The 234176-nt window shown below is 37.6% G+C and overlaps 2 protein-coding genes across 2 annotated transcripts; both read right to left on the reverse strand.

The window, feature by feature from the left end:
• Positions 1-80592: 80592 nt before the first annotated feature.
• CRPPA (CDP-L-ribitol pyrophosphorylase A) lies at positions 80593-187898 on the reverse strand. Its single transcript, XM_041466752.1, has 10 exons — positions 187552-187898; positions 180380-180659; positions 162779-162928; positions 148824-148928; positions 141526-141571; positions 133456-133553; positions 129311-129400; positions 128475-128567; positions 124172-124300; positions 80593-83045 (listed from the first exon to the last, which is right to left on the reverse strand). The coding sequence occupies exons 1-10, from the start codon at positions 187710-187712 to the stop codon at positions 82941-82943; spliced, it is 1257 nt and encodes a 418-aa protein (XP_041322686.1). The 5' UTR covers positions 187713-187898; the 3' UTR covers positions 80593-82940.
• A 13194-nt stretch (positions 187899-201092) lies between these two features.
• SOSTDC1 (sclerostin domain containing 1) lies at positions 201093-205088 on the reverse strand. The gene is made up of 2 exons (XM_041466560.1): positions 204630-205088; positions 201093-202405 (listed from the first exon to the last, which is right to left on the reverse strand). Exons 1-2 carry the CDS (start codon positions 204832-204834, stop codon positions 201990-201992), a joined length of 621 nt encoding a protein of 206 aa, XP_041322494.1. The 5' UTR covers positions 204835-205088; the 3' UTR covers positions 201093-201989.
• Between the last annotated feature and the right edge of the window lie 29088 nt (positions 205089-234176).

The following is a 234176-nucleotide window of genomic DNA, read 5'->3' on the forward strand; positions in this document are numbered from 1 at the left end:
GGCTTTTCATTCTTATCAAACATAATAAAGCAATCATATATAACCAGTAGGATGTATTTTTTTGATTTTTATCCAAATATCATTTTCAAATCCAATTTAGGTCATAGAGGATGCCAATTTTGTACAGTTGAGGAGTTAGATGGATTTTCCAAAGGAAGATTATCAGTAGTAAGTATAAACATATGTCAGTTCATTAACTCTTTAAATAAAATATCCAGCACATCAAACTTCATTCCGTCCTACATTTTCATATAGTACAATAGGTCCTACTTGAGGGTCTGTAAAGTCCTGATAGAAAAACTCCCAAGCTAGTAGAAATAATTGGCTTTCCTTGTAGGGTTTGTACTTGGGCAAACTCTAATACATCCAAACATTTTACTGAGGGGGCTTGATCACATTTTGAGATTTGAGACAGATAAGGATGTCATGGAGCCTATTCCAGCCTTCACTGCTTAGAATGGCTTCCAGTAAAATATTCTCTAGCTGCTCAATAAATTAAAGTGTTATTATGTCCTATTTACAAACAAGGACAGAAGGCAAATTTGCCTATTGTCAGTCAATCATTCCTCTTCCCCTTCTCCCCTGCAAAAATAACAATGTATTTTTATCTGTCTAAGAAGCTTTGCCCCATTTGGTCAAAATCAATACATGCTCTACACAAAGTGTCAATTTGTATTTCTTAATCATGAGAAATTTTTTTCCCATTGTTATGACAGAGTTTAGAGAATATTTTTTCTTCCTGTACTTTGAAAATGAAATGTTCTTTTACTGCCAACTTTAGGAGCAACCAAATCTAAATCCATGCTAATCCTGAAAGTCAAGTAAATTCTGATGATTCCTTAGAAGTAGTACTAATATTACCAATTACTTTCTTCCTCTGCTTAGTGTTATGCAAATTGATACTAACCAATAAAAGGGGGTTTGATTGCAAATAAATTAGATGGTACCAAAAACCAGTAATATACCCAACTTCAATTAAGTGCTAAACATTTTATTCCTTGTACACAGAGAATATTTTAAGATTAACAATGTATTCACATATTTCTTAGGCTTAGTGAAAAAAATGAGTCTGTGTTTAGAAGAGTTTTGTACTCTTCTGGGGTTAGATGAGGATTCTACAAATCCAGTACACAATTCTCATTAATATAAGCCAGGTGAAGTTTTACTGTTACCTAGACATAAATAAAAGCTGTTATGTAGAATTTCTTATCTCATGTACAAGAATCTGTTTGGACATGCAAAAAGAGAAAAATCTGTCCTTTTCTCAGTCTTCAAGCAAAAGGAAAAAGAAGACTAACATTGCAGGTTCTTCAAGAAATTTCTGCATCATTAAATCAATCTTTGCTAATTTTTCAACCCCTCTTTTCTGCAGCCAACCAGCCATATAGTACCCACTTGCTCTTGAGCCCAGTCCACCCCATGTCCTATACTGACAATAAAAATAATTTAGAAGCCTACATGACTTATTTTAAATGCAGGGATAGCATAATCTGTCAGACAACAGTATTTCTCAGCACCTTTCCACAAGAATGAAGCACAATATTCAGTCTTAAATACATTCAAATTCAATCATTCAAAATCTTTTAAGCAACCACTTATCTGTGGACTTAAACAAAAATGTGAATAATCAATCAGAGTGGTAAGCCTGTCTCACTAGCATGGTCCTAAGTCAGAGGGACCTCAGAGTAGCCTTTTCCCTAGGGCAAACAAGAAAAGGGAGCAGGATTCACATCATCTTCCTGCATCGATCCGCAAGCAATTAATCTGCTCTGCCTTGAACAGTCAACATACTAACCTTTATGTCAGCTCATTTGTAGCAGCTGGTTGTTATGGTTCTCACTAAAACCTTTGCTCACCTCCTACTGCTATAAGCCAATTCCTGCCTCCAATGACTGAGAGAAAAGGAAAGTAAGCACCCAGGTGATGCCCACATGCTGTTCTGGGCTTGCATAGATGTGGGGAAAACCTTTGTATTTGTCCATCTCCAGGTCTTTCCCAGTGTAAAGGTGGTTAGGACAGCACAGTTTCAACTCTCTTCAGAGCCTGCAGGCCAATATTCATCAAAGTCAAAGATATCACAGTAATAAAAGTATGATCTGGACTCACACTGAACGGTATAGAGTCATCAACAAATATACAGGGCTGGAGAGATAGCTCTTCCCAAATATATAACCTGGGATTTTTATATTGCACCTTGCACAGATCTACTGCACAGATTTACAGAAATGAATCCACCAGAAAAAGAGAACACACAGGTTTAATAGCAACCAGTCATGAGTCAGGTCAAAGAGACATGGAGGTTTGATTGTGATTTCAGGGTAGGCCATGTCCACAGTTCCTGACTGCACTTTCATCAGCTATAATTTAGAAAGTCTTTATCACCACCACCAGAACAGAAAATAAATATTAAAAAATTCACTTCAGTATGTCATCATATCCACACTTCAACAATCAAGTAAATAAGATTCATTTTACATTCACACTTGACTTATTGTTATACAGCCAACAAAAACAAAATATGAAGACTTACTGAAGAGCAGTTTTAATTTGATAGCATTTCTGAAGTGTCTGGGGATATCTGCTGTCTATGAATGCTGCACAAATTCTGCCATTGTTTTCTACAGTACTGCAAAAGGAGAACTTCCAAGTGTTGTTCACAGCAGGAAATGCCTTCAGCCTATTTCTACCCACAACTAATAATTCTTAAGTTAATATCTGGTGGGCCCCTCCAAGCATTTCAAAACTGTATGCTTTCTGCAGTGCTCTGGTAAGGACTCTATGACCTACAAAAATTGGTAGCGTGAGTTGTGACATCTCATAATGACACGTTCTCACATCAGTTTTGTTTACTGTATCAGTAGTGCAAGTTGTGATTAGAAAAGAACTGGCACACAGCTATTAAAAGAGATGATCTTTTTTATGACTTCCTTCTCTTTCTTTGCAATTAAAAAAAATCTTATTCTTATCACTGCTATCCTATTCTTTCTCCATTGTTTCTCAAATCCCTCAGTTATACTGTTGATGGTATTCAACAAGATTTAGAATACAAGAATACTCTATTTCATTGACCACTATATTAAACTTGCTTCCCTTTCATAAGAAAGTTTCATACTACATTATTTTAAAGACCAGTCTTAAAATATCCTTGTATTTACAAACTTTTATATGCCATAATACTAAAAGAGTTTCATATGCAACATTGAACTGTAAGTCCAGTCATTAGGTTAACAATAAATAAGCGACTAAGAAATATTTACAAAGAAATATGAGAAACAAGGTGCAAGTAGTAAGTTTATATATTTAAATGGATATATCAATATCTAGACATAAGATAATGAACCATGTGCTGATCACCTCATTTTCATCTTGTTCACCAAGTTTTTGCACCTTTCAAGCAGTCTACTTCTATTGATCATAAGTAGAACTTGACATTCTGCCTATGGACGACTGTGACCATTTATCCTAGCTGAGAAACTGGTTCTAAATTTCTAGCCACACGTCAGATAAGACTTAATAATACACATCCTACCAAATAAATCTATTTGATATTATGAGAAGTGTGTTAGGAAGCTAAACTAGATAACTTTTAAAGAATTTGGGTTTATTTTTTTAAGGAAATGGGCATGCTGGAAGATGGTTCTATTTATGAAAGTGCATTTTTTTCTATGAACTTTTTAAAGTTCAAAAGAATAGGAACCCAAAAACCACAGAGTAAAAGACGAAGCATTAAATTCCCATTGTGGTGTACACTAGAGTCATTTGGATGATTAGACAAAAAATGAATTTTCAAGCTACTGTCCTGTTCTTTACATTTTAGCATTAGCTTTGGGATGATGCATTTCAGAAGCAGACAATACCCACTCATTTAGAAAGAGATTATCTTAAGTCTTCTTTATGAAAAAACAGGGAGAAGCAGGAACCTTAAGCTCACAGCTATGTCTGTTTTAACTGTGCTGACCCCATTTGTGTTTCACTGCATTGGTGCAGAAAGTTTTGCTCTGATTTGAAAGGTCAAGGATTGGAGGAGCTATTCCTTACAGACTGTGTTCTTATTTCTGGGTATTTGGTCATAGTACTCCAAATGTTCACCAAATAGACCTGGGTTTCCAGGTCTATTTCCATTCTTTTGAAAAGAAAGAGTTGTCCTCTTTCAATCCATAAGGTTAAAAAAATCAAGTCAAAGTACAAAAGTTACAATTCCCAGTGTGTCTACTCTATCCTTATTTGTTCCATTTTTGAGTGACTGAGCATTTGATTCAGCTCAGGCAGCCACCACTCCCATTTCCTGAGCCTCAGCCAGGTCTCTCAGGCCCATTCACAATTCCAGCACTAACTTTCCATAATTATTTTATTTCCTTAATCTTCCCAATGGCTGGTTCAGCCCCAGGTGGGCCTCATTCCTCTCCAAGTTCAATAAGACAGTCTCTTACTCCCTCTGCTCTCCTGTCTCCTCCAATTTTGATTTTTGTTGGCAGCCTTACAGTATCTCCTGTCCTCTCTCTTATGCACACACAAACACACATATGCACGCACACACAATAGATGGGAAATACCATTTGGAGAAAAACAACGGCAAGCTGCAATTTTCCACACCTCAAAAAGAAGCAAAAGCTGGGGGGTGGGGAAAGGACTATGACAGAGAAAAGAGGACCACAAAACTCTAAATAAAGGGGTAAAGGGGAGGGGGGAAAAAAAAGAGTTTGTATATATCAGTAGCAAAACAGTGAAAAAAATATTACTTATATATATAAGGGTGAGGGGGGAAATAGTGAATTATAGTAGTGATTAGAAGATAGGAGAAGATATTAAAAAAATAGAAAAAATTTAAGCCCCAAATAACCTAAAGCTCAATGTAGCTTTTCAATTTCTACCTCTCTGTCCAAAATGTCTATCTCTAGAAGTGTTGAAAAAGATGCAAAAACTCCAGCCAGTTTCATTTTATTGTCTCAGTCTTCGCTTACCACACAGTATTTCCGAAGCTGAAAAGCTTGAGCCCTCCCTCAGCTTTTTCCACATGTTAACCTGGAGTGCAGTACATGTTATTATGCAAGTGTAATGCTGCATGCTACACCCAGGTGTAGCATCTAACTGCAGTCTTCAGAGACTAAGTCTGTTGGCTGCAGTTTAATAAACCATTTAAATACATGGCTGATTTAAAGCAATGGCTCAGTCTAACCTGTGGAAGCCGGGTGTGCCTCCCAGCCCCTACAGCCATGTGTGTGTGTCTGTGTGTCTGTGTGTCTGTGTGTGCCCCAGCTGCACCCTGGCTTCTTGCTCACTCCCTTGCAGCATTCGCCCCCACGCTCCAGTTTCCGGGCCAGGCAGGTCCCCCCCGGATGATCAAGGACTTGGTTGTGGAGCACACCCCACCGCTTAGACAGAGCCTCAGGGAGTCATCGAGTGTTATGTTTGCAGCAGCCTGAAGCAGAGCTTTGACTCAGGGTAATTATCTTGTGAGCTGAGCCTTGTACGAATATTGTCCACTAATAGTTTTGCTGTGAAAGAGCATATCTTTTCTCACTCTCAAAAGCAGAAATAAGTTCAGTTCATTTTTTAAAGAAATTACTTTAACAGCTTGTGCCATATTTAGGAAAAGGAATATAAGCACACACCGGGGCCAGTCTGGTAACAAAGGACACACACTGGTTTGGTAAAAGCAACCAGAGCACTCACATGGCCACGTCGCCATGCACTGTGCTGAAAGTGTGCTCATAGGTGTCAGTAGTTCATGCTTGGCCATCTGTATTTTGTCAACAATAGCAATTCACTTTTTAATGAATGTTTAAAGTCTCAATTCCCACAGGAGTAACAGCTACAGAGAGCATCAGCTATTGCTGAAAGAACAGGGATTCTAGGAATAAACAGAATATTGTGGAATGGCAAATGGGAACCAGTGACCTCATTATTCTGGAAAATGTCTCTTTTTGAACCACAAGGAACTCTGACAATTGTAAAGGTTTAGTCATGAACAGTGGAGTTTTGCAGAGATAGAGTGAAAGCAAAATTGAGCCCCCTGTGTACTTATGGCAGTTCTTTATTATGTGCCATATATTATCATGTTGTGTTGTGTTTTTCTTTATCGTTGTTGCATCTTTATTAGAGGTGGGCCAGAAATAAAACCCAGATGTAAACATACCTGCACTTCCAAGGCACTTGGCTTAGGTTAAGAGTGCAGCAGCTGAAAGCTATCCTCAGCATGTATTCTTCTAGAACATTTATATTCCTCTTCTCTTAAAATAAAAAACAAGGAAAACATCTAAAATAGCAAATAAAATCTTGCTGCCATAAAATAATTATGTATAATGTTGTTTGCTACACAGTAAAAGAATCTGACCATACAGGTATGGGTAATGATTCTGACTTTAAAGAGGAGAGCAATTTTGCTCTGTAGTAGGCAGAATACAAAGAATGCAGGACACATTCTTGTCCTTAAATCTAGGGATTTCCTTTGTTTAGGCTTATTAGGCGAATTACAGACTGGTGTCTTACAGTCAGACAGTGAGGTCTGCACTGGATTATTGAGTTGCAGGACACAAAACCTTATAAAGAGATGTCATTATTCCAATGACAATCAAGGAGAAAAATATCCACTGCTGACAGGCCCACTTACTCACAAGTCCATTGGTGTCAACATACATAGTAGTAGAGACAGACTAGGTCAGGAAAGAGTTTGGTACATCTGGTTAAAAGAGAAGTGTGAGAGCTAAAGGGGAGCAAAATACTGTATGTCAATATTTGCCCTACTGAGAAACAGCAGATATGTACTGGAACTGAAGAACACCATATATAAAGAAGTAAGTAACCAGATGCAGTATATCAGCCATGCCCCAGCTGTAAAACATTATTTGAAGTTATAATAGTTGCACAGCTGTGGGAAGGTGAGGGTCATCCATTTTACATACATATTCAAATTAAGAATGCAGGGCTGCTGGCACAGAGCATCAGCAATGATATGGCCTCAAAGGTAGGAATGTACAGAAAGACAGACAAAAATCTCTTTTTGTTTTCTCTTTTGGAGGTGGATGTGAACCTTTTCACTCCTCTCTTGGTTGTGCATGGTTAAGCTTGAAGGTGGAAAATTATGATTATCCCGAGCAACAGAAGTACAGATATACAGAAAATCCAAGAATTAAAATTAAAAACAAAAAAAGAAAGAAAAATCAATACATACAGAAGTCCTGATTTTCACCTAAATTAGGTGGTGTCTAAATGCCCTAACTGCTTTCTTTCTCAATATTCAATTGTGTTTCTTGAATCCTACATCTGGTCATGGATGCCCTGACCAGACTTTCCTTATGTTCCATCTGGATCAGGAAACTAGATGTTTTCCACATATGCATATGCCTACACAGCAATACACAGGTCACATGTACCTCAACTAGCTCTTAATTAAAAAGTCTGGGTACCAGAAGCTCATAATTTATTGCTCCTCACTATTTATCTTCTTTTGATTTGTCTTCACAATCTTCTGCTATGACAAAGAAAAACAGAATTGCTGAAGTTGGAAGGGGCCTCAGAAGATCATCTACTATGAACCCCTGCTCAAAGCAAGCTCAGCTAGAGCAGGTTGCTCAGAATCATGTTCAGCTGCAATTTCGAATATCTCCAGGTACAGAGACTCCACAAACTTTCCAAGCATCCTGTCCTAGTGTTTTACTACTCTGACCACAGTGAAAGGGTTTTTTCTTATGTTTAAATGTAATTTCTTCTGTTTGAATGTAGTGATTGTCTCCTGTGCTGCTGGGGCTCAGGCTGTGCCAGCTCAGGGTCTGCTTTAGGCAAAGCTCCCTTCTCTGGCTCTGCCTGCCCTTCTCTTCACACAACTGAAGTTCAGGCTCTTGCAGCCACCATGTCTTGGACAAGATCGCATCAAACTCCTTGAGTCTTGGACAAGATCTCATCAAACTCCTTTCCTTGTCTCTGATGCAACGCAGTCTGTAGCCCTCCTGATACTCTTTTACTAGGGGACACAGATCCTCGGTTAGTGCACACTTCCTGCAGCTAAGGACACCATCTTCTCCAGCCCCAGCATCATGTCATGCCAGGCAGGCAGATAAACACCACACAGCTGCTGACTCACCCAGCCCCACAGCAGGATGGGGAGGGAATGGGGAGAAAAAGTAAAAACCATGGGTTGAGATAAAAACAGTAATTGGACAGAGGAAGGAAGGAAGGAAGGAAGGAAGGAAGGAAGGAAGGAAGGAAGGAAGGAAGGAAGGAAGGAAGGAAATTAAAAATAAATAATAGTAATAAGAATAACTAAAACAATAATTAGAATACACAAACAAATGATGCACTTGTTTACCACCTGCCAACCAATGCCCAGCCAGTTTCTGAGGAGTGGTCCCCAGCCCATTTTCTACACAGTTTATGTGCTGTGCATGACACCATATGGTATGGAATATCCCTTTAGTTAGCTGGGTTCACCTGTCTTGGCTGTGTTCCCCCAGCCTAGTCACTGGTGGGCTTGGGTGGGGTGATCACCTGAGAAGTCCTTGACTTAGTGTAAACACTGCTTAGCAACAACTGAAACTTTGGTGTGTCATCAACATTATTCTCATACTAAATCCAAAGCACATCACTGTACCAGCCACTAGGAAGAAAATTAGTTTTATCCCAGCTGAAACCAGGATACCTCAATGAGGCATCTCTGCACCCATGAACCTGAAAAGCCCCATCCACTCTTGGGAATTCAGGTTAAGTTAAGGACAGAGGAAGATGCTTTAGTGGCTCTGCCCTATGAGAGGTGTGTACACCACCCTCCATAGTTTCTGGCCCCTTTCTGTGCTCCCTTCTGCTCAAATTGACACAGACTGCTGCATCTCCTGGTTGCACCTGTTAGCTGCACTCTGTTACACATCTGTGTCACACAGGTATGCTTAGATCTCCTGTGGGACATAACCCAACTGTTTCTCTTAGTACAAGACTGGCAAGACAAGTATTCCTAAAAATACAGTAACAGATGAGTCTTCAACAGTGCCAGCAGAAGCACTTGGGAAGTAATTCTCACTGGGATTTGACATCATTTGATGCATGTTGGTTCTGATGCAGTTCTAATCATGTATAAGAAGCAGGCATTGTTATCTATTTTTACTCTTTTGAATCTGCTCATACCATTGGAAATAGTTTAGAGACATCACTTTATCTTCAGGAATTGGGTACTACCTATTCATGTACTCTGGGCAGTTCACTGTCTTCCTTCTGATTTTAAGTGCTTCCTTGGTCAGCTAGTCAACTATTCTAGATGCTGGTTTGAAACAGTAATGGGAGTCTAGACACCTAACATAGGGGACAAGTTAGTCCCTGCAAACCAGAAGAAAAGTACTTAAAGGTAGTTATAATTATAACCTACAGAAATTTCTGGAATTTAGATCCAAAAAGATTGATGGTCCTAAATGCTGTAGCAATGATATGAGTTCCAGGCGCTCAAATCTCCAAAGACTAGGAATTTAGATGCACAATACATCTGCTCAATGCATGAATGAATGCAAAATTGCTTGTGATGTCAAATGATTATGTTGGATTCACAACTGCTCACCACTCTTCACAAACATAATTCCATTCCTTATTCCTTATTATTTTGTTAGCAAAGATAATGAATCAGTAACTGTTAGCTGCTGAGAAGGATTTAAGACCTTTGAGAAAAAAATAATTTTCTTCTTAGTTATGGAAAAGTGAGAAAAGTAAATTAAACACCACCATCATGTAATAACCTCTAGTCAACAGCAAAGGAAGATAAACTGTTGAGATCAGAAATTGAGTCTTCCTTCTGTATTGGGAATTGTGAGACTTTCGAAAATGGATCTACCCAAAATAAATTATATAAAGAAATATGTAATAAATTACATTAATTGAGTTGCTTTACTTCCATCTGGTAAAAGATGTCAAAGTATGTACAAGTAGAATTTAACAGGCAAATGAACATTCTTTCCCATCAAGGCTAACAATATGGAATAGAATGTATGTATCTGTTCAAATCCTCTTTACTTTCCAAAACTGCCTACTGAGAATGAACCATGATCTCTGCTAGACACCAAATAATGCCCAGATACACTTGGGGAGACCAGTAATTGTCTCAGGAAAAAACTTGCCGGGGGCTTTTCCAACTGTTTGGCAGTAGACACAATACATTCAGGCATTCATAACATACCACAGAATACCATTTTTTAGTATAGACATGTCCTTAAGAACCGTAAAATTGAATATAATTTTTGCACTTTAAATTTTTTAAAAATTTGAATTCATTAAGATTCTTCTCATTAGGAAATTAGTTTAAAGACATATATTTTTGAAAGGAAAAAGAGTGTTTTAGTTTGATTTTCCAAAAATAAAACAGTAGTAATAGTTCTATTTCCCCATTCATCTGTCTGTTCAACTTGCTTGCCAATTCTCCTCAAAAACTTTCAAGGAAGTGAACATTCAATAAAAATCCAAGGAGCAAGACTTTACTAATATTCAAATCAATCTATATTTCCTAAGTTCAAGTTATTACATAAGATGTGATTCTCTGTCAAAAGTTTCATTTTATAGAATAATGCTAGAAGTTGAGGTAGAAATTGTTATGACACAGGTAATACACATTCAAATTGTGTGTCTTCATTCAAGGCTACAGTAATAATAATCACCCTGTAACACACACATCATCCAGACTGTTCTGCCTCTGGCAGGACACTGTGGCCCTCACAGGGACACAGAAGAAGCATAAGTTAGAACACAGGAAATTTTGACTATGTGTAGAAAAAAAGAAAAAAAAAAAAAAGCCAGGAAAAAACCCCCAAAAATGTTAGAGTGGTTGGCCAGAGAGTCAGTAAAGAGTCCTTCCTAGGGGATACATCAAAGGTGATTGCACCAGGTCATGAGCAGCCTGCTTTAACTGGAAGGAGATTGGACTACTCAGTCTCCAGAGGTTCCTTCCAACCCACACAATGGCTGCTTATGGCTGCTTATGGCTGCTTATATGGAGTCTAATGAGCAGAAAAGGAAGAGCTGGTGAGAGAATTAAAGCTGGTTCAATTAACTCACAAAATAAAAGCAAGTCTTGAAATGGATTCATATCTCATTGGTAACTAACATGTATTAAAGGATATTTGTATATCTTACTGGATTGCTTAGATAGTATTTTTTCTTCATTCAGCTGCAGGCATTTGACTCCCCTGTAACCTCTATTTTTAGCAACCTCTGAATTTCTGAGTAAATCTTAAGAGATGGGAGGTTTTCAAGGCTGTCACCAATAACCTATCACTGATGTATATAAAGTTTCTGGATTCAGCAAATTAAGTGAAAGATATATTTATGTACACATATCTGGAAACAGCAGAAAAGAATATCCAAGGACACAGGGAGGTCTAACCCTAGTCAAAATCAAATGGACCTAGAATCCCTAATCTAATGCAGGGCTGAGTGACTGCCTTAAGACCATTAAAACAAATAAGACAGAGTGTTAGAGGAAGCAGTCACAAGAGTGTAACTTCCAAAGAAATGTGAAACATCAACCTGAGTGCTGAAAGCAAGTAAGTTACAATCACTATCTGTTTCTACTGTGTTTTAAGGAATGGAATTTTGTGCACATCCTTTAAAAATGAGCAGAACTGTACCCAGTTCTGTTGTACCTGACTTGTACTACACCTGTAATTAAAACAAACATGCAGAGCACAGACAGTGAAAACCAGAATGAAAGAAAGAAGATGTGGAATACAATTGCCAAACACATGTGTTTTTGCAGTTTTTCTAAACTCTGAAAATACCTAGTCAGCTCACTAGCTGTCACTCCAGAAAAACACAGCTTCTCCTTATGGGTGAAGAGAGAATCTGGCATCCCAGGTAGCACGTTTTGTCTCAAATAGTGCCCACCATCCATGTTTAGGCAAGTGAATTGAAGACAAGTTTTTCAGACTGAACATAAAACTTGTGTCTCACTTGTCACGGCAGAAGTTAGAGCTGGCTGTTTTGCCATCCATTGTTATATTTCTCTTATTACCTGCTTCACCCCTCATGCTATGGTGAGATGAAGTAAGGGCCTTTCAAAGAGAAAAGCAAAAGAAAGCCTTGTTTCAGACTGAAAGAAATAACCTGGTAATTCAGGCAGCTCAGACAGTCCAAAGATTTTTATTTCCAAGCCAAATGCTTTTGGCTATAGAGGTGATCTCAGACCCTGCTATCTTTTCTTTGGGTATTAAATAATAGTATTCTTTGTTTTAAAAAAAATATCTATTGAAGCACTAAAAGGAAAGGACTATCCATGTCTTCTGTGACTAAAGCATTCAACTTTTCTAAAACCACAGGGAAAATCTTTCTTCAGATAACATTTAAGTCTTTATTTACAAAAAAAAAATTCCCTCAGTAGCCTGAGGGCTAGACCATGCACATTTGATATGATACAGACAGGAGACTGTACAGGAATTGTTTCAGATAAATTTCATTGAAGGAGAAAGGTGTGAAATTGTTTCTGTATGAAGAAGGTTGAGCAGATCAGGACTGTTCTGGTTGGAGAAGCAGTAATGTAGGCCTAATAAAACATTGAATGGCAACAAGAAAGTGAATAGAAATTAACAGCTCATGGAGTCTTCACATATAAGAAATACAGATCATCAAATAAATTAACAATTTGCAAGCCCAAAGTAGAGATCCTTCATTCAAGACACTTCATACAAGGTTTTCACAAGCACAAGGATTCACAAAAGTACTGTGAATCATTTTTACATGATGTTGCAGGTGCTATTGTGTGTAAAGTGGCTAGAAATATTAATGGGGAGAAAAAAATCAAGGACCATTAATTACAGAGATATCACATGACTGACTCAAATTTGCACAGGTACAGAAAATTTCAGTATATGTTTGGCAGACACACACTACTGACTATTGTGAGACAGGCTGCAAGGCTGGAGAGACATTTGGGCCCCCTGATCTGGCTATCCCTATATTCTTAAATCCCTCATCTGAATGAAGAAAAGCTGTGTTTTGCAATGAGGCTGCTTCCAGAGAGTACAAAGCTAATATATAGCTCTGTGTTTGAGCAGAAACACCACCCTGCAACTCCAAAACTCCTTCTGAAACTTGCTCATCTATTTCCAGCATTATCTGATGAAAAGAAAAATAAGAAAAGAACACTTTGTTTAAAAAACTTCCAACCAGCTCCTCTGTTATCCAAACAAAAACTCCACACTTTTCTGAGGCTTCCCTTCCAGAACCACAAAAGACATTGGCATCTTCCATAGACTGAGGCACCAGTAAAATCCAATATGTATTTAAAGAAGACTGATTGCCTGTCCTTACTGCAATGATTCTAAGGCCCAGTGCTCCACAGGGGAGAGATACAAGACAGCCAGGAAAGACATCGTGAAAACAGACAGTGAGCATATAAATCACCAGTGCAGCTCAGACATGGAAGCTGGAAAGATGACTCCTATTTGGAAGATAAACTACACTGAGCATGTTAAAGCAGAGCAAGCAAATCTTTTGATATAGGCAAAATGCAGAATTCTGTGGGGACAGGAAAGGAATCGACCTTCTTCCCCCAGTGAAAACATTGGCTTTATTGAGGCAGAAACTGGAAAGGATTATTTTTTCCTTGTGCTGAAATACCTCCAGACCATAGCTAGGAGGAGGATTGGGGCACTCGCCTACAATGATTCAATCTAATAAGGAAAAAAATATATGTTCTTATGATATTTTCTAACACCAAAACATTTGTCTGCTTTAATAAACCCAAAGAACCTAGGTGTCTGGTGATTTCTTGTCATAAATCAGGACCTCATTAGAAGAAAAAAGTATTACAAGAAGGCAAAGATTCTGGCAGGAGTCTTGAAAAAACAATTGAAAAGCATTTTTGAAGTTTCAGTCATTTTGGTGCAATACTGCAAAGGCCACAGCTCCGAGCAGTAGTAGTTCCAAAGTCAACTTAGTCTGTCAACTAAGTACCTTAAAGCTCCTGAATTTACTGAATTTTAGAGCACTGATTCCGCTTTCTGCCTGTGACTGGATATTGCCTGCTTAGAACAGCGTGCAAAGCTGTGGTTGTGGGAGGGAACTGAAGAAAGTCATGCTACCTGACCAACAGGAAATTCAAAGTGCATCAATTCTGAGTCCAAAGAGCTGTTGAAAAGTAAGATAAGGTTCAGAAGGGGATTACTGTGTCCTAAATGTGATATTTTTATTGAGAGGGCAATGCTTAAATTACATTTTTATGAGCCAGAGTGGCATACCATCACTTTTTCATTTTACTGGGAAGCTTGCTGGGACTTCTCTGGTTCACAGCTGCAGAACGGATTAATTTTATCCTCTCCTGAATGAGACCTTCAGTCCCAGTGTAACTTCTAACTTGGAAGTAGCATGCAAAGATACTACAAGAGCAAAATTATTATATCATGAGACAGAGCAATGAGAAACAGGAATAAAAATTAATAAAACACTAAGACTTGATTCAGCAAAACACTCATGCACAGGTTAGCCTTAAGCATCCCTGGTTAGTGAAGCACTAAAGCATGTTTTTGGGCTTAATCGAAGTTAATGGGATTTACACAAGTCCTGAAGGTAATCATATGTTTCATTGCTTCATTAAATCAGAATACAAGTATGAAAAGGCAAGGGTTATCCCCAGGGAATTCCACTGAAATACAGGGTGATACAAAACTATAAATCATGTTAAGGTATTATTAAAATCCAAACACAAAAATATGTTAAAGAAAGTGCAGGTTGCATAAGAGCTGAGCCTCAGAATAGCACTTTGTTTAACAAGATATCTGAGACACGGGACCTGTTTCAGTGTAAAATCAGAAGTAACTACAGTAAAGCCAAGGCTGATGCAGCTGAGATCAATATTAAATCCCAGAGAAGGGGAATTTTCTAAAAGTTTAGGGGGAGGGGAAGAAAAATGGAGAACAGGTCCCCAGAGAATGTGATAAATGGTGATGGGTTAGGCAATATAGTTCTGCTTCCAAAAGCCAGGCTTAATCCTCACTCAGGAGTAGACATTGTGCCACATATTTAATCTATCCCTTAGAGAGAGTCAAAAGGATCAAAAGCATCACACAGATACTTAAAGGGAAAGGTCATATTCCCATTGAGGACTAATGACTATATCCGTTCCTGCGAGCATGGGGATTTCTGGTGAGGGAACTAAAACTGCAGTGTTTCCAGCGTTAACTCTGGCTGTAGGGTGTCTGCTGCCACAACAGCTTCTTGAACCCTTCCCCTTTACTCCAAACCCTCATGCTGTGAACTTGCAGCTCCCGATGTTTCTCCTACAGCTTTTCCATATCTTTCAGCAAAGGGATTTCTTTAACAAAACTAAGCTCTGTGATCAGATCACCCAAAGCCACTGCAACGTCTCAAAACTACCAAAGCCTTTGTGGTTACAGAAGAATTGTAGAGAGCAGCTATAATTTAAGAGCAGGGATTTTTTTTTCCACTGTAGTGGTTCAATGTGTGTTGTGTGCACACATGTGCTTCAGCACAGATGGAGATTCAAATGAATATCAGACCCTTTGGTGTGAGTTCAAATTTCCTGAAGGTGTTGGAATGTCTGTAAAACATCAGATGCCCTTTCGGTTGTTTTTTTTATAAATACATTTCAATTCTCTGCTGATTTGACATTTCACTTTATTTAGGAAAATCAGGAAAAAAATGACAACATATTGAAAAAAGTTATTATGGACAAAAAAGAACGTGGAAAGAGAAGGAGGCTTGGATATCCCTGACAGCTACCTGCCTTTCTTATACAAAGCCACCTACGATTCTTCTACTACCACAAGCCAGGTTTTCTTTGTGCTCTGTCCAGAAAGGAAGTTCAAAATATGTACATCTACTCCAAAGCTATCAATCTTTTTTATAAGATTATTGGGGAGAGTAGAGAACCATTGTTATATTTCTTAAAATTAATTTTCCCCAAAGCTTCAGGAATATTTTAAGTGGGGTTTAATATACTCTTTCTTTTTTTGTCTCCTAACACATTTACCTCCTAAACAATAGTTACTTTATGACTGTTTTACTTTTTTACTGCTTATATCCATTTCTCTGGTTCTTCTGGAAAAAAAAAAAAAAAAAAAAAAAAGGCAAAAACTTTAGACCCCTGCATTGCTGGCTTTACTTTGAGCTTGCTAATATCAACCCAGACCCATATGGCTGGAGAGGCTGTGTTTCCACAAAGGCTGAAGGATATATTGCATGAAAGTTTCTAAATGGTCAGTAAGACCAAGAAAACAACAATCACTAAACCTTTCAATTCTCAAAAATGGTTTCAATTGCATATTGAAAGTAACATAAGGCAAAACAGCAAAAAAAATCATAGTCAGGCCCCTAAACAAATGTCATCACTGCTTAGACTTCAGTGAGGGTGTTAATTATTATCACAAAGTGAGGAAACCACAGAATTGTTGGACCAAATACACGTTTCATGTGGAGAAAGTAGTACAAACAAACCAAAAACATACATCATTTTTCATGGAGTACAGAGAAGATGCATCTATTTATTCAACAAGCCTTAGGGATCCTCCTCCTGTACAAACTATCTAACCTAGTACAATACAACTTGCATCCCAAGGCTGCTACAATCTTCCATATGCTTGTAATTTATTAACTATCTCAGCTATGAGACTACAACTGGAATAATTCTGAGTGTCATTAAAAGGGAACTTCTTGTATCAAATCTACATATACTGTACTATGATACCAAGACCAGAGAACCAACCTTCTCCCATACATGCACATTTGCAGTTATTTAAGATGAGATTTAAATTAACTTAATAAATGCAATCATTCTAGGATCTAGGACATGGAATATATAAAAGGTGTGTATTCTTCATCCTATATATGGATAAGCCATGCACATGGTGAAAAAATGTACCTCTCACTGCAATACAGCATAGGGAGCAGTGATGCATGTAGTTCAAAAGTTATCCCAGAGAATGGCAAACAGCAGGTATTTCACACTAAGGTGGCAGAAAGGCCAGAGCAAGTAATTTTTGGACATTCTGTCTAGAAGGTGTCCTTCCCCCCTTTACTATCAAGATGATTTGTTACCTAGAGCTGAATAAAAAATAACATATCACAGTATGTATATAATACAGGAACATATCTAGCCATGCCACAAAGATTTTGTTATTTATGAACCAATCTAGGAATAAAATTAGTTACAATGTTGAGAAAAAAAATAGAAACTAAGCAGTTCACTGACCTGCACTCTCAGAATTAAGAAGGACAGATCCTTTCCTGGTATGCACTCATCATGATGAGGAATTTTTAGAGCATCTCTTTGTTATAGACATATGTCATATATGATAGATAAGCTAAGCTGACACGCTTATGTTATGTCTCTATTGGCACATTTACCTGAATCACAGCCACACTGAATCACCTCATTTTTAGGCTGATTACCATCAACTTTGTATAGGTTTGCACAACGGCTGAACACTGGTTTCAGCAGGTGAAATCTAGGTTGAGAGAAGGCAGGAGAAAATCTCCAAGTGATGTACAAAGGTGATAAAACAAATTTCATCAATCAAAACTTCAACCTTATTGAACCCCTAGAAATTCCTAACAACAGAATCCTAGAACTGGTGTACTAAATAAAGTTAAATTGCTTTAGGTCAGCTTTTAACTTAGGTCATTCACCATCAGCAATTTGAGCTTACTTACTTAGCTTGACTTAAGCTAGGTTTAACATGGTCTACTTTTTAAAATGACCCATAACAATTCTATTCCTATATTTTCTAACTGACGTATAAATTAATTTTTTAAAATGTCTCTTACTTAGAAGTCTGTGAGCAAAGACAGTCCTGCACAAACCACACCTTTACTTCAATTTACTGCCATAATTTTAGAAAGTTTATTTAAAAGAATATAACCCAAATATGTGATTTTTTATGAAACACACTTTTCAAGTTCATTCTGCCAGAGAAAATACTAATTTTCCAGAATGGCATATTTCATTTGTTACCAAAGAGGACTGACTGTAACATAAAGCGGGTGGCTCCTTTAGAAGAAAGAGAAACAATTTGACATGGTAGGTCTCATATCCTTCTGCAATATCAAATGAAGCCCTACATTTTCAAAATGATGCATGGGAACTTAACCACGTGGTGCCCATTAAAGTCCATGCCAGCTCTCATGGTTTATGAGGTCACCAGAAGTCCTTGATGGAATTACACCCCCGTCCTGCATGGCGTATTCTCTTGTAACACAGATTCTGAATCAAAGCCTATAAGGTTGACAAAAATGTTTGCAGTCAGTTTGCTCAGGTTTGGATCACGTATTTCCACTGGAAAGAGAGAAACAAGAGAGAAATAAATTACTGAACAATTGTTCGTGTAACAACATGGCATGGATCTTATGTTGATACGGATTCCTGTATGGTAAGGGGGAAATAATGTCTTCCTGTAGTTGTGCTCAAGGCATCTGAATGAAAAGAGAAACACTGGGGAATATTCCTCTGAAAAAACAAAAGGACATCCTGTGAGACTGCGATTACAAAGTAATTCTTTGAGCATTCCTAACAGCTATCAGACAACATATGAGACAGAGTATACTTGAAGAATAAATATTCTGGGCTCTTTGTGCATAATGTGCATTTTTAGAATTTGCTGTTCTGGTGCACATATGTCAGTTTTGTATTTATTGGACCGAACCTTTTAAAAATCCATCATAATAAGTTGCTATTATGACTATTCAATGTCCAAAAGTGAAACCTGGCACTCAATTTGCACAAAGACTTTGCACATTGTTGTGTTTTAAAACACTCAGTAGTTAATAAAAGACTGTGGTCTATTGGAATATTGGTTTTCATATTCTCTCCACTGGAATATGATCTTGCTTTAGCAATAAACTGATATGTTGATTGAATACTTTCCAATTCTCTAGGTTTCTAGGAGTGTTCCTGGGGTTGTATCATGTAGCAGCACACTGACTGAGTTAGAAGAATCCTTACTGGAAAATGAAAAGCAGTGGTATCACTGGAGTCTCCTGAATCTCTTATGTAAGGTAGAATCATTTTATTCAAAAAGTAGATGTTTGTCAAGCCACATGATGATATTCATTATTAAAACATGGACCAGGAATTTGTACGCTTGTCAAACACAGTCTGGATTCCATCAGATTATGAAGTGTCCTACTGTCCTAAGGTAGTCAACAATTTAGGGAGCAATTTGTACACATTAATACATGCATACCTTGCAAACAAAGGTCTGGAAAGAAGAAGACATGCTTCTTGAAGGAGATTTGCACAGACCAAAGAAATAATATCTCTGAGACAAGCAGTAAATTAGGAAGCCTACCAGCAGTGCCATAAGGATTATCACCAGGTGTTTCCATGGATGCATGGTGTCTGTGGTTTACTTATGCTTCTGTTACCCAGGGCTGTGAATGGAGTACCCTGGCTAGCCAAAAACTGAAACAGTGCAGCACTTATTTTACAGCAACCGACAAGATCAGATCAGACAGGGAGAGAAAAAAAGCTGACACTTCATACAGCACCTCTCCGAACTAGGGAATACAGATGATACAAATACAGCTCTACTGCTTCTGGATTCAGGTGACTTCACACTTACTGCCCTGTCTGTCTGCGAGCTGCAGAGGTCACCCACCGGATAAGTGTGAATTAACCATAAAGGGAATGCAGCGCTGTATCAAATGAATTTCTGTAGCAGCTGGGGAGGCTGTGGCAAAATTTCAGAGGTTTTGAAGGGCTGATCCCAGTGGTACAACGGCTTTTGATTTTCCAAGAATGGCCGATCCCAGTGGTACCATGGCTTTTCATTTTCCAAGAAAGATTCTTTTAATGCACTCTGGAGTATACTTTCTTCTGTCTTTTGTTTTAGTTTCTGTTGTTACTATTCTTTGAAAAGAAAAAAAAGTCAGGCAAGTTCAGAGTGCGGCAAATTTTTCATTACAGAGGATTGGATCAGCCAGTAAAGGACAAAGTTTACAGCAGAAATCCTGTGAAAGAAGCATTGTGTACTTATGTTCACATGCAAACCTTGTGATATAGCCTGTAATATTTTACCTTTTGCAGCCAGGCTGCCTTTCTTGCCTTTGCTCAAATGTCAGTATACATGCAGCTGGCCTGGGCTATTCCCCCCTCCCATCATCTCTTCACCCCTCTGCATATCAAGCACCAGCCAAATTTTACTGATAAAGCCAACAATAAGCAGAAGGAAAAAATGCATTCTTCGTGCTGTACAGCTGAGCAGGGCTAAATGGCTAATAAAAAGTCACAGGCAACAACTTTGAAAGGGGGAAAGGAAAGGGCTGGTGCTGCGAGTGGAACTGGAAAAGAAAGGAGGCTGGAGTGGTGGGCTGTGAGGAGGGACATGTCAGTCCTTGAGCTGGAGCCATTGCCAGTCCTCTACACAGTTTGAGCTGCACCACCTCAAAAGTGCACTGTTATTTCTGCAAAATTTTTACTTCCATCTGAGGGCATTTTGGGTGAGCTGAGATCAAAGGCATTTGAATTAGTTTCATATACAGCTTAACTCAGGTAGATATTTGACATGGATAAATACTTTGCCAGCGGCAAAGAAATATTAATTAAAAATTTGCAATCTCTCACCTTACACCTATACCTCAATGCCCTATTTCTGAAGAAGTATTCACAACCCTGATACAAAGGTTGCAGAATTACACAGCCTAGGCTTTTAATTAGCTTTTGGTAATATATTAAAATATGTATTATAGAATTGACTGGGTTGGAAGGGATCTTAAAGATCATCTAGTCCCAAGCCTCCTGCCATGGGCAGGGATACATTTCATTAAACCAGGAATCTCAGAGCTCCATCCAAATTGGCCTTGAACACCTTCAGGGATGGGACATCTTCAACTTCTCCAATCCATTCCAGTGCCTACTACCCTCACTTCTTTTCTAGTATCTAATCTAAACCTACTCTCTTTCAGTTTAAAGGTTTCCCTGTCCGGTCACTACACACTCTTAGAAAAAGTCCCTCTCCGCCATTCTTACAGGCTCTCTGCAGGCACTGGAAGGCTGAAGCTAGCTCATCCCAAAGCCTCCTCTTCTCCAGGCTAGCAATCCCAATTCTCTCAGCCTTTCCTCACAGGAGAGGTGCCTCTAATCAACTGGGCGGCCTTGCTTTGGAGTCGCTCCAGCAGGTCAATGTCCATCTTGTGCTAGGGACCCCAGAGCTGGATCAGTACTTCAGAGGAGACCCCACCTTGAGTATAGGTGTTGACAGATTGAGAATTCCTAATTAATAATTCTATGCTGCTGGAGCCGTCACTTAAACTAAAGCTGCGAGCTCCTCTGCCCTTGCCCTCCACAGGGGCCGCGGCAGCAACACCCGGGCTCTGACCACGGCGCGCTCTCTTTTCCTCCCCGTCACCCACAACGGGCTGGGGCGGTACAGCCTCCTGCCGCCCCTCGGCAAGTGCACAGCCCGGAGCCGGGAAGCAGCACTCCGGCGTTCCCGAGGCAGCCGGGCCCGTTCCCTGCCGATGGAGCCCCGGCCGGGCACGGCGCAGCCGCCAGGGGGCGCCCGAGCGCGGGCCGCCCGCGTGCCGCGCCGGGATCGCGGGCCGGGGCAAATATGGGAAGCGGTAGGGAATGTCAACGTGGAGAGCGCACTGGTGGCCATCGGCATGGAAGCGACCGCAGGGTGAAGTCCTGTGATCGGCCGGCCCGTTTCTGGCCAGGCAGAAACTCGGGGAAGGCCTGCGACGCTGATTGAAACAGCCCCTGCTCTGCAAAGCCCTTAGGTCGCAAACACAGACAGGAATTCTAAAGGAAAATGGCTTTGTAATTCACAAGTGAAGGAAAAGTAGCGTGCAAAAGGCTTTCCTGTTTCTTGCTGCCATCCTAAATCCATGTTTCTTTCCAAAATTTATAACCTTTTATAATTTGGTGTGTTTAATTGAATTACTTTTTTCTCCTTCAAATAATTGTGACGTAATGATGCATGAAAACAGATTGATGTAAACTGTGAGATCGGGACTATAAAATAGGAAAACCTGAATTAATTGTTCTGATAAAAAGGAGAAGGAGAAGGAGAAGGAGAAGGAGAAGGAGAAGGAGAAGGAGAAGGAGGAGGAGAAGGAGGAGGAGAAGGAGGAGGAGGAGAAGAAGAAGAAGGAAACACCATAATTCAGAAAGGTATTAATTAATTGGAAGAAAAGTAACTCTTGCTTTCCTGTTAAGTTATAATATGAATGGTAGCATTTTGAACTCTTGGCCTAAAATAGTTACATTGAGCTTTGATCCGTGGGACGTTAACAGACGGGAAGAAGAGGAGTGAATTGGGGTGAATTTAATAGTATCCAGAGACAGAATAATTAACTCTTGAGGTGCCTAGCAGCAGTTAGGGTCTGAAGGAAAAGGCTTTATTAAAAAAAAAAAAAAAAAAAAAAAAAAAAAAAAAAAAAAAACAACAACACCAGAAAGGGAAAAGGGCCATTTCTGTTTATTTGAGAGAATATTATGACATCCTTCCCTAATATGAGTAATGAAATTAAGGCCACGTTTGTCTTCTTTGTCATCAACCAAAGAGGGCCACTGTTTGCAAATGGGATTAAACACTGTAGACCAGCAGTTATTGTCACTGCTTGTTTCTTGGGTTCTTATTCTCTACTTATATTAGCAAGCTTTTCACAATACATGTGTGAGTACATGGATTAATGGCCCTTCTCGTGAGTCATAAGAGCTACAGATGCTCTCCTTTCTTTTCATCTTTGGTTATTAGCTAAATATCAAATCCTAAATCTCTGTGTTAACACAGAGACTGGATCTGTTGGCTCAGCATAGGATGTAGTGCTCTTATGTTCCCTGATTTAGTTCTAAGTGTCCACATCAGTTCATCCGTGTCACTAATATGTATCAGTTCCCAATAGACCATGTTTTCATGTTGTAAAAACCTAAACTTGGGCTATCTATAAATGCAAGCTGTTCAGTGGTATTAAGACTCCTCTAGGAAGGACTCTAAAAGTAGTTTATAGATGGGGCTTGGAAATGGTGTGCTGACCACAGTACAGATATAGGCTCAGGTGCTGATTCAGACCTGTGCTCAGACACAGGGTGTCTGTTCTCATGTATACCTTCCTGTTTAATTGCTATGTTAATACCTGTTCTCACAAAAGGCATTGAAGTGCCTGTAAAAATGTGCAGGACATATTCCATAGCTAACAGCCTATAAACTAAGAGGTAGAATAAAATGATTCAAGAAATACTGGAGAGATGCTCTTTACATCAAAAGAAACAGCACTTCATTTTTCAAAGGCTAAAACATCAGCACAGGTGACAATGTCTTTCAAAGTGTAGAGTAGATATTAACTCACTTCACTAGAACTATGCAAAACCTCAGAAAGATGTACTTCACATGATTATGTATTACATAGCAAAGGGGAAGGAAGGAAGGAAGAAAGAAATCTCCCCAGCCTTTCTGCAAATGCATACAATAGAACTCATTGAAAAGCCTCTCAGTATATTGCAGTACTGAACAGTAAATCAATGTAATCTGAATTTCTGCAGTAGCAGGAAACTTTCCAAATGATCGCTATAAATGGAGCACATGTTTTACGTATAGGTTACTATTTTTGGCAGTCCATCAAACCCCTTTGATGTGTAGACAGTGGGGTTTCATCCAGCTAGCAGGACAAGAATAAAAGGTCCATATTCTTCCTTGTGCCAAGATCCACTCAGAGCAGGAGATGGGGAGCTGGTTATGGTCACACAGCTCTACAGCTGCTCCTGTGTCAGCCTGAGCAGAACTTAGATAAGCTCATGTTTTAGTCCCTGAGATGTACCCGTTAAGAATCAAGAGCACTCTATTGTGCTTCTGTGAGTCTCTCAGTCACTCCGTGTGCCAGCACAGGGAGAAGAATTGGCACAGGAGCTGTTTATACCACCTTGCACTGGCTACATGGTTCCTCACATAGGGAACATCCCCTGGGGGCCAGTTAAGGCTCTGGAACACCTGCACAATACAAAGTGACGGAAACCAGCACAGAGAGTCTGGCCTGTGAGTCCTCAAAATGGAAAAAGGCAGATGAAAAAAAACACACCAAGGCAAGGGAAACCAGGCATCGCATGAGGATTAGAAAGAAAAGACCAGAATGAAAATTTGTAAAATGAAGTAAATCACTTCCTGACTGCAACAGAGCTGAACTTCAAAAAAGATCCACTAAGCCCACAGCACTGCTGCTCAGGACAGACAGTGTCTGAGTGTCCTTCCTTTCCTCGGGTTTCTCATCAAAGATGATGTCAAGATTTATGAATCCCTTTCTGAATGGTTCTGTGAGTTTAAACTAGCCTCAGTCCAATACAGCTTCCATATAAAGCAGCAAGCAGTAAAATGTTTTGCTGCATGTGGATAATGCACTATGGGACACGAGTATTCAATAGCCATGGTTTTATGGCTCTCCAAGTTGATTCCAATTACAGAGAGAAGCCAGTGTTGACAAAAAGAATTAAAAATGTCTATTTTGCCCACTACATTCTTCTTTTTCTGACTCTTTTTTTTAAACTCATTACACTCATGGCATATATATATATATATATATATATATATAGTACATTTTCATTAGCCCGTCATCAAAGCACACAAATACTAAAACCCCTCTGCTGTTCTGAGTGACATATTTCAGGAATAACTACTCAGAAATAACTGCTGTAGATGTGTCTGGCTGCTGAACATGAAAGTATGGGTGCTGCTGACTGCCTGGCAGCTGGCCCAGCATTTAACCCTGCTGTTTTAAAATGTCGTAAAATAAGCACAATTTAATCTTTTGAAACCTTTTGGTCAGTGACTGTGATTTCCGCAAAAAATGACTTCAAAGGAAAGACAGGCACCTTTGTTGATGCCTTTTTAAGCAGTCATGAGTTCCAAATTATTTTAAAAAAAGGGAAGCAAAAACCTCAAAGTGTGTAACACCTCCTCAGAATTAGATGCTGAAGCGATATGTAAACTGGGTTGTAAAAATCGATCCTCCACTAGTGATGTGGCTCAGAATGATATAATTAAAAGATAATGTCAATGGAAAAAGTATATCATCATAGACTAATGGGCTCCTCCTGACACATAAATACCACAGCAAAACCTCTATTTTAATGAAAAAATACCATTTAGAAGCCAAGATATTTGATTTTCAGAGCAGGATGTGTTGAAAATGTTCTATTTCTGTGGCTGTATTTCTGTTTTGCCAAATATCTGACACAGAATTAACACTTCGACCTTGCAATCTTCATGTAATACACAAGATTCCTCCATGCCTCAAAAGCAGCATGCTTTACCTGTGCAAAAAGCAGCTGTCTTCTGCAACTAGGGCTCTTTTTGTTAGTGAGTTGCAATCTTAATGCAGACTGAAGCTTTTATTTCCAAACTTAGATGTGAAAAAAAATTAACCATTTTTAATCATTTGACATTTATTCCATTCACCTTGATTTAAGGAATGTGGGCATTGCTGGGCATGAGACTGATTAGTTGTTTTTCACTGCAGTAAAAGTGCAGTTAAAATTACTCTTTAAACACATAGAAGAGGGGGAAAAAAAGAATATGAAGATACCTTGAATTTACCTTGAAACATATTTCCAGTCTACATCACATTACCCTTTTTACCTTCACAAAAAGACAAAAAAGGTACTCTTCAGTTCTTCTCAGGTTTGGCGGGAAAAAATGCCTTTTGACATTCCAGTACTAAAGCAGAGTGATATGAAGAGCATTTGATCTATCACTGTATGCCAGGATGCTTCGAAAATGCCTACCAGATGTGGCCCTCAAATGTCTTAGCATCTTCTGCTTAGTTCCTGGCTTTAGACCAGTCCAAGGAAAGAACTGGCTGATGAGCTGCTCAGACCAAGCTGATCTGGACAAGATCTGGATGACTGTTGTCACCTACAAAACTTTAAAATCAAAAAGGGAAGTGCCTTGCAAGACTAGGCGCCTCCAGGATTAGGCAGCAGCCAAGCACGGGTTTCTGGAGAATGCTTTTGGATGCTGTTCCACCTACATCCTGCCTTAGGTGCCTAAGTCCTTTACTGGAGCTAGCCAGAAAGGCTAGATTCCCATTGAAGTCTGGAGAAGGATTTGCATTAACTTAAGTGGATTGGTTCAGGCTTTAAAATGAGAACCATGTGTACATCCTTATGAAGAATCTGGTCCTTTCTGTTTATTCATTGTGACTTCTTGCAGTATTGAACCATTCCTATGCACTAATCCATAAACAATGTGTCAGAAGATGTTCTGGAGGATGAGAATTGTGACTTTCATGCCCACAGTCCGTGCTGCTCTCAGTGGTTCGGGCCGTACAGCAGCCGCCCTGGCTAATGGGCCACTCAAGCCACATACACCATTCAGGTCATATATAAGCTCTAATTGTTTTACTCTTTTGGCTCGTCAATACTTTTCCATGGAGCTGAAGGAAAGGAGAGCATATGGAATAGAGAAGCAGGAAAATTAATGAATGAAAGAATATAACTTTCAGGGTTCTGGCAATGTTTTCACATCCATATTTTGCTCCGCTCCCCTGAGGTCACAAAAAGCAAATGGCATGTTCATTTCCTTCCATCTGTGCTATTCTGAACGGCAAACGGGAACTTATATCAAACTTTCTTAATAAGCAGGGTGGGAGGAGAGCTGGGTAATAATTAGCTACTGGCTAGAAATGCCTTATAGATAATTTGACTTTCAGAATGATCTTCATTGTAGACACATTTTTCTTCTTTCTTTTCCTATTTCGCAATGCCGCGGCACTTTAAATTAAAAATTAAAAAAAGCCCAAATTCTTCCCAAATCCTACCCATCGCACATGAAGCAGCAGGAGCAGAGCCATGCAGAGGCAGGCCAGCGCTGTCCCGTTTTCCTTTAAAACGCACTCGATTCCTTGTAAACAGTGGGCCGAGGTGGCTGGCCAGGAAGCGCCGCTGGTGTTGGATGTGTGGCCATGGCCCCCCTTTCCCCGGAGAGGCTCAGCTCCAGCTGCAGCTGCTCCCCCCCGCCGCTGGCTCCGCAGGAGGGGGCAGCTGGCAGGGCCTCCCCGCCGCCCCAGCAGATCGCTCCCCCCGCCCTGGGCCGCAGAAACCAAATTTAGTGACCTGGCGATGCAGCAAATAAATAAATGAATGGAGCTGGAGAGCTTTCTGGAGAGGCCTGCGGGCCGTGCTTCCCAGAGCGAAGGAGAGGAAAAGCGCTTCTGTAGGCGTCTGGCTGGCTGGGTTCCTGTCAGAATAATGATTTCAATGTTGCTGTGATTTCACCGAGTGGCACGCTGGGGCACCTAGGGTCTTGGTAGGCAATTTTTTACAGTTGCGAATGTAAATAAGGCATTTATTTAAATTAACCCTCTATTATACAGAGAAAACATAAGCTGGGAGGAAGCATTGCTGCTTGAGTAATTGACAGCAGTGCACTTAAAAAGCAGGGAGGAGGACAGGTCTTGCACATCACCTGGGAAGCACTGGCCAATATTTGCCTTTAAAAACGGGTTCAAGGACAATAGTTCTGCCACCAATCTGGTTAGCAAGGGATCTCTACACCTCGGCTTCCAGTCTGTAAAATGGGCATAAGGATCATGCTCTTACATAAGCCCCAGAAAAGACACTTGAGGGATATGAAATCACTGAACGCACACTAGGAAGCAACCAGATTTCTGCTCCATAACAATATTCACATTTCTGAGGGGAAAAAAACCATGGAAAAGACCCAACTTGCAATCATGGGATATTTCTTTAACTTAAAGTCTCCTCCTAAGCAGCATTGTACTTTATTACATCCTAAAAGATTTCTTGTGTGAGACTATTTACGTGTTTTATGTTTCAGCTGGTTTGGTTTCCAAAAGGGCAAAGTAATTTCAAGCCAGAGAAATAGGACACAATTTTACAAAGAGGATAAAAATAGACAGTTTTGATCAATGAAAAATTCTTCCAGATTTTAAGTGTCCAAAAATGGATCCAAACTGGGAAAGTTTCATTTTCAGCCAACTCACATTTTTATAAAGACTATTTCATTAAAAGTTTTTTGCCTAACCTGGTCCAGTAATACAGATTTATACCTGGGTATTGCCAAACCTCTGCTGGGCTCCTTTTGGGCTTGATGAGCTTCTGCCAGTTCCTTGATGCCTAGAAAACACCACTTCACTGCCATGGCAAAGCCTGAGTTTAAAATAAGGGCTGTTCCATTCCTGCCTTTGGTTAAACCCCTTCTTTTTTTTTTTAATTTTAAAACCATTTCCCTCTTATTTTCATGGTAAAAGGTATTTTCAATATTTTACAAGAAAATACTGAATGTCCTTATTAGCTTTAGGTCATAAATGCCACAAAACAGATTTAAAAACTGGAATAAACCCAAGATAAATGCTTACTATTGGTGAATATAAGGGCATAGAAAACAGGGCAGTAAAGTCACTATACAATATCAGTAAAACCATTAAAAAAATCTGGAAAAGCATCAAGATGGCTGGCCTCTTTGTAGTTTCAGCACAGAAAAAAAATAAAATTGAGCCTTATTTCTAAATATTTTCCCTAGTGGGAAATAACAGCTTGAAAATAATCCCAGATGTATTCATTTGTGCAACATTTTTCTACTTGCAACATATAGGCATGGAAAAATTATTGAAGGTTTCAATTCTGGACTTGTATTTTAAAAATGTCAAGCTTTTGAAAAACAGCATAATTTTTCCTTAAAAGCTATTCATTTACCTGGAATGTTGGCCAGCAGGCGTACATTATGGACTTGGTTTAGCTAAGTTTGAAAAATTGCCCAAAGGCAAAAGAGAAGTAGGCAATTTTTGTGGCTCAGATTATATACCAACACAAAATACAGCTGAGTTGATTTTTGAACTGGCATATAAAAGAATTTTGCAAGTATGTGATCTTGAAAGTGATCAAAAGCTATCTGAAGTTTTTAAAAAGCTCAACAATTGTCATTTTCATGTTGTCTTTTTTACAATCACAATCTGTATCCTGAGGTGCAAGTAATCAGAAAGCTCTTATTAAATGGCTGCTGAAAACAATAAAAAGATAAGCAATCCAACCTTATAAGTAATAATTTCCAAAGATGAGCAGATTAAGATGTATTTCTCTTTGCTCTACAAAACAAGTTGTTCGATAAAATATTTCCATTTTGGGTAGATATTAAAAAAAGCCAAGGCATCAGTTCACTCAAAACCTCAGGACACAGTGTTGTTAAAGGAATCAAAAGTTTTCTTCTGTTCAGTCTAGACTATTGGATAAAAAGCTATTTGTCTGGATAGTATTTACAGCCCAAAATTTTCTGTGACTAATTTCTGTGACATACAGTAAGTGATGTTACCATGTAAAGGTGACTACAAATAATTGAGATATGTTAGACCTATTGGGAGGAGTTTCGGGAGCTGATCCCCTCAATGTGTATAAAATTGCTTTCTTTATGGAAAGGAGAGTCTTTAATAAAAAGAAAGAAAAGTCAGTGAAAATTGAGGAAATTAAATTATTCCTCAAGAGCCAAAGGTACAGACATGGGAAAAGGCAGAGTGGTCAAACCAGTGCACAGTGCAACCCTTTAGGGCTGAGGACAGTGCCTGTGCTCTGGCAGGAGAAGCCCAACTCCTTCTGAACCAGCCAGCTCCAAGAGCAGGCAGACTGATCCTACAGACACACTGATGCTGCATCAGCTCCACGCTAGGCGCGAGCGGAGCAAGTGAGCAAGGCTGGTCAGCGTGGACACACAGCTCCACTGGCTTGGACAGAATATCAGTGATCAGAATATGTGCTGATGTCCTGCGGAACTGGGCCAGTCTGCCTGGAGCCTGCCAGAGGGGCTCCAGGGCAGCACATGTACAGCTGCAAAGGAGCATGATGATCCAAGGGCCAGGCAGTCTGTTCTGCTCCCACAGGAATCATTGCCAGAACTTTGCTGTTTTTCTATTTGGGGAGAGTTGAGTCCTTAGAGGGTACCACAGAGGTTACACTTCAGGAAACTTATAGCCACCAAGTTAATTAGGGGGATGGAGTATGTCTCCTGTAAGGAAAGGCTGGGAAAAGTAGGTTTTGTTCAGCCTGGAAAGGAGACAGTTTAGGGGTGACCTAATTTCCTTCCAGTACCTGAAGGGAGCCTACAGGAAAGCTGGAGTGAGACTATTTACAAGAGCATGTAGTGACAGAAGAGGGAATGGCTTCAAACTGAAAGAGAGTAGGTTTAGATTAAATTCTTCGAAGAAATTATTTACTTTGAGGGTGATGAGGCACTGGAGCAGGTTGCCCAGAGAAGTTGTAGATGCCCCAAACGCTGGAAGTGTTCAAGGCCAGGTTGGATGGGGCTCTGAGACACCTGGTTCAGTGAAAGGTGTCCCGGCCCATGGCAGGGAGGTTGGAACTAGATGATCTCACCTTCCAACCCAAACTATGACTCCATGATTCTTTTATTCTGTGAAATTAGGGGTTGCTGCATGACTGGCAATATTCAGCTGACTGGTTATTCCATGAAAGGTGGTCCTTTTCCTTTTGGAATGCAGACTGCTGCTACCTATGCAGTCTCCCACAAATACAGAGCTTTAGAAGAAGCTTCAGACACGAGTTAGAATGAGTCAGAGTGCTCCTGGGCTTTTGGTACAAAACATCAGCTTTGCCCTGCTGGAGGCAATGTCCACTCTCAGGTCACAGGTGATACTGGAACATGGTCCGTGTGCTGGGGAAATGATCACATTGTGTCACAAATGGTGTTTTCTCACTTCTTCACTAGATCCAGCACCTCCTCAATGACAGCAAAATTTATTTCTTGAATACTTCACCTTGCCCTCTGTGTCCTACTGACAACAAACAATGGCTCAGTCATACTTCTTGCCCAAGAGCTTTGAGAATTATTTGAACTAGCCAGTCAGATGGAGGTGGGAAGTGCGAGTTCAGGGTCAGAGCTTCTACACCTGTAATACTTTCTCAAAAAGAAAATGTGAAGAAGACATGCTGATATTTCTGTGCTTCTGAGCTCTCCACCAGTCTGTAGTGAGAAAAGAGGAAAACCCAGAAAAGGTGTAGTCAACAAGGTCTTAATGTACAGCTGTCAAAGCTGGCAGAGAGGTTCTACTTTATGCCCAGGAGACCCATAAAAAAAAGCTGGGTGCCCCCAGCATCCAGCTGCAGGCAATTAGTGTATCTTAAAATTACAATATCATAAAAGATCAACAAATATCTCATTGCAAATTCAAGAAAGAGAATTTGTGCAGACATCTTCGTTGCCCCCTTGCAGAGAAATTGCTAATGTCTTCACAGATCAGGGAAATCAGATATGTGGCTTCTGGTTATATTCTAAGGATAACTTGGTTTATTTACACATATAAATAAGTACTGAAACAGAGAGAATCAAACAGTGTGCAAGTATTTCCCTTGTTTAAGAGTCTCAGCTCATCAGTAAAATTGGGATTACAAGCAACAATTCCATCTGAAGAAAAGATTTTAGTACGAGATCAAAGCAAATAGCAACCTCACCTGCCAATAACACAGCTCCCTTCACACACATCTCTAATAACACAAATTTTAAAAATTAGTGTATCATTTCAGGAGTAAATGTTTATTTATATGCTTAAATTTAAAAAAAAGGAAAAGAAGTCTGGAAGATTGAAATGGCACCATCTGGTGACACCTGCCACGCAGCATGAATGGCGCATGAAGCTACTTTTTTTTATTTGAAGTTTTGTTGAACAGCATTGTGTGTGAGTTTAAAAGCCTTTAACAGAAAACTCTTGATCAGCCACTGCTTTTTTTATACTGTTGCTTCATCTTGCTGTAAAGACAACTGTAGACAGGCATGTGGATTCAGATACTTCCTTCAGAAATTACCAGAGTAAATCAAGTTATATATATAAGACTCACCTCACTCTAATTTATAGTTCAGCTCAGACCATTGAACTTGTAAGTAAAATTTATGGGGGAAGAGCAATAAATTAAATTGCGTAGAAACATAATTTTTGTCCTGCAGTTACTTGTACAGTTCGATTTAACGCATAAAAAATGGAGTATAATACTAACTTGTTAATAAAACGTGCACAGCGCTGACATGTAAAAACAGTTTTATAATTGGTTGGTCCACTCTGTTAGCCTTGTTGACAACACTAAATTTTCATACCCCTGCATTAGTAAGATTGAGCTAACATTATAAATGCAGAAAGCTCATAAATGCATACAACAGAAATTCATTTGGCCTTTGATTTTTTTTTTTGGGTGTCTTTAAAGTGAAAACTGTAAAATTACCACGTAATAAAAGCCAGTACACTGAACACTAATTGCCCATTTATAAAACGCTCTTTTCCTCCAATCACGTAGGTGTGAGGCATAAACTTCTTGGGTTTTACGGAGCTGCGATTTATACTTTCAGTTTTGTTTCTCTCTGTTGCATTTCATCTTAAGCTTATAAAAGACGAGCCGCATTTTATTAATCTGCATCAGCATTCATTGGACATTAAATCTGTGTAGATCCCTACAGGGTTTTAATTGTGGCTGAACTGCCAACAATAATTGGGCCTGCGACTAACCATGGAGAGCAGGCCACCCTCGCTGCCGGGCACAAGCGCTAGCTCCCACACCAGCCACGATAGCCCACTTTGTCAGCCGCCCGAAGGGAAGTTGTCAAGTCTGGGACCCTGCTGCTTTATTCCCATAACTATGTTTTAGAAACACCTCACAAGTGGAATTGTGGTTGCCTCATCCAGAAAATGTGGAAAGGATTAATGTGGCATGTAAAACAAATCACTCCTGAGCTCAGCTGAGAAAGTGGGTATTAAAAGCACTCCAGTCAAAAGAGCTTTAGTGAAAGGGTCATGGTGATATACAGTCAGCACATGTTGGGCTGGTAAAGCTGCAGGGTGTTTGGAAATGGTAATGGTCCATGGGTGTAAATTCTTTCAAGACCTCTTAAAGGCACATGTGTTTCTTGAGCATGTTCTCCAAACAAGGACCTGTTATAGGTTAGCTTCACTGGAACTTTTAAACTTTATTGATTGGTTTGTGGTATTCCAGGTTTGCTTACTGTTTTTTGGGGCTTTTTTAAATGTTGTTGATAAACGCAGAAAACTATCATGACAATCTAAAACTTACAAATCTATAAACTATGTTGTATACAGATTTATTGTAACGTATTGCAGAATGTGTTCTTTCTTCTCTTTATGCCAGTAATCACTGGATTCACAAGAGTTAAGGGTCCATCAATATTTCTTTTATGAAAGCAGGTTGGTTAAAATGTCTGTAGTTGAGGTTAAAAAGGTCGGACCCTTAAGTTTGACATAACATTTAGTGGGCCTTTATAAATGTTTGTAACTTTGTAACATTATATTTCCTAAAGTTATTAAAAAGATGGCTCATGGCAGCCTTTCTAGTAAAGCTGGGAAGATTGAGAGTACTTAGCAAAAGTTTTATTTTACAAGTTGCACTATTCCTTGTTTTATTTTTTTTTTTCATTAGGAATTTCACTGTGATTTTAGCATAAAGAATAAAAATGTGATAACATATATGTACCATATAGCCTTTTTTTACCCAAATAATTGCCACTGGTGGCAATGTCCAGAAAGTGTTTTTAAGGAACAACTCAACCTGATTTCCATCAGAAACATGAGGGTTCAGTAATTTTGTGCATTAGGCCTTCTGTGCAGGGATCACTTCACTTACATTTGAAATGCAGCCATTTTTGAGAAGCATGTGTCAGGTGTTGAGCAGAACACAGCCACATCTTTATACAGAATGAATGGCTGAGAAATGGAACGAAAAAAATAATGTATCTACTTGTTACAGTACTTGCTGTGATATAACTAAAAACACTAATAATCACTTCCAACATGCACCCTTCAGCTGAGAATGTATCTCTGCAGCAAGTGGCCTGCATTCAATTCCTGGGAAGCTTATTACAGTCATGGTTCAAAAGCCAGTATTTTAGGATTTGGCCAGCAGAATTCTGTTTTGGTCAAGTACGCTAGAGATTAGGATTTTTCCGTCTTATTTTTGAATGTATTTGCTTTTTACACAAAATTGTGTAAAAATTTACTGTTAATTATTTTATGTGGTCATTTAACCTGTGTTCACTATAACAGACTTGAAAGCAAAAGCACAGATTGCAGTTGCATGATGTGGTAGGTGAAAACATTTGTTCTGAATAACAATATTTAATTGAAATCATATTTTAAAACACCAAAGAGTTGTTTTCTCACAAGCCCATAGAGCTCTTATGAACAGGGGCCATGGTTAAATGACCAAAACCCTACTTAGTCAAGTTAAAACAAATAAATAAAACAACATGTGACTTTGGCAAGGTTTGGGTTCTATGTAGGTTCTGGTTCAGTGCCTCTGTTGTTGGCTCCAGCTACAGCCATGAGTACAAATATTGTTTCACAGGCTTCAGCAATGACACCATTTGTTACTTTTGCCTGGGACAGCCCTGGTGATAAGTCAAGATCAGTCATTCTCCTGCAATATTTCCATCATGCAATGGAGTTCCAGCCATAAAGCATGGGAACACAGAGTAGATATGATGTCACTGGCATCTTTATGGAAATCAGAAAGCTTTGGCAATGCTGACCTTTGAAATTAAGTTTCCTGTCCTCTTCCCCTTCAGGAAGGTGAAATGTGATGTGCCTGTAAGAGATCTTGAAAGAGATGTCCTGTAGCAACTTGGATAAACAGCTGAGGTAACTGACTAAGACAATGTTTTGTGAAGAGACACACAATCTAAAAAGGCAAAAAAAAAAAAAAAAAAAAAAAAAGGCAAAAAAAAAAAAACCCAAAAAAAAAAAACCAAAAAAAACCCCAAAAAAACAAAACAGGGGAAGAGTATAGCAGATGTGGGGTGGTTTAATGGTATTGTTCCACGTCGCAATAACATGCAGGAAACTGGGCAACACTGTAATCTATAAACCAAATTATTGGTGTTCTGCCCAAACATTTTCAAAGCCAAACACCTGCAAGAAACAGCCAAATATTCTGAACAGAAGACTAATCCTTCTGGGGTTTTTTTTACCCTGCAAAGCAACAACAAAAAAAATTAATCTATGTTTATGAAATTGTTTTCTTTAGGCTTGCTAAGCTACAGGGCATTGTTTTCCTAGAGTTTCCAAGAGCTGTTTTGGTAAACCAAGTAAATGTTTCTTGTACCTAGGAAAAAACTGTTTACCTTTTGTTTCAACTCCCATTTTTTAACAGTCTTGGTAGTCTTCATACTACAACCTCAAATTAGCTATTTTGCTGAAAAACTGTGGGGTTTTTTAATTTGAAATCTTAAAAATGCCTCAAAACCTTTGTAAGTTAAATGCCTAAGAGCATCAGCTCTCATGTTTAGGGTTTTTTTTGGGAAGAGTCTGCTCTTTCTCACATCTAAAATGGTAGATTCAGATTTGAAGACATTTGTCAATACATTCATCATCAAATATGCAAAACCATTTAAAGTTGGAGTATAAACTATCAGGAAAAATAATAATATTGAAGTTTTTGTTTTGGTTATTTTTAATTCTTTTTTGTCAGTGAGCCTATAATAATTTTATTTTAATTCATTGAATCATAATTCATTGAAAACAACCTCAACTTTCCTTTCTGTTAGTAGACAACCCAGAAAATATGCAATAAAATAATACAAGCAGTAAGGAGACTCAATAGAATGTCACTCATTTACATCCTAAAGATGTCCTCTTTCTCACCCAGAGACAAATTTTAACTGTTCTTTGTCAGTAACCTATGGCCCTTTGGATAGTTGGAATTTGTCAGACTTTTCACTGCCTAAAAGTGTTAATTTGGACAGAAAAGGATCCCCAAACCATTTGTGCAGCTCATTCCTCAGCTATTTCAGCTATGGCCCACCATCCTCAGGCCCCAAAAGTGGTTTACTGTAGAGTGAGGCATAAAGCACCAAGGTCTCTCAAAAATTATTCATCCTTTTACTTTTCTGCAGAATTGCCTCAAAGTTTAGTAAGGACTAGGGCCTTAGTATGCTACTAAATGTGTTCACATTAATGAAATAAATACTATTTGCTTTGAAGGTCTTCTAGCAATAACAGTCAGTGGACTTATGCCCTCTTAAACAGGAAAATCAAGTGAGGAGACAAAAATAATAATAATAATAATAAAACAAATGTGGGGTTTATTTTTCTCTCAAGTTAGAAAAAAGAGTTGGGCTTGTTTTGTTCTGTACTTACTGGGCTATATCCAGCTTGTTCTACAAGGCTTTGACATGGAAACACCAAGAGTCAAGGCTGAATTTTTTGTAGACCTGTGAACAAAAAATTAGTGGTACTTAGAGAAAAAGGAATGAACAAAATACAAACGGGAGCAGGAAAAAATACCTGGATTTAGAAGGAGAAAATTATTTAGCAAAAAGTATTCTGACTAAATAATTTACATTTCAAAAAAGTCTGTTAGGAAAACAATCTACTCTGTATATAATTTATCCAAGAAAATATCAAAATGCCATGTTTCAGCAAGGCCTGAAACATTTGAAACTTATTATAGAAAAATATTTAAATATTCTGTGCATTTAATTTTTTATTTTTAATTTTAATATATTTGCTTGTATATTTATTTTTCTTTCTTCTTAGGTGTTTTTTTTTTTTATTCATAGAGGGAAAGAATGGCAAACTCAAGGAAGCCTTCATCTGGATGTTAAAAATATACTGTAATCCTAAAACAACATACTTTTTTCCCTCACAAAGCTGAAAAAAACTTTTGTAATCTTTTCCAAGAAGCAAAAAAAGCAAAACTAAATTCACAGCATGACACAAGCAGCAAAATATGTAAGTCATCTACATTTTCAGTTGCTCATGTGGGACTGCCCTTGTGTCAGCCATTTCAAACAGGGCATGGACACCACCTGGCAACCCTGTCCAAGGCAAAAGAGAAGGTAAGAAGCAGGCAAATGTCCACTTTCTTTTTTGCTGTTATTGCTCATGAGCTGCTGCCAGTGCTGACTTTTCAAACAGTTTTTCTGTGTGGTCTTTTCTGCACTTTCCATGAATTTGCCACATTTTGCCCACAAAATCTTTCTACATTTCTGAAAAAAAAAAAAAAAGTGCTACACAAAGGGCATGAGCACACATCACTTCAGAAACAGTCTGATAATGTACACCCATGTGTGTATGCACATGTGTTGAAAACATTTATCAGAGCCTTCCTATGTTACTCCTGCTTTCAAAATTCACAAGTGTAATACCAACCCCAGGCACAATATCAAAATGTAGGATTTGCACTTGAATTACCTGTATATTCTGCTATTTGGTACATATACACTGGTAATGAAGCAGTCTCAAAACGTCATTCTCTGCCTTCTGTTAGTTATATATTTTTTATCATAAGAAACAAAAGAATAAGACTTTGAACAGACTAACCAGCTCTGTTTTCTAAACAAAATAGAGCAGATACAGCAGGCAAGTGCTTCCACTCACAACTTTGAGCAGCAATTTTCAGGCAAACAAGAGGAAGTACTTTTCATTACAATGTACAATTAAATCATGGAACTCCTTACCAGAGGATGCTGCAGAAGCCAGAAGTATAACAGGGTTCAAAAGGAGATTAGACTAATTCATGAAGGATATGTCTATCAATGGCTACTAAGCACTGTGATCCGGATGCCCTCTGGAGAAGGAAGTCCCTAACCTGCTGCCTACTGGAAGCTGGGAGGGACTCCATGGGAGAACTTTGGCGTAGTTCCTATATTCATACATGCATAAATTATTTTAATTGAACACCTTAAAGAACTGTTTAGTTCTCAGACTCGCAGTTCTTATTCCTACTTGACTACTTAAATGTTTACAATGTTCTTTCTGGGGCCCTTTTTTAGCAACTTCCACATTACATTAGTCCTTTAGAGACAAAACAGTAACTTCTGTTAACATGTTTACCTGATGTTATTCCTGCAACTTGTAGAAATCTCTCTACCTTTGTAAAGCCGCAACATCAGTTCCCAGAAACCTGGTAAGTTTAACTGAAATAAAATGTGATACGTGCACACCTGTACAGCAGATGACTATGCTAAAAGTGATTAAATAGCCTTTTTTTGTTTTTGTTTTAATTTGAACCTTACTCCCTTAGAAGAGTAGCAAGAAATTGTTAGAGCCAGGACCCCTCTGAGCAAACCACTTTACTGAGGCTGAAGATGCAGCCCTTGACTTTACAAACTGAGGACAAATAATTGTCAAACCCCAAAGAACACATCATTGCAAATGTCCTGCAGTAACACATCTCTTCCTGTGACCTTCCATTTGAAATGTGTTTCTATCATTTATGTTGCATTTGTGTTCTAATGTAAGATACATTTGGAGTGTAAATATCAAGATTAAATCTACCTTGAAAACTCAGGCTGAATTCAGGTTTATAGCCTAGAGGCAAGTTGTGAATCCCATAAAGCATTGTTCAAGGGACCTGGTTAGTGTTTTGTACACCTGCATAATGTTTTTTTTTTCATAGTCACAAATGTCAAACTGCTCACTAACGCATTGAGGTTTGAATGACAGCCATGCACTTGAGCACCGGTTATGTTTTTTCACTACCAAATTGGACTATAAATGATGAAAAAGAGGTCAGAAAGGAAGTATGGAAGCATACAAATTTGAAAGGGGAAACTGCTAATAGTCATAAACCGTGTGCAATCAAAGGACCAGCAAGTCATTGTGAATTACCTGCTCCATGAATTACTGATCTAACTGCATTATGATATGGAATTTTCTAACTCCTTTCATCTGTGGTGCAACAGCTCCTAACAGCTCCCAGATCAAAAGCACGACTGCCAGTGAAACCATGGAGAAAAAGCCCACAACACTGACTTTCATTATGAGCACTTATTTGTTAAACTTTTCTTAATGTACAGGTTTCATTATTTATTGATTCACAGATTGCATGTACTGTAAGTGTGCCACCTACCAAATTTGAGGAAATAGCACAGAAATAATCAGCAGTGTGACACCTCGATGGAAGTCAAAACCTGTAAGCATGTGCACATAAAAACTCATAGCTTGTATGTTTCTCCACAGGTGGTAACATGCAGAATATACATTGGGACATTCTTGTTTGTTTGTTTGTTTGTTTAATCCAAACCACCCAAAATACTTCAGAAACAATCAGTTCCATGTTAGTAGTTTTACTGACTGTATAAAGATGATGAGACAATTAGCTTGCACATGCCAATAGAAGCTACATATAAAGACACAGTCTATGTGAGCAGTGATGAGACAACTGATTTCTACAGGTGCCTGCCATGGCCCAAACCAGAATTCTAAGCTCATGTTATGATCATTAAAACAAAGTTCAAGTCAGCAGGCATATTAACCAAAATGTACGGAAAGTTCTTTTAGCTGGGCTTAGAAATTCCTATGGTGTTTATTAAAATATACTAAAGACATTTTTAAATAAATACTTTTTCTTTTCCCCCTAAATGCTTGCCTGAGCAAATTTGACAATATATGTGTAGTAAATAAATAAATAAATAAATAAGCAAGATGTGTCTATATATATATATATATATATATAATAGTAAATAAATAAATAAATAAATAACCAAGATGTGTGAATATATATATATATACACACACACAAAAACATATATATATACACATTTTGACAGATATCTATTTTGTTTGGAGGGTTTCTACTGAGAATGTCAGTAGACATTTCTGCTGTGTATGTCCAGAAATAAAATGTGAATTGTTTTCACCATCATGAGAGTCTGCACAGTGAATATGTCCTTTTTTTGGTGCTTATCATGGGGAATAAATGCTTCAGGCACTAACAGCTGCATCATTACTTCAGTGTGAATATTCTGAATTCTTTCTACCTATGATCATATTTGTAAGTATGTGATGTGCAAGCAAACGGCAAGCAAATACTGTCAGCATCACCTTGCTGGTAGATCAGCCTAGAAAACAGACTTCCTCTTCTGTGGAAAGAAGTGATTGTGAGGGGACCAATGCCCCCCCACTTTGTTTCCCTCCCCCAGCCACCCCACTGCTGAGGCAGAGCCTGGTCAGGGTGTCAGGAAGCTGAAGGAGCAGCTGCCTGGGGAGCAGGGAGCCAGGGAAGCCTAGGCTGGCATGCAACCAGGAGCACAGGCTTCCTGGACAGCCTGCCTGCTGCTTTCCATTGAAACTTTCAATGGAATCAACATGTTCCTGTGAAATGTTTCAATCCTGTAAAATCAGCATTTTCCAACAGAGAAGTGTTCCACCAGAAAATTTTCAACCAGCTCTAATAATCAGGGCATCTTTAGCATCTCACACAGGGGTGCTGCTGAAGGACATTAAATTTCCATCTCAGAGACCATGAGCCAAAAGCTCTCCTTGCCTGCATCCCACACCACAGCCATGGTCATCCCCAGAGCTGTCTGCCACAGCTCCCAGAGTGTCTCCACTGTGACTGCATGTTCTTGTTCCACTGGTAGAGCTTGACTGAAACTGCAGGGGCCACGAGTTCCCTCTGGCCAAATATGGAGCCACAGCAGACACCATTGGTGACATGCTTGGGAAAAGTAGGATTTTTTTTAAGGTTTGAAGAAAGTTTAATAGTTTTAATCTATCATAGGAACCAAAATGTTCTCAGCTCCAATCAGGAACAGAGGTTTTCTTTTGCATATATATATATATATATATATATATATGATCATTTGAGTTTAAATCTCGTTTTTTCTTTAGTGAGTTCTTTAGCGGATTCTCATGTCATCCCTAGAAGGTGGATTCATAAACTTCAAACTTAAAAAAGTATGGATTTTATTTATACAAAAATTTCATTTAAAAAAAAAAAAAAAGGATGTTAGGAAAACAGCAGGAAGAATGTCAAGCAAAAAAGAAAATGAATGGCTCCTGACATTTGTCAGTTAGAAACTGCTGTTGGTGATCACACCTCTTGATATAACCTACTGTGTTTTCAATGAGAGATTTTAGGAGCTTGTTCTACTAAGAGTTAAAAGTTAACCAGACAAACATCTACAAAAATAAATCACTGTAAACAATTATTCAATTAAGATTTCTAATAAGTAAGTGAATCTAAATGACAGGAAACTGATGTTTGATAGGTTGGAGTTTTTCAGTGAGCATAATGAACCCAAATACATTTCTTTACCACAAGAAAGAGTCAAGAGAAGGATTAAATCTTTCTGTAGCTGATGTTGGTACCCAAAAAGACAATTTTGAGTTTATTGTCAGGAAGCGTTAAATAATCAAACTACATGAGGGTAATCAGATCAATTCAGATTTTTTAATTCTATTTTATTACTCACTTTTAGGGACTGGATTTCAAACTACTGATGTCCTTCAATTTCTGTTTGGTGCAGATATAATATTTAGCAGCAAAAGTCATCTTGAAGCAAGTCATGCAATAGTCAAGATCTTCTAGGGTGCAATTTCTCTAGTCTGAAATCAGCCTAATAAATCTCATTAAGGATGTGCCTATTTCACTGCATTAGCCATGGAAGGAGGCTGTGGGGACAAGCTTGGGGTAAACATCTACACAGTAGATGATTTAAGCAAGGTGAGATGAAATCAACCCAACTGTTTTTAAGGTAACTTTTCATGAAATAAATTGCCAGCCAAACTTAAGGCTGTGGGTAACTAATTTTTTAATTAGTTACCTTAAATTTTTCAAGAGAAAGTTTAATACGCATCATACTGACATCTGTGCTTTAAGTCCTTCTCGTGATAGGGAAGTTGTTTAACAGACCAGACCCTGGGGCTCAGCAAATATTTCACTGAGTGACCTCAAATTCAGGGTGTAAATATTAGGAGTCTCACTCATTTCAATCTTTACAGTAGCAAGGCAAAAGAAAGAAAAGAGAAAATGGAAAAGCATGAAAGGAAAAAGAGAGATATACACATACACACACACACACACACATATTAAAAAAGAAAAAAAAAAAAAAGTAAACAAATAAGAGAAGCCAAAAGACCAGAACAAAAAGAGAAACAGAAACAATCTACAGAATTACAAAAATCCTTTTTGTGTCATATAAAACATGCATAAACCACAGCAGATAATCTTCCCATCATTACAAGAGGCAGCCCTGAAACAAAACTCCAGATTTAGAAAGCTGGGTGGCTGGGGGAGCTGAACATGGAGCTGTGCCCTGTGTCTGGCACAGCCCCCAGACACAAACACTCCCCCACGCAGCAGCACTGGGTGCCTGGCCCACCTCCAACCCAGCCCCAGCTTTTCCAAGCACTCCTCATCCTGCAGACACCCAGCCACTTGTATGTTGCAAGCCGTAGATCACATCCAATATATAGAGTCACTTTCCATCCTGCATGTTTTAGGGTTTTAAATTATTTTAAGTTTCATTAAATTATACATGCTCTTCTAAATTTCCCACATGTTGGCTCGCAGCTGACCCCAGCCCCACCAGAAAGTGGGGGGATTTTTCATACTTGAAGACAGAAAACATGGCAGCATTGCTTTCCCTTGGGTACTCTTTGGTGAAAGAGGAACACCACATGGAGCTGTGGCTGAATACTGGTGGCCAGTGCTATCCCTGCCACACAACAAGAGGTGTTCCTGGTCCACGAGGGATACATTTTGGGAAATATACCAATGCCAGCCATAGAATATGTGAATATACAGAACAGTAAATGCATAAGTACCTATATGCACATACATATAGGTGTATATATTTCATTTTAAGCATGAGGTGCTTGGGGAAGATACCAGGGCACATTCTGTGTAGATGGGAAAGAGGGCAAGCACAGCAGTGAACATGTGCTCCTCATGTGCTCCCAGAATACCTTGTATTTCTGCTATTTTGGCTAGGTTACCTCAGTCCCTGAGTCTGCACTAATTCCTGTCACCCTTTTCGGTACATTTTGTTATAAATCTAAGCAAGAAAATATTTGTGTCAAAGCTGTCTACACGTGCAACCAGTTGGGAAGCTGAAATGCCTTCAAGTCATGTACCAACTGTTTTCATTTTCTCTCAAATGGTGTTTCTGTTATTTTCTAATCTCTGCCTGGTTTTTTTTTTTTTTATTGTCTTTATTCTTTTCTAAAGCTTAACTGCCTTTCTCTTCTTTGCCCAACTTCTAGGCAGTGAGAAGAATGTGTAGGAGCCATCTCCAAATTTTAATACAAAGACAGCTAAAATTCCCAACTGTATCAAAACAGTCCCTTGCAGAGCTGTTCATCATTTCTTTTGTCTACATAAACCCCATCAGACAAGCCATAATGCAGCCCTAAGAAACTACCAGAAATCCTGTAATAAGCACTTTCTTTCTAATGTGGCAAGGGCTTTGAAATTCAAGTTATAAATGTGACAGAAGGATTGAATTCAAGTTGACCCTGTGGTTACAGATGTGGTACAGTTGGGTATGAAGTTTGTGCCTGTGTGCTCTCCCAGTGCACTCAGTCAGTAATTGCCTGGGCCCAGGGCTTCTCCCTGCTAAGAGGTAAGAGCCACGGGCTGACAGGAGACCATGGACAGGCTGGAGAGATGGTAGAAACTGCAGCTGAAGAAATGATCACATCTTCTGGGTGTAATTAAAACAATTAGGAGATGTTTAGCAGGTAGTACCAATGAATCAGTACCAATGAATCGTGGACATGCTTAAGTGTCCAGTAGAATCACATTCTTCACAGTTTGGGAAGTTTCACCTCATACAGCTAAAGCTGTCACTGCAACACATATTACAATCTTACTGGATAGTGACTGATCATCTTGTTTGAGAGATTTGGTTCCCCACATAAGAATTACCCTACACAGATAAGCCAAAACTTTTGGGGTTTGCCAGGGGGTTTTGGGGGAGTTGTTGTTTTTTGGGGGTTTTTTGAGCTTGTTTGTTTGTTTTTGTTTTATGGTTGTGGGTTTTGGGGTTTGGATTTATGTAGTAAATAATCCAGGAGTCAATATGCAACAACTTTTAAATCTAGGAAATCTCCAGCAGAGATATTGGAAGAGAGGTTTCTGGCAAGTATCTCACTTCATAACAGCAGGACAATTTGGACTATGGTGGAATTCAAGGAAATAAATATGAAATTGGCAGGACTCAAAGTAAATCCACCTGTCTTAAGATGACTTCAGCTGTAAACACTTTGGGGAACTCAGACAGTTACCACCCACAGTGAGGACGACTGAAGGAACCAAGATGAACTCATCAAAACAGACCTGACCTTGAATTCTCTCTAGCACTAGTCCTAACACTCCACTTGCTTACTCTCCTTAATCCACGTACCAGGTTTTCTGAAGTCAGTAGCCCAAAAGAGCATGTGACCATGTCCTCCTTAGTTTAACTCTATTTACTCAGATAATAAAAAGAAATAGTAACAACAACAACAGTAACAATAATAATCATCCTTAACAAGGTCAATAGCATTCAGTTACCTGATTGTTCATGTAAGACCTTTTTCTGCAAGTTCAGGGAGTTTATAAGGAACAGATGAGCACTGAAGGCAGAATTATCATCTTCCTTTACTTCCATAAATTTGAAACAGCTCCATATAACCCCAAGGAATTAAATGAATTTTGCAGTTTCTAAAATGGGACATGACTTTGGCCAATACCATGTACAGTAACGGACTCTTTAACAAACTGACATTAAGGACACAGAAGGAGGAAAAAACCAACAAAACAAAACAACAACAGAAAAAAAAAAAGTGGTCCTTAAGTGAATATGTGGTTAGAGGAAGGGTCTTCTATGAGCCTGTGAGAAGCAGTATGCATTCCTAAACCCTTGTCTATTGCTAACCGATGGATGGGCAAAATTTTATTTAGCCACATCAGCAGCAAACTCACATAAGAAACAGCAGGAGCAATAAAACTCATATGGATAGCTTTCATACATATGAAAGTTTCTTGTACCACGTGTCACATATTCAGTTTGTAGGAATAAATATATTAACTATGTTTTTCTAACTGAAAATATTTTCCACATGCTAACAGACTTAAAAGCACGTTTAAAAAGAAGATGCAATAATCAGATTTTAAACTTTGGCTTTAAATTCAAAGCAGAACTTGAAGTAAGCCTTTGGGGATGTTCTATTTGAAGGAATGCACAATTCTTGTTACCTACTTCAAGCGATGAATGGCAACACTCAGTCACAAAAATGCAACAGAACTACTTGGGAGTGTGAGGAGACTACATAAAATACATTTGAACACCAAGATCATAACAGTCAGCAAGATTTGGGAAAGACTGAAGCAAAAGTGGATTTGAAATCTTAAATAATAACCTCAAATCTTTGCTTATTAACCATTACTTGTTTCCAAAGAAATAAATCATGTCAATTCCTATTCCCCAGCTACCAGAAAAAATGGGATATTTATTACTGAAAATAACTTCTCTCAGAAATACAGGGTCGGCTGTTTCATCAAAGACGTGGCCAACTAGGCAATGTGCAGAATGAATGTTGTTGATTGGATTCCTTTGTTAAGGACTGCCAGAAAACAGTATCCAGTAGTAGCTAAACTGTGATCAGATGGCAAAAGAAAATAGCAGTTGCTCATCAGTGCTGTGCCCTCAATTTTTATTTGAGCGTGTACATTGGGCCTATGTGGGCATGGGAGCCAGGAAAACAGCATGGGGAAGAAATGGGAAGAAAGGAGCCCTGGTGATGAGCTGTACAACATTTCAGAGCAGTCTCTGGAAAACACCAATGCAGACCCATTTGTGAATCTCCTAATATTTTCCTTTTGTGCATGTTGCTGACTTTGCTGTGGTGCAGGAATTTTCAGGAAAAATCAGTTTCTGCTCATAGATAGGTAGGGTAAAAAAATGCACAGCATGCTTTGAAAAACAACAGATGTTAGAAAAGTCATTGCTACTGTTAGAGTAGTAGTTCCCACTGGTGAGTAACATTTTGTTCTTCTTTGATGTGGTCTGTGTATATCTCCTGTTGCAGGACCCTAGCTAGCAATAAAATACCAACAGAAGTAGAACCAGGAACTATAATAGGATGATACAGGTACAAACTGAAAGGAGGTAAATGAAGTGTTTTCCATCACTAAAGTGTTTGGACTGTCACCCTAGAAAGGTCAAGAGGTCATATCTGATCTAGGAAAATGGGATAGAAGAAGCAAGAAACACCCCAAAGACTTTACTATTGATCCCCAGTGCCAACATGCAATGATTTCCCTCTCTCTTCTCTTTGCACCAACACAATTATGAGCTACTGAGCCTCTTTGGCTCAAAGGAGCAGTTATACACCACCTTGCACCACTAGTGCTGGGAAAATGAGCACCCTCCCCTCTCCTCTTCCTGCATAAGAGTTCACACAATATTCTCCTTTCATTATGACATTAAGGAGTTCCTGAGGTAGAGTTTTTACTCTCATTTTTCATAGCTCTTGCTGCACTTTTCTTTCCTGAATGAACTACTTGGGTTTTTAACCTGTGTAAAGTTTTGGCATTCTGTGACAATGAATCCCACAGACTGATTGTAAAATTAAGCATTACTTCTTTCACTGATCCTGCACAGTCACAACGTGTCATTTATTCTGCATTTTTGGCTGGCAGTCATTAAAAGTGTGTGCCTCTGAGTCATTTGGCCTCTAAGATAGTTCCAGTTATATTTTGACAGTTTTCAGTAGGATGCTAGGAAATATTATATGTCTTGTGATTTCTCTTTCTTCTGTCCTTTTCCAGAATGTTCTAAACTGAGTGAGAGAACTAAATTATTTTTTATAATATAATAGGATACAGAATATTATTGTATGTTCTATTGTTTGTAATATCAGCATTAAAACAGTTTGTTCATCTTTGCTGTGTTATAATTAAACAAAACTATTGTTACAGTGGTTGTGATTGATTAGGTTTTTGGCAGGGGGAGTGTTTTGGATCACTATTAAATGTAGGTAAAAGGCCACAGCGAAATTTCCAAATAATGTTTTCTTAATATAATTATTTATCTTGACTTTTGAGACACTTCTTTTCAAAACCCTCCCGAACTGCATTGCCATTAAATGCACAAAGCAGACAACCTGAACGAGTGCATAACTGGGGTATAGTGAAAACTAAAATAAAGCAAATGCCCTTTGGGAATACATGTGTATCAGAAATACCAGCTGGCGCTGGTTGATGCAGCTTTTGGCAGTCTCTGTAGCAATGTCAAAGACACAGTGTTTCAGAAACAACTGATGAGTCAGCGGCGAAAGCTTGTGAGCTGTAGTTCGCAGAAGCCCATTTATTATATAATGAAATATTTCCGTCACATCCCATATTTGACATCCCATAAGAATACCGGTTACAGGCTGAGCTAATAATACCACCTATTATTGAAACTGCATTAACTTACTCCAGGATCTGACCTTCTTGCCACCTGTCCATAGACTTGTGAATCTTTAACCATTTGGGGCTGGAATTTTCCATGGTTTTTTTTTCTGCTGTCCTATGACCTACTTCTGGAGTTTTTTTCAAGCTAACAAATACTGCGTTTCTTTCCAAGAAAAGCTCTTGGGAAGAAAAATGTTGTTTTGTTCCTGTGAAATAAGGCCTGATGAACATGTTGAGAAGCTTTCTGACATTCATGCTTTGGAACAGGAATGTGAAATTTGGGCTATAGGGAAGTTCTGAGGAGATTATTTTGTAACTCTCATTATGGTCTTTTACAATTGATCCATCAATTGTTGTGAACTTCCAGAACTAGTTCCTGACATCTGCAATTTTTTCTTGAGTTTTACACAGAAAATGTTTGAAAGAACTCACACCATGAAAAAAAACTCTCACCAGAAAAAAAAATATATTAAATAACTAAAGATGGTAAAACATTCAGCCAGAAATTATTTAATAACAAAAGGAAAGGGTATTGTTCACTTTTCACTATCTCTGTGATGAAAATAGAAACGTGTTTGGTCCTACATCACATACAGTCTGCTTCACAGGAATGTTTCCTAACCTTATGTGTTACACCCTGTGGAAGATGGGCATGCTCTCTATTGCTCTGACCTCTCAAATTTACTGCATTTTCACTAGCTGTATATTGTCAGCCTTTTATCTAAAGTGGCAATTAATACTTCATTTGCAGCTGTGCTTCTGAAGCTGAAGCTTTCATTGTATCATTTCTGAAAGTTGGAATTTATTTGATCTGTGGAATAGTAAAACTGCTTTTGAGAACATGAAAAGTGCATTAAATATTACAAACATAAGAAGTAACTACGTCCCCTGGACAAAAACTATTGCAGCAGACATAAAGGAACAGGAAGAAAAGCAATAGCAGTTTGTCCTTTTCTGGAAAGCCTGGCTTGCTTGCTGACTGCATGGAACGAGTTGCAGGGGAAAACGAAACTAGAGAATATGTAAAGCTGGGAGATGAGATCATCCCCCCAAAACAATCCTTCAAATTCATAGACACTTCTGGATTCATGAGGTGAGAATAGCCAGCACTGAGGACTGTAAAACTCATTTGTAGCATTTGAATTTGCTAACATGCACTTGCAAACTGTCTCCTCCTAGAAGGGGGAGCAGGAGATGTCCTGGAAAGCAAGGGTGAAGAAATGTAATTTTTAAAAAATTTCTTCCTAAAATGAGAGTGACAATAGCCTGCATCCAGACAGCCTGTGCTAACAGTCTGCACCAATCCAATCAAGTGTTACAGCTACCTTTTAAGTTTTCATCAGCATATCGTTTTACAACGGCCTGATCCTGCAAATGGCTGTTCCCAGGTGCATAATTATTTACCCGTGGAGTCCACTGAAAACAATGGGTGTCAGTGCACGAGTAACTACCTGGAGGACTGAGAGCCCTGAAATTGTTTCTGCATATGATAGGCAAGTTCCATATTTGCAAGGGGATTTTCTTTCATATGTGTATTTGGGGCTTTTTTGTTTCCAAAACTAAAATGGAGATAGGCCCACGTCAAAATACCCAGACAAAACCTTTTGAACTTTAACAGTGGATAGAGTCCAAACCTACAGCAATCTCAAAATTTTGCATGTATAGTGGCTCTTTATAGTGGGCTGAATCCAAACCTCACATTGAAAAATATCCCCAAGGCAGCAGAACTTGGATCTGTGTTTTCCGGTTTGAACCCAAACTGAAAGTGTTGCAAGAAATGGCTCATTAGTTTACTCTGTAACATTTGCCTCCAGAAATCTGTCATTGAACAAAGGCACATCAACATCTGAAAAAAAAATTATTAGTTATTTTTGGATAACCTGAAGGCCCTTTAAGTGTTGTAGCTCAATATTTTTTTGGAAATCAAGGTCTATTGCAGAGCCGTCTTAGATCTCTCTATCAGTGCAGACAAGGCTGACTTTTAACACAATGAGAACATCAACATCCCTCTTGGGGTGGCCACATTTATAAAGACAGCAAAACAGATCCTCCCTTGAGGTGAAAATGAGGGCATGATGAAAAGACTCAGTCAGATTTTCGGTGACTATCACTACAAGCAGTAGCTCTTTTCTCTCTCTTTCAACCCTTCTCCTTTTTTTAATGTTATGGTATACATCTACCCCATCTGTCATGACAGGAAGGGTCCTTCCTCTTCCTCCTGTGCAGTTCTTGCCTTGTGAGCTAGCAGCTGTGCCTGCAAGAGCTGGGAAGTAGCTGTAACTTCCAATCTTTGTCATTTCAACTACAGGCAAAACCAGACCGCAGATAACATCAGATAGGCTGACAAGTGTGTCCTATTCCCCCCACCTCCTTCCTAGAGCCACGGGATGGAAAGTAAAGAATTCAGCTAGGTCCTAGGTACTTGTGGAAAAACAAAGAAAGTGAGAAATCAAGTATTTGGCTGATTTGTGGTCTTGTGAAAACAATTACAGATATTTATGTGATCCATTTTGTGCCTTTGCTTGGTTCAAAAACTGGTTAATGTCACAGCCAGACAACATCTTAGAGGAGTAACATATCCCTACAATATTCATGTCTTTATCTCTGTTTATGGACAAATGTAGTGCTTCTCATGCCTTGATGATCACACAGAGAGACCAAAACATGAAAAGAAGGGAGGTTTTGATAACTCATATTTTTGCCTTCTCAGTCCTAAAACAGGCCTCTCTGAAGTACTGCACTGATCATGGTCTCTGAAGTGTTGATGTGTGTAGTATGCCAGCATGGATTTGGTCATATACTGACTGCAGAAGGTTGATATTCTGATCGAAGACAGGAGTTGTGTGAAGAAGTTGTTTGTTTTCTTTTTTTTTTTTTTGTTTGTTTTGAGTTATTCTATTTGAAGGGAACCTTAAATAGATTTTCATAAAACACAAATTGCTTTAAAGCTTTGGCTTAATGCCTATAAGTGTTTAGAACTTGTGTAAGGAAGTCATCTGTCTTACCCAGTGTAAGGTCAAGCTAATTTTCCATGTTAATTAGACATATTGGATCTGAAAAGTCAATGACAGTGCTTCATTTTAATCAGCAAAGAGAGGGCTCTTAATCTACACAATGCATGTATAGCCTCTCCCAAACTAAGTGCAATGAGTCTGGAAATTATAAAATCACTCATTCCAAGGCCCTGGAGTTGCTGGATGCTGTTTTCCTCCATGGGCCCTAACTTGTGGTAATAGAACGTTGGAATTCTACAGAGTAATTATCACTAAATTATAATTGCAGTAATGGATGTGTTAAGTCACTCTAGCAAGACCAATCTTCTGAATATAATCACCTAAAAAGGATGTATAGTTATTTTTGCTTTGACCCAGTGGAAATGTTGAAAATATTCCCGTGATTTTTGAAACAGCTACATGCAATTTTTGGGACTTTCCAGAACAGTTCTGATTAACCCAGTAATAGCCAGAAGTTTTTTTATCCTGTGCATCTGGATTATTGCTCTGTGCACTGTAGTCTCTCCTTTTTTTATCTGGCAGTCTTTTGCTGCCAGATAAAGGGGACTTTTTGGAATATATTTGTGGAAGTAAATTCCCAGTGTTATGACAGCTGTTCTGGAATGTGTTGTGACAAAAATAGCCACACAAAATGATTTTTTAAATACATTTTCCAGTTATTGGGGAATACAGCTGGAGTGATTTCTTTGGAGCCTGTACATTTAATGTACTAACAGATATCTATTCTATTTGGTGCATCCATATTTATACACATTAGCCCTTTTTAATGCATCTTCTACCACAGTGGAGATTTCAGCTCTAAGGATCCAAGATCAAACAGCCCTCTCAGGACTTCATTGTGGCAGGTCCAGCACTGAGTTCAGCAGCTCAGCAGGTCCCAGCAGGTCAGCTCGGTGCCCCTGGTGTCCCCCCAGGCCAAGGCACCTCTGGGGCAGCCGGCTGTGCCTGCCTGAGCTCGGCTGTCACCAGCCTGTCCCTTACAGCCTCCTTCACACAGTGCCACTCTGTGAAGGTCAGGGCTTAGTGCTTGGGCACCATGCTGTGTCCCTGGCACACTCCACACTGAAAACAAGGGCTTTACACTCAGGTGTCCTTAGGGATGGGGCATAAACACTGCTCTCAAAGGCTTCCATCACAGCTTATCCTTCTCCCAGCTTTCCAAAGGCAGCTGGTGTGTTAGTCAAGAAAGCATCACAGGGGAAGGGTTTTCAACCATTTTTAAATGAGACATCATCTTTTAAAAGGAGGTGGAAACAATGGAGGTTATATTAAGCCCCTCCAGATGCAGACAGGCATTCTTTTGGTCCTTCACACCTATAGGTCTGATTCCCTGATGCCTTTAACTTCAGTTGCTTACTGACATTACTGCTAAATTCCGTTACTTCTATTTTATACTAGTGTGAGCATTAAGGAGCCAGAAAAACTGAATATTGTTACTAAGGGCAGAAAACCCTTCAACAGATGGGAAAATGATCCCACTTGGCAAGAGGCAATGTTTGGTACTTAAAAAAGAGGAAAAAAGCTTTTGGATTTCAGCCACCAAATCCAGTCCCAAATCTTGAGCTGTTCAGAGTAATTCCCAGAGCTCAAAAATGTACTGTACTGCTGTGGATCATCCATTAAACTGTCTATTGAATGAGGTATAATGCTAAGCAGGCTGAGGAGAGCCTATCATTCAGATTAATGCAACTCCAAATCACAAAACCTTCAGAAAGTATTTTTGTAGGTAGGGCAACTTGGTGCAAAACAAGTTTGTTTGCTATGAGAGCCAAGATTTTACAGCATTAGAAGCCCAGAAGAATATGTCTATTTCTAGGGGCTGAATCATGGCACAAGTATGCAACAAAATGGAAACAGAGTAAACATTTATAAGCAAAGAAAACTATATTGTTTTCTACCTCTAGAATAAAAACTTAGCAACAATATATACAAAGCATTAAGAAAATTCCATATTTTCTTTCTTTAAGGGTAATTTTTATAAAGGTGTTTTAGTCCAGTCAGTGGGTCTCTAAGAAGCCCATTCTGACTGTAACTCCTTTACAATAGTGAGAAATGCATAATTTTTGAGCTGTTGTCTGGATAAAGTTTTAAGCAGCCACTGACTGTGTTCCTAAGGTTGTCATCCCAGTATGAAATACCATACACACAGTATCATAGAAAAAGCATCCTAAAATATTGTGGAAAATGTGGGTTTACTTAAAAATTAACAAAAAAATACCATGTAACTCAAGATTCTTGAACATCTAGCAACTGGGGAACTTTTAATTTCAACCAACTAAACATATGAAAAGATTATTTTTCCCCCAAAAGACTTGAACTCACTATCACTGGAATAAAATAGCATTGTTAATCTGGCTTCCCTGTTCATAGGTGAGACATACACATATATGAATACATATACATATCTTCAGTTTATAGGTGCCATTGGCAAAAAAATAATAAAACATTTCTGACATGAAACAATTAATTAAGAGATGTGTTTCTCTACTATTTGCATTGCTCATGCCTTCAAAATAAAAATGTCTTAGCTATTAGGTGAGTTAATTTAAATTTAAGTCATAGTGTTATCAATTTGCATCGAAATACTCAGAAATATTGTTTTACTTACTCATAAGTGTTGACAGTCTGTAGGCAGGGAACGGAGAGGGAGGGAGAGGAGAAAGGAACGAGAATACATAGAACTTTTTATATGAAGTATTTTCAGTGGTTTTATGGTGAAAATTCAATTATATTCTTCTTGGTCCACAGCCATAATCTGTAACCCCATAACAACACAGCCATCCTCACTCATCCTCCATGGTTCTGTTGAACTCAGTTTTTCAGTCCCTCAATGTCCCATGACACCTAAAGCGGAAGGGACACTAGAGCATGTGTCTTAAAGAATTGGTTCACTTCTCTTTATTGGACTATACAACTATCATTTATTATAATATTATTTCATAATTATGTCTTGAAGTGAGAAACATGTGGGACCCAGAGATTGAATGCATATTAATACAATTTTTTTTTTTTTTGGCCAGTATTTTAGGGAGATAGCCAGGAGTATACAGTAGTTTCCTCAGTCTCTGTACCTCATGAGTCTCATTCCATTTTAGTACAGGCTGAGATGTCTGGATACTGGGTGTTTGTAAAACACTGAAAATGAGTGGTAAGCAAATGGGACTTCTGGTCTCAGATTCCTCCCTTTAAAAGCTAAGTTGTTCTTTCTGGATGATGCTGAGAAGCATTGAGACAAAAATTAGAGGAACTTTGTATCTTTGCCCTAGTTGAAGGAAATAGTAACAAGACAACCTGAACCAAACATGGACATAAGCAGCCTCAGCCCCCAGTGGAGATCCACATCAAGGTCATCTGTCAAATAAGCAACAGTGAAGTACGTGTTCAGACTATTTCTTGTGACATATGCCCTTTTCTGGCACTGAAAGCAAGTAGTCTTCATCAGACTGGGACAATTTGTTTTAAATTGCAGCTAAAATAGATACATTGAATTTAAAGTGATAGGTCAAAAACAGAAAAAAAAAAGGTCTTACAAACATGATTTGTAGGTTCAGTGCGCTGAAGGGCGAATATAGACTCTTTCTCAACCAGCATGTGGAATCACTTAGCTAAAACCCAGTGGTTTGCTTGAAATTGTAAAGACTATCCCTCATCTTTCTGAAATACATTCAGGCAGAGAAAACTTGCATAGAGAACACAGGGACCAGTAAATGTGTAATATCTACACCTCTTCTTTCATCAACTTTTTGATGCAAACTCCAGTGCAACTAAAGGATTCCACTATTGCAAGTCCAAACCAGAGAGCAAAGGTAACAAGCGCTCTGTCCAGAAGCAAAGGGTTTTGCACAAAAAAAACCTGACCCAATCCCACACCTGAGAAGAGTAGACCAGTAATTTAGGGGCCATTTGCCCTTTGCCATTTGCCCTTTGCCATTTGCCATATATGACAATCTCAAGAATCCTCTATTAGGACTATGCATTTCTGGGTCACATTGCTATCAGGCACATAACTTTCGCAGTCATGCATGAGATAATGAGAAAAAAAAATCAAGTTTTTTGGTGTGGGTTTTTTTCTTTTTATCTGTAAAATTAGAATGATACAAGCATTAATATTGACATTTCATAGCTGCTCCTAAATATCACATTATGAGAAACAGATCTCCAGGACTCTAACCAAGAAAGACTGTTTTTACTTCCTCTAGGAAAAGGTCTGGCTAATGCAATATTTTATTATGTCTGTAGAGACATTATTTTTATAGTACTCTCTTTTAAGGATCTTCCTCACAAAGAATTCAGAATTTCAAATTATTTAAACATCACTAAAGTAATCCTTGAATTTTTAGGTCGTTGGACTCAGATTGTGCTGTATAAAATTTTTTAGTAGCTCTCCAAAATAAATACCCTTGGTCAGTGAGAGCTATTCAACACTGAGGGGGAAAATCTGATTACTAAAAGTAGGTGTCTGCTGCCAGCTTAAACCTGAGATTTCAAAGACATACACAGTGCAACAAAAAAAAAAAAAAAAAAGTGAAATGGCATTAGATATTTATAGGTGTATGTACACCTGATACACTTTTTTCTAGGTACCTGAATTGCTTTCTACATACCAAAGACCTCATCCCACTGAAGATCAACAAAGGAGATTATTCACGACCCATGGTTGTGTGTAGGAGACTCAGAACTGATGTCTTTCTGTGAAGGACTTGGTCTGCCCAGCAAAGATGCTCCCAGAAGGCTCGGGGTCCACCACTGTGAAATTGCTTCTTTGCTAAAATAAAGACACCGTAGGAGTAATAGCTCATGGCCTTCAGCACTTCTCAACAGCAATGGCTACTGCAGATGGCCTGAACTAGCCCAGGTGACCTTGGCCCTGCTAGTCTCAGAACTCCAAGTAAAGCTGTGCAGAACTGTGTGGACAGGGGCCTTCAGTAACATGCTGGCTGCAAACAGCTGGGGATAGTAACATCTTAAACTAACACAGCTGTCTGCAAATTGAACATCTGTCCACAGGCTAAGTATTCAGCTGCATAATAAATAGAACAAACTAGATTCACTTTGGATGACTTGAAAATATGACTCTTACTAGTAGATATCCTCTTAAATATTACAAATCCCTAAGTATTTCTTGCATTACAAATATGGCAATGATCATTTTCCTACTTTGTGTCACAATTCTCTGTCAACTTGAAGAGAAACAAAAAAACTGCAGAAGTTGTACAAAGGCTTTTGTACAGGATTTTATGTGCTAGGGATTAACACCTTTACTTTCAGAACAATAATGACACATACACACATATATTAATATATGCATATATCTTCAAACAAGTCCTCTTAAAACAGAGTAGACTGTGTTGGGCTACAAATATGGAATAAGCAGTAAGTAAATTGAACGGATTGCTTGCTAAGACATGTTACTGAGACTATCCTAATCACAGGATCGTAGAACCAGTTGGATTGAAAAAGACCTTCAAGATCATTTAGTCCAGCCAATGGTTGTGACTGAGCACAACCATGTCAACTAGACCACAGCACTAGGTGCCACTTTCCTTAAATGTCTCCAGGACAATGACTCCACCACTTCCCTGGGCAGGCTATTCCAATCTCTAATCACCCTATCTGCGATAAAATTGTTCCTGATGTCCAAATGAAACCTCCCCTGATTTGACCTCCTCAGTACCCATAGGTACAGAGGGAGAATCACTTCCCTAGCTCTGCTGACCACTCTATCCCTGATCCAAGCCAGGATGCCGTTGGCCTTCTTGGCCACATGGGCACTGCTGGCTCATGTTCAGGCACTGTTAGCCAGCAGCCCCAGGTCCTTTTCCATGGAACAGCTTTCCAGCCACTCTGCCCCCAGCCTGTAGCACTGTCTGGGGCTGTTGTGACCAAAGTGCAGGACCTGGCACTGGCCTTGCAGAACTTCATGTCATTGGTCTTGGCCCATGAATCCAGCCTGTCCAGATCCCCCTGCAGAACTTCCTACCCTCCAGCAGATCAACACTCCCATGCAACACTGACCCAGCTCCGACGTGACTTGGGCAAAAGCCTATGGCAACCTTAAATTGTACCAAGAGTTTATAACATTACAGTGGTGGAACAAATTCTAAAATACACTGAGGAAAATTATCTATAAAATCAGGAGCATCTTTTGAATAATTCCACTGTGCCATGACTTTTTTTATGATATACAAATATTCTGCTTCTGCCACACTGTATGACCTGTGTTTGAGATTAACACCAGGAACAAGGCAGATTTCATCACACACTCCCAGAATAGTATTTACAAAGAAAGCATTTTGGCAGATGTTCATTAGAATGGTGATGAAGAGACAAAATTATTAAATATCCCATTATCAATCATGAATCATCAAGTATTCCTATTCATTGCACACATACAAATCCCAGTGAAGAATGAAAATTGTGCAACAACAAATTCTCAATATACAATAACCATATAGAAATGCAATTATATTTACATCTGTATAATAATCAGTGATTTAGTCAAATAACAGAAATAGCGTTCTTTGCTGAATAGTTTAAGGACATCTTTGATCTGACAAATACATATACCCACATAGTTAGATAGACAGATAGATAGATAGATAGATAGATATGTATACAAGAGTTAAATTCCTCATTGTACTACTGAAACTAAATTAATTAATAACATTTGTGGGCCTTTGTCCCTTTCTGAGTACTTTTGAAATATTCTTAAGAAGGATTTCATAATACATAATGTCTAATTATTACTTATTAACAGTAACAGCACTTGTCAAAAGGATTTCTGTCTTCAGAGCAATCTGTAAGCATCAGGCCTCACTACATCATTGTGAAATAGTTGTTTAGAGCAGACTTGGACAAAACTCCTTCCTTGAAGACAGAGACGCATGCATTTGTACTGCTGTGCAGGAACAGTCACTTCTCACAGTGAAGGTGTATCCTTGTCTCACCACTGTGACCAGTCCCATGATTGTAGCTATGATATTTTATTAAAAATCCTTTCCTAGGATTTTTTCCCTCCTGAGGAGCTGGGAGCCTCAGGAAAGAAATGTAAACAGTAACTATCTGCTGCTGTGGAATGCAAGATGTGCATCTTCCATTAGTCCATGTGGATTGTTTTCAATTGATGACAAATCACAGCCACTTGTGCTGAGGCTGTGAGAAGTCACAGGATTTTGTTATGTACTCTATTCTATTCTTGTTCTTTATAGCTTTCTGATCTTTCTTTTCTCTCTGTTCTTTTAGTATAGTTTTAATGTAGTATTTTAGTATAATATATAAGCTAATAAATCAGCCTTCTGAGAAAAATGGAGTCAATCCTTGAGTCCCCACACTTGGGGTGCTCACCTCAACACATGATGAGCCGCTTCACTTGTCTCCTGTGATGGCAGCAGGGCCACAGCTAGAAAGCTTCTGTCCTTCACTCTTACACACCAAATTCAGGGTGGTCAAAGTACCCTTGTCTACCCTGATTAAATGATGCCTCCACTAGAAGACTGTAGCTGCATCCGTGTGTGTGAGCTGCAGGAAAGTCTTTCTTAGGAGACTCTGTTAAGCTCTGATGCAGAGCAAGTTCCATGCATTTTGTCACGATGTCCCAGTTTTATGACCCTCACAGTCTTTGTCCCACTGACTTGAGATGGGAGCAGAACTTCCTCTTATGTCTTCATCGCCTTTTGTCTTACCACCAAACTGGCAGGGGTTTTTGTTTTTCTGGAAAAGATGCTCTCCAAGACTGCCCTTCAGGATAGGATCTATGGAAAATAGCTTAACTCAGTCAAAAGAAGTTACTGTCAGGGCTCTGCTGTCATTTCTCCTTTCAATGCTGCCCTTCCAACTAGAGTGGAATGCTGCAATTTACTTGCAGAAATATTGAGCTTTTTCAAAAAAGTATTTAGTCATATCCTTCAGCAATACAATTGTTAGATTTTGATGCAAATTTCTCACTGAGTATGCAGTAGGCTGAGACCACCACAGAGTTTGCTTGTGCAGTTCTGGAAGAAAAAGCTCATGGTGTGTAGTTTCTCCAGTTTGAGTTGGTGCCAACCAGTTGGACAAGAGGCAAAGGGCAGAAACTGATGCACAGGAAGCAACACCTGAATGTGAGGAAGGACTTCCTTACTGTGAGGGTGACTCAACACAGGAACAGGTTGCCATGAGAGGTTATGGTGTCTCATTCCCTGGGGATATTCAAAATCCATCTGGACACAAACCTGAGCAACATGCTCTAGGGGATCATGCTTGAGCAGAGAGGTTGGACTAGAAGACCTCCAATGATACCTTCCTACCCACTGTGTGGTTCTGTGAAATATGTTACCCCAGAGATATGTTATCCCCACTGTCACTGCCTGCCTCAGCCTTGGCCAGTGGTGGGCCCATCTTGGTGAATTTAATAACAGTCCTCATCCTGAAAAAGGCCTGTAGGAGGAGTCAGGGAGGCCAGTTCCTGGTTCCAGATAGGATAAAAGTAAGGCCTTTTTCTAAAGGATTTATACTTTCTCCAAAGAAAGGCAGAAAATACTGCTTTTTTTTCCTATCAACCAATACCTGCTATACAGTTCCTACACCTTAAGGAGCCTCTGCAGGGAACTGCCCCAGAAAAGTCAGAGTTAGAAATACAGAAGATTAGTTCTCATAATTTATCTCAGAAATGGCTGAATTACTTTTCTCATCAATGCCAGGCTTTTTGTTTGAATTATGCAGTGTTAGTTATTTACTTGTGCCCAACACAGGAATAGATCATCAAGGCCAAATCTTCTGTGGTACACCAGGATGGCAAATCACAATTTCCTCTGGTAAATGCTGTATGATTTATTTTTATTAGCTATAGCATAAGTGCATATTAAAATGCAAGGGCTATGGCCCCCTTTTGCTATAGATTTATACAATACATGCTTCCAGGCACGTTACTGAGAAATTATTAGGCAGTTGGATTATTTTCCTCCCCATTCCATTCTTACCTTATCCTTATAGTACAACTGTCTCTAGTACTGAGACCTCCTACTGCCTATTTTTCCCCCATTTTAAAAACAGAACAGATAATCTCTTTTAGCTTGTGAGCAGACAAACACATACCAAAAAAAAAAAAAAAAAAAACCAAAAAAAAACAAAAAAAAAAAAAAACCAAAAAAAAAAAAAAAAAAAAAAAAACCCAAAAAAAAAAAACAAACCAAAAAAAATCAATAAAAAAGAAAAACCAAAAAAAAAAAACCCCAAACAATATCAGGGAACCCTAACCAAAAAACTCACAGAAAAACCCCATGAGTCCTTCTGTAAATGTAGGGGATAGCTTAAGGAGGAAGACAGATAGAAGCTGGTTGAATCCAGAATTGAATTACATGATTATTCAGTGCTTTAGAAATTGTACTTTTAATACAATAGACTAGCTGGCTGACATGTTCCTAGATAAAGATCAAATAGTTCAGCCAATGAAGTGAAATAGTAATAGAGATCCTTAGATCCTTCAAGTTTCTTTTAAGAAGCACAAAATATGGTGGCTCAACATGTCACATTTTTGCCTTATTTTGAATTTTGCTATTGAGAAAAACAAGCAAATCAGGCATTTTTGCCACCAGAAAACATAATCTGACTGTTTTTCTCTTCTGCACTTGAATATTATTGATTAACCACAGGAATGGAAGAATCCCTAAGTTCATCCCAAATTGTCTGAAAGCTTTTCTTGGTTTCCCAAGCATGAATTCCACAGTACTTGGAAGAAAGAAAAATATTTACAATCTGGGTGTTAGGAGACACCTGTGGGGAGTGAAACTGATAATGGGAATAGACGTTTGACTCAACTGTAGGTAGAGTAAGATATTTTCCCAGAAAATACAAAAGATAAGCCATCAATAGAAACTGTGGTCTTGAGATTCATTCTACAAATATGATAGTACAGCATGGACATAGCATCAGCAATTCCAACTGGCAACAAAACAGAAAAACAAACATCAGCAGGGTATTAGAAACTGATCTAGGAGAAAAAATGTCATTTACAGGTAAGATATATTGAGTAAGATTTGTTCTGTGACTGCATCTCTTTTATGCAGGAGATCAGCTAATGTAGTGAGAAGAGCTCTGGAAATTTCAGCTGCAATGAAGGAGGATTTTCTTTGGCAGCCATGAGGAAGCCTTGTAGCTGTCCCTCTAAAATCACTGCCGACCCCAGGAATCAAATAGGCACCCTCTGGAGATGGGGCCATAGAGCCAGAACACATGCATTTCAGGGACCTGGAACAACACTGTCATCAGCAGAGCACTGGCCCAGGGCTCTGGGCTATGTAAATTCCACAAAAATCTGAAGACTGCCTCAATGCTTGCAGCAGCCTGGGGTAGAGGGAGGGCTGAAATGGGTTAAAACTGCCTTAACTTCTCCCTCCCATGTGAGTGACACAGACTGTCACCCCTCACTGCCACTAAGATCCACATAGGGTATCCTTTAAATTTAAAGACAAACATATTTTGAGAAAAGAAGTGAGACTAATACAGTAAGGAATTGCACCAGGAGAAATGCTCTGGTGTCCCACGAGAATGCCATAGCACCCACCCTGAATCTCCCTGCATTCCCACAACAAGCCAAGCCAGAAGGAACAGCTCCCTTTGGGCCAGGTCCCAGCACACAGCTTCTTCCATGTACAGGAGGCTTCCACCATCATTGGGATAACATAGAGTCAGGGGCTTCAGAAAGAAAATGAGAACCTCTGTCTTAAAACCTCATATTTTAAGGCTTAGTTCATGTCAAGCCACTTTCCATGACCATAAAACAAAGCCTAAATGGAACAAGGAGAAGGAGGACTAGAGGGGTATTCTTATCCTAATGAAAAAATTAGTAGGCACACAAGCCCAAAGGGGCACAAGGGGTATCATAAGCATTTCTTTGCTCTGACAAACTGTCTCAGCAGTGAGAGCACCAGTGAAGAGGCTGTCAGTGGCTAAAAAGAAGAAATCCCCAAAGTGGCCACAACATTCAAGGAAGTGTTCAGGCCTGAGTCAGCTGTTAATTAGGTAGCTTCAAGTAGGAGAAACCATTTATAGGGAGCCTTGATTCTGAAAAAACCAAAATCTCATGTACTCCATCAGGCATTATGATGGGTCAGTGAATGTTAGATAGAACAGAGAGAAAGAAGTGAGACAAAAGCTTTAACGGTGGCCAGGAAAAGTCTTTAACTCCTTGTGACCATCTCGTTTACTTCTGTCCTCTCCATCATTTTCAGTTCATCTAGACACTTTAGATTGGTTCATGGGGTGACTCACGAAGTGAGGTGAATGAATTCTTTCCATCAAAAAAGGAGAATGTGACATAATGTTTATCCTAATGGCCTTGATAATCATTCCCCCCCGTGTCCCAGGGACAAGGCAGAGAATCAGACGCCATGATGCACAGTTTTGTGGTGTTAATCTAATTTGAAACAAACATAAGTAGGGAAAACAATTGTCCAATTCTCTCATTTCAAATGATTTAATTTAATGCTACTGTTGTGATCTCATAATTCCAAATTACTGGATTAGATAAATAAACTCCCCTAAAATAAAGCTGCATTAATAGTTTCTTGCATTCTGTTGGCTTGTGTCAAATTTATTTTATTCCTATTAAATTTGTAGAACAGACTCTTGTAAGTATTTTCCAATAACTTCTAAATTTCTACAATTGCTGAGATAGTGTCTCAGACAAAGGCCTATAAGGCTGAAATAAAAATAGTGAAGGGTTCAGGATGACATCATGTTTTATGAACACAAGACGTGACCACAAATAACCTACAATAACCTTTAAAATTAGTTTTTTCCTGACTTCATAAAACAATATTTTATTTGGCAGGCGCTTGTTGGCAAGCACTTTGAACAGTTCTATTTGTTTTCTGTAACCAGGAAGACACAACCAGTGTTTTCACATAGGTTTCCTCAGTACTGTGGTTTTGCCATTTTTTGCCTCTTTATTACTGCCTGCTGCTGTTGAATATTTTTCTTTGGGATGTTTATTAAGAACAAGGATATGAATTTTAAAAAAACCCCAAACTTTCTTTGTAACAGCACTGGAGAGTTTCTCCCACTGTAATATTACTGTATCAAAAACACAGAAATAGATCATGGTATCTAGAATGATCTGGTTGCTTTAAGTCTAAAGTTATGTAATAACATGCAGCTGGCTACATGTATATTATGAGAAACTGAAGGAAATCAGCCCATATGTCCTTTGATGCATTAACCAAGACCAAGATTTAGAAATCCACCATAGCTTGTAACACCATATGAAATGGAGGAAGGGCTTAGCCAGTGACTGAACTAAATAAAAAAAAAAAACAAAACCCTAAGCATTCCAGTTAAAGTAAATTAGAAATGAACATCATAGAGAGACAGAAATACTCCTGGTTTCTTGGGGGTTGTACCTGGGATTAGTTACTATTTCATTCCACCATCACCAGTGGTCCTGGTTATGAGAGCCACAACTCAAGAGCTGTGTTTTCACAGTACCTCCTGCAGCTGAATGGGATTGCTCTCTGTATTTGACAATGTGCAAGCTTTTGTTGTTTTGAGTTGTGCTGTTGTGGACAAAATGGACAATTTTCCCACCACATCTGTAGGAGTAGTTATGCTGCTCCCAGTGTTTTAAATATGTTAATTTGGGAGTTTGTGGAATGGAATAGTATATCTATAAATATATGTATAGATATATATATGAACATATATACACATACTTATATATAGATATATAAAACTATAAATCTCTATAGGATTTTCATTCAGTATAGACTTAACTAAGATAGAAATTTTGTCTGCACTCTCAAATTGCACTATTCAGCAAATCTCATCTTCCCTGCTGTCCCAGTCCCACCATCACCACCAAAAAAAAAAAAAAAAAAGGATTTATATGGATTTATATGTTTGAGCAGGGGCCATGCAATTAAGATGAGCTTTTCAGCTTCTGTGCAGTCTGGAGCTCCTAGAAATCCCTCTTTCTTCTGTACAGTGTGAAGCTTGAGTGAATAAAGTAGGTTTCAATAATTAAACTTGCTCTATTGACCTAACCAAAATTAACTGGCCATGCAACAATGTAGCTGTCCATGTAAAAACAGGAAGTCAGATTTCCCCAAGTAACCCTTATTCACCATGAGAAAAACAGCTGGTGCTCTCCCTTTATATGCAAGTGTGTGGGGCATGGATAAAAGATGTATACTTCTGATATCCTCTCTTTTAAAAGGCTGTGTTTTTTTTTCCAGTGGAAGTCTTCCAGCACTCAGTTCCTGAGAGGTAGGGCCCCAAGATAGTCTGGTCAAAATAGTTAGAACCATATCTTTGTAAGGAGAAGTCTGTGAAATCGAACAAAGAAGCCACATTAGTATAACATGAATAATCCTCCCTGACCTCCAAAGAGAAAAATAATAAAGGATTTATTACGCTTTTTTTTCCTCCCTAAGAAAGAGTAATAAGAAAAACCCTCCTTACAACAACAATAACCACTGTTTCAGAATCAGAGCCTTTGTGTCACTGTTTTTCAGTAGTTACGCTACATTTCTCCCAGTACACTGCTGGGATTTTTTATTTTTTATTTTGCTACGCATGCTCGCACATCTGCTCCACATGTGTGATCAGCAACTGGATTTTCGGAGCTGAACGTCCTGTTAAATGGACAGAGTGGGCAGATCATTCCTTAGAGAGCAGAGAATCTGCCTCTGGTGGATTGCTGCCAAATGCAATGGTGTAATAAAGAAAAGAAAGCTGCTCGTTCGGATTGCTCTGAAATGAACTGTGTCCTCTCCTAAAATTCCATCTGGTTAAGATCCCTGGAGGCGCAGTCCAACACACCTAGGTCTGGCAGTCTGTGCATTTGATGGCTGCAAACATCTCTGCGTAGGCTGACTGAGGGAAGGCAGGATCATTAAGAACTAGAAGAGGTGAAACCATTGTATTCAATCCCTTTCACCCACCCAGACAAAATTACAGACGAGGGTTGTGGAGGTGAACGTACTTTCCTTTGCTGACACCGACAGATAATCTTTAAAATAGGTGTTGTAGTCTTTGACTTTCTCTGAATTGTTTAAAAGCTTTGTTTTCAGCTGGTGGAAACCAGCAGCAGTCTGGACTGGTCGTCCCTCCTCAGGTTTGGCCCTTTCTGCATTAATCAAGGGCTTCGTAGTAAACTGTATGAAGGAGATTAAAGTGAGCATTTTGGTATGTGTGCAAGGAAATCCAGCTTCCAAAAACACCAGGGCCTGATAACAGATGTACCAAGTAAGACAAGAAATTAACAGATGCTTCCCAGTTTGGGCCATGATCACCGATGAAACCCAATTCAAATGGTACACAAGTCACATTAGAGTCTGCTGCAGATTAATTTGGCTCTTTGCTGATGCAGGCAAAATTAAGATTGCAACTGCAAAGTGCTGGAGTATCCCTGAATACAAGCTGATTTGCTTGTTATAACTGTGCTACTAAAAGGATTCTTCTGTGAGTTTAGTAGTTAGTTCTGCACCAGGCAATAGTATCACATTGGTTTAATCCATCTCTGTAATAGATGTCCTGTAGAACATGACAGTTCTATACTCAACAAACCAAATATTTCACTCATTTTATTTTTCTTCTCAGTCTACATCCTTGTGAAATAAACAGGGCCTGGGAACAGTCCTGAGCATTGAATTATGATCGTCTATGGTGTTAAAGAGTTAGACGTCCCTCGTAGCCTCAAGGCTGCTGCCAACTACCCTTCAAACCACTCCCAGGCACAAATCAGAAGCAGGGGATTTCCACAACCATTCCCAAAAGACAATTTGTAAGCAGACACATGGTTGTGAAGGATAAGAGTGTTTACTAGAGCAGAGCTGTCTGCCCTGTACTCATTGGCCTCAGCTCCAGGGAACACTCTGGGAATGTCTCAGTTGCCCATCCATAGGCCTGGACAACTCTCACCAGTCAGACATTTTAAGGAGAGGCAGAGTCTACCACTTTTTGAGACAGGGTTGTGGGTTTGGGTTGTTTGTTTGTTTTTTTTTTTGTGTCACAGACAATTTTCTTTGTAAAAAAGCACAAATCATAAAGTTCTGAAATTATTTTCAAGGCTCCGCTCTGCAGTTACCACTGGACAGGGTTTTGTTTCTGTGATTGTCCTGGAAGCTATTGGGCAACGGAGTGCCTGCAGTAGTGTCACTGATGGAGTGGATCTCACAGCCTCTAGCTAATGTAATCACACTGCCCCACTGAATACACCCTAAAAATCTTTTGGTTTGTTTTCCCTTTACCAGAGGTGTTTTAAAATAACTAGCTGCCAGTTAAATTGTGAATTCCCATTGTCCTTGTTTATCCATCTGCTTGTAATTGTGCTGGTTTTGGTTCAAGATGATTTTTAACTAATTTGAAATCATTAATTTGATTATTGCTTACCACCCAGAAAGAAATGGCTAAAATCCAGGATTCTGCCTCTGCAAGACTTTTCAAGAACTTGGATCCAGCTCAAATACAAATGATTACTTTTCAAATTTCTCTTGAGTCAGATATTATAAAAAAATTGCATTAGAAAGAATTACAGAGGGGGTGTACCTTAAATAAGTTTCTCTTTTTTCTTAAGTTATTTTAACAACTATAAAACTGAGAAAAACATCACTTTCACTACTACCTGTGCTGGCTTATCAGGTCTCAGACCAGGTATTCCAAGGAAAAGCTCATGTTTAACTGGTAGTTTCTGGGCTTCATGGCAAGAACCTGCAACCTGGTGGGAATTCCTGACCCAACCAGCTTCCAGTCCCATGGAAGGCTTTGTCTGAGCCAAACACTTTCAGGCTCATTGTCCCCAGGCACTGGGGACAAAAAGCAGAACCAAGGGCCAGGACTGGGGTTTCCAGCTATCTGGGAGTAAGCTCTGATGCATAAACCTGATGCCAGTGACTTTTCCACCTTGACTTTCTGCTGCTCAGATTTTGAGAAATGCAAGGCCTTTGGTGTTCCATGTGCTAGAGTCAATGAACCAGCTTTCTTCAATTAGTACTCTGTGACAGATCATTCCATTAGGCTATTTCTGACATAAATTAATGAATAGACATAAGGTAGAAAAGAAAGCAGTGAGAGGAGCTTGTATTAACTCATCACTGGGATTACTTAGTGGCATGTGAGAAAGTTTAACTCCTAAAACCAGATGAAACTTGTCCAGTTTGGCAGTGGGAGATAGCTGGGGAGGGGGCTTAAATGTTTTCATCCAGAACTCAGATTAGATTTAAAATATGGCAGGATGAATCTAAGGACATCATACTTGCAAGATAACTCTATTTGAGTAATATAAAGCTATTTAAGTAACATAAAGAGCTCTCCAATAATTTCAAATGCAGATCCTATCTTTATCAATTATTATGTACAAAAAAGAGGATTTATCAAATAGCTAGTTGAAATGGGACAAGACCATTAAGATAAATGCTGAAAAAAAGTATTCACTCATTATCTAAATCATGGTGACATTATCTAAATCATAGTAACTACAGAGGAGGTGAATGAACTAGATTTCAGAGGCCACCATTTGAGATTAACCCGTTCTGAAGTTTCTATAAGTTCACTTACAAGTTTTCAGTATTTCTTGTTTTCTTCCTGCCTTTCTGTGTCCCCATTTGTGCAGAGCCTTCCTCTCTGTTCCCCTTAAGCTAAAATCTCCCAGGAGTGCATTTTCCTTGTAGTGGCCACAGCATGGCATGGCAGCAATGTGGCTCCTGCCACAGGGGGCTGGGGTCACAGCACCTGTGCTAACAGGGGTCTGCAGTGCCTCCTGCTAACCAAACCTGTGGGGCAAGACAGGGGCAAAGAGTCATCTGGAAGTGTGCATGAGAAATACAGAGTTAGTTTAAACAGAAAGGATTCCTTCTTTGAAACTTTATCAGCTGAGCGAGGCACTTTGTCCTAAGTGACTTTTCCTCATTGTAAGACAGTAGAACTGAAAATCAAAGCTTGTCTGCACAAGAACATTGAATTTGAGGGTAACCATCTCACCCACCCTGTGAATTGCTTTGCTACCCTTTAAAGACCTGGAAAGTGTTCTCACTGGCTTAAGTGGGGTTTTGGATTGAGTCGCTCATATAGGTACAGTAGAAAGCCCCTCATCAAGCAAATAAAGCTTCATGAAATCAAGCTGTCCTATACTTTTCAGTTCTGCTAGAACGTATTTCATATTAATTGAAATCTTTGTCATTTTATAAATGAATGGAAAGGAAAATAGAGGAAGACATAGTGTTGTATACGATAAATAGGCTTTTTTAGCACATATGGGGGTACAGAGTCAGAGCTCTTCAGAGCCATGAAGCTGTCTGCTACCATACCTGGCATACAGCTTTCTAGATCTCATAAAACTTTAAAAAAGACTCCACAACACAGTACTGTGCCATACCACACCACACACCTCTTCATTTTGCAAACACTGTGACAGCATTAGGGACTAGTGAGAGAAAAAAAAAAAAACTACTACTGGGGAAAAATGTTTGCCAACTTTGTCTCCTCAGCATTCAGTACTGTTTTTAAATGTCTCAGCAAGTTGTTCTTAGGTGAAAGATAACAGTCTGCCAAGTCTTGAGAGTAAACATTTTGTGTTGATCCACCCACAATGCATTCAAATAAGAAACTGGAGCTTATTCAGTGTAACTCAGGTTTAGCCATCTCATTTTAAACATAGTTCACTCTTCATGGCCTTTCAGATCCTTCTCTTCATGTTTGCTCTCAGCCTCCCAAAGCTTCCTGCCTGCTCTTTCATGTTTGACATCTGGCTTAATCAGACTTAGGTTATCATTATATTTGTGAACACGTCTGATGGAGGTGCCTCTTTTATTACTTAGCTGCAGCCTGGCTTTAAACATTAACATCTTAAATATTGACAGGTTCTATTCTTGTTCCCAAAACTGCATATTGTTTACATGTGTTTCTCCTAGGCCTATGGACACTAAAATGCAAACAAATATATATATATGCATATATTTGCATCCAGAGACTTTTTATATCTAGATTATAGATTTTATTTATAGTTAGATATAAGTGCATATGATATTTATATAATATAGGAAACCCATAAGCATATTTTTTTTAATGAAGATTTGGCTCTAAAACTGAATATTTCTGCATTATAACAGCACCTGTTGATCTCTCTGTAAACAACATCAGAACAGACTTCTGTTCACAGTAGAGCAGCACAGTTTCAGAGCACCATGTCCTTGAGGGCCCTTTCCATGTGCAGTTGGTAAGTTAGTGGCTGTGCCAGCAGGAAGAAGATAGTATAAAAAATGAAAAGAAAAGCTTTGTCTCTGATATTATAGAGCAGGAGAGGAGAAAAAGAAAGGGCATAGGTAGTACTGTTCTAGGAAACAAAAGAGGGATATAAGAGATTTCTGGTCTCCTGAGGAAAGGAGATGAGATTTTTCGGTTCAAAGAAGATCAGGAAAGAGTAATCCAAAGTAGGAAAGAGGCCTTCCACTGGAAAAGCACTCATGAAGTTCATGATAATATGGCACTGGAGATGTTGGATTTGAGGCTGACAATAGCAGCCTATGAAGGGAAGAGAAGCTCTGCAGCTGGTGTAGCAGAAGGGAGTCTGTCAGGACACGTGGCTGAGGCTGAGATTCAGTCTGGAAAGAAGTCTGACCAGGAGCTGCCAGAAGGCCTTGACCATTCTGAGAAATGTGTGCAGTGGTAAGTGCTGGCAGTGGGCTCCCAGCTCTGTCCCTCCCTGAAGATGCTTTGGTTTCTACCCCTGAACTGCACACAGATCACTAAAGGATAGAAATATCTGTGGCAAGGCAATCAAAACAACACACGAGCCTTTATCTTAAGAATTTCACTGTCCTTGTAGTAACATCTCGGAGATTTCCACAGGTTGTATGTGTGACTTAAATCCTGCTCCACTTCAGAAGATAAGAGTGCAATGTTTTGGTTTTTTTTTTTTTTTTGTTTTTTTCTGGTGACTACTGAGCTATATAGCTTCTTAGTCTCTATTCTTCAGGAGAAATCTGGAAAGTACTTTGGACAATTTGTCAAAACTTCTGCTCTTGTTATCTTTTAGGACCTGAGGAACTGGCCAACATTTAAGGAGTTCAGATTGTTCCAAAGAGGAGAAATTGGTCAGAAATCAATACTTCTCTCAAACTGTTTCGTCTATTTATAAGGAATTGATTGAACCTCTTTTCCTGAGAAGAAAGCCCACAGCTATTCACTGTATCAATGTCCTTCTAAGTTACCTCCCCACAAGGACTCTCCTGAGACTTTTCAGGATTGTGCAACAAGCTGTTTGTTGTTATCTGCTCCTTCACCTTCTATACCATGAAAAGGAATATATTGCAGAGGAATCACAAGTAACAGAAGCCAGGCTAATAGAAGAATCAAATTAACACAGTCATGCCAGGCCTGTGTTGCAGGTGAGATATTAAGATTTGCAGAAGGCAGTGCTTACGAGTGCAAGCCCAGAACAATGCACAGGAAGCTGATTTTGGGAGGGGGATAATGTTTACAATCTTCAGAAGCAGCACTTTCCAAGTATGGCTGGACCACTAGGACACTGTGGGGGATATCTAGGCATGTTTTTTTCCTGATTCCATTTATTTTTCTCATTTATGCAACCATTACATTAAATTATATCCTTTTTGGCCTTTCACACAGACAACTGAGATTCCTCAGTTGCTTTCAATATGTCCTTGTATTAGCGTGGAGAGCAGTGGCACTCCATGAACAATCTGTTTACTTGATTCCAGGTGGTCAAAACTGCCAACATCAGGGGAGCTTCACTGGACTGTCGGTGACTGAAAGTACAATGAAGAGTTGCAGTTTCAACAGCTGTTTTCTCTTTCTGTGAGTAGCACACAGAAAGAGATAGTTAAACCACATGCTGCTCTACAGTTCCGTCTGGAGCGAGCTCCTGATCTTCAGTGTGGACACTACAGATTTTAGCTAGAGTACCTGCAAACCAAAATTAGTTTGTTCATTTCTTATGCAACACCTAGCTAAATCCTTTAAAACAGCTGGATTGTCACAGTCTTCCTTAGAAACAGCCAATGAGCTGTTTTGGGGAGGGGTCACATTTTAAGGAAAGGTGGGGGCAGAGGTAGCAGCAATTCTTGATGGTGTGCTGCTTTTGAGAAGTGTAATTGCACTATCACTGTCAGGGCTATGGGTAAATCAAGACTCGGAAATTGTGTCTCTCAGCAAAATAGGAACAGCTCTCCCTGGCTATTACACATTGCTTGCTGTCACCTCTAATGAATGTTTATGAAGTACTTGGGGATCTTCCCCTGCAAAATGTTACATATGAGCTACTGAAAATTAATTTTTATTGTGTGCTTGTTTAAGCTAATGCTAACAGTAACTAGTGGAAAACTTAGATCTCCGTCTCAAATACTTAGAATAATTGGAAAGAACTGACTGGATAAAATATATGAAATCTGAAAAAAGTCTTTCTGAAAAGTGTGATGTGCTCACAGACAGAGAAAGGGAATCTGTCATTTATTAGCGCTTGTATTTAATCTAATGAGAAAGATCAAGAATACAGCAAGCTGATACAGCCAGAATATTGTTTAAGTATATTGCACTGACAACAGTCAGCACTTAAGCTGGACAAAGTATGTAAAAAGATCTGGTATGTACAGGATATTCAAACATCTTACATGTAAGTGGTCTTTAGACAATTTTGACACTGAGCAAAGGAGTCCAATCAACTTGGAGCTATGAATCTTCTCTGAGCTGGGGTGAGGCACTTACTAACTACACCTCTAGCACTAGTGCCGAAAATAAGTGGATGCAAAAAACAGTGCAAAAGAATAAAGAGATTGATGGCAACTGAGAATAGCACTGACCGGCCCTGGCTCAAACACTGGGCCTATAAATTAACTCGTGTGCAGGTGCAATTCTGAACGTGCCTTTGTGCATGTGCGCGTACTTTCAGTGTCTGCCAGACAGAGATCACAGGCAGCTATTGCAGCTCCCTCAAACCCTGCTTGGCTCTGGCAGTTGTTGAGGAGCTGGTAATTGTTTCCCCAAACTACATACCAGGTGCAGCTCCCTTGGCTCTAGACCGTCATTCACAAAACTGCTCTGGACCCACTTGAGAAGAGCCCATACCTCCTGCACACACTATCCTAAAAAAAGAGGGCAAGCGAGAGCCAGAGGATAAGTACTTTGGTATGGAACAGATATTTATCTTTGGCCTTTGCTGATTCTATCCTGAGCCGTTAATATGTGATTGCATGACATTATTTTTAATAATGATAATAATTTTTAAAATGTAATTTAAAAAAAATTCTGTGTAGGATTTGCTGAACAATATACTTTGTTCTTGTAAACTTTAAGTTTTAATACAGCGTAAGTTTTGGGAGGTACCCGTGAGCCCGGGACTGACTGACTACATCAGAGGGCAGAGATTTTATTTTAGGCTGTCCTTCGTTAGCTGGAAATCCACAACCCGAACCTTGGTCCATGTCGGGAGGCCGCCCTTTTCCCCCGCACACGCACATCCACCTCATCATATCATAAAGTACTTTGCATTGGCTAACCCACCGAGCAGCCTTTATCACAGAGGGCACCCAAACCACCCTGCCAGGGCTGAGCTGCCGAGGCGTTCGGTGGGCGCCGAGTCGCGCTCGGAGCCGCTCTCGGAGCCCCGGGAGCGCCGGGAGCCGCTGCCCCCGCTCCCCATTCCTGGTGTTCGACTCCCCCTGCAGGGCGAGCCCGCCGCTCCCGCCCGCTGCAGTCACCCACCCACCGCTGAAAAGCTGCTGAGACCCGTACGGTTATCGCAGGAGCAACCTTAACCCCATCATCGCTTACTGTCTCTCCTCCTGCTCGGTATTTTAGGGTTTCAGCCCATTTCTTTTTGGCTATCAGGTGCTTCCAGAGATGCTGTTTACTCCCTTTCTGGTACAGCCCCCTCTCCCTGCACTGCTGCCTCCAACACACCTCTCCATCATCTCTCACCACCACTCTGGCAAAGCTGAGGGGCACAGATGATTCTTTTTTCTTTTTTTTTTTTTGTTCCTCTATGAAGTCTGACATTGAATATCTTCAACCTATATCAAAGCCAGAAAATGGCATTTTCTTTTTTATTTTGTTTTGAGTAGTGAGAGAAAAAGGAAATTTTGAAACATCTATCTCAGTATTTTCAATCAAAGTAAAACAGTTTGGCATCCAAGTGTGGCTTGTTCCAAATGCTTTGCTTTGTTTGGGTTTTTTTGTATTAAACTGCATTTTCCTATAATAGTGAATTGCCCCATGGGAGGAATATTCTGCTGTTTAATGCCACATCTTGCCAATGGAGTAGTCTTCCTGGCTGAACATCTTGCACAAAGACTCCAGAGCTGTCCAACTTCCTCCCTTGTGCCTGCAGCTGGCTTCAGTGTCGAAGACAAAAGAAGAAGAAGAAGAAGAAGAAGAAGAAGAAGAAGAAGAAGAAGAAGAAGAAGACGAAGAAGAAGAAGAAGAAGAAGAAGAAGAAGAAGAAGAAGAAGAAGAAGAAGAAGAAGAAGAAGAAGAAGAAGAAGAAGAAGAAGAAGAAGATGATGGTTGTCCCTCTGGCACTTGGCAGAGGACCGCTGCAAGATGAGGACAAGAGCCTGATCTGCTCTTCTCTGAAGCCAGCACAGAAATACAGAAATGCTATGTTATTAATTGTTTGAAGCCTATGTGTTTTAAATGAGCTAAAACCCCTGACTTATTCCAATTTGGTTCCAGAGATCACTTCAACTTAGTGGACAACGTTTTGTTCCCAAATTCATTCAGGTGGAATATTCCCATGTGTTGTCTCCTCCTCACGCTACCAAATGTCAGCCTCAGCCCTAAGCAGAGAGCAGTCAGCAGTGAGGAGGGATGTGGGGATGTTTCCCCCTGATGGTCCCTGGAAAGAGCATGATCCTGAGCTCAGCCACCATCCCCAGCCCTGTTAGGGGCTGAGGCAGCAGCCAGATTGGGTTGAGGGTTCAGGGCACCTGTGCACAGATCAAGAAGGCTCTGCCTGGAAATGAATGCCAAAGAGCTGCCTGTCCCCAGCCCTCTCCTCAGGTCCCCCAGCCCCACCTCTGTTTGCGGTGGCACAGCCTGGGCTGGCAGTGTCACGCACACATGGGCCAGCCCTGCTCCCTGCACACATGAATTGGAAGTCCAGTCCTCTATTAAATGCTTTCAAAAAACACCAGTTCTTAACTGCATAACATCAATGGCCCTGTCCAAGAAGGATTTCAGCTCAATTCATGTTGCTCATAAACAACATAAACAGAGATGAGCATTCGTAAATCTACTGCACAACATCAAATGACCCAAATGAGAAACATGGCTGAGTAAATTTAATACACTGATAAATTCTGTGGTCCAAGGTTCTTGCCTATATTTCAGGTACATGAGTAATACCACCTATTATCTCTAGAGCCACTGAAAAATGAATGCAGGCAAAACAAGATTTCCATGGTTCAGCTGGTTAATCAAGGGCTTCATAATACACAGAGTTGTTTTCAGCACTTGAGTATCATCTCAGCAGTAATAAATTTTACAAGACAGCTCCTTCAAGCATTTATGGTTTTCAATTTACAAAATACTTCATAAATATGAGTTCACTGTAAGAAATGCTGCTGTGAAGTAGCCATTATTCATATTGCATAGAAGGAGAGGCTGAAGCATAGTGAAGTTTACCAACCTGCCAGCTCTCATTTTCCCTGAGCAGGACTAGTGCCCAGGAAACCAGATTCCTTGGTCTTTATTGAAACATGGGACCATGTGCACCATACTCACTTTCCTCTTTAATGGGGGGAAAGGAGGGCAGCAAGACACAGTGGGGGACTAAGGGGTCTCTGTGATCTGGCATTCACCTCACCATTCTGGGGCTTTGTGTTTCCTGAAGTAGTGCCTGGGTTCTTGGCCTTCCCCAGCCTCCTCACAGCACCTGTGTCCAGCCTCACTCCTTGGATGGTTAATTTAGGCTGTGGAGTTCCTTGAGAACAGTCACTGTTGTAAAAGTGGCTGGCACATCAATGTCTCAGTGAAGATCAGGAACCCAAAGCAAGGCATTCAGTGTATAGCAATATGTTTGTTTCTTCAGAGATACCTTTGTTAGATGAGTGTCTGAGTTCAGATTTTGTTTCTGCTGATGAACACAGCAGTGACAGTGAGAGCCATGGCCCAGAGAGCTTCCAGGAGTTATCCTTTTTTCAATTATATATATAAAATATACCTGTTTGGACCTGTTCTAGTATATAGCGGAAGCACATGCCAGAATCAGTAACCAGCAATCACTCTTGAAAATGTCATTGGAATGAAAAAGAAGATATCTTTGATGTTTTAAATAGCAGATCACCTTCTCAGCATTTCTGACTTTTGCATCTTTTAATTCCTTTAATCATGATTATTATTATTATTATTTCTTCTATTGTTATTATTATTAATTCTTTCACCTAATTATATCATACATATTCTTTCTTCCCCAAAAGTCCTGTTCTAGATACTTCAGGACTGACCTTTGACACTGTAAAAACTGACCACTTCTTCTTTCATCCAATGAAATTTTTTATGCACATTTCTCTTCAAATATAAGTAAAAGAGCTATGGTGCACTATTTCACAATTTTGTATGTCCAAAAGTTAGACATGTCTTTGAAATTATTTGAATGTAATAGAGGTACAATCAATTGAAATAAGACACTTTTTCTCACTTGCTTTTATAACTGTTTTGAGTAGGATGAATCATTTCAGATAATTCTATGCAAAAATACGATCAACACTTTCTGAAAGCAATGCTAAAAAAAGTTACACATAATGATGAGACTCACAGCTGCTTTTAAGTTGTTTATACAGTCATCTGTACATAACTGCTACCTGACAGCCAAGATGCATGAAACTCCAGACCTGAGTGGAGATGGATGCCTGCATGCAGAGAAACCAGTGAAGATCTCACACAGGAGGGCACCTCTGTTTACTTCTGTGCTCTCAGCTCTTGCTGTGTAAGAGGCACCACTGTGAAAGCGCAGGATCATCTGCATTACTGTAATGCTTGTAAAATATGAGCGCATAAAAAAAGTCACAACCTAGCCTACAGGCAACCCAAAAAAATTTCCAACAGTGTTTACAGTTTTACAGTTTTCCTTAACCCTAGGTACTGAATTCTGCAACCAGGAAAAACAGACTTTGACTGCACAGACACAAAACAGAGTTTTAACTGTAGAGGGCATGAAAGAGCTACTGAAGAGCAGAGGGCTTTACTTCCAAGGGTTTATTACCTGCAACATAATTTTATACAAATTTATTTTTTTCCATACTGGCTATCTACAATATGGCATTTCTGTTCAGAAAGATCCTCTGAGGATCCATCTGAATCCTTTCTTTTGGAAAAACAGAAACCTAATAAAGAACATAAATTATCAGCTTCATTCTAAAAGATATTTGTTTGTGATAATCACGGACTAGAAATCATTCTGTTATCCTCACTGAATCTAGTGGTTGTCTCTTCTTACTGAGATTTCTTTCCCATTTTACTTCACACTCAGAACAGGGTTTTTTTAATTTGCATACAAGATTGGTAGTGTAGGCTCTGCTTACATTCACCTGTTTCCCACTTACTGCCATTATGCTTAGCCATTCATTAATGCTCACTTGAGTCATGGACCACATCTATCACAGTGCAGTACAGATAATATTTTCTAGCTTTTTTTTCTGATGCTTCTAAGGTTTTTACTAAATTTGGCTTAAGATTCATGAAAATAAAAATTTTTTAATAAAAGATAAGACCTGAGGTTTTCACTAAAGTACAAAATAGAATTCAAAAAAACCCACTTGAATATTCATAATTTGAAGACAGAATTGTTCAATTGCCCATTTCGTCTGTAATTTAGGGTTTTCCGGAAAGCTGAAACAAATCTTACTCAGTGTGTGCTTTGAGAGGAATGAAAAATGTCTGCAAAAACCACTACCAAAAATTCAGCCTGAGGCAGATACCTATTGGCAGGAGCCGTCCCAGACAATAACAAATGCTTTGCCATCCTCCACCCACACACCCTGATTAGCATAAATCCCCATTTTTCCATTAGCCCACATGCTAAGGGTGTTTTCCAGCCTCCTCTTGAAGATAGTTGCATCTTTGTTTTTCACTTTGTAGCTGACACCATGCTCAGAGGTTTTTCATCTCGTCTCAACACCTTAGGTTATCACTGCTGGGAGGGAATCTGAGAAGATGGAGAGAAAAATATTGGCCCTTCCTCTGCCATGAGCAGTATTTGTTGATAGTTAACTTGGGGAAGATTTTGGATAAAATATCGATGGACACCAGCAGAGGGTGTATTGCTGCCACTGTAATGACCATTCTTATGCTGTAAGTAACCATAAGTAACCATGGTGCATCAAAGCTTTGGACAAATCCTGCACATTCCAAGGCTGTGGAGCTGCCTACACAAAGGTGCACAACTGGAAGCAGGCCTAAAGACCAAAATCAGTGAAGCCAGTTACTTTAATGATTAAGAAAAAAACCCAAACAACCAAGGAGAAGTAGTGTGTATTTTCTGCCGTGCACTTAAGGCTTTTTGCAGCTTTTCTGGAAATATCCATCATAAAAGTACTTCTTTGATCTGCTGTAAGCAGCCACTCCCAGAAGGGATGAGAGACACCTCGCTTCCTTCCTTCCTTTTCTTATCCTGACCTACCAGTCTGGAATGCAGTTCACCTCTGAGCATTTTCAGATTTATCATTTTCAGAGAGGTTTGCATGTCACAACACACAACCAGGCTTACTTTACTGCTGGCAAGGACTGCACATGACAGCCAAAGAGAGGAGCCACATCCAGCGCCTGGCCCTCCCGCACTTCACCCGTGGATATACGCCCCTGTCTGCCGAAGGGGCACGACAGTGTTAGAATAACAAACACTCATCTTGCCCTCAACACAGGCAGGACCTGCAACTGCAAAGTTAAGAAAACACTGCCCTGCGGTTGAGTCACCGTTTAGGCAAATCTATGATTCTATTGCTGCAGCCCTACATGCCTCCAGCACATCTCTTGGCAGCAGGAATCACAATGTACCTTCTCCCCCAAAGGCATCCCACCTGGTGACTCTGCTGAGAGCTAGGCACTTTTTGAAGGGTTAGGTTCCAGACAGGTAACAGTTTTTCACCTTCCTTGTCTGAATTTCTACATAGCAGCACAGCCCTAAATGCTAGCATACAGGAGAAAGGGACAAAATACAGTGTCCAAAAGAGGCCAAGCCTTTTTCTAGTCCTGCACAAAATCATCCTTTTAGGCTTATTGTGCTGTCATTGGATTCAGAGTGAGTACTCAAAGAGAGACTTTAAATTCTGAACTGCCCTTCAAAAGTGTCCCTATAACCCCACGTACCACAGGCCTGTGGGTGCTTAAGCTGGAGTGACAACTAAATTCCAAAACATAGTGGGCATTAATGAAGACCATAATGTTCCCTCCCAAATGGCAAGGGAGTTGAGCACAGCATAAATACACACTTAGAACTGCAGCACAATAAAAATAATGAGGATGATGATAATAATAATAATCAGCCCCTAGCATAACCAGCATGGTTATGTGTGAGTTAGCTGAAGATGGCTGGAGGGAGGAGATGCCGTGCATTCTTGAGCGCACTGCAAGGAAATTTCAGTCCCACTGACTTCAGCGGGGCTTCCGTGAGGCCACGTCTCTGCTGTGGAAAGGAGCTGCTTAACACAGCGTCGTGGGGTTCCTTGCTTTTTGTCTCTGAGCAACTCCTGGCCAAACCACCGGCTACTAAGTGAAAACATACTTTTTTCCAGTCACCAGCACTGTAAGCCATACCTGGATTCGGCTTTTTTTTTTCTTTCACTTTTTGTGTTGCTGCCATTCTGATAGATTGGCAAATCTGGCTCCTTGACCAGGCGCCGACTTTACAAAGCCTAGTTCGGCTACTGAAGCAGGGGAAGGGGCGTCTGGCCTTGGGGCGGATTATCCCGCTCCGTGGGATGGCTCAGCCTACAGCCCGACTCCAGCTCGCGGGCGGCACTCGGTGCCGGCGCAGCAGCCGCCGCGCAGGAGGTCCGGCCCCGGGGGCGGCCGCCGCTCATCTGCCGGCAGCTGGCAGCGGAAGTGACATCTGCTTTGTGTCCCAGCTGTGAGCGGCTCCGAGGTGCCAGAGCCCAAACGCCTCAGTTCTCGATCCAGGAGCGAGGAAGGGTTTCTGATGCCAGACCACGGCCTGGCTTGCAAGGGAAGGGAGGGGGGGATCGTCCCTTTCGACGATGGTGGGCTGGGAGGAATGGAAAAAGAGTGACAAATACAGAGAGAAAGAATAAGCGACAGAAGTAGGGGAAAGGATGGGAAAGGAGCACAGGAGAAAACAGGAACGGCCAAAATGAAAAAGAAATATGAAATTTGAAGTGACCGGTCTGAGGCACAAAAACAAAAGGAAGGAGGCAGAGTAACGAAAGAGATGAAGAAGTAACAACAAACAACTACTACCCAAGAGATAGTTATCTAAAATGGCTGCTGAAGAGAGAAATGCCTTATTGAGCTGCCATCTGAAGTGCCACCGAACCTGGAAAGCATTCCTGCCTGCAGCCCTTAGCCCATTGTACCATTCAAGGGGTCTCCCCTGCAGGTTTTGCCATCTGATGGAGCTCTGGTAGATTCTCTCTTGCCTCCTTCTTCTCTATGCTATTTAAATTTACATCACTTTTTTCTTGTCCGAGTCTCTTGCTCTCTCATTTGTCTTTGTAACTGTGTTATAATTCGGTGTTGTGGCATTTTAACTGAATTATGATTTTAGTTTCTGAGACAGGAATAGGTGCAGGATGAAGGACAAGATCCATTTCAATCTAAATATTGAAAGTATACTTTAATTAACCTTGGAATAAATGTATTAAGAAATGCCACTTTGCTCCCCAGGTTCGTGTTTGCAAGAGAAGTGACTATTTATCACAAAAAGTATCTTCACAGTTGGGACTGTTTCCTCAGCCCAGGTGCTGAAATGGTGTTTTTTACATCTCTAAACTAATTGAGTATTCCTGGAAGAAATAATGAAGGAAAATGAATATTTAACAAGTGCTTTACAGCCCTGTCAATCAAAATCAACCTACACCGGGGAAAAATGCAGTGTCAGTGAGTGCTTCTTTTCCTTGGTGCTTGCCAGAAGCAGAAGGAAAATTGATTTCTGGCAAACAACTGGGCTGGGAAATGGGCTGAGGGAGACAGATGTCATAAAAAATTACCAGTCTGACGTTGAAAGTGAGGGCACTGGGGCAAAAGATTTGAACCCATTTTCACACTGCCTTTGAAACAGTGAACACATTTTCACAGTGCCTATCTCACTGTAGGCATCCAGAGTAGGGCATTAGTCATCAAACTTTGTGCCTTTACAAATTATCCAAAATCAGGTGCAAAATTGGATTGAGTCTGGCAGGAACAATCTTGCTCCAAACTCTGGCCTACAGGAACACTGTTAACATAAGCTTATTCTTGAACTCCCAAACCTTCCTCAACAGCAATGAAGGGATTGTCTGCATATTGGTGGATGGTTGATAAGATGAACTAGAATTTTTCAGATCAAAGTTATGGATAAAGAGGAAGGAGATACAATATAAAAAAAACTTTTGCAGGTCTCAAAGTAAATGTGCTCTTCTTCAGAAATAAAAGCTAAACAAAAATCAGTGAGAATTGGCAAGTGTCTGAGGCAGGGAGAACAGAGCAACCCTTCTCTGGTGGAATGACCTACAGACAGGAAAAGTTGCTATATCTTCAGAAATTGCCAAGTAATTGGAAACTTGATGTCTTTGGAAGCCTCTCTTTGGATGGCACATAGAACAGCACTGTGGAGATGATGAGACTTTGGTGTCATATAGAAATACAAATTTGAATACATCAAAGGCTCCATGGGATCCAAAAAACTTTTGTTTGGCAGTCTACATTAATTATTAAGATGAGCTCAACCAAAGTTGACTCTATTATGCCACTTATTGTAATAGGTAACATCTCACTTTCTTTCTCTTTGTTTTTTGGGAGAGTTTTGGGGTGTTGAGGTTTTTTTGTTTATAATGTCACCATCTTCTATCCTTTTCATTTCTTTCTTCTTCAGAGGACCATCAAGCCTTTTTTTTTTTCAACCTAGGTTGTCCGAAAAGCTAAACAAAAAAAAGACTGAGTAGAAAATATTCTACCTAACTGATTGAAGACAAAGCAATACAGATTTCAGATTTTGCATGAAGTGGGTTAGTTTCACCATACAAATCTAATTCACTCAACTTTGCATTTTTGAAAAGCTTTTCTTGGGCCACATTCTGCATTCTCTTTTCTGATGAACACTACCCAAGGAATACTAATTAGAGTGCTTAAGGAGTAAGGTAAGCAAGGCTGGCAGAGTCTGAGCTTCTATTTACTTTCTGTTATCTCTGTCCAAATGTTCAAAGCAATATGGGTGGTGACTGATTCACTAGTTAAATTCAAAACAGCATGTGTGTACAAAAGGCTGCCAAGTTTCTCATGTATACTGCTATTTGTGAGAAGCTATGCACAGACAAAAAACAATCAGCCAGTTTCTTAATTTCATTTTATATCTTTATTCCCATTGTAAGTACTAACAATCACCCAAAAACCATTTAAATTTGGTTTGGATACACAATAGCATTAATCACAGTCTAGTTTCTTTTCTTTTTTTACTGCAGTTTTAGTATTTTGTGATCTGTTTTAGTAGTTCTGTTGTTGGTGTATTTGCTTCCAGCAAAATGGACTTTTCAGTGTTTGTAGATTATTTTAAAAGATTGCTAAAGATTAAAAAGCCATAATGCAATGATTAACAGTACATTAATAAAGCTTATTATCTTCCATTTAGGATTAGTACTAAGAATATTGGATGACTGACCCAAAACCTACTTTTTCTTGTGCATTGTCTCTTCTCTTTTCAAAATAAATCCATAAACAACTATAATATATTTTTTTTTATTACAGCACTTCATTGCGGTATCATTTTTAATTGGATTGAAATCCTCTTAGGAGAATGAGGTAAGTAAAACAACCCTAAAAAATAAAAGTTCTGTTTAAGCAAATGATGTTGCACAAAAACCAATGTTAATGCAGTATCACAGTGTATAAATTAGAGTGGATAGAAAACATGAAGAGTTTTCTAAATTCACCTTATTATCTGTGGAAAACACATCACAGATTGCATTTTAGTCTTCAAGCAAACAAGAATAACAAAATACAGTCAAAGAGACGTCTTTCATCATGTCTTTTAAAAGCCTGTGGGACAAATTCCTTCATCAAATTTATTAATGTAAAAGCACATTCAGAAAACTTATTTGTGAGAGCTGTCCTGTTAAATTATGAATACCAGTAATAAATTCTTTAGTTCTTCATTTATTTGTGTGCTCTGCATATGAACAGACATGAATATATGTATGAATAAAATATGCCTATTGTATAGTCATACACAGAGCTAATGTGAATGCTTATGTTGTACAATGTCAGAAAAGGACAAATTATTAATCAAAGCAGAGAGAAGAAAGAAGCAAAGAAGAAAGCAGATGCTGCACAAGAACTTTGTTAGTTATCTTTGCATGACTTGTGTGTGGAAGAAAATGTCTGCTTTGGAACCGTCTGATATCTCTTTATTTTATTTTGCAATGAAGGAAGTTTAGGACCAAGATCAGCTTCTAAAAGGGATTTAAACCAGAGATATAAATAGTCATGTGAGGGGAAAGGGAACAAGCAGGGAGCTTGTTATCCTAAGTTTTGTCTGAGCACCAGAGGGAGTGGAACATGGTGGGAATAAGGGGAGGGATGCTGTTTTTAGCGGGAAACTTACTGAACTGACAGCGATAGACTGAATCAGGGATTCACTGGACACTTTTCATGGGGATACTTCTCCAAGACCTTATTCCAGCCATATCAGGTATGTAAGACACTAACCTAGCCCCTTCACAAATTGCAGGAGAGAGAAAATTCCTGGGTCTGATGCATAGGGAAAGACATATGTTTCAGGGACGCTGCTTGTATTGCTCTTAGTGGCTGGGATACCTGGAGACACTCCACATAATAACCATTCACCATTTCATCTTCCTGCCCCAATGGTCTGCACTTGACTACCAATGCAGAGTACCTATGAATTCATAATGCTTGTTCTCCTTGCTGCTATTTACCACATGCATCTGCTAACCAGCAAGAGATGAGAATTGTGTTCTTATACATGAGTTCACAGACTCCTCCTATTTCAGGTGAGCTACAGGAGCTCTGAACAATGGCACATGGGCACTGGAAGAAGTGTAGCACCACGGAGCCAGAGCATACCACATCTGGAAAACGGGGGTTAGCACCTCGTTGTACCCCTGTGTATCTTTTCTTTGATTTGAGTTTACCTTCATTCCACAGAGAACAGGTACCTGACCTTTCCAACGCTTCCTGCAATATGCATTTCTCTTTATGGCAGGAAAGCTACACTCTGTAAGGAACTCTACATTCACTAGTAGGTGTTACAGCAGCAATTTTTAAATAATTTCACGTAAAATAGATGAGCGGTGCTTTAGGATTAATTGATCTGAAATAAAACTTAAGTCATGCAGTCCTGGAGTACAACACACACACATAGTTAAAGACAATTCTGTATGAATGGTTTGGTGTCCTCTGTGCACCTTTAAAATGATCAGTACCTTGAAAAACATTTCAGTATCATTCCTCACACTATATACCCAGTGTATCTCAGAATTACTTGTATTTCCTATTACACTTTATACATAATATTAGACTTGTATTTTAAATATCAAAAATATCCTATTAAATGATCGTAATAATAAATGGCATAAATCCAGAGTTTTCAACAAAGAATAAAATTATTTAAGACCTTTGGTGGACAGATCATGAAAACTAACATTTCCAAAAGCTACACATGATTTATGGTCTTATGCTACCAACAGCTGGCCAATAAGCTCTGGGTTTCTGTCCTTTATCAATGCCATGATAAGAGCAGCAGCAGAATTTACTGTCTCCTGAAGCAGCAAAGGGTCCTGGAAAAAAAAGAAAAGGAAAAATTAGGGAGTAGGGAAAACAATATTTTTACAAAAGTGGAAAAAGTAAATATTTAAAATCAATTTTCAATTATGCCAAATTACCATATGATTGCAGAAGAAACAAAGCTCTTTACTAGAAGAAGAACTTCTAAAACTTTTATTTTAAGGAAGCGCAATTTCATGGTAATAACCATTTTCTCCAATCTCCTTGATGCAAAACTGCTAGAATTCCATCTACTCAAAGACCACCAAAAACTTGATTCTGTCACTGGCTTCCTAACTGAATTTTAAAATCTAAAAGGCAGTAAAAATTTTGGGGTTGAAAACATGGAACAAAATACAGGATTTAATTGACTGGCATAGTTAAAGACCTGCAATTTTAAGCACCTACTGAGTCCAATCTGTAGTCTTCCAACTACTTGAATTCACAAAGGCATTTAAGCACTGGGATTCCAATGGTTTAGGCTGATTTTTGTATCAAATAACTTCAAAAAGTAGTCTGGTTTTGATAAGCAAGTATAGAAACCAACAGGAAACAGCAATAAAATGAGACATTGATTCTGTTTCTAATTGAGCACTCCAGCTCACATTTGAAAGATTCTTTTGTCTAATAACCAAGTTTTCTTAATTGTATGGACTACAAACAGTTGGCCTTTTGCTACCAGTAAGATTTCCATTTGTGCTCTGGGAAAATAGCAATAGGTGTAGTCAGGCATGGAGAAATCCCTGGAGCTAGAAATAGGAGAGAACAATTTCTGTGAAGCAACAGAGAAAAAGAAAGGTCTGCAAAACTCCAGGGTAGGGGGAATCTACAAAGAGATATCAAGAGCTGTTCTCCATAGTCATGATGGATAAAACAATAGGTTTTATCCATCCATTCATTCCATGATGGAAGCAACAGGTAAGGACTAGTATAGGTCCTTGGAAGAGATTAATGGATCAGATCAAGGAAACTCATCATGAGAGTCCTATACCATAAGACTCACATTCATGCAAAATATGGTACAGATAGACCTTCCTGCCTGGGAAGGACAATGGAGCAGTTGAATTCCACATCTTTTCACCTCTTTTTCTAAGATACTGCACAAAGGAAGAATTTGTAGAGAACACTTAAGAAATTTGGACTAATGGACAAAGAACAAACCGTTTCCACAACTTATACAAAAATACAATATCAAAACTTGCTTTTTAATAAATAAGGTAACTGCTGAAGGGACCTGCCTATTCAGCTAGCACAGAGGGGAACTGGAGACTAAGAAGTTGCAGTTGAAGAAAAAACTGAAAGGGAAAAGGTGTCCAAGGAACATTCTCAGTGTGGAAATAGGTCCAGAGGAGAGCTACAAAAAATTATGAGAGGGCTGGAGCATCTCTCCTATGAATAAGAGCTAAAAGGGTTGGGATTGTTCTGCTTGAAGGGAAGGCCCTGGGGTGACCTTATTGAAGCCTTTCAGCACTTGAAGAGAGCCTACAAGAAAGACGGGGTGAGACCTTTTACAGGACAAGGAATATGGTTTAAACTAAAATAGAGTCAATTCAGACTAGATATAGAGAAGAAAGTTTTTATCATGGGCAGGTAAAACAACAGAACAGTTTTCTTAGAGAGGTGGTGGATGCCCCATCCCTCGAGACATTCAAGGTCAGGTTGGTCAGGGCTCTGAGCCACCTGATCTAGTTGAAAATGTCCCCGCTTACTGCATGGAGGTTTGAATAGGCAATTAAGCTCTCAAGGACTCTTTGAATCCAAAATTTTCTATGATTCTATGATAATGCTCTTATTAACTTTTTTACTTATGTAAATGAAATTAAACATGCCAGTGAGGTAAATGGATTGAATTAGAAATAGCTAGTTTATAACTGATGTTTTTATAATTCCTGAAAAAATTATTTTTGTATTTGCCTAGAATTTTGTCCTAAATATGAAATAAGTAAATCACAATTTGTAACCTTGCAAAAGATTACACTCCTCACAAATTCATGTTATATATTCCAATATACAATAAAGTTATTTTTTAGAGTTCTAAAAACTGGTAGAATAAAAATGTTCATGATGTGTGCCTTGCTTGAGTGACGCCTTTTCAGTTAAACAAGGAGTGCAGAAGTCTGCTGAGGTCCTGCTCCTTCAGAACCTTTTGTCATGGGCCAAGGGTGCAAAGGCAAACTCAGACTTCATGCCCTGGTTCAGCAGGGCGCTCACTCCCCCATTTCCCATGGGTATAAAGAGCTGGATGAAGCACAAGGAGAGCGGAAGTCATGCGCACACCCACTCAGATGGCAAACGCTGCAGCTGCTTTCAAAATCCAGCAACGCAGTTCTTGCTATTCAGCAATGCCAAATCTCCTTGTGCCCTTCATCACTTTTTGTTCAGTTTATCTCAAGAAGCACTTCACAATTACACGCACTGTCTTCCAAATGGGCTTCCAGCCATATCTGAAGTTGGCTGGAGGTGTATAGAATTTTTTTTTTTCCATTTCACAAAAAGAAATAAAATACACCTGGCCCAGAATGCTCTTAATGTTTCTCCCAATAAATCTTTCCACATCCTCTGTTGGTTACTGGATTCAGTACACATTCCTTTGCAGTAATAAATTATTCAAGTTTCTGAACATAAAAGGAAACAAGAGAAAGAAATTTAACTTTCACAGGAGAGATTGAAAGTGACACCATAAGATTCCTTTAGACTGAAAAAAGCCTTTTCTAAAGCTAAATCTAAGGCTTTAGTGCTAATTTCCATGTTCTGAAGGAAAGACATGCAAAAAATTATGAGTAATATTTGGAAGGCAGGCAATGTGGCAGAGTAATGTGTACAGAAACCTGCATGCAGAAGTGGTCTAAAAATCACTGGAAGTGACTGCTGAATTGAAATTGGTTCAAAACCAGAAACATAGTAAGTAAGCAGCACAAATTAGAACTGCAAGCTTTACAGTTACTTCACTTCTAATAATCCGATTATTAATACTATCATTATAACTCTTCAGGAAACCTATTTGCCCCTGTGTAGGATTGGTCACTCTAAGTCTGTTTTTGGAAATAACCAGAAGTGGGGTTTTTTAAGGGAATATATATAATCTCATTTAGGATAACAAATGTAATAGAAAATATATTATTCTAAATACAGTTCCAGTTGATGGTTTAACTACCTCATGAAGTATATACCGAGGATTTCAATAAGGCAATCCTTTAAAGTATTTATCATAGGAATTATTAATTTTAGATTTGTGCTAATGGTCCTTCCCAATAACATTATCCCATTCTGATCTCAGGGTCACCCATTCACTGAAGAATGTCCAGCACCTGGGCCCAAGGAGCCAGCCTCTGTGTGCAGGAGAAATCAGTGCCATAGAAATGAAGTATGTGCTGACTTTAACTTGCTTTACTCTCACAGCCACAGTCTCACTAGAAGGAGGTAGTAAGTAACACGTTGAACTGGACTCCTCCAGGAATTTCAATTTGTCTATCCTGTATTCTTCTGAGAATCAAGACTCACTGTTATGATAAGAATCATTATTGTAGGATCTGATGGTCACTGTCTGGGCATAACTTAAAACTTTTGTTGATCATTTCTAGTTATTATCACAACCACCCACCCCAAAAAAAAACCAAAAAACCAACTAAACAAACAAACAAAAAAAGCAGAAAAAGTATTTTTAGCAAAAATTTTAGCTACTGAAAGGTAACATATTGTTCAATGACTAATGAAACAGCTAAACTATATTTTAGGTATTCTTTCTCGTTTCAAAATCCTGCTAGGACTTTATTTTATTTTAGGCCACCACTTTCCCTGTAAGCAGTTCTTTCCAACATAATTGGAACACCAGAAGATTTTCTAAAGAAATTTAAAAAGAAATAAAATGACAGGATTCAACAACAACCCAGGAAAGGAAAATAATCCTCTGGGTCTTTATTAATTTAAAGCTAAACCAACAAGTGAACATTTCAAGTTCCCTGACTATACCCTTAAAACACTCATGGTTTTGACACTACAATGTTATTTCTGGCAACAATGCTGATTACAGCTGATAGTGCCTATAGGGAAGCTTCAATAAGGATGCCAGGACAAACTTAATCTACCACACCTAACTCCATTGCACATACAGGCCTCCAAACTTCTTTTATATTCAATGGCATAGCACTAAATCTTTCAAAAATATCATTATTAGCTGCAGGAAGTCAAATAATCAAGCAGAACCATGTCCTCACATGTTTAATTGCCTGACGTGTTTGCCTGTATTGTAGCCACGATAAAACCCAGGATATCAGAGCAGGAGGATCAATACAAATCCTCCTGCAGCCCCAAGAGCTCTCGCTCGTTCCTGCCCACCCACTGCTCAGCACCACAAGTCCCAGGCACAGAACACCCTTCGGCACGCCAGGCAGTGAGTGCACAGCCCTGCACACACTGGACTGAGCAAACAGGAATAGTTCTGTCCCTCATTAAAGAAATCCTTAAAAAAGACTGTAACCTTTGAAGAAGACTTGAGGCAGTAATGACTTTAATGGATTAATAACTGAAGTTCCACGTGATCAACTGGTGTGCCACGAACTCCCCCCAAACCATTGTGATATTCGCTGTTTATTCATTTCATCCAGTTGATTTAAATTATTCTCCTGTAGGAAGAAAAAGCAACCTTCCCCAAACATTTCTTGGCTGTTAATAAATAGAAATTTATTAACTACATTTATAAGCTAAACCCAAAACTTTTACCACTTTATGTTTATGTACTTTGGAAAAGAAAGTATTCAGAAACACTGCCAATGTTATAAACCATAAATCCACATAACAGCACTTTGATTCCAAAATAAAATATCTACTTTGTTATTAAATAGTAAAAATATTCCAGTGTAACCATATTGTGTGATGGCTGTAACTCATACTCAGAATTTATTTGATGTAGACTTTCTGACTGTAGGGGTTCTCTGGTCTGCAGATTAAGACTGGGAATGGCTACAGGGACAGAGTTAAAGTTGTGTTTGGAATATGTAATCTGATATTTCACAAATGTGCAAATGTGAGGATATCTGAATACTTACTGACATTTCCCTTACAATTCATTTCCTTGCTTCAATCTGTTTAGGATTTACTTTTTTTTCCCCAAACTGAAACTTCACATATAGGCATTTCAATTTACATGTGTACTAGTTCAGTTTAAGATTAGTTTGAAAAACCTACCCTTGACCTACCCTTTTCAGCTCAAAAAAAGAAAGCCTCTGCAGGAATCACCTCTGTCTTGTACTGCCAAAAGAATAAAACTGCTGTGTTCCATTATTTGCACTCTGTCTTGCTCTAATATTATTTCACATTCCATTAAATAAAGTTTTTTAAAATTAGCAGAATTGTATAGTCCTGATTATATCGCTGACAGAAATCCTGAAAACAGGATTTAAAGACAGTACTAAACTTAGGCAATATCAGTATTAACATGGTTATGTTTGTACCAGGAATAAAAAGAGGGCTGGAGTATGTGCAGGCATGCTGGCATGCTCCTGCCCTTGCTGTTCCATTGTAAGCCTGCTCCCTGGCACAGTTTTGGCTCCCAACAGCTAACATGTTTCCAGACAATGGCTGGGCACGGTTCAGGGGACAGCACAGGCCAAGGAATGCTCCCAAGTGACAGGCTGAATGAGGCCACCCTCTTTTGGGAAGCAAGAATGTAGCCATATGGAGATGAGGCATGCTGTGCCCTTTAGCCCTAGGACAAGAGAACCACCCCTGGCCTGTTTTTCTTACCAGTATGGATACAGCCTACATACCACTGGGAAGTGACATTTGAGCCTTTCTGTCCCTACCAGATGCATCAAGAATACATAGAGCCACAATCCCATACTGCCCCCCAGACTGAGGCACAAATTCCATGTTGCTACCACATAAGCACGGTCATTAAAAAAATAAAACCTAACTACTCTGTAGACACCTTTCCCACTAAAACAGAGAAGGAGAGAGGGATGAACCACACTACAAGACAATAACTGTGCTGCAATGCACATTCTTGCTACCTTAGGGAAAAGGCTGGAGCCAACAGAAGGAACTCGTGCCCACTGCTCTTTTTCACAGTGTGGATATGGGTGCACAGCAGGTACACCAGGAGACATAGGCAGAAGAGAACAGTGCTGAAAGAGTCTCTGTTCTGGCAAGCATCTTAAAAGGGACTATGGTGGCAGTACAAGAGGAGCTGCTGCTACTTTAAAACTCACAGAATGCTGCAATTTATACTAAGGCTATACCAGATCCCTCCAAAACTCGCCTGGCATCACATACTGAGTGTTTTATTTGCTCTAAGAAACTAAGTGGAGAATCTAACCTCCAAAACCTCAACACTTGAAAGTTTCTTCTTCAATTAATACTTTCAATTGAAACAGTTATTCTGAAGAGGGACTGAGGTTCTTCCACTACCAGAAATCAATGATCTAACATGGTTTGTTGTTTAATCACACCATGAGGAATTCATCCATAGATTCACAAAGAAGCATTTTTTCCCCCTGAAGATATGTACTGGCATGCATCTACACATTAAAGCAACCTCCATTTCTGTAACAGTACAAATTAATCTGAGGTCTCCTTTCTTCTTAAAATGCTTCCACATCACATTTTTAATCCATGTGCCAAAGGATCTATTGATAAGTGTCATCTCATACATGATATCAATGCAACACTTTATCTCAATAAGAAGATAGCTATGCAGATCATTCTAAAAGATAAGGAAAGTATTTCTCTGAATATTTTTAGGTTTTCTTTCAAGTAATACATAAGTAATTAAGGTAGCACTTGAGTTCAGCTAGGCAGCTGGGTTCAAAATTACTTGAGCACATTCATAATTGAACGTCTGTATACACAGCCTTCTTTGCTGAACTAAGAAAATGCAATCAATTTTTCATTAGTGGATACTCCTCAAAATAGAAATAATTTTGAAATCCATATACTGAGGATGCAATGAGGACTGAAAAAAGTGAGTGGCACTGGAAGAACCAAGCTGTCACTGTGCTTATGTAGCTTAGCAGACCACTTAATTAGTGAAGCCTGATAGATCTAATTCCCTGCAGGTCAGTGGGCATACATTTATGATAATCAAGCCAAATCTGGATAAATTGTGCATAAATACATGAAACTGTACTATAACTCTCTCACACACTTTTGATCAGCCATGCTTCTTATAGTTTATACAAAGAAAATGGATAGCCATCAAAATTTAAAATGACTGTGTGAATCTACTGAGAACAAACAAATATTTACATCTTCTGGAGTCTGTGAGAATTAAGTCTCTGGTGCTTTTGCTTTTATCTTTTCATGTAAGATTCACAGATTTAAACCTGAAGGTAAACATTACTCTCTTTTTTTAAAAAAGTCCAACAAAACAGCACAAAAAAATAAACAAACAAACAAAAACTCAAATAGGATTCCTTTCTCTAGTATGATAAGAATAGACAGATTCACCCTAGATCAGCAGGTTTAAAACAGCTCCATTATCTACATGTTCTACAGCATGTAGGTGACCAGGGGTCAGTTCCCTCCTTCAGTTCTCCAAATCTTTCTCCCCCCCTGTAAAAAACACTGTTTGCGTGATCATGCCAAATGATCAATAAAAGTTCCTGGACCAAAAAAATTCTGTGAAGAGCTTGTTATGAAGAACACTTTCAGTACATTCAATCACTGCAGCTTAGGCAAGAGTTTTCATTCAGCACTTAGCCACTATCTGATTGAAGCTCTTCACAAGAGTGAGTGTGCCAGCAGTGACAGCACAATGCCTGTGAATCACCTTGCCCTCTAAGTTGCTCCAAAAACTATCTAATTCTAGAGCTAGCAGCCAGTTCTGCCAGCTGCATGGGACTGGTACAAAAGTACTGGCAGAAATAGACCATTTAACAGATGTGGTTGTCTGCAAAACTATATTATGTGTTTGAGGTTTCTTAAAGTGGTCTCTTAATACAGTATGTTACCTAGTAATTCTACGGTATGAAATGTATTCATGTTAGTATATGTTGCTGTGCTACCTACAGGCTCTGTGAGGTGCCACTCTGATAACCTTGCAAAAAACACCATCAGGGTTTTTAAGCAGAAGGAAAAAATTGTTCTTGTCATCAGTACAGGAAAGCTGAAATGCTCCAGAGGCACAGGAACTTTGCTTTCTGCTCTGACAAATCTGCACTCTGCGACCTGCTGAAATCCTAAGATTTGTCTGAAGTCGACTGAAGCTGTAGCAAGTCATTCCTCTGTTTTCAGAAAGCTGTGGATCAATCTGATAGCACTAACAAATTCAAGTGTAAGTGGGATTTAAGCCTTCCCCACAGCATCAGCATATAGAATCATAGAATATCTTCATCTGAAAGGGACCCACAAGGATCACTGAAGTCTCAATTCCTGGGCCTGCAGCCCCAAAAATTACTCAATGGGCCTGAGAACATTTTTCAAACACTTCTTGAACTCTGCCAGGCTTGGTGCTGTGACCACTTCAATGAGGAGCCTGTTCCAAGTTCCCAACCATCCTCTGAACCTTTTCCTGATATCCAACCTAAACCTCCCCGACACAGCTTCATGCCATTTCCTTTGGTCCTGTCACTTGTCACCAGAGAGAAGAGATCAGTGCCTGCTCCTGCACTTCCCCTTGTGAAGAACTTATAGCAGCATTCCCCTCAGAGTGTTTGTGTCGTGGGTTCTCTGCCGTCCTGTCCACTGCGCGAGTCTTGATTATCAATACTTCGATGGGTTGCAGCGTTAAGTTTTGCAGTTAGCCAGAAATACAGAGCAGACCCACCACAGAAAAAATGAGTTAACAGGTGCTGGCCTCCTGCAAAACATAACACCCTGATCACACAAATCATTTACAGACCACTGCACTTCTCCAGACACCAAGCAAAGACGGAGCAGCTACGGATCCGTATGACTGCATTTGACACGTGAAGCTAGTAGCAGAGCAAAGGCAGTTCAGCACAGTTTAGCTGGGTTTCTCCTATTACAAACAGAGAAATGCAGCACTTTCAAGCTCTGTTTCACTTGATGACTGTTGTTTTAGCCCTAGCTGGCAGTGAGAAGGAAGGCAAAAATGAGATTGTAGAAAAGACAGAGAGAAGTGGTAGGGGAGCAAGTCAGAAGGGGGAAGAGGAAAAATCACAGAGTTAAAAGTTTTAATAGACAACTATCTCAACCCTGAAAATATTAAAAAAAACCCCACTGCTAAAGATCAGGTGAGATTATATCCATGTCAGAGGCTCTGTCTGACAGGTAAACTGTGTCATATACTGCAGGTGAAATCAATAATTTTTAAAAAATCTTCAAAGAAGCACAAAGGACATTTCTACCCAGTGAGATCTGGGGTCATCAGTGGAACTGTATTACAAAAGAAAAAAATAAATTACAAAAAAATTCCAACATCTAGCTAATGGGAACAGAGGAAACAATACAGAACTTCTTCAATAAATTTATAGCACAACCAAAAAGTACATATTTAGGTTATATTCAACACAGTATATTTCACTATTAAAGGTTTTTCCTTTCTATACCATATTGCATTGACAACATAGATTGGTTTTGTCACTTTTCAAGAAAAAAATGAACACAGTAATTCACAAACATCTAAGCTGATAACGTTGTATAAGACATGAAATGCTTTGACTATCAGAGATTACAGAACTTGGTATACAAATGTGCTGCAACAGTTTCATATACTTTGTGACATACAATTTGTGATTGTGACTAGCAGTGTTACATAATATACAAATGTGCTGCAACACATTGTATATGTTTCATATCCTTTGTGACATACAATTTGTGATTGTGACTAGCAGTGTTACATAAAAAGACTGGACAACTTTTAATTAGTGACTAACAAAATTGTAAGGTTTTTGGAAAGAATGAGTGATGCATTGACTCTCCTGGGGGGATGCTAAAAATCAATGCAGAGGAAATGTGAGCATTTTCCTTTCTTCCAGTTTAAAGCACATTTTTCTTCCCTTCTATAAGTGCTAACTTTATATGTAATATTAAGCATAATAGACATCCAGATCTCCAAAATAAGAAGAGGCATGTGTCCATTCAGTCATTAAAATCTTTATTATACAACTCCTACAGACTGTGAATAATGTGAAATACAAGCATATGGCTGCAGTAACTAATTGATTGGAAACATTCCTTTCGATTACAGATATTTTATTTGAGATGGCTCAGAGGAAAAACCATATGGCCTTCTAAAAAACAACAACAAAAGTTCTTCTTTGGGGAAAGAAGTAAACAAAACCCAAGAGATACTGAGGGACAAAGTATGCGTAGACATGTGCTGGGCTATTGTTCACATCCAGCCTTGTGGCTTCCAAACTTTTAGGACGATAAAATCAGTTCAGTGGGGTAAAGGCCACATTCCAATCTTGGTTACAGAAATACAAACCAAAGCAATGACAGTATTACAAGCCTGGTTACTTTGCAGTTGCAGAGACTGAATTTCAACTTTAAACTCTATTTTACTACAGGAGATCTAATATGCAATTGGTTTTAAACTGTTCTCTCAAAATTTCAAAATCAGCTTTAAAGTGACTCAAATGTCAGTGTTTTGGGTAGCAAGACACAGTGAGAGGGAGTGGCTGTTCAGAAGCTCATTGTTAATCGTTTGATATCACAGATTTCCCTAATTTGATACTCTTAATTGAATCTAGCTAGTTGCATACAAAGTAGCTCTCAAGTTGCATCATCTCATCATTCTGTGAGGAGGGACTGATTGCAGAATGAATCATAAAAACTTTGTGTATAAGTTACACACTGAAATATAAAAACATCTTTGAATCACACCTGAATGTCCATCCTACAGCTTTCATCTTATCGCTCAGTTTCTATTTCTCTGACCGCATGCCTATGATGTTAAGGCATAGTTTATGTCCATCTCTGTCTTTTCCTCTCTATAACTGAGGCTCTACACCCTACTGGAATGCAAAAATAGAAATTCCTTGCAATTCAAGACTTTCATGTAAGGCCAAGCTAGTTTACATTTAACAAAAGAATGCAAAATAAATGAAAAAAACTCAAACAAAAAAAGCCCAACAACAATGAAAGAAACCAACACAGGCTGATGAAAAAGCATCCAGAAATGAGACAAAAGGTTGCAAGGACATGAGGTGACATCTCTCCTTGAAGAGTAAGAGGAGAGGAGTCAGCAGGGGTAAAACAAGTTACAACAGAATTTAGTAATAAGATTTATTCCCTTTGTCTCTCACACCAATATTAGGTTTTAACACATCAATTTTGCAGTAATTCTGATTGTTCTCAACATTCTTTTGCACAAAACACAAACTTGTTCCAGCTCCAAAGCAGTCTTAACACAGTGAATGTAATAAGCAGAAAAGGAACTTAAATTTCTTGCAAGCATGAATAATTCCATGAGCAAAGTACCTCTAAGTACAGGTATGCTCAAATACACTCAAAACTGCTGCGAATGGAGAAAGTGCATTTGTACTCTATTGTTTTCTTTGAGGTATTTTACCTACACAGTGTTTACCTACTCACTTAAGACTGGACAGTTTATCTGACCAGCACTCTAGGACATGAACTGAATGAATCCCTCCTCAGAAGGCACAAGGAAATAATAACTTCTGAAAATGTTGATCCAAACTCTCAGTTTCTGTCTTCTTTATTTCTTTGTCATCCTTAGTCCATAGTCTAAAGTCAGTGCAAATACAGCATCTGTCCTTTACTTAAAGTTTTCAGCTAAGCAATGGTGGGAGCATATGAATTTTGAATGATTAATCCTAGAGGAAGGGTGAGTCTTAAAATCTGGTGTGAACAGAGGTTCAGAAAGCAGCAATGAACAGTCTGCACCTAATCCAACAGACGGGGCAGGGAAGTATAAAAACACACTAGGAAACCACTGTGGTAAAGTGCTCTGTTTTCACTGGGTAGCCAAGAGGAATTGCAAACACCCAATGCTGTATCTTCCCATGGAAGTGTGTATGGAAGTAAAGTCATTTACTCTCTACAGTTCCCTGAGAGGAGGATGTAGCCAAGTTGGGTCAGACTCTTCTCCCAGGCAACCAGTAACAGGACAAAGAGGAAATGGCCTCAAGTTGCATCAGGGGAGGTTCAGGTTGGAAATCAGGAAAAAATTTTTAACAATAGTTAAGCACTGGAACCGGCTATTCAGGGAAGTGGAAGAGTCACCATCCTTGGAAGTATACAAAAAATTAGTAGATGTGGCACTTTGCAATATAATTTAATGGGCACTGTGGTATCTATCAATGATTTTGGAGACCTTCTCCAACCTTAATGCTCCTGCTGTGATGGCTGTTCTGAGTCTCACCCCCACCTGATCATCCCTCCACTATTAAATCAAATGGAAAACTCTCCTGCCACTAGCTACTGATTAAACCATGGCATAGCTGGAGGGTAAATAGCCAGTTTCCAAAAAAAACCCTTGAGTGAAGCCCAGTGACAGGAAGGCAGAAAAGAGCACTTAAGTTGCCTTGCAGAAAAACCATGGCAAACAGATAAAGCAGCTAGTAGCATTCCTCAGGGCTCACCAGTAAATCCTTATCCTTCAACTCAAAATGTATAATCCTTATAGCTGTAAGGGGACAGATGTGCTTACTTTTAGATTCTAGTTTTCTCTTAGGCTATGAGGGTCCAGCTACACCACAAAGATAGAGCTCACAGATGTTCTTTTACATTGAAATCAGAGTTTGCCAAGACAGACTTCTCTCTCTTTTTGCCAACAAGTATCAGCCCAAATCACGTAACACAATAGCCTGTCTATATACAAACAAAAGCACTCAAAATGAAAATATATCCAAGTGATAAAATTTGTAAAATAACAAAAAACAGTGCTTTTAGAAGAAAGGCTGTTTTAAAGTTTTAAAAAGAAACAGTAAGAAATAGAATAAAAAAAAAGAATAAAAAAGGAGAGTCCTGTTTTAGAAGATTGATTAATTTTACCCTTTAATTAAGATATTTTATTAAAAATAAGGCATATTAAATATTTTATTAGCTATGAACACATCTTTTTTCATGAGATTAGCATTCAGTGTTAAGTCTATTCTTCAGGTATGTTGTATCTTGAGTTGCATAACAGAAGAGACTAAGAGACCTTTAACACTTCCAATTAAACTGTTCCCAAAGTTTCCTTTCAAAAACCCTAAAGCCATCTTGTGCCTACTTGCAACTTAAAATATGTCTGTGACTGGCTGCACAGGCAAGTTTGGTTCCCCGTAGTACCTTCTGTACTAGGCATGTGAGAAACTATCTACAGAAGTCTCCATGGGCATGATTAAACATGATGTGTAAGAGTTTCTCACGCCACTCAGTCCTCACTTTAAAATGTGGGTCATCCAAAGCTAACTGAAATCCATGGACTGAACAAGTGACCAATGTTATTTTCATGGTGATGGATGGCATTAGTATTTTTCATAAGAAAATGGACCGCCATTTTTCCAAAATAATAAGATAGAAGAGGTGATATTGTAGACTGTCTTGTAGACTGCCTGCATGTGAAATGGTTTTGATTTTCACCTTTCCCTATAAAAACGGAATATTCGTCTAAGTTACTGTTGCCAGAGAATCATGGTAGTCATGAGACTTGTATAATTCACTCGCAAAATGTCTAAAATATTTTAAAATATGCTAATTTTGAACAATATTTAAACAAACTGAAGAATAATTTAGACGGTTTAACAAAATTGTTGGATTATTCTCTGAATATAGTCAAAAATGAAAGCAAACAGAACACTAATTAGCCTCCACTCTCATAGCAAGAATCTTGATAGCATCTAACCATTAGAGATCCTGGATGTAATACTGCTCAGGAATTTTAAACTGATTTTAAAAAGTCAGTACTCTGTTTTCATAGAAACTGCATAACAATAACAACATTTATGTTTAAGGGAAATGTAGTAGCTTAATTTTGTGGAGTTCTGGTCTTGGTATCCACAGTTACCAAGGAAACAATACTCATGAAAAGGCCAGTTACTCAAGTGAGAACACTGGATGGCAGAGATATGAATCCCAGCACTCACCATGTGAGCTCAGTTATGAGAGCCTGCAGAGTTATTATGTCATAGATTTGTTTGATAAAAAAGGAAAGGAATGTAGCTCTGTTTAAGCCTTATCCAGAATTAAAAACCACTTCTGCTGTTCAAATAATTTAGGTGCTAGTTCCAACTAGAAAGCACAACTTTTACTTTTTTCTCTTGACTCACTTATTTTTTTTCCTTCCAGCTTCAGTATTTGCTTCCAAATTCACAGCTGCATTTAGAAGTGCATGTATCCTTTTACATGGGCACTGATTTCACATTGTTCATCTCCTCAGCCTGTATTGATTAGATAAATGTGTGGTTTGGCTTTTCATGGACATGCTTTAAAAATTTCCTCCAGACAAAAGAAGTAAGCTCTGACTCCATTTCCACTAAATCCTCTCTTTATTCAATATCTCTTTTGTCTTCAACAAACTGTATTCCCTTGTGCCCACTCTTGGCCTCAGCTTTTACCCTGCTTGCTCTGCTTCCATAAATCTGCTGCCTATTCAGTCAGCAGAATTATGTCTGCAGCAGTACAGACATGCCACAGCCTCTTCTCTTGACACTCCAACTTGTCCTCAGTCAAAATGTCCCCTCCACAGTAACTGCTGAGGTTATCTTTCCATTACTTACTTGAAACTTACCTGGTAAGAACTTTAACTTTTGCTGCTTAACACCTTTTATATTATCAAAATGAGATTCCATTCTCCCAGTCAAACAAATCTAACAGCAACATATTCCTTTCAAGGTTCATTAGGAAAACACAGGCTGTCTTTTGCTTGAGGCTGTTTGTGGACTTGTTCCAGTCCAAAGACGGGACTTAAAAATCGTTTCTAAGTTACTGCATTTTGATTATTACCCACTGCTTTCTGTATACCCTTTCCTATAACCAGATCAGACACTAGCAGAAAGGATTTCCTGAACTGTTTAGACTAATCTTCACCTAAAAAAATATTCTTGTGTCCATGCCTCAGTGATTTACTCTTCTTATAACACTGTGCAGCACACATTTTTACAGTATATAAACTAGACAATATTATAGACAATGCTATAGAAACATGTAGTAGAAAAAACTTCCTGTCTTCCACTTCCCTGATTTTTTTTTTTAAATATTTGCTCTCTTACCAATATCCTGGACAATACAAGCAATGAGTTCCATAATCTACACTTTCAAGACACAGGTCCCACTTTTATAGAGAGAATTATCAAGTCCAAACTCACTACTGAAATCTTTTATAGTTGCAATTCATATATATGCCAAGAGTATTATTCTTATTAAAAGTAAATTATCTGACTTATTCTTCCTTTTAATTTTTTCAATATACTTTTATAGGATTCTAATACTAGGATGGAAATTTGAAATGTCAGTTTTAATTTTTATGTATTCTTCATGACCAATCTCAAAGCTTTATGAATATACACTAGAATTAATTTGTTCAAAGAAACTTAAAAAATGGTGTTGTACAAAATGGCAGCAATATCAGTTAGAGGCATTATAATTTTGTAATGACATTTAAAATGATTAATAAGGAAATCTCTAAATATCAACCTAAATGTCAGAAAAAAACATATTTTAAAATTCAGAGCTATTTATAAACTGTAAATATGCCAAAAATCATCTTTCCCTAAGCATTTCTAGATTCTTTCCACCTCACTAGGATGCATTTAGGGAAGTAATCAATTTTAAAAGCATTGTATATGAATCCTTGTTTCTGCAACTACCATCATATTAAGTAAATAAATCACAGAATCATCAAAGTTGGAAGAGACCTTCAAGACCAGCAAGCCCAGCCATCAGCCCAGCACCACCAGAATCACCCCTAGGCCATATCCCCCAAGTGCCACATCCAGACACCTCTCCAGAGAGTGTAACTCCACCATTTCCCTGGGCAACTTATTCCAATGCCTGACCACTCTTTAAGTGAAACATTTTCTTTTCTAATATTTAAATATATGGCAACCAAATTAATATTCTGCAGTCAGTAAATACCAGGATCTCTAAAGCCAAATCGGTAAGTAGAAGCAATCCTTAATTGTGCTTAATTGATAATGTTCTGAGAAAGCTGCCATGGACCCCAGACAATTCTCTGTGTCCTTGTGTTGGCCACTGTGATGTTATATTCTGCTTTGACTTTGGTATGTGCTTAAAGGAACCAATACTGTATTTACACAATAGATAATACATAAACTGTAATAAGTTATGACAAGCATTGTATTTCAAGACAATTATAATTTGCCTCTAGTAGATTTATAAGGCATGGAACTAAATACCTATTGAGTTGTACCACCCAAGAAGCACTGTTTTGGACTGAAATGCCTGGATTATATTACTGATATAAAATGGAAAATAAACATCAAAATAAGGAAACAAGAAATAGACTGATTTTTGAATGATGTCATTGCACACCAGCTCCAGGATATTAATTTTATCAAGAAGACTGAAGCTGTTTATAAAAGCAATTGCTATCAGTTACTTTTCAATTTCTTAAAAGTGTTAGGCAGAGAAATACAGTTCAGATGAAAAGAACTAGAGAAGTCTGATAAGCAGCATTACAAACCAGGAGTATTGCATGATTGTGAGATTCTGCCTGCACCCACTGTTTACAGCTCATGCACTAATATGGTCTGATTTGGTAACTTAGAATCTGAAAATAATAGTTTCTTAAAGTTCAGATATAAAAATAGTGCTCATTCATGACCAAACAGTCAAAATTCAAGAAGCTTAATTGCATGCAGTTATTAAAAAAGACAGTCCATGAATCCTTGTATTTAAGTCAAGTAATTCAGACTGCTGTGTCACTTGCAACCATATTTAAGGTTTGTAACTTGTGGAATCTTCTAAAGATAATTTTGGAATCAGTTCCTTCTCTTGAAAGAACTGCACAAACATAAAAAGCATCACAAAATACCAGAATAGATTAGTTAGCTACTGCCCATGTTGCCAGTCCCACCTTATGTAGAGAGACACATCCAAGATTCACATCAACAGATCATCAAGACTTGGTTTCATTTATTTAATTGGATGAAACCAGGTCCCAGCAGAGGCTCTCGGCAATAACAAACTCCCCAGCCTTACAGTGGGTAGATATGTGCTTTTGGGTATCACATGTAACAAACACCATGTACTTCAGGTGCAATAACTGAGGATGGCTTCTGGCCAGTGCATTGCATGGTTCTGGTGGCATCCCAAGAACAGCATCTTTCTTGGAAAGGTGTGAACGTGTCTGATATGAATTGCTCATTTGTCACAAATATATCCACAGTGCACTTAATGTGGAATTCTAAATCTTATTGGCTTTAAGACAAAGCATTATTGACAATTATCTGTATCTCAGATATAGTTTAAATTATTCTTGGTAAAACATGTAAAATGCATATTTCTTTTTGTACTATAAAAAAAAATTCAACTACATCTTCAAATGCGAGCCATCAGAAGTAGAAATCAGCATGAACAATGTGTTCACCCAAAGTACATTCTGTTCACCACTTCTGCTACCTGTCTATTGTTTTCTCTCTTTGGTAAATTCTGCTTTTCAGCTGTGGCTTCAGACATCACATGAAAAGTAAAGAATGAAAACCAGAAGTTAGAACACTATTGTGAAGCTTAAATGAGCAAACTATAGAATTCCATTACATAAATAAAAGTAAAAGCAGGAATCAGATTCCAAAGGCAATGTAAAAAAGGTGAAAAATCTGGCTTGATTAAAAACATTTTGGGTCAGAGTGTTTTTAAAATGTCCTTCTGTATAACATAAACAGTTCTGAGTGCTTATAGGGATGAAAGAGGGATGTAGCTACAAAAACTTTCTTTAAATTTGGACAACCAGATTGACATAATCCACAAGAAAGTCAGAATTACAAAACTAGGCAGCAGGAGAACAGCTCTTAACATAGTAAAATTCACTACTACATCAGATGAGAGAATCCAAAAATATGTCAGAATTAGACACAGATTCACAGAAAGACTTCATGATTTTCAAGAGATCTTGGACAGAAAAAGGGTGTGTGAGTTCAGAAGTACAACTTTCAAAATCCAAGGATACCTGCAAGTCAAGTAGTTGACATGTTTGACACTATTCTTCTGATATACTCTGCTCTTAGAACAACCAAACTGCTAAAACACAGAATCACTAAACCTAAAATCTATTAGAACTCTCTATATTAAGTTGTCTGACTTACTCTGTCTAACATTACCTGCAATAAAGTGGATGACTAAATCAGGAAGCTTGTTCCCCTCATGCCCCTTCAAAGATATAAATGAACCTCTCCTTTCATACAGTGATTCAGATCAGGAGCCTAACCTACAATTTATTTAGATATCATAGCTGGATGTAATAATCAAATAATCCATAATAAAGAAATTATTTTCTCTTTATAGGATTCCATAGAGAACTTCGTATTAGAAAATCTCATCTAGCAGAGAAAAATTCTTGTGTGGAAGAGGGGCATTTTTAAAAAATCTGTTCTAAAGGCAAACCCTGATACCTATATAAGCAGCAAAACACCAAACAAATCCCACAGATTCTTATTTTTCATAAATGCTGCACTTTGTCTGTTGTGATAACTTATGACATTACTACTTGAATAGTCACTGAAAATAAAAGCTATATATTGTAAAAAGTGTTGTTTCATCATAGAAATATATGTAATTCTGTGCCTGCATTAGCTGTCAGTCATGAACTGAAAACTACAATAGAATTTGATAGAATTAAATTCCTACAAGCGATACCTAAGACAAGGTTGGAGTTTGTTTAAATTGTACTTCAAAGCAGTTGCTATAGCTCCTCATTCAAGCAGCCTTGTATTTTCTGCCTGCCTTTCTCTTGCAGGTTTATTTCCAATTTCCCATTTACTGAGTGTCTGTATAAAAGTTCTACAGGTTAAGTAACAGATATATTCTTAAAGACCTGTGATTGTCTGTCTTCAATTTAATTAATTTGCTCAGAATCTTTGTATATAATGCAAACATAAGGAAATTCAGATTTCAGGCATCTTGATTCCATAGGTCAGTGTAGCAAAGAAGGTTCTACAATGCACAGCATTAAGTTCAAATATACAGTGGTTTAGTTTACATTAAAAAATAAGACTTCTTAAAAGAATTTATTTTTACATATTGTGTTGTGTTATTTTCCCAACTTTGTAAACTGTAAGTAGAAGATTTTGAAACTGAAAACACTGATCTATATATTTATATCTAGTAAGAATTCAGCAGAATTTGAAATATCTCCAATATCAGGATGGAGACAAAACAAATTAAAAATCTTTAAAATGGAAAAAGTTTCCATTCTTCCTTGTGGTCAGTAAAAAGGGTAGCTCTGCACATTAGAAGTTTCCATTTGCATTATTTACTACACCTATCCCCCAAGGTAAGGTAAAGCAATTAAACATGATCATTTAAGAGTCCTAACACCTAAATGAGCATAATCAAGTTGAGAAGTTCCATAAGCTTCAGTGCGGGTCAACCTAATATTAATCTAATTGTCATTTGATAAATGCCTAGATTTATTAAACAAATGACAGAGCATATCAGAAAAATGAAATATGCCTGCCAGATACTGTTGCTTAATTCATGGAAAGTATACAGTGAAGCAACAGATAAATGACACATAATGTATGTAAGTCACAGATACTGCCAGTTCACCTGAAAGTTCATTTTAATAAATGAACAAAGGAGCTCTAAAAATGCCTGCTGCACTACCTGTAACTGCATGAGTTTATTGAGTCTATTCCTAAGCCATACCTATAACACCCACTCAGTTAGGCAAAGACAATTGTTAACAAAAAAATATTTTCTAGTTCAATCTGCTCAACCCCTGCTACCAATCAGTATTCAACAGTGCACTTCCAAATTGCCTGAAGTCAAGTTTTCAAATTGGAAGCAAACATGCTAGAGGAAAGAAACTCGACTCTTCCTGTGCCATACCGTGTTTCCCCATACTTCCAAGTTTGAATCATTTCTCAGGAAGTATTTTTCATATCCCTTGTCAAGTACAGTTCAATCTGCACCTTAGCTTTCCTGATCCCATCCTTACACTGCATCCCATCCAAACTGCATTCCTCTACACTGCCAAGGTTACTTGTCCTTGCTTCCACTGGCTGTGCATTTCTTTCCTACTCCTCAGTTTAAAACCCTTGCTCAGATCTCAGGACATCCTTCCAACCTGAAAAACATTTCTGACAGTGCTGTAACAGGCATCAACCTGTAGGTATAACTGTCAACATTTACCAGCATATGAAGCAAAACTGGGGGGCAAAACACCAATACAAAAGCACAATGTACTTTATTATCGTACTTTCTAAGCAGTGCTGTTCTCAGCTATACAACACATCTCAGTGCACCAGTGAAATCACTGCACACATATATCCTCACTGCTCTCTTAACATACTTATTGAAATTACCTACTTCTCTGATAATGTTTAGAATGCTCTTTTGCATAGAGGTGTTTACTTTTATATGTCATATCAAAGGCAGTCCTGCTTGCTTAAGTTTGAGCATGCGTTTCAGCAAAACTTTCTATCAACAGCAACAAAGTTTAAATGGCATTTATGCAGAAGGTGTTTAACAAACACCTGACAGAACATATTATCTGCTTGTTCCAAGGTTATTATTGAGGCTGGCCTGTGTCAGCAAGAGGGTGGCCAGCAGGACCAGGGCAGCATCCATCCACCTCTACTGGTGAGGCCAGTGGTGAGGTGCCCTCAAAGGTGAGGCCACACCTCAGACACCTCCTGTGTTTGGTTCTCAGCCCCTCACTACAAGAAAGACATTGAAGTGCTGAAGTGTCTCCAGAGAATAGAGCTGGTGAAGGGTCTGGAGCACACGTCCTATGAGGAGCAGCTGAGGCAGCTGGGGATGCTCAGCCTGGAGAAAAGGAGGCTCAGGAGGGGCCTTATCACTCTCTACAACTGCCTGAAAGGAGGCTTTAGCCAGGTGGAGGTCAGCCTCTTCTCTAAGGCAACCAGTGACAGGATAAGAGGAAATGCTGTGCCAAGGGAGGTTCAGGCTGGACATCACGAAGAATTCTTCACAGGAACGGTTGTCAGGCATTGGAAAAGGTTGCCCAAGGAAGTGGTGGAGTCACCATCCCTGAAAGTCTTCAAGAAACTGCCAGTTGTGGCACCTAGTCCCATGATCTAGTTGACAAGATGGTTTTGGATCACAGGCTGGATTCAATGATCTTGGAGGTCTTGTAACAACCTGAGTGATTCTGTGACTATTCACAGACAAGCCCTACAACTGTTCATCAAACCAGCAAGTCACCAGCTGCCTTGTATACCATTGTAAATAGATGTTTACACTTAAAGGAAAAACACATTCTGAACTCTGAGCATTAGAGTTTACAAGCAGACTGTGTAAAACTGTACAAAGTTGCTATGTTAATACCAGCTGGCTTTAAATGTCCCTGCACACTGTGACAAAATGCTTTTTTGGTAACTGCATTCCCACCACTTCAAATTTTAAAACATTCTCTAGTTAGTGACCAAAATACTACTGAGCAATAACAATGCTTATTGTTTTCACACTTTTTTCATCTTCAGTCTATCAAAATAAATTGTCATGAATAAAGCAGATGATGAAGACTGTTCCTACCAAGACAAGATCCTTATGTACATAAAAATTATTAATTGAACTTCATGAAGCATTTCCCATCACAGTTTGCTTTGCACTCAATTTTAGGCACACAGTGCCTTCACTATCTGCACTGTCTTCCTCATAACCAAGCACAATCCTGAATATCCACGAGGCAACTTGGGTCTGTATAGTCTGCTCATCTCACTGTAAAAGCACATGAACAGCACTGAAATGGAACCACCAGCTCCACTTAGGATCATGCTGCTCTTGCAGAATGATTCAGCTTACCACGCATACCCAGTGGAGAGTGTTTAGTGAACTTTGGGATATGTCAGGAAGAATTTCTGATTATCAATATTTGAGAAATACTACCTGCTTGGGGCAGGCTGCTCAGAATACTCTCATCTGATGAGGGACATGAACAAAATAACATCTGGAAGTCTTTTATATCATCCACCCCTGTTTTTAAAAAAAAAAAAAAAAGCTATTGTCTGACTTGATGATTCATGGTTATAACTTTTCTAGTAACTGTCAACTTTCTGATGCCAATTATTTAAATATCAAAATAATATATTTGCCTGAGGCAATAAAAAGCAATAAAATAAAAGTTGGCAGTTTTACTTACATTATAAAAATCTTGATTCAAAGAGTTCATCCAATTAGTAAAAGAATAAATTGCATCATGAACCTTTTAGCTAAAGTGTTTAATGCTGTTTTCATTTAAATTGTACTTGTGTTTGAGTCCAATAGCAGTGAGTGAGAGTGACAGGGATCCATTTTGTGGATCTTGCCATCTGGCACAAGATCCCTTGGAAGAGTCACAGAACATCTGTTTAAGCATCAGATGCTCTTGAGGCAGACAGATGACTTGTGTGAGGGGCACGGAGGGTAAAAGGTCCGTCAGATGGGTGTCCCACTGGGCTGGAAGAGGTCTCCTCCCAAGCACAGCCTCTATACTAGCTGCAGCCAGGCTTTTTGGGTTTGACTTGAGCCAAACACCCATTCCATACCACTTCTGCTCCATACCAGTAGCCAAAAACATGGGAGCTGAGTGAAAACTTCTGGACAGGAGTGGGAAAATAGGGGAAATTAAGATAATTTAGAGTAAATAATAAAAGTAACAGGTAATTCTGTTGCTGAAGGGAGTAAGGGACAGGGACTATTTGATTATAAAAAGGATGCTGCTGGTGCTGCAGGTGAAAGAAGAGAATTTCCTGTACCAAAAAGATGAAAGGAGAAGGGACGATTGCCTGGCAAGACAGAAAGGTAAGCAGCTATTGTAGGAAGAGGACAGCTGCTGCTACTTTCCAGTGAAGGAGGGACAGGAAACTGAAGCCCAGGTCAATATTTTAACCCAAAGAACCCAGGGAAAGAGTATCTTCTGGAGTTTCCTAAATTCAGCTAATGCCTGTCTAAATTCCTGCCTTCACCAGGTAGAGCAGCCAGTAAGAGCAGACCAATGCAACGATGTTGCTGAGGACCTTGTAATTAAACAATACACATTTTGCAGATTTTTACTCAGTCTAGTTCAAATCTGAGGCCCAGATCAAGTGTTTTCACTCCAGCAATTCCAAGGATTCCCACAAATCTTTGGTTTCTAAAGAGCAGATATATCAGGTGGATACTCGGTGAAGCACTTCATCATCCTTTTGTCTGTCAGACATGGTAACACCAGGTGGCAGAAGCAATGACATGAATCTCCTTTATAAGCCTCATATATGGAGTCAGCCCTTTCTGTTCATCTTTGTTCGTGCTTTGAGTCTTCCTGTCTTTCATTACACCACCACCATAAAGCCACCCTCTCCTACTCTTCCATCCGTAGTAGATACTCTATATATGTGACAATACCCCAGATGAACAGAATTCATGGAGCCACTTGAGTCTGAGGACAGAATGTTTTCTAGGAGACTCTAGCACCACTGCTGCTTTGACTCTAGTCTGGTACCAGCTAGAGTCACTGGAATCTCTGGATGAGACTGCATCATCCTGGGACACAGACAAAGCAAACAGCATATGCAGAACTTCAAGATGCAGAGGGTTACAGTCAAAGCTTTCTGCTATGAGGTGGCATTGTGATTTCACCATGCTCATAATAAATTTCAGATGCCTATATTTTTTTTCACTTACAGTAGGCAAAGATATAATCAAAACTGCTGGGGGCGTTTTTCAAACTGTATTTTTTGAAAGTGTACACATAACTCTGTATGGAGAACATCTTTCCTCACATGAAGCAGTATGATATGAAGGAGTCTTGAACCTAGAGATGTTCACATAACTCAAGAAAACTCCAGTGGAACTGGCACTGGAGGGACAGTGACAGCTGACAGTGATGTCAATAGCAAAGACCATGAGGTTTTATTAGTCTATAGTATGAGTAGAATATTTCAGTAGTATATTCCACATGGAGCAGTGCAATATAGTATGATTCCACAGCGGTTCCCTTTGTTATACTAGTGTTACAACTTAACAAAAAAAAAAAAAAAAAAAAAAAAAAAAGGCAAAACACCTTTAACATACTTAATATTTGTCAGCTATGCTAAGATACTACAACACTAATACCAGAGGATTATTTTGGGAAGATCTACCTGGGGCTGTTCCTTCTATACTGCTCAAGTATTAACACAGCCTGAAAACATTTCCAATCTGACAATCTAAAGCAGCAATGAATAACTAAAAGGGTTCTCCAAAGCCTGTTCTAGTGAACCACAGTATAAAACCAGAATTTTACAGTTAAAATGTCCAGAAAATATCTACAAGTCTTATGGGAGAAGTTTCTTATTCTTGCAAGTCTTAGCAAATCTGTGTATTTATTTTGGGGGATCAATTTTACTTTGCAGTTCCAAAGGAATAAAGGGCCCTGCCATTGCTTTATGTCACTTTTATAATCTTACTTTGAAATGCTATCATCATTAATAATAAACTTTCCATTTTCTTTCAATATGAAAGATTTACTTTGCTAATGTTAATTTTTATAGCATTATCAACCAATCTTCAAAAACAGTGGGGTTTTGGGTTTTTTTTTCAATAGGATATACCAGCATCACTGCAGAACTCAGTTGATTGACACTGAAATTATTTTTCCCTCAGCATCTCAGACAATAATTGGGTCTCTACTGAACATCTTTATCAGCCATTAAGGAAAGCTTTTTAACATGCATATGCAGGGAAATATGATGAGTAGTCTGGCACAATTATTTTCATGATTGAGTAGCTGTTATGAATGCCATTTTTGTAAATAGAAGCATAAAATGAGGAAATCTCCACAACTTTCCTGTCCAAACTCTTGCTCCTGGGCTATTCACAATCATGATATTGAAAAACTGAAGTACCATAACTATGTCAACATGGATCATAACACTTACAAAACCCTGCTTCTCACAAGCAGACATTTAGACATACCCTCCATTCTCCTAGAACTCACAGGTTCCAGGCTTCTACCCAGCCTACTTTAAATTCAGCTTCCTTGAATATAATTAACCAAACCCCACATTGTTTATAAACATATATAAATACTAAAATGAGGTATCAAAATAAATTCTGAAATACTGCATAATTAATTTGCATGCCACTTACTTTAAAATAAGTGTTTTTCTTAAACACCATAATTGTGGAATATCAAAGCAATGGAATAAATCAAAATCTTATAAGGTAAAAAAACAGGCAAAACAAAACAAAAGAGAAACCAAACCCCCACTATTCAGCCTTAGAGCTCAGAGTGAGGTAGAATCTTTTCTCTATTCCAAGCTTATGATGGAGAATTCCTCACCACTTTTTCTTTCTCTCAAATCTGATCCTGCATGTTCATTCCTTCCAGATCTTCTTACAAAAGATGACAGGGAGACTAGGATCTGTATCTCCAGATCTGGCCAGACACAGCATTCCCTAAAATGTGTTCCCCCACACAGAGCATAGCATCAGTGGTCATGTCATCAATCACAGATGCAGAGAAATGAATATAAATGTGCTTATTTCTAAACCTGATAGCTTGTTCATACTTGAAAAGAGATAAATCACTCCACAAGTATCTCATAAATAATGTTCACTTACAATGAAAGCATTAATAATTGCAATAGTATGTATGAAGATCTACGCAGAAGGCTATTCACCTATCACAGGGTGTGGAAAGAAAAAACTAATAGCACGAACAGTTCAAAAACTCTGAGACACAATAGACTTAAAAGACATAAAATGCTGTGGGGAGGAAAATGTGGAGTCACACAAGAAACTTGTGAAGTAAAGCTGTGAATCCGTTCGCATTCCACTTCTCCGCAGATACTGGCCTGGGGCTACTATACGTCTGAAAGAGGGTGTCTGTGTGAAGATTTACGAATTAGCTGCACTTCATTTTCAAAAACTGCTATTCATCATCACATGGTGTTTTCAACAAGGGCACTTGAGCTAAAATGCTTCAGCTGAAGCCACTAAGTATTTGCTAACTTGATACTGATGTCAATTCCAGGGTGGAGAAAAGCACAAAAATTAAGGATCCTGGTAGGCCAATTTCACAGGAATTTTGCAGAGAACTCTATTTTCTGACTTTTACAACTCCTTTCTGCTACTTGAATTTTTACTACAGCTCACTCTTCCTCTTTGCTTACAGTAAAAAACATTGCATCCTGGTTTCTTCTCTACCCAAAGATGCTGATACTCTCTAGCAAATGAGAGGTGGAATAGCGAGAACATGATCTGCGTCACTGGTACTTTTATTTATATCTGACTGGTCAACCAAAAAAGAACAGTTTTGTAGTTGCTCCCACTTAAGCACTTTAGCCTTCTCTATGCCACAATGAACAGATACTGTTCATCAACACAACAGCATGCTATGTTTCAATGTAGGGTGCATTTGTAACTCCTGGTAGGCCTTCAGTGTTCCTGCATGGATGAGCATGTTTAGGAATGTTTAGTCTTGGTTTAAAATAAACATTAGAAACTTGAGTAATAAATATATAGTCATCATCTGGATAAAGATGCCTAAAATCCTACTGCCTCTGACTGTAATTACAGTAATAAAAGTATTGCTGACTGATGAAGAAATGTATTTATGCTGCAGGGATTGCAAATCAACACTTTTTTATACTGAGTTAAGAATCCAGTCTGCATTATAAAACTTCATTGGTATATAAAATAATTACTCATTGGTACATAAAATAATTCACCTCTGGACTAAAGTGATTAATCCTTCTCACTTTCTTCTCCTGTATTATCTTTTTACTATGATCTATATTATTGCCACGATAATAAACTCATCAATTCAAGACAATACTTGGTCTTTACTGGATAAAACATGTTCATGTAAAATGTATGCTCATTGTCCTAAATCACATCTTCAAGATAACTTTATATGTAGTAAAATATTGTCTCAATAGATTAGAGCAAATATTTTCAAACATGCCTACAAAGCACAACCCTCAGAAACCTCTTATCTTATTTTAATATCATATCTTTAATCTTATTTTGCTCATTATATCCCTGGAGTGAATATTAAAAAGAAGACCTATTTTACAGTTGCCAAGTGGGGATACATCATCTGAACTGCAAATTTAAATGCTTTAGATCTTCTAGAAAGATTAAAAACGTGAGTGGTATTTTCATCTATATTTATGAAGTACATTTTGATAGAGTTTCCAAATTCTGTCAGTAGGAGTGGAAGAGCCTTCCCTCATTCAGAGATGATGTGGTTATTGCAATGCTTCTCAATGGAAGAGTTGTGGACCATGGTCTACATTCAATTGAGCCAGTTTATAATTAATTTTACATTAGATGCCTTTTTGAGAAAATAGAGAGGAAACGAACTGTTCACTGTATCAGTTTTCAATTCTAAAATACAAAGGTTAATACAAGTGTCAGAACTCAAATAATTAAGGAGTTTCTGTGCAGACTATTTCAGGATATTTTTGCATAAAGCATTTTAATAGCATATGATTATTCACTTTTCACCCCACAAGACCCATTTAGAACAGCACAAACAAGTGTGGCAAACTACCAAGACTGGTAAAATGATCATGGACTCCACTGTCTACTCCACCCATGCCATAAAAAACCAAGTTCATTGCTGCTGCCCTGCTCCCAGTCTTATTTGTTTCTCTCTCCTGCAATGTTCCCTCCTGTCTTGCCTTTTTTCTCCACACCCCCACCCCCACTAAAATGTCTCTTTACCCCTTATTCTCTCTTCTTGACACCAGGTGCCCAAGCTGAGGGTGGTTATGAACACATGAAAACCGTATTGCAACTAAAACACATTGTACACCATCACCAAGTAGGAGCAATGACCTGAGGTGTGCTCCCTGGGGAAAAAAAATGGGGAAAAATGCCAAAGCATGTGTGGGGTCTGTTCAAAGTGTTTGTCAAAAGGGCAGCCATAAAGAAAGCTGAAACCCATGGACAATAATCCATGATGAATACAGAGGAATGTCTGCAAATTTCACAGCTGTAGCTTTCACTAGCATCAACAGTGTATGTACAAGCGAGAAGGTTTATAGAGCTGAATCACTTGGCTAAATCTGGATTAATCATTAAATCATATAATATCCTCAGTTGGAAGGTTCAGTGAGTCCAAATCACACGACAACCCCCAAAATTACATCGCGCGCCTGAAAGCATTGTCTCACAAGCAAACAGTAAAAATTGTTCCTAATATTATGTTGGCTCTCCCTACCAGGACGCAGCTTACCTTCCTCAGCAAAGAAAAGTGGGAAATGAGAATTTTAAATTAAATTTAATTCATTTACTGTAGCTTCCAATCCCACCTTGGCTCATTGCTGAGACTGGACAGAGTCCCCAGTAGCAGGAACTCTGCAAGGATCCCTGTGAATGGACAGAAGCTAGGACACTATAGTGGCTGCACAGAAGGAGAAGTTTCTCAGATACATAAGAAAGTATGCCTAAAGCATATACAGCTAAGATATTGCTCACTTTTCGCAAAGCACAGTGTTAGAACAGGCTACAAGTATTTTTAAGTAAGTGAACAAATCACATAGCTCAAAACACACTGCAGAGAATAAACCCACCTTCATCTGCTAAGAAAACTATACAAATAAGAACATTCCTTTCTTAACTGGAGAACCGCCTCTACGCAGAGGCAAGAGAGTTTTTCCTAATGTTACCAAAAAAAAAGCATTCTATTTTTAAGAGGAAAGCTTTTGTTCAGTTTTACATTCATCTTGTACTTAACATGATTACCAAATAAAGTCAAATCCTACAGATAACATGAATTTAGAGTAAACACCATTTATAAGGATATCAAGTTACAGTGCTTACTAAAGCTTGTAGAAATAATAATCATGCTGCTATGAATGATAAAATCGCAGGAACAAAAACAGCCACTGGACTAGTACCATTGACGTGTACTAGCTTAATACCAAAGTACACAATCATAGGATCACAGCATGGTTTGGGTGGGAGGCACCTCCAAAGGTCATCTGATCCAAGCCCCCTGCAAAGAGTCAGGCCGTCTTCAACTAGATCAGATTGCTCAAAGCCCTGTCCAACCTGACTGTGAATGATTCCGGGTTCTGGGTAACCTGTGCCAGTTACCACCCGCAGTAAAAAACCTTTTTTATTTAATCTAAAAAGCTCTCCTTCAGTTAAAACCATTAAAGTTTCTAGTGCTTCTCTACAATAACATCACTTTTGCCTGTACACTTTGCCTGTCTGTGTTGTTTGGCTGAAAAACATCAGCAAGAGGACACAGTTGCTACATTATCAGGATACAAAGGGCTTTTTCTGCAAAACACTTGCCCTAGGATTAAAATTAAACTTGTTGCTGCACTTCAGTATGGAAACAATGTCAAAAGCCATGTGCAAACGTTCTATTTCATACCAAACTGATGCTGCCTCAAATGATTTAGCAATGTTTTAGGGTGAACACTGAATATGATTCCCATTTTGGTACAATGTGGTGCAAGCTTATGCTATAAATTAGCACACAAATTGGTCCTCTGACCAATGTTCCCATCCCATAAGAATGTGAAGGAATCTGATCCTTCACATCCTTAATTATACTGGCAAGTACTCTCTTAAACACAGCTGCTTCTAGCAGCTTCTAGCTTCTAGCAAAATGGAATATTGATAGAGAATCTTTGGGGAAAAAAAAGCCAAAGCCAACCCTTGATAGTTTCACCAATGCTTCACAGTTTTTAAGAAAAACTTTCTATTTTAAAATGTTTCCCACTCTCTTTTTCTGTAAATAAAAAGTTATCTTAGCTCTGTCCTGTTGTAGCACTTCAGTTTCTGGTGGTCTTTGATTAGAGGCAAGAGTGAATATTATTTTCAAAAGGCAACATGAAGAAAGATCCTGAATTACAAAAAAAAAGAAGTATGTTACTCTGATTTGAGCAGTTGCTTTTCAATAATAACCCTGAATATTTCTATATGTCTCTGTGTTCAGAAGGATGTTTCTCATGTCCCACATAACCAAGAATATGTAGGTGGCAATTAGGCATGGAGCCAGTGAGTCTCCAAGCAGTTTCTCTTAATGCTTTAACATCAATTAGTACAAAACATGCCCTTTTCAAACAGGAGAGAATGGTCTAATTCATACCATAAAGAATTAGAAAAGGAAAAATATACAGAGTTAATTACATAACAGTGTTTGCCAAGCAATGAATAGATGAAATAGATGGGTATACAAGACAAATTTCAGATAAGGCAAGATTGATAAAGTTACTAAAACTAATACAGAGGGAAGGCAAAGATAACAATGTGTAGTTAAAGGAATAATCTTGTGTGTAGAATGAAGGAGTTGGATGATCATTTTTCTCTGTCACGTAATTCCTATTTTTTGATGCATGAAGAAAAAGCAACATTTTTAGCCACTAGTTTTGTTCAGCACTGATGTTGAACCATCTCTTTTAGGAACATACCAGTTTCAAGCTCTTACAGTTGCTGGCACAGGAAACCATGCTGTCCCTTCCACTAGAAATGCAAACCCTGTTAACAACAAAAGCAGCAGTACAGCTGACAGAACAGCCAACCTCCCTTTGCTATTGTGGTGACTGGCACACAACCTGTTTGAAAACTTTCACCAGTTTTCTTACACCACTAAATTTCATCCCCACTCTCACTCTTGGGATGAACTATTAGCAAAGAGATTATATTTTTTAGGGTAGAAAGAGAGGTTTTTTCCAATTCATGCCTGAAAAAAGTGGGGTGGCAAGGTACTTTGTAGCAAAACTTTGATCAGTCAGATAAAGAATTAAGGAAAATGAGGAAATCATCTGAGTTCACTAGGCCAATTATTCAATAAGCTTTTGAAAGATCATAATTAACATTTGTTGGATGATTCTAGGCTGTAAAATGCACTTTTCTCTATCATGAGGGGAAAAAACCTAAACAAACTGCAAACAAGCTTTAGTAGAATGTTAAAAAGCTAAGGGGCTGCACCTACAGAAAACTGTCTTGTCCAAAATTTCTATTTATTGTAAAGTTTATGTAAAATCTGAAAAAGTGACATGCCAGTAAGAGTTACTAGTAAGTTAATCAACAAAATCTTACATCAACCAGACGTAGATGCATGGTTAGCCCTTATTTAGTAACAGCAAACTACTTAAAATTGGGTTTGGAGTAAACTTTAGGAAGTGGAATTTTGACATACAAGCAAACATGCTTAATGGAACTTCAGAGTGCAGTAAATCACCTCAAAACATTTTGAAGCTCTATAAACAAAGCAGATTTGTCTTCTCTCCAAAAGATTTAGAAACAGTACATGCAGAGAACATATACTTCCATAAAAAAATAACTCTTCACTACAGAAGAAAAGGCACATGCTCTCCCTTTTGACACCATCAATATTTTGGTTTATGAACTCCATGAGCTTGTAAACATAGTTGTGCCATAATTCTGTGGAAGAATCTCTGTGCCTTGAACATGGCAAGCATAGAGCACACTTGGAGGACAAAAACCAAAACCTGAACTATGGAACTGGTATCTGACCTAATCAGAGGAAAGTTCTGAACTCATTTTACTTCATTTTGAGTAATGAAAGACCTCGCAGGAAAAACATCTAAAATCGCACAGTTCTGGGAGCAAGTGACCATAAAAGTTGGTGTGTAGTGAGCGTTACAAAGCATACTTCATTATACTTCTGCTGTTTAAGTAGAAATCACACATTATCTCCACTTTTCATATAATTTGCTACAATTTTGCCTACAAAATTCAACACCTGGTCTGCTCAGTTTAAGCACAGAACACTGGAATTAAATAAACAGGGGAAAAATACTTGAGCTCATAGCTGCATAAGAATGGAAAGACTGAGTCAAGGAAAAAGTTGAAGGCAGAGGTTCTGCCAAAAATGTGCATTCATGCTGCTGCCAGTACCACACAGGTTGAATAAAACTCAAATGTAAACAATCCCCTTTTTTAAAAGATTCTGCTGGGTAGAAACTTCAAAGAGCAAAACAGTTACAAATCAAGACAATTTATACAACTACATTGCAAAGAAATGGGCCATGATGCTCAGTAGAAAATATGCCCTCTGACCTTGTGAGAAAGTACACTGTAAGGTTTGGAATATGGTTAAAATATTAGTTAGGAGGATGAATAAAAATTGGCTTAGGAAAGCAGCTCCTCAAAGAATGCTTTAAAATCAAATTTAATGAGTTCAGACTGAAAATGCTGGAAAATCTATAATGGTGACATTTTCCACTTTTATTCAATCCAAGTATTCGGCTGGAAAATAACTTCCAGGATACACTTCACAACAAAATTCAGATGAAAATCACTACCCAGTGGAGGTTCCTATGATCTTTCTCTGACTTCTGTTAAGCCTCAATCCATGCATTTCTATGTCTTAAGAGAACAGTTTAATCTAACTTCAAACACTCTGCATCTCATAGTCTTAAGATATGAACATGTTTTCATATTCAGATGTTCCAAAACATATTTAGATGAAAGCCAGCTGAAATGTTTAGAAACTTAACATTGGTGAGATGAAGTTGCCATGAGATTTGCTCCTGTTATCTTTGAATGTTAAAAAATAAATAGCCCTCAGCAACCACAAGCCAGCACCAGAATGCACTGTGATTGTTCTGGCCTTATCACTAATGAAGAGAAGCACCAGGTTCCTAGCGGTGTGCATCACCTCTAGTTTAAAAATTGCCTTAACAGGCACAACAGCCTGGTAATAATTTCCAATTTAAAACAAGAAAATTCTGAAAAGATACAGGAACTACAAAATAGAAAGCTGTAACTCTGTACCAGAAAATTTAACAATTAAATATTCAATAATAATAGCAGAGAGCATGTTAAGATGATGAGAAACCAACATGCCTTTGTTTTTAAGTTTGAATGTGCATTCTAATATATTTCTTCAAAGGAGTGGGTGACAGTTGATTAAATTTACTGGGATTTCCAAAACTTTCAACAAAACTCCTCCCCAAAGGTTTTGAAGAAAACTAAGGTTCCAGGACATAAGATAAAGGATTTGCCGGGGATGAATCCTTGCTCAAAAGACTGAGTAGACTGGGTAGGAGAAAATGCTTAGTCCTCAGAACAGAACCTACATAGTTCAGGTGGGATTTCTTATAGGATCTATGTTGTTCAACAAAGTCATAAAAATTTGGAAAAAATTGTAAGTAATAATATGAATTTGCTTATGATACAAAGTCCATTAGGATAGTGGCTGACTGGAATGGAATGCAGGAATTATGAACTGAGTAACTAGACAATAAAATGATAAATGAAGTTGAATGTAAGTGAATGTAAAACAATTCATCTGTATTTCAAATTCTAAATTATGAGATCTCAGCAGACCAGTAGCAAGCTCCTGTGCTTAGGACACTACTTTGAATAGAACCACCTCTCTTTCTTTGTTTTCCAGTCTATGTAGTTGCTGTCTAGGGGACACAGTGGAGGCTAAAAGTTTACACAGATCTCAGAAGACAAGAGCATGGAACAGAAACCTATCAGGGCTAATACTTCCACAGAAAACCACTCTGGCTCAGGAAATACTTAAGTTAACAATTCTAGGTGTAAGGAGAAAATTTAGGAGTATCATATATGCTTCCCTGATCTGATTCTCTCCTAGGGATTTTCTTACAGCTACTGTTGGACACAAGACAATGACCTAGATAAACTTCTGATCTGGTCCATTGTGGCCATCTTTGATGCTGATATATTGCAGCATAATAAATCCCACTGCAGCAAAACCCAAATCTGGGATGTATCAGGACAGATACATCCAGAGGAGATGGGTAACTACTCTAAAAAAGGTCCAAGTGCACAAAGCAGCTACTAGGATAGACAGGGTATCACTGGGATCTGATGGCTGTGCATGCTGGGGCATTTTTAATTCTCGACATTATTGGGCCTTTGCCATGTGTAATACCACGTTTAAATACTTCAGCACTGGATATGATCCATAATGGATGACTTTCACTGAACAATCAGACACAAACAACAAATAAGACTTGGGGCTTAGTGTCTCACATACAGAAACACCAACCACAGGTCTTCTAGCCCTTCTAAAGAAATACCCCAAAGTTAGCCTGAGGCTGGATTACTTGACTCCTGCTAATATACAGCAGGAGAGGATGAAAGAGGAAATACTCGCAATATAGATTTGATGGTTACTGCCTCTGCTGCACAAATTTTAAGAATTACCATACTGCAAGAGCCTGCAGAACTGTTACAGTCACTACAATGTACATCTTGAAGGGAATTTTTGTGTTTAAATGGCTGAAGAACTTCCTAAGTTTTCCTGGTCCAATACAGTGATGAAAATTGCTACAACCTTTGCATACTTTCACTATAAAACTAAAATTTGTATTGAAACTGGAAAAAGTTATCTGAAGAATTTCAGCCATATTTTTAATTGAAAAATGCACGCAAAATACAAAACTCATTAGGAAACCAACACAACAGCAAGCTGTTAACATTTTCAAAATGCCTCTTAAGCACACAGAACAATTTTAGAAAGCTTCTTTGTTACTGTTGTTTTATGTAATCAGAGCTATGCCAGAAAAAAACCAGAAGTATTCTGTACTATACTTTTTTTAGTTACCTGCTAAATGATGCCTCTGGGGGACAGCATGGAAGCCAAGTGAGAAGATTAATTTTTGATGTCCAACTTAGACAGTAAAAGAGTACAAACATCGCTTTAAGTGGAGAATTGCAGCGCTAACAACTCAAAAGTACAACTGCCCTTAAACAGATGCAATGGACTTCAGAGGTTTCTGTCAGGCAGGCTAGTAATGGAAAGAAAAGTTAAAAGCCATTTGTGTGCAAACAAAATTTTTTGTCAAAGTCCTTTCATCTTAAATGTTTATGTTTCCATTAAGAGATAAGAGGTCAACATCAAAGCTTTAATAAGAAATAAAAATCAGAGTAACTCATACTATCAGATTTGAAGATGAAACTCAGATTTGATGCTCATAGTATTTGTTTTTGCAAATGGTTCCAATTCAATGTTTATTTCCTATTACAGTAATGTATCCAGAAAAATTAAAACTACCATACTTTTCTAAGTTCCTACATTGTATATCACATATTTTCCTTTTCACTTAAGAGTCTGGTAGTTCACCTTAACTCCACTTGTTCCCCAAAATTCTTCATACTAAGAAAATATTTTTAGAGGAATATATATTATACAATTAAAATATCCACAAAATAAACAACTGGCAACATTTATTGAATAACACTGTCAGAATGGCTGAACTGAGGTAAAAGAGCAAGGATGTTTAAAGGCCATTTTATGAAGTCACGGCTTTTAGGATATGTCTACATGCCTTAATCACTTTGGCTGACAAGCTGATGGAAGAACTGTGATTTCTCCAATTAGAAGTTCAATAGCTGAAACAAGTCTAAAAAGGTCATGTGTAAAAGGCATAAAATATTAACCTCATAGTTTTCTGTGCAGCTTGTTAAACTCCCAGAACTTGTAATAGCAGAGACAAATTGAGCAACTTTCTGACCTTTCTTTGATAAAAACCCACACAGTAGTTTAATGAAAGCCCTAAAGGTTACCAATTATTTTTCTTAAAAGCCCATCTTCCTCAGACTGGGAATTTGGTACTGCACTAAGAAATTAGTTTGTGGAAATCTTCATTTGAGTGCTTTTAGAAGAGTTGCAAATCTGTAGAAAATCCACTGTTTTGTTACCTGTTTTGGCTAGAAGAGGAGGAAGACTTGAGGGGAAACAAGAGAATAACAGAGAAAGGTGTCCAGAAAAAAAAAGCAATAAAATAAAAGGGCACGTATGCATGCATTCAAGACAGACACACTACAACTCTGAAATAAAAGAATATCAATCCCATTTTTTAATCAATATTATCCAGTATCAAGCTTCAAGATATCTACTAAAATTTGCAGTCAAGCAGCTGTGCTTCCCACAATGTCACACACCAAAGTGTTGCAAGCAAAAGTGAGGTTGCAAAGTTCTGTGTTTATGACCTTTCCTGACTCAAAGCCCAAAACTTCCCCAACATTTTGATAATATTTGAACTAATACATTTCTTAATTAACTAATGTGCCAGAGACATGTTATTTTTCAATTTCTTGACATCCTCTGAATGGTACAAAACAGATGCAAAAGTCTAGGTTGATCAAATAGATTTCAGTTCAAAATACAAAGCCATGTTTGTAAATCTTTCTCATCATGTCAGATCTACTTATTGCAAAATATGCAGTCATGACTGATTGCAGACAATACTAATAATTAAGGATAAAAATGTGTAAAGCCTCCATAAATATCAATTTCTGGTTTTACTGGTGAATGACTGGCTATGAGTTTGTATTAAGAAAGCTACAGATTCTGATTTCTATGAGCTTATCCATATAGAAAGTTTCAGAATGATTTGGTTTTCCTCTTTGTCCTAAGCTCCGTGGAAACAAGACCACTCTGGCTCATCGAATAATTTGCACAATTTTCCTTGATGAAAGAATTAATAGTCCATAGGATCATGAAATTTAAATATTCGACTTCTACCTCTTGAAAATACTAAACAGTAATTACTTGGCCTTAAGGTTTTCTAGGAATAAATGTAAGTTTCCATATTCATTACAATCTATTATGTCATTGCAGCTGAAATTAAAACATGCCATTTTAAGAAAGGTGAGGTCTCCAGGCAGTATCCCAATCATTTTAATCAGATTGCAATCATTTGACCAATTCTATGCCAATAATTACATGAAATGAGAAGCATGCAGAGGTCATGTAGGGCAGAACATATTTGTTTTTAATGAGTTTCCAAAGTTTTATTTTGTAATTTCACTTCATTTGCCCTCCAGGCTCATTATCTCACTACTGGTTGCCAAACCACCTTCTAGTTTGTGGATTGTCCCATTGACGGGTGTGTTCCCCCTTTTGAGAAACACTGCCTTAATGTCTACCCATAATACTATTTTAAGGTATCTTTGATGAAAAAGAAATCATAAATGTTTACCTTTGGGGTTTACCAAGACAGACATAAAACACTTCTAGCACACTAAGTATTTCTTGAGCCATCAACCACACTGCAGATGGGCCTCTTGTCTTCTTTAAGGCTACAGTAAGTGCTCAGAATGTTTGCATAAGAAATCACCCACAGTTCAGGTTCCTTTCCGTTTCAAGCAGTTTCATAACAATTATTCTATTGCATCATTTGTCTCTTTTTAGTGTAGGTACTGTGATTTTTCTGGCTGTCAGTGAATAGTTCCTTTATCTTAACCAAATAGAAGTTTCAGAGGCAAAAGTACTTGGGCCCACTGTACCCTAGGCAAAGCTTAGCCCATATGTGCTGCTCTGACACAACATTCTGTCTGTGCTTCTCTGAAGTAGGATTATTTTAAATTAATACAGCTCTATAACCAAGATATATTAATGTTACTTTCTTATTTTAAAGCTTTCTGTGGTTTACTATGTCCATCCAAATGTACTTTATTTTAGATGATGACTGCTCCTTTTTAATCCCTCTGAATAGTAACAAAGTGTTTACTGAAACTTACAGATCAAGATTTTATTTCTGTAACCATTACAAGCTGTTGAATTTGAACTCCCATGCTAGGAAATGCTTTTTATATTCTCTTTTGATTATTTTATTGATTATTTTTTGTAATTCAGTCATAAGACTGTTATTATTATTACTATTAATATTTTTTAAGGGAGAAGAGCGGTAAATAAAGAAAATAGGGGTTTTTTTAGATATTACTGTCATATTCAAGCATAACCCCATTAACTACCTAGCACATATTTAAAGATAATAGTGTGTGTGTGTGTGTGTGTGTGTGTGTGTGTGTGTGAGATCAAGGCCCAATTTCAGTATTATTCCATTGCTCAGAACATAGAACAACAAGATGCAGCTGAGGTATCCTCCCAAATCTTGTGCCTCTAATGATATAAATGAATAGTTTTAATATATATCCATCCCTGCATGGATGCAATGGTTTGACATTAGCTTTCATATTCTTCAGGTTTTTAGCAGTTCTTAAGTCTCCTTCTAAGTACAACTTTGTTTATTTAAGAATAATTTGGCTTCTTTTTATAGGTTTTCCTCCTAATATTCAGAATTTGCTTTCTCCATTACATCCTACATGACTTGATTATTAAAACAAAGATTCTTATTCCAATATATAATACCCTGTCAGTCATTGCTATTTTCAAGGTGAACTTCTCATTAAATTAAGGAGTTGGAATTTTACTAACATTTTCATCAACACTTGCCAGTAATAATGTCCATAAATACATTAACCTTTGCCCCTATTTTTCATTCACCTTGCTTATGAGCTATTTCCTTCAAATTATCTGAAAAATGGTCAAAAACCAATTCCCTAAGTTCAGACTCAGATACTGAATACTCTTTGGCCCTTTGCATTTTGAATGTGCAAACCACTTCTAACACTGCAGAACTGTTTTAGGGAAAAAAATAAATTCATAAGTGCGATTTAAATTAACTATATTTTTAGAATGCTAACTAGAGATTTTATGAAGTGGATCTGTATATCAATATCAGTAATGTGGTATCCTGTGCATGATGTTTATAAGACAAATAACTATCTGTGTACCAGGCACAAGTTATAGGCAAATGAAAGCTAAAAAGCAGGTCATTTACAGCATATTAAAGCCTTTTTCTTTCATTCTCCTGATTAGCTTCTTGGTGTATCAAGTAATCATAAAAATATTTGACATCTTTTTCAATACCAAACAAACACTGCTAAAAAAATAAAGGCTCATACTTTTTCTTAGGGTTTCACAGCTCCTTCAGTACCACCAAAACTGAACTACATGGTTCTACAAGCATTTAATTTCCACTTCCAAAACATAAAAAAAAGCTACATTTTCAAAATGTATTAATTTCAAAAAACTTGCTTTTCTAATGCAAAATCCAAAAGACTGCCCCCATTTTCTTTATATCAACATATCCTTACACCCACTAAATCATATAACCCTACGAAACATAACATAATTTCACCTGAACATTACCATGGCCTTGTCTCAATAAATTCCCTTTTTTTTCAAATTAGGAAATGTGTACCTATGAACTGTGTATGTCTGGTTGTGATGATATAAACCTGTCAGCTAAAGGAAAGCTCCATGAAGTAACCTGTCATCACTCTTTCCCTGAAATAAGCTATAGCTTCTAAACTGGGACTTCTAGAAAGCATCTAGTGACAGAAGTTATTGCAATAATAGGCTATTCTGCATTAGCACAGGTGCTTTTTTTGTGTTTCTACTTCTTCTGGACTCCCCATCATGCCTATATGAAATTCCATCCTCAAGCATGGAAGTCATCTACAGGTTCATCTATTAACGGCTTGTACTAGAAGTAAAATACTTGGTGACTCTCAAATCATGCTTTGGACTTAAGATTAAAGAAAAATAAGCTGTTTTAAAGATGTTTTTTCATGTAAAAAATTGCTTTTGTTCACTGTCTCTCAGTCACACCAATACCACCAATAAATTTGGGGCTATGTAATTTCTAGATTCATACATCAAGTCTTTCCATAGGTCTTTACCTAGAAACAATTATGTTCTATATAGATCTGCAGCCAAAAGTAAACCTGATACATATATCACATATATACAAATGATGTGTACAACCTATTCTTTTGTTATCAATCAAAGTAGACAGCAGGAACTAAAGACTATATTCCTGTCTCTGTGAGCAGGGACATGTTTTAAAGCCATTTTAAAACAACACAGCTAGAAATAGTTTACTTACTTTGTAAATGTTTTACTCTATATAAGACTTTCTCCATACTAATAAGTGATGATTCTCCCCGCAATGATTATATAATGATTCCAGCTTTTTATTTTCAAAGAATGGAGGCAGCAGTCTGCTGCAATCCTCTTATCACCACAGATCAAGAATTCCCACTCAGATCTCAACTGCTCTTATACGTGCCCATTAATATTAAAATGTCTTGTTGCCATGCACATCAAAATCCACTGAAGATTATAAAAGATTTTTCTTTCTTCCAGTCAGCTTGACTAACTGTTGCTATCCACATATGTCTATTTGATTCACTTCTATATAAAATCATATACACACAATGAAGTCTAAAAGGCAAAAACTGCAGTTAGGCCAAAGCAATATTTGAAGTGTTACTTTTTACCACGATAAGGTGACTCTTAGTGCTCTATTTCAATAGTTATTCAAATTATTTTTATCAAAAGAAGCCAGAAATCACCCTGAAAAAATGGGGGTTGATAGCAGCAGAAAGAAAACTGAACAGTTGTACGTCCATCAGTGTTTTACAAGGCATGTAATTGTCATATAATAGCTATGTTCATATTGTGTTGGATTAAAAGTCTATAAAAGCAGAAACTGATTGGTATTGATACTCACAGCTCTTAATAAAGCAATATAATATGACAGGAAAAATCAAGTGCTTGGTATACCAGAAAAAGATTTAAAACTAAAGCCACATTTAATTGATTATATATAAACCCAAACACGTATTTTTTTAAAAAAGCACTTAAGATTAACTAAAAAAAAGCAGTTAAGATTACATTTATTCTTCTTTATTAAAATTTCTAGCTTACTTCTTCCTTCAAACTTCATTTTGCTGAGTTAAAAAGCTGAAAAACTATATCTGCACTGGAGGCAAGGCAGCCCACTCTTCTAGTTGACAGAACATGTTTCCCAGGCAAATGGTCTATTTTTAAATTGCTTTTGTGAGCACAAAGTATGTTGGAGTGCTAACTCTTTTTGCCTCCAGCTGAGGCAATTTGCTGCTATTACAGACACTGTTTCCACACCTATATGCCATGCCCTTCCTGTCACCTGAGTACCAAACTCTGTTTTGATGAGGGACATAAAATACTGCAGAACCACTGACTGAATGTACTTTCACTATTTTTCTCTTTTTCTAATGCTGAAAAAAAGCAATTTCCTAAGCAGAAAAGCAAAAAGGGTCCTGATGTTTTCATGTATTTCTAAAATATGTTTATCATTTATTCCTCTCTAATCAAAAAGCTTACATTTTTGTTCATAACTACAGGCTTGTCTGAATTTTGAACAAGAACAGGCAAGAATCTTCCCAAAAAATCCTTTTCATGTAATATTTATTTCCCTTTGATTTTGTTTTAAATGAAGATTCTATCATTAATCATATAAATTGCAAAAGAAGATAATTTGCACACAAAAAGATAATTACATACCTTATATTGGATAAGGAGACCATAAACTAAAATGTTTTTCTTTTTAGTTTCTCTTGCAAATTTCTTGATCGTAGTTAGGTCTTCCATCCCAATGCTGAAAGAATTATTTTCTGGAATATCCAAGTGCACCTGCAAAAGAACAGATGAGGAAAAAACAAAATCCACTTTTTCCATAGTATGCCATTTTAGACTGATGTATCTCAGTATCTCATATTTTAGTATCTCATTTTTATGTGTTAAGCACAAATAAAAATACAGACTAAAAAGGCTTTTTTTAGACAGCTTCTACTTACTACTGAATTCCACTACTTACACATTTAGGGACATGAATACTATTTTTTTTAAAGCAGAAGAAACCAATATACCAGAACATGTCATGCATCTTAAAAATATTCAATTAAATTTGAAAACAAACAACATTATTTTATAATCTCTAACTTTCACAGGAGGTTTTTTTTTTGTTTGTTTGGGTTTTTTTACTATCCGAGGACTATAGAATACATGTGTCTTTCATAAGCATCTTGAAGGTTTTCAAGACAGAACTGAATTCTTTAAAGTTTAATTAGAAATTTACTATTCTTTCAGTATAGCAAATTAGTTGCCTTAATTGGGTTAATTTCAAGACAATACTTCAAGTTTAAAAAGCAGAAGGTCATATTCCCCCTACCTTCTCAAAAGAAGGTAGGGGGAATATGACTATCCTGAGCTCTTGGGCAGGGAAAGGCAGGTCTCATCTCCATCAGGGATGCTGCACAAACACGGCAGGTCACACAGGACCTCAAATGAGTTTAAGAAGTGTTTGGACAACACTCTCAGGCACAAGGTGTGATTCTTGAGGTGTCCTGTGCCAGGCCAGGAGTTGGACTTGATGATTCTGATGGGTGCCTTCCAACCGGGCACATTTAGGATTCTCTGAATTCTCTCCTGGGTATCCTGTGCAGGGCCAAGAGTTGGAGTCAATTATCATTGTGGGTCCCTTCCAACTCAGAATAATCTGTGCTTCTGTAACTGCTATTTCCAAGGAGGTATCAACTAGCTCAATCCTTTCCCAAGTCTTACATATTCCACATTTTAATCAATTTCTCTTACAAAACTTCTATTAGCTGTAGAAATCAAAATTAAGTATGATGATTTGTACATATAAGGTTTCAGTGTCTATTAATAGCAGAAATACCTTTATTCCTAAAAGGAAAATTATTTCAAGTTCTCTTTGTACTATAAGTTCCATTTATACTGACAGAAAATAGGTCCTCACTCATTTTCCCTTACAAGATTTTTTTAAAAAAGCTGTTTATTGCCTAAATGCATACTTACCAGAAGCAAAGCTATTGTCTTCTACTACACAAGCAGAGATTAATTTTCACACACACTCATTATTTTGTTATTTTCTACCCAAAACAAGGCTAAGCACCACTCATTTATAGCTGTTTACAAGAAATTACAAAACCTATTTTGAGAGAACTTAACCTAGCTCCTCTTTACCATTAACTTCTTTAATGGCTTTGAAAAGAGATTTTTCTCAAACTAACTTTGGTACTGAAGTGCAAATAATTGCAACTACAAAGTTGAAGTACTACCATTCCTTTCTTTCTAACCCTAAGCACAGCAACAACACAAAAATAAAATCCATTTATACCATTTACAAACATGAAAATGTATTGCTCAAAAAAGCAATGCAAGTTTAAGAATACGATTTGTCAGGTTACAGCATAACTGAAGATACTCCTTGATGTAAACACATAATTGCCTCAAGTTTACCTCTGTGATGCCTATTTCTCCTGTAACATTAATCTTCCCTTTTGTCCTAATACAGTAATCCAATCGCTGCTTCAGCTTACAGGTGCCATGAAACAATCCAGTCAAGTACCAGGATAATGGAGAGACTTTGAATCTGTGGCAACTGACAGGTGGGAATATGAAAAAAGTCATTGTGTCCTGTGCAAGCTCATCCTTTTATTGGATCAATGCACACTGGGCTGGTTAAACAGAAAGTCCGGCACAATAATAACACCTGTCATTTTTACAATTAAAGATGAGTACTGGAAGGGGAAAAAAAAACCCTTTTTTTCTTAATTGTCATACTATTATGAAAAAGTTGCTTTTGTCATGAAATCAAAGAATAGACAAGATCTTTCCAATTACCCAAATCCAACTGCATTAGACTGTTCCTAGTTATGAGTTTGGAATAGAAGCAGTTAGCTGCTCTCCCCATTATTCTTTCAATCATTTTACTTTTGAGAGTAGAAAAACATGTTTCCCTTATAGCTGGTACCTAAGACTTATGCATTTAAATATCATCAAAATGTTTAAAATTCTGATTCACATTTGTCTGAGAAATATTAATATGTCCTTTCACATTGAACGAAAATGTATTATAGGATTTTTCATTAACAATTCATTCAGTTAATATGTTTAAAAAGTATATATATAGGAAAGAATAAAGTTGAGGAAAATCCCACACATGAGCCACAGAGAAGAGGACACCCAAAACTGAATTTAATTAAAGACTGCTAAAGGAAGTTTCTGTCTCCCATACCATTTCTAATGAGTTTTAGAGATCAGAAGTTTAAAGGACTTCAATAATTCCAAGTGATTAATATGAGAAAATGATTTGTTTTAGCTAATTCTTGTCACTCAAAACATACCTTCCAGATTTCCTCTTCTTTCCTTCTTGTATTTCTAAAAGATGGTGTGGTACATCCACCAGATGCCCAAGTGCAATTAGGCAACATAATTTTAACAAAAGTATTTTTATCAGTGTTTTAAATATTAGCAACTGTTTCCACCTAGTTACAAGATTTTCTTCCAATGTCCAGTTCTTAGAAATTTCACGTAGTTGTCAGAAACAACTGATGGATCTGGAGTATAGTAAAGGGATTGCATGTATTATTTTCTCTTACACCTATTTTAAAAGGAGCCTACCTAAATAATTTGTGCATTCTTCAAGCTGTTCAAGCAAATACACCTTCATTAAAAATGGTTCTGGGTTCTACAATGTCTTCAAGACTTAGTATCTCAGGGGCAAAACCCAAGTTTCATGGGGAGATAGTGTAAGAATTACTTGCACTCCTATTTCTTAGGAGATACTAATATTCTACTACGACCAGAATATTTATAGCTACAAGTGTTAAACCATTTTCACATTCCTAGCATGACACTCAAAAAAGCATTTAATTGGAAGTCCCAACTGGAAAGTGCTATCAATTGGTCAAAATAAATACGCTTTTGCCACCTTAGCATTAGCTAGTTGATAAACAATTCCAACTTTATCTTCACACTCAAAATTCAACACAAACAGAAATGTTTTTTATATGCTTGCTAAAGTACTAATCAAAATATTTTCAGTCCAAAAAAAGAGTATTTTGCACATCCAGTGACCTTGCAAATGACCAACAGAACTGGAGACATGTAATTGCTCTGATTATGAAAGGCAGAAGTAATTTATCTTTGAAAATTCAATAAAATAAAGTTTTACCCTGAAGACCCAGAAACAGGGTCAAGAAAAAAAGAGGGTTCAGAAACAAAGTGCTAAATATTGATGCTCACAGAATCATAGTAGCTCACTCTAAGAGAACAGCATATAATAGATGAGGATGCAATAGGTAGGATAGGTTAGGCTCTACAGAAGGATCTGGTCAGGCTGGATACATGGGTTGAGGCCAAGGGTACAAGGTTTGAGAGGGTAAAGAGGGTCACAACAACCATACTCAGCACCACAGGCTGGGGCAGAGTGGCTGGAAAGGTGCCCAGTGGGAAAGGACCTGGGGGTGCTGGTTGGCAGTGGCTGAGTAGGAGCCAGCACGTGCTCAGATGGCCAGGAAGGCCAATGGCATCCTGGCCTGTATGAAAAATGCTGCAGCCATCAGGACCATACACGCATAGCAAAAAATAAAGCCACTTAATTCTATTTCAACTGAGCATTCAAGCTTTGCAGCATCCCCAGCAGAGACAGACAACAGCAGCAAGGCAGGAGTTAACAGTTCAGTACAAGCAGCCAGCCACAATGAGCCTTTCACAGAAATATATAACTAATAAACTGTCATTTGCTAGTGTCAGTTTGTTTCCTGACAGCATTTGTTGAAGTGAAAATGAGTTTCTTTGGAGACCAATTTACAGTTTGAATTTACAATTTTATTCTGAGTTAGCAGCAGTGTAAACATAGTCTAACTTAAAAAAAAATTTGTATTACATATTACTTATATTAAATAATAATTTAAAATAATTAATGTATTTAAAGTAATTTAATTTAAAAAAATATAATTTAAAGTAATTAATGTAACAGTAACTTACAGGAGTTACCTACCAAAATAAGGACAACTGGACATAAGAGAGGAATATTTGATTTTTCCAACATATCCACTAGTTCCTGGGTTTCTTGAATGGCCCACTTTTTATCCTAAATAAAAATAAATGTTTAGAATTACTGAAAACAACATTTATTTCATAAAAAATGGAATTTGAAGAACTGTTATTTACAAAAAAAAAAAAAAGAAGATGCATCACTTTTTTGCTTTTGGGGGGGTGAGCTTTGGTTGATTAGTTTTTTGGTTTTAATATACTTTTATGGTGTTTTCTGATAAAGTTATAGATGTTTGAAAAATAATGAGATTAATAATATTAATAACCCTTTATATAAATATATAACCAAACAAACAAGATTAAGGGTGTTGATTGGTCTCAGATATGGTTCATATAAAACCAACCTGTTCTCATACATGGACCCAAACACATTAAAACATGGCATGCACATGTCCAGAATGGGAAACACTAATTTACACCACAGTAGCAATGAATGCACAGTTAGATTACTTCACATATCACAGGCCTCTCCATATAATAATTCACTTCAATACAACAGTTATGAAAGAAAATTTTAAACTACTTCAGGTTTTATCCCTCTTGTTCAAGAATTCATGGCTGGTTAACAACACAGTGACAGAAGTGTGGAACCAGAGGAGAAGGAACAGACCAGTATCACAAAGGTCGAGTTTAGTGCTCATTAGAAACACCAAACATCAGAATGAACACAGTACACGGGGACAAAAATAACAAACACCTTCTTACTCAAATATTTAATTATTATTTACCATTACTAGTAAGTTTAAGTGTAAAATAAAAACACGCATCCTCACTACTTACATTTATACAAACAAAATTGTAGCACTGTCCTGAAATGATGTTTTGTAGACAGCTGTCATTTTTGCTTAGAGATATTGAAATAGCTTCAACCTGATTAGACAGAAAAAGAAAAAAAATCAAAAATTCTAATTCAGCCTTAACTATCTGCTAAAGCTTCCATCTCTGTAGCAGAAATTGTTAATTTAAATTATTTAAAACTGGCAATTATTATTTCCACTCCAAAAACTGAAAATTGCTCAAAATTTTGGGGCACTCAACAGTGAAGCATGGAGCCCAACATATGCTGACATATGCTGCTCAGGGCAGCCATTCCAGAAACAGCCCTGGCAGCACCAGACATGAGTGCTGTTGCCTGGGTTAGGATGTTCAACTGTTTCAAGAGATGAAAACACTGTCCATAAAACAATCTAATGATTTTAGACCTCTAATTCTGAGAAAACCTCTTCAATACTCATATATATACATTTTGTCTTCATGAAGTTAAAAATAAAATAAAATAAGTATGCAAGAAAGACCAGGTGCACTGGTATTCCATGATTCTGCCCAGAACAAGAGTACAAGACCCATCTAGAGTTTCTCCTTGAAATAATTTCCTCAACAAATGTTTTTAAATACTTTCTTAGGCACAGACATATTTATTTTGCAACCTTTTAACACAAGCTAAGTAACTATCTTATCTCAGTTAAAATAAAAAGTAGATTCTACTACATTATCAGCTTTGGTATTACCTTAAGTAAAACAATAAATCAGGTAGCAGAGGGTGAATCTGTTCCCTAAGAGAAGATAAGACTTTGAAGAAAATAAAAATTCTTGAAATTCAGGAGAAAAAAAATATTCATGTTCCTTCCATTAAATCAGCAAATCCCACTGTTTCACAGTACAACTGACCTTTATTTCTTCCCAAAACACATTTTAAGTATCATAGCAAGCAACAGAAGTAATACATTGCTGTGCTCCCTTAAAATGCCACCTAATCCCCAATCCAACAAAAGTATCAAATACAACAGTTAAAAAGGCTTTAGAGTGTTATTTAAAGCTGTATTTGTTAATTTTTGCAATAATCAGGAGCTAACTTGTTTGCAAAGGAAAGTGGTCTGAAACCAAGAAGTTGATAGTGATAGTCTAATGATTTTAGAAACATTTTGGGATCAAAATTTGATAGCATAGCCACAAAGAGCTGACATTTAATATTTTAAGATTAAAAAAAAAAAGTCACAGAAGGTATGAATTACTTAAAAATACTTGAAAAATGCAACACTCCAGGGGTCACCTGGCTTGAACCTCTGAAGACGTAAAAGCAGAAATCCCTGGTACCTTTACAACCTTGCACATACTTTGATGAACACGAGCCTACTGCAAGCCAGTGTCTTTTCAGAATGTATTTGGAACACAATCCAAGGCAGAAGGTCTGCTTTTATTCTTTGCTTTGAGGTAGTACAATATGTGATGTTTAAGCATTGCTGAACATTTAAAAATTCCTTTAGTGTATCATTTGATTTAACTTCAACAATTTTATTAAGTAACACACTAGCATTTTTTGACCACCATATTATCTGGAAAATATGAAATTTAACTTTCCTGTTGGAAAAGTAAGCACAACTGCCTAGGTAGAATCTTCAATAAATCATCAATTAACTAAAATTAATTCTTATTCTATTTGCTGTTTAATGTCCTACGCAATAGTACTTTTTTTCAAATTATAATTAATATTAATCCATGTTATCAACTACATTAGAGAGCAAAAATTACCTAAAAATGCCATCTTGGTAAAAAGTGATTCTCACATAATGTTTCACTGTTTAAATATAAAGGAGTATATGGATTTGCTTAATTACTTCTGGTCCTAGTAAAACCCAAAATTCTTTAATTTTTTTTAGTTACCAGATGCCCTGTACTGAATTTTCAACTTTATTCAACATCCACTTTCATAAAATCAAAAACTAATACCAGAACATTTGGAACCTGCAAATTTATTTAAATTATACCAGAATTTAATTAACACCAATGCAGTAGATGGACAATACAATCAATAAGAAATTGGTGAATTTCTACTAGTGAAATGCTAGTTCTTTTTCTATTTGGAAACAACCAAATATTTTTATATCCTACTCATGGATAATTATCCAGTCACAAAAATGACACACAACTTTATCCAGTTGATTCCATCTCATGTGACAGAAGCACTTTGTCACTAAAGAAATAGGAGTACACGATTCCCAGTCACAGAAAATACCTTCAGCTCCCATTTGGGTTTGTTTCCTTCAAAAGAAAGGGCTAAACAACAAATTAAAGGAAAAAGTCAAGTTATGTCTTTCACAGTATGATATCTTTAACAAAACATTCATTCATTAGTCATACTGTTTAAAGTAACACTGACTAAAGTACTGTTCATGTACTTCACAAGAAACAGCTGTAGCCTTAAAAAAATTCTAGAAATTATTTTCTTTATCTTATTAGTTAGATTTTTAGGTCTTTTTACCCCCTCCTATTGATATTATCACATTATTAGAGCCTCTCTCAGAAATGTTTCTAAGAAAATTTCTTTTTAATTCTTCTTTAAGGACATATGTAGAAGCTAACAAATATCCCACAAATAAATATGGTTGCTACTGAGAACAAGAATGTCAAAAGTACCTAAAATGTTAAAATACTGGTACCAGATAATATGTACTCTACAGAATGATTCCCGGTTGGTCTCTTATTTAGATCAATTACCTTCCAATTACCCCTTGGAAAAGGCCCAGCTTTCAGTGCAGTACATCTATGTTGCTTAAAATAATTATTTTGCATGAAATCAAATCTCTCACACACGAGGTACTGTGCTTCATTGGAGAACAAATAGTCTTCTGCATAAATTTTTTATAAGGTTAGAAATTCTGTATATTGGTAAGCTTAAAAATTAACTCAGAGATTTTATTGTTTAAAAGCACAGGGATAAGTGATCTCCTCCTCCTAATAGCAGAGTAGTTTACACAGAGATAAAAAAGAGATATAGCAATGCATCTGGTGCCAGTGAAATGGAGACATACTTATGCCACATCATACAGCTATTCAGACTTATTCAAGTCTGCTAATTTTCTTCACTTTTAGATGTAGACAATTAATATATATAAAGCAAGATTCCTATACAAAGCAAGATACTATATACAGTTCTTCCTGAACAAGAACTTTCAGTGCAATGTCAAATGACATTTCCAGATATAAGATAGCAATACAGGTTGATAGGGAAACATCTTTCTAATAATTAACACACCAAGCGCAGAAGATTGACAGACATTAATAAAGCCATTGCAGAAGTAACATATCAAATGACATTTCCAGATATAAGGCAGCAATACAGGTTGATAGGGAAACATATCTTTCTAATAATTAACACACCAAGCAGAAGATTGACAGACATTAATAAAGCCATTGCAGAAGTAACATTATGCAAATCAGAAAACCTGAATTTTTGAACAGTTATTCCTGTCTGATTCTCTGGGTAACAGGAACACATGATATCATCACATTAGATATAATTAAGAGTCACCCCAACACCAGTCTAAGCAATTACCAAATGTTAATCACCTTTGGAAAATGAAAATATGATAGCTCTATTAGAAAGAATAATGAAAAAGGAAAAGATAGTTAAATGCCAGTAGAACATTCCATCAATACTCCAAAGCAAAGGCTCCTACGAGCATTCACTGTGAGGGAAATGTACCCCTATTGCTCTACAAAAAGGCTGGTTAATTCGATTTTGCATTCATAGCTCTGCAGGAAAACAACCTACTCTAATTGGTCATACTCCAAGTCAGACTTCAAAGTAACAAAAGCATTTCCTCTGTAACATATTTGTAACAATTTGGGCTTACTGAATTCATAAAATCAAACAAAATTGGCCTCTCTGTTGTCTGCATTCAATTTCTCCTCTAATCTAATATGGACATTTTAAGTGGATCTGTAAGATCCCCCTCTATAGCACAACTGGGAAGAAAATGTTTCTTTTGTGGTAACTTCCACACCTGATGTCAATCCCTTGAGATAAATACTACAGTGACACAGGATGTCCAGTTTCTGTTTTCATTAAGACCATTTCTTAGGAGTAGTGGCAACCAGAAACATTAAATTAATCAGACAGCTGAGAGCCATAGAGTTGTACTTACTTTTATTTGGCTTTTCAGAGATTCAGGAAGGAGAAAACCTACTTGTGCAAGAGTTTCCTTCACATCGGTGATAACACAAACTTGTTGTGATAAGTTGTCTGTGATCAAGGAAAAAACCCTTAGATTTCATGCAATAATAAATTAATCCAAATTACTAATCTGCTAAACATTACCTTCAATTCACATATTGTCATTTATTGGCAGAATATTTTCAACAGCTGTAAATTTAAAGGCTGCAAGGTACAGTTAATGTAACTATGTTATTTAAATAATATGTATCTCAAAATTCAAATTATATTTTATATAATTTTGTACAACATGAAACCATTACATTAGGCCTGCCCCCAAAGTCCATTTAAATTTATTAAAAGATATTTGTTCAGGTTGACACTAGATGACTCAAGAAAACTTTTTGAAAATTTCATCCCTCTTATCACTTCAACAGATAAATAAATGTAGTGTCAGTAATATTGAGTAAATAAAGGGGAAAAAAAGAAAAAAAACAAAACCAAAAAAAACCCAAACAAAACAAAAAAAATTATTAATTATACTGTTGATAACATAAGTCCTATTCTCAACAATATATAGTAAAATTTGCAAAAAAAAAATTATTAATTATACTGTTTAAGGAGATGTAACTGTTCACCTCAATAGCAAAGAAGTTGCAAAGTTGTCACAAAGATCTTGGCCTGGGCACCTTCCTAGATCTTTTACTGGTGGGGCATAAATCAGTATTTTGTTGCTGTCAGGAACAACAGTTTCAAGTTATTGCCTGATTTGTTCCACAAAGCCACTATTTCAGAAAATTAGCAATTTCTCTTGTTATTGACTTCAGGTTTTAGATTCAGTGAACATTTTCCTTTCTTTAAGCCAACAATCAAAACTCAAGTCTGAAACTCTCAAGTCTATTTCAGGCCTTTATCCTTTCGATGCTGAATTAATACACAGAACTAAACAAAAGACTCCCAACGTTTTTGGGATAGCTGTTCCATAAGTAACTAGAAATTTCATACATGTAAAGTCTAATTATTTTTAAAGCAGACTTCAATGAAACTCCAGAGACAGAAATATACCAAACACCACCACAAAATAAATTAGGAGTGAAAGACAAGAAAAATTATAAAAATATGGGCTAACTGGTCTTCAAACAAGTCTGGATATAAACAATATATATTTGTTGCATATGGAAAGTTATTTCTATAATTACACACCACACAATAAGTTCAATCAGATGCATAACCTCAGTAGTGCAGAAATATCTCACTTTCTATTGTAAACTCACAGACTTCTTTATAAAAATAGACATAAAGACCTGAAATTTATTTTTAAAGCTGCTTTAGAGTTAATATTATTGAAAAGTGACTTGTGATTTTTAAGCAATTGTCTGTGACCAAGAAAAGTGATTTAACCACTGAGAATTCCAAAAGATAATTAGAATGATTTTTTGAATCACGGATATTTATTATGTCCAATATTTATAATGTGACAACAAAAATACTGGTGGCAACTGAGTTTGTATTAAGTTAGCAAGAAGGGGAGGGAGGAAGAAAGGGAGAGAACAATAAACATCTGCTTATAAACCATCACAACCAGATGGAAGTGAGAATTAAAAATGCATGGCCAGTTCTCACAGGATTGGAAATCAGAGGATACCACAACTGTGGGAGAAATTATCTTCCCATAGATTCACTGGGCAAAAAAAGTATACTGAACATGCATCACAGTTGGCTTCTACTTAATAGAGAATAACTTTACAGCCTGAAAAATGGGAAACCATATTGAAATAATTTCTTATCAGCAGAAAGAAACTAATGGGTAGATTGAAATCAGAGCAAGAGCCACTTGAATTTAGTACTGTACGCAAAGTGAAGATACAAAATAGATACACATAATAAACCAGACTAGCATATCAGATTTCAAGAACTCAGACTCTATTGAACTAAGTAATTTAATGAAGAAGGTCAGATTGGAGCTATTACAAAAATTCACATGTGGAAGAAGGCTGTGGAATCCAAAAAGGCACCATAACTTAGGCTCAAACAGTTCTTTTTAAAAAGAAGCCTGTAATCAACAGCAAGTGTCAGAAGTATTCTCACAAAAGACTGCTCAAAGGCTGCAGCTATAAAAACCCATCTCACTACTCTCTCCAGCCCTCTTAGATCTCTAATTTCCTGTAATATAATGAGAAAGGAGAGGCAATTACAAAAAAACAACTCAGATTTTCAGGCTGAGTTTAATAAAGAAGAGAGAAATAAAAAATCAAGTGTGGAAAACTGTATTTTTTTATCCAGAAAAGAAACAAAACATTATAAGGGGAAAGTATGTTAATAAAGTAGGAGAACCTTAAAGTAATGATAATACACACATTGAAAAGATGCTGCATGCTTTTAAATGGTCAAGGAAATGAGTAGAGGAAGTCTGGGAAATCATCTTTTATAAAACTATCGTAGTAAAGCAACAGTCTTGTTCTAGTTGAGGTTTGAAACTCAGCTGCCATTTAAATCCAAACTATTTCAAGGGGTCAAATAGATCCATATGTTAATTTAGACTGCACCTTTGCTGCATTGTGGGAAGGAAGACTGAGCTTTCCTCCCCAAGACTGCCTGTGTCTCACTTCTGCTAAGATGATGGAGCTCTGTCACTAGCATAGTCACGCTGAACCCAGTGAGCACAGCTGGAGTGCTGGCTCGTAACTCCAGGGATTCCATGAGCTTTGCTGCCTGCCAGTAAAACTGACTGTGTGCAGCATTTCATTCTTAGTTGTCAGAATCCTGTTTGGGTGAATGAAATAGCCATTCTGGAAAGCCACGACATGGCCATGTCACGAAGAATTTTAATACCCAGCTAAAACCATTTTGTTTCCCATTAGGTAACAATGGGAAATTACCCCCTGGGTAATTGAGGCTGGAAGGGACATCAGGAGGTCTCTCATTCCTGCCTTCTCAAAGCAAGATCACCCATGAGGTCAGGCTTGGTCACTCAGCCCCTTACTGCTCTGTCATACAATCTCTCCAGGCAACCTTTCACTGCTTGACTGTCTGTCAAGGGTGAAAGAGGTTATTCCTTTTATCAAGTCGGAACTTCCCTTGGCTGGGTTTCTGTGTTTCCTCCTGTCCTCCCACAATGAACCACAGTTCTACTTAACTACTTTCTGTCATAATTTCCTTTTCATCTGCCCAACGTTTTTTTTAGTTGTTTTCTCACTATTACATTACAAATCAAACTCTCTACCTTGCTTTGGCTTCCTCTACTTATTTAAACTTACTGTTTCCCTGGAAAATTCCTCTTGCCAACACACATCACCCATTTACTTCCAGCTTCATTCCAGCTGTACCTGATAATGGAGTAGTGCTCCCTATTCACATGGATCACATTTGATCCCTTCCAACACTTTTAACATACACTCAGAGCATATTTTTTCATTAAATAAAAAGTAGTTTAAACTTTGCACTGTCAAATTTAAATATTAAATTTCCCTATCAGGAGTTTTCTTCATTACAGCTAAATTGATACAAGATTTCAGAATTTATTCCATCAAACCTATTTTTTTTTACATCAGAAAACCTAATTTTCAATTTCTTCACACCCTCCTTTGATATGTTGAAAGCTTTAGATCACATTATTATGCAGCAGCACCTGCTACAGTCTTTATCCTAGGATCATACCCAATTATAAATTAAAATGTGTTCATGTTTATGGAACTACCATAGTTAGATGATGTATTAAGTGTACTCTGATGGAAGACTTAGAAGTTTACCTTGAAGACCATGCCACAAACAAGCAGCAATTAAAATAATACTTTGTTTGAATAAAGATAATAAATATCATATCCTAGAGAGTTAATACCATAAGAAAAAAATGCATTGAATGGCAAATAGGTTTTAGCCTAGAGACATAAATTTTTTTCTCTTAATTGCACATACAAGTGTCTACATACACTTGTTTTTGGAAACATGCTTGTTTCTTAGTCTGCCATTATAATTCCTATTATTTTGGAAGCACCTCCTAATCATCAAAATGCTTTTGAAGTCTGCAGTGAATTCCAAGTAGTAAATTAATTTATTAGAATTCCATTTGCACTTTCTACATAGCAATGGCTTGAGTGGTCTGGAAATTCAGTATGGTTTCTTCTGGCATCTTTAGAAACATCTTTGTTATGAGATGTTACTACTGTAAACATAAGAAAAATTAAATAAATACTGCCAAGCATTCGTTCATGCTCAACAGAATAGTTGAAATTGTTATTTGAATAATATAGGTAATGAAAATTATCTAACAATTTTTTGTTGTTGTTTACCCATTCCCTATGTCTCTGTAGCCACAAAAACTAAAAATCAAACTTGACACTGACCCTACTAATATTAGTACACAGGAAAGAAAGGAACATTTTGTGGTAGAAGACAAGAAAAGAGGGTTTTCACCTGACAGTAGCTATTCCAAGGAGTATTCCCCACCTGCCAGTCTAATCTATTTCTTTGGTTCAGAGCTGAGAACAGCCATTTGCTCATGAGCATGCTCATGAAAATGCAGCCTACCTCACATAAGATCTCTGTCCTTTGCTAAACAAGGCTTATCTCAATTTTTATTTTTATAAAAAGTCACATGGTTTCTTCACAGAACACAAGTCAAAATATGTAGCTCCCAACAGCCATATATAGTTTGAAGGCCTTACAATATTTTTCTCAGCACTTGCAAAAATCATCATTTTATCTACATCAACAGATACTTCTTTAGCAAAAAGTGAGGGCAAATTATCCAATCTGCAAATGCATGCTCTTGTGAAAAAGTAATTTATAAAGTAAGGCCCTTGAGAAAAGAAAAACAAGGAGGAGGACAGAGAGTCAAACTGTAAGTTACAAACTTCTGAGAAGCACCATTTAAAGTTTACATGTTGGAACTAGAGTTCAAAGTTATCTACCTCGAGGGCAGTAATCCTAATGGAATTTTTTTAGGATGTTTTGTATTAGCCTGATCTTAACTACATTTCTAGATGAGTCACCCTTATTGTAAGACAACTTTTTTTTACTTCAAGACTATTAAAAATAGGCGTGTAGCACCTTGTCTGCATACTCTACAAGTTTATACCTGCTTAACTAAAGAAAAGCATTAAATTTGCTTTTTTAAAAGTTATAAAAGAGAATTGAGGAAGTCAGGAAACTAAAAAGAAATATTTTAAGAAAACAGTCTCAAAAGAAAAATAACTCATGGGTCTATTTACATCAGTGAAATGTTTCTTTGTGTTGCCTTGAATAGGAATGATAGCCATGCATATAATATCTAAGGTAAAACAAATGCATGTAGGGATGTATGTTTTTCTTACTTCCATCTGAGTCAAGTTTAGCACGGGAAAATGTGTTGAATTCTTGAAGAAAACCAAAAGTTTTGATCACTAATAAACTGCAGATGACATAAAATTTGGAATTGTAGTCACAAAATTAAACGTGTACACTCAGAAGTTCTTTATCACTACTGACCTCATCCAGAGATAAAATGTGTATCCAGCACAGTAAACAGGTAACTTAATAACAAACAAATCAGCTGTGAAGACTGAAACCGCAGTGGGGAGCAGTGTGAGGCCAGAGCCCTTAGTACCCAGCACCCTCCCAGCCCATGCATTCAGCTTCTTGGACATCTCTAGGACCTTGATAACATGTCAGGTGGCATTTAGAGAGCTGGTATCTTGCAACTCTACTTGACCGCCACGTAGGACTTCCCCCTGAGGCACTCTACATGGCAAAAGAAGTGATAAGCAAGAGCACATCACTTACACAAGAGCATGTACTGATAGGGCAAGTGGGAATGGCTTCAAACTGAGATTAGATTAGATTCAGATTAGATATTAGGAAGAAAATCTTTAATGTGAGGGTAGTGAGGCACTGCAACAGGCTCACCAGAGATGCTGTGGATGCCCCATTCCTGGAAGTGTTCAGTGCCAGGTTGGATGGGGCTCTGAGCAACCCAATCTAGTGAAAGGTGCCCTTGCTGATGGCCATGGGCTTGGAACTAGATGGTCTTTAAGGTCCTTTCCAAGCCAGGCCATTCTATGATTCCATGATTCTACAATATAGCACCATGTAGTGGGTTCTGAACTCTCAAGAAAAGCAGACACTGTGATATAGTCAATTACCCAGCTTCTAGGAAAGGCCTAACTGAGCATGTCTAGGCTTGAAGGATGGTTGCCATTCTCTAAGGTGACCTGTCCTTGAAGGTTTCCCATAAATGCAGCACAACACAGCAGAACATAGCTAATAAGATTTCTTCTGTAAAACTAACAACCATAAGACAAAACGGTGCCATACAGGGGTACATCAGGATGATGCTCCAAAGGACAAAAATATATTCTCCTCTTAAATATGCTTTAAGTGTGGAATGAACTGTGCATAAATCATCTGCCTAATATTAATTTACATGGTTCAACTGTCCACTACCAAAATAATTCATGCTGCAGTCAACTGAAGGTCTGAGATTTTAAGCCTTTTGAAGGGCACAAAATAGATAAGGCACAACTTTCAAACTGCTGTCTTGGAGGACTAAGACTCCCAATTCAAAACCCCATTAAAGATAATTAATGATGTAAGATAATTCTGTTATGCAGTGTCCTAATTTGCTATGAAGGATTCATTATACTATTTGCATAAGGAGCGAAGAACATGTACAGCTTCTGCTTCCTGAACTCATGCAATGCAGCAAGAAGCAAATCTAAACTTCAACAATCTTAGAGTACAGATTGTCATAGAGACCACCATAATAAGACTACTGTGGTTACTGAAGCAGATATATTGCATGCTGCCACAGCAAAGGAACATTACATAAGTAAAGGATTAGCCTGATTGACTATCATGAATGTCTTAATTTTTAATTTAAACTAATTTAAACTAATTTTAACAAGCTTTTTATTATAAGTATTAGCTGAAAAAGACTACTGGGTTTAAAGGAAAAAAAAGGTGGTAACATGACATACATATATATATATAAAACTAATGTAACATCTAATCTCCTTTAAAGACCTATGAGATTATTGAAGTCCTTATATACACAAGGAGCATGGAAATTCATTTGGATAAAGTTTAGTTTTGTTTCAAGTTTGTAATTTTTTTACCACTGAGGAAGAGTCTGGCTCCATCTTTCCTGGAACCCATTGCTTGTCAGAACCAGAAATTTCCAGGCTTCCCAGTTCTATCTTTTTGATTTGTGCCTGAAAAATTCAGTTAAGTAGTTGTAACAATGCATCTAATATGAAATATTTGCCCACTGTAATAATGAGAGTGAACAACTAGCCAGTCACTCTCCGTGCCTCAATAGCACATGGGTTTTGCTCCACTTTTCTTAAATAGGAATTGCATTCTTTTTCCTGTAAAGGAATTTTTAATCCAAAGGGAAGTCTCTTTCTCTTAATCAGTTTCTGGGGTTTTAACCCTCAGTTCTCAACAAGGAGTCATGCAAGGGTCCCCTGAATCACTGCCTATCACTATACAATAACCATCGCATGATAGAGTATTTGAGAATTCTTCCTTCCTACACTGTTTTTAGAGTCCACCTCTATAAAGGCTAAATCCAGTCTGAATGTTAAACTGGTATGAAACCACTGCCACCAGGAAAAAAAAAAGGTTAACAAACTGTTCAACAAAATATTTATAAATTAATGAAATACCTCAATATCACATAACTGCTATATCAATTTAGGCAACAACTGCCTGCATGTAAAACAGTGAAGATCCCTAAAGAGTTAATATTTAATTTTCACTCTACTATGTAGAATAGAAAAACAAAACATATTCAGAATTGACCTGCAAATGAAAGGGAAAAAAAATGTTTATTCCTTATAAGGCCCTTCAAAATTGATCTCTATTTGACTGTAATATACACAGCTTTTTATAAGGTTCTGTATTCTGAGAGAAGTAAATAAAGGTAAATATGCCTAATAGAAAGATTCCAGTAAACAAGCTAAAACAACTTGCCTAAGCACATTTTATCCATCACATAACTTTTCTTAAAGACGTTTCAAACTATCACATACAAAATTCTTAATTAGAATCAGGAATACGCAAACTGACAAGGACAAACACGTACCCTTAATGATTGATTCAGCTGCATACAGATCCCGCTTGTAGGTCACCTAAAGGACAGACAAGCCTCATTAGATTTAACACAGCAGGAAGGAATGTAAAACCAATAAAACAATGCCCTGAAGGCAATTCTTTACATTTTAAACACCACAAACAAGTGATATTGTCAATTTCTTCATTTTGGTAAAATATCACTGGCAATTTATGAGACTAGAGGTTGCAGAAACTACTGGAGACTTGAGATCTAACTTAGATCTGCTTAGAACTCACTGGAAATCTAAAAGTATTTTCAATCCCTTGAAAAATCATGAAAACATGATAATGCATCTATTTTTTACACATCCATTCTACTCTATTTTTACTGTAAGTAGATAAATTTTTAACAGGATATGGGAACATAAAATTGACAGCCAGGGAGAAACCTAGTTATTGCTTTTACTAATATAGGTGCAATCTTTCAGTAGTGCAAGATCATTACTGTTAATGAGAGTCCAATTAACAAGTGGGAGTCAGTGAGACTACAAGTAAACAGTGTGAGCTTTCAGAGAATTAATAAACATCAAATTCTTCTTGAAGACATTAATCAGATCAAGTTAGATGAACAATAAGATGTTGAATATTTACTTGGTAGTTGCAAAAACACGCTTCATAACTGTCTTTATACCCTCATGATGGCTGACAGTAATAGGCTTTGCAAATAAAATAACAGAGAATTAAAATCAGCATCTACCCAGGACATTAACAGTCTTTGCTAGCAATGTCTTCACAATGACAAGCAGTGACTTGAACTGACACAAGTATTAAATATTTGTATTTGTTTCTACTGTAAATTCATTTTAAGCTAGAAAAAATTTTACTGGACTTTCTGAATATTTTTCCCTTGAGTCTGAATATTTTTTTCCTTTTTTTTTTTTTTTTAAATGAACTGAACAGGATTCCAAAAGCTTTAGTCCTGCAAGGTATCTTTCATCAGGACACCACTAACAGTATCAGCATCTTAGTCTCCACGTAAGTGATTACTTGATTTTAACATAAGGATTCTTGTAACCACTTTCCTTTCAATCTCATAAATTAAGATCTGGATTATAGTCAGACACAGATGAATAACATTTCATGATTTCCCCAATGCATTATATTATTTTAAAATGAAAAACTAACTTACTTCCCTAGTTTGTCCTGCAGGAGGAGGAGCCAAAGAATTAATCTAACCTGATAAATCTTTGGAGTCTGACTTTACACAGACATTTACATTTCTACTTACTGTTGGGATGAATCAATGTCTTGAAATTAGATTTAAGGATAGAGTGAACAACTGAGTGACTGATTTTGCTGCAAAGTTTCTATTCACCAGATTCTAGAGGGCCTTTATACTGAACTTTCAGTAAAGTGTAACTGATTATAATCTCAAAACCTATCTCAAAACAAGACTAAAGTCTGTTAGAAATGGTCTCATACCCTAATATTTACAGTCTCTTTGAGGTGCAAAAATATTTTTAAACAGTCTGATCTAAAAAAATGGCAGGTGCAGTCTTCAAGAAAACAATACAGGAGAATAAAAAGAATAAGAATAAACATTTTAAAAATATCTTCTGAAATTCTGAGACAGACATCAGTAAATGGTTTGTTTTCTAGAGAAATAAATCAACAAAGATCATATTACATGCTTCATTTGTAATTCTTTCAAAATCTTTGATCCTATAAGACAATTTCAGATACAAGCTCCTATAAGTTTCATGAAAATTGCAGAGTTCACAGAAAACCCTTCCAGATACCATCTGCAACCACCACTTACCAGTCAAGGAGGGAGAGTTTCTCTACACCTCTTTCAATTTGACTAAGATGTTAAATTAAATTCCATGGATGTTCCCTATTTATAGCAGTTGCACAGAGCTTGAGCCCAGATTTCTCCATAGCATTCTAGATGCACTTGTAATACTAGAATATCTCTTTTCTAATTTCATATTTTTGTTTCTCTGACACACAGTATTTTGCCCACACACAGTGTAAACTTCCTGTCCTCTGGGATGCCTACACCACACTCAAAGTCACTGCCTCCAAGAACAATCCACTAAATATGACCTATACTTCATTTGTTTTTAAAATCAGTTCTTCATATTTGGCTGCAATGAAAAGCATACTCTTTGCTGAAAATATTTTCTAAGTAATCCTTATAAATAGCTTACTTCTCATCAATTATATTTGTATTTACAGATCCTTAAATCTTTGTCTGCAAACACTATCAGACAACTGTGAAATACCTCAGAGACAATAACAGTTTCTGCAGAAACTGGTGAGAATTTCTTTCGAAATATATCAATTATCTAATTTTTCATCTATTTAATAAGAACTAGTACAATTACAGTCATCCTATTTTTAATTAAGATGTCATGTAGTAACAAGTCAAACTTTTGCCAGTTGTATGTTGTATCAGCATTACCATCTTTATCAGCCAAGATTACAGTCTTGTAATAGTCTTGAAGTCAATTTCACAAAATAAATAAATTCCATGTTAGCTGACATTAATTACTTTAATCCCATGACTCTTAATTGATCAAGTTTTGCCTGTAGCAGTGCACCCTTTTGTTTGGTTGATCAATATCAAACTCACAGGCTCCCAATTATTCAAATTCTCATTTTTCATGTGAAAATATTAATTTTCATTTTGTCCCTTTGAACATACAGTGATCCAAGATTTTCAGAATTTTATTGCTGCAATCAGAATATCACTAGGCCAAATATTAAAACTCAACACAAATACCTCACATTCACAAAACATGAAAACATTACCTGCTTATAGCAAAGACAGAACAGTCTTACTTATTAAATATCTCTACTTTTCTGCATAACTAACAATCTACTGTACCTTAATAAAGCCTCAAATATCAGCAGACAAGTTTGTTTTTCTGTGTGTCTTTTTTTGTTAATTGTCAGACTACTAGTTTTCACTACCTAAGAAGATGTTGTTTTAGAAGTTATTCCCCAAAATTACTTCCATGTGACGTTAAAAAGTCTTCTTCAAACTGATTTAGTTTGATGGATGGTTCAGACCTACAAAAATGTACATTAAATGCAAAAATACAACTCTTTACACAATAAATACAAGGTTATGATCACATACATACACAAATGTAGTGCAGTTCACTTTAATGAAGTTTTTCCCCTCTTATACTACGACATCATACAGAGCTCCTTTGTATGGGATAGTTTTGTAGGAATAGAAAATAATCTGTTAGTTTTTAAAAATAGAGGAATTTTCACTCTGTCAACATTGTCTATAAATCTGTCTCAATTTTTAAGAAGTGTTATTATGCTGAATTTTTTATCTACAATACACACACACATTAGAGTACAACAAACACATTCTGTTAGTTAATTTTTAGACTATTTAGAATATTTAAAGTAATTTTACTTCCAAGACATCAAACACAGAGAAACTGAAAATGTGGTGTTGATAGAGGCTTTATGTTTCTTTTTTTTTTTGCTATCCTGATCCCAAATATCTTATAAATAGCTATATAACTATCTTTAAAATAGAACTTATGAATATTTATAACACTAAAGTAATTTGAATGAGTTGGTTGTTTTCACTACAAAAAATGATTATCATTTTGTAATTTGTTCCCAGAAAATAAAAAAAAAACTATCTCCTGCTTTAGCCCCAACAATGACTTTGAAATGTTACTCTTCCTAATATACAAGTGCTCAAGTAGAATAATTAATATTAATTCAAGAAGATAACATATAAACACACACAACATTTTTCCACATCTTTGAGTCATTTAATGTTATGCACTTTGTGCACCTCATGCATAAACTGAATTCTTACAAATATCTGATCTGCTCTTTAAAGGTCCACATAGGATGAAACTGATTTCTAATACTCAAACTTTAGTAACTATTCTTTGACTGCAGTCTTTCAGCTACACATCCTCTGAAACCTCAAGTGAACAATGACTATTTATTTCAGTTCTTATTTATCTGTATGGAATATCTCTTTGCCTTATGTTGAACATATAAGACTGGAGCCACTGAGAGAATATCAGTCCTTGGCATATGAAATTTCATTTAGCTCAGCATTAAAAACCCAGCAGAAAATAATAACAATATATTACAAATTACAGTATTATGACAGCTAAGGAAAGAAAATTGTGTTTCTGAGAGCTGATAAGCAACAACAGTAGTTCTAAGTCATTTTGTAAGTAAGTACTGCTTGAAAAAATTGTAGTCTTCTGCATTTCATGAAACTGCAGACCAAGCATGACTGTTTTTTAATGGTACTGCTCTAGGTCACCTGCCAAATACCTTGGGTGACCAACACCAGGTGCTATTCAAGAAGGAGCTGTATTGCTCTGTAGGCTCTAAACTGAAATGAGTATTTCCTGCAGGATCTGTAATATTTTACAGACCTTGTCATTTTTACGCCTTCCACTTTTAATGTCTTTACAAGCCACAGAAGACATCAACAACTTTTAGCTACAAAACTAGGCAGGGCACAGGATGTGAGAAGGTACTTCAATGGCCTGGCACCAGCATCTTTGTGTTTATGTGAAATATTCACTGCACTGCCTGCAGCACAGTGCCTGCACATAAATGGGTGCTCTTGCTACTGTCACATTCTGCACAACACTGTCAACACTGAGATTGTGCTGGGTTGACCTTGGATGGATACAAGGTGCCCACCAAAACTGCTCAGTGATTCCCCTATTCAAGTGGATAGGGGAGAGTAAATATAACAAAAGGCTCATGGGTCAAGATACTGGCAGGGAGAGATCATACAAACCAGACTCAACTCAGGGAAATTAGTTTAATTTAGTTTAATTTATTACCAATCAAATCAGAGTAGGATAACAAGAAATAAAACCAGATATTAAAACTTCTTCACACCACCCCTCCCTTTTTCCCAGGCTCAATTTTACTCCCAATTTTCCCCACCTCCTCCCCTCCAGTGGCACATGGGAATGGGTAATGGGGGTTGCAGTCAGTTTATCACACATGCTCTTTCCTCCATAGGGAGAGGACTTCCCTTCCCACATGTTATCATTTTCCAAATGTTTATAGGCCTCTTTAAAGTCCAGTGCTACTGCAATGGATCCCACATGCTATAAAGTTTACAGCATCAGGATGTTTAACTTTTTCATAAACAGTGTTAGAGGTGACACTGACACTTCAACAAGTCCCTTTTATAACACAGAGATGTGCACAAGTTAAAGTCCAAATGAAACTAGGGACTGGTTACTAGCGCTGATAGTGGGGATAATACTAATATCTTTATTAAGAATTTGAGAAAGGAAAAATACCCTCAGAAAACTAGTAGATGATAACAAATGGACAAGTATCCATTCAATATGCTCAAGGATCCAAGAGTAACTTAGAAGGAACCTGAAAGCCTGGATAAAGATGCTGAGAGAAACTTTGTGATCTATAACAAACATAAATACAGAATCGTGCATCTGGGACAGAACTACCCTGGGCAGCAGCAGTCCATGCTGATGCTGAAATACAAAAAGCAGCTTTATAGAGAAGGACCTTCTGGACAAGCTGAGCATGAGTCAGCAGTGGGGAGCAGTGGAGAAAAACAATCCAACAGAGCTGTATCAGTATGGAAATAGTGCTTATTACAGGTAACATAGGGATCATTCCCCTGTACTTGGCCCTTCAGAGAACACCCAGAGTACTGCTTTTAGCTTTGGGTGCCCCAGTATAACACAAAGAGGAACAGGAGGAAGCCAGTAGAGGGCTGCTAAGATGGTGTGAGAAAACTTGGCTTGTTCAGCCCAAATTACAGAAGATGGAAGATGGGGAAGGGTTTATTAATGGCCATGGTGAAGAATAAATTGGACTTTTCTTGCAGAGCTTTCTGTTGGCCTTTCTTCCTCTCCAAGTGCAAGAGTAAGGGAAATGTTGATGAAATAATATGAAAAAAGTCCCCATAAAAGGTGATACTCATTAGAATTGTCTTCCTCAGAGAGCCTGTGAAATCTCCCTTCTTGGAGATACTCAAAATTTAACTGGACAAAGCCCTTCACTGCCTAATATAACTAACCTGGTCCCACTTTCAGCAAGGTGTAGGACCAGACGACATCTATCTATTTCATTCAGAGATAATTATTCTGTCATTCTAAGCTACATTTTTCTGCTGGACACCAGTAGTATCTACAGATAACAAAGAACCAGATGAACACTCCAATGAGCTAAATGAGCATTAATGGTGTATTTTGCTACCCTTCACATAAGTACCATGCTTTGCAATATGGACAATGAAACTATCCAAAAAATTGTGTAATGTAAATATGCACGATATAATCTCAGTCCCTCAGAAGACTAAACAGGAAAACAGACCATATCCTGTTTCAGAAAGACTATATATCCCCAACAAGATATCAAAAGAAGTTCTGTATGCAACCAATGCACAAGTAAATTTTGCTGTTAAATTGCACAGGAAACTTGCACTGCAGATTCAGGAAATTTCCTTTCTTTTTTATGAAAGATTTGAAGATTTATGGTTATACTATTAGAAATAATGTCTCATTGGAGGAAATTTACTGTCAAAGACAGATGCAGTGATTTGAGCTGCTTCCAGCTCCTTCAATGTGGTAATGAATAAAATAAAAGAAATAAAATAAAATACTAAAAACTTTAAAACTGCTTGACACAACAGCTACTAAAAATGAATAATGTCCCACCCTCCAAATCAATGATATGCAACACTTTGAAATTGAAGGGACATATGCTTTGGCACCTGTATACACAGCTGCTTTGTCATTCATCAGGAACCTACCAGATTACCCAAGAAGGCAAATTATGTTTAAAAAAAATTAAAATATTTTTTGAAGAGGTCTTAAATATTATAGTGTTACTGAATGTAATAAACCACTCTAAAAATAAAATTGATGATAGCCAGGTATTTGGCATGAGAAAAAAAAAAGTAATGTCCTCACAGGAAAAGTGGAGGAAAATAGACAAAAGATATAGAAATAGCAGGAGAAATCTCATGTCATAGAAGAAAATTCTTAGTTTTGGAGATTTATAGTTTTACAGATTCTCAGGTCATTCAAATACCTAGATGTTTTTCCTATTTACAGGAAAATGTTGTCTTCATTGATTATCTCAAGTAACACTTGCCCAAGTCTCTCTACAATAATGAGCTCTAAAAAAAGCCCAGACAAAACCAATTCTGCAAAACGAAATAGAAAAGCCTAAATTACAATTGAAAACACACCTGAATTTTTATGGTAATATGAAAATTTTATTAATTTTAAATTTTATATATATAGAACTAGATATTATTATTATTGTCTTTACCTTCCACAGGTCAGCTGTTCCTTCAACAAGTTTGGCATTTGTTTTACAGTATTTCAGAGCCAGATGCAAACATTCAGTTCCATAATCCAGGTCATAGTCTGTACACTGTAGTAATTAAAAAAGAAAAAATATACTAAATTAGTCTTAGATACTTCTAAGCAATAAAACATTTTCTTTCATTAATGAAACCTTACATCTCAACAATCCTACCCACAGTAATACATCTGTATTAGGCACAGAGGTTCAGCATGGATCAGAAATAAAACCATACCAAGAAGCTTATGCCAAATTGTGGCTATTCAGCAAAGTCCTACAGAAGTAAATAAACACTTTATAAACACAGATTAATTCAGTTAGGTGCTGAAAGTACGTTGCTAAACCTTTACATTGTTAAATAAATGAATGAGAAGTTACATGTATAAAAAAATTCTTGACGGAGTTGAGAGATACCTCACTAATAGACACCACTGACCTTCCAGTGACAAACCTTTAGAGTACAGGAACAATTTAATAGATGTAGAAACATGACTCTTCAAGTGCTGTTTGGTTATTGCAGCATCAAAAATGGGATGGTAGTAGCTAAGAACCTCCCTATTCCTTATGTGATTCCCTCTATCTTTTTCTCCAGTTACCTCCACAGAAAATAGCAGTCCCATGCTGCTGCATGAGCCTTACTGATTAAAAAAAAACCCAAAAAAACCAAAAAAACAAACCACCAGACAAAGGTTTATCTACCTTTTAGTCATCTAGAAAAGATATTATTCTCTTGACACACGCTTCCCAAGCAGTTTGGTTTCCTATTGATACTGATTGTAAGAACCTCATTAAGGAAAAACTGAGGGAGAAGAATCTTCTGAGTCAAAACATAGGTAGAAAAGCAGGAATTGGGAGCTTATTAGTCAGGACTACCTCAAGATGAATTAGCCTAAGATAAGAAAGTTCTACTCTATTTCCATATTGCTAAATTACCAGTCCATCCAGAAACACAAATTCCATGTAACGAGGATAACTTAAGAAACATCTTTTATTAAAAAAACTGAGGTATTTGAGAAGATCACAGGCTGGCCAGCCCACTATCCAGTCTCTATTGCAGAGTGACTTGTCAAGTAAGAAAGAACAAGGCAATAATATGGAAAGAATTTCCCAGAATGCTCCCTTTGCCTCATATAAAGCTATTATTCTGGCTTCAGAAATCCCTATAATAAAAAGTCCCTGAGGGACACACTGAACCAGAAGCAACTGCCTTAACAGCACTCAGTGAATTACAGGAAAACTAAATTTACTCAATTATTTTTTGAATAGCAGTATTTTTTTAGCAACTGCAGCAGGGAGTATCTCATTCATCACTCTTTTCATCACATGCTCTGTTATTCTGACAGAAAAACCACCTTCTCAACCCTTCAAAATACTCCACCACATCTCTTCTCACATCTTTCCACAGATCAAGAGATCAATATCTATTCATCATTTCATGTGTGGAAACTACTTTAAAACTTTGATCAACCCTTTTGCCCTCCATTTATCTACACTTACCTATGAATTTTATCATCATATCCTTCTACAAACCTTCTCAGTTAGTCCTCATCTCTATTGTGCAGAAAAAATGCACACCTAAACTTCCTGTTTCAAATCATTTATGAACAAAATAACTGCAGAGGTCTCAGTACAGACCATCATGAAACTCCAGTGGTGATTTACTGCAATGAAAACTGGTCATGCACTTGACCTTTTTTCTTATCTTTGAACAAATAATCTACTCTGGGAAGTCCTTTCTCTTATCCCAAATCTTTAAATTTCCTTCAAGCGTCTTTAGTAAAAGCTTCTGTGAAACATCTTATTAATGCACTTAGGTTGTTATCACCTCAATCAACCTCAAACAAGATGACGTGAAGTCCTTAAAGAATGACAATTAGCTCTGCAGAACATAACCTTTCCTTTACAAACAATTCCATTGTGTCAAATTTAACCGTGTGTCTACAAATTCATGTTTCAAAGATACTGTGCTCAGTAATTTCCAGTTCACTCCAGGATTCAAGAAATCAAAATTGTCAAGCATGTAAAAATGTCAGTGGATTAAAGAACAAAAAGAGAGTACTGCAATACAACCTGCCATTATTTTTATTAACTTCCTGAAGAAGTTGATTAAAACAGACGAAGAAAATTTTTAGTTTCTATTCTTGTGTTATAATGTATCAGTGAAATTCAAGGAATTCATTGGCATTACAGGTCTGAATTGCAACACTCATACAGACAGACATCCTAGGAAAAAGCATAGCTGTCACTTTTACATTATTTAAATCAGTGAATTCTGTCATTTTTGTTCACTAGCCAACTTAGAAAAATACTTTAAATGTTACTGTTCTTTACAGGTTTTTAGCTTGAGTTACAAAACAAAATGGACACAAGAGCACAGAGTAACTTAAAAAGAAAAGGGTTTCAAAAAACCACTTTAGAACATTCTTAAATTAAGCAGAAATTAAAATAAACAGGATTAAAAAAAAGGCCAATAAAGAAGACAAAGGAATAGGGAACTCTATCTCCAAAATACATATAAAAGCAGTGATCCCTCAAGTAAAGAAGTAGAGAGATAAAGTGCCAGTAAAAGCAGAAATGGCCTAGTAACTTTCAATTCCAAATATTTATTACCAAAATGTTTCCTTCTTTCATTTTGTTTTAAAGGAAAATTTTCTGGTAGAACACAAACAATTTTCCACTAATGTGAATAACATACAGATTAAAAAAAAACCATGTATTTTTATTTTTGCTTCAGAATGGAAGAGAAAATTTCAGTAATAAATTTAGCTGTGAAAAAATGTATTGAAATATAACATTTTAAAATATACGGGCAGTTAATGCAACTAGGACAAAACTAAGCAATTCCAACTTTTTAGCAAGGTATTAATCACAGATAATTAGTAGGGAGTGGAGAAGTTCCATAAATGGGCTAAGGCATCTTGAGAGTATTGCTTGCTTCAAGGGATGAAATATGACACAAAGCAAAGTAATAATTAAAAACACATTTCACTAACACTTGTATATCATGACATTTACCACTCTAATTATCTGTAATTGTTTCAACCTAAACATATTGTCAGAGTGTACTGTTCTCCAAGTCTGATACACTGATGTCAGAAAAGAACAATGAAATGAAGTAGCAGCACAAGGCCAGCTGTTTATATACCATTTCATGCTAAACATCTTTGCATGTGAAATTTTAAATCCATATTTAAAGTTCAGAATTCAAAAGCTTCTATACTGCCCTAAGAAATTCAGTCAACAAATTAAGCATTATTAGAGAGCAACTATAAAAAAGTCCTGAATCAAGCAGAGCATTGTCAGCCAGTCAAGGGCAGGGATTGTCCCGCTCTGCTCTGCACTGGGGCAGCCTCAGCTCGAGTGCTGGGGCAGTGTTAGGGCACCTCAACATAAAAACGACACTTAACTATGAAAGAGTGTCCAAAGGAGGGCAACAAAGACACTGAAGGGCCTTGAGGGGAAGCCATATGAGGAGGGACTGAGGTCACTTGGTCTGTTCAGCCTGGAGGAGACTGAAGGGAGATCTCACTGCAGTTACAACTTCCTTACATGAGGAAGCAGAGGGGCAGGCATTGATCTCTTCTCAGTGGTGATCAGTGGGAGGGTCGAAGGAATGGCCTGAAGCTGTATCAGTGCAGCTTTAGGCTGGATAGTAGGAAGTGGTTCTTCATCCAGAGGGAAGGAGAAGGCTCCCCAAGGAAGTGATCCAGCACCAAGCCTGGCAGAGTTCAAGAAACATTTCGACCATGCTCTTAGGTGGTGGGACTACTGGGGATGTCCTCTGCAGGGCCAGTAATTGGATTCAGTGATCCTTATTGTCCCTTCCAACTCAGGAAATTCTATGATTCTACAAGAAATCCAGAATATTTGTGAAGAAAATTCTTTCTGACCCAGGTGTACAACTGTTCTCATTCTAAGTCTTCTGTATATAATTCAATGTACATCTAGATCCAATTAACAGTACAAAAATGTGTTTAAAACTCTTACTCTTTCTAAAGCCCTTTTATTACTGAAAGCCTTTTTAACATAAGTTTGACAGTGTACAGTTAACTGAACTTGACATGCACACATAGCTTTGTGAAACAATAGACATAGTTTAAGTTTCAGACCACAGATTTGAAACGATGGAAACAGCTGGAAATATTGGCACAAAACATATCCACAAAAGAAAGAAAACATAATAGTTTAGCTCTTTAAATGACACAGAAGGAAATATGTTACTTAAAAATGCTTTTGTACTGTTGAATACTCAAAGGCATTCTAATAGGTAATTCTGGGGACACTTTTTTGTGGGTAGATTTTTTTGTTTGTTTTCCAAGAGTGGATGTTTGAATAATGTGCTACGAGCGGAACAAGATACAGATTTTAGCATTACACAAAGTCTTCCTCCTCCCCCCAAATTTGTTTGAAAACATTTTGAAAAATACTACTACTTCCTAAAATGCAAGGGGTAAATATAGAATAAGAGGTTAGAGAAAAGAGCAGCTATGCAGTCTGTGTCTCCCTGGTATTTACTAATAGTCCATATGCTTACTTGCTCCCAATACAATACTTTGAACACTAATTTACTGTATCTTTATATGGGAACTGGCAACCATACAACAGAAACAGCACAGATAAAAAAAGGTTCAATACAGGACTGTTTTTTTCTTATATTTTCATCTTTCCTTATTTTATGATGACAGAAAACAATATTTTATGCATGAAATGAAAGAAAATTTTCAGGTATCTTTAAAGCCTGCATAGAGCCAGCGTTTTCACTTCCATACCCTTGACTGTTTAATCTTTAGCACTTTTTCCACTGTCAGCAGCATCTCCATTTTATTCTCCCGTGTAAATCCATTCAGTAACAATATCAGAACACTTGCTCTTAAAATGCGTAACTAACCAACAATAGCAGAGCTTTAGAATTTTTCCAGATCCTGGCAAATCAAGTTTCAACTGCTGAAATGCCAGAATACATCATGAACATTCATCATCAGGAACATTTTACTGGGTTAAGAAGTAGACACAAGCTCTCACTGAACCTGAATTGGCCTACTTTTATCATATTTTATAAAGTTTTTTTTGCCACACTCATTACCACTGAACCCAAAAAAATGCTGAATCCAACAGTGGATTTGCAGCAAGCACTCAGCCTACATCAATATGCCACAGCTAAATGAGAGACAGCAGAAGCAGCAAACAGAAGGAGGAAATGTGAATGAAGAAACACTGAGATCAACGTAAACCAGATTATCTCATCTCTGAAACTATTTTTATCATAGTTAATTATTAAAACTGTTGTGACAAACATCCAGATGCAGTAGTAGTGAAGATAACAAAGACACAGCAATTTGCTCCCTAACAGAATTAAGCAAGCCTTTTTTTTATACAGATCTGTATCTATATCCCAAAATATTTCAGTGCAGTAACTGCAAGTGCCTTTTCCATACATGCCATGATTTCCTGGCAATCTGCCATTAAACCCCTGAACACTTCCTGACTGCTCATTGCAATATTTTGGTACTCATGTTGCTTCCAAGTAAACTAAATATATACACCCATATTTTAGTTACAACATAAAGAAATAAGAAAATGGCAATAACCTATGTGACAAGAGAGTAGTAGTCAAAACACTGTGTTAGGACTCATCGTTTACACTTTTTAAATTATCTTGCAAATTGGAAAAATACTTGGGAAATAATTAGAATTATTTGGACAAGACAAAGACAAGAAAAATCTTGCCCTAATGTAGAAAATACAGATTACTTAGTTTATTCTAAGAATATTTGAAGAAGTAATTGTTCACATTCTCCCAATAAAGAAATTTCTAAATACATCACATTACAAAATTAAGAAACCAACAGATAATTTAATTGAGGTTGGAAGCAAAAGTGAGCCAAATTCAGGCCAAGCTGAAAGGCATTTTTAAATTTTTTTTTTTTTTTTTTTTTTTTTTTTTTTTTTACAGATAAGATTATTTACTCTTGGAACAATTTACTTCAGAAAAATCACCTTTTGAATTATGCAAGATCATAAATGGTCCTTTTCATTGCCTTTCAATACACCAAGCTGTCAACAACAAGAGATTAAGATTAAAACCTCTACTTCACTACCTTGTCTTCTTTGTTACTCTCAGAACAAGCAGCAGATGACAGTTTAGGAGGGTGGTCTCCCATATGTGGGGTACCAGGATCCTCACTCAGTATTCAGCATTTTCTGAGGCTGTGCCGAACAGGTGACTCTCACAGATACAGGACACTTACCAGGGTAAAGCCAGTAACACAACAGTATTCTCATAATCCAATCTAACTTCCAACTTCAATATTTGCATTGTGTCTCCTTAACATACACCTTCCAAATTATATCTGAAGACAAAATGTCTTTTCACTGCCATAGAGATGCCAAATTTCACCCACGGAGTGGAAGCTTTGCACCACTGCAGCAAACAGTTCCAAGATCTAATATGCGAATTTGCAAAGTTCTTTGAGATCCTACAGGATGAGGAGTGACATAAAATGGAAGTAATTACCCCATTAGCAAAACCCCTTTTTTTTTTTTTTCTTGTGTAAGGCATTAGAATCTCTCCAAACATTCTTGTGGCAGAATTTAATTAGGGCAAGGTGGGGATTCAGACAATATCCTGGCTCTACCATTGCGCCAAAGAACTAATCAAGTACAGAGCTATCTAAACTAGCATAGTTTTCTCCAGACCACCAATCTAGCTTCACTTCTTGAATAAAAGAAAGCATTACTAACAAAATTTGTTTTAGCATATTTACCCTGAAAAGTGTTCTTTAGAATTGGGTAGGCTTTAAGGATAGGAAAAATTATTTATTCCTCCCTGCTCCTCAGGGTACAGTTGTCAGGTTAAAAAGATGCTAGATGGAATAGCATATCTCTTTGGAAAATATCTCAGAGATACAACCTGCAGACTATAACAATTAGGATATTCATTTAGGTGAGGTTGACAGCACTGCAGGTAAACAACAGTCTGCATCCATCAACCTGACAATGAACAGAGAAGGCAGAACCTCTGCAAAACTGCCTTATTAAAAAATTAGCGCCATAGCAATTTTGCATCAAAACGAGAAAAAAATTACCAGCTTTCTGTGTGCATTAAATGGAACAGAACGCAGGTTCTATTGAAGTTCCAAATAAATAATTTTTTTAATGTGACTAAAGCAAGTCATAAAATCAAAGCAGAAATGGACCACAACAATGAAAGGGTGCTGTTGATAATATGAAATTTCTCATGTAAGAAGAAATAGATTACCTTCTAACATTTAGTAGTGGACAGATTTCCTTGTCAAACCATTATATCTAAAATTCTAATGACCTATGAAAAATCAGGAAGGCTTCCTTTTGTTAGATTATTTCATATGCTTAGATAGTACATTGACAAAGTCAGAGATATTTGCCGTCTTCACACAAGTAGTACACCAATAATTAAAACTAGGGCTAGGAATTTCAAAAAACTATTCAGCTGAGTATCCAGCTTACTTGGACCAACCAAGTAGGCAGTTACACTAAAACTGTAATTACCTGTTATATAGGCAGATGGAAGAATGCTGCCTTTAAGACTCCATACAAAGAAGAACATTGGTTTGTAGTACTGTCTTCATACAAATCATACTACAAGATTACTATTAGTCTAGCCAACTCTTGCCTAATTCACAAACAACTTGATTCAGTAATTCAGAATACTTTTAATGAGAAGGAAGAATACTTATAAACACAAACTGGAATGCAGAATTAGGACAAATACAATAATGATGTTACATGGCATATATTTATAAGATCTGAACATATAACTATGAACTACAAAAGTAAAGTGGGTGACCAGAGCCTGGGGATGGGGAAAAGGAAGTGGACCTACACACACACACACAGAGCACACAGAAACTGCAAAATTCATTTGAATAAGAATGAATTTTGAATATAAATTATCATCCTTACAACACAACACACTTAATAAAAGATTCCTGATGCTTTTTTTAAAAAGACAAAGGCCAAGAAACAACCAGTACAACTTATGATAAAACATATATATTCTATGCACTATTTGTCATATGTTTCAAACAATGGTGATCTCTTTTTCAGAGCTTTTACACTACAAAAATGAACAGCTCTGACCCATACCACTCAGGATGGAAGAGAATCAGACAAAAAATGATCCCCAACATGCTTGCAGGAGATAAAATATTAAGTTGGTAAACTCTGGTGACAACTTACATGCCTAGATATACACAAAGTTTCATGTTTGGCGAAAGTTAAAAATAAATGTTGAGGTGCCTTGAAGATTCAGATATCTTGGCAAGGGGATGAGCAGTGGTTTTTTCAGGATTCCAACACTAGAATTAAATGCCCAAATTTTGTCTCACTTATATCTTGATCCTTCAGTCCTTTTTCTGAATCTGACCCTTTCTCCCAAAGTTGCCAAGGTTTTAGTCAACAATTTGTCTACTACCGTTCATCTAATCGCTTCTTGCTCCTGGCAATAATAATTTGACAGACATTGATGTTTTTAACAAAGAATGAAGCCACAGGAAAATCCCCAAATCAGTCTAGACATTTTGCCTCGAAGGACTTTGCCTGACCTATGCCAAAATATTGCTAAACTGCTACAGCTGACTCCACTTCCCTGCTACAGAGGATACTAAAATGCTTCACACATGTTTGAAAAAGAATGCCAGTAATGTTGTGCCCTTTCAAAAAGTACTTTAGAAGTTTACAAAATCCACATGGAATACACTCCCTATTATTTACATACAGAAAAGACAATACTTTGAGCAAATACTTTTACAATGGCCCTAACAATAGCCAACTTCCTTTCTTAGTCTGGCAAGATCTTCCCTGAACATTTCTAGGGGGTTTGTTAGAGGAGAACCATTTTAGGATTTCCTTTTCTTCTACTAATGACCAGGTTGGGCAGTTCGCAGACTATCTCTTTTCCCCATCTCCACCCAATCCGTGGACATCTTGCAATGATTTTTTTGGGGAGTGGAAGAACATCTGCCTCCCAGAATTCAGCATCAAAGTATGTGAATGATTCTCTCTGACACACTATTGTTTTGTATCTTGTCATTACTATGTTTATATATAGCCGTTCTCTCCTATGCAGGCAGATGTTGTAATGGCTCATAAGTAAATGTAATTGCTTAATATTCAAAGAGTGATTAATGTTGTCTATGAACAGATACACTAATTTAGTGTAGTCCCAAAAAGTACTAATCTCTACATATTTTCTACACAGATTAGATAGAATCCCTAAGATCACACTGATCTGTGTGGATATCTGTAAGGAGGTTACAGGCATGAATCAGAGAAATGTCTCTAAACATGCTGAAGTTCATTCTCCTTCAATGAGTATTCCTGCTTCCTGTTCCTATTTTTTTTTTTTTCACTTCAGTTTCATTGTTCCGATTAGCTAAATATAAACTTCCATGCTTGGCAAAAGGTCTGCTATCAACAGATGATTAAACTAACTATATATGAAACACCCCACCCTCCCCAAAGTGTGTAATTCTTGCAATAAATTTCCACAGGTACAGCAGATCTTGAGGAAAATTGTAAGATAATGTATAAATGATCAGCAGGGGAAAAAAAGTGTATTCTTTAATAAGATTCTTAAAAAGCTATCCCTTAATTTTGAATTAGTGATCAGACTTTGTCATACCACTCACATATGAAGGATTCCGGCAGAATAGCATTCTAACATATCCTGCTCTTTTTTCAGCTGTTGGTAGCTAACCTCTCACAAGGTTCGTGGCTTCCCTGGACTGGTGGCATTGGTGAGCAACTCTCTGGCATTCCCCACATTCATGCTGACAACTCCTTAACCATTGTATCATCTTACCAGGGCTGTTTGTTTGCATATCTGACATAGAAGCTGGTCAGAATCTCCCACCTACCCCACTCCTCTTCTGCTTCCATTTTTGGTTATTTGTCTTCTAGATCATGTAAGTGTAAAGCTTGTTAAGTGTTCCTGTTACCTTTCTTGCTTTAGCAGATATATTTCAAGTGTTCAATGCTTTGAGTACTTCGGCCTTTATATACTGTGTGTGCGTTACTTTGTACAGAACACATGACAGGACACAACAAGATGCTTTGTGTTAAAGACCAAAAAAACCTTTCAGATCTTTGTGCATTTCACAATATGTCAAAAACAAGTATTACAAAAATCAGTCTCAGCCTACTCTGATTAAAGGAAAATGGTAGTCTACCTGACTTCCTGATACTCTAATTCTTTTAAAAGGTACTGCTCCAGGGAACACTTGACTTCTGGTAAGTAAAGTCTTTCCCCCACCTGCCTCCTCCCAGGCTTGCAGGATCATACTCCACATTTGTTCCTATTTAAATTAAGAAGTGGAACAGAAACATGAAACTACCTTAAGCAAAAATGAACAAGTCTGGTCTAAGGAATCTATCCCTTATTTGCTATCTTTGGAAAGGATGGATTTTCAATTAACACTTGAACTTCCTGATTTTCCTTGGGATAAAAATAGAAAAGAAATGGGCATTTTTAAAGATCAGGAATTTGTTATTAACATAACAAAATAAAAATGATCTTTTTTAAGTTCAACTGGCTGATTTTGTCACAGATAGTTCAGAACTGAAGTAAATAATGGATTCTGCCATTTTTTCAACTTTTACAGGGGTTTTACTAGTTATTAGAGATTTTCATTATTGATTTTGAATTTTTTAATTTGTCCATTTACTGTCATTCATTACATTGTGCAGGAAAAGAGAAGTCACAAATTAGGACATACCAGAACTAAGAGTAGTGATGCAACACCACAATTATTCCCTTAACAAATTTATATGTTCTTTTACTTAAAATCCCAATGAAAACCCCTGGCTAACATAAAGCCTCCCATCTGCAACACCCACACACACTATAAATACAGTTTTTTCTCCCCTTGCAGTTGTTTGGATTGGTCACTTGTCCTGAGTCAGATACACATTGTACAAATAAAAGCTGTAACTTTTATAAATTTTATAAAGCTTATAAATTGTATAAATCTGAAAGTTAATAGTTATGAAATCAGAAGTCTTGACATCATAACAATTAAATCAGAATGTAATATATATCTGAACAATTATCTGTTTGGAATACTTGTTTTAGGCCACAGGGAAGATGTAAGATGGAAAACTAAATTAAATGCATCACAATGAAATGCAGGTGAACACCCTGGCTGAATTCCTCAAAACCTGTCCTGGATTTTTGGTGCCAAATGTGAAGGGGATTCCTTGTAGTACACATATATTTTAAGATACTATTGTAGATCAATCTTTGATATTTGTACATAAAACTAATTAGAGGAGGCACAACAGGGCATGTATTTTTCCCAAAGTCATTACTATTCTTTTTTTACTTGAGCTAGAAATGGAAAATGTTTTCTAAGGAAATTACTTAATTTGGTAAAGATCATACAAATATATTTTTCCATATATTAATAGTGTTAATACCTTACTCCACTCTATTTCTAGATAAAGTCAAAACAGCAATAAAAGGAGAAGCACCTCTAGTCTGCTCTTCCTAGATTGCTACCAGACAAGAAGAGACAAAAAAGACTGCAGATAGCAAACCTGTAAGGGTCAGATAACTGACCTTTAACTGAATTTCACAACTGTGTGGTAAATAAATTTAGAGATCTTACATTCACAAACACATCTGGAAGTCAACACTCTAAACCTATCTACTCACATCCAACAGTGCATTTAAATAGAGATGGAGTTTGAAAGTATTCCACGTTACCCACCATGCAACCAAAAAGCCTGTGTTTCTTGAAGAACTAATTCAAATGGACAGTTTCTTTCCAAGGAATGCATGGCTGACTGCTGTTTTTCCCCACACTGTTGCTGCATAAAGGTCACAACTGTATAAAATACACAGGCATGGGATCATGATCCCAGGCTGAGTCAGCCAAAACGAATTCCATTCCCAGTTTCGTGAATGACTTGCAACATGAGTAACAAAATAATTTTCTCTTCTTTGTTCATCTGTACAATGGTACTTACCTTCACCAGGCTATGGGAATTGTTTATGGATCCATTAATATTTAGAAAGCATCATAAGCTGCTTCCATTCCTACAAAAATCTGTCCTACAGTAGCTTGACTAGGTTTTTCAGGACAATGATTATCTGTCTTTTTTTATTTGTTTGTACAGTTCCCAGAACAATAGGGTCTTAATCCTTGACTTGGACAGCTAGACACCATTGAAACATAAATTATTAGGAAACAATATGAGTTGAGAGATTTCAGCAAAGTGTTATACTTCCCAAGGGTCCAGGCACAGAGCATTAAAATGACCAGAATTTAGCCAAAGCAAAGGAAACTGGGGACAAGAAACCATAGCCTTGGTTGCTTCTAACAACTTTGGTGGCTTGTTCTTGAAAGAGCAGGGATACAAAAAAGAAGACTGATGGAATGCATATGTGAGAAAAAAACTCTATTCAGAGGAGCATAGGAACTGCAAATATAGTTGTCTTTTGAGTGAGGCATTTAGGACAAGAGCTTTTTATGTATTTGCCAGCTCTACCATATTTGCAAATTACAAGCAAACACGGTAGAAAAAGTTGTTTGGTTGTTTGGGGGTGGGGGGGAAGGTGGTTGCAAGAAACAGCACATAAACGTGAAATTTGCCAAAAGATACACACAACAAAAAGAGTTGTATAACCAACAGTTGCAGTTGTCTCTTGAGATGTGTTCTTATGCACATAGAGGATACATTTCTTATGAGTATACCCACTACATTCAAGGTGCAATCTCAGAAGTATCAGCTATGTGTCATGTAAGAACAACCCCCTGCCTCCTATCAGAAGCAAAAAGGTTGAATACAGTCCAATCACTTGAGTAGCTCTTCATTTTGGATAGTCCTTCATCTTCAGCATTTAATATCTTCAAGTATCAAGCACATAGAATTTCTGCCAACATTTCTAAGGAAAACAATTACTGAACAATTAAGTAACAGCTTCTTCATTGCCTGTCCTCACATTTTTTCTGTTGTTAGTGACTTCTAAGCTTTGTATTCTCTGAAAGTGAGTATCAGAAACTTGGGCTTGTTTAGAATTGAAAGACGGATGGGAAGCATGACTGTCAACATGAACATGAAAAATAACTCCTTCCAAGTGACAAATGAAGAAATGCTCTGCTTCCAGTCAGTCTGGAAGATACCTGGACAGGCAATTTCCACAAGGTGATGAATGAAAAGGAAGCAGCGCTGAGACGAAAGGCTGGAATGTTTCCAGTAAACTGTGAATGCAGGGTGGGGCAAATGAAAGCAGTCTTCAGGGCAAATTAAGGCAAAAGAGTCAGGGTTTAATACATTACCCACAACTTTAATTTTCCTGCATAAAGTTAATTTCAAATCAATATATTAGGAAAAAATGAAAAATTACAACAGAGACAAGTAAACATTATTTTCAGCCGCTAATCAAAGTATGTGTAACACACATGCAAAGAAACAGAATAAACATTTACCTAGATGTAGCAAGTTACATTATCTCAGTATTTTAGAACAGCTTGTATCCCACCAAATTACTATAAAATGTCATTATTACACTGTGCATCCAAAACCCTTTGATACTCTCAGTCAACAATACACTTTATACAGACACCTAACTTGAAACATATAAACCCACTCATTTAAGTAATTTATTTAATGCACAATAAAAAATAAAGCAAATTTGTCTTTCCAGCCATTTAGACCCATCACCCCCTCTCGTATTTAAAAGTTAACTAATCAAAAAATTGAATAAATCAGAATGATAAGGCTTTTTTAAAAGACTCAGAAGTAATATGCATACAGTTTGATGTAATCTGAAATAGGTGCTGAAGCTCTATTCTTGATAGAAGAGAAATAAAGTTACCTTTTCATTTTTTTAACTAAAATAAATGAAAAAATGGTTTTAGAAAGTCTTAATATCTTACCTGTTGGTATGCTTCATAGATTATATCAAACAAGAAAGCCTGAGGCATCTCACTTGCTCTGTACCTGGCACGTTCCAGTGAGTGGTCCAAGCAGCCATCAGCAGCAGAGGCAATAACAGTAGACACTAAAGGACGGATTGCTCCTGCTGCCTGTGGAGCAAAACACAACGAGAGACCTAAATGTTATCAATATTAATTTATATCGCAAAGCTTTAGTTGAAAAAGCTTGAACATTGTTTTTTTTTTTCTTCTTTATCTTTTCTGTTTCTCGTAATCCATAAATCATACTACTTAGTCTTTATGAGATTTTCAAGATCAATGTAGATTGTATAAGAACACTTCAAGGGACAATTTACCAAAAAGAGAAAGAAATCTTAAGTCCTTCATAAACATCTACTGCAAATACATGTACAGATCTAAGATGTTCATTCTTCAGACTTTCTTCTCTATACATTGTAGGCAGTTTCCGTGAGGACAGGTCTAGGCCTATTCAGATAGCAAACAGCAGCAGACACAGCTGAGAAGTCTTGACAATCCACAACACCTATTGCTTTCACAGATCTCAACTTGATCTGAACAGATGTAAATTGATCAGAACTAAGCTGCAAGAAAAGTTTCAGAAAACTGAGCTTGTTCCTCTGTGTTGAATTCACCCTGTGAAATACTGAGTAACCTCACTAACCAGTGAAATCAGAGGGAACACAGCAGATACATCTGAAAGTACTCAATATCCAGCAGCACGGTGCTGCAGAACAAATATTTAAATGCTTCTATTTCAGTTTTAGTTTGCTTAGGTTTGAAGCCAATTAAACATATACCTTTGATTTTTGCATCAATATATATAGTATTAAAGATCTGTGGCATCTCTGAAACAAAACTCTCCTATGTGGCTTTAGGCATTTTGATAGCAGAAAGTTATCCACACTTCATCAGTAACTTATCAAATGCTCATGTGCTTTGGATGTAGCTTAAGACAGCTGGGACAAGAGTGGTTCATACAACAAGGAAGAAAATAATGCAATGGCAGAATACTGCTTACCAAGTCAGAGGGCAAAAAAGCATGCCCTCCATGAATGCTAACCACTGAGAATAGCATCTTCACACTATACTTCTTATTATGAATTTTTAAGATGAATAAAAAAAGAATAATTGATGCCGTTTCAAAATATGTGGAATTATCCAACGTCTTAAAACAGTATACCTAGAAAATTATTCCCAGTGGTGAATTCTGACACTTTTTACTGCAGACACAGATTTTCTGAGGTTTAGTGAATTTTGACACAGAAAAAAATAGGCCCCTTATCACATAAGAGCGATTTTACTTATCACTGTTGGCAAATCCTGCCCTAATACATGAGTCCTGTCCATTCTTAGAAGATTTCTGACCTCAGATAATCATAAAATGGCAGAAAAAGACAAAAAACGTTTTGCCCCCTCAGAAGAGAAAGAACAAGATCTCTTCCCTCCCCCTTTTACACTACTAAACAATAAAACAAAGGAGAATGCAGTTAGCATGTTGAGCACTTTATGAGCTCCAAACTACAGTTTCTCAGTTCATTTTTTTACAGAATGAATACAGAGATGTGAACCAATTTCTCATGCCCAAAGAGTTCTGATATGCATAACCAACCAGGACAGGGTGAAGAGAAAAGATTCAAAAGATACATGTGAGAAGAGATTTTTCTCAAAATCTGAAAAGCACTTTTCCTTTCTAATACACGGAAAGAGATACCTATACAAAAGCTACATGGAGCAAAACACTATCATCCAAAGGCAAAATGTGGTACAGAAAGGTCAGAAAAAAGCAGGTAATCACATAAGAACTGTCTGTAAAGAATCTCAAGAAGTCATCTAGGCCACCTTTCTGTCCTAGCCAGGATGAATTTTATTTCTCTAATAGAAAAGACAAACTGAGAAAAGTAAACACCACTATAATTTTAGTAATATGTCTGTGTATTAAATGAGGTGTAAATTTAACAGATGTACTTAGAGCAAAAGCTGTGCATAGCAGAAGTAGAGAGACTAAACTATCTGCAACTTGTCCGCTCTCTGTTTCCTGTGATTCAAGGACATGGATTATTACATCTACAGCCCAGCTGCGGGCATTTGGACTATGTTATTTTGCGCTGCCGTCATATTTTAATTGGTCACACACACACACACACATACACAAAATTATAAAATTAGAAGGTCATGGGAAAAGAGAGAGAGCAGCATGCTACCCACAGTTTTTCTGTAATTAGTTATATATTTGAATTTTTTTTTTTTTTCTGGAACAGTTACCGTTCCAGAAAGCCATTTAGCAAAAGAGGGTTCCTTAGGCCGATCCAATATTTTATTACAGTTTTTAACAACGCTGTCATGTTACATTTTCAGCATAAAACAGGCTGGAAGAATACAATGTGACTTGCGTAACCAAATCTCACAAGTGAAATGTGCACACTCAGGAACAAAAAACCAAACTGCAATTCTAAATAAAATTGAATACTCAGAATTATGTTCTTAAAAGAACTCTGAAACACATTGTTTTCCTGCCATCTGGTTTATTGCACAATAAAAAATTATGAATATCTGTACTGGTATCTTTGTGACAATACTGAACCACAACTCCAGCTCTGCTGAGGCCTAGCTCTTCCAAACAATTCAGAATGACCTAATTTCTGCTAAATCCAAATGCAATATTTTTTTAAAACTCTGCAATTAACTTCTCAAGTAATTCAAAGCTTCACGGCACTTAACATTTAACAAGTGCATTTTTCAAACAACTACACTTTTCTTTTACAATACCCCATAACTGAGTCCAGCATGGCAGGGTGAGTTTTTCCCCTCTCTTCCTGCCACTTCAATAGGAAATCACAAGTTGAGCACAATAAGATTTTTTTCTGCAGCAGGTCCACTCAAACTATACCTGGCACTGATTGAAAACGTGAAATTTAATACAAAGAATAAGATTCATGGCTGACTTCTGATCATGCAAAGGAGAGAAATTCTGTGCATGCAGAAACAGGATAATAAGCAGTCATTTGATTTAAAAGAAAGCCCCAGCTTTTACTCCAGAAAAGGACAACTCCGTCCATGACTGAAAGCAGAATGGAGAGCTCTGGTACTTAGTAAAGCCAAGAAGTTTCAGCTGCTCAGAAAACCTTCATATGATAAAGAGCTGCAGCCCAAAACTCCAAAAGCTGAGCTTGAGCATAATTGCTAAGGTGCAGCACTGAGACAAAACCCTAAAATCCTGAGACGACACAAAAACTGATACCGTTTTGCTTACTACTGGCTCGCTTTCCACAGGACCTTTCTCTGTCTCACAAACACACACAGGGTCTCTCAACCAGATGATGTGACCCAACACAGGGCTGCATTTGCCACCTCAGTGACACATGAGCTACATTAATTCCTAAGGCCACTTTCAGACTGTGTTAAACTGGGACCAAGCAAGGGAAAACACTGGCCTGTGGCCCTGCACTGTTTTCATAAGGCACAAGAGAGCTGAGTCCCAAACACAGAAAACTTTGCATCTGCAGTACTGCTGGCAACATCCCTGAGCTGGTATAAGCCAACAGAGCTGCCAAACCCATACTGGCTTAGAGAGACCTCACCACACGTGCTTCTGCTTCCAAAACTGGCTCATTGCATCTTCATTCATGGTCTAGGCATAACATTTGGCATGTGAAATCAAAAGAATTGAGCTGTGAGTTTTGTCTTATATAGAGGCCAAAGAGGGGCACACTTTTAAGATGTATGGCTCATTCTGCAGTACTTCTTTCTGGTTAGCACAAACCTTCCCCCTACTCTGAAAAGCACAAAGCCTTTCTGAATTCCACCTAGCAGCCTTGCAATGAACTGAATGGGGAATTTAGGAATTTAAGACAGGGCTATAGACTACAGTTTTTCATTAGGAAACTTAAATATTAGGGCACATTAGGGACAATATTACAATAAGGCAGTACTGTAGCTAAAGGGACTTTATCCCTGATAATTGTGGGATGAATGTGAAGAACACAATCATTCAGCTAGCCCACATCGATTCAGTTACAACAGCAAGCATTTTAATCCTTGCAAGAGATTCCCATGTTGGTTTTTGCAGTTATAAATCAGTAACAAAAAATTATTTCCATATTAGTAAGAGAGTATGTGTATATATATAACATATATATGTATATAACTCAGCATATACTGAGTTTCAGGTGTTTGAATTTTATTTGTTCTAATGTGAGAAGTATTGACTTGCTCTTTATGTCAGGAATGCACAAGTATTTAGCCTGGCTCTGAGGCGAGGACTTGAGTTCAGACATGAACATAAAAATTAATAAAACAAATAAAACCTATTCTCATTTAAAATTATAAGTACTTGCAAATGTCACTGTAGTACTAAAAATCTTTTTTGCACTTTGAATTACCATAGCACAAAATACAAATCCTGTGAGTCTAAAGCAAGTGCCTGGGTCTTATACTGACATTTCCCTACTCAAGAGTACTTGTCTTCCAATTTCTAATAATTTTAAGCCAGACCTCAAGTAGGTTTGCTTTCAAAATCACACAGAAAATGCATCATGCACCCTTCCTGAATGTGAAGTGGATACTCAACAGACAGTTAAACTGAATTTCTTTAAATGTCCACTTTACAGTCTTCAAGCTACTTCAGATTCAAGCATTAACTTTGGCATGTCCAGGAAATGCATTTATTTTCCCCATTTTTGCACATTATGTTAAATAAATCAGTTAAAGTATCCAAATATGAGTGACCAAGCTCTTAACAGACATTGAAACAAATACCACTAACTGGTTATTTTTCTTTTGCAAATAAAACATTGTAAGAAAAAACAACCTTCTAATCTATAGCTTCCTTAAAGCAATGCTAAAATGTCCTAAGAATGCAGAATTCTAACAACTTCAGGGGAAGGGACAGATTCCTGTCCCTCAGAGGCAAGCTCATCCATTGATCTGGTGAAACTGAACCCACTTCCAGATGCTTTTAGAAACAGCAGGTGTCTTTTATGAACCATTTTAAACTGCATAAGTCACAAACATTTACAAAAAGGTTCTAAGTCTTGTGTTCATTTTTTTGCATAATTGCCTAGACCATGACATGCATTCAAGAATTAAAGACTCAATGGTGACTGAAAGAAAGGTAGAGAATTAAGTGCATGAGGAAGGTCAGCATAACAAGGCATCACTAGTGTTTCCATGGATCCAAGGTGTACTAACCCATCTTTTCACTAAACAGTAACATTGTTCTCAGTTTATCATACTTCCACTCTAACAAGATGTTGTTTAGATGCGTGTATTCAGCGAATCCATAACCAGGGTGAGCTTTAAGATCAGAGAGCAGAATCAGTTCAAGGACTGCTGAATTCAAAAAGTCTTAATGACATCTTTTATTACAAAATGAAGTATGAATTTTTAGATCACAGAAATCAACACACAATATAACAACTTGGCTAACATAACGCAGTACAGCTTACTTTCACTGAAAATTCATAAATAATTAAAATCCTCATTTTATTTATAATAAGGTAGGGTTAGGTAGTAAAATCCAAACAGAACCCACTAAAATTTTCATAAGGATTAGGGAGGGAGATGGAGCTTTTATCACAAGCAACAAATTATCCAGCTTACAGATATCCAAAACACAGTGCAGTATTCACCAGAGACCAACACTCCCCACTCACAGTACAACACACCAAGAACAAGTTATCATGGAGCCAAAAGCTCCAAAGAGCATGAAAACCAACTCACATCGCTGATTTGGTCATTTTGGGTAGCCAGTGCTGAAACAGAAGAATGGTAAATAGCTGCAAATCTCAACACGTTGAATGACATGGACTAGGAATAAAAAAAAAGTTGTAGCGGCACAAAATCCTTACAAAAAATGTCATAACTACAATTCCTTTTGTTTTAGAACAGTGTGGTAACAAGTTCAGACAACCACAGATCCTCCATGCTGGCCTACTAAAACAAAAGGATGCTATGTCTTTGGCATACTTACCTTGTCCCCAGTAAGCTCCAAGTACTAATGCAGACCCACAAAGTCCACTCACACAGCCAGTCTGGAACCCTCAAATTCAAGAGTGGGAATGACAGCTTACAACTTTACAGAGTCTAGTCATAAATGAGCAAAGCCTTCCATCTCTCTAACATTACTTCTTTTCATTTTTTAATTACACCAACAATACTTTTCTTCTCCATTCACAGCCTCTGCCTCCCCTGAAATTCATCTTCCCTATGCTATCTTCTCAGCTGTCTAGTAGCATTAAGTAAGTGTATATTTTATGTTTTATTTCTTTAATATTTAAACCATCCCAACTAACAATTCAATGTTTTAATATTACTTAGGAATAGGTCTGATATGAGACATAGAAAAACAAGCCTTTGAGTGCTAAGTTTAAAAGAATGTTCCTATTCTTAAGCTTTTACATGTTTTCTCAATCCTTTATTCAGACTTGTTTTCAACTCTGACAAGCAAAATAGAACTGAAGCAAGACTCACAAATAATTTAGCCACCCTGCCTTAGAAAAATAAATTTGGCTTGCATACATACACTGAAAATAGAAGTACATTAGAAATACATTTTCATCATTTCAAATGAGCTAACTTCTTTGAAACTGTATGCTGGAGATGGTGGGGCTTGTCACACTTTGTAGGACAACTATATCCATCTTGGAACACCATTAAAGTCAGTTTTATAACTGTGAATTTGGTAAACATACAAGCAGTTTTATCTTGCTTTTCCATGAAGACAAGGATTGCATTAGGACACTGGTGAACTACGTAACAATAACAATCAATGTTAATTTAGACAAGCTAGGTATCTAACAGTTTACAAATATGTCCTGGAATGGTTTTTGTTGGGTGAAAGGCTGTTTATATGTTTCCAAACACTACCATCTCCTAAGGATTTCAGACTAAATTAGGTCTGGCTATGAACCAGAAAAAGAAGCTCAGAATAACTATGATTAATTTCTTCTCATTTTTTTCCATTAAACTGTTTCCACATGTTACTACAGGGAGAGTATTGTTCTACACAGATCAAACCACTTTCCAGGAAGGGCATTCACAGCCATCTACAGTATGAAAAAAAAAATACAGAAATAAACACAGTATCTCTGATACATGAAACAGGTAGAAACCTGCACTTCTATTCAGACATTTGCATTCAAACTAATTGTATCTACAGTAATCAACATACTTCAGACAACTCAGTAATTACCATTTAAGTTAGAAGAACTGTCTCTACTGAAAGATTTTCTATTTCAAATTTATCAAATAGAACCTTCAAACAAAATTCAAGAAGTTAATCATAAGATTAAAATATTTCACATATTAAAGAGGATGTTCTTTTCAGATTCCTTCTATATCTAATAAAACAAAGGCATATAACCTTTTTGTAAAATAAAGCAATTAGAGAATTACTTCTAATAAACATTTAAGGTATAGCATTAAAATACCATATTTTAACCTTATCTCCTTACGTTTCTTTTTTTCACTTTTCATTTTCTGTATTTTGTATCCAGCTCTTATTTAGGACTACATTTTCTTTCTATAACCAAAATTCTTAATCTATGAGAAATTTTATGATTCCAGTGCAGAGATGGAAGATTTAGGGTATTTCCTCTTCCAATCTACAGAAATCTAGCAAAACAACTCTATTTCAAGGGACAAGATTTAGGCAGATACAAAGTCATGACACAAACTATAAGCCACCACGCCTATACAGAAGTGCAGTTGAAAACAACTGTTCAACCATGTGAGCAAAGTTTTCTAAACTTAGGTGTGAACACTTGTTCATGCCCAAACTAGCCAAGCTTCCAAACTGAACTAATACAAGCCTGCACATAGTCCTCAGAGTTCATAACCTCATTCTGCACCCAGAACCCAGCTACTTTCTGGATAACAAGGCAAGGCAGCAGCTTGGTTGCATGGTTTCAACTCAAACCGTCACTATCTGCCCCCATAACTCATTCTGTAAATGTCGTGTCCAAAAGATCCCCCAAACCAGCTGCACACTTCTCTTGAAGGACCAGATACAGCACGGAGTCAGTCAGGACTACAGGACAAGCAAGATGACTCAATAAAGAACACCACACCACAATAAAGGTAGAGGTGCTCTCACTAGCATGCAGAAACATAAATTTGAGTCCAGGGCATAGCATACTTTCACCCACACTCACACCCGGACTCTCCCATGTAGCATAGACATAACTTAGGTGACTGTGCTGTGGTGGGGCGAGGATTTCTTCTACCTGTTCTTTTTACTGACAAACAAGCACAATCTGCCACCTGGGCTGTGTATCCATTAGAAATTAAGTATGAAGAAAAACGATTACTTTCTTTCTGCAAGGTATATTCTTTAACAAAAAGAATAATTCTTACATTATCTTATTTTGAATTTTTGGGGGGAAAAGAAAAAAAACCCAAAAGATAAAATTAATAATCCTCATGGCTACAGCATGTTTGATTCTCATTAGTGAGCACTAGAATTTCTTTTATGCAGGCAGTATCACCAGCCAGTGCAATTTCAGCTATCTTGACACATTTGCACTGGCAGCTTTTAATTGCCCAAGGAGAGAACTGGTTGAAATGTTAAACAAGCCTAGTCTTACACAGATATTAAACCTAATCATCAGCGAGACAAAAAGAAGGTTAATTAGAACACATGTAAGGAGTTTTGAACACTAGGAAAAAAAGGCTTGTATGCTAAACTTCACCTAATTTCCTTCAAGTCTGTTTATCCAGCTGGCTAGAAGCAACAGTCAAACTCACTAAAATTGGGCACATGTTAATCTTAAACCAACACCAGGAAGGAAGAAGTTATAATTGTGTTTATTCCTAGCTGAAAGAGAGGGGATGTTTAATCAGAAATTTAATATACACTTTGATCCAATGTTAATGAGCTGACACTATGTTGTACATTGAAATGACTTCAAAGACATAGGATGCCTTAAACAAATGTAATGTATATTTATGACACTGTTTAGAAAAAGAAAACATTTCTTCTAATGAGGTCACCTTTATCAGAATATACTATCTGAGTAACTGGGGATAGCCCATGTACATCAAGACATGTCAGAGCCCCAGTTAGCTAGAGCAAACTAAGGAAGATAACAGCAACTTGCTCAAAAATTAAGATCACGCATGTTCTTTTCTACTTTACATAATTTCTGTTCTTTTGTATTTAAAGCATTTACTCCTAAGCATCAGTAAATACTGTTTTGGCCTGATCAACCACATGCTAAATTCTAAATGTTATTCTGTGGAACAAATAAGATTTCTCAGAGAAAATAGAAAAGATTCCCCTCAAAAAGACAGAATAATAGGAATACAGAAATGAAAAAATACATAGATGTTTAAAGTAGAGGAAAGAACTAGATGTATCACAGGCTACAATTTTTCAACACACAGCATTGAAAGCAAGCTCAAAAATGCACCATAAGTGGAAAAGAAGCAAAACCAAGTACACATGCACTAAGGAAAAGGGAAGAGTGGTACATTTGATTTCATATCAAAAATAGATTTTTTTTTTTAAAAACAGACTGAAAGTAAGCTGTAAGAAAGTCATTTATGTTTTTCTTGTATCATGAATTACTGACATAAACTTTTAAAAGAAAGCATAAAATACAAAAGTTCACAGGATGAACTTTTATGAACCAATATATAAATTTTTGATGTGTCATACAAATTATATAGCATTTCCTCTAGTGCACTCTTTATCTGTGCATTCCTTGTGGGAATCCAAGAATCGTCAAGGAAATCAGTGTTTTCCATAGGTACAATAGCACAGTACATTACAGAAAATATTTTTTGTCATATTAGCTAAAAAAGTCTTACTACCTTAGTCAACATATTTAAATTTTTCTTTTTGTCACAGTGCATTAACTGGAATTGTTTAACAACATGCTTTCATTTAATTTTTTTTTCTTGTAGATACATTTTTTAAAAATATTTTAAAGTGGCATTGACAATTTATATTAAGTATATGATACACACCACACATGGCATCCGTCACCTAAAGAACAGCACGTGCTGGTGCAGAGTTTCAAGACTTCCTTATGACCTATTTATTCTTTTCAGTTGTCAGTAATAGTTGTACATTATAAACAATTACAATGGATTCTATAAGATCTATAATTCAGTCTAAGCAATTCAAATACTTCAAACCAAATCACACGGCCAGTAACCCACCATCAGTTTTCAATATTTTTGGAAGTATTTTAAACCATACTTACAGCTTTACATTTTGGCATGCATTCAACATAACTGACAATAAGATGAGCTACCAGCACTTTCTTGTTTTAACTCATGCTACACTGCAAATCCAGGCAGCAAAATTTAAAAAAAAAATCTGCTCTAAAAATTAATGAAACACAAACTCAATATTTTTTTCCACTAAAATTAACGAGACTGCTTATTTTATTTTGACTGCATAGTATTACCTTGCATGTACAAGTAATGAAGCACAACTTAGTCAGCAAGACATCTTTCATACCCCAAATACTGATTTACATTGCAAAAAGCAATCAGTGAGCATGCACTCTGCCACAAAGGATTTTGCATATTACAGTAAATCAATATAAGGACGAGTTAGCACTTGTATTCAGTGGAGCAGAAATCTTGATGCATCTGCCACAGGAGTTAAAATTGTTTTTAGGGGGTTTATATTTAAGAAGGATATTTTACCTCCAGACAGTGTGCACCATTACAAAATCAACATCATGATGTGAAGGATACTGATCCACTGCATATCATTTAACACATGATTTGCATCATTTTATGAAGAAGAAAAAAAACTCAATGTGTTATAGGAAGGCTCTTGCGCAATTTAATCAACCAAATGCAAAACTGCGATGTTTAATTAATAACTCTTTTCCCACGCATACAGTCCTGAGCAACCAAACCCCACGGGCACTAGAGTTTGTGGTCACACAGTGCCCTAAGCAACTATGCACTTGCTTATCAAATGTCTTTGCCTCATGAACTTGCTCAGCTGCTTCTCTCAGAAGTGCTTGTGCCTCTCCTTGCAGCAAATCTTGGATTCAAGTTTCTTTCCCTTACAATCCATTAAATTCAAAATTTCAAATTTCACCTCTTTATATAGGCTTCACCTAACACTTTCTGTTATTCAGGGCCTTATAATATGGATCACTACACCTTACCATGTCAGTTTGGATCAAATAGTGACTTTAATATATGTATGTGTGGATTTGATACCTCACAAATTCTCTCCTACATGCTCCAGTGTTCCTCAAGGCAGTTTTAGTTCTTTCTGTACGACAGCTCACTTACTACTTGGAAACAGGAGGATAAGCACAGAACCAGTCCAGCAAACTATTACAGCATATGAAACAGGCCAAGTTGGCTCTCAGAAGCTTCACCTAACCTGCAGGGCTAGTGTTGTCCTTGCCACAACCATCCAGATCAGAAACTCAGCTAAAATGCAGCTGGGAAGATATCTGCTTCAAAACCCAGGTAATCTTTCTTTTCAATGCAATATTTGGTGAAAAGGAGTAAAATTTACATGCCTAATCTTCAGTCAGAGAGGTATGGCTAAGAACCTCTTCCACATCTTGGCATGTAGGAGTTGCTAGAATGATCCAGGATCTTTATTCAGCTTCTCACACATGCTGGAAAAGATAAGATTTCCCTTATTTTAATGAACTATTCTTTAAACTTTTAATCTTCTGCAGGAAGGAGAAATCTGAGTGCTAAATAGACTTATCTTTGCTAAAGGCTGCTTCATTTCCCAAATGTAATATTGTTTTCTCACATAAAGTATGTAGATTTTAACTAGCCTCAAATAAACAGCAGTACCATATATGTTGTTTCTCTAAATTTAAAGGGGGTACCTTTTATAGACATTACATTAAAATTATCCCAACAACCACTTAAGTACAGGAAACTATGCTCAAAATTTATTTTCAGAATAAACTAACCCTATCTAAAAAAAAAAAAAAAAGAAAAAAAAAAGAAAAATGAAAGTAAAAAGCAATGTGTGTAGACTTCCAGAAGCTAAAAATTGGTGGATTAAGCCACCTTTTAAAAATACTGGTTGTGTTAGTACTAGGCTGGTTCTGTTAGTACAACACAAATGATGCCAAGAAAAAAGGGAGACTGTAATTTGAGTTTCTGTGTATGATTTATGTATTTCAGTTAGGTGAGTTACATCCTTCATAATAAATGTGATTAATCATCAAAAGCACTTAACTTGAGACTGGGAAATGACAGAGCTGTTTTTGCCCTACCAATGCCCTCCCACCATCAAACATTACATCTTGTTAGGACTAAGACTACATTTATTAACAATGCATTAGCTCTCCATTCAACACGGAAAACAATTAACAATTTGGTTGAGAAAATTTTCATTTCTATGGGAGCAAAAACGCTATAAGCTATGGATAAGCTATGGAAACATCACTACGCTTTCAATAGTTATCCATTAAAAAGGAAAAATACATTGTGTACCTGTTACAGCAAAACCACACTGCATTTCTTCACACATTGAGGGCTGCTAAGGAGCTCCTGATCTTTACAATAATGTAGAATCATAAAATAGTTTGGGTTACAAGGAACCTTTAAGGGTCATGTAGTCCAACCCTGCTGCAATGAGCACAGGTGTCTTAAACTCTGTGTGAGATCAAGTTGCTCAGCCTTGTTCAACACGACCTTGAATGTTTCAAGAGATGGAGCATCTATCATCTCTTTAGGAAAACTCTTCCTGTGTTTCACCACCCCCCGTAAAAAAAAAAAAAAAAAAATTCTCTATCTAGTCTGAATCTACTCTTTTTTAGTTTAAAATCATTACCACTTGTCCTATTTGAACAGAACATGCTACAAAGTTTGTCGCCATCTTTCACATAAGCCACCTTCAAGTACTCAGAGGCCACAATAAGCTCTCTCTGGAGCTCTCTAGTCCAGGCTAATCAACCCTAACTCTCTCAGCCTTTCATTGCAGATGTTCAATCCATCTGATAATTTCTGATCATCTCTGCTGGACCTGCTCCAATAGGTCCACATATTTCTTGTGCTGAGGGCCTCAGTGCCAGATGCAGTACTCGAGATGGGTTCCCATGGAAGTTGAGTAGAGGGACATAAACACCTCCCTGGACCTGCTGGCCACAGCTCTCCTGGCCCAGAACACAGTTGCCTTTCTGGCTGTAAGTGCATACTGTCAGCTCATGATCAGCTCTTCACCCATAAGTACCCACTTTTCTGAAGTGTCCTCTCAATCCTTTCAATCTCCAGCCTTTACTAACACAGGACCTTGCACCTGGCCATGTTGAACCTCAGTGTTCACACAGGACCACTGCTTGAGCTTGTTCAGGTCCCTGTGCATGGCACGCACCCCTCAGGCATATCAACCAAACTACTCACCTTGGTGTCATCTACATATTTGCTCAGGGTGCATCTGATCCCAGTGTGTCTGCATCAGTAATGAAGGTATTAAAGAGTACTGGTCCCAGTATGAACCCCTGAGGGACACCACTTGTCACCAAGCTAGAGCTGGACATTGAGGTGTTAATCATTACCCTCTGAATGCAGCCATCCAGCAATTCCTCCTCCACTGAACAGTCCACCCATCAAATCCTTCTTTCTCCAATTTTAAGAGAAGGAGATTGTGGACAACTGTGTCAAAGGCCTTAGGGAAGACCAGAGAGACAACATTCATAGCTCTTCCTTGTGCCACTGATGTAGTCACTTCATCATGGAAGGCCACTAGGTTGGTGGAGCAGGCCGTGCCCTTGGTAAAGCCATAATGGCACTCTGTAATCCCCTCACTGTCCTCCATGTGCTTTAGTAGACTAACAGCATGTAGGTCTTTAAATGTTATTTTATTCTTAAATGGATGAGTAACACCCCTACAATTCATTAATACCTATTTTTACACTGACATTAGTCACTCTCCTAATGTACAAAACTCATTCCATTCATGTCAAGACGGTAACAGTAGTATGTCATGGGTTCTTGATTCTGGTTTTGCACAGGAGTCTGACAAGACAGTGAGAGCACTGCAAAGCACCAAGCATACAATGAAAGCAGAACTTCTGAGAACACAGGCAGAGGATAACTTCAGATGACTCAGTGTATAAATATGAATCAAAAACAATCTTGTCACTGATGCAGCCCTTGCAGCTGGCTAAAATCAGTCTTTGAATATAACAAAGAGGACAAAGACCATGTGCAAAATATTCTATATATGGCAAAACCATAGGAGATAAGAAAACAAAAAGATCCAAGGGTAAATGTGCAAAGAAAGGTCAGAGAGGGCAAAACCACTACAGCATTGTCCCCATTCAAGTACACCATACCAGATCATCTTATTTATCCACCCAAATCTTCCTTTACTGTCAGTGAAGAAAAGAGGTGGTTTTTGGTTTGCCACCCACCAAGTTTTGCTAATGTAACTCAGCAACCATAGATAGCAAAATCAGTGGGTGAAACAGCATCCACAGGGGTCTGTGTTTTCTGCTCCAGCCTTCTGCTACAGTAAGAGTGATAATGGCAGCACAAGAGGAAAAGACTGAGCACAACACGTAGCGATTTCTCTCTGGGGGTATTACTTTCACCGACCGCCTCTGAGTAGGAGTCCACGAGACTGAGTAGCACTGTGCAGCTGTATTGGCGTGTAAGATTTGTTCAGGTCCTTGCTAAAGCTCAGAATAAAGTATTGATGTCAGACAGCTTCCAGAAACCAGCTTTTAAGAATGCCATTTTGACTTAGTCCTTTCAACATAACATACTGTACTTTCAAATCTAGTTTATGCTAACCAGAGGAAAAAAAAGTCTTTGGATGTGCCTACTTTTTGTAAACTCTCAATAGCAGAACTGACAAGCTCCCTCCCCACCTTCCTGATTTCTTTTTCATGTAAGCATTTTTCATTTCAGTTATGTTGTTTAAAATGCAATGTTGGCAATGAGATATTGCTAGAGGCTTTGGACTGATGCCTTCTGAAGCTTCCACTTTTCCCAGCTTTTACTGGCTGCAAAGAATTTGTTTCTAGAAACATATAATTTTAATAGCAAAATTACCCCAAAAACATAAATGGAATTTAATTGGTTACAAAGTAATATTTTTGACATAATCAAGGAGTTGTTTGGGGGGCGGTTAAGGCATAATTTATTAATTCTGGTTAAGGTACACATTTTTACTCCCACAGGCAAATAACAAACTGATTAGTAAGTGTAATAAAGCAGTTTATTTGTCTGACAACTGGCAGCTAGAAATGAATAACTTACTTGATCAATTGCCATTTTAAAGAACATTAAAGCTTCTCACAATTATGTTATCTATATGGTATGCAGACATATAACAATACAGCATTACCCCTATTAACACAAGTCATTTAATATGATGTTTCTGCCAGGTTTTGTACCTTTCTACATAATGCAAGAGGAAGTAATTACTTTTTGTACTGAAAGATTGAAGAACTGACATCCTTTCAGATATGCAAAGAATTTGACCATAGGAAGAACTAAACATGATAGCTGCTCCCAATCAATTTTTTTCTGATATTCAAAACCATGCATACCAGTTTGAGAAAGTCAGAGCTTTCCATTTAGCTCCTCTGAATTCTGTAGTTCTCACATGGAAATAGCCACCTGTCTCTGGGAAGGTGGTTTTCCAATTTGTTACATAAAACAAAATTCTTCCCGTGTTCCTTAATTCAATTACTTTGTCACATAATATCAACAGCAGCCAGCTTTTAGAGACTCTGAGCACACATATCTCTGATGGTCCAGCCTTGCTGAAGCCAGTGGATCTCAGCCAACACAGAAAGCCACCACACACATTTCAGTCAAATGTTATGCAATGGAATAGACTATTATTCATGTACACAATCACCTTTTTGAGATCAAATGATACTTCAGTGATCCAGGTTAGGAAATATTTACCAGTCAGAAGTTCAGATGAACTACAATACACTGACTTGAGAAGGTCCATGGAGACTGCCTTGGTTGCCCCTACTTTTTTACTTTAAATACCTTACATTCAATTAAAAAGAAAACCAGGAGAAAATATGATACTAAAATCACAAAACTTTCAAGAAAAATTGAACAAGTTAAATTCAAATGAGATATGATATAGCTTAACATGCAAAGACAACACAAACACATTCAGGAAAGTTATTCTCATTTCAACCCAAAACCAATACAATTAACTCCATTCTTCCACTGCTCTCAAAGAATCACATTTAAATCTGATTTACAAAGAGAATTTATTTTAAAGTCTTTGGCAGAAAATCAATTCTGAAATGCTATTTTGTGCTACATGAGAAAGAATTTTAAAAAGATTTTTGACCTAACAATTTAAGTTTTAATAACTGGAAATCTATGTTCTAGATCACTGAAAACTACAGTGCAGAGTTTCTCTTTTATTGCCATTTCTTATTAAGCCTATCTAAAAAACTACAGGCCTACTAAGAATATTAGATTTGCAACATAATGTTCTGAGAGACTAGATGTAATTTGATTTTCATAATGATGCTTAAGGTGTCAATAATAAATATTTTAACAAGCTATATATTCCCCTATGAAGGTGTAGGAACACTAAAGAAACACCACGGTTCATTCTCTGGACTCATTATTCCACTGTCCAAGTTGTGAACCACCTGTCAATTATCTTTTACCACAACTTCTGGAGAAGACAAGCAGTGGTACATTTTCCTAATTTTCTAAGTACCCAAACAATCTACCATCACTAATGACTGTTATCACCTCAAACTAGGTCCTTAAAGCAGGGAAGCACTATACATCTCATTAATGAAGAATTCAAGAACAAATTAAAGATAGCAAATTTTGCAAACAAGCCTGTGGCTAAGTCATGATTTCTTACATCTCTGACTTGGGCAGTTCATCTAACAGTTCCTCCTGTTGCTAGTGCATGCTTCTCCTATCTCCTTGCATAACACAATTTCTTACCAACTCTTCCCCTTCATATATCACTTACTTTCTCAGCAATCTTTTTGGTTTCTGTGAGTAATCTCAGTCCTCAGATGCAATGTTAAACAGGAGAATATCCACCCTACAGCTGGAGGCTTCCCACTTACCATGTTTTCCAGCAGTCTGCAACGCTTACAGGTTCTAGAACAAGTTAGCATTAATACTAACACATAGAGACAAGTTAGCATTAATACTAACACTAAGAGACAGCTCTTTTGCTGCATGTTCAGGATTTGCACGTACGTTTGAGATGAAAGCACAAAGTCTGCAAGTCAACCAATGCAGTACACACACTCTTTGGCTATTATTAGTAATCACTAACAGAACTGCTCTAGCATTAGGTGATAATTCTACAAGGAAAAAGAGGTAAACTATCATTACATAACCTACCTTTCAACTAACAAATTGCTGATTGATTCAATTGCTTACTGACAGTCTCCATGGCAACAATTATTCCATGTATCAAATAATATCAGCAGCATTTAAAAATGTCAACCTCCTCCACCTGACCTATCTGCATAATAGGGAATCTGGATCTGTTCTACTTTAAAGCAAAACTCATCACACATCAATAAAATTGCTAGAAAATTCCTGATTTATCAATCACCATTTTAAGCTGTACAGTACAAAGCACATTACAGAGTTCCATTGCTGTATAGTACGTACCCCATGTTCTTTAGCAGCCATAACCACTTTTGAAACAATATCTTCTTCAACAAAAGGCCTCACAGCATCATGGATAATCACTACTTCTGGCTTCTGCACCAAATGGCTGGAAAATTCATTCTCTGCAAGCACTTTCAGTCCATTGAATATTGACCGGTGACGAGTTATTCCACCTTCTACTACTGTAACTCTTTTGTGGCCATATTTTTCAACTATAGTCTTCATTGTTTCAATATTTTCAGGAGAGACCACCACAATAATGTCAGATATCCAACTGATCCTAGAAAAATCAGTACAAAACCAAAGAAAGTAGACATAAATGACTAAATAAAAGGGGAGCTATATGAAACAAAGAAATTAATAACATCAAAAAAAAAAAATCAAGATGGCTAAATAAAGCACCTCTAAATATACCCAAGTTCATGTTTTTGTACTCCACTCCTTAAAGGAGAGCTATAACAGAAGATTTATACCAATGACACTAGAGTTCTGGGAAGGGACTTGCTTCCAACAACCATTTTGCAGAGGGGCACATTCTGATAACTCTTCAAAAGCCTTGAAAACATTTCTTATTCCAGCATCATTCCTAACTTCAAATACAGCTTCTAAATCAAACAGGAACAGTTTGCTAATCAGTTTCTAACAAACTGGTAAATCCTGTGTTCTGGCATACTCCATGTTCCAGTGAAGCACATGGTGTACAAGGAAATGAGACAATCAAGAAAAGGTCTGAAACAAAGATCACTATCAAAACAGGCATGAGCATTAATTGATAGAATGGTAATGAATGAAAACTGTAACACTTTAATATTGACAGGAAACATTACACTGGCAGTTTGAAAAAATACATATATATATTTATAAACGCAAAGGTTTCTGCTGTAGGAAGCTAGAAAAATGTAAAAACGTAACTATGCTAGTCCATAATACCATATCAAAAATACATTTTTAGAGATCTCCAAGATTTTACTGTTGGTATCAGTCCTGCTCTAGAACTGAAGGGTTGCGTGGGGGGAAGTGAATGACCCACAGACCACAAGATTAAAACCAATCACAACTTCTGTCAAAGTATTTAGAAATATAAATTATAGTAATATGTGGCATACTGTACTTCAAAACAACAGAAATATCACAATTCAAATCCATTGCAGTGTCCTATTTTCTAAATACCTATGTAAAGATCATTAAAAATAGTAATTGTGTTCCCTTTCTGTGTCTCCACAGATGGCAGAAGAGCATTTTAGTCAGACAAGAAACTCACCAGATGAGCAATGATTAAAAGAAAAATTACTATGTTAAAATTACCCATGTGTAGCTTACACACCCAACTAGGGAGAAAGAGAGACAAGTACAATACACTGACTAAAACTACTAAAGCTACTGAAACTAATATTGCAGACACGAGAAGAATGAAAGTACTAACAACTAAATATCTGCAGTTAGAAAAATAAAAGTATGAAATTCACAGTCCAGAAATACACAGGCTCAAGATACTGATTTCTGCAATGACACATGAGAACACATTGCCTGGGAACCATTCTTACTTCAAAAACAAAATTAATCTGTGTTACAAACCAGTTGCCTAGAACTACGTGAAACAACAGAGCATTTTCCACCTTATTAATGGGGGGTAGGGGTTGTAATTAATAATACTCCATGGAAAAATATTTCAATGAATTGTAAAATAGCTATTTAAAATAAAGTCCTATTAGCATTCTTCAAAAGAAAAATACTTGTCCTTATGTTCATTTTACTATTAGCAAAGGCAGAAAATACAGCCAAACCAACATATTCTCAGCATTCTTTAAGTATTGAAGTTGCCCAAATGTAAAATCTGAATCATGTGGTTTCAAGTTTCATTTCAACTTGTCACTCACCACAGGTCCATCAAAAGATTTAAAAATCTCTCATATGATTTCTGGCATACTCTCATATTTAACTACAAAACATAGCACTTCCACATGACTTCAGTTTGGAACTAGGGCAAACTAACTGGATTCATCTCAGTTCTTCTTTTAAATACAGAGAGTCAGTCATTTAAGAAAGCAAAATCCAGGAAGAGCTATTTCACACTAATTGAGAACAAGAGCTCTGCATTTTGATTTGCAGAAAGACTGCAGCCTTACACGGTACCCAGAAACTGGACAGTCTGCACAGTCACTGTGACTGTGTCACAAGAGCACTGACATTGCCCTTTCTGGAGTCAAAGGAAACAGATTATGAGGCAACTGGGTAGTACACAGCATCTTCTGAGAAGCGGGGAGGAGAACACAAGTACTGGCCAGCCTGTGATAAATCTCTGCACAGAGGGGGTGGAATGGCTCAAGGCCTCCAGTGGTACAATACACCAAAAAGTGACAGGATGCGGTCACAGCTCCACCCTGTGTCTGCATAAACACATTTGTAAACTTGAGTATGTCCTCCTTAAACGCATTCTGGACTCACGTTCTATAATTAGAGCTGGGATTTAGGGATGTAACATATTCATACAAGAGCATAAAGGTATCCTCCAGATTGATTACATACAGAACAGCTTAGGGTTTGTCCCACTAAAACTCATTGAAAGTACTAATCCAGTGAAGTGGCTGCAAATTTTAATGAATGAGGGCTGTGTACCACACAGGTTGCTAGCCCTTCTGAAGATCTGCTTATGGAACTGTTGCAAAATGTTTTAAAGGAGTAGTATACACTCAATCTGGCAATAAATTATTTTTTTTCCCTCCCTTAGTTTGTCACATCCTTTCCTTCAGAAACATTTCACACTAAAATAATAATCTACTCAGGACTGTGTAGATTCCAGTTTACTGGATTTTCCAGTCGACTGCTCAAATCCAGTTTAAAAACACCATTTCAAATACCATTTCAATTTCATAACTGTAATATTGGATCAAGCTTCAGAAAGAATCAGCATGACCCATGAAAAAGATCACAATTCTGTACCCCAACGTGCTTTAACAACACACAACTCTAATGCTTCCAGACAACACAGGCTGTGGTTCCAAAGTAGAAAATCAAGTCTGACCAAATGCCCACTTACAATCACTTTTCCACTGCCTTGGGAGGACCCCAATACTAGCAGAAAACAAACAATGAGGCAGAAAGGACTATATGTTTCTTTCCTGCAGCTATCCTCCTCATCATCACCTACTTATAGACTTACTGCCTAGTAAAATATAGCATTGTTCCAGTAAATTTCTAACAGAAGTGCAAACACAGTAGCTGAGTTAGAACTGAAAGTAGGGGAGCTCATTAACTCTGCAACAGATTAAGCTATTCCTTCAAAACACAGGCTGCAGAGGAAATGAACTAAGCCACTTTGAAACTGTATCACCTAAATGGCATGCTGAGGTACGAATGTGACCCAGATTTAACCCTCTACCAGTTCACTCACGTAGAATCCAGGGCTGAAATCTGATATAAGGCTCAAATACCCACACTCCATCTCTTGCAACTCTTACACTGCCACTAAAAAACTTTTGAATATAACCTACTGAGACCAGCAAAACAAGGCCAGAACTAGGGAGTTACTGCTGAGATGGCTTTAGCAGTGTTACACAGGATCTTTCACTGTCATAGAAACTTTCACAGGGGCAAGATAAATCACTATATTACTTTTGCTAACCTTATCAAAAACCAAATGAGAAAAAGAAGCATCAAGAACACAATCAATTTGCCAAATGCAACTTCCTTTTGCTCCATAAAAGCTTTGTTATGAATTTATTGATATATGAAAAAACATATTAATACAAATGTATCCTTACAGTACAAAAATGGAAGCAGGAAGCTTTTACAGTAGATTAAGAAAGTTTGGAAGATCTCATGGACAGAAACCACTCCATTTTTTCCAGAAATAAAATACTCCTTATGAGTCAGACATGATAAAAAAGATACCTCCATAAAATTTGCTGTAACTATTTTTTGTTCATAAGCTATTTAAAAAAAAAAGCTAATTACAACTAGACAAAAAGAAGTATCAGAGTAGATTCATTTAACAAAACTGTAATTGTGTGACCTATAGAGCCAGTGAATATGCATCAGCCAATGGAGAAAAACATTTGGCAAATAACTATGCAAGACACTATGCAAGAGGTGTTTCTTTGGGAGCTTCCCCAGGGGATTTTAAGATACCTCCCCCTGTTGTAAGATATTGCAATAAAGAAAACAAAGCTGTCTGAAACCTTTATGGAAATTTTTAATTCTGACAGTGAAGATATCAACTCTGCTTTCCTCTTTTATAATCACTCATTGTACTTGCAACAACTGGCGAAACATGAACACAGCAAGAATAGCAGCAGCATATTTTTTCCACAACTATTTTAAAATCAATCTTTACCTTAGTTTGTTTTCCTCTCTACAGATCAGTAAAATATACATGCATGTGTGCATACAGAGCTAAGATTCCTCCCTGCCTCAGAAAAAGAATTGAAAAGCTTCTATTCTAACAAACATACTTACACCAAAAAGAAATCAAATGAAGGACAAACTCTGCTAGTTGCTAGGGAAGCAAAAACAAGGAATGTCATTCTAAATCAGTTGAACTTGTTGCAAAAGCCTTGCATAGTTCAACAAAAGCAGGAACAAATTCAATGGGAAAAAGAGACATTTAAATTTTCTAACATACTTTAATTTTAGCCTGAAGGTAGGGCCTGACCTTCCTATCAGGGCCGCTGCAGTGGCAATTAAAACCAACAATTTCTTCCTACCCTAGTTTTGTTCAGCTCCTCTTCCTCAGGGTATCATCTGTGATTATTATTGTCAGGCCAATGTTCTACATGCTGTTATCCTATACAACAGGATGCACTGCTTATTCATTCATGTCTGCTCTTGTCTCATCTGTCCATTTTTCCACATTAATATTTAAGAGTCTCACTACTTTCAGCTGAACAGCATAAAAATCTTCTTCTACTGATCTTTAAAAAGCACATGCAAAGCAGCTGCACATCCTTGAACTGCTCATTTATTTTTGTCTATACACTGCTACCTCTTTTCCAGATTTAAAAAAGCTCCAGAATAGACACACCAGCCAAGATGTCCAGTTCAACAGAAGTTATTACAGGCTAATGAGTCAATGACCCACTCAATTACATCAGGTAAACAACAGACATAAGATATAGTATCAAGCTAAACACAAAATCTGTCATTTCTGGGTAATTATGTGATAAATTGCAGTTTCTCAATATTATACGCTCACGCTTACATAGACACAAAGTAAGAACAAGGTACATTCTTCACATTTTCAGAGCCAGAAGTAAAAGTGTTAAGATGAAAATGAAAGCAACCCCAAGCTTTGGAGTACATCTGCTCCCAGCTCCTCATACACATCTATACCAATCAACACTCCAATCCAGAAGAGGTGGCAGGAAGCTCTGCCTGACAGAGCACTGGCAGGGGTTATTGCAAAAGCAAAATTCCTAAGCAAAAGCACCAAGCTGCTACTGTCACAATCAACTTGATTGAAATCTACAACTCGAAACCAACCTTTTAATTTTTTCCATCTCTAGATCAAATGTAACACTGTTGCTCAAAGTATGGCTATTTTCTCAGAGCTTACTGGCAGTAAAAATAAAGAATTTTTTTTTTTTTTAGATGCATAACATTTCCTTCCCAAAGCTCACCCTGTTCTCTTTTCTATGTCTCCAATACACTGAGTGAGGATATAATTCTTCTCTATAGATTCCCAAGACATTTGGCAGAAATTACAGTTGTGGCAAGCTTTGGATTGGATGCTTTGCTTACTGATGTGCTTAGCTTTGCAACTGGCTGCTGTCGAAAATTAAATAAAGAAAACAAGCAGTATTTCTTTCATAAAGTAACAAGTGACCTGGGGGAAGCCTCCCTGGGTGGGAACAGAAAAAGAGTCCCAATTTTGAAGTTGTACAAGTTTCCATGTGTTAAGAACTTTGGGAGAGGCTGGCAATTTTACTTCTTTCACCAATCTCCACTCCTCCCCATTTATTCTCTCTAAAAATCTAAAGGTTTGTTTTTCTATAGGTTACTGCAACACATCCAGAATTCCCCTTGACACTCTGCTCCAACCTGCAGTGTTTCAAGTGACACTAGATACAAGACTTACATTATGTTAACATTTGACAATAATATATTAACTGTCAGTCACATGCCTAGAACTCAGCAGCCTTATGGAAAGGAAAAGCCTGGCTGTTAAGAAATCCCTTTACTTTAATCCTTTGTTCCAAGACAGAATCATAGAATGTTAAGGGTTGGAAGGCACCCTAAAGATCATTTAGCCCCAGACTCCCTGCCATGGGCATGGGTACTTCCCAGCAGACCAGACTGCTCAAGGTCTTATCCAAATGGAACCTGGGTTGGGGCATTCACAACCTCCTGGGGAAACCTGTTCCGGCTCCTCACCACCCTAACAGTAAAGCATTTCTTCCTAACACCTAACCTAAATTTCCTATCTTTCAATTTGTACCCATTACTCCTTGAGATATCACTACAACATAAACATGGAAAAGTTACACTTGCACCTTCACACTACATAAACCATCAGCTTCTAGTCCAGCAACTATAACTTAAGCATTTTTCCTTCAAACTTCCTGCTGATGCAAGGTGTTTTACCATGTGCAATAGTGGAGCATAATGCAATGATGGGATGAATGTACACCAGCGAGTTCATTCATCCCATCATGAGGAGTGGATCATTTTCCGAAGCCTTTGGACATTGTAAAGGCCATCTCCAATGGTAGAATAGATCTCTTTCCAGGGCTGATGGATAGTCCTGACTGTCTCCAACAGCTGCGGTGGCTCATAGCTCACCAAACCAGCCAGTGCAGCTACACAAACCCTCGAGCTTCGAGGCTGAGTGGGCTCGAACAGATGATCTCCCAAGAGCCAAGGAATGCGGCACAGCCTCGAAGCATGGACAGGGCTGGGGAAGGAGGGCGGAGAGCCTCCCGGGATGGCGGCGCTAGAGCCAGGCTGGGGTGGGGGAAGCGCCCGCGTCCCGCCCGGGACTTCGTCCCAGGTGAGGGGGCCCAGATACACCTCGTTCCCTTCCTAGTGTGACCGGGCGGGAAGGGACGGAGACCGCCCTAGTGCCCAGGGCCTGAGGCGAGGGCAGCAGGGGCTGCCTGCGGCTCTCCGGGGCCCGGCGAGGGCCGGCAGGAGCCCGCGGGGCGCGGTCGGAAGCCGAGCGGCGCCGGGCTCGTTACCTCTCCATGGCCCGCACCGCGTAGCTGACGAGCGGCCTCCCCTGCACGGCGCAGAACTGCTTGGGGGTGGCACCGCCCAGGCGCTCCCCGCTCCCGCCCGCCGGCAGCACGGCCGACACCGACACGCCGCCGGGCGCGGCGCCGCGGCTGCCGGGCTCCATCTGCGCCGGGCCCGGCGGCGGCTCCGCTCCGCGCCCCCCGCGGCAGGAACAGCGCAACCGCCCGCCCGCCTGTTTTATTCGCCCACGACGTCCGCGATCCAAAGAATCCAGCGCCCGCCCGCTCGCCTGCCCCCGGCGCACACCGGGCCCTACCGCTCGCCCCCCCCGCGCTACGCGAGCCCCCGCAGAAGCGCCCTCGGGCCCCGGCAGTCCCCCGGGAACGCCCGGACCGCGGCGAGGGAGCGCCCGGGGCAACGGGGCACGGCAGTGGCGGCACGCAGAGGCACTACGCAGGCACGGCCGCCATGGGCCCTTTAAATGTCCGGCACGCGGGTGGCTCGGGGCGGGGCCGCGCTGAGGGGCGGGGGAGGCGCGTCCCGCCCTGTCCCGCCGGGAGCCGCGCCGGGAGTGCTGTGTCGGTGAGGGGATAAACGCAGCCCCAGTGGCGCCGAGGGAAAAGCAGACGGAACCCTGGGCCCTGTGTGTTCGCGAGAGCCCAAGAGGCTGGTTGGGAACACCTGCTGAAATGTGGTGATTGTTTCCCTTCATTCTAGCAGGGGGAGATTGGAATAGGATCATATTTGAATTCTTAAGGTTGGAAGACCTCTTAAGTCATCGAGTCCAATCGTTAGCCTAGCATGGCTGTATTCACTGTTTAACTACATTTCCCAAGTGTTACATCCACACACCTTTGGAACACTTCAGGGATCAGGACTCTGCTGCTTCCCTGAGCATTCTGTTTTAATGTCAGACCATTCAGTGAAGAATTTTTTCCTAATATCCAACATAAACCTCCCCTGGTGGAACTTGAGGCAGTTTCCTTTTCTGTCCCTTGCAACCTGGGAGAAGAGGCCAGTTCCCACCTGAGTCCAGCCTCCTTTCAGGCGGTGTGGAGAGTGATGGGGTCTCCCCCGAGCCTCCTTTCCTCCAGGCTGAGCAGCCCCAGCTCTCAGCCACTCGTCACAGGACTTGTGCTCCAGACCCTTCCCCAGCCTCTTTGCCCTTCTCTGGACTCCGTCCAGCACCTCAATGTGTTTTTGAAGTGAGGGGTCCAAAACTGGACGCAGCACTCTGGTGTGGCCTCACTGATGCCAAGAACAGCAAGACTACCACACACTGTTTCTGATACAATCCAACATGCCATTGGCCTTCTTGGCCACCTGACTCATGTTCAGCCACTGTGAACCAGCACCCACAGGTAAAACTTGGCCGTAGTTAATTCACTGCAAGGATCTGGGATGTTCCAGCTCATCTCATGGTGTTAATATAAGCAGTGATGGCCCAGACATATTTGGAAAATTCCCAGGGCTAATATCCATTAAATGTCAGAGAAGACACAGCCTGGTGATTTCCAGTCAAGACATCAGTGAGGTGGCAGGTGCCAGGGCAAGCCAGGAAGCTGAGCCAGTGGGTGCAGGTCAAGGTCAGGGAGGCATCAGACCAGGTGCTGACATAGGAGGCCAACATTAAAAGTAGCTTAAAAGTAGCTCCCAAAGCAAAACAAGGAAAGGGAGGTTGAGAAGAGGGTTGCTTCTAGCTTTTTCATAACAGCTCTTACTAGTGGAAGGACTGTTTGTATTTGACAAGTTGGACTCCTTAACTCATCCAGGCTTGAAGGTGGGGGTACTCAGGGCCCTGGCCCTTACCTCTTTGATATTATTTTTAGGAAAAATTCAGTGTCTTATATGCAGGCTATCCTAAAATGACCAAAATCTTTAGAGTCTGCAAAATTTCTTTATATCTTTGAGAAGATAGCTTATTTACAGCTTTTTGGGTTTCTCTTAGTTGTGTTAAGAGGAACCTAAGAAAAACACATACAGAGACCTTTCTGAGGAGTAAGCATGAAAGTTTATGTGCCAGCTGGGCTGCTTTGCCAGTGCCAGCTGTGGACTGGAGTAAAATGATCATGCATGCTTGCAAAGGCATCATAAGTAGAAGTCATACAGTAGGACTGAAGTGATCCCTCCTGGCAAAGGCAAGACTCCACAAGTATTCTTGATACCTGCAGCAGCAAGAAAGTCATGCACAGCACAGACACTTTACATGCAGAGGTGTCAAGCTTTTGGAATGGAGACTTTTTACCAGAGAAGGAATTAGCTAGAAATTGAACTGCCTTCCTCCCAACAAGTTGTTGGTCTCATTGTCTTCAGGACAGTTTAGCATGTGGGATTTTTTTTTTTAAGCCCATTGGCCCAGCAACTGTATTAAACTGTTTATGGGGGGGTTTTAGCAGGTCTTTTATTTTCTTTTCTTGGAAAGCATTTCACTACCTAATTCCTGACTGATGACATGTATTTGTCTGTTGTCTCTTTCAGGATTTCCAAGTTTGTACTGTGAGTCAACATCACTTCATTACTATTAAATGCCCAAAATTAATTTTTCTTCTTAAGCTAGACACCTCTAATATCCATGATCATCTTAAATTCTGATTTTTTTCTTGCAGAAGTTTTATACAAATGCATTCATGGAAGGTTATTCTGCAGCATTCCCATTTTTCCGTTTTTTTCAGTGTAATGTATTCTGAATTCCTTTCTCAGGTCTTCATGCATTCATTCATAAAAACGACCCCTCTTGTTTTCCTTTCTAGAAGAAAAAAAAAAGTTCTTTTTAGTTTCATGGCTTCTCACAGTGTACATGAGTTCTGAGGAGTAGGTAAGTAAGACATTCACAACACCAAAACAGCCTTCAGAACTATTTTCCCCTTCCTTTTTGGCATCGTGGTTTTGTATGTCTTCACCTACGCACACACTTTCTTGTGCCCAGTACCTTCTTTCTTGTCCAGCCAGTGTTTCCCCACTTCATTTCATTCATTAATATTAACTTCTGTGAAGGAACATATGCCAATTTTGTTCTGTTCTTGCTCTGAAGTCCATTTCCCTTACTATGGTAGGGATATTACACTTGATCAATCCAGAATAAATTGTATTTGATGGATGGACTTTGGTGGATGCAGACTTCAGTGTCATCAAATCTGTTGTATATCTTGGTGAGATTTTACAATCCAGCGAAAAAGCACTTTGAAGCTGCTTTTGGCTGCACTTGAACATGAAATGTTTCAGAAGTTCTCATGCTTTCCACAGTCCCTGTGGAGTCAAAAGATTCTTGACTTGTGTTGATAGCCCCAGGTAATTTTTCCAGAAACCCATCAGATTTTTGGCATCTTGGTGATACTGAACTTGTTACTGTTATTTCTCCTTTTGTTTTTTTTTTCTGTTTTCCTAAACAATGCTATGGAAGGAACAGCATGTTTAGCATTCTCATATATTTATATTATGTTTTACCATGAATTAAGAAAACCAGGAGTTGGGGGTTTACACTTTTTTAATATTCATTTGTTATTAACATGCAATGAAGCACTTTGTGAATGCAGCAACACTTGGTGAATACATAATTTATCTTCAGTTCCATTCCATTATACATTTTGTATTTAATCAATATAATATTTTAGTTGCTGTGTATATATATGCATGCTCATACATAAACATTGGAAGTGGGTAAAATGTAAATTCACACATATTGGAAGAACAATTTTGCACAGTTTTTTTTCTGGATAAAAAGGGACAGAGGCAGCATTTACCTCAAAGCAAGTAAAGAGCAGGCTAATCTATCATTTCTGTGCAGGGTATAACATCTGAAACCACAGCTGTAGTTTGCAATTATGCAGTAAATATGCCAGTCATATGTTTGAAAAGAAAAGTGGGGTTTTTTCCTTTTTTTATTGGAGAAAGAAAATATGTACAAATTGGAATCAAATTACAGCAGTGAAATGCACCTGACAGTTTGTCTGCTGAGGGAAAAAAAATCATCTGTTTCTATAACTGAAACTCATAATAGGGTTTTTAGAGAACATTAAGTTATGGGAGTGGTAGATATCATTCTGAAAGGCTTCTGTGGAAAAAAATTGTGAAAGAATAAAATTTCTTAATTTAAAATTCCAGTTGAATCTTCTGTAGATGGGGTATAGCTGAGAAATTGTCCTTTTTTTTTTTTTTTCAAAACTCTTGAAACATTTTATTTTTAATGCAGGCAAAATAAGATTAATTTGCCTTTTCCTGACAAGCAGCAAGGTTCACTGGTGTTTTAAAGGGAAATGCATGTGATCAAAGAATATTTTGCAAGTTAAAGTAAATTGTAAAAGCATAATTACAAAACCCCCACAATATACTGTGGAGGTGCAAGATCTCTAAAAGACAACATAAAGATAAAAATATTACAAATCTGAGAGCCCTTCTTGAAGCTAACGTGGTATCTGTAGCATTCTGAGCAGTTGTGCAGGCTTTTAACCAGAACCTTGTGTTTGCAGGATTGTATTTCACTAATTTTATCCAGATATATAAATTTTTACTTCAGTGGTGGCAAGCCATAAAATGAACATCCAGAGCTGTAAGGAAGGAAGTGGAATGCCGGTTCTCTTTAGACAGTTTTTGTGTTCAAGTAGGATAGCAGTCTTGGCTCTCCTGAAGTCACCAATAACTGTCTCAAAACACAGAAGTCTCTGTTTACAGAAACAGACACAGGTTCCTTGCCTGTCTAAAGAGATTAGGAAGCCCCCCAAAGGATAGAATTTCAATTTTTGTCTTGCATGTCTGTTGCTGTTTGTAGCACTTTGCACAAGATCTCCAAGTTTTAGGCTTCATTGAAAGCATGCTGATTTTTTCCAGATATTTTATTTCAGTTCTGATTGATCACTAGAAAAAATAATTGTGTACCAATTTTATTTTATGCTCTTCACAATTTTCTAGTTGTTGCCTGATTCTGAGGGCGGATCAGCCCTCCACATGGTCCTCTACAAGTTTTAGACTGACTTACATCTTCACTATTTCAGTCTTTGTTGCACAGCAGCTGCCTTGAAGTATTTGCTCTGTGGTGACAGTGGTTTCCAAGTCCATATAGTGTCATAGGGAACATAGAGCTTGAGGCAGTATAATAGATGAGCTAATGTTGAAAAGGGCAGAAATATTTTCTTTCCAAAGCATATTTAGCACCTTTAGGGAAATGTTATCTTATTTCACATTAGCATATATTTATATTTGTATTTTTACAAATAAGACTGCAAAGGGTTATTTCTTGGTCTGAGATTCTTTGATGAAAGATGTTATAGATGTGTGGAATACTTAGATACAGTGTTGTGCTATTGATTTGCTTCTATTGGTATGTGGAACTGAGATCAAAACAGCATGTACAGCAAGGGAGTTACACACATGCATAACTTAAATTATGTGAATGTTGACTATCAAATATCAAAGACTGCTTACATGCCTTATATGCAGTGTGTGTAGAGCCACCTATAGATCAGATCCCTAAGGGGAATTCTGAGTGCTATTTCCTTCATAGGAAGTTCTACAAAATATATTTTTTAATAGTTGAAGTGTAAATAGAGAATATTAATGCTAGAAATGTAAAGGAAATGTGGCCTTTGAACACAAAGGAGTGTTTTCATGCTTGTGCATCCTTGTAGGTACATTGAAAAACAAGCATTGCATTTCACCTGTTGGGTCCTGTGTGCTTTATATGTGCAAACCCCTTTGACATTGTTTTACATGGTTTTGGTAGCTAAATTTCTTCTATGAATACTTGATACATAGAGGAATCATCTTGCTTGTGTGCTGTGCAAGTGCTAGAAAAAAATTGACGCACATTGATTTTGATGTTTGGCATCCATTTTAAAGCTTTGCCCTAAAATGTTCTATTTCCCCTGAAGTGTTTATCCGTTCTCTATCTGATAATCGTCTAGGCCTCTGGGATGAGGAAGGTTATTTCAGGAGCTGATTAGTATTTTGTGTACACAAAGTAAAAGAATTTAAAGATAAGTGAATTACCCTATAGTATGTAATCCAATAATTCATGAGAATGAAATTCCCTGACTGCAGGAGAATTTGTGAAACTCAGAAATGTTAAACACTTGAAAAAAGACTGCTACTGCTTTGGGAGTGTATTGGCAAGTAGGCAATGAGATGGAGGCCTCATAATTTTTCATTAGAAATGGCTGACTAGTCTTAGATACTTGGCTCTGGAAGGGTCTTTGTAGATTGCAGGTGTGTTGGTCACATGCTCAGTAATGCCAGGCTTGGGTAGGCCTATCTCAGCTTTAACACCACCATGTAGTGTGCTGTGTATAGGAACTGTGGTTTAGGGTCTTTGGCTGTCAGAGTGCCCTGAATGGTGACACTAATGAAGACATGCCAGCTGAGGGATGGAAATTGCTATGGCTATTTTCCTCTGTCACTGTGACATAAGAGCCACACCAGCCATTATGATAGTGCCTTACCATGTCAGTAAAAAAGGAAATGTTTATTTTTGACAGATGTCCAGTCATGACTGAAGAAACAGTTACCTCTGAGGAAAGACTAATGGTAGTTTCCCTTCCCCAAGATGATTCAAAGTAGAGATAGTCTATGAACTGGTTAAGTAAGTGGTGTTGAGCCACAGATGTCAAGATGCCAGTGATACAGAATGATGTAATGAAACATTAGAAAATATATAAGAGTTCAAGTTAGATTTGGAATAAAGTTGGGATTTTCATGGCTCTGAATCTTTGTTTTAATTTTGATGTGTGTATATTACCATGCTGTGTTTTATTCTTTACCATCTTCTGCATTATTTCCATAGAATGTTTGTGAAGGAATATGAAACAATACAAGTGATTGAGACAATCAAATAACACCAATGAAACTTTGCAGATTTGGTATGTATAGGTATACAAGTTTTACTATTTATTGCTGCACTGAAAGCATTGTTACTGCATCCCTTGTCATGTTAATAATGGTCCTTACTTTAAGAATACCAGGAATGTAATTTATTTGCCTTACGTCTAAGAAATATAGGTGAAGTCAGTTTGCCAGAGTTCATATAGGAGGGATTCTGTCCATGTCAGTTTTTACTCAGTAAATGAAGACTGGTTCTGACTACTCCATTGGGGACTGAAATTGCAGCAGGCAAGGCAAGGTACAATCCAACACAAAAACTGGACTTAGTCTTCATTGCCTCTTTATATGGTATACATTAGACAAAACAATCATGTGCAAGTAGTCCTTTTTCTCCTCTTCTTTTGATTTTTTAGTGCTACTTTCTAAACCTTTTGGTAGTTGGTAAAGGCTTATGCCTTAAAATGCAGTCTGCCTTGTGGTAAGGTTTGTTTTCCAAACAGTTGCTTTATAGTGAGGAAAACATGCAGGATGGTAGTCCCTAAAAACAGTAGTCTTGTCATAATCCTTTGCCTTATCCTTTGCTGACTTTTGCAGTTCTAGCATGAAAATGTCAGATTGGAAAGGATCAATCCTTTGATCCTGTTCAATTTTTAGAAAGATCAAGGTTACAGATTTTTCCCAACTGCAGAAATGTGGCTACCTGTCGTCCAACAGTTTATACAGAGATTCAGCTTGTTTAGCATATACTGCTGTGCAACCATCAAAGGTTAACCATTTTCCAACATACCAATCTAGCTGGATGCAAACCAACTACTTGATGAAAATGCTACTCTTTTTCTGAGTATTGCAGCCCTACTCATTTTACTTTAAAAAAACTTCCTGGAATTTACCTGTTCCAATACTATTGTATTTTTTCATATGTTGTTTTCTTTAGTACTGAATGCTTCAGAAAATGTATTAAGTAATGCAACCTTCTGTGCATGTGTGTGTGTGTGTGGTGTGTGTATGAAAAGGAATTGTGGGAGAGGTAACGTAAATATTGTAAAAAAATGAGCCTGGTCATTGAAACACCATGGGAAAGAGGATTTGATTTTGCAAGAGCCAGAAGTTTCAAAGGGAAGGGGAGAAACAAACAGATTTGCAAGTATGTTCTTAAGATTCAGACAGTGCCTTGAACGGTGTGTCTAATGTGGGCTTTTACGGAAGACATATGCCAAGAAGTATTAAATTAAGCAAATAAAAATGGAAATTCTTAATATTTACTTTATTCTTGGCAAAACATGTTGCAAACATTTTCTTCTGGGAGAGACGTCAAGATTCATAACTGATTACAAAAACATTAAAACAAAATATGGGGACAGTAGTTGCATAACACCTAGAAAAGGTTGTATGTATAACTCACTAGTGTATTCTTGATGGTCTTGTTTACAAAATCAGTTTACTGTAATTTTATACATGTATATGATATTTGATATATTTTATGTAGGTGGTAAGCAAGATTTTGAGCTAAATTCTTCAACAAGGAAGTCCAGGTGTGTGGCAGACTGATAGCTTTCTAAGAAACCTGTGAATGAATCTTGTCAGCTTAGGCAGTATTCATTCTCCTCAGAAATAGGGGGCTGTGGTCACTCACCAGAACAGTGCAGTGGAATGTGCATTGCTGTGAAGATGGCAGATTCTGAAGTCTCCCTGACTTCCGTGGTTCAGTGTGGAACAGGACAGACACACTGTGCTGTGCATTCTTTCCTTTGCATGGGAGGTGAAGGCACAGAGTCAGAAATGGTTTTCTGCCATGTGTATTTAGACTTGACAGTCTGCTACATCCCAAGGGCAGCAATGTTCATGGGCCAGTGGGCTTGGCAATCTGCAGATGGAGCAAGTCTTTTGAAGTCTCATGAAAAGTTGTGAGGATAGAAGAAAATGAAGAACACACAGCATATGCTGTCCTCCACATGTCATTTTGTTCCTTTCTTTTGATCCATCTTCTCTTCTTTCTCCTCTTCTAGACATACCCAGGTTCAGGCATTTAAATGTCTGAAAACAGATACACGGCAGTAATACAACCAGTTCCCAGGTGCTATAAGCTGTGCTGGCTAGTGTCCTAAAAATTGCAATAAACAAGCACAAAAGCAAAGGTTTCTGCAGGCTTTTTCAATGAAGACAAGAAAAATACACCAAAAGCAAGTGTTCCTTGCTAAAACCAAAATTTTTGCAGCTTTGCATTTTAGAAACACTCAGACCTCTGTTCTCCATCCCAACTTAATGGCCATAGGGAATTTAAAAAGGTTTTCTCCGACCCATCCCAAAGTAAATGAATAAATAAATAAGAAAATACATAAAATAATAATCTAACAAGTCACAGATGCTTAAACTTGCTTCTGCTGCAATTCAAAGTCTTTGTGCTGTAGAGTGTTTTAAAGCTTTGCATCGTTACTCCATTTCTCAGTGGCTGTTCTTGTGGTAGGGCTAGGCAAGTACTTTTCTCATTAGGCTCTCTCTCAATTCTCCGCTGTTTTATACAAAAGAACTTTAATGACTGTGCCTGGATAGCTCTTCTTTATCCAACTGAACATCAGACTTCACAGAATGGTTTATGCTTTTATTAAGTTGCTTTACAGCTTCTTCACTAAGTCACTTCTCACTGGGCCTAACAAAACAAATCAAATGTGGAACTTCTAAGCCAAGTCAACATTGCTTTTCCTCTCAGTAGTCAAAATTTAAAAATAATGCATCCAGACATTCTAAAAAGAGATTTTAAATATTTATGTATCAAAAAGCAAGTGTGCTGTAGTAATGTGATTCAGAACAGCTAAGAGTTTAAACAATGAGACAATTATACACTATTGTACAACTACTAAAATAGAGAAAGGGACAATAAATAAACAAAGTGTTCAAAACATTTTTTTGTGATTTAGTATTTTGTACTTAAGCAGATGGTAGTAAAAATCACTTTTTACAGGAGTTACCATTGCAGTTTAGTAAACAGAGCTATATTATCATTTCAGGAGATTTTGATTTGGGCCTCTTTTCTGATAGCTGAATTATTTTATTTTATTTCATTTTCCATTACATTCAAGAAGTACCATATTCCATCCCTATTAAAGAAGTTGTCCAGATTTTCATTTCTTTTAAGACATCCTCTGTATTTCTTTGTGGCTGTAAAGAAGCATTAAGAAGGCCTGAACTTCAGGTAATGCAACATCACCTCTTTTCACTTTTCATGTCAAACCAAAGGGAGGTAAGAACATGCAAACTCCCAAAATGGAGTTACAGTCCAGTGTTTCTAAAGATTTCTCTCAGCAATTAGTAGAGACTAGTTATTTTCATGGCATGTTGTTCAATAGGCCTTAATTAAAAATCAAGAGTATTTTCTTGTCATGGAAATACTGAGGTAGATGTTTTAATATTAACTCAGTAGTAGGCAATATCTCTTGTAAAGCACACTTTCCTAGTGTGTCAGTGCACATAACTCACAGAAGGAGTGAGCTGAAAAGCTGGATGTCTTTCAGAAAGATGCATGGGCAGGCTTTTTGTTGTGGGGGCGACGTTCAGGCAAAATTATCAAATCCAGTGACAGAATGTCTGCTTAGCTCATAAATCTCTAGAAAATTTTCAGGTTTAGCCTGGAGTGATGTTTATATGTATGTCAATGAACTTAAAATCAAAGCCCCTTGCTTGGCCTCCGGGAAAGGAAATGCATCATGAGAATAGGATACCTTCCAACTCTAAGGATTCCTTATAATTTTCAACTGAACACCTCCAGGTTAATACTGTAGCAACAAGACTCTCACAGTGGAATGTATTGAACAGTCCTTTCTTGATTAATGTTGTACTTCTTCAGGAAGGATATAAAGGTCAAGGTTAGAAGGACTAAAGTGATTTACTAGCAGAAATCTGTTAGGTATTTTGAAGGCTGTTATTCAAATGTCTGCTTTATTTCCAAACAAATGACTGAGCTTGGCTTGGGAGATTTGGATTCCAAGGCTGCTGGAAAGGCGAGAGCAGCAGATTTGTTACTATTATTAAATAACTGAATAAATAAACTTGTTAAAGGCCGTTCTAGTCTAGATTGCACATGTCAGGCCCTTATGACTTCCACAGTTGATAAATGTCTTAATGACACATACTATCTACCACTGCCTCTGAGAAGTGTGCCTCTGAGTGCCTCCATGCTATCAAAACAATCAGCATCTGGCTAAGTTTGTTTCTAGTAATGTCTAAAGAAAATTGATTTCCACTCATTATAAAACAATTTACCCCTTAGCTGGGAGCAGATTTCATCAACTCAAAAGTAATGAAATAGTGATGGCAGATTAACAGATTATTTCTAATTTATTCACTTCTAGTTTTCTAAAGAAGCAAGTATGAGAAATTATAAAATTATTAAGTTCTTTTTAAGTGTTTCAAATGCTTTTTAAGAAAGCCTTTTGGAATTCTGATCTGCCTGTATGATTGAACATCATTGAGAAAGTCAACTTCCACATAATTTTAGTGTAATAAATAATAATAGTGTAATAATAAATAATATTTTAGTCTAATTTATGAAAAATTGCCTAATCTGCCTCTACATTGTACTTTTTCAAAACAACATTACCTACTTCTTGTATCTATTTGACTTAAGACTTTGGGTGAAAATTTTAACATGTTTGTCTTTCCTTTTTAACTCAGAAGCAAACTTGAGATGTATCATGTCTAAAATTATTTCAGTTTAAGCAATGCTCTTAAGTAAAGACTCTCTGAGTCTTTGAGAATCTTTGGGCTCTGACCTCCACAAGAGCAATGGCCCATATCTCATCCACTGCAACTTTACATGTTAGAGATTCTCCACAAGAAACTATTTGATGTACTTGTGTAATGCCTTTTGTCTGGATCCTTGGATAGGGCCTCATGAGTTCACATGTAACAGGATGAAACAGAAGGCACTGTATAGGCCTTCTGTATTGAAGCTACAAGCTGCATCACAGAGTAACATTATTCCTTCAGAAAATTCTATATTAACATATTTCTAGTGCTGCTTTCCTGCAAATCACTCCCACAAAAGGCCAGAGATGGCCAAAGAAGAGACCTTAGCTAACTCAGCTGGCACGTCAAAATTAAGTTGCTGCTGATGGACACAGCTCCTGCTGGCTTCCCTCATGTTCCCTCAAATATGCCAGACTTAGAAATGGGCCCCGTGGTATTTCTCTAGCACATCCAGCAAAATTTCACAAAGTCATTTTAGCAGAAGTGTGTCAGATTGTTCCCCTTTGGGTAGTTCTGCATAAAAGGACAATCTAGAAGTTATTATCCCCATTTCTAAAACGTAAACTGATATTAAACATGTATTTTGTTCCTACAGTCCAGCTTCACTGACTGAAGACAAGTTATGAGAAAGATATGCAGTTTTTTCATCCTTCTTGTTTCTGGAAGTTAAACACAGAACAGGTAGAGCAGCTTTACTGATTTTTAGTGACTGTTGGCATTGTAATTGGTTATATTTTGGTCCATTATCTCAATATTTTGTGTTTTATCATCCTGAATAAGCAGCTGGATAGCAATTTAAAAATAGATAGATGTTTGGCATTTGGAAAAAAAAATCTGTCATGAAATGATTGAACGAGACTATAATGTCTCTTAAAATAATTTTAAAAAAATCTCTAATTCTGCTGAACTGATATGCCTAGCAGCAATGTCATTTCAGTTCTCTCCTTGCTACCTCTTTTATTCATCATCTCTCCTTTCATGCTTAAGAGAAGCACCTTTAAGATCAGAGAATTTAAGTATAAATGTTCTCTGGTCTCATCATTTCGATATTTTCACAGTCAAAACTGAATTTGAAACAACTAGTTCATTAATGCCATGGGGGTTTTAACTGTACTACCATGTGGATCACTTAAAATTTAATTAAAAAGTGTATCTCTCTTTTACTTAAATGGCAAATTTTAAAGTGAATTTTTGAAAGTAACTTTGAGGAAAACTCACTACATTTTGTCAATAAAAATTAGGATCCAGTAAGTCAAGTCAGGCAGCAGCACTGATTTTCAAACAGTTCTACATTAATGACCAAGATCCCTGCCAAGAACTTAATGATGAATCTTTTAGAATTAAAATGCAAAATAGGATGAGATAAAAAGAAGGTCAAAGAGAACTTGGGTGAGACCTTATCAGGTAAGATTTTTCATTACTCTCCTCTTGTGTAACTTTTACTTTGGGTGCAAATGGATTGTAAAAGTTAATGATTTAAGGACAGCAGAATCCCGTGATGAAATCTTGCCCATAGTGTTTAAATACAGCTTGGAAGCTTAATAACAGGTGATTCATACACTATGTGATGAAAAGTAGATTAATTACTAATTTTCTGATACCTTCTATAAGAATCTGTGAATAAAAGTGCAGGACTCTATTGGTTCTATAGAAAAAATGAAGCCATATGTAAGTTATACCATTATACTGACTTGATCATTACTAATGAAAAGAAAAAAAAATGGTGGTGTCTCACTAGCTTGTAAAATTTCTCAAATACACACTTCTTCTGAAATCTAGAGCTTGAGAATTGTTCAATAAGAACCTGACTTGGACCATTAATAAGCACCATCTGTTAAACAGTCATATAAGATTTTCACATTGAGAAAGATTGTTTCAATGTTAAATTTTATGGATAGACTTTTTTAAACCAAATAATATTCTCCCTTTTTTTAAGTGTTGTGACTGGTTGAAATGTGCGCATTTTCATACAGAGAGCCAGACAATACCATTTTTTAGCAGTGTTTATTTTTGTAAAAAAAAAAAAAAAAAAAAACAATGAATTTGAAAGAAAGTCATATCTTTTGATTGCACACTTTTTAAACAAAAATAATACAAGATGAAGAATGAAAAATACATATTTTATGTTGCTATGTCAAAATAACACCTAAGTTTATGGACGTTCAAAATTAAAATATATATACCTAAATGCTAAAATGTCTATTTTACATTATCTACAAAATGTATGTTCTACTCCAGCCCCAAATCATAGGAAAATACTTTGATACATATGAAAAGCTATAAACATAATTTTGGAGGGAAATACACATAAAAGCTCATTAAATAATTACAACAACAAATAAATAGTTTGTTCAGCTTTACTTTTTGATTGCTGCCATGCATATTTTAATTTTTGGTATACTGAGATAAGAGAAAGGTGAGCATGCAAAGCACTTTTTTTTTAGAATTAATCTGAAAGCAGATACATGGTGTTGTAGTTTAAGCTGTTGTCAGAAGATCATAAAACATGATATAAAAGGCAATAGATGTGATAAATGTTCTCAGGAAAACCCACAACAAAGCATTATTTTACAAAATTGACTTCAGTGAATACTCTTGGCAAATTTTCTTTGCTTCCATGGCTGGAGAAATTGTAAAAGTTTATAGTGTGGTTTTGGAAGGCATATATTATTCCCCATCTTGAGCATTTGGAAAATCACCCAAAAAGTCCATATGCTGAGAATGCCCCTTTTGATTTTGGTCAAAGCAATAAGCATGTAGCATCAACTGAGAACACAGCAATGGCAGACTTGTCTTTAAGCAGTCAGAATGGTAAAGCAAATGGTTACAGGTGAGTTCAATTTTGGCACAAGGAATGGGAGATGAGAGAGCAGAAAATGTTTGACTTCTAACTTGTACTATGCTTGCTGGATTTACTGCCTCTTTTCCTTTCTTTGTGGTGCTGGATGGGTTTTGCTTGAGAAGTTCCCTCGAAGTTGTGGCTGGATTCATTGTGCTGCCTGGTGTATCGCTTGCACTTGCAGGCTGTGACCACAGTTATTTTGTAGGTTCTTGTACTTCCATCCTGGCACTGGAGCTGGATCCTCTGAGTGCGAGTTTTGTCATTGACACATCTCCACTCCTGTGAGCTCCGCCTGCTCCAGTACTTGGTTCCGTAACCTCCTCCAATCCAGTTGGGCAGCAGTGGCAAAGGGAGGCATTCACCAGCACACACCAGTTCTTTCAGGGGATTAATGCTGGTGCACTGGCCATCTGAGATGTACTTGGTGGATCTCAGTTCTCGACAACCAACTTGAACGCGATCTGCAGAATGCACAGAACAAGAAACACTGAGATTCAGAATGGAGTGATTTCCTTAACCAGTCATTTTCACATTAACCAGGCATGTTTTACAGAAGTTAAAGTAGGCTTTAATCTTTACAGGACATCTCTTCACTGTTGTGTCCCCCAACACAAGGGCCTCAAGTGCTGATGGTATCTTTGGATAATACCACAGCATAAAAAAATCCTAATGACCTGCACTTCAGCAGTTGTGGTAGAAGAGGCAATTTTATTCCCTGTACTTCTTCTCAGGGACATACCTTTTATAAGAGAAAAAATGCCCCAAGGGAAGAAATGTTTCCTGCTTATTCTCAGTCTAGGGAATCTGCTCTGTGATGTTTACAACAATTATGTTGGATCATTAGCAAGGGGGAAAACACTGCTTTGGAAACAGTTGAAATGCTTTTAAATTAATTTCAAACAGTGTGTTTCTTCTCGTTCATTGTTATAGTGGACTGAACTCTCCCATGAACTCTGCGGCTCCGGGCAGACACTGCAGAAGTGGTAACAGATGAAGTTACCACAGAATGGGATTCTGCCTATGAAGTTTGGATGATTAGCAGTAACAATTTCAGAGGGGTCCTTTCGCGCTCAAGAGAACACCATCTTTGTAACTGTAGTAGTCTGTATATTATGTGTAACATAGAGGATCCTGAAAATTCTCTCAGGCAGCTGACAGAGCCAACATGCAGAGCTTCTCATACAGGCATGTTTGTACCCGTCTCTATGTGCGGCTCTGCACCCTGCAATAAACACAACTGTTTATTTCAGTAATTATACTTTGAAATAAACGCCCACAGTGTGCTTAATTTTAATAAGCAATCTTTACTGTCTGTGCTCTCCCTCTTTCCGAAGGACAATTACGGCACAGAATCTACACACAATGCAATTAACTAATGCTTTTAAAATAGAAGTAATTACTAGAAACATTTCAGAATGAATCATAAAAGGCTTTGAAGGTACATCTACATATCACAGCTACAGGCTGCTTCTGTTTCTTCTTGGATTTTTGGAAGCAAGTTCTGAACTGAGGCACTGCGTTAAGATTGCTTCACCCTGTCCTCTGTGTCTCAGGGTGGGCAGGAAGAGGGGACTGTAAATCTGCAGGCTGATCCCAGGGAATATTGACAGGGCTGCTCTACTGCCTGCTTTGCAGAAAAGATTCAGGCTTGCCTTCCTGCAGCTGCACTCAGGAATGTACCTGGAAGCATTTGGTCACAGATCTGAGTTTGTCTTTCCTTCTGTTTTTCTGTCTTCCCCGGCTCAGCTTTTCACCAGTGACAGCTCAGTGACAATGAATACCTACTGACCTGTCCCAGTAATCTCATAATGATGAGATGTTTCCTGTGCATTAAAACCCTTTAGCATTCATAAAAGCTGACACACCTGGCTTAGCTGAAAGGTATCGGTGTCACTTGTTGCCTTCACTTTCCAGGGATGACTCTATTTTTATCAAGGTGCTGTGGGTGGGTTGGTGTGTGTGTATGTTTCCTCTATCTGGATTTCTTTAATTTTAAGGAGGTGTGCAGGGGAGGGAACAGATAAAGTCAGTAGGTTTCCAGATCCCCACGTATCTGACTTATATACATAAAGCTCAGAAGGAAAGGACTGGATATAAAAAAGGCAAGTTAGAGCAGAGATCATAGGTAAATTACGACCTGATTTGTTTACTTTTGCTGGAGGTGTTAAGCGGGTAAGTGCTACGGCAGGAAGTAAAACTAAACAGCGGGAACAAAATTCAGAGTTTTTTATTGCACTTGAAAAGTAGCCCAGACACCTCCCCTGCCCGCAGTGGGAGGTGAGTCAAAAAAGCGAGCGCTCTGGAAATGCCTCTCTGTCCTTTTTCTTTATCTCGCTTCCCTACCGGATAGATGCCATAGAACCCGGCATTCCTGGATGAACCTCCCTCAGGAAGTAACCTGCCCGAGAGAGCCGGTCCTACAGGACTTCCCAGCACGGGGGTGGGAGGGCGGCTGGCTCGGAGGCCGCCCGGCGAGGCAGATCCCGGCCCGGAACCAGCAGCATCTCTCCGTGGCCCGGCTTCCCCCAGGCGCCCGTTCCCTGGAGCGCCGCGCTCGGGCTGGGGGGCCGGGGCGCTGCCACGGGATGCGCGGCTCCGGCAGGGGCTCTGCTCCCGCTCCCGGGCCGGGTCAGGCGGGGCTGCCGCCCACGGCTGCGGTGGAAGCGCCGCCGGTGGGATACTCACTGTTACGGTCGGATCCAGTGCTGGTGTAGTGCCTGCCTCCGTTTCTAGCTTGATTCAACGTGCTGTTGCTACTTGGGCTCGCCGCAGCGGGTTTAACAACGTGAGAATAAAGTATCTCTGTGGCATCGTTCTTGAAAGCCAAGTAGCTTCTCGTGAAGATGCAAGCCAGGAAAAAGCCGTAGAAGTGAATGGCAGGGAGAAGCATGGCTGGTTCAGGCTGTCTGACAAAGCTGGATGAAATCTTTTCCTTCTGCTTCTTCTGTGTAACTGAAATTGCTCTTGCAGGTTTCCTTTATATATTCAGAGAGGTTTGGCATTCATTCAGGTGTAAAGTTGTGGATAGCTTCAGAATGAAAACCCACAAAAGGGGTGGGGTCCCTCCATGAGCTGCGAAGACCTTTCACCAATAGGAGAGAAGACTGCAGTAAAGGAGGAGTTAGATGCACTAATTGCAGGATTCCTATTTGGGGCTATTGAGGGTATCAGAAAACTCTTAGGAACCAGTACACAGCAGCATTCAGGCTGAGACCTAGAGACTGCCGGCTCTGCCCTGCCATTCCCTATGGTCCTGCATGCCTGGCACTGTGGCTGATGTGACTAACACGGTGACAGAATGAGTCTCTCCTGTCCAACTTATGCAAAGTTATGTACCCTCTTCTCAAACTGAGATGAGCTCTATAAGGATGCAAAATTTATAGAACTTACTGAAGACTGCTGTTACACAAATATTATCTGCAATATACCAAAATTATTTTTTAAAAATATTGTGAATAATTTAAAGCTGCCTCTAGATGCTTTAAATTATGCAGCTTTGATCAACAGGGAGTACTGCAAGGGAAATTACTTGGTTTAGGGGAATATTCTCTCCCTGGTGTACAGAGTTATAAGTCTGTATTTCTGTATCACCACACATAAAAAGTGTCTCCTCTAGGCTCCTTCGTGCAAACGTATCCATATTCATAGCCTCTCACCATGCTCATTCACCAAACTAGTCTTTTTTCGTTTTGTACATTGCCTAGAGCATTCTTATATTTTAATGTATTATTTCATGTGATAAAGGAAACAAGAGAAAACATGCAAATCTTTTTTTTCAAAATTTTGGAAGAATAATCCTTACTTCGGCATACTTTTTTGTTGTGGCATGCACTTACTTGATTTTACATAAAATTGCACAGCCCAGATACAAACACCAGTGTAAACTGATATATTGCCAGTAGGCCAGTGCTTGTCTGCATCATGGTGAATGCTCTATAGATTTTCAAAATAAATAAAACAACACTTTTTCACAGTGTTGATCACTGTGTTGATCACAACACAGTGATCAACACTGAAAACTCTAGCGTTCTAACTAGAAAGGAAACCCTTTTCTTGGGAAAAAGTATAGCCTTGCAGAAGGCCATATTAGACTAAAGATTAGACTGCAATCTCACTTACACTCTCTGTAATTGAGTTGGTATCTAAAGTCACATTGGATTTTATTGCTGCAATAAAATCATAAGTGGAACACAGGTTAGTTACATCTATTGCCAGGATCAAAATCTGTCATTCAGAGAAGACAACTTTGTTTCACCCTAGTCACAGGCAGACACTTGTCTATATCAGCAACACTTTCCTCTTGCATCATTAAGAAAGTTATCCTGGATTTCAGCAGGAGTAAGGACACATCCACAGTGAGTGCCAAACTGATAGCTTTTGCTTAAAGGACGCAGGAAAAACAGGAGTGTTGCAAGGTGAAGTGAGTTTTACTGGCAGAGCTGTGTGTGGGGAAGTTGAGTTGATTGCCTGCATCTATTATGACTAGCCCAACCCAGTTCTGGAATAACAAGAATGTTGCAAGGCAGAGTGAGATCTTTTAGCAGGGTAATGTATGGAGGAGTGGGATCACTGCTAACCCCTTACAAAATGCCACGTTCCACTTTCATGGAGAATCTAATCTAACCCCAAAAGCAAAGATGTATATTTTACCTCCCCTTAAAAAAAAAAAAAAAATTAAAAAAAAAACAAAACACAAAAAAACCCCAAGTTTTCTTAAGCAAATAATCAAAAAAAGATATGTACATTGCAGATCATTAATATTTGAGCTTTTTTTTTTTTCAACATCACTGAACCTTGTAGATGTTGAAGTCCTACTTCTTTTTTTTTTTTTAATATTCACAGATCATACAGATCTTTACACATCTCACCTACCCTGCAGGATAGTCTCTGTGCTGAACTGAGCCACTGTAATTAAAAGCATAGAAATGATTTTCCAGTTATCCACAGTACCTGTGTATACCAGTCAGGAGTCCTCTTCCTAGTAGAGAGATTTTCCCACATCAGACAAGACTTTAAAAAGTCAGAGGTTACCTTGAGAGCTGTTTTCTCTGAAATAAGGCATATGATCTTCTCACAGGGAAAATGAATGGGACTTTGGAGTCGTTATAGGGCTGGGTCTACAAGAAGCCTGCTAGGCCTCAAGCTTTCAATGAAAGCTAATGATCATCCTTTCAAATTTAGTCTAGATTTCAAACCATTAGGTTTGTCACGTACATCTCTTGGTCTTGTCACTTAGAGAAGGAAGACCTCATGAAAAGCCTCTTACAGCCTTTGTAAAGGAAAAGTTTGGCCCTGAATTTGCCACAGGAAAGATAATATAGATTACCTCGTTTTTCTGTGCACTAGACAGGGTAGACCTTGTTTTAATTTTATTTGTGATTTCCATTTGTTACAAATATTGTACAAAAATATTGTGATTTCAGTTTCTTGGTCAGTAGTGTCAGCCTCCCTGCTTTGAAAGGTAAGCAGGCTTCTGAGGAGTTTGTCAGTTTGATTCATATTTTCTTTATCAAACCTAGAGCTTGCAGTCTTTCACTGTTTCTGAGTCTCCCTGAGAGAGATTAGAAGTTGCTTGAAGGAATTCTGATCAGATAAATTTGATTCCTGTTAATACTTCCTCAGTGAACTTCAGAATAAAAAGGTGTTTCTTGTTGTTTAACTCAGAATGAGTTTCCAGACTTAAAATATATTTTGCTATCATTAGTTAAATGTTGTGATAAGTTGTCAAAGGTGAAGGCTCTAAGTTATCCTCATAGCCTCCAAAATAGACTTATACAGGGTATAGTCTGTTCTCATTCTAGTCAGATTTGATGGCTTGTGTCGAACATTGCTCTGCTTAATCTGTAATATTGGCCATAAGGAATATATTACACAAGGTCTTTGAAGTCTGTACTGGCTTCCTTTTTGCCCCTGGGCATAACTCAGGATGTTCTTATTGATCTATAAAACTCTATGAGCTTTGAGTCCTAGGCAGTAAATTCTCTCTCCTTTATCTTCCATTATGATGCTTAAGATTAGCTGGGGCATACTGACTATACCTGAGTGTCTGGAGAGGTTGAGTGCTCAGTGTGAAGGGTCCAGGAGTCTGGATTTCACTGCTCCCAGGGATACAAGAGAGCTTCATTCTGCTCCTTGGCAACGTGCAAAGGCCCTTGTTTATTCAGATACTTGAAAAGTGACTGTGGGGAAGACACAGGGCAGAAACCCATTAGCCAGATTAATTTGTTTGTACATGTACCCAGGGATAAAGTGCTACGTTTAACTATATGCTTTTTTCAACTTTACTGCTCCTCATATATTAACAGCCTTGCTTCTGAGTGAACCTAAAAAGAGTGGTAAAGCCATCCATCACTCTTCAGAGAGAATGGTATCCAGAGTTATCTGCACCTTAAATCTTGCTTTTTTGCATTTTCTGTGATGGAAAAACCACGCTCTCTCAATGGATGTGGAATAATATAAGGCATACGTTCCATAAAGATCCCAAAAGAGAATTCCCTTCTTCATGGTCATTTATAAGTCTGTCAGGATCCCATTCTCCATGTTTCTTAGACACTCTAATGATGTCCAAAGGGCAAAGTTTTGTGCAGAATGCACACACCTGTCTAGCAGCACAAAACAGCCACAGGGAATAGAAGAGTATGCACTGACAAGTACAAATGACTGCCAGAGAGCCTTGCAAACCACATGATCACTGAATGTGCACAAAAAAAAGGAATCCTCAATTTTTCAAAACACTTAGGCCTGCCCAGTTTTAATAATGACAGAAAAGGACCAGAATTAGAATGAGGGTGTCATGGAAAGAAAGGTTCAAAATTTGTGTTTATATTTTTATTGTTAGTTCCAAGAAGAAGACCACTGCACTTTTGACTTGTTTCAAAGCCAGATACTTTGAGAGTAAGCACAGGCACAGATAAATGATTGCAAAAAATAAGCTGACATTTATTACTTTGCACCTAAAACAGAAAGGACTGTCAGGATATTTTCTGTTAAGCAATAAGTATATTAGTAATGTACTTCAAAGCTCCCTAAAATGTGATTTGGAGCTTGATAAGAGAACTTGTCTGAAAGTGAGGTAAAATTGTAATAAATGCAACTGTTGAGAGCTTGTAAGCTGTTGTGCAACAAGTTAGCATAGTTTTAAAGCTCATACAGAAAACATGCTAGAGAACCAAGATACCCTCCCATGCTGCAAATTCCAAAACCAATGATTTTTTGAATACTGAGGTTTTTCTATACTGACACTTTTTAATTTTCTCAATAAATTACACTTGAAAGATTCAATGGAAAACATAACATATATTCTCATTAATAAGAATTACTAATTAGTTCTGATTTATGTCTTCTTCATCTCCCTAAATGCCATATTACAATTTTTTTTTTCTGCTTACTCTTATACATAATGTAGACAAAATAATTTAGGTCGGGCTGCAGCTTCAAAGGAGGCAAATTATACTTTTATCAAAAAAGACATTAAATAGACTGAAAAGGGGGGATTTTTTTTTAAATTCTAGGAAAATTTACAGTAGAGTGAAGAACGCTTCTTGAACATTTGCAGTAAGATTTTAAGACAAGTTTGAAGACAATGTGGCTTATCGTCCAAAACATATTTTATGATTTCTGCATGTGTTGAAGAAGAAAAAGTATCAAAACATTTTACAAATGAAAAAAAGAATGAGAATTACAGCCTGTACACTGGTGATAACATTTTTGGAAACTCTTAGATGACACTGAAATGTAACACTTCTCTTTTAAAGAAATTTAGAACAGGAAAGGTGGATTTTATTTTTTTTTTCCCTACACATAGACACTGAAATGAACTGGACTGTGGTATCTACATATTTTTGTAAAGTGTTGCCCTAAGGAGTGAAAGTCCTATTGATTTTCAGTGAGCCAGTTACTTAAATGCTTTTGAAAATTTTACCCTCAGGTTAAAATTCTGAAACTCCTACTCAATGTTAGACAGGCAAAGTCCCATCAGCATGCCCCAGTTGCAAATAAAACAGAAACTGAGTAAAGGTTTTGAAGTCTGACTTGTTTCTTTATGTGTAATTAACTGAACTCTTAATATATCACTATGTTTCAGTAAACTGCTTTGTGTTTCTAATTATGTGGTCTGAAATGATTACAGTGTATTTAAAAAATGCACACTCTACTACAAACCAGCAAGAAAAATCTGGCACAGTGTCAGGATTTCCAAGGCAGGCACTTGCCAAACCTGTTGTTAGATCCAAAGTCATAATTTAAAAACAAGCCTACAAGGTATCTGGAAGAAGATCCCTCTTTCCTTCCTTCTGCTCCATCTCCCACTCCCTTTACAAGGAAATCACTTTACGTTATCAAAACAGAACACTTACTCACATTTGTCTCCTGATAGGAAACTTGTCCCTGCTACGTTCAGATTTTAGTTTTGACTAGTGCACATTCTTGTTAAAGAAAAAAGTTACCTTCACCAAGAATGACAGTGTCCAAATTCTTCAATCAGATAAACATGCACAACTCCTTGCTGAAATTAAGGAAGTTCCTGAGGGCAAAACCTGGCCCCAAATTAGAATTTTAATAATTGTAATACTGTATAATCCTTTCCCTGCCAAGAGACAAAAATGGCCCATCCTGCACAAAAAATTCACAGGTTTACCACACACTCAGTATCAGGGTTTCACTCATGAACCTCAATATACTTGATCAAAGTCTATAGAGCTTATTTTATTAAAATTAATCCATCTGATATGATGGTGCATTTGTGCAGTACTGAGAATTTCTTACTTGCAGATGTGGGATCTGCTATAATCCAGCAAATGTTTTCACATTATCACCCTGGACACAGCTTTAAATACTGGGAAGGAACCTTAATTAAAATGGAAATCTGTCTCTTTCTTAAAGGATCTATCTTGATGTGTTGGTTTTTACTCTTGGCTACAGAGAGTATTTCATTCCTATCAGAAATTTGTTTCACCTAATTTATTTTAGTTTCACCTAATTTTTTTTTAGTCCCAAACCATTTCATGCAATAAATGAATGAATCAGTCTGAATGAAATTAAGACACAGGACTAAGTATCATCTGACTACACAGACACTACTGCTCATTCTAGACTTCTTTTCCAGCAATTTTCACTACCTTGAATTCACATGTAAAAAGAAAACATAACAGGAAGAGCTGATTGAGATCTCAGTGGAATGCTCTAGAATCTCTTTTAAAATTACATTTTTACTGAACTAAAGCTTAATAAACCTTATTTTGACTACAAAACCTTAACTAATAGAGTGTCAAAATGCACAGTGAGAGTTAAGTTTCCAAAATTCTAGGGCTAAATGCCTAATAGTTTTTAGAGGTTTTTACAGTGAAAGCATTTAGTTGTTGCAGTTGAGTCTTGCCACTCACAAATGTAACACATAGAAACACATGCGCAGTCTGTTTGGTGAAGAGTGTGAAAAATGTTATTGACATGAAGTTGAGAGGTGGGAATGAATATTCAGTACATTCCACCCATTCTCCAGGTTCTATGTAAAATTTAATATCAAAACACTTCAGGGAAGAAGAAGAATGGCAATTCTTTGCAGCCATAAATGTCAAGATTTCAAAATCTTTTCTTCAATCCAAGTCAGAAAAAAATCTTCACATTCTGACTCTCCTTACAGAAGAAAATTCAGAGAAAGAAGAAAATCTAGCCAGATGTCACTATTTTTATTTTTTCTTTGATTAATCTTGACTTTTATTAGTGGCAGTTCACCAGCAATAGGATAATCCTTGCCTTGAGTTTTAAAGGATTATTTATCTCATCTTATCTAAGCTTAGAAGTCACTTAGTATACCTTCATGGTAAAAAATAATTATTAGCAGTATTTGCTTCACAGTTTTAAGCAAAACAATCCCCTAGCCTGAAGTGCAGTGGGATTTCAGTTTTCATCTAATGCTCTATATATCTATATCATCACAACAGATCAGCACTTTGAATTAAAATGTAGTTAAAGTTATATGGTTACAAAACAACTTAACAATGAAACTGCTGTCAGCAGAGATAATCAGCAATTATTATTTTAAAATTACTACTTCTTCAAAGATTAAACTTTGTCCATACTGCTCAAAACTGGCCATAACAGCTCTTATCACTGTTGCACCTCACATCACTGTCCAGGAGCTAAACAGGCTCAACAAACAAACACATCTTACACAATATTCAAAACCTTGACTCTGTTTATGCCTGTAACCTTCAGGCAACTAAGACATTCTTTTTCCAAGGCAAAGTATTGTTGTTGTGACCGACATTTATTTTGGAACTTCAGTCCTTAGTCTTTGGAATGGCAAACTGATTTAGATGACTTATAAACAGTATTCAAGAAAGGAAATGTCAGAACATTCTGTTTGTTCACTTGGCCTTTCTGCAGTTCTTCAGAGCTTTTCAAAGCGTTGCTTTTCTAAAATGTATCCTAGCATGGAAATGTTAGACAAATAAAGCTTTCATAACTGTCAACATCTGAGTTTGTTTTTCAGGAGGAATATCTCCAATAAATTTTCCCTCTGAAGAAAACCAGAGTAGTGTCCTTCCTTCTTGGAGTTTTCATCTAAAATGCTCTCATCTCATATTCATGCTTGCCTGATTAGAACAACAAAGCACTTTTTACTGTAAATGAAAAATCCTGCAGGTGAAAATTCCTGGTCTGATTCTTCCCTGATGGTAACCAGACTGGCCTCCTGTAAGTCTTGGAGATGCCTATTTACTTTGTAGGGCTGGATGTATCAAGTCACCTTAGTATAAACAGCTAGTAAGAGACAGGATTTTGTTTAATTTCTGATTTTTTTTCTCATTACGTGCTACCTTTGCTACCTCTTAGGACGGTAGGATAACGAAATCTTGTCTTCCAGCCTCCCTTCAGAGTTTTGCCTTACAGATGCTCATTTCCATCCACCTCTTGCACAGCTGAATGGAATTAGCGTCCCATGCCGACTCCCTCCTTTTCTTTTTCCATTGCAAACTCTGGCAAGCTGTTGGAGTGTGAGAGGTGTGATAACAACTGCCTGGCACTCCTGTGTCTGTCCACCTGGTTCCTCTGTGCAGGAAGCACATTAAGCAACCAAAAGAGGAGACAGATACGCTCTAGGAACATATCTCTGCAGAGATTTTTTTGCACAATTGAATTTTCAAGGAAGAAAAAGCATTTGAAGTACCTATAAAAGCTGCACACTTGCACAATGTCAGAAAGAGCCAGTAGATCAGGTGGGTCCAGGAGGCAATTTGGGGACATATTTTATAAATTTGGTACTCTGAGGAGATTTTACAAGTTCCTATGATTCTATGAAGGTAACTGTTGCTGTAGAGCTCCTTACATATTTATGATGGCTTTCTTACTTTATGCAAATCACATAAAGAAAAACTAGTTAAAAATTACTTCTGTATGTAAAAGAAGTTATAGGATTGTTTTTGTATTTTATAGGTGTAGAGGATGCCAGTAAATGTTATAGCTCAAATGTCTACCTGAACTTTGAGTTTTTGCCTTCTCTAGCTGATATAAAGTTTCACAATTGCTTCTTACTTGAACTTTACCACATTTACATGTGTAGCCTCTTATAAACTGTGCATAGAATAGATGTCTTTTGCTCTTTCTAACAAAGAATATAGAGTACCAAAAAGAGGATCTCTTACACAGAATAAACTCTTTTGTTGTGGTCAACCCAATCCATAATTCTTGTAGACATAGATCAATATAACGTCTGTTAAGAAAAGAACTAAAACTGAAGTGCTGGAGTGAATTTATCTATTAATGACTTTCTCTCTTATAAAGTGAGGAAAGTTGTTATTTTATTACAATTAATTCAATCAACAAGTATAAACAAAACTAAAATGATATGATGCTTACTAAGGACAGAGGAATGTATGGCCATGAAATGCATTTTATTGTACATACTAGAAAACACTTTAAAAAAAAACTGTTTAAGTTAGATAATTGGTTTTCTAAATTGTCACAACAAAGAGCGATCCGTGCGTTTTGCTTCAGCATTAGGGATCCTTGCTGAAGTCAATGGAAATCCTTCAGTCATCTCACAGGGAGTTGTGTTTAGGGTCTCCATGCAGTAAAACACTCACCAAGGGAGTAGCTGGCCAAGTTCTGAGGTTCTGAGTGTGCACTTTAAAATAACCCAAAACATCTTTCCAATAGATGGCACATGAGATTTCATAGTCTAAAACATAAATGCAGCAATGATATGTCACCACCAGCCCAGAAAGATCTTAGGTAACAAGTTTGGACTTAAAGGCCAATATGAACTTCAACTTTCTATATGCAGCCATCAGAATGGTCTTTTTAGTAGCTTTGGCTCAATTAGCATTTGATTCACATTTCCCTGTTAAAAAGAAAGATTCATCATATTTATGAATAGCATGGTTATAAAAATTTTGATTTATCCATCTTGTTTAAACAGTTTACATCTTTTAGTTGTTTCCATTACTTTATGTTTATTACTAGTGTCAGCACACTTGTGCTAATTATGTGATGGCAGTCCTTCCCAAGTACTCATTCCAAACATCTGAGGCAGGACTTTATCCATTCTTCCTGTTAGAAGTGTAGTCTGTTTTGAGGCCACTAATGAATGTATCATATCCTTCCCCCCCCCCCCCCCCCCAATATGCATTGCTTCCTATGGGCATTCAACACTGACGCTCCAATTTCAACCTCATGCCACATGCAGTAATGCCACTATAAAATAAAAAAAATCTGGGACTGTCCTTGAAAGAAGTTTGGGAATCCTCCCATTCCCATTTGGTCCTTTTTGCATCACTAACATTTCATTATTTTGATACAATATGTAATACAGCAGTGACTTAATACCACGTCACCACATAAGACTTATCACAATTTGTGAAGCTACAGTACCTGAAAGAACTTGAAAATATCTTAATTATCCCACACAGAAAGATTAAAGGAAGGAAGAAAGTCCCAGGAATACAGAGGGTGCTCAATGTAATCATGCTTCAGGATTACTCTTGGCTAGGGGTGTTGCAGAGGATTGAAGTCAGTCATTGTTTGCCTTATTACCCTGTTACCGTGTGAGAAGAAGAAACACTGAGTGTGCTCTCCAAATCTAGCCTTCAGCTTTGTGGCACACATAATCTTTGCATGGTAAAAGTTCAGACTGTATCCTGAACCTTAATTGGTTTGGGCTCCAGCATCAAAAGATGGCGGTGTACTTGAAAATATCTCATTAATCTAATCTCATGATTTTGGGACCATTACAATGCATTTTATGTCTAGGATTTGCCTCTCTACTGTCAAGTATGTGTGGATCTCAGAATATTCTCAAGACTTAACTCTTCCATAATTCACACCACAAACCCTTAAACTAACACTGAGGCGTTATTTAGATGAGTGCCAGGAGGTGGAAAAACTCTCACTACTCTCAGCAACGTTGATTATACTCAGTGGCTTTGTGTGGGCCAAGCTTTTGTTCAGGCAGCCTGCCTGGCCCGCACCCAGGCAAAATCAATCATAGTAATGGTTCATCAGCTAGTACTGGGAGGTTGGTTTTCTTTGTAACAGTGTAAATTATTTAAAACCAAGCTGTGAGTGGGCTATGTATGAAAGTGGAGATGGAAAAATTGTGGGACATGTGGCTTAGGGTGCCCATATGTGCAGTCAAACCCACTTTTCAGTTTGTAGTCTAGACATGGCCTTATGGCTTGGATTTGGCAATACTGAACATCACAGAGATGAAAATAGGGTTTAATACCCTAAGGCAGATAGATTGGAATGTGGAGAAAACCTAATAATGCAGGTTACTTTAATGTCTGCAGTATGACTGTGGTCAATCCCTCTCTTTTAAATGGGGAGGGGGAATTTCATGTCATCAAAATTTGGCAGGTACAATTCAAGACAAATAGTTTGAATCTCTAGTGAGTGTGGTTTGGAAACGAAATTAAAGTTTCTAATAAATTTCTGTAAATTTTCTTTCTGAATGTTCAGCTAAACACGGCTTCTCTCTTGGAGGCAGCTGTAATAATAAAATATTTTACATTTATAAAGTGCTTTTCATCCTGAAAAGTCCCAACAGACTTTGAAAACTGTGTTCAATCACAAAATGGCCTAAATATGACTAAACTGCATGGGGAGCAACAACCAGACATGGAGTCACAACACATACCTTGGGCTACAGAAGTTTGGCCATGAACATTAGACTAAAACTCTACCACTACTGAATGAATACTGCAGTTTTTATTTACATGAAATGGCCAGGACCCTGGATTTTTCAAAATACTCAGCTGACTGTAAATTTTACTGGTCCACTAAGTACCTGGAAAGGTAGAAGCAGTGAAATTATTTGGTTGGGATTGGAACAGTAAAAGTCTGCGTATCTTAAAGCTAATGCTTAGAGTGTTAGGCTTTGCTTGACAGATATATCTGGATACTAGTTCCTGTGCTTTGCATGCTGCTGAGACAGTTGTCAAGTACAAAGCCTTAGTGAGGCTGCAGACAAGCAAAAGTCCTTTCCTACAGGAGAATGGACTGAATGTTACCAGCATTCATTTGCCTGACTGGTATGCTTTGCTAAAAATAAAAAATACTAAACATAGCAGTAACTTTGAAAGAAAATAAGTACTTCATACAAGCAGCTAATACAAGTAATAATATTGGGTGAAGGTATATATTAAAATGACAGGCTTTTTAATGAAAGTGGAATTAAAATGGAGGATGTAGAGAGTGATCTTTCTGTTTGCTTGTAGAACTGTCATGTAGCATTGTATTTTGGCATCAAGTATTTTGGAAGATCCAAAAATGCTCGACACAAGTCAAGACTGAAATGTGTGCTTCTTTAGAAGCAGGAACTCTCACACAGTTCAACTGCAATTGTGCATAAGTAAGGCAGGATCTAGCTTGCTGAAGTGTAGCTTGAGAAGCTGAAATGCTGTTAGTTAAGACTGGAAAAGTAAAGGATTTACTACATGGCATTAGAAATACTAAATCAAATTGAAACTGCACTTTTGTGTATTGAGGCAAAAGTCCCAAGAAACTAAGAATGTATTTCACCCAAAAAACAGATTTTTGGTTTATGTACTCCATGCTAGCTTACTCCTGCCAAAGGACCCATCCTCATCCAAGCATTTTGTGTAAATTACCAGTAGAACACTTAGGGACAATACACAACTCATATGGTACAGAAAATAAACATGTATATAAAACATTTTAAAATACACATTTTCTTCTTCCATTTCAAAAAGTAAACTATAATCTACATGCTTTCTTTTTTCTTTTTTTTTAATGAGTTTTTGGAAGAATTCTCTTAAAATTGGACCAACTTCATTTTAAAAGAAAGTAATGATTGCAATTGATGTTGCTTTTTGGGACCTATTATTCATGAAAACACTTTTTAGCTTTCCACACATGGTCCACTGGCCAAGTACTGTATGTTCTGTGTCACAAACTGTAAATTCCTTAACAGTATAGCTTTGTTTCAGGGACAACTGTTAAGAAAAACAGAAGAGAAGTACTCTTTTTGTAAGTGCATTAAATGCAAATTTTTATTGTTTCTGATTTTGTGTTTGTAGGAGAAACACAAAAAATGGAAAACTGATTTTGGATGAAGTCTTTAAAAGAGATTAAGAAAATCAGCTATCCACTTTAGTTGGTTCACACGGATGGTTTCTTTTCTATCTCCTGAACATTTATCTGAAAAAGACAGTCATTAAAGCAAAGCACTGTTTTTCAGTATAGCCCAAGAATCTGAGACTACGAAAGGCACAAAAGTATATGTAAATTATTCATTCTAAAGTCTACAGATATGACAAAATACTTGATGAATACACATGAAAAATATTCAAATGTTATTTCTTAAATGGAAGAGTAAACAGAACATAGATTAAATTTTATTTCATTTCTCAAGGTTTAAGATTGAAGGGCAAGGGGATATTGCCAGTTGATTTTATACAGTACATCCAGGTTCTTTTGTACTGAAATTCATTACCTGTATTGACTAAAGCACGTGTTTCAGATTTCAGAAAGTCACTGAAATGTGAGTTAAAATTTCTTCAGAGATGTGGAATCCATCCCTTCTGCTAATCTGGACCTTCTCCCTTGTTATTAAGAATATATATCTAATCTGTAGCCTGAAAGTTTGGGATTTCATTTTTTGACCACAAAAACTTCTCAGCTATAATACTACCTAGAATTTTCCCCTATAAAGGTACAGGCACACCAGGTCTCAGAGATCTCTAAACCTTCTTTTATTTCTCTCATTTATCACTGTTCAGTCTCTCAGACAATGCCAAGCTACTCAGCTGAACACAAAGGAGTTATTTTTGTCTCTAAGAATATGGTATGAGGCATGCTATACACAGAGTACAAAACATCAAGGCATTCATGACAAAAACCTAATATAAGAACAGTGCTGTCAAATTCTGAGCAGCGTAAGAGTTATATCTGTCTCCACCTTTTACAAGCTTTGCTTCATCATGCAGATAGGTACTTCTAGAAAATGAATTTGTTGAGGTGGACCCCCCCTTGCCTCTGTTTTTGGGGTTTTATTAAAAGATGATATAACAAAAGCTGGGCCTGTTTCAGGCTGATTGCTAATTTTTCACTATATGCTGGCAATTTGTACTTCTGCACAGACCAATTTTGCATTCTCTCTAGACTCATCCTGCAGTATAAATTCCAGATTCATTAGACTGATCTCACTGAACTGTACTGGTTTATGAATAAGTTATACAGACATTGCCTTAGATTCTAAAGCTCTGCACAAATTGGGAAGTTGGTGCTTTCATGGACATGAAACAAATGCCTCCCTAGAACTTGTGGGATGAAGGTTGGTGTCATTTGATGTGAACTGGGAGCCAAGTTACATGTTCAGGCGAGCACTGTGGTTTCAGACCAAAATTTCCATCCCCTAGAGGTATATTTCTATATTTCTTCTGTATTTCATCAGGCAAACACATGAATCTGCAGAAGGCCTTAGCAATTATACTGATGCCTCACATACCAGCAGAGCATGACAGTCCAGGAGCATACCAAGGAATAAAGGCAGTGAATGCTGAATTTTAAACCACATAAGGGTACATGTTATTGCTCCTCATGCTTCATAAGTGCTATAGAAAACACTGGGAAGTTAAAACCTCAGAAATTCTACTAATAAACAAGGATTTAACACAAAAATTGGAAACTAATTAGAAAATCCGAGACAGAATATAGTGAATAAAAGGATGGAGCATACTATTAAATAGGGTGCCAAGTAGCTGCACATCATCACTAAGCACTTTATACCAAATTATGTGCTCTACCTCAACCATTTCATAGAAATCTTATTACTTAAGCCAAAAGAAGCCTGAGTTCTTGGGCTTTTCCTTTTTTTCTTCCCCCTTGTTTTTTTTTGTTTTTTGGGTTTGTTTTTTTTTTTTTTTTGTTTTTTTGGGTTTTTTTTTGTTTTGTTTTGTTTTTCGGGGTTTTTTTGGGTTTTTGGTTTTTGTTTTTTTTTTGTTTTTTTTTTTTTTTTTGGTTTTTTTTTTTTTTTGTTTTTTTTTTTTTTTTTGGTTTTTTTTTTTTTTTTTCCCTTTTTGTGTAACTGTTATTTACTTATCGTTCTGGGCCAGTTCTCTACATAGAAGGACACTCTCCACGAATCATGCTGCTTGAGAAGTGGCTGAAAGATGGAGGAGGACAAGGCATAGAGCTGTGGTGGGAGAATGTCTCTTGGGAGGACTGCACAGAGCAGGGCCAGAGGGAGGCCATGAAATAGTGAATCCACCTCCTGAACCATGACAGCTCCAGAACCTACCTCCTCAGCCAAAGCAGATGCTGGAGCGTACACCAGGAAAAGAAATGTTGATGTTCTTCAAAGTTAATTAAATCAGTCACAACTGTGAGTGTGGGATCTACGTGGTATGGAGTTAACCTTTTTTTACCCATGACTTATGCATCTACTTGTCCAACAAAGAAATTGCCATTGGCAACAGTTTAGTTTAGCTGACATATACATAATGAAGGACACACTACAGGAACCATAGATTCTATTTTTATTTTCTACTTGGTTTTTCCTGGACTTACTGATTTGCTAGTAGAGAACTTAAAATGGTACGGTATTCTTTCATAAACACAACCAGATTACATTCAAATACATACCTACAGCTCCATTCAGTAAAAAACCTCCAATTCTCATCTTGTGGTTTTCTGTGGAATTTTTTCAGTCTGTCACATTTCCTTTCTCTATTGTTACTACAGACTCCATGGGGTACCATAAGTGAAGATTCAAGAGAATGCTGTATTGTAAGATCTTCCTTTTGTGCTGGCTTTTGTCCTGGCAGGAGATAAACCATCTTCACTCTGTCTGGGACACAGATGGGTATGGGCAACATTCTTCCACTACTGAGTCATTATTTAAAAGGATCTATTTTTCCACTTTTTACTGGCCTCCCTTTTTCAAAATTGTGTCACTGAGTAGACTGTTGAGTATTTTATATTTATATAAGCTTGATCTTTTCCTAAACCAGCCTGAATTGATTAATTTAGTGTCAATATTCTCTAAACCATGCAGAATTTCTTTGGTTGTAATAAAATATGGACACTTTAGATCTTCCTGACTCCATTGCTTGTTGGCTGATGAAAATGAGCAAAATGTAATGCAGCAATAAAGAACACTGTTTATCATGGGGTTTTTTTTTCCAGATATGGCAGCTTAATAAACTGTAAAATTTGTCCTTGAACATTCAAGTGTCAAAAAATGTTTGTGAATTTCAAGTATCTGTTGTTGGTATTTGTGAAATATGCACACAACTGTTTTTTCCTTCAGGTGGGTCCCAAGGCCTATGTTGTGGGCCATCCATAAGGTGGATAAATGTACTTAAAACAAATGTTTATATTTGCAAATACATATTTTTGTACTATAAAATTTGGTTTTGCTCAGATATCTTACAGTATTGTAGCCATATTCAGTCTCATGCTAATGGTAAGAAGCAGTATTCTGATGAAGACCCTTCACAAGCATGGTCCCTAAGTAACTCAGACTATCAGACCTTTGTGTTTAAACATTGATGGTAACAAAGTTTAAATGCTGATGATACCCACGGCAGCATTTAATCACTGAAATTTTAGCTTGTGCTTCTGCAGTATATATCATGCTTTTATTCACATCACAAAGCAATCTCAAAGCATAGAAACCAGGTAGCTTCTAGATAAGATTGGTCTAGAAGATATGCTCCAAAAGCACACGTAGTGTTCTCCAGCCACAGATCCAGGCTATCTATCTATCTATCTATCTATCTATCTATCTATCTATCTATCCCAGAAATCCTGAAATGTGTTACGTGGCTGTTAAGCTCCCAGCACTAACTCATGCCAGAAATGCTTTCCCATTAGCCTGCACTTGTCACTAAAGCAGACATCATTTACGTGGCTCACCTCAACCGACCTGCAGAGCAGAGATTACCAAAATGGGCTTTGCCAGTCTGATGGAAATTCCAGCCCATCCAGCCAAGTGCACTACAAAATGGAAACACAACTGGGGCAGGCTCTTCTATGCTCGACGATTCACTGCGTGTACCTAAGGTATTAGCTAGGTAAAAAGCCCTGGATCAAAACTTTTCTCTTTAGTCAGAGTCCAGAACAATTAATTTCTAGAATATGCTTTTTTTCCCCCCTTGGTGTCATAGGACAAATGTTTTGAGAGATGTCCTTAGAAACAGAGTATTCTACTGAATTCTCTATCAGCAAAAAAAGAATTTTGAAGAATTTTTAAGAGATTATTGACAATGTATGTTATGCATTTGCCTGAAAAATGCATTTTGTCTGCTATGTTTATATTTCTCATGAAGCATGCAAAGAGAGAGATAGAGTGTCCTTTTTAATACTAAAAAAAAATTGAGACAGAATTGCATCTGTGTATAATTATAACTGATGTGCTGAAAATTTGCAGATCTATTGTGAGCTCATCCTCAGCAAAACCTCACACAATCACCCCTTTTTGTGCCAACAAATGAGTTAAATAGCCTGGATTTTTCCACATTGCAGTAGTGTTGGGAAATATTATCAACACCACTGTATTTCTAAAGAGGTATCATACTTTTTTTTTTCAATGCTGGTTTCTAGGTTAAATTTGGCTGTAAATTTGTAAGCACATGCAGCCATGTAGTACTTTCCCATTATATAATACATTAAAGAATCTTAAAATATGTAACAGAAAGTAACCACAAATTCTTACCATTCAGAAAGGAGCAGTATTCCTGTAAAGGGAGGACATAATTTGCTGAAATTACTTTTATTAGGCAAGCCCAATTTTGACTTTTATGAGACCAAGATAAGTAACATGGATTTCTTAGGTTATTTTAACAACAAGCTGAACTATTCAAGCTTTATAGTCACTTTTAGGACGAATAATGCTTCACAGATTGATCCTTGCATTTACCTAAAGCTCTGAATTTAATTTTAACAATGTAAGAAAGGCTTTACTGGGCCAGACCAATGGTCTATCCAGACAAATTTTCTGTCTTCAGCAGTGGCAATAGGAAAAGTTATTCAGAGATTAACAAACCCAGCTGTTCTCAGAGGTCCATTCCTCTTTCTCTTTCCATGACACACCACTGTTGTGTCAGGGCTGCCAGAGGTACATCCTCACCCTATTGTGATATTGTCCATCCATTTGTCTAATTCCTTTTGGACCCTCTTGATGTCCTGAAATCCCATGTGATAGCAAGTGTCAGAAGTCCACTACTTTGTGTTTAAATAAATGCTTTTTAAAATTTGCTTCAGGCTGATATTCTATTATTTTCAAGTTTTCATATTATAAGATAGAATGAACAGCAATTTTACTTCTACCTTATCCAGAATTTTCATGACATTGTCACTTCTCTTCCCCACCTTCTCCTTTCACTACTGAAGACTCCCAATCTTTTTAGTTTCTTCACATAAGTAGCTGCTGAATTCCATATTATTTTAAGTTCCCCTTAGAGCTACATGTTTTATACAGAATGCCAAGACATTCTGTAATTTTTTGAGAGTTTCTCATCAACTCTGTGATTCAACTGCTATACTGGCAAAAAGAAAACTGAAGCTTTTCATATTATCAATCTGATAGTTGCTTTTCTAACAAGACGGGTAACTTTTCCCTATTGTTTATGCATAGAGGTCCAAAAATTACTTCTGGAGAGTACAGTTTGACTTTCCTCCTTACTAATTTCCAACTACTATTTTATGTGTAACGCTATCCTTAAAATTTAATATTTAAACAGTACCTCATTTTTGCTGTAGCAGGTTTTATTTAGCTGTGCTTCAGTAATACTTACACTTTGCTCCAGTGTGCTATTTGCTTATTCCTTTAGTGCATTTATCTATATCTACTGCACTTTTAATTATGTTAGGCTCTCCTGGAATGTCTTTAAAGTGTTGCTCAAAGACTCTGAATCATGTATATTCGTTGCCTTCTCTGACACTCAGTATTTCTTCTGCTCTAGCAACTTTGACTGAATACTTTTCACCTTCATTTGAGGGGTGTTTTTTCCACCTCGTCTGCTACAGAGTTAATTTTGCATTAGTAACAGGTATTATGTACAAGCACAGAAGCTTATGGCCACAGGTAGCTATCTTTTTCTTCCTCCCAGGAGAAAAATACAAGCATTGTGCTGACTGTTAGAGATTTATAGAACACAAAGGCCTCATTCATTCTCGTTTCAGGGTCATCGCTGTGTGATCTTCTTTGAACAACTTGCAGATAAGCATCAAGAAGTCCTCATGAATAACAATGACTAAACTGTCATGGCAGTAATAGTATGATGGAAGACAGCATCCTTTAAATGCAACACATAGTAAGGAATGTGGAGAAAACTTCCAGCCTTACAGTTGTGATAAAATACCAAGTGCCATTTGTAATATAACGGGGAACTGGAATATTGATTGGAATCAAGTTTTGAACAAATGGCTTATTTAACCAAGAAGAGAGGGGGGTTGTGTTTTTAATAAAGCAGAGCGATGTGCGGGAAGCTCGGAGAATACAGTATCTTTCTCTGGCTCCTTTATTCCTCTGTGGGAGGCCACTTCATGGCATTCAAGGAGATGCCCTGATGGTGCTGCTGAGTTTCATATGAACACATTGACAGGATGCAGAGTTTGGCACAATTGCTTATTTCTAATCTGAATTACAAATAGCAGTGGTGGCAAAGATCCAAACTGACCTATATTGGTGGAATAATTCAAGTAATTATTCAGGAAACAGTAATGCAAACACATTTAGTTGTTTATTTTCCTGTGGGGTTCAAAATGCTGCAAGAATCTCATGGTATGCTACACAATTGTGAGTTCCATGCTGCATACTTAGATTAATAATATGGTGAGGTATCTCATGAGACTGAGACAAGATACACACAACAAGGTTCTAAGGAGTGATAAACTGGGTTTCTTTAATTCCTGGGTAAGTTTCATAGAAGTAGGACACATGTGAAAATTGGATGGTAAAGATTCCCATGCCCAGATCAGCTAGGAATGTCATGTATACTAATTAAGCAAACAGAAACAAGAAAATAACTTCTATGTATTTTTGAGGTGCATACAATTCACAATAAGACAGGTTTCCAGTCTCAGTGCCAGATAAGCCTAGTCAAAAAAGATAATTGATTGGTTTTATGCACCATTGCACAGTGTCTAAAGGCATTCATAATCTATGGTTGATTGCATTTTGAATATTGCCAAAATGAATACAATCCCCTCACTGTTGGACAAGATCACAATATTTATATTGACAATTGAGAACTTTGAATAATACATGGTCCCATCATCTTCTCTATAAAATTAAGACTCTTTTATGTCTGAAATCAAAACCAGTCCAAATAGTTAGGATTTTGACACCATTTTTTAATTATAATTGCTTATTTGTATAAGTTGTGCCTTTGTCATATAAATATGAAAATACATTCTCACAGTATGGACTTTGATTCAATTAAATTTCCAGTTTTTCTTAAATTATCTTATAGTAAGCTGTCTGCCCTTACAAAATGAGATATAAAGGAAGTTCTTAGTTTGTGAAACTGAGAGAAAAAAGCAGCGTTCCCATTTAAAAATTCTGTCTCAAAAGTTAGTGGTAAATACAGAGACATCTTTCAAGAAGAGTGATCACATTGACTTTGCCATAGCAAAAGGCTGAGGGAAGAGTATGTTCTCTCTCTGAAAAATGTCCTGCTTCACAGCCAAAATTTGGAATAAAAAGCTATTTACACATTTCTGAAGGAACATGGGAACCAACACTATAGCCTGTGAATGTCCCAGTCAAGCAAGAATGCTGAATCGTTTATACCATACCAATTGTCAGGCACTTCAAAGAATTATTCTCGGGCTCAAACTTCACTGTATGCATTCAAGTATTTTAAAAGCTTTTTAAAACTATTTTATTAAGATATCTTTCAATCCACTTCATTTTTTCTCCCTTCTAATTGCAGAGAGCTCTACTATTTGGGCATCAAGATGAGAGTCAGTAGATATTAATTTTGTTTCCATCGTTGCTATTTTGTGCTTTGAATTTCGCACTGATTAAAAAAAAATATTTATTAAGGTTCAGGATTTATTGATGGAAATACCTATTCACAGAAACCAATGAGACTAATTTGGGTTGCTGGCTCCCAAGAAAAGCTCTAAGTTATCTAGATATCCTAGAACAAATTTGAGACCTAAAACCAAGCCAAAGCCGTAAGTGGAATAGTTTCACCATTGCAGTATATCCAGTGAACAAGCAGTTACATTTTGCTCATGGAAGCCTTGAACTGAAATTCCTGCCACAAATCTGACAGAGCAGCAATTTGGGGTCCTCTATACTCACTGGACTTGGGGCATAAATGATCTTCTCAGAGGAAAGTACACACAGAAGAACTGATGGAACTGACATATGCTGATGCTGGAGAGCCTCTGAGACAAGGGAAATCCCATTGGGAACTGGTGCCACTGCCCAAAAATTACCTCTGAATGTTCTCATTCTGTACAGGTAGAGGAAGAGGGTGCTGGGGTGCTTTGGGCACCTAGCAGATGTCAGAGCTGCAAATTGCATTTTCTGTTGGCTAGCTCAGTCTACAGTCTGCACTGCATACTGATTTCAATTAATTCCCTTCTGGACAGCTAAATTTTCCAGCATGGCAAGTTCACTCAAAATTACAAATTTCTGTAAGTGAGAGGGTTTCCGTGAATCAGGCACAGCAATACTAAGTTTTATAACTCTTGTATTTCCCTTCTATAAGAGTCTTCTGCTTGTGGGTATTGAATAAAATTTTCACACAATTACATTTCATAATGGGATTATTAAGCCAGGGACACTTATTATGGGAGGTTTGATCTTACCTTTTATCTCTAGTACTTTTTTTTCTCTTTCTTTTTATCTACTGTTTCTCCAATATCCTTGTGATACAAAATGGCATGGCTATACAACATAAATGATAATGGATTGCTGATGAAAATGCATTGCTGAGAGTCAGGGCATAATGAGAACCTGCACAATTAAGAACTTTAAAGCCCAACAGTGAAGTTCTGAAGGCCATCAGAGCATTGAAGATGATAGAGATGTCACACCATGGTGTTAACAGGAAGGCTGCAAAGGCACTTGTCCATGCTGGCTGTTCTGCGAGGGCCATGAGGTGAGACTGCCTTGATGAGGGCGATGAGGATGCTTTGAGGTTACGGAACACCCATTTATTTTGCCATGGGAAGTCTCAGGTGCCAGTTCCAAATATTATTTTGAATCACTTCTGAAATTCTGTGAGAATTCTGCAGAACTGCTTTTTACCTTTGTTGACACTGTTTTCGAAACATTAATGGGGACTCCTTTGGTTCTTTTAGGCAGTATGGGAAAACATCACAGAAAATTGTTCAGGACGTACTGTTTAATTTTAGCACACACATTGTATGCCAGAGTTGTTTATATATGTGGTTAGCACAGCAATAGAAGGGGGAAAAAAACCAAAAACCCCAACAAAAACCCCAAACCAGAAATTCATTTGCAATGAACAGCAGTTCAGCTTGTTCTTATTCGTGGTGGATTTTTTTGCTGGCAATTATTTTGGAAAAAACTACAATCCCATCTGCTCTGGAGTTAAATATTCAGCACTGCTTACTAGTGACCTAACATTAGCATTAAAAATCATAAGTATTACTGGCAGTTAATAATGTTCTAATAGTATATGGTTTAGCCTGTTCTGAGAGTTAAGATGATATACTGTAAAAAGCTTGCAGATATATATCCAACTTAAGAAAATTCCCAGAAACACACTGACAGACACAGGAAATCCTGTAGAAAACTATCAGACTAGAGACTATGCAGTATTTTATTCCTCCCCTTGTTGAACAAAGTATTTTAAACATGTGAAATGCATTTTTTTCAAAGGAGTGTTTTTGCAGGAGTGTTTTCATTCTGAAGTTACACGTTTCCTGGATCTCTAGGACTTTCTAAAAATGTTCAGTTTTCACAAACCAATATATTTGGGTGTAATTTTTTAGCTAAAAATCATATCACCTTGAATGAGCTAAAATAGCAAAAGCCAATGCTCTGTGTGTGTGTGTGTGTGTGTGTGTGACACTAGAATTCTTTTTATTGCATGAGACATATACTTTTTAATGGAAAAATATTTCTAATCCTCAATCCACACAAAACAAGGCGCTCCCTTGTAGCCTTTAGCTAACAGCAAATCTTCTGTTCCCTCAAGGCAAACAATCAGGTAGCTCTGACACCTGCAGCTACTGTTTCACCTAAGAAGCAATCAAACTAGCGGGAGCCTGGGGAAATATAAATACAGTAAATGCATTAAAAATACTTCAGCTGGTGCTTAGAGATTGTGCCATCATGAAGTACTACTTTTTTCCAATAAAACAAACCCCTATAACTCAGGAGTTTAAAAGTTAGCCTACTGTGGGGTTGGAGCAATTACCAGATATACTTAGGAGAGGAGGTGTAGTATGGATTAAAGCCATGTTCGTACTAATACCAAACTATTTGAAGGTAGAACAAATGTCTAGGATGACAATTCCTTTTAAGATCTGCTGGCATTCTTACAGAACACATCTAGCACATTTTTTAAAAAAACAGATTTTTTTTTGTAGAAGTGGAAATGGGATCTCTTGATATGTGATTTTATAATTTGTGCTGGTCTTTTTAAAAAGAAATCATAAATTCATGCTGACAGACAAAAAGTAAAATTCTCAAAGGTACTAGTGTACTTAGAATTCCAATTGTCTAAATGTTCTTTATAATTGATGTTTTTTAAGCAATTCCTCTGCGTTTTACAGATTTCCAAAGGGTCCATATTGGATTCAAATTGTGTTCTGCTACACAGACTATTACTTCTTCAAGTAATATAATTACTCTCAATATTTTTCTCCCCAGTGAAGTTTTGTGAACTTGAACATGTATCTTTGTTAGTCATGGGGCTAAATTATGCCAATACATACAAATATACATATCATACCCCTACATATCATTGCACAAAATCACTGTGAAAAATGAGAATATGGGCAAAAGAAAATTTTAATCTGAATTTATTAAACTGTTCCTCTGTGACAGGAAAATTATCATGCCTACCACCTGTAGAAAAATCTCTGAAATCAGTAACAATTATGTAGTTTGTGAAAATCTTGAAGTTCATGAAGCTGCTCATCAAGTATCTCCTCCAGCTTTTCACCATTCAATGTTACCTGCTCCCTTCTTCTCTAACATGAATGCAAGAAAGAAGAAACAAAATCAGAAACAGTTGTGAAACATAGTTATTTTCATTCTGCTGCTAATTGACAAAAATATGACAAATTTATGAATGTTATTACATGAACCTAAGAGAAAAACAGTGGACTTGATCCTGAAGATCTGTTCCAAGACTAGATCCTATTTTCTGTGCAGCACAGTGCTGTAATGGTGGCTTTTTCCATGTACAAAAATTTAAGAGACAACTGAGTATTAATCTATTACTTGCCTTTGATGCACTGCAATGGTGTCCAGAAGTCATTTGGCCCTAACTCTTTTACTAAATTTAGCTACTTATCGAAGCTTTAGCCTAGTTACAGTACTGAGTATCTGGCAAGAATTGTAGAATAAGTAGTAGTAACATAGTGTGTAGGTAATTGATTCACACAGTTCAGGTCACTAGAGCTTTGATAGACTAAACAGTTACAGGATAACAAAATCTCAAGTCAGTGAGACAGATGAGTCAGAATTTCTTCCAAGGCAGAACTCATGAAGAACCAATCTCAGTGCCAGGTAGCTAAGAGACATAATGTATCCCATATTTAGATTAGGATGTATGATCAGTATTATATAAATAAAGATATTTTTATAATTCAGATTATAATTTTAAGAGTCCTAGTATTAAGATTGCACTCCTTTTCCCTTGAATGAATGTACATGCAAGTTCTTACATGTATAAATTCAAACTCTTCTTCAGACTTTAGTTTTATTTTGTATTGCATATAATCATTTGTATCTATTTAATTTTACAGTATGAATTCAGCATGGGACATGTGTTATCTCCATGGCATTAACTGACCAATTAAGTTATTGGGAATGCTTATACTCTCCGAGCATTTTATCTAAACCCACCTGGCTCCACAGAGTGTTTAGGGGTCAGCAACGCACACAGACCCTCCAACACCCAAGGAAATTGATTCAGAACTGCTTTTGGGCATCTCTGTGTGTTTCAATCATGCACCATATAAGCACAGTCTCATTGTCAACATATTAAAAAGACAGAATACTGGAAGTATACATCTGATAATTACATTGGCAGATATACTATTAAATATTATTTGAAAATGAAAAGTTAAGAGCTTTTTTCAGTATCTGGAGGTTACAAAACAGCTCACAGATAGAGAATTCTCTGAATTAACAGAGACACTGGATCAGTCATCAGTAAGAACAGTATTGTCTTCAACCTGTAGAGAGCTCTGCAGATATTCTTCTAGAAAACAGTTATTACTTAGAAGTTAAGGTAGTCAACTTTGTTAGGAATCAATATTAAAAGTTTTAAACATGCATAATATGCTTTTATGAAAAATACTGTCAATATTAGTATATATATGTATATGTATATGTATATATTTATATAAATATGTCAATATATTTTATATATATTAAAACAGCTATAAACCATAACCATTGTGGAAGTGCACATACAACATTCTGAAAGATTAGGATGCAAATTTCTGAGACTAGAGTAATAGGATCATTTGCCATAAGGACGTTGTTTGCAGAATGTTTACATACCCATAAAAGAGCTGCACCAGACAATGATTTCTTTTCTGAATGTTGATCAGACTTGGAAGCCAAACTGCGGGAACACTCCAGCATGCAGAATGGCCAGGGAACAAAGTTAAGAGTTGGCTATATTGAAATGAAAGATATGTCCAAATTGTGCTGATAGAAAAATAAGAGTATTTATAAAGCTGTTGAGCCTCCTCTCCAGAAGGCTTGTCACATTAGTGGTGGTGGCCTTTATTCTCCAGGGTAGTAGTCAGTTGTCAAGTCAGAGTGAAGCTGCATACAAACAAGGTGGTTCATCCATATGATGCAGTCTACTGGGACAATTTTGCCATAGGTTGCATCTGGACTGTTTTATCTTCTTTCTGTATACCAACCATCCTCTATCATATATTGATTTATATCACACATAATACAAGAAAAATTAAATAATGCTTCCCAGGCAGCACCCTAACCACTGCAGTTAATCATTACCTTCAAACTGAAAATAGTCTGAACTGTTTAGATATAGGACCCCCCAGTTTGTATTATTTATTGGGGAAAAAAAAAAAAAAAACCCACCTCCCAAAATTCTGCTCCTGAACCTGCTAAAGGGTCACTGGGATGTTATCAGTGCCATCAGCAAGATTAATAGCATGAGTGAGAGAAGTGATTCAAATTCATGAATGCTTTAGACAGTGCTGAGTATTTGAAACATCTGCACAGGGCTTGCAGCTACTGGACCTACGAGAGAACTGCACTCTTCAGGAGCAATACCTGGAATGCAGGTGGGATATCCTACTGATCTTTCCTCAGGCTTCTGGCTTTCACCTGATAAACACTGATAACATATTTCCGGTTACAAGAAGAAAAAAAAGAAAAACAGCATTTATGTGCAATATTTTGCATTTCACTTTCCAGGTGAAAAGTATTTAATAACCTCAAAAACAAGTTAATTGTACTAATTTCTATGTATCAGTATAACATAGGCAATTTTAAATTCATCCCACATAGTGCTTTTATTCTTTGATGGATGTTCTGGTATAAGTACCAGAAATGCACAAACATGTGAGATGGCAAGTAATTCTCTAGTTGAATCTACTTTCTTTGGGAGGTTGGACTAGATAACCTCCAGAAATCCCTTCCAAAGTAAATTAAGTGAGTCTATAAAATGTAGATGCAGTTTTTAAAAATACCCTTGTGGAAGAGCCATACAACACAGTACCTTTTCTAATATCACTGGTAAAGAATAACTGAATTCTGAAAATTATAAACTTTGGTGATTAAAAATATCACATTAGGCATTGGTTTTAGTATATTTCATCTTTCACAGCCATTGAACAACAGGTTAAGTTACAAACAGTTATTGTGATATTGGTTTTTCAGTAAAGTACCGTCAAAATAATTGGGAAATTTAAAAAATGGCAGAATGAATTAGCAAATCATTGTTGCCCAAGTGTCAGTTGCTAGACTGTGATAAAACTCTTCCACAGAAGAGTTTTCACCAGAGATGGTGAAGCATGTGGGCGGAACAAGACAGCATCCAACAGAGACATGTTGCATTTTAAATCAGGTTTAATCTCAATTTTATTGTCCCTAGCAAATCTGTGTTTCTGTAACGTGGTTTTTAAAGCAATACAATGACAATCTCCTATATCTGTGGTGTTTGGCCAAAGCATGGACATACCAAGAGGCATCTGAAGTAGAAAACAAAAGGTGTCACTTCCCAAGGCACCTGTAGCCTGATGATTTACAAAATCAGTAACCTCCTGTTCTGCCCTATCACCTTTGTCAGTAAAAGCAAATCTGTCTGTGCTTTCCCCTTTTTCTATGTTCCCTATTTCTATGTTGTCACATACTATAAAGTCATGTTGTCTTGTTGCAACTGCTTATCCATGCATAAGCACATTAAATATTTTTACTACATAAATATGAGAAGTTTTTTTGAAAAATACGTATAACAAATCAGTCATTATTCTGAGTAACCCAAAGGAAAAATGGTTGTTCACTTATGGACGGCAATTTAATTCAGGAATAGTAACAAATAGGCTACATATTTTGGAAAAAAAAAAAAACAACAAAACAATACCAAGCCACTGTAAAATATGGTCACAGTTCAGTCAGAATAAAAAAAATATTAATTTTCTGCCCAAATTCCTTTAAATTCATTGGGAATTTTAAGATTCAATTTGCAAATGCAGAAAGAAATAGATATTAACTTTACTGAATTTGAAACAGTCGCTATTTAATCATCCAGATTAAGTCTGTAACTACCAGTTGCTAATGGAGACAAGCACCTCAAAACCCGAAAGCATATCAAAAAACCCCCTCACCTCACATACCTCACACCTCTGTGGGGGAATACAACAAAATACCTTACAGAGGTTCCCTCTCTCTCTCTTTTCCCATATTTAATTACTGAATTTTCTTGTCCTATCATGTTAATTGGACTAATTGATAAGTCACCTTCATTATTAAATGTGACTTTAATAGCTACCTTACCTTTCACAATTCTAAACCAGTAGCTCTATCTTGTTGATTGAAAACACCGAACTTGAATGTAGAATGAAAAAAATACAGAACTCTTGTACCAGTTTCTTCTTCTCCATTACAGTCCCTCTTTTCATGATTTTAAATACCCTAGAGATATTTTCACAAGCTAAAATAAGGGATTAAAGCAATTCCTCTTGTCAGTTTTCTACCTTTAACATGTCTAGTTTTCTTATGTGAGGTTTCTATTTGTTTAAAGCTACCTATCTGAAATGGAAGCCACCCACAGAATTTTTTCCAAGAAAATTAGATATTTGCAATATAATACTTATACTGTAGTTCCATTCCTCCATCATACACACTACATCTAGCTTCATTGGTCTGAACAAGCAGAGGCATGCACATAATTAATTCCATGAGGGACAGCTTATTCATATATTTGCACACACAACCCTTGCTCTTTGTATATCAGTTACACATAATTTACAATGACTATTTCTGCTAACTCGAGTACTCAGCGTAAATTAAATTCTAAATAAAGCTCCAAGTTTTCAGACATATTTTTGTTGTAGCTTGATCAAACATTTTCTTTTGTCCTACTTGCACATGAGTGCGTGCACACACACACACTGGAAATGGCTTTTTCTATTCTTCAGCTTGTGCTATGCAGTAAAATGGTTATAAAAATAGCAACATGGCAACAGTTGCTTGCACATGTGGATGTCATAAACATTTTGTGTTCCTTTACAGCCAAACTCAATCCAAAGCACTGTCGCAGCAGTGGGCCCAATCCAGGAGCCGGGATGGGAGAAGGGCTCTCAGGCACCAAGGTGATTTGCAAGTTGCTAGGGAGTAATACATGCGGTGTGAATTAGCTGTAAATTAAATGCACAAGTGTTTTCTTTATAAGTGACATGTATTCTGGAGGAATTTATTCACAGAAAGAGTGATTAGACAGTGGAATGGTCTGACCAGGGAGGTGGTGTGCCCTGAAGTTTTTCAAGGAAAGACAAGATGTAGCACTTAGTGCCATGGTCTAGTGGGCATGGTGGGTTTTGCTCATAGGTTGGACTCAGTCATCTCAGAGATCTCTTCCAACCTAATTAATTCTGTGATTCTGTGATATATATACATAGACATAGGATCTGTGCCTAAAAATAAAGAAACCACAGGAATATAGTTTAAAAAAAAATAAATAAAAGCAAGGAAATATGGGTTATGAGCAAATATGATCCAGGAGACAGCCCAGAGGTATCAGAGGTCTCCCCCAGCTCCCCCTACCCACTGCCCTCCGGGGTCTCTCGCTGGCCCACCCAGGACCCCTCCCTGAGTCCTGGCTCCCAGTGTGGGTACCCTCGCTCACCATCGAGCTCCTCCCCAGCACAAAGCCCTGTCTTGATTCACGCCCAGGCTGGGGCTCCCATTTCAGTGTTACACCACTTCTACTGCATCCAGCTCTGGGACCGTCAGCTCAGGAAGGACATTGAGGTGATGGAGCAAGTCCAGAGAAGGGCAAGTGAGATGGGCAGGAGTCTGGAGCACGAATCTTATGAGAAGTGGCTGAGGGAGCTGGGGCTGTTTAG

This window comes from Pyrgilauda ruficollis, unplaced genomic scaffold, assembly GCF_017590135.1.
Source record: "Pyrgilauda ruficollis isolate IOZ18807 unplaced genomic scaffold, ASM1759013v1 scaffold2, whole genome shotgun sequence".
NCBI lineage: Eukaryota > Metazoa > Chordata > Aves > Passeriformes > Passeridae > Pyrgilauda > Pyrgilauda ruficollis.

Coding starts and splice junctions, on each gene's coding strand:
- CRPPA (XM_041466752.1), bottom strand. CDS start 187,712: ATGGAGCCCGGCAGCCGCGGCGCCGCGCCCGGCGGCGTGTCGGTGTCG. Junction 148,929..162,778: donor TCTATGAAGCATACCAACAG/GTAAGATATTAA, acceptor TAATTACTACAG/TGTACAGACTATGACCTGGA. Junction 124,301..128,474: donor GTCCAGTTGTCCTTATTTTG/GTAGGTAACTCC, acceptor GTTCTTTTGCAG/GTGCACTTGGATATTCCAGA.
- SOSTDC1 (XM_041466560.1), bottom strand. CDS start 204,834: ATGCTTCTCCCTGCCATTCACTTCTACGGCTTTTTCCTGGCTTGCATC. Junction 202,406..204,629: donor CACTGGATCCGACCGTAACA/GTGAGTATCCCA, acceptor TGCATTCTGCAG/ATCGCGTTCAAGTTGGTTGT.